The sequence below is a fragment of the Leucopleurus acutus genome (genome assembly GCF_964270905.1).
Source record: "Leucopleurus acutus genome assembly, chromosome: 18".
NCBI lineage: Eukaryota > Metazoa > Chordata > Mammalia > Artiodactyla > Delphinidae > Leucopleurus > Leucopleurus acutus.
In genome coordinates this window covers 16,332,155-16,612,004 of record NC_139160.1, presented here as the reverse complement: position 1 = coordinate 16,612,004, position 279,850 = coordinate 16,332,155, and the positions used below count along the sequence as shown (strand labels likewise).

The window sequence follows — 279,850 nt, the reverse complement described above, 5'->3', positions numbered from 1 at the left end:
AGCTCATGGTTTTACACTGTGCTTGGCTGGGTTGTAGGAGTTACTGCTGGACTTTGGTCTTGCAACAGCTAACCAGACCTGGTGAAGAGAGGCTTAACCTGGGAGTCAGAAGGTTTGCACTCTTGGCTTGGCTCTTGTGTGAATCACTGAAGTGTAGTTAGCAATTCAGTCAACTTAGCGGGAAGGAGGCAGGTCAGGGAATGCTTCTCTGAGACAGGGAGGTTTCATTGGAACTGAGGAATGGGTAGGCCAAGAGGAGCATTCTGGACACAGAGAATGTGCTTCGTGGCAGCAGAGAGCACATCTGAAGAGCAGCGAAGAGTACAGAACATTTGCGTTGATCCCAGAACACACCGTAGAATCTCGGAATTGGGGGAGGCGAGAAATTTCCTAATTGTCCAATTTCCCACCTTATAACTCAGTTTCTTCCTAACAAGAATCTCACTTCCCTGCAAGGCAGTACATTCTATTCACAGACTACTCTCTCTGAAAGAAGGTTCTTTCTTAAGTTGAGCTGAAACCTACTTCTGAGCCCTATTAATACCTTCTATTTGTTGAGCATCTGCTTTTGGCCACAGATGACAGATTATTTCTAATGACCCCTTGTACTGTTGAGGAAACTGATGCTCAGAGAGGTTAGGGTCTTGCCAGCATCAGCCAGTGGTCAAATGAAGGATCTCTGAAGACCACATACACCCTGCATTTTGCTGCTGCTACTGGCCTTATTTCTGCCCTTAGGGGAAAGGCAAACTGGGCTGGTCCCACCTCCAGATACCTAGCCCTCTGTATTTGAAGATCCTTACTCACTCCTAAATCTTTAAATTTTTCTCCTTTATCTTTCTGGAATTCATCTTCTTCACTGCAAAATACAGTAACGATAACTGTCCCACCTTTCTGACAGGAGTATGGATAAGGATAAAAGAGGATGACCAAAGGGAGAGAGCTTGGGAAAAATGAGAAACACCGTCTCATGTGCCAGGAGGAGCTGCAATAGTACTGAGGACACAGAGGTGGCCTGGGAAACTGCGGAGTGACTCAGGGTGGGAGGCAGGAGACTGTCCCAGGCCCATCCTGACACAAATGAGCTCTGAGGGAAAAGTCACTCCCTCTCTTTAGGCCTCAGTTCCTTATCTGTAAAATAAAGGAGGTGGTTGGTGAATTCAGTGTTCCTCAACCATTTTTTCAATCCATGTTCCTCCTCTTCACATACATACTCACGGGGGATTCTCAGACAGCCCCAGGGGCCCTGACCCTGCGGTCGTACATGACTGAACTAGAAGCTCCCTGAGTTTCCCTCTGTTTGTAAGGCTTCCTGCTCGGGTGCATGTCTGTACAGTGGTCCCTAAGCATCAGCAGATGCAGCTCTTCAGAGAAACTGGTGGGGCCCGGGGCAGATGGGGGATCTAAACCACCACCTCTCCCTTAAGTGGGGTGCTCTCTGCCATGTGGCCATCACCCTCCACCTCCTCCCCAGGGCCTGTGGGCCTTTGTGAAAACATGTGCCCTGCTTCTGTGTCTATGAGCAAAATAGAAATGTAATGGGCAAGACCCATATTTAAACTTGGTGTGGTACCATGGTTTGTTCTGAAGGCCCCAGAAAGATTATGTCATTTCCAGGACCCTTGGAAATGGAACAAACTCTGTGGCATCCCCAGGCCTTTGGTGGGACCACCCATTCATACCTGTCCGGGTCTGGCAGCCTCTTCTTTCCCGTAGGCTGACCTCATAGCATTTTAGTGTCAAAGTGTGTATATGTTGCACATTTCTGGAATGCCAGACATGCCCAGACTGTTATGATTACACAGAGATTGTCAGCCTTGTTTACTGATCCCAGGATCTTGCATCTAACACTTCTCACGGAGTCAGTGCGTGCTTCCATATAGAGTCATTTGAATCGCTTTAGTGAAACAGTATGTTTACCAAGAATTAAAAAAATAAATAAGCCAATTGATACCTTTCTAATGAGATGGCAAAGCCTCTGGTAAGAAGAGAAGGAGAGAAAAATGGCCATCAGAAAACATGTTAAAAAGGATTGGGGATTGGAAAATCAATGAATGCGGGAAACGAAGTGAGAGGTCAGTGTTTCCAGCTCAAAAAAGAGCAGAGTATTTCATGTAACACGAAAAGTGCCAACCACGTAGGTGGTCACATAGACACATACTCAGGAGATCCTGCGAGTCAATATTTAACTAAAACAGTCAGCCATTAACTGTATGTTCCTCTTTAGTTACTTCCAGCTAATGATACCCAAAATATCTGGGCAGGAAACCACGGCCAGGCTGCCTCTTCCAGGATAACTTGGGGAGCAAAATAAACGTACAGATTCCTGGCCCCTGGAGGTGGTGTCTGGAAATTCATATTTTTTTAACCACTTGTCTCTGATGACTCTCCAGGCTTGGACACCACTGCTCAGAAACACTTTCTAGGATTCAATCTGGCAAGGCAAAGGATTACAAATTATAGATCTTACATTGTTCGACATGACTAAACTGATGTAATGGTTTCTAAGAGTCCAGAGTGAGCCGTAAAGCCCACAGGAAAAATAAATAGCACTCTGTAGCCAGTTTCAGGCCAAGAAAATGGGATTGATTCTAAAGCATGGGAAATTGTTCCTTCATGAGTTCCCTTATGGCAGGTGGGGAATTCATATAACAAATCTGAGTGTCACCGCGTGACCCAAGGTATAGCTGGGGAAGGGGAGGTGCTGAGAACTGGTGGGGGAGGAGGGGTGTTGTCCCAGTGTCGTGGCCATCTGCTATTTGGAAGACGCAGCAGCCTGTCACCCAGCCAGTCGTCTGGCTGGTGTCCACAGCTCCCCAGGCTTTCATGGCAAGTCCAGACTTCTTGGGTTGATGCAGAGAGTCCTCCATGACCTAACACCTGGACCACCCCCACTTCTCTCCTCCAGACTCCCCTCTAGCCGTTCCTCCAGCTGCTCAGAATTCCAGCCATGCCCATTCTTCCTCCCTCCCTTCCCACAGACTCTCCCTCCGTGGGAAGGGCCCTCACTCCCTCTTATCTGGCTAACTTTCGTTCCTCCTTCCCAGCTCAGCCAGGAATCACTGGCCCTGGTGGTTCTGAGCAACAGTCAGATGCAGGCATCCCTCCTCAGAGCCCAGGGCCTCCCCGTGTTTACCTGCCTTAACACTGGCTGCAAGTGGGGGTTTGGATTTACCTGTCCAAATGCTCCCTAGACTAGAGTCCCAAAGGGCAGGGGAATGTCATTTGACTCCATATCTTCAACACCTACCATGGTACCTGGCACACAATGGGGCCTGCTGGATATTTATAAGAGAATTGAGCAGATGAGAGACACCTACCTTGACAGAGGCTCACACATTCCCTGCATGTGAGTCGGGAGACCTGGGAGCTAGTCCTGGTTCTGCCATAATGCAGCTGGATAACTGGGAACAGATCTCACTGTGCCTCCATTTCTTCATCTTTATAATGATAGTATTGGGTTAGGTCAACGTTTCCATGGAGATTTTGAGGTCCATCCCTCCCCTCTCGTGCCCTCCACTCTCCCCAGCCAGCACATGACATGATTCGCTGAGAAAGACTTTGATGCGTCAACCAGCAGTTCTCAAACTGTGTTCTATGGAACCCCTGCGGGTCCCCAAGATGCTTTTAGTGGTCCATGAGTTCAAAACCACTTTCATAATAAAATCAAGACATTATTTGCCCTCTTCACTGGTTGATATTTGTGCTAATGGTACAAAAGCATTGGTGGGTAAACAACTGGTGCCTTAGCATGAATAGCAGTGGCATTAAACTGTACTAAGTAGCCACTGAATTCTTCACTGCCACACATTCATGGTTTAAAAAAGACAAAAGAGGAAAGGTCAGCTTCACTTCAGATCATCCTTTATGACGCAGTAAAAATTATGTCTTATTAAATCTTGGCCTTGAGTACACATCTTCTGACCATTCTGCGTGACAAAGTAGGAAGCATGTGTACACAGAAAGCACTTTGCTGTATACAGAAGTGTAGAGGGTCACCTCAAGGAAAAGCACTTCTGCAATTGTTTTTGTGAGCTGAATTAGCCACTTTTTTCATGGAACATCATTTCTACTTGAAAGAACCGCTGATAGACAAATAACGGTTACTCAGACAGACATTTTCTTAAGAAAAGAACAAAGTTAGCTTGTCATTTCAAGGAAAGTAGCTGACAGAATTTGTTGCCAATGATCAAACTCAAGCTTTCAAGTGAAAATTGGAATTTTGGAAAACTTGCATCTGCTACTGTGAGCTCATTAGCTCCCCAATTCTAAGAGGCTTTGGTGAGATTGTGGTGATATTGACAAATGTGATTTTGATATTGTATAATGTACTGTATCATGTCAACATTCATAAGATCTGCATAACTCAAGGAGCTAGTATTTTCCAAATGGCAAATGCATGACAGCTCAAAACGATGATAAAAGATTTATTTCAAAGGGTAACACAGGCCATTGGACTTGCACATAACAGAGTACAAAAAGGACCATTGGTGTGGTTTCACACTCAATATTGTAACAGATCTTTGAGAAACAACCACTTGTGGAGCTTTGGTGGGGTTTAAACGATTCACCACAATTATCTAAAAAGAGCATTAAAATACTTCGTCCTATATTTTCATCATATAGTTCAACCAAAACCATAGATCACAGCAAGCAGGGTATGGAAGAGAATATCCAACTATCTTCTAGCAATTCAAATGTTAAAGTGATTTGCGAAAATCTGAAAAGAGTGACATTTCAATTTTCTCCCTAATTTTTTTATTTGGATAATGCAGTTATTTTTCATAAATATAATATTTATGCTGACATGTAATAGGTTTATTATTGTATTTTTAGATCAATTAATAAATGACTATTTTTTAAAGTTTCTCAGTTTAAATTTCTAATATAGTAAATGACAATAAATGAACAAAAGTCCTTGGGGTTTTTAATAATTTTTAGGAGTAAAAAGGCTACCTGAGACAAAAATGTTTGAGAATTTCTCATTTACACCCAGAGTGAATCAGATTTACTTTTGAAGCCAACGAGGCTGAAGCTGGAGGAATCAACCCTGCCCAGCCCCCTCGACCTTGGAGCCATCCCCAGCATGGAGGGGGCATCCCTGTGTGCCCTGATGGTGGTCCTGGGTGCCTGTGGGAGGGACTTCTGGTCACCCAGCCACCAAGGGCCACCTTCCCCTGGAAGACTCAACAAGCATCCAGACCTTAATGTGACCCCCAAAAAAGACATCCAAAGGAGAGGCCACAGTCCCTTAACTGGGGACCATCTCATCCCAGAGAACTTGATAGAAGGTGGGGGAAGAAGCGGGGAGACAGGTAGAGATGAAGGGCTGGCCTTCTCCTGGGACTTGCTACCAGGAAAGAAGTATGCCTTGGTAGGAAACTGCTGAGAAAGTTATAGATGTACAGAGAGAAATTTGTCTAAGCTATCAATAAAAATAAAATAATAAAAATAATTTTCAGCCAGCCATGTCAGAGGAATATTCACTCTATTCTCTTATGGAAAATGATCTTATTAAATCATTGTCATACGAATGGGCAAACCAAAAGCAGCCAAAGATGTGAGTAAAAATGTTATAAAAGTGGATCAATAGTTAATTAATGATAGTAATAATAAATAAACTTTACCTTTGGGGCCTTTGATGTTTTGTTATCTGTCAGCTTTTAATTTTTTTCTCATTCTAAATAAGTGCTCACTTTTGTAGCTACGTGTTTATCTGTAATTTTATATTCTTTTTTAAAGGAGGCTCTCCAAATTATAGAAGCTTCAAGACCTATAATATCTGTTTTCCCCCGTGCTAAACTTATCTTCTATATCTTCCCACTGAACAAAAATATTTTTCAAGTTTTACTTTCAATGGTCTTTACTAGAAAAACAATTTCTATTACATATATAAGAATATAATATTAAAGAGGTATTTTAAAATTTTCTAAGCCCTTGAATATTCTGATATGATCTTTGGGGAATAAGTCCCCCCAGTTGCGATATCCTAACCAAACAGATTTCTCAGGGCCCTTCTAGCTCTGATGACCTATGATTTCAGGGAGCTAGACAAACCAGCAAACACATCCATGGCCAGAAATGGAGGATGAGTTACACGACAGGCAGCGTTCCTGGATAGAAGTTTAAAAATAGAAACTCTTGGCTTTCAACTACTTTTAAACTAGACATTATTTACGGAAAAAGTAGGGAACTTGGAGGGAGGGAGTGCTCTCGGTCTCTAAGGAAGGCTTGAGAGGCTCAGTGAGTCAATGGGAACAGAGGAGGTAAAGAAGAAGGGACACGAACGGGAACGATCCTGATTGTTTCTTACTGAAATAGTTTTTCAGTAGATTTGAAGGGATGCTTTTCAAGATGTCAAAAGGTTAGGAGCATTTCTCATTCAGTAAGAACAAAAAGCCAAGAATGTATAGGCAGGGACCCTTGACTTTAGGTCATAGAGCTCTTGGAGATTCTGATGGATACTATAGACCTTCTCCCCAGAAAATACATGTAGACACGTGTACACATTTTCATAGATGATTTCAGAGGTTCTCAGACCCTCCCAAGCCCATTCAAAAACCTCCAGTTAAGAAGTCCTGACCCTGAGAGAAGCCATGTAATTCCACCCACCTCTCCCTAAATGGATTGGTTTGGGCTTGGTAGTCATCACCCACCTACCATTCATGAATTTACCTCCCCTTCATACATACATCAGTCATCCCTTCTCCACGCATTGTTTATGCAGCGGAGAAGATATGCCAATCACGGTGGCGCTACACATAACGCTTCTTAGGGACCCTCCCTTCCAAAGTACACCTGATTGGGCTTGGTGTGGGCACCTGACCAAAGCTGGCCCATCAAATCCTGCCTCGGAGCATCTGGAGTTGAGACACTGAGAAACTGAGTCAATCAGGTGATAGTAATCTCTTGAGTCAAAAGGACATATAGAAAAGTTTGAAAGAAACAGAAATTAAGAGACTTGCAGAGAGAGCCAGGAGACGGGAGTAAATATGAAGAGAGACACAGAAATGGAGCAAGTCCTTCTGAACTTCCATTTCCTCTGAGGTCTCTCTGTACTTCCTGCAATGGAACTGTGTGAGTCCCCTGAATCCTTCAACTAACTCCTTTAAACTTCAGTTCACATAGTGAATCACTCATCCTTGAAAGCAAAATCCTGGACTAAGTTCTGCAACCAAAGTGCCAGACACTTCACCTATGTTAGCCATCTCAATCCTCACAAGTGCATAAGTGAGTCCCCTTCTTACCCCCATTCACATGCAAGGACACGGAGGCTCAGGGACCTCAGTAACCCACTGCACTTAGAATAAAATTTCAACTGCTTTCTGTCTCCTGTTCACCTATATTCTGATCCTTAGCGACTTCTCCACTTCCATCTTCTACCAGACTCTCACTTCAGTCACACTGAATTTCCTTCTGGGTCTCAAATTCACCAGACTCAGTCCGACCTCAGGACCTTTGCACTTGCTGTTCTCTTCACCTGGAACACATGTACCTTCTTGTCTCAAAGCTGGCTCCTCCCTGCGTTTCAGCTCAGATATTACCTTCGCAGAGAGGTCTTTTCTGATCACTTCAGGGAAACGGGCATGTTCTTTCTCTGGTCACTATCAAGGACCCTATACTTTTTATAGCACTTAGCCCAATCTGAAAGATTTTCTTTTATTTATTCTTTATTTACTTGTTTATAGTCTGCCATCCCACCATGGAATACACATTCTCAGAGAACAGAGCCCTCATCTGTTTCCTCCATCACTATTCCCAGGACCAGGAATTCTGGTTGGCATACACTAGGAGTTAAATAAATACTTGAGTAAATAAACTTCCCCAAGTCAAACAGCTAGTAAATGACCCAGGCAAAAAGTAAATGTTTATCTGATTCCAGGGGTCTTACTATACTTAATCTATTAGTTGTTTCTCACCGTTAAGTCTTGATAAAGGTTTTAGCCAGGAGGTTATGAAAGAGTGGTTCATAATTAGAAATCTATAAATCTAGGGCATATGAGAGGGAAATAAACAATGCAGACAATGGAGGAGAAACATCTGTTTCTGATTATTTCATATAAAATAAAAGTTATGTTGTAAAATCTGGAGACATACTTTATTTTACCTAATCGTTTCTTCTTAAAATTTCTGTAGGAATTGATGGGGTTTTCTTTTTTAGCTAAAATTCTATTTTAAAAGCACCAGGGAACTTGTTATTTCAACGCAGCCTGAAGGAGATCTTTGCACACAAATAACCTTGCCTTAATTTGCGTTTTATAAGTTGAGTTTTCTGCACTACAGGTTTTGTGTATTTTTAATGTGTTCTAATACGATGCAATTTTTGTCACTGGTTGAGCTTGTTAGATAGGCTTTTTGCTTTTGGTTTGAAGATGCATTTCCAATGCGATCACATAAGTGTCTAGTGCTCTACATACAAACACATCCTTTGAGATTCAGTTAAGCAGAAAATTGGTACTTCAAGATTAAAGAGGTGAAATCTAGTGACACAAACTCAGGACATGGCCCCGCCAGCTTCTTTGTCCCTGGACATGTTCCTCTGATTCCCTGGCACCTTTCTGCACCTCTTGCTCAAATGTCCTGATCACCTTTGGTGCCTGTGGATGCCAAGGCTGGCCGTTTGTTTGGGGAGGCTGTGAGAAGTACCCCACTGGGGCAGGAAGAGAAAATGTACCGTTTCCAGTGAGGTCACACCAAAGATCCAAAATGGAAAAAGCTTCTTCCATCTACTTACATATGGGAAGCTGGGGGTTTTTTCCCCTAGATTTGCAAAGATCCATTGAATATCTCAACCAATCAAGATCCTGAGAGCTGGTCATGCTACGTCTGCTCCACATGTAAGGGAGGGCAGGAGGCCTTCTCTAAATAACACAACTCAGCTGCCTGTCATAGGCAGACAGGCAGCTGATGTCTAAGTGCGCCAGCTACTTCTGGTTATTTTCACTCATTTCCAGAGCCCTGACCTCTCTCCTAGTCAGGACAGACTCTTCTGGGCCTCCAGCTGAGCTAAGGCTCCGCTGGTATAAGGTTCATCAATCAAAACTCAATCAACAAACGACTATCCCTCCCTCCCTCTCCCAGGCCGGTCACTGGGGGTCCTCCAGGCAGGTGTGGACAATGGGTGTCGGGGACATCAGTCCGAAAAGAGGAGCAGAGGCAGTGCCATCCACCAAATGATGCTAATTTTAGGAGCCAGGTTTCCTCTGGGCAAAGCAGAGGCCCTAGAGGAATATCTGCCTCTTCAAGATGGAAGGCAGGGTTATCTGACCAGCAGCAAAATGGTGCCTGTTAATGTCAAATATAGTCTAATCCCAATGCTGCACCTGATATTGGAGGAGGAATGACACTTACTGGGTACTTACTATGTACTTGGAGTACCCTAGGAGACCCTAGAAGACAGGGTCTTCCCCTTTCATCAGTGAGGAAACAGAGCTTCAGAGAGGTGAAATGACCTGTCTTAAGCAGCAGAGCGTTTCTCTCTGAAATACTTGGAAATGAGTAGTCTTTGCCTATATAGGCCAGAGCTCCTTTTTCCCACCCAAACTTGTAGCACGCTAAGCAGTTTACCCCAGGGATGCTGTGGAAATGGCCCGGGCTGCCTTTTCCTAGACAAGTGGGTCAGGTCACACGTGTGTAGGCAGTGGCTGCGGTGACATGGTCAGAGGGGTCGAGGCTGTAGGGCTCCCCTGGCTCCTCCCCAGTTCAGTCCCCTGTTTAAGTCTCCACAATTCTCAGCTCCAATTACTTCACCTGTAAAATGGGGGCAGGCGTGAGGAAAGTTTGCACTAAGCATTTTGAATTGTTTCTACATTACAAAAGCAATGAAAAAATACAGGTATTAGAAAAAAAAAGTCAGTCATCTAGCATTTTATCTTGCTGACTCCATTACTATGAATAATTAATTATTTTGTTCGTTTTTCATTTGTGTAGTTTACTCAGTGGCTTTGTAAGTTGGTGTCTTGTTTTGAGGAGGCTTTTTGTTTGTTTATTTGTTGTTGCTGCTGTTTTTACTTAAATTGTAAAATTTTACAGGTTGCTTCACGATCTTTGCAATCATCCGAATAATGGTGCATGTTCCTTTTGCCATTCCATGTGTTTGTTGGTTCGTTTTTGAACATTTAAAGAATTTTTTCTCTTACTATTTATAAATGTAAGGCTATGTTACATATACATGCACACCCACCCATATATATGTTGTATATAAGTATGTGTGTTTCTAAGGGCATCATTTCTCAAGAGTCAATTCTCAAGAATGAAATTACTACTTCAAAAGATTTCCACATTTTCATAGTTTTGGTACATGTTGTCAAATTTCCAAAAGGGCTGCGCTAACTTGAAATGCCATCAGCAATTACTCATTTTGCTGTATCTTAACCAGAATTGGTTATTATCATTTAAATTTTTTGGAGATTTAATGGGCAAAGCACTGCCTAACTGTTTCCATTTGCATGTCTTTCATTAACTGAGGAAGCTAATCATTTTTCCATATTTTTCATTTCCTCCCTCTTCATAGGACCAGGAGATTTCTGAGACCCCTTCCACCCCATCCCCTAACATTTCAAGGCTGGGAGACTCCAAGAAAGCCGAGGGACAGCGTAAGATTACTGGAATCAGACAAGAGACTATATGAAGATGTAAATAACAGTGTTAAGTGTTTAATAGACAGAGGCAGAGAGGAAAACTATAACAGTTATCTAAAGAAAACCTAAGGAGGGATTCTGGCGAAACTTAAAAGGGACATCCCCTCTTCTATAGGATTTCGGCAGCTCCATTTATGTATCATGGAAATAATGCAGTTACTTTCTCTTCTGCAATTAAAAAGAGTAAATAAGAACTCATTCATGAAATAAAAGGTAAAATAATGTTGGTATTATTCACATGAGAGCCCTGTTTTAAGGCTGGTTCTGGGAATTGAGATAGAAACCTTCCTTAAAGGCAGATATGAGATACCAAGTTTTTCTATATTTACTTGGTGTGTTCAAGGAATTTGAATTGATCTCCCTAGTAACAACTAACTGGTTTAATCAAAAGGTTAGTAAAAACCCTTTTAACCTTCAAAACGCTGGAGGCTTACCAATTGTACCAGAGGGTTTTCATTTTTCCTTTAATATACTTACTTCAGCTTTTCCCAATGTCTCTTCACTAAATTTCTCTATCACAAGAGACTGCAGACAGGTGTTGATGAATCCATACTAGAACACGAAACGAAGGAGAAATATGGACACTGAAGCATGGAAGCCCCAGTCATAGGCCTCTGAAGGGTTGCTTTTAGGAAACGTGCAATGGCATCCTAAAATGAATGGGAAGTGAATTATACCTTTTTCCTGTTTCTCGTGAGTTTACTGTGCTCGTTCCCAACTTAGGGAAAAATCATTTCTAAAGAGAAAACATGAGCTAAATTTGAAATCAGATTAGAACTGGAAGAGGTTCATTGTAATCATCTTTGAAATAGGAAATCGTTTGGATAGAAGAGGTCAGAAACGCAACAGTGGCAAAGGGGTTGCTTAGAGGGACGAGGACTGGCTGTCATGTCCTGTCACGTCAGGAAGGCAACGAAAGTACAGTTTTCTTTCCTTTATAAAAATGAATCTAAGGGGCTTCCCTAGTGGCGCAGTGGTTGGGAGTCCGCCTGCCGTTGCAGGGGACGCGGGTTCGTGCCCTGGTCCGGGAAGATCCCACGTGCCGCGGAGCGGCTGGGCCCGTGAGCCATGGCCGCTGAGCCCGCGCGTCCGGAGCCTGTGCTCCGCAACGGGAGAGGCCACAGCAGTGAGAAGCCCGCGTACCGCAAAAAAAAAAAAAAAAAAAGAATCTAGGGATGGGTGTGATTGTGGAGGAAGACATATAAAGTGCAGGAAAATAAAGGGAGACAGATACCAACAATAAGGAGCAAGCATTGGAATTAACAAAAAGAATTTTCTACTGGGTTTACTCTTTCATCTGTGATCTGCCTTCTTCCTTCCTTCAGATTAAAAGAAATTTTTTTTAATAAAAAGAGAGGGTCCATGAATGCCTCTGCTGAGTGAAGGGCAGTGCAACTGACGCAGGTCAGCCTACTGTCCACAACATGGGCTCCTAACCAGGGGGCTTGTGGATGAGTGGATTCTGTTTAAAAGCACCAAGAGGGCTCAGTTTTAAAAAGATATCTTTGTAGAGTGAAGAATCGTCCTGTCTCACAAATATCAGCCTGAAGGTTTATCTTATAAGTTTGAATTTCCATCTATGGGGATTTCTCAAAGGGAACGAGGCCGATGCCACCAGGAAGGAGAGGGCTCTAAAGCCTAGCAGCTTTTTTCTGGGAACAAAACGTGTGTCCTGCTTGGCTGTGTCTTCAGCTCCCCTTAGATGCGGTCTTTTCCCCTTGCTTCATCTTTTCCTGGCTCTCCCTGCCCCACCGTGTGGTGGGGCAACCCAAATGCCTTCTGCTCTTCCCCAAACAGAGAGCACTTCTCTGACCGTCTTCTCCCCCTTTTGTTCAGTCACCTGTGGCAGGTCTCGGCTCCACTACCATCTTGTCTCTAAGACCGTTACTGCTCCCTGCACTGGACACTGGCTGACCTTCCCTGTGTCCCAGGCTTACCACTAGACCCCTCTATGTCCTCATCACCATGAGATTGACTTGTTAAAATATCACGCGCATGCACACACACACGCATATTTCCTATCTATCCACCTATCTATAACACACGCACCCATAGACACACACAACACATAAAATGTATGTGCTATATGTATACATACATATATACTATTTTCCCCCCTCCTTTGCTAAATTACAAGCTCCCTGGATCAAAAAGTAGATATAATTTATCTATATTGCAACTAAAGTGCCAAGACAGTCGTTGGCACAAAAGAAGTATTTAATAGATACTTATTGAATAAATAAATACTGAATTGAAGCCTCAAGTCCAAACTCATGAAAATTGTTAAATACATTTTAAAGGCATTTAAAATCACTCCAACATTAACAAAGATAGTAACTTTTCATCCTAGCAATCTTAGCAAAAAGAGTGCCGAGTCCAATGAAAACATCATGCCTAAGCCTCCTAGTGTGTGACAAAGGAAACCAGGCACAGGGGAATCCAGCTGTCAGCTGCTGGGTTATAACCACGTGGGGTAACGTAGCTCAGTTTGATGACTTAGGGTCAGTCTAGCACCCTAAGTCATTTGGGGGCATTCAATGGCCCCCAAAGCTGGTGGCATAACTAATCATTGGGGGCCCTGAGCTTATAGTTCAACCCCCTCACCCTCTGCTGATTATAAACATGCCTTTCTCCTGGGCGCTGAAATCATGGGGCTTCCTCTGTCCCCAGAAAGAGCAAAAAAGTCTGGTCCCACATAATTCAGACGTTCCATGTGCGTCTTAGGTCTTTTGTATTGACTTCTCACACACCAGGTCACAGGGATTTCTCCCTAACGTACTCCTTATACATTTGAGGGCCTAAGTGAAATGGGTAAGCATGACAAACAGCACCCAAGTTCTCTAACACTTGGGAACTAGCACTGATAGACAGGTTAGTTCATCAAGCAGGTAGGCGCTCTCATTGGCTGATGGCATCCAAATCTTTCCAGGGCTACTTGAGTAGTAACCATGGCACCTCTGAGAAACATCAGTGTTCAGAAGAAGCAATTTGTTTCTTTTTATTTAGAGTCCAAAAATGTTAAGGTTTCACTAAATCTCCAGTAAAGATGACTTTGCAGAGTCCAAATCCAATCCTGCTTACCGTGCCTTCCATCTGTTGGCTGGGGGATGGGGGTCCATAATGCTACACAGCCCGGGACAGGGGGTGTGGCTGAGAGGAAATAACTTGGGCTCTGAAGCCAGAGGGGTTTCTGTCTCTGGGCCCTACAGCTGTGTGGCTTCGGGTAAATTACCTAACCTCTCTGAATCCAGTCTATTCACAAGGTAAACTGGAAATCAGAGTGCTTACTCTTGGAGGACTGTTATTGGGGTTGTAGAGTAATAGTTCTGGAGCCAGACTGCAGGGGTTGATCGCCCACCCCTATGTCTCACCAGCTGTTTGACCCCAGCCCTTCACCAAATCTCACTGGTCTTTAGTTGTTTCATCTGGAAAATAGGGATGAGAATGCTCCCCACCTCACAGGGTTGTAGTAAGGATTAAACAGGATAATAGGTAAGAGGCACTTGGCACTTAGCAAGTGCTCAGGAAAGGACAGACAGTCTTCTTAGATAATAAGCATTATGATTAATAGCTGTTGGACAAATGGGAGCTGAGGGGAAGTCAGGGCAGAGGATGCTGAGAGCTGCTTACCATGTCCTCACCACCTCATCTTCAGGTCTGAGCGATCACGACCATCCTGTCTGCCCCCAGTGGTTTGGGAGAATCCTGGGTATCTGCGGAAACCTGTCCTGTAGAGGTCGGGCACCCCTACACCCACCCTGGGGAAATCAGAGCTGACCCCCCAGCCCCCAGGTCAGGAGCTACCCGTGGGGCCCTTATTCACCAAGGGAGTAAAAAGTAAGGCTGCTTCCCCACCCCAGGAGAATACATGGGACCTGCTGCTAGGCGCCCCGGGGGCACAACCCCAAGGCTGACCCTGAATTTCTCCCCGAGGGGCCGACACCACAGCAGCGCCTTTCTGCCAGCTTGAGTCGAGCACTGGGGAGGTGGCCCTCGCCGATTGCTACCCGCGGTGGGAGAAGGCTTGGAGGACGAGCACACACTGATCATGCTGGACCCTGGGGCTTATGGTCGCTTCCCACTTAATCTCGCTGCAAATTCAGAAACTCACTTTGCTCGCTTCCCTGTCAGTTCCTCCTCAGCGAGGTCGGCGCTGACTCTCTATGAAGGCTTCGTTCCTGGATTGGCTTATGGGGGAGGTCAAGATCCTTGAACCGCCCAAGGCTTTTGCAGTCATTCATCCTTTCATTGGTCAGATTGTTGGTCCCCTACCTGCGTGAGGCCACGGTGATGATGAGCATCTGGGGAGCGTGGAGGCGGGTTGGGGCTGTGCTCTCAAGTGGCCACTCATGGCCGCAGAGCACGCCCAGAACCTGAACTTGACTTTGAGGATGCGCCTGGGATCCTGCTGGAAGACTGCCTCCGAGATGACATTGCCTAGTGAGCGGTCTTTTTAATTCTCCTTTAATTAAACCTCCTTGAATGTGGTCCAGGAAAGGCCTGCCTTGTTCCGAACTTGACTCTATAATGTTATAATGTGAAATTCCCTGGTGCCTTAAAGCTTTATCCTCCACCTCACCTCCCCCACTGCTGCTCCCTTTCAGGCTCTGGTAGCCTATTTGCTAGAGGTCTATTTATTTTTATTTTTATTTATTTATTATTTTTGCGGTACGCGGGCCTCTCACTGCTGTGGCCTCTCCCGTCGCGGAGCACAGGCTCTGGACTCGCAGGCTCAGCGGCCATGGCTCACGGGCCCAGTCACTCCGCGGCACGTGGGATCTTCCCGCACCAGGGCACGCACACGTGTCCCCTGCATCGGCAGGCGGACCCTCAACCACTGTACCACCAGGGAAGCCCTAGAGGTCTATTTCTTGAGTGTTGTGATCAGAGGTGAGAAACCCAGGCACTAATCATGTCAGTGAATGCTGCCTGCAGCACTTCCAACAGACACGCCAGCTTTGATGTGAAAACAAGAGTAAAAGTAAATAATTAGAGTAAAATCAAGGGGTTAGGCAAGCCCTCCAGGCTGCAGTGCTCTGCAGAGGCACAGGACAGCCACATGGATGTGACTCACGGTCAAGGGAGCATGTCGCAAACCCAGCAATGCCAGAGATGGAGCCATTCCCCTGAAATGAATTCCCAGGCAGCTGACGCGCCCTCCTTAAAGTACAAAGCACCTTTATCTTTGTATCCTCAGCATCCAACACTTACAGAAAAATTCCAGACAATGTTGAAAGATCTCTCCCTTCTCACTGGGCACTACATCACTGCCCCCTGCGCATCAGATCGCTCTCCCATCTTGCCTCCCGGCTCCTGCGTCTCCCCTTAGAAAGCCCTCCCTGCCTCACCGTCCATTAAGCCTTTTTGGCTCCCTTGTCTGTTTCCCTCCTGCCTGACTTGCACTATCCTCTCCCCAGAGAGACCTAATACTCAGAGAGGCTGCTGCTTGTTTAAACAGCGCCCTCTACTTCCTTTCTGAAACAGCGACTGCTTATCTGGAAAGCTGGCCTATGGGCTGTTCCTATGTGGAAGGAAACATGTGGTCAGGAAGAGAAAAAAAAGGCTCTGGAATAGGTGATTTCCATAATTATGCTTCCCAAGCCTTTGCCACCATTCAGCTGACAGTCTCCTTTCTTCCCTGCCAAGTGGGCTTGCTCTGGCCGGGTCTTTTGCACCCCCCCTAAACCCGGCCCCTAACCCTGCTTTTTCAAACACACCAGTACTCTCACATTTCACAATAAGTAAATGGTTAAAAAAAAAAATCTCCATTTCTTTTTCATGCAGCAGATGGCAGGTCTCAGGAACTCAGTGGAAATGAGGCTTTCTGATTTTCTAATAAATTTCAGCATCTCACACAAAAAGCACAAGCTCATTTTGATTCTGATGTTAGTACCATATGGCATATCATTCTCGAGCTGTGGCAGCTTCATCCTCAGGGTAACAAGGAAGGGGGATCTTTCCTAGAACAATGAGATGGAGTTGGTAGGGACCAATTGGATGCCTCGGTGAATACCATTTGATAATAATATTGTATATGGCAGCGGAGCAATTATCTCTCTTTTATGGTATGTGTTAATTTTCGCTGCCAGTTTTCCTAATTTCGACTGCCACCCAAAGGACTACTTCCTGTAAATACTCTGTAAACATTTGAAAAGACATAGGACATGTGAGCACCGAGACAAACGTCCTTGGATTTTGAAACTGTCTGGAAAATTGGCTGACGTTTTATATGTTTTTCCATCATGTAGACAGCCTGGTGAGAAGTTGCAGTACATGGAAACTCCCTCTCTCTTCCATGACATAAGGGGCCTCCTGCCCCTACTGAGACTGTGGTTCTGAGAACCATTTCTCACTGCTTCTTCTGTTGACCCTCCGTGTGCAGTTCCATGAACCCTGACAAATGTCTACATCCGTGTAACTCACACCCTAATAAAAAGATAGAACATCTCCATCGTGGCAGAAAGTTTCCTCGTGCCCCTTCTCAGCCTGCCCTACCGCGCCCAGCCACTGCTGTTCTGATGACGCGCTCTATAGATTAGTTCTGCTTACTCTTGAACTCCATACGAATTGAATCATAGAGTGTGTTTCTCTTCGGTGTCCGGATTCTAACTTTTAACCCATGTTTGGTGCATTGAAGAGTTCAAACCCCATTCCCCACATTAAACATAAGTCTATAAACACGCAGCCTCATTTGATACATAACCAACGATACGCAATGAGATCCTACGAGACACCTGCTCATCTCCTGTGGTCTGTGTCTGACATGCAGTGAGAAATACAAACCTTTCCTTTTTCATATGACAAGGGGGAAAGGGTGAGCTATCAGAGGGAGGTTCCAGGGGTATATCTCTATAGACTGAGGAAAGAAATGAGAAGGAGAGTGCGAAGAAAGAGTATCTGGGAAGAAAACTTTCTCTGATAAAATATAACCACTATCTGTTTTTATTCGCTTGTTGAATTCCTAGGACTGCAGCGGCCATACTCTTGTTGGGGACCCCCAGGCTACCTCTGGTTCCCTCTCAGGGCCTAATACAGCAGGACCACCAAGTGGGACGTGGCCAAACTCCTGGACTCCCAGACGCCCTTCTGATCAAAAATATCACCCACTCCCCCCACCTCCATGGGCCTGCCAGGTACCTGAAATGCTCATTGCTTTTGGCTACAGCTTTGACAATTCTGCCAAAATGAAAATAGTATCTATTCCTTGGGCTAATGAGATCAGCTAGTATTTGCTGGGCTTGCTAAGAGGGAAGGAGACACAGAAGAGAGAAACTCTGATGTGTGTGCATCAGAAAGCTAAGGGCATAGAGTGCCCTCTTGGAGAGGCCAGCTCTGTAGGGGATGGCAAAGGGGGGCCCTGGACCCTGAGAAGATGAGAGTTCAGCTTTACTCAGAGAAGAGTTGGTACCGTGCTTCAACCTTGCTGGGACCAACCTTGCTGAAGGAAGCCTTTAGGTAGAAATGGCTTGGCTAACGGCATAGCTGCGATACATAGATTCCTTTCAGGCATATTTTCATATTTGGAACTTTAGTCCATGGAAACAACAGGGTCCCCGACTAGTAAGAATCTTCAGGAAAAAATTTCCAGAAGACAAAGCAGCTTATTTTCTAAATGTTCATAGTAAGGGCTTGTTGTACTCTTGTCATGCTAGCCGTGAGAACAGCTCACTTCCACCAAGTCTCACTATGGACCTGGCGCAAGGCACTGTAGGATGAACCACATGAAATCGCTGGTCTTGTGGGTCAAAGGCTGCTGGATATCGACAATTTCATTTGATTGCACTTAATATTAATTCATCCTTACCACGATCCTATAAAGCAGGACAGAGGCTTTTCCTCAGTTATTGAACCCAGCTCACCTCCACTCCCTTACAGCCCCTTGCTCCCTGGGAACGGTATCTATGCTGTTCTGAGAAAGGACACACCTCCTCCGCTTTCCGTTTGAATTTCAAACCTCCGTGATACGGCAAAAGAAGCAGCGGAATTGTTAGGCGTGAAGCGTCACCGTGTGGCCCAATGGCCACATAGCACCGGGCTGCGGTGTAATTAATTCCTCCATCCGAGGGGAGGCCGCCGTATGTGGCTTTTTATTTTTTTTATCTTTATTGGAGTATAATTGCTTTACAATGGTGTGTTAGTTTCTGCTTTATAACAAAGTGAATCAGTTATACATATACATATGTTCCCATATCCCATCCCTCTTGCGTCTCCCTCCCTCCCACCCTCCCTATCCCACCCCTCTAGGTGGTCACAAAGCACCGAGCTGATCTCCCTGTGCTATGCGGCTGCTTCCCACTAGCTATCTATTTTACGTTTGGTAGTGTATATATGTCCATGCCACTCTCTCGCTTTGTCACAGCTCACCCTTCCCCCTCCCCATATCCTCAAGTCCGTTCTCTAGTAGGTCTGTGTCTTTATTCCCGTCTTTCCCCTAGGTTCTTCATGACCTTTTTTTTTTCCTTTCTTTTAAATTCCATATATATGTGTTAGCATTTGGTATTTGTCTTTCTCTTTCTGACTTACTTCACTCTGTATGACAGACTCTAGGTCCATCCACCTCACTACAAATAGCTCAATTTCATTTCTTTTTATGGCTGAGTCATATTCCATTGTATACATGTGCCACATCTTCTTTGTCCATTCATCCAATGATGGACACTTAGGTTGTTTCCATCTCCTGGCTATTGTAAATGGAGCTGCAATGAACATTTTGGTACATGACTCTTTGAATTATTGTTTTCTCAGGGTATATGCACACAAGTCCTGATCAGGTGGGGGAACACAGCTCAGAGGACTGGAGTCAGGTTTGCGTCCACTCTATGGGACCCAAGGTCTGGATTAATCGTGAAAAAATCGTTCAGCCTTCCCCAGTTGGCCGATCTTCGGGATGGTAGTCCCGGAACTGCAAAGGGAATACACGTTTGCCTTTGCACCTTACCTACAGAAACCAGGCAAGACTGGAGATGAGGATCAAACAATGGCTTGGCGCTCCTCTTAAGGCTAATTTAAGACCACATTCAGCAACCTTCAAATCTAACCTAATCTATACTTTCATTTAAGTCCAGGAAAAACTGCAAATAAATCAGGTGATCTGGGGGCCATATGTAGAGACTGCATGACAGTAAGGGACTCTCACATTGTAATCAATCGAACATACTTATGTATTTTTCAAGAGCCCACGATAGTACCGATTGCAATATTTATTGGGTGCTTGCTATGTGCCAGACACTGTGCGAGTGCTCTACATGCATTACCATGTTAGGTGTTCTTAACACTCCATGAGGTGGATACTTGTGCTGTACCATTTACAACGGGGAAACTGAGGCTGAAAGTGAGTGGTTGAGTATCATGTCCAAGGCTGTCGAGTGGGTGGAGGGGCTGAGATTCGCGCCAGACCCCTGACTGCAGAGCCTACTCTTAACGCTGGTGTTGGTTCAGTGCTGTCTTCTTCCAAACAGTTATTTCAAGAGGCTATACCTTCTCCAATTATGTCCAAAACATTTTAGAATTTCTCTTTTACATCTATTTTCAGAGTATGTGGCAAAATCTCTGACTATTCTAAGTGATGGTGAATCCCCATCTTTTAAGATGAGAATAGTTAACAATGACTATATAACAGGCACTTTAGCAGGTAGAAATCGTTTCACCCTCACCATGACCCTGCAAGTTAAGAACTAGAATTATCATGCAGATTCACGTTTGAGAAACACAGGCCCAGAGAGCCTAAGTCACCTGCTCACGTCTACACATCCTGGGCTCCCAGGTCTGCAGAGGACCACCAGGTCAGAGAGGGTAGTTTGCTCTTTGGATGAGCCAGCATGAGGGGCCTGCTCCAACCCCACCGGGTAGGGACCAGAGGCCATGCAGAGGAAGGGGCGCCTGAGTCACAGAAAGGCACCACTGCTGTCTGCAGTGGTCCCAGAGGGCCTGGTCCATCGGAGAGCCTGAGTGTCCAAAGTAACCTGGAGCCGGGCCTCGTGAGTAGCCAGTGAGCTCTCTGGACCTAGACGATACCATTTTGAATCAAAATCAAGGCTGCTTTTCTCACCTGGCCTTGGAGCATGCGCTGCTGGCCCTGAACCCTACCCCCTAAATTTGGTGCGTTTTCTCATACCGTACATGGTCCTTCTCGCCTCTCAGTGTTGGGATACCCCCGGCCTTACCTCACTGCCCTCCTAGACCTCCACTCAGTACCTTCGTGGCAGCATACCTCTGTGGCTTCCGACCCCAGCTCTATGGTGGCAGCTCCCAGTTTTAGATCCCTGGTTCCACCCTCTCCCCTGGGCTCTGCACACAGATGGCTAATTTCCCACTGGGAGCTCTATGGAAAGCTGAAGTGAATATATCCAAAATAGAACTTAAAAAAAAAATTATTTATTTATTTTCAGCTGCGTTGGGTCTTCATTGCTGCGCTCAGGCTTTCTCTAGTTGCGGCGAGCAGGAGCTACTATTTGTTGCCATGCGCGGGCTTCTCATCGCAGTGGCTTCTCTTGTTGCAGAGCACAGGCTCTAGGCACGCAGGCTTCTGTAGTTGTGGCACGTGGGCCCAGTAGTCGTGGCTGGCGGGCTCTAGAGCGCAGGCTCAGTAGTTGTGGTGCACGGGCTTAGTTGCTCCGCAGCATGTGGGATCTTCCTGGACCAGGGCTCGAACCCGTGTCCCCTGCATTGGGAGGCGGATTCTTAACCACTGTGCCACCAGGGAAGCCCCCCAAATAGAACTTTTGATTTCACTCCCCACCCAAAACCCCCTGCTAACCGGCCCCTCTCTTACTCAGCTTCATAAATGGTACCTTCATTTGCTAGTTCTCAGGCTAAAACCCCAAATATCCATGTCTAATTCGCGGCAAGCCTGAATACCTCTAGGTCCTCCTTCAGAGTTTATCGGAAGCCCAATCATCTTGAATTACCCCATCCCCCTACCCAGGCCCCAGGCTCCACCATCTCCTGGCTGGGCCACTGCCCAGTGACCCTACTGGTTTCCCAAGTGTTCCTTTTGACCCCTACATTCCAACCGCCACCCAACAGCCAGAATCATCTTTTAGGGACTAAATCAAATTACGTTACTTTCCTGCTCAGAACCCTCCAAGGACCACCCGGCACATTCCCTTCTGCATCCTCAGGGTCCCCTGATGCCGTCCTGCCTCCGGACTTCCCATTGGCTCCTTCCTTTCCTTTTCCTGTTCATCCCTCGTCTCACTCAATGCTCACTCACAGATCTCTGTTCAAGCATCATGTCCTCTGAGATGCCCTCCTGACTAAGCGCCCCTCCTTCCTGTCCACTCTCTAGCCCTTTCTCTATTTTAGTTCATAGCATTTATCATTGCCTGGCATTTTATTATACTTAAATATATATACACATAATATATAATTGTTTACTGCCTATACACCTCTCCTCCCAAATGCATAGGGATATCGTCCTGCTGTTCTGCTCTCAGCGCCTGGAAGAGTTCCAGCAAATATGGGTGCTCAGTAATACCTTAGGTATAAATTAACATCTTTGATTTCCCTCAAACATGCCGTACTCCCTCCAGCCTGAATTTGCCCGTGACATTTCCTCAGCCTGAATCTCTCTCTGCAGTCCCATCCGTTTACATTTCAATGCCTCATTTTCCCCTACAGATCTCAGCTCATTGTCACTTCATTCATTAATGCCAACTGTCAATCAGTTGTTCAGTCAACAAACACTTTTGGTGCAGGCACTGTTCTCGGCGCTGGGGATAGAGCACAAACAGAACAGACCATGCTACTGCCCTCGTGGGCTCACGGTCTGATGGGGTATAGTCGTGTGTGTAAGTGTGTGTACATGCTCATGTGTTAGATCACAGTACACGTGGTGTAGCCAGCATAAAGCACGGTGGAGATTAAGAGCAGTGACGGTTGAGACATGGTGGTCTGGAAAGGCCTCTCTGAGGAGGTGACACTCGAGTGTTGGAGTGTGACAAATGAAACCACTCGGGATCTAGAAAGTCCTCCCCAGCCACCCTGCCCGACTGGCTCAGAGCCCCCACTTACAAGTTCCCCGGGACCCTGAGGGCCTCCCTCACAGCGCTTGCCACAGTTCACATGAAGTGGTGTAATCCTCTGACTCCTGTCTTTCCCAGCAGTGTGAAAGCTCCGTGAGAGGCTCTGTTTAAATGATTTCCCCAGACGAAAGGCTGGGACATAGTACACACTCACAGTCTCTATCAGATGGCAAGTAAGCGGATAAACAAACATGGGCAATTCCCCCAAGAGAATGTCCAGCGGCCTTTGGCATCCTCCGTGGCCTGTGAGGTCAACCGAAATGGCCACGTGGATTGATTTACAAAGTAGATCCGCCCAAACCCTCCCCTCGCTGCCACCACACCCCCGCCGCTCCTTCCAGGGAACGCTGCCTGGGGCACTCCGTGTTTGATGTGCATGTGATCCACACAGGGACCCTGGGCAGGGTCTACCGCAGAAGTCAGACCTGGGGCTTGAGAGCCTCTTCCTGAGGACTTGGGAAGCCTCGACTGGTTTAATCCAACAGCTTTTCAGGGGCTAGCCTCCAGGCTCCACCCCCTCCACAACTAGACTGCATCTTCTGAGGGCTCTGCTCTCCTCTCTTCAGCTCAATTCTTTCTTTTTTTTTTTTACATGTTTTTAATTGGAGTATAGTTGAGTTACCGTGTTAGTTTCAGGTGTACAGCGTAGTGATTCAGTTATATATATTTTTCAGATTACTTTCCATTGTAGGTTACTATAAGATATTGAATATAGTTCCCTGTGCTATACAGTAAATGCTTCTTGCTTCTCTATTTTATGTACAGTAGTTTGTGTCTCTTACTCTCATCCTCCTAATTTATCCCTCCCCCACCCCCTTTCCCCTTTGGTAACTGTAAGTTTGTTTTCTATGTCTGTGAGTCTGTTTCTGTTTTGTATATAGATTCATTTGTATTATTTTTTTAATTCCACATGATATATATTTGTCTTTCACTGTCTGACTTCACTAAGTATAATATTCTCTAGGTCCATCCATGTTGCTGCAAATGGCAATATTTCATTCTTTTTTAAGACTGAGTAATATTCCCTTACATATGTAAACCACATCTTCTTAAGCCAATTGTCTGTTGATGGGCACTTGCGTTGTTTCCATGTCTTGGCTATTATAAATACTGCTGCTATGAACATTGGGGCGTATGTACCTTTTCAAATTAGAGTTTCTGAGTGCTCGATTCTTTTTTTTTTGCGGCACGCGGGCCTCTCACTGTTGTGGCCTCTCCCGTTGCGGAGCACGGGCTCCGGACGCGCAGGCTCAGTGGCCATGGCTCACGGGCCCAGCCACTCTGCAGCATGTGAGATCTTCCCGGACCGGGGCACGAACCCGCGTCCCCTGCATCGGCAGGCGGACTCTCAACGACTGTGCCACCAGGGAAGCCCTGAGTGCTCGATTCTTGATCCCCATCTGACCCACTCTACACTCCTCTTTTGACTTCCCCCAATCTATCCATTCTGGCTTTCCATGGCCACTCAGTAGAAGCCTTGCCCTTTGGTCAAGGTCATCCCCTTACTGTCAACTTTCTGCAACTGTCCTGATGACTGTCCTTTTGCACACTGCTCCCCAAGCCCCCGGAATGCCAGCCTTCCCCAGCACTCAGTGAAGCGATAGGTGCTCAGCACTGTTTTATCTGAGTTCATCCTATCTTCCCCCTTTTGGATGCCAGTTGCCAAAGGGCATAAAGTGGAGTTTATACTATTTTGCTTGGTGATAGCAGTTCCTTAATCAACTTGATAGATTGATTGAAGGAAAACATCACTCTTGACCAGCAGCAATGTTTATGTAGAACTGCTGCCTGTTACAAATCCTTCCAAGGTTGAAGTGCTAACGTTTTTCCACTTGGGAATTTTGTACAATTGAAAAGCCTTCCTGAGATAGGAACCTGTCAGACAAGACAGAATTCACTTTAACAAAATGACAGGGTAGCTGCTAGAACCAAAGGAATTTGGAAATGTAAGCTAAGTCAGAGTTTGCCATAGATATTGGGCTGTTATAATCAAGCTTAAAAGCAAGTTGGGCCAGATTAATAAGACGAGCTAGAACATCTTCTGATACGATGTGTGGTAGGCTGAATAATAGCCTCCCAGAGATGTCTCCATCCAAATCCTCTGGACCCGGGAACATTACCTTATTAGGCAAAAGAGAATTTGCAGATCTGATTAAGTTAAGGGTCTGGAGCTGGGGAGAGGTGTGTGGATTATCCAGGTGGGAGTGATATAATTACAAAGGTCCTTTTACGAGGGAAGCAGGAAGTCAGAGTAGTTGGGGATGTGACCACAGAAGCAAAAGGGCTGGGGTGAGGCAAGGAAGGGGTCACAAGCCAAGTAATGCAGGCGGCCTCGGGAAGCAGAAAAAGGCAAGGATATGGATTCTCCCCTCAAAACCTCCAGAAGGAACCAACTCTGCCCACACCTTGATTGAGCCCAGTGAGACTGATTTTGGTTCTTCGGACCTCCAGACTGTAAGAGAATAAACTTATGTTGTTTTAAGCCCCTAAATTTGTGGTAATTTGTTACAACAGCAACAGGAGACTAAGCCACCATGAAAAGGCCATCAGTGATGAGGGGACTGCAGCTTCCTGTTAGAACCACTCTGGGTTCTAAGAGTGGGCACCGGAAAGCTCTGTCCTGGCAGCCCTGTTCTCAGTTGCCCAGCAACCAACCAAAGAGCTGGATGTATATGATTCATACTAAAGGCTCCCAAGTCTCTTCCATGTGAAGGAGAAGATATTTTGGGGTGGGAGTAGAAACCAAGGCTAGAGAACAAGCCAGATGCCTGGGACTCACATCCTCTACTTGGACATTCTGTCTAGGGTTAGGTGGATTTTCATGTATCAAAACAGAGACAGTCCTGGGAAAGCTAGGGCTGCTGAGATTACACGCCAACAATGAGCTGATTGAATAACTAGTCAATTCAAGGGAGAAAAGAATCAATCCCATCAGCTGATTTTACTGAATTGACTTCTATTGTCTCAAATGTTATTCATTTCAAGACCCCAGCAGACACCACCTCAAGATTCCCCAGGCAGAGCCCAGATCCTGGGGTTTATCACCAATTTCAAAGACCTAAAATCATCCCCAGGACAAGCCAGCCTTATGTTTCTAAATCATGGAATTTTTCAGGCAGTCTGTGTATAGTCTCATTAAAGACAAAAAATATACAAAACATGAAGCAAAAGAGAAAAGCACAGCTTCATGTTCCATAAGCAATAAATGCTAAAAAAAAAACAAGACTCCAAACATCCTATCTGTCCTGTTTATTTTTTTCTTATCTATACAAGCAAAATATATACAGTGTCTTCACCACATAATGTCAAGGTTGATCTACGATAAACTGTAGTTTGATAAGAGGCAGAGTAAAGAGATCTTTATTCTGAGTCTATCCTGAGCAGTGAACTCTCATCTGTGGGGCTTCAAAACAAGGCCACGTTTGGGGAAAAGAAAGATATATGGTGATGTAACTTGGTGGGTGTTAATGCAGTTTATAAAACAAATCTCCCAAACATTTATGCTTCAGTCAAGCTTCTGGCTACAGTGGGCTTAATATAAGCAACAAAAAGAAAGGAAACTCCCAAACATTGACATTGGCACTCAAAAAATAATAAAGGCAACTATTAAGACATTTCCAATATATTTTCATTCTGAAAATGTGAAAATGTGTTGATATAAAATTTCTTGTTCCCACTCCATGTTTTCCTCTTTCAACACTCAAACCTCCAAGTCATCAATTCTCAAAGTATGGACCCCAGACCAGCAGAATCAGCATCACCTGGGAACTTTTTAAAAAATTTATTTAAACTAGAAAAAAAGAAAATTTAAGCATGTCACATAATAATTAGGTTTTTTTTTCTCATAGCAGTTACAAATACTTAGATTCAGAGAGTCAGGTTCACATAAATAAAAGCTTCTTTCTACAAAAAACCTGAACAATAAGAACATCATTCATCGCATGGGCCTCGCAGAAGGGAAGCTTTATTCAGTTCTCAGAGGGACCTTAGCCTAAAGCATCCTTGGCTTAATTTCGATTACTGGTGTTTCCTAGTCTGTCTCCTTCCCTTATCGCCATTAACACTCCTGCACCACCCCCGGCAAGGTGACTTCTTTTTTTTCAAGAAAATGCCAGAAGAAATAGGTGAGGATGGACAAAGGGCAGTGTAGTCTCCAAACCAGTGGTTCTCAAACTTGAGGGGTCAAACTATATGCAAACGCGCAAAAAGTACGTGAGAAAAGCAAAGAATATGTTAAATCTGTAATTCAGACGGTTATGGAAATCAGAAATCCTTTCTATTCCAAAAGGTTCTGATTGCCCTCCGAACTGGGGGAAGGGAGGGGCGTAGCATTCATACACTGGCTCTGTGGGTATCTATTAGGATTCTGGAGGCTGGGGGTGCCCAGGCAGGACACACACCTACCCCCATCCTACTGCCAGGACACTGGCCTTGTCTTCAGCCTAACCCGGCAGAAGTTTCCAGAACACTGTGAAAAGGGTTAGGGTGAAAAAAAGCTGCTTCCCAAACTGCATTCTGCACAAAAGAAGGCAACTTCAGTACATGACCATAATGTTTCTGAGCCCTGTGGGGAGAGGAGCTGCCTCTTTGAAAACTTTGGCCCAGAGATCCATGATGGGCAAATTGGTACAGGGTTTCCTGTACCAAGTGGGACGCTCGCAGCCACCTGGACAGATGCATGGAGAGCCAGGGACAGGCCAGAGGAGGCTGGGAGTGAGCCTGGACCTTCCATTCCTTCTGCTCTTGAAGACCAGCAGGGCTGTAATGACCAGCCGACCCGCCCGTACTGGGAAAGCCAGGCTCCAGAAGGCCCCTAAGGCGGGCCCTCCAGGAGGCCACGGGTATGTTTGGCACTGGATGGGCACCGGCAGGCAGTGTGCTCCTGGGCCTGACTTTGTGACAATTTCCAGTTTTAACTCTACCAGACACCTCCTTCTGCAGTGAAAGCAGACGCCTTCGGGGGAACCCAGCCTGAGCCAGGCTGCAGGGCTGAGGCAGTCAGGGCACTGTTCGTTCCCAGAGTCTCTCCCGAAGCAGCCACTGCCCTCTGGGGTTCTCTGTCTCATAGCGGTCCTCCCCCGGGGATGCCAGGGGCTCCAGTGCAAAGAGCTCTGCGTCCCAGTCTGTGTCGTCCCCCGAGAAGTTGAAGACGATCTGTCTGGAGCTCACCAGGCTGGAAGGGAGGAATGAGGTAAAGGGTTTAAGTCTGGCTTGGCTGGCCACATGGAGAAGGGACGCTCTGATTTGCCATCCTGACGGAGCCCATCAGATGCTCCCCTAGTTCTGGGCCTCGTGGAGGACAAAGCAGTATCATCATGGGGGCTGTGGGTGGACCTCAGCTGGACCGCAATGTGGCCTTGGAGGGGGAGGATGGGTGATGAGGGTTGAGTCCTGGTTTTAATATGTCCAGTACATAGTCCATTCTTATGGGAGGAAAATGCCATTTAGAAAAGCCCTGAACCCATCAGAGTTGGATGGCTCTTGTAGAAACAGAGGAAGACAGGTTGACAAGCCAAGACAGGCCCTTCTGTTGTGAGAGGTGAGGTCCCTGCAGCATGGCCTAGGGTGGCCGGATCAGGAGCGCACATACTTCTCTGAAGGAGTAAGTCATGGGGATTTGGGGGTTAGAGGTGGCAACTCGTCTTGGGAGAGAGGCCAAGAGATGGTGGCAGGAGGGCCAGGTGGGGCCCAGTCAGCGAGATGTTCTCCATCCGAGCCTGGCAATGCCCTTCTACAGCAGGGCCATCTAATTGGTTCAGTGTTGCTTCCCTCATGGTGCTATGCCCTCCTCAACCCCAAAGTCTCATTAAAAATCTGCAGCACACAGTGTGTCAGTGGCACTTGGGGGAAAGAGTGAAAGAGGATGGACAGAGCATGAGGGCTAAGTGGGCCGGAAAGGGAGAGGCAGGTCCAGAGCTCAAGGTACAGTTAGGGGTGGGGACAGTGGTGAACCAAGCTAGAATGTGAATACAAGACTATCAAAAAATGTTTTAAACTAAGACCTCCCTCCCCCCATACACAAAAGAATGATTTTTCCATGTAAGATGGGGGTTCAGGGCACCTGAGAAGCAAGCCAAGAGTCTGGTGCACATGAGAGCATCTTGGTTATGCTACGTGATCCGAGCACTCACTCTTTTTTGCAGGCTTTGGGCTTAAATTTCAACGTGCTGAAGGCCCCTTCCACAGCCTTGGGCAAATAAATGGGGTGCCTCTCGAGTCTCCTCTGAGTGCCGAAGGTCCTGCGCTCCGTGCTCCTCCGGAACTGGCCGGCTGTCGTGTGCCCAGCGACGTCCTCAGAGCATCGGCGGGGCACCCGCAGGATCCAGTTGGAGTGCAGGCTGTGCTCCCGGGAGCTGGTGGCCACTGGAAGAGAGAAGCAGGGCCTCCGGGAAAGGAGGACTCACCACGCGGAGGGGAGCAGAAGGCCACGGAGAGGACAAATCCAGCTAAGAACCCACAATACATACATACGTAAAACGAAATTCTTAGGAAGGCCCGGAGAGCCAAGCAAAGGGGATGATTCAACTCTGCAGTTATCGTTTGGGGAGACAATGCACTAGCGTGTGTCCATTAAAGACAAGCACATAGACCTACGTTTACTGACTTGGAAAATGCCCATGATGTCTTGTAAATTGTTAAGTGAAAAGAGTGGATGAAAAATAGCACAGAGATCTTGTTTTTGTTTAAAAAGAGTAATAAAGTGAGTCTGTTTAAAGCCTTTTTGAAAGGACGTACACCAAACTGTTAACAGTGATTATTAACTCTAGGTGGTAGAATTACAGGTCAAATTCTTTACTTTCTTCTTTATACTTTGGTGTATCGTTTGATTCATTTGATTTACTGTGAACATACGTCACTGTGGCTATCAGAGAAAAAACATGAAGTCATTTCCATTAAAAAATTATAACTGTGAAGATGACACTTGCGTCCTCAGTAGATTTCATTGTCCTTCCAGCAATGTCTGGATTTCCCAGGCCCGACTCTGAAAGAGAGGGCTGTTCCTTGTCAGGGGCTGCCATGGGAGAGGGGGGCAGACCAGTTACCCTGCAGGGTACAGTGAGCTTGGGGAGTGGGAATCCCCTTCCGTGAAACTCCACAGAGCCCAGTGAGAACCGAAATCTCACAGATACATGTCCATCAGGGCTAGAAAAACAACAAACACACCACAAGAATGTAATCTTTGAGCATTAAATAAAATATTTAGTATTAACAATTATTTAGTATTGGTACCAAACACTGTTGCCTTAATAACCAGGGGCCAGTAACCGCTAAATTCAATCATCATTAATACACCATGAGGGGCAAGTCGACGATGAAAGAAACTGACCGTTGAGTAATGGAATTGAAAAGTGGGCTCAACTCATGAATATGGTGGTTATTTGCTCTCCATCAGGAGACAGCCAGTGATACACCTTGGCAAGGAGAACAGCACCACCCTCGGCCTTCACCTCACTCCCTCTCCAACAATCCACACTGGGCTTGAGCAAGCACCCGCCCTCTCCTGTCTACACATCCCCACAGGGGTGGCCCATGAGGGCCACAGGGGCGGTGCTGGGGGGAGGGGTGGGGAGGGGTGACAAAGTAGGCGAAGGGTCCGAGCCGGGTCCAGCAGACAGGGCTGCCCAGAGCCAAGTTAGCTCAGGTAGGGTCACAAGCCCAATTTTTAAATATAATTTGTCTATTCCCTCTTCTTCTTCTTTTCTCAATTCTGGTAAAAGACACACAACATAGAATTGACCATGTTGCCGTCTTGTAGTGTACAGTTCAGTAGTGTGGAGTGTATTCACATCATTATGTGACGGATCTCCAGAACTTTTTCATCTTGCAGAACTGAAACTCTAAACAGACTTGTGGTTGCCAAGCGGGATGGAGTGGGGGAGGGATGGATTAGGAGTTTGGGGTTAGCAGATGAAAACTACTACATATAGAATGGATAAACAAGGTCCTACTGTATAGCACATGGAACTATATTCAATAACGTGAGATAAAACAAATGGAAAAGAATATGAAAAGAATGTATACATATGTATAACTGAATCACTTTGATGTACAGCAGAAATTAATACAACATTGTAAATCAACTATATTTCAGTAAAAAATTAAATTAGTTAAATTACATTAAATTTAAAAATCACAGCAGCTGTTTAAAAAAAACAACAACTGTAACTCTATACCCATTTAACAACCCTCCAACTCATCCCTTTCTATAATTGTTGCCCTATTGCTTTCCCTCCTGGAGCCTTACAAAATTCCACCCCATCTCTGCTGTGGAAAATGGACCACAGGGAAGGAGTTTTTGTCCAAATACAGCCTGAGGATTTAAGGGGTAGCCTGGAGTGGCAGCAGCGACGACGAAAGCCAGGGCCCCAAGTAGTAGAGCAGGCTCAGGGCCAGGCTTTGGCTTGCAGATGTGAGTTTCCATTTAATCAAAGAAAGTCCACTCCAGAGACCCCACTCCACCCACCTCCTGCCACCGGGATGGCACTCACCATCGAAGTCCACGTCTTCGTTCTGCGGGTCAAACTCAGCAGCCCGCGGCCGCTTCTCCGTATCCAGCTCTGCCATGATGGAGTCAAAGAAGGCGATGGCCTCCGCCACATCCGCGCTGAACTGCGAGTGCTTCTTGGGCGTTGCTTTCTGCTAGAGATGAAGGGCAGAGAGGAGAAAGCAGAGCTGCCTGAGCCAGCCTTGGGGCGCCCACACGCAAGTGACATGGAAAGGACCACATGTTACTGAAACTAAACCAATGTGACGTGACGACTTTGCAGGTAAATTTGAATACGTGCCCTTGAAAGGAAGGTAGATACTCCAGATCCACACTTGCTGTAGGTCAATGGATTTCGGATTATCTCCAGGAGGGGGAGTGAAAGGGTGGGTAGATCTGCCTCTGTCTTGGTCAGGGACTGTTATTGACCATTAGGCAAAATAATTTGTCTTTCTTCGGCCTGTTGCCTGCTGATAAACCCAATTAGGAGATTGTACAGTTCCTTAGATAGGCGATGAGATGCTCACAGCAGGAAGGAGGGGACGAGATATGTTGAAAATAAAATACTCCAGAAGAGTTTTCAGGACCTAACGTGGCCAAATTTCGGTTCAATCATGGAATAAGTTGAAGACAAATTGGTGTGATTGTTTGAACAGTGTAAGGAATAATATTGGGTTGGCCAAAAAGTTTGTTCAGGTTTTTCCGTAACATCTTTAAAGTAGTTTTAAAAAAAATCTACAAAAAGCCTAACCACGTTCCAGGTTCTGTCGTGACTCATTCCTCATGATGTTAGCATCACCATCACCATCATCACCATCATCATCATCATTCTCTTCACAACAGCCCACAGTCAGTCACCAGCGACCGGCATCACGGAAGTTCAAGCACCATGGTGGACTTCAGTGGAGAACTCATGATGTAGGCACAGAATCAGCATGTGAACTAAAAAAAGCTCCCTGAAGAATTTAGGAAATAAGAGAACTCAGGGAGAAAAAAGAAAGACAATATGTGTTAACCTGGGCTATTTGGACCAAATGTAGAGTTCCTTTATTTTTTGTGTGCACTTTGAAAGTGGGATGGTATTAAAAAAGTGGGATGGTAAAAAAATCACTTTCATTAAAAATGAAAGTGATTTAATTACAGATTTGCATGTTAGGAAACTAAAGGATGACATCTTTATATATGAATAAGATTTTGGTAAAATGTATGCATTTTGTACCACTAGGAAACATTTGTACCACTAGGAAGCCATGAGGCTTGCAGGATCTCAGTTCCCCGGACCAGGGAGCAAACCCATGCCCCCAGCAGTGGAAGCACAGAGTCCTAACCACTGGACCACCAGGGAATTCCCAGGAAATTTTTTTTTTTTTTTTTTTTTTTTTTTTTTTGCGGTACGCGGGCCTCTCACTGTTGTGGCCTCTCCCGTGGCGGAGCACAGGCTCCGGACGCGCAGGCTCAGCGGCCATGGCTCACGGGCCCAGCCGCTCCATGGCATGTGGGATCTTCCTGGACCAGGGCACGAACCTGTGTTCTCTGCTTCGGCAGGCGGACTCTCAACCACTGTGCCACCAGGGAAGCCCCAGGAAACATTTTTAAATAGAGGATTTTTTCCTCTTATATTTGTAAGGAGCATTCTTAGAGAAAAAATTTGGAGAACCACAACATACACTGAACCTTTTCTGTTAAAAGTGGAAAACTATTCACATGTAGTTATCTCACCCCCTTCAAAGAGCCCATTAAAATGAAAGTGGGTGGGGGAACGTTGAAACCCAGTGTCAAAGAGAACAAGAGAGAGGTCATCAGTGAGAGAGAGATTTCCAAGAGCTCCTGCCAAATGGAAAGCAGTTGAAGCAGGGGAATTGATGTAACAGAGCAGAGGGACCGCCCTCCCAGAGAACTATGGGTGGATGAAGCAGCTCAGAAGGGAGACAGTTTGACCCTTGGAACCAGAAATGCTCCAGACTTGGCAACACCAGGCACACCAAGGGTTGGAATGAAAAACTGAGGGGCTAGTTGAAAGTCTGTATGAGCACAGAAGGCTGGGCCACCAGCATCCTTCCTGCAGGCAGATAACAGGAAGACTCATATCTGGAGGCAGGTCCATACGCTTTTATCCTTCCTGTGTTTTCTCTTGCTGTCCCTCTGCCTTGAATGCCTTATCTGGCCAAGTCCTATCCAACCATCAAGATGTGGCTGAGACAGCTCTTTCTCCAGGAAGACCACCCTCTCCTGGGCTGTTTCCCTCCTCCAGGCTCCAAGGTCCTCAGTACCTAATCTAATTCTACGATAACACATATTATTTTAGAGAATTTTTTGTGAGGTGGCAGAGAGAGAAACAAAGAATCGAGAAAACCATATGATCTGGACCGAGCCCCAAAGGAAGGTTGAATATTGTTGAATAGAAATGCAAGGTCTGTAGGTTTTCCCATCTCAAAATCCATCTCCACATGGAAGGGACATCACTACGTCCCTAGTAGCAACTGCCATCAGTGTCTGGCTGAACGCAAGAGTCTCCGCCTTGCTCAGGGGCACCATATTCTTTTCCATCTGGGTCACCCTACAATGTCGTCTAAGCTGTTCATTCCTCAGTGTCCCCAGGAAGGAGACGTTGGCCAGAAGCTCAGAGCAGCCTGGGTCAATTGCTTTCATTTATTAAAAGGCTTAAAAGAGAGTCAACTTTGGTGTCTTAACTGTAAAGGCTAAGAAAACAGCAATGAGCACACTGCCAGTAGTTAGGTTAACACAAGCCCTTGACTGTGGCCTCTTGTGAATATCTCCAATCTCCTCAAGAATTATCCTCCAAGGATAATACTTACAAAATAAAAAAATAAATTACCAGCATATACATCACCACCTCAGCCACTGTACTCTCTGTCCATCAAAACTAATGCACAGGGGCTTCCCTGGTGGCGTAGTGGTTGGGAGTCTGCCTGCCAATGCAGGGGACACGGGTTCGTGCCCCGGTCCGGGAAGATCCCACATGCCACAGAGTGGCTAGGCTCGTGAGCCACAATTACTGAGCCTGCGCGTCCGGAGCCTGTGCTCTGCAACAAGAGAGGCCGCGATAGTGAGAGGCCCGCGGACCGCGATGAAGAGTGGCCCCCACTTGCCACAACTAGAGAAAGCCCTCGCACAGAAACGAAGACCCAACACAGCCATAAATAGATAAATAAATAAATAAAAGTGATTTTTTTTTAAAAAAAATAACGGACAAAGACCCTTTCAGCTGCACATTTCGTTGGTTATTCCAAATATTCAAACATGTTTCTTGTTTGTAAAATTCCAAGCTTGAGGACTCAACACTCCCACACAGCTCACCCTCTCTGCTGTGCTTAGCAGTGATTGCCTTCCTGAGCACAGCCAGACACTGACAGATAAGCTCCTTGGCCAGCACTTAAGAGTCTGCTCTTTGGGGCCTCACATCCGGGGCTCTGCTGGACCATTCAGTACATTATCACCGTTATAAAGCTTGTTTCTGTTAAAAGAGCTTTTGGATCCTGGTGTGGCTGGAGAGTGAGACATTGGTGACATTATTTGTGGCTGACCCCTAGGTACCTGTGTGACCAAGTCTCATCCCCAAAGAGAGCTCTCCCCAACTTGCCTCAATTACCATCATCAGTTTCGCCCAAGCCCTTCATGGAATGAGGGAGGAACATAAATAAATGAAAATGAATAAACAGTTGCTTTCCTTCCTTCCTTAGCTCTGCCTTCCTTCCCTGCAAATGAAAGCACCACCCCTTGAAGGAGTCTGAGGACCCAGTTGGGGGCGATGATGGTTATGAATGGTTATGACTCCCCCCTCATCTCTGTCCGGGCAGTTCTCACAGTGGAGCCCAATCCCAGCTGGAGGTTGGACCCTCAGTGGATGCTCTTAAAGAATCTCTACACTGGCCCTTTCCCAGATCAATTAATTTAGATAACCAGGTGATTCCAGTGCAGAGCAATTGAGACCCTCTGCTCTCTGAGGATCCAGGCACAGAGAAGGCAGCAAGAGGGGCTGTGCTCCCACCTCGGGGTCTGGTTTAGGATGAAAACCTTAAATACCAGTCTCATGCCCTGAATTTGCAAGAGCAGACAGGAGTGCCTCCATGAAGACAAGGACACAAGGGACGGGACCCAAGGGGACACAGCTCAATGAAGGAAGAGGACAAAGCGCCTGGATTACAGGGCCCGGACCCTTATGTCCCTGTGTTTTTCCCATTGCTCAGCACATAGAGACCAGGTAAGGGGACCCCACCCCCCCTGCCCCATCCCCTTACTAGCTACAGGTATGAGGGCATCCCACTCATAGGCGTGCACCTACCTTTCCCACCCAGTCCCCAAACGTGACCTAAATCACCTCCTGGCTTGGGGGGGAGGGCAATTTCCTCTGCTTGTATTCATGCAGTTTTGTTTGCAATCTGGGTGTAATGTTTGGTATTCATCTCTGCTAGTCTTCATTTTGACTAGACATCAAGTTGTTTGTTTCTCTCTCCATCATTTCTTTTTGAAAACACAAGCAAATGTGTATTAACCCACTCTTTAAAAAAACAAAAGGTAGCATACGATATCCCCCTGTGAATTGCTTTCTTCACTTGGTGTATGCTAAGAATAACTTCACAGCAGTAGAGATTCTCCTCTTCCCTTTGAATAGCTGCACAGTTCTTCACTACACAGACACACTGTAGGAATGAACTACAGTCCCCTATTGTTAGAGCTTCGGGTTGTTTGAAATCTTTTGCTGTTATAATTAGTGCTTACACATACATCATTTTGCACTTTGCCAATAATACCCTAGTATAGGCTTCTAACTGTAAATATTCAGCTCGTTTTACAGACAGAACGGTAATCATCAAGTGATCTGGCAGGTCAGTTAAGTAAGATTTGGTTAACAAATCTATTGTACTTTATAAAGTATACTTTTTTTTTTTTTTTTGCGGTACGCGGGCCTCTCACTGTTGTGGCCTTTTCCATTGCGGAGCACAGGCTCCGGACGCGCAGGCTCAGCGGCCATGGCTCACGGGCCCAGCCGCTCCGTGGCATGTGGGATCTTCCCGGACCGGGGCACGAACCCGTGTCCCCTGCATCGGCAGGCGGACTCTCAACCACTGCGCCACCAGGGAAGCCCTAAAGTATACTTTTAAATGTCTCCAAACGAATTTTGTGATGATTTATCTGCGTACCAATGAAACTGTGGGTAATCATCAGTTAAATCCATTTCACCTGTAACCTGTCTTCCCGCATCAAGGTTGTTTTAATTGTTGCTACAAGACTTGCCTGTCCTCCAAGAAGCATGGAGCCTAAACAAGGTGTTTGCCTGAGTTGTTTTCCAGAAACTTGCCATCACCTGTGTCTAGTTGGAGCTGAGCCAGTTAAGGCTGGAAAGGACTACCAACCCTCCAACCGGGCATGCGCGAGTCTGCTCGGTGACATTTTGACATCAGAGGGCTGAGAACTCCACCCTCAGAGTGTGCTAGGTGCCTCCGATTTTGGACGTGCAGAGGCCTGTAGGCTAGTTACACCTGCACAGAACAACAATTACCCCAACTTTTCCTTAGTTCCCCACACCCCAGACCGCCCGGCTTCTTTAGCCCCTTGCCTTCCAGGAGGTGGATTTGAATTTGTTCTCCTGCCTCCTCGTTTGGCTGCCTTGTGAATAAACCCTCTCTTTGCTGCAAATCTCGGCATCTCGGCGTTCGGGCTTGCTGTGAATCAGGCAAACAAGCCTGGTTTGGTACCACCAAGGCTAATCTACAAGTCCAGGCTCCCTGGGCCTTTTCAAGTCCTAGTTTAAACTCAGGCTGATTCCGGCTTTTCCTGCCTTTCCCGCAGCTTCCATGGGCCTTTCTGGCCTCTGCTACGACCTTCTCTTGGTCTCCAGCCAAGACAACTAGCACAAGAGCTGCACGACTGAGGCTCAGGGTTCAGGGCTCAGGCTAACATCACAGAAAATCTACTTTACAAAGCAGGGGTTGCACAAAGTGGGACGTCAGTCATCAACACCCCTGGGTGAGACCCAAATAGTTCTCCCTCTCTGAACTCAGAACTCGAAATAAAAGTGGATTGCCCCGCCCTGCCACCGCCCCGCCCCCCCACCCTGATCTTGACTTTTTCCTAGCCCAGAACTGAACTGCTTTGGAAAGGCTGCGTGTAATGCAGGCTGCTTCCTGTGGCACCTGCTCAGACCTGGGTTTCGCAGGGCTCATGTTCCTTCGCCAGCAGCCCTTCTGCAGCCCCAGGGGAAGGCGCTTTCTCTGAAAGCCATCTGTACTGCATTGCCGGCTCCCCTCTAACCTTCAGTGGCCTTAAGGTTATCATTTTCCAAGCCTCCCTGTCCCACCCCCTCACAACAGGCCTGGGTCTTGGATTACTTTCCCCGGATAGAACACTTGCATCTTTCCAAACCAAACTCCACCGTATTTCTCATTTTAATTTTTGAGTCCCCCAAGGCGGTTTATTTTTCTGCCTTTCGTATCACCTCCCATCCTGCCTGGTTTCACCTGCCCTTGGGGTACTTGGGCTTCTCCAATCTGTTTACTTTCTTCTGGGATCTGTCAGTATTTGTCTGCAAGAGATCTGGATGCTACAAAATGAACTTCCAGTTGTAAACGGAAGTATTTTGTCAGAGGTTAGGGTAGGGGGACATTCTAAACCCAGCCAGCGTCAAGAGGACCATCTAGCCTCCTTCCCTCCTCCTCCTGGCCTCACTCCCCGCCACCTCTTCGGAGGGCCAACTCACATGGTACCTCCTTTCCGAAGCTTTCACTCATTGCAGCGGACAGACCCACACACATCTTTTCTAGGCTCATATTCTGCCTTGTGTGGACAGCAACGTTGTACTGTACCCTCAGAGCCCCACACTAGACCCGTGATCCTTAACCTCGTCCATGAAATAGCTTTGGCAAATAGCACTCACAGATAAGACTGTCTTTGGATAGACGCTCACTGCCAGCCACTACCTACATGAGACAAGTTGTCGGATATACCCAACTTCCAACATTCTTGTTGTAATTCTACCTGTTTCTCTTCCAACACACCAGTGTGGTTCAGGCAGTGATGCTGAGAGTTGCAGCTTCAGATTATGGGCTGCATCAGGGCAGGCGGACTGTCTTTCCATCTATGAATGTGGAACACCTATTTCAATGCCTGACATGGAGTGATTTGTTAAATGAATGAATGTATGCTATATGCATGCCATTATCATATGTTTATATTCTCCAACCAGTTTGCATGTTGCTAATGTATACTTTTGGATTTAACTTAGCAAATTTTGAGAACTCTGTAATCCTTATTTTTATGGAGTCTTATAATACTGTTTTGAGCTAATCATACCTGGAAATCAAAATGTCAGTTCATTGTGATGAAATTTCCAGGATCAAATGTGGGACTGGTCTGGATTGGAGAGATCATTTTCCCTTGGATCATTCAGCTGGGTGAAATGAAATGCAAAACAGCTCAAATTATCCACAAGCAATTTAATGTCCTCAAAAGAAGCTTTTCAGGATAAACCTTAAAAGCTCTAATACATCCTCTTTCCTTCTGCCATCCTTGAAATGGCTATTCAAGATCAAGTCCAAAGCAATACTTATCTTATCCTTTTTTTTGGCTGTGCCAGGTCTTAGTTGCGGCACGTGGGATCTTCTTTGTGGCACGTGGACTTCTTAGTTGCGGCATGTATGCGGGATCTAGTTCCCTGATCAGGGATTGAACCTGGGCCCCCTGCATTGGGAGTGCAGAGTCTTAGCCGCTGGACCACCAGGTAAGTCCCATCTTATCCCTTTTATATTACCTCACCTACGGAAATGTGTACCCATCATTGAATAGGGGTTTGTGATAAGAGAATAGGAGCTTAAGAAATGAGAACTGTAAATCTGAGATGCAAATAACTTGGGAAAATGTATAATCGCTGAAATTTAAATACATATGTACACATACCCACATCCAGATTTTCAATAGATACGCTAATGGTAGACTTGTCAGAGCTGAAGGAAAAAAATAGTGATATAGACAACAGAGCTGAGAAAATCAGCCCAAAGAGATAAAAAGAAAGAACGAGGTTTGTCACACGCTGTAGTATAACTAAACTTGGGAATTACCTCTCATAGCTAAACATTACAATCATTTTGGAATCGTAGCTGCATGTCTTTTGTCTTTGGTATTAGAGGTTTCAGACTCACAGTCTAGGCTTGGTCTTTTTTCTCCCGCTTTATAATCTGAAGTCCATTGTTTCCTTTGCTAGGACCTGGTAACTCCTCCCCTTAAATATCACCTAAGTGACCATTTCACTTTAGTTCAACACTAAGTGAAGATTTTTTGCTCACACTTATCAAACTGTTCGAAGCCTAACTAACAGAACTGAATTAATATGCTTGAAACATAGTATAAAAATCTTCACGCCCGATACGTGAAACATCACAATCCAACGAGAGAAGGGGTGGATTTGTCCATAAATGGTGTTGAAACTTTGCTATTTGGGAAAATTTCAAGTTGGATTCTCACATCCCACTACATGTAAAAATAAATTGCTGAATAGATGAGAGGGTTGGGTTTTTTTTAAATGGAACTATAAAAAAAGGAGAAAAATGGCAAATATGAAACTGACCTTGAGCCATAGAAGGACTTTCTAAGCACGAAGCAAAGAAGTATCAAAGACAACAATCGACATATTTGACTACATAAAAATCAATAGTATTTGTAATGATAAAATTGTACTATTAAGTAAAATTAAAAGATACATAACTTTGAGAAAATATTTTTAAGACATGTGGCAGACAATGTACTCACATCCTTAATATGAGTCCAGATAAATAAAAATATTTAGTAGAGCCAAAAAGTGTATAAAGACATGAATGGGCAATCCATTAAACAAGAAGTACACATTGGTTTGATAAAATAAAAGGGTCATTTGCTTAAGCAATAATCCAAAAAAAAGTACATAAAACAATGCAGTTAATCTATTATTATCAGTAAACTTTAAAAATTAATGACACTACTTGGTGCTGATAAAATGCAATAAGAAGGGCTTTCTAACTCACTGTTGATAAAAGTGTAAACTATAAAATATTTCTGGAAAACAATATGTAGAAGAATCTTTAAAAATGAATGGCCTTTCACCTTTGGCCCACTAATCACACTTTTAGGAATCACTGCTGAAAAATGCCTTCTAGACAGAGTAAGATGAATTTATTTATAATGTTTAACAATTGTTTAAAGAATGTGAGTTGTTAAATTTTTTGCCATTAATACTTTCAGTTTTCAAAAACTAGTTAATGAGACAGAAAAGAACCCACAATATAAATTATAAAAAAGCATATGGTATGAGCCAAATTTAGTAAATTTATACGTATACACACTTTAGGGTTGCCAAATTTAGCAAATAAAAATATAGAATGGCAGTTAAATTTCAGTTTTATATAAACAGTGAATAAATTTTTAGTATAAATAGATACCAAATATTATATGGACATAATTATACTACAAAAATCCATCGTTTATCTGAAATCCAAATTTAAATAGGCATCCTTTATTTTACCTGGCAGCCCTAAAATACATATCTGCAACTATACAAGAAATAAATGATTGAAAGAAAATATACTTAAATATTTTATAGTGATTGTCTCTGGATGATAGGAGATAGGATTCTAGATCATTTTTATTGTCTTCCTTACACTTTTCTGTGTTTTATAAATTTCATTTAATGAGCAAATATAACTTAATAATCGGAAACAAATGTTTACCTAAAAGAGTGTCTTTTTTGATGGTAAACTCTGATCCATTGCATGTGGGATGTTTTGATTATTAGGATCATTCCATATGAATATCCCCAAACTATATTCTACTCCATAAAAAACAAGATAATTTTCCACTCACTGAAAACCACAGACCTATTACTTTTCCAGGTCTTCCATCAAATTTTGTAAAGTTCCATTCTTAAATTACAATTGGAGCTTCTCAGGTTATTAGTTTATTGAGCATCTACTATATGCCTGGAGCTGCACTAGAGGTTGGAGATAAAAAGAGAAATAAGACATGGTGGCCCCACTCAATGAGCTCACAGCCAGTAGCAGACATAGCAAATGAACAGACAATTATGGTGCTGTGTGCTGACTGCTGGGTGCTAGGTGCTGAGTGCTGAGATAAGGGTCAGACCCAGAGAGGGGGGAACATCCACTGCATTAGATTGTGGACATGAGAAATGGCTTCCTGGGGCAGTGCTTTCTCTGCTCTCTTAAAAGACAAGAAGTTAGCCAGGTGGGCGGGGTGTGGTAGAGAGGAAAAACGGAAGCCGTAGTACTGTACTGTTTCTAGGCTGAGCAAACGGCACATGTCTGGGAGGTAGATTGGGGAATATAATTACCTGTCGTGTGGTCTGACTGAGAGGGGCTGCAGGAATCGGATGCTCTGTTATCAATGATTATTTTACTGTCTGCCGTCTTCTGGAGAGCGCTGCCAGGCATAATAGAATAGTCTTTGCAGCTCATATTGAATGTTCACTGCCCTTCAACTCTGCCAACCAGATACAGGCCAAGTGATAGAGACCTCCAGTAACTGATGCTCACAGGAAACCTGCACTTTAATATCACTGTGTTTTTGCAGAGAGTCCCCCTCAACAGATCTGAAAAATAAATCCCAGTGGTATGGAAGAGACTCAGAACCTTCTTCCCATTGCATATGCAATTTATATATGGATGATTTGGAATGTTTTTAGATGAATTGGTTTCAGATCTTTCTACCACAGAGGAGAAAAGAAATCTATTTGCTGTTGACTTGGTCTTATTTCATGAACCAGGATTGAATGGCCAATGATAGAAAATTGATTCTGAAAGTTAACTATTATCAGAACAAAACTACTTGAAACAAAAATCAATCACTTTTGGCAGGCATTCTCCGTAATTCCACTGGTTCTGTTTAAATCATTCTTGTAGCAGGTGAATTTCTTTAGTTGGAGCAGGGTGGGAGGGGGGTTGGTGCTGGGAGGGGTGTGCATTTTGCAGCTGGTTCATCCAGGCAGACATATCGGGGATCGAAGCTGCTCAGAACTATATGATTCACAGGTGAATTAATGAAATTTCTTCTGGCTGTGGTGGGTGACCAGGAACCCTGGCTTTGGAAAATGTCAGCCCAAATCTTCTGGGGAGAGTTCCTTGGGGCACTGCAGGCAACCCAAAACTGCCTCTCTGGCAGCACAGACACTGTGATCCACCCAGGTCCACTTAGGTGGCCCCGTTCTCACAGAGGGATGCTGGCTGTTTACCTGTTCATCTGGCTTTAAAACCATGGGGAGCTATCCTCAGTGAGGACCCCAAATGCTGATGAGCACTCCGGGCAAAGTCAGAGCATAATCTCAAGCTTTTCCTCCTCATGTCCCATCAAAACCCAAGCTCATGGACCGTAAAAAGGAAGGAAGTTCTGACACAGGCTACAACATGGATGAACCTTGAAAACACTATGCTAAGAGAAAGAAGCTAGTCACAGTGTGACAGATACTGTATGATTCCAATTATATGAGGTTCCTAGAATAGGCAAATTCATAGAGACAGAAAGTAGAATACAGGTTTCCAGAAGTTGGGAGAAGGGGAAATGGGGAGCCACTGCTTTCTGTCTAGGATGATGAAAAAGTTCTGGGAATGGATGTAGTGGGCTACACAACACTGTCCTTAATGTCAGTGAATTGTACACTGACATTACTGTTGAAAAAATGGTTCAAACGGTAAATTTTAAATTTTTTATGAATATTTTACTTAAAGAGGATATTATATTTTAAGAAATAAAAGATCATTGTCAAACCTTTTATAAAAACACTCTCCTGATTCCTAAATGAAGTGTTTTTAGAGCCTCCATGACCTCTTAAGGAATTCATTTTCTAGTGTTCTACTAATATACTTTCAAAAAGTGTTCTAAAAATATATTAATTAGGGCTTAATAGACTTTTGGATGAATTGTTATGGGTTTATATAAATGATCATTTGGAAAAGCTCAGAGAAAGCTCTGATGTAAAGAACTCCGATTATTGTCTGGCACTTAACCATTTGAAAGGTGTCCAGCGTTACACATTTTTCTTTAAAAGAAATTTATATAGGGCTTCCCTGGTGGCGCAGTGGTTGGGAATCCACCTGCCAATGCAAGGGACACAGGTTGGAGCCCTGGTCCGGGAAGATCCCACATGCCACAGAGCAACCAAGCCCGTGTGCCACAACTACTGAGCCTGTGCTCTAGAGCCCGCGAGCCACAACTGGTGAGCCCGTGTGCCACAACTACTGAAGCCCACGCACCTAGAGCCCGTGCTCCGCAACAAGAGAAACCACCACAATGAGAAGCTCGCGCACCGCAACGAAGAGTAGCCCCCGCTCGCTGCAACTTTAAAAAAACAAAGTCACTTTCTGAGTACTGAGTGTTAGGACTTAAATATAGGATTTGGGGGAGACAAGATTCAGCACATAACAGGGGGTCAAGGGAAAAGAACAGAGTTTGCCCTAAATCTGAACATCAGCAAGTATTTTCTACCAATGCAGGAAGGTGATGACATTCCTGAAGGAAGGGCCTTTCCGGATCCCCTGCCCCTGCCATGCACAGAGAGCCAGGAAGGCCACCTTGCTAGCCACGGAGACCGCACCCACCATTTCTCAGGCATGCCCAGCAGACAGCTCTTTCTTTGGGAGCAATAGGGAAAGAGAGCAGCTTGTCTCTAGGCTCCTATACACCTCCTGCACCATACATTTCAGAGCAGTGAACACTGGACTCCCTAGTATGTGCCAGGTCCTGTCACAGGCCAGATCTTGCTTCCTCCTCACAAGGTATATTCTTATTTCCGTTTGTATGCTCCAGAAATAGAGGCCCAGAGAGAGAAACTTAACCTGACAAAGGCACACAGCTGCTAAATACAGACCTAAAATTCAGGCCTTGATCTGACTAACTCCAAAGCCATTTTAAAACTCTTTCCTGACTTATTTCACTAAGCATAATATTTTCTAGGTCCATCCACATTGTTGCAAATGGCAGTATTTCATTCTTTTTTATGGCTGAGTAATATTCCATTATATACATATATCTCACATCTTCTTTATCCACTCATCTGTTGAGGGACACTTAGGTTGCTTCCATGTCTTGGCTATTGTAAATAATGCTGCTATGAACAATGGTGTGCGTGTATCTTTTCAAATTAGTGTTTTCGGGTTTTTCAGATATATGCCCAGGAGTCGGCTTGTTGGATCACACGGTAGCTCTATTTTTAGTTTTTTTAGGAACCTCCATACTGTTTTCCACAGTGGCTGCACCAACTTACATTCCTACCAATGGTGCAGGAGGGGTCCCTTTTCTCCTAGAGAATACCACACTTAGTGAAATAAATCAGACAAAGAAAGACAAATACTATATGCTGTCACTTATATGTGGAATCTAAAAAATAATACAAATGAATGTATATGCTAAAGAAACATACTCACAGATATAGAAAACAAATTTATGGTTACCAAAGGGGAGAGGGAGGAGGGGAGGGACAGACTACTATACACAAAATGGATAAGCAACAAGGATTTACTGTGTAGCACAGGGAATTATACCTATTATCTCGTGATAACCTCTAATGGGATATAATTTGCAAAAATACCGAATCACTATAGTGTATACCTGAAACAAACACAATATTGTAAATCAACTATACTTCAAATAAGAGCAAACAAACATAAAACCTCTCTCCTGGTTACACCATGGTAAGAGACATCTCCTGAGGAAATCCCTACACTGCCTCATGCCTGGGGCCTCTTCACAGCCATCCCTACAGGGCCAGGACTGGTGTTCTACCTCTAACCCCTCCCTCTGTCTTCAGAGGCTGAACTAGGAATGGAGCTGGGAGGAAGAGTGCTAGGTTCTACCAAGAAAGGACTCCATTCTGCAGGAAAATGTAGTGCCTGGTGGGAATCTAACCAGAACTAAGAACCCCAGGATGCTCAAGCTGGAGGTCCAGAAATCATGGCAACCCCCTCTGTCATCGGAGGTGGCCCCAAAGTGGAGGGGGGGGGCTGGCCCACAAATCCACAGCTGGTTGGCCACAGGGGCAGTACTGGAACCTAAGAGTAAGACACTTTGTATGGGCCCCAACCCTGCCCTACTTCTGGAGTTCAAATGGTTATTTAAACTGCTCCCGCCTGGGATAAAATGCAGACAGTTGAAACCAGTTGGGTGAGGCCAAGCCCTAGAGATCTGATAACAGGCCAGTAGGTCACTCAATGTAAATGGGACTTGCAGGCGGGCAGGACACTGGGGGGGGCGGGGCATTGCTGGGCCACACAGGCCTGCTCTGAACACCTTGGAGCCCAGCCATCAGGAGAACAATTGGTGGCAATTTCAAAATAGCTTCAAACTTCATTTTTTTTTTAATTGAGGAAACAAAGGAATAAGTAACAGTGAGTTGGGGATCTTAGCAAAATCAGAAGAGCCTCAGCTTGGTCTTCTGCGATACAGAGGGACTTTCTCCCCCCTGCCCTTCTGGCATTTTTCATTATTGGAATTATCTCAAGAAAAGGTAATGTGTACAAACACTGTAACAAGTACGAGATAAAGGCAAGTTCTTTCTTTCACTCATTTCCTGCTTGGTCTGCCTGGGCTGGAAGCCTTCCAATGCCCAGCAAAGTTGTCATTCAATCTCCTTCGACTCACAGACTCTCTCTGAGGCTGTGCCCGAGTCCCCCCAATACTCGGGCTCACGGAACAGACAGAGCAAATCCTCCAAATGTTCACTTTTCACTGGGATTTTTAGATGTGACTGTAATCATAAAAATAACGAAAACTTGTTGGGCAGTCATATGCTGTCACTCAAATGTCATACAAGCATTCTCTCACCCGGGAAGTGGGCAGGAAGTGACAGATGTGCCCTGCAAACCGTCTGTCTGACACCAAGCCCGAGTCCTCCCCACAGGCTGCTATGTGGATGTCGGAAGCTGCTCCTTCCCGTGGTCTCCGCGTGAACACTCAGCATGGGACCAGCCATCCTTCCCAGGCTGGCGAGATGGCAATGGAGAGTGTCTGAGGTGGACGGAGCTGCCAGCCAGAAGGCGCAGATGAATTAAGCTGCGCGTGTATGATCCAGGGCTGCAACCCGCGTCAGGGGCTCTCGGAAAAGCGCTCGCGTCAACTGTACTTCTCGGCGGCGGCACTTACCTTTATTGCTTTGGAGGCGGACTTCTTTCCTCCCCTGGAGGATTTCGAGGAGGTGGAGGAGATGCCCGGGGCGCGGCTGGGCTTCAGGTCACTGAGGCTGCTCAGGTACTTTTTGCGCAATGCCAGCAGCTCCTGTAAGTACTGAAGGCAGTCCTGGGTGCGCGAGTACATCCACGCGCGGTCCCCCTCCTGCTGCAGGTAGTACAGGCTGGTGTCCATACTGCTGGCGCTTTTGTATTTCTTTAAGGACTCGCTGAACTTCTCCCCGTGGTCCCCGACCACGTACATGGAGCTGCTGCGGATCAGCCTCACCGCGGGGCTGGCGCAGTCGTAGTAAGGGCTCTCCGCCACCTCCGCCTTCCTCTGCGGGCCGGAGTGAAAGATGGAGTGGAGCTTTCTGAGCATGGTGCTCGATTTCTCTCTGTGGGTGCCTTCCAGCTGCCTGCGCAGCGCCACTTGATCTAGCTGGGGGCCCAGGAGCCAACGTGCAGGCCTCCTGCCATCTGTCTTCCCGGAGGCCTCTGATTCTTGGAATCCCAGCGAGTGTGGGCTTGGTCAGGTGGGCGACCCGGGCATCTCTCATGGGGGGGACCTTACATCCAATAACCAAAATGCCATAAACCACCTGAGGACGCGAGGGAGCGCGCTGTGAGCTTAAAAGCAAGCTCCCTGGCTGGCTTTACGCGCCATTTGGTGCGCATACCTTCCACGCTCTTCCATCGAAGGCCCCAGCTGGATGCAGAACACGTGACATTGCGTTTCCTGCTGAGCTATTTTCTCTCTTTTTCCTTCTTCATTTCTGGATGTCGTCTCCCTCGACTTGACTTGACCGTGGTGTGGATTTTTACGTTTCCACCTCGGCTGATCTGGCCCTGGTCCTGATTCCCTGTCTCCAAAATGAAATCCTGCTTTTCAAAGGCAGCACTAAACCGAAGACAGCGTGTTGCTTGAGGTAAAATCCAGTCCCTGGAGATGGACCCGGATGGACACAGCCAGGGCCTTTGGCAGGAGACTCTCAGATCCCCGATAAAGTGAGCTCAGAGCAGCATCTGAGCGTCCTGAAGGCGCCTCGGCCCGCGGTAACGAGACCTCGCCGCCGTTACCAGATAGCAGCTCATTGTGGGGACCGGAGGCTTCAGGTATCCGACCACAACTTTCTGCACAAAAGCCTCAGTGAGCTGAAGGTGGCCACATATATGGGGCAAATCCCATTCTTTAGCTTGAGCACATTTTCATTTAAATAGACTCTACAATCAGACACGAACTAATTTTTCAAGAGCCTCATCTGAGTACGTTAGAATCTCAGGGACCTTCCCTCTAGAATTCTTCCCAGGCAAATGCTACACATCATTGCTGCATTCATTTTTCTACACAGTCTGTTTCTCTCCCAAATTTCAGAGAGCTGAAGCCTGAAAATCTCCAGCACAGGTGTTTTCTTAAGCTGAGATGAGTGTCAGAGGAAACTGTGAGCCCGCAGAAATCGTAATAAAATGTTATGGGATGTGTGTATTAGAATGGTTTATGTTTGCTGGGGTTTTGTTTTTTTTGAGGAAGAAAGTGTTCATGGTTTTTTGGTTTTTTTCTTTGCGTTATGCGGGCCTCTCACTGTTGTGGCCTCTCTCGTTGTGGAGCACAGGCTCCGGACGCGCAGGCTCAGCGGCCATGGCTCACGGGCCCAGCCGCTCCGTGGCATGTGGGATCCTCCCGGACCGGGGCACGAACCTGTGTCCCCTGCATCGGCAGGCAGACTCTCAACCACTGCGCCACCAGGGAAGCCCGTGTTCATGGTTTTATCAGATGTTCAAAGAGATCTGCGATACAAAAAAAGATTTTTTTTAATGTTTATATCCTGCTCTAGAAAAATAACCATGCCTTTTAAAATGTAACTTAAAAGGACATTATAAATGTATTCTTCTTGAGTGCATCCTCTGCAGGTGACATTCTCCCGGGCACAGTGGTAAGATGGTCCCGCATATGTAGACCCATTTATGCTTTACATCTGCAGAGCACTCTAGGGTTGATGAAGCCGCTCCACAGATGTTAATTTATTGAATCCTTGTGGCTTCCTTGAAAGAGAAGCATCATTTCCGTCACCATCATTATTGCTCCTCGATTCGCAAGCGAGAAGGGGAGCCTGGAGAGGTTAGGAGGCTCAGCTAGGGTCTAATCAGGCGAGTGAGAAAGGTATCCTCAGACCCAGCGCTGCAGCTTCAAGCCCGGTATTCTGGTCCCACTGTCCCTTGCTGCCAGGGGCTGTAAAGTCATGCGCTCCGAGGTCTCCTGCGGGGGGGAGGGGGGGTTCTCTATCCATCCCATTTCTCTGGCTTCACACAAACATAATATCCAAGAACCCAGGATGGACAAGAGCTGATAGAATTTCTTCTCTGAGAAATCCAGGGTCTGTGACCACACAGCCTTTCTCGGTAGCTTGTGCCAGTGGGCTTATGATGATACTTATTCCACATAGATTGAGAAAACGTTTAAATAGATTAAAAATGAAGTCTAATCTCTATCATATCCAGAGTGTCACAAGAACCTAGCCTCTATCTTCATGGGTATTCTCCTCTTCTCTACCCCTACCTTCCAGCTGGATTCTTCCTAAGGGCCAGACTTAGGAGGAAAATTGAGAGAAAATTCTAGCAACATCATTTGCTGAGCACTTCATGAATACTAAGGGGCAGGGTGGAAGCAGCAGCCATGACCCAGCCAGCTGACTCTCCCACCTCCTGTCCCAGACCAGCCCCTGAAGCCACCCTCTCGCTGGAGCTCCCACTGAGGGGGTCGAGGGGAGGGAATACTCTCCCTGCAAAAGCATTTGTCATCTCTGCTCAAGAAAATTCATCCCAAGTGGCAACTGCTTTTATACCATATTAGATTTTCTCATGGCCCCACTAGAAGGAATGGGTGGGAAATCACCACGTGGTATTATAAAGTGTGTTTCGAGGACACTACGATTGCCCATCAAATCCCAAATTAGGCACCGCGGGCTTGACTCTTCCCTTGCATCGTGGAGAACACTGGGCAAGCAACTAGGTGGGGAAGGGGGAAGGGCCTGCGTCCTTGCCCCCAGCCCAGCCCCTCCATACCAGCCCCACTGTGGACTGGGAAACAGCCCACTGCTCTTGGAGACCAAACCTGCTCTCTGTGGAGCTAGCAAGAGCCTGGAGGCTTGACCAGGACCCCAGAGACTCGGCATAAGGTGACTCCTTGTAACAAACCTTGCTTTATTCCAGAATTTCCCAAAGCCAAAGGGCAGAATCCCAGGACAGGGCAGAGCAGTCCAGAGGATGTGCTCTGTAGCTGTGGGCAGGAAGCGTGGGGGAGGGTGATCGAGCTTCTGTGTGCTCCCGGGGGAGCCTCATCTGTGCTGCTGGAGCCGTGGTGATGCTCACCGCCTGGTGTGCAGGGCAGGGGGTCAGGAAAGAATGTGAGTGTGGGCCTCGCTCAGATGGGGTTTGAGTCTCAGATCCGCCAGCTTGGGGAAGTTACTTAAGCTCTGAGCTTCAGCGTTCTCATCTTCACAAGTAGACATTACCTATTTCATGGAGTTGTTATCATGATTAAATGAGGTAATACAGAGGAGCACTTAACAGGTCATATTTGCTCAAGCAAAAGTAGCAGTTATTACTTTTATAATATGAAAATATTACTATCACTCACTTCTAATTTACAGCTGCAGCGCACAGTCGCCAAACTATTGTGTCAGGCAAATGTTTAATATGAAAATATTACTATCACTTCTAATTTACAGCTGCAGCGCACAGTCGCCAAACTATTGTGTCAGGCAAATGTTTAATATGAAAATATTACTATCACTTCTAATTTACAGCTGCAGCGCACAGTCGCCAAACTATTGTGTCAGGCAAATGTTTTTCATCCAGGTCTCTCATCCTTCAGTATTTGTAGAGATCAAAGGCTCAGGTGGCCCAGCCTTAGGGACGATGAGCTTAGAAATCACTAGTTTAGGCTGCTGTCCTGAATAAAGCTGAGCTTCCCCGAGAGGCCAGTTGTCCTGAGCAGCCCACCTGCTGAGAGGGCATTCCATCCCCTTCCAGCACAAAGTCCGGCGAGCATCTAATCCCTTCCCTCCCCCACGGCGGGCTCCTTGACTCTTGGTGAGGTATAACCGGGGATGTTCCCAGTGGGACGTGCATCTCAAAGTAGTTGCTGCTTCAGCGCCGCCAGGCTGCAACTGCGCTTTCTATAAAGAATCTGGAGTCAAAGAAAACAATCTGTACGCTTGCCCCATGTCTAGAAATCTCCTTGGCCGTATCCCTGACAGGAAAGCAACTCTGAGTGAGCACTTCTCAGAAGTCAGCTAACGTGGAGAGGAGGTACGATGCGGGAGGGGATGCAAGGGAAGAAGGGAGAAGCTGAGAAAAGGAAGAGATCGAATCATCTGTGCTGAATATTTAATGGAGTGTAAGATTACAAAGTTTGACAACGTGTATCCCGTGTCACGCTGGTCCATTTGCACAGCCTACTGGAACATTCCGCTTTGTAGTTGTGCTGTGAATTGTGAGGAGAAGAATTTCCCCAGGAGACCGGCTTCTCTGACTCAGACGCAGAGCCCTGTGTCTCAGGACTTCTGTACAAGGAGCACAGCCCTCCCGGGGGGGGGCAGAGCCACTCCTGTGCCCTTGGGCTTGGCTCTCCATGTTTGGAGACAGCAACAGAACAACAACAGATGGCTTTGCAGTCCCTTCTTACCTTAACATGCTTGGAAGGCCTTAAAAAGTGTGCCTGTAAAGAAACATCAGCTCCTCTCTGAGGTTTACAAGACTGAAAGCATCCTGGTGCCTGAGGACACGGACGGTTGGTGGCCGCACTTGTGTCCTCCCCTGGAGGGCACGTCCCCAGTTTGGGAACTGCTACTGATGGAAGGCAGAATGGGCGTGTCTGAGAGTGGGGGGTAGAGGGGCTAGGCTGGGCTAAGACCACAAGTGACTAATGAAAGACTGGGTTGGAGAAAGTCGGAGCGGGGACTGAAGGTGGCATCAGGCAGTTAAAGGGAGCTTGGAGGCCAGGTCAACAACTTTGGGTTTGATTCAACTGAATATTTTGTCAGAGGCATCGTCACGTGATTTCGAAAGACTGCCCTCTCTAGGCCAGGCAAGCAGTCCTCACTGGCTCCCTTGACGGGGTCCCCTGGTACGGTGCACAACCCATATAATTGTACATTACAACACGGACTGGTTAAGAACTTAGAGCAGAAGATGGTGTGGCAAATGGGATTGTGAGAAAATTCCATTTAGAAACCTTAAATAGGAGCTGTGTGGGATTTAGGAAAAGTTAGTGCTTCATTTATGTTACTGTATATAAGCCATCCCAAGACTTAGGGGCTTAACTCAGAAATCAATTCATTTGCTCACAATTCTAGTTTAGCTGCACTTGCAATGCGTGTATCGGTGGTGTTCCTGTGCCTGTATTCAACAGTGACCAGGCTGGGGCGGGGCTCGGCAGGGAAGCTGGGACACGCAGCCTCTCCTTTCTCCACATGGTCCCTCCAAGCAGGGTAGCCAGGATTCTGCCATCACTGCTCAGGGCTTCCAATAATGCAAAGGCAGAAATCGCCTAGCCTTAAGGCTTAAGATGGGAAAGAGCACCGTGTTCTTAATTCTATTGATTAAGTCAAATCATAGGATGAGCTCAGATGAAGGGGAGGGGACTCCACAAGGATATGAGTATCAGAAGGCACGGTTCATCAGAGCAGGATGAGCTCAGTCTGTTGGCGAGCTGTGTTGACCTGCCAGGTAGAAGGATGAGGACCTCATTGGAGGGCAGCCAGTGAATAGTTTCTCTTCTTAAGAATAATCCCCAAATCATTTATATTTGACTCAGGGTGTATTATATATCTCAATCATATATATATATCTTCCTAAGTACGTTCAGCAAAGATTAATGACAAAATAGGTTACATTCGCCAAAATCAAGCATCATAAATCACTGTAGGAATAGGTCTCACTTTTTCCCAAAATATAAAAGGAATGTGGATAATTAGGAGTGAATTATATAATGCTTGGAAAGATAAATTTAGGGACACAAATTATTCTTAATTATTTTCATGGTGACATACTGCAGCATGTATCAGGACTCAGAAAAAAGATAGTCTTCTCATGAAGGCTTGTGTTTCTTTATTCAACATACATGACTATCAACAGAAAAATCGGCTGTGATTTTCCAAAGCCCAAGAGGAAGGCTAAGCCTGACGGTGCTTTGGGTGGAATGGGATGAAATATATGCCTGTCCAGTTTTATCTCATTTAGCATAAATGCTGCACCTCACCTCCTTCTACCAGCCTCCTTCCCCACACTCGCCTTTTTCCTCTGATATTTTCTTCTTCCCTTTTCTCTCCAATTGAAGGGTATTATTCTAGAGTATCAGTTTGGCTTCCACATCAGAGGTAAGATGTACCCATTTCTTTCTTGTGTATCACGTGGAGGAAGGTGATCCAGGGCAGATGCCTCTGCTCCATGTGACCATTCAGGGGCCCAGGTTCCTCCCATCTTGTTGCTCCTCATTCCATAGGGTTATTGCTCTTGCCTGCACTGGCGAAGATGACTCAGAGTAAGATGTCTTTGTTGTAGCCAACATGAAAGTGGGAAAGAAAAGGATGTACACATCCTTTCACTTTTATTCACCTCCCATTGACCAAAATTTGTTCGCATGGCTGCCTGTAGCTGCACAGGAACCTGAACACTGTGGTTCTTCACTCAACGGACTTGTGTCCAGCTCCAGCTTCCATTGTCATAGCAGCTGAAGGAGGACAAGGAGCAATCTCTGTGTGAATGGCTTGGTTTCATTCGTGGTGTAAGGAAAGAAGAAGAGAAAAGCAGATGAAGAAGAAAATTTCTCCTTCTGGGACTCAAGTAGAGATGTAGGGGGAAAATCATTTTCCAGGTTTTGGCAAGAAGATGAAGGTATTTCCGACTTTTCCTTCCCAGATAAGGAACTGGCCTCTAGCTGCCTCTGCTGCAACAATCCTGCAGAGGAAGCCAGGAGAGCGTGCAGGAGCTCCCTTACACCCCGCCCATGCTTCCTCACTGCTCTCCAACTCCTCCCATCCCAGGAGTGATCGCTTCATGGGGCTCCCAGGGTTAGGCCAGCAGGCATCCACTGTTGGATGAGCCTCAGCGACTCTCTCCTAGAATCAGCAAGGAGCCAAGACAAGGACAAAACACTGCAGCTGCCCTAATGGAGCATTGAAGGTGGTGGTTCAAGGCAGCCTCAGTGATGTGCTTGCATTGATTAGAAGTGGGGACCCTCTTCTTAAGATGGCGGCAGTAACGCAGAAAATAGTTAGGTGACCCCATATCCAGTTTGGCTGTCACTTGTCTCTGGCATAGTATAAATAGCTCCCAGAGGAGAGAGTCTTGTAGCCTCTGCAAAACCACTGCGGAGCCTAGGGTACCAGAGCCGCTGCTGGCAGCCCTTTGATTCTCAGGCCCAAACGTAGGGCATGTCCCACGGCTCCCATGCATGGAGAACAGAGCCTCCAGTCATCAGGGGAGGGTGGAACAGTTCTCAGAACCATTTCCATCAATAGCCCCGGTGTGCACTGGGAGAGGATTTTCTGATGGGAACTAAGTGCCCTTCACTCAACCTGGTGAATTACTCCATTCACAGGTGAGGTCAACAGGTGCAAAATGCTCAAAAAGAATCTAAATGTGTCTGGTTGCTTGCCCTAGCACAGCCAGAAATGAACTCTCTGCTGCTGCCATGGTGTATAGAGTCAGAAGGAAAACAGCCAAAAGATGGAAACAACCCAAATGTCCATCAGCAGATGAATGGAAAAACAAAATTGGTACCTAAATGCAATGGAATATTACTAAGTTTTAAAAGGAATGATGTCCTGACGCATGTTACAACATGCATGAACCTTGAGGACATTATGCTAAATGAGATAAGTCTGTCACAAAAAGACAAATATTGTAGAATTCCACTTATGTGAAGCACTTAGAGGAGTCAAATTCAGAGAGACAGAAAGTAGGATGGTGTTTGCCAGGGGTTGGGGGAAAGGGAATGGGAGTTTGTGTTTAATGGTTACAGAGTTCTGATCTGGGGAGATGAAAAGGTTCTAGAGATGGATGATGGTGAAAGCTGAACAGCAATGTGAATGTACTTAATGTCACTGAACTGTACACTTAAAAATGGTTAAAACAGTAAATTTTGTGTATATTTTATTTATTTATTTATTTATTTATTTATTTTGCGGTACGCGGGCCTCTCACTGTTGCGGCCTCTCCCACTGCGGAGCACAGGCTCCGGACGCGCAGGCTCAGCGGCCATGGCTCACGGGCGCAGCCGCTCCACGGCATGTGGGATCCTCCCGGACCGGGGCACGAACCTGCGTCCCCTGCATCGGCAGGCGGACTCTCAACCACTGCGCCACCAGGGAAGCCCTATATTTTATTTTTCACGTTAAAAAAATAGATTCCCAAGGCCCTCTTGGGGAAATACTGACTCGGAGAGATTGGGGAATATGGAAATTTTATTTTTTTAAGAGACCTCTCAGAAGAGTATGATCATCGGGCAAGTTTAGGAAACACTGCTCCTTCCTCGTGAGATAATAGACGTAAAGCGTCCGCGTCCACACTTGATTGATGGCCACTCAGTAGATGCTTGCTCGGTTCATAGTAGCTACTGTTATTAACAATGTAAATGGTTTCATCTGTAGAGGTTCCATGTGAAAATTACAATAATTATCATAGCCAGCACTGATTGGGTATGCTGGGCTTTTACGTGTATTGTCTCATTTAATCCTCACAACCTCACCTATTAGGGAAGATTATTTTCCCCGTTGTAAAGATGAGGACATTTTGGAACAAACAGCATAATAAGGCAGCCAACATCCTGAATCCGTTGTGTGATAGAGTTGAGATTTGGATCCCAGAGGCCAGACTACCGTAAACTGGGATATTTGCGAGATAATAATAAGCTCCAGGAAGGCAGGAATTTTTGTCTCTCTTGCTCATGGTTTTATCTACACTGGCACATAGTAGGTGTTCAATAAATATGTGTTGAATGAATGATTCAGCCTTTTTGTGGTCACCCAAAATCGTTATCTGAGTACTTGTCAAAGAAGAACCATCTTGGGGCCAGTGTAGTGTTATTTTTTTGAGTTGGGGACAAGATGCCAAGCCCCTGGTCTGACGTCCTGTTTCCAGCACCCCAAAGGCCCCTTTCATTTCCCTCTGATTTGAGAGGCCCTGAAAAAGCACCAGATGTGAAAGGAGACTGAAAATCAGAGTTCTACTTTCAGATCTGTCAATGATTGCCGTGTGACCTTGGGCAAGCCTTTGGTTTCTTCAATAAAATGCCAAACATAACACACTCTGCTCTCTCCCACGCCTTCAAGGGAGGGTTTAAGGATTCCTGTGCCTTGCAGTCTGTGGCAGTTGGTAGCTGAGCTCAGGGTTGAGGGCAAGGTGAGGAGTCACCCACGTGTACTCAAAAGGGTCTGGAACTGTCCTGAGTGACTCAGTGAAGGATTCAGGCAGATCCAGAGCCCAGACACCTTGAACCGTGCAATGGGAAGAATGGGATTATTCCAATTTGCATACCTCCCTGGGGATTAAGCACATTTAAATTAAAATAAGATAACATTTATCACTTGTTGGAAAAGACTTTGAGAAAAATACTACTCAGCGTTGCAAAGGTAGGAAAAATTGAAGGGGGGAAAAAAAAGATACTCTAATACCCTGTTAGTAAGGGTACACATTGGAATAACATTTTATCAGGGTAGTTTAGAAACTCACATCAAAATCCTTAAAATTGTGCATTCACTTTGATCCAGCCATTCCACGTCTAGTAATTTATTCTGAAAAAAAATAAATCATGGATGTGCTCAAATATTTGGCCAAAATTTCCCATAACTGAGAATTAGCTAAATAAACTATGCTTATATGATGGAACACAGCACAGTTATTTAAAATGATGCCCTAGAACAACAGTTAATAATATGAAAAGAAACGTACAATGTAACAAGTGAAAAAAGTCCAATGTAAAACAGTGTGTGCAACATACTCCCTTGTGTGTGTGTATGTGTAATGACTATCCTGGGTATTGTTTTTGTAATAACTATAAATGTGTTATTTTTAGGTCATGTAGAGAAAGAATATTTACGTACATAAGAACTACTTATAGTCTATTAAGAGAAAAAGGAAGTTAGAAAACAGTTTGTGAAATAGTTAATACAGTATAATACAACGGTTGAATATATATTTATTTACATATTTATATAAAGAAGATATATCAGAAATATATATATATATGATCAGAAAATGAAAGCATTAATAAACTTAAAATTTTTGTTAAACCATCATCTTGTTATAAAGCACTAGTTCTGCAGTTTTGTGCTTTAATTAATTAACGCCCACCACAGGTAGATGGAACCAAGCTAGAGGCTCATCAACTCCCCCAGATAGTCTGTGATGCATCTTGCTTCCCAACCAGTTTTAAGATCGGACACATCTCCTTGGGACCTTGTGGGTCTCTATCCTGATCACTTCTTTCAGTTCTGCCCTTGTTTCTGATTAATTTGAAAACAATTTTTTCAAGACTGCTTTCTTTTTTTTTTTTTTTTTTTTCTTTTGCGGTACGCAGGCCTCTCACTGTCGTGGCCTCTCCCGTTGCGGAACACAGGCTCCGGACGCGCAGGCTCAGCGGCCATGGCTCACAGGGCCCAGCCGCTCTGCGGCATGTGGGATCTTCCCGGACCGGGGCACGAACCCGTGTCCCCTGCGTCGGCAGGTGGACTCTCAACCACTGTGCCACCAGGGAAGCCCCAAGACTGCTTTCTTATATGACCCTCACCCACCTTGTATCCATCAGTTCAGTGTCATCTAAAGTCAAACCAGGGGGAGGAGCTCTGCCACGGAGCACAGTGGGGAGAGAGGAGAGTTTGTTCTGAGGTCTGTGGTGTCTGCTGCTGTGTCTCCCTCGCTAATCAGTTCTCTTTGCTCGTCTCCAGAGTGAGCGAAATCAGAGCCACCTGAGGTGACTGATCAGTCAGTGTACCAGACAATCCAGAGATGAGAATCCCTCCCCCTCTCCCACCTGCCCTCGCCCTCCTTACGGGGCTCTCTCGTGTGTGACGTGTCAGCACGGGTTGGTTTCGCTGCGGTAATAAATAACCCCCAAACTCTCGTTGGCTTGTTACACAGATTTTGCTCTCAATCACATTGCAAGTCCATCGAGGGATGGCCGGGGGCTCTGCCTTTCTGAGTCTCCTGGGGACTCAGGCTGTTTACCACGGCAGGGGGAAGAGAACGTGGTGAAAGGCGCGTCATTCCTAACCCTTCCAGGGCAAGTTACACGCTTCCCTTCTGTCCTCACTTCATGGACCAAAGCGAATTGCACGACCTCTCCCAGCTTCCAAGCAGCTGAGGAAGTATAACCCTAGCATGTGTCTGAAGGAGAGCTGCACCACCTGTGAGCAGCCGGAATAACTTCTGTGCATCCTAACAGTTTGTTCGTGCCTCCAGCTTCCCCTTTTAGTACAATGGGAGAAAAAAATCACCTCTCCTATGCAGTTAAATCCGCCTCCATCCCCTAACCCAGCACCTGGCCCATAGAAAGTACTGGCTGTTGATCAAGTGAATGAATTAATAACTTGTCTCACATAATGAGGAAGTAAATCTAGGCCTGTGTTGTGCTGTCAGTTGTCAACTTTGTGATACTACTCTCACTTCTCAGTGGGCCTTCCTTTCCCAGAATCCCCTTCCTTGTATGGTCCAGGCTTAGTTTTCCAATGGGAGGAAGCTGCCTGAGATTTGGAAGGTGGAAATGAGGAGAAGCAATCGTCCCCTGGAGGCCCCCGGGGGCCAGACCAGACACAAGGGTCACAATGGTTTCTAGGCTTCTTGGCAAGCACCAGAGCTGGTGGGAGATTTCCCAGAGATTCTTGGGAAATGTAGCAGTTTCCCACCAAACTTTAGAGAAGCACCCATTTAGGGGTTTCAGGCTGCCTTTCTGGTCCTTTCCATGATCTCCCAGCTGCCTTCACTCTCCCAATTTCTTCTCACTTCGTGTAAACCCTAATCCCTCTATTAAACCTCTATTCCTCTGAACAAGGCCTTCCTTTCTTTCTCCTAGGAGTTAAGTGGGAATTTTTCCTTTTAATCCTATCCCAAAGAAACCTGTTACTTTTGCTCATAGGAAAACCCTCTATGTAGGATTTGCTGGTTTTTTCCTCCTCAAGTCTTGGCTGGACAGGGGATGAAGAACCGCTTCAGACTCTGAAGACTGCCCACTACTGACAGCCTCTCTCCTGGGCAGACATGCCAGTCTCTCTCCATGACAAGTAAATTAGAAACAGGTGTAGCTAGAGGCAGTCAATCTTTCAAGGTTTGCAAGAAGATGGGCAAACAGGCCAGGGACCTGTCCATCCTGACCTGTAATGGCGTTACCTTCTGACTAAATTCTCAGCTCCTCGGCTGACCCCTTCCAGCAAAGCATGTTATTTCCCTCTGCTTGGAATCGGAGTGAAACTGCTACTGTGCATCAAATATTGATGACTGGTTGAACTGAGGTTCCCAGGGCAGAGGTTGCACTGCTCAAGAATGCATATTTCATCTCTAAGCCCTTTAACTCCCTTTGAGTGGGAAACGGCTGGCTATTCAACGCTGTAACTCAAAGAGGTGAGGGAGAGGCGTCTCACACCTCTGCCACAGGGCTGGGGGGATCAAGCGATTACTGCAAATGAATATTGAAATATGTCCAGATTCAGCAGGATTCTGGGTGCTTGTGTGAAATTAGGTCACCTCGGTTGCTGGCACTGAGCCCCATCCCGGACTACCTACATACAGCCTTCAGGCTTATCTTTTTAATCGATCAACAAATATTTACTGGAGGCTCCTCTGTACTCATCACTGTCCTAGGCTCCATGGGGGTTTTCCTCTGGCTACTCCTTCTCAGTCTCCTTCGTAATTTCCTCTTCTCTGTCAGTCATTAAATAAATACAACCACAGCACGATTCGCTAATATTTACGGAGCTGTTAAAAGGTGGTGGTGACTGTGATTTCTTTCATTGGGCTGAGCATGCAAGTTTTATAACTTCCACCAGAGGGCAGCACCTGCACACACTCACTCCCAGCTCTGGGCAGTGTGGACAGCAAAGCAAGAATGATCCACGCTGATGTAATCAAGGTGAACATAAGTTGGACGGAAAGGAAACCTGTTCAAATTAATGAGTGTCCAGATTTCGTGTCTGTGCCTGGGTGTGTACGTATATGAACTGATGGAGCTACACGCAGATATTTGTATCTTGTGAATTGCAGCAAATGCATAGTCGCCCTTCAGCACCTGCCATATGCCAGAACTTGTACTTCTTGCTTTGATTTTTTTCTTTTAATAAGGAATCATTTGTAAGTAGTATCTTACATGAAGACCAGTGCCAACGAAATGCACTTGTCGAACGCATAAATAAGCATTCCCCTCTAATCTTGTTGACCCCACTGAATTGGCTTATAAAGCATCGTTTCCGTTAATAATAACCTTAAAAAAAATAGTGTAATTGCGCTCAGGAGAAAACACTACCTTAACAACCTGGTGATGAGAGGAGGATGCAGGAGAGAATATTCAAATTATTTATTGGAGTTAAGACATTTCTGAAGTGAGCTACAAATTTAAAAAGCATTAGCTTCTGATCCGTGTGTTAAATTGTCCACATGCACCCAAGGTTCTGCGATGCTCTATTTGCAAGCAGCAGTGTATGTTCAAACGGGGGGCGGGTGCTGTGCAAAAGGGAAGCCCTTCGCAAGGTCTAAAATAGAGACTTGTGAGAGTGTTGACTTCATTGTCCTGGCCTCCAGGGGACAAAGGGTCAGGCAGGACAGGAGGAGATTGCCACGGGGGTTCTGGCCCAAGACTGGGGTTGGTGGTTGCTGGGTTTTTTGTTTTTTTTTTTTTAAACTTTCTTTTTTTTCTTTTTTTTTTTTAATTTTATTTATTTATTTATGGCTGTGTTGGGTCTTCGTTTCTGTGCAAGGGCTTTCTCTAGTTGCGGCAAGTGGGGACCACTCTTCATCGCGGTGCGCGGGCCTCTCACTATCGCGGCCTCTCTTGTTGCGGAGCACAGGCTCCAAGACGTGCGCAGGCTCAGTAGTTGTGGCTCACGGGCCTAGTTGCTCCGCGGCATGTGGGATCCTCCCAGACCAGGGCTCGAACCCGTGTCCCCTGCATTGGCAGGCAGATTCTCAACCACTGCGCCACCAGGGAAGCCCATTGCTGGGTTTTTTGATAGACAAAGACCGAGGCCAGATCATTGTGCCAAATGAGGAGCCTGGTCCGGGGGAAGGGCTAGGGGCCTGGGGGATGTTACACGATGAGAGGGGGAGGGAGAAGGAGAGGGCGGGGAAACTGGAAATACCTCTTGAAGGAATGACAACCAGCAACTACAGAGTTCTACCCACCTGCCAGGCATCGGTCTAGGCAATGCATCGACCCATTCGATCCTGATGCCAGCAATGAGGTGGATCTGAGCTCCTTAAAATGCCACTCGAGGCCTCCACCTGCCTTTCCAGCCTGGTATCTCAGGCAGGAAACCACCCACCTTCCGTCTTGGCCCTCGGCCCCCAGGGCAGCGAGAGCAGAGGAAGCAATGCGGAGTGGGGAGGGAGGGAGGCGGGTGTCAGCGTTGGGTCCACACTGGCCTGTGCTCCACGACAAAATGCAGACAGAGCGGGCCCCTCCGCGCCTGCGAGGGGGGAGGAGGAAAAGCGCTGCTGGCTTCGCCCACCTCCCGCCTCCACCTGTCAAAGTCAGACTGTCCCCGGCTGGAATGGCCACGCTGTAGCTGCCCAAGGCTGAGGTTCCTGGGTTTCTGGAGTCTTCCAGGCTCCTCTGCAGGCTGACTGCTCCTGACTCTTTACTCAGGAAAGGGAAAAGGGAGCATGAGAAGAAGCCTTCCACAGAGGAAGCCTCTTTTCCTTCCCTTGACAAAGCATTTTCTGACTGCACACTCCTGCCCCCGCACTTACAGAGAAAGGCTGATATCTTTGAGCTTTAGAATTCAGGCCTTCTTGGGCTCCACGGGAAGAGCTGGGCAGGAATTTCAACCATCCTACACATTTCATTCAATAACTGCAGTGGCAGCTTCCTATTTTCCCACTAGATGGGGTCCTTGATCTCTACCACTCAGAGTTCCAATCATTTAAATCGGCTCTGAAGCCTGCTCAGAAAATGTTTTCAAAGCAGAGAGAGATCTTCTTTTATAGGAAGTGGCCATGGGCTAAAATCGGAGAAGCCCTTCATCTGTATCTTCCGTAATTAGCAACTGTGATAAGGGTGAAGATGTTTGCAAAAGAAACCTAGCAAATCTGAAATAGGGATACAAACGGAGTCAGCTAGAAAACGAGTTCTATAAATACAGAGCCATTTTGGAAAATGCTCCTGCTGGCTCTGCCTCTTGAGACAGGCCAGAGGCATTAACTCTAGACAACCAGGCTGAAAAAAATCCTTGGGGCTGGTCATTGCCATTTTGCTTGGTCAATGGCAGCCTAGTTCTGGCTGATCAGCCCCAAGCCCCAGACACACAACTCAAGAAGAACGAGGTGGTGAAGCCTTCTCGGACATCTTTGGGCAGAGTTGATATAGTGTTAGGCCTAACAAGAACAAAAAGTCTATCTTTTAGCACAAGACACAGAATTCTCCAGAACACTGTACAAGATTGATATTTTTACGTCACTTTATAACTTTGCATGTCTGAGCAGAACCCTTGACAAGCAGACTCAAAATCTTGAAGTGTAACGTTTTCATAGATAGAAAACCATTTTAAAGAAACCTCGTTTTGAAATGCTTTCACGAGATGCCACAAGAGGCGCCATCAGCATGTTTTGAGGATGATGGTGAGACAAAAGTACAGGATAAACTTTGACTGTTTACATTTTTATTTACTGGAAACCTGTCTGCAGGGACCTCCACATTCCCCCAGGATGAGGGCTCTTTTTGACAAGTGGCCTTTGGGAGCTTAGCCAGCGTGCAGACAAACTCTTGGGGTACTTTGTCATCGTACTCCACCGTCTCCACTCAAGTTCACAGCCACAGGCATCGCCTGGGAAAATTGGGGAAATTGAGGGGAACGGATACTGGGCTTCATTTTCATTACGTGTTGGGAACCAGCTCAAGTAGTTTCTTAGGAAGTAAACTCAGAACTTCAACCGTTTGGGAAGGTGGCCTGTCAGTAATGTGCTTCCCTGAGAGACCTGGAGACGGATGGTGGTGATGGTTGCGCAACGATGTGAATGTGCGCAACGCCACTGAACTGTGCATTGACAACTCGTGAAGATGGTAAATGTTGCTATGTGTATTTGACCGCAACTAAAATTTTTTAATTAAATTTTAAAAAATGTGTTTCCTTTAACACATTTCTCCGTCCTGGCCACAAAGCATATATCAGCTCAAATTTGGCATAAATTCTGTGCAAATTGCATACACTTTTAGCAGTGCTACAAATATCTTCTAAAAGGACTGTCTATGTAATGGAAGCTCTGGTCCTCCAGAAAGCTGCCTTGGCCATCCTAGCCGATGAAATGGACTGACCCAGATGAGCCCGTTGATGGCCTAGCGATCACTCCTTGTGCCACCAGAAAGATGCGCACAGTAAGCCCCGTGACAGTAATCATCCTTCCATCCCAGTGTCTGGCCCAGAATGTAAACCAAAACTCAATTATTGCTTGCTGAAGAGAACTGAATTCTTTGGTTTTGTGTAGACCTTACCTATACGTATACTCCTGGAATCAAGAAATTACCAACATCTTCTGAGATGTTAGCCATCAGACATAATTCCGGCCAAATACCAAAAAGGCCACAAAAGGGGCCACAGGAAGTCCAGAGCTGTAGAATCCTCAGCTTTTCAGAAACTCTCCACTCTGAACAGTGCCCAAAGTGTCAAGCATGGCCGTAGAGAGAGTAATGCCATAGACCCACCCCCCAAAAGGTGTTCACATCCTAATCGCCAGAACTTGTGACTATGTTACCCTACCTGGCAAAGAGGAATTAAGGCTGCAGATGGCATTAAAATTGCTGTGGGCCACCGCCCCTGCCTTCCATGGGCTTTTAGGCTAGGGCAGGATTTTCCAAACTGGTGCATGATGTGATTTTAGGTGGTACATAGATATCTTTTATTTTAAATAGATGCATATTCACTTTAATGTATGTTTAAAAATATATATCTAGGGCTTCCCTGGTGGTGCAGTGGTTGAGAGTCCACCTGCCGATGCAGGGGACACGGGTTCGTGCCCCGGTCCGGGAGGATCCCACGTGCCATGGACTGGCTGGGCCCGTGAGCCATGGCCGCTGAGCCTGCGCGTCCGGAGCCTGTGCTCCACAGCGGGAGAGACCACAACAGTGAGAGGCCCGCGTACTGCAAAAATAAAAAAATTTTTATATATATATATATATAGAGAGAGAGCACATCAAATCTTCATTTCTTAAATATTTCTTAGGCTGAGGCTCAGTTTGAAAAAAAGAAAATCACATAATCATAAAGAAATATAAACTAAATATAAATTAAATATTTAAAATGTAAACAAATAATGCAGGAACTACACAGATGAGACAAAAAATCTGGAGATTACAAATGACTGCGTTTTGGAAACTGCTTAAGTGTTTTACAGACAAATATGTGTTTAATATGATTTAAACTTTAAGAAGACCATGGCTTGGGCTAAGACAAGCTAAATCCACAGTACAAGGGAAATAGCAGGTGTGAGGGGGGCTCCTAACTCAGATCAGGGGATTCAGCAAAGGCTTTTTAGAAAAATTCATGAAATGAATTGTATTCCTCTTAATTTTTCAGCCCAGGTATATTTGCTTGGACTCTTCAGGTACGAGTGGTGGACACCCACCATGGAGAAAGAGGGGTCATTTGTAGATGAGATGCTTGATGGACCACGGTGGTCTCAGGTCTCAGAGTGACAAGCCTTTCTTCCTTTCTGCCCCTGTATCTTTCTTTCCCTGTCCCTCTCGCTGCACACTTCCTGTCTCAGAGATTTTCCAAGACAACGTGGAAAGTAGCTGCCTACACGCTTCAGCTCCTCTCTCTTCCATTCAAAAGACCAGCTAGACTGTGGTGCTGTTTACACAATGTCCATAGTCACCATGTGGCTCCAGGAGGGGGCAATTCCCAGAATCAGGCTGGGAATAGAGATGGAGATCCAGACAGACAACCTGGTGTCACAAACTGGGAAAATCTTCCTTCCATCAGCTTCCAGACTCCTTTGTGTCTGACCTGAACGTAGGAACCACCTTCAGGTCTAGAACAACATTTTCTCTTAGGTCACTTTGAGGATAATGGTGGCATGATCAGAGAGCTGATGTGACAGAGGACCTCAACCCCACCACCTGACGGTGAGCCAGGAGTTCTCCTGCCAGATGTTTAGGGTGTCTTGCTGTTTATCCTATAGGAGGGGAGATAGAGATCAAACATGGTTTAGCTTAGACCTGAACATTTTGCTTTATATCTCAGAGAATCACAGGATTTGGCCCTCCCGCCTTTGAGAGATTTTTGTCATTCAGTGGCAAAATTGTCAGCACATTTATAGCTCTTACTATGTTCTAAGTGCTCTACGTAGACTAACTCAGAACAACCCTGTATATAGAGCTGCCGTTATTATCCCCATTTCTGCAGATGAGGAAGTTAGGCACAGAGAGGTCAAGGAACTCGCCCAAGGTTACAGAGCTAGGAAATGCAGAACTGGGACTTGAAAGCCAATCACTCTGTCTGCAGAGCTTAAGCTCCTTAACCAAAAAGCCAGACAGACCGGGGTTAAAATCTTACTTCACTACTTACTGTTATAAGGTTCCTCTAAATTACGAATTCAGCTGTGAAATGGAACAAAAAATATTTACCTTACAAGGTGGTTGGAAAAACTAGAGAAAAAAAAATATGTATCTGTACTTAGTTCAAATTAGGTACTTAATCAAAGGTAGTTATCCCCGGTGTTTGAGAACAAGAGTGAACCTGAAAGGCATTCAGCTCCCCTGTACATCTGGTGATAGGGTGTGTTCCCATTTTCCACGATGACGTCACCTCCCTGGGCCAGCTCCCATTTGGGCCGGTTCACTCTGCTGTGAAGGAATAATCAATCTGTTACCTGGTACCATAGGTGGGCGAGTGCCGTTTACTGCTTCCTGCTTACTGAAAGCACGCGTGGCGCCTTCTATACGATTAAGATTTCCGTTCTCCCTAACTAAGGTGGAGCACACGTACAGTACAGGGCGCCATTGTAGGCATACCGCTTGAATGTTACACGTGCAAATGCCCAGATCCGGGCAGAGAACATTTCCAGCACTCCGAAGACTCCCACTGCTCCTTCCCTATCAATTCGCACCGTCCCGCCCCCCTCCCGAGGTAGCCACCGGTCTGACTTCTACTGTCTTAGGTTAGTTTTTTGCCTGTTCTTGAACTTCGTAGAAATGGGGTTTCTGGGTTTTCAGTGCCAGCATTTTCATTGCGTTCTCCAGGCAGGTGAATGAGCAACCCACGGGCATTTTTTAAATGTTGAATGAATAAAGCAGGCTTAGCAGAGGCCCGAGTGTATCATATACTAATAAATGTTCACTAAAATTCAGAGGTAGGCAGTTAAATATTGACACCTGTATTATGCCTCTCACAGAGACCTTGCCAAGGATTTGTAAGTGGCAAGGACAAGGAAAGAGGAAGGAATTTAAGAAATTTCATGTCATTACTTTTACTGATATTACTAAGAATAATAGTTAAGGGAAAAACCTAGCCTTTTCCACATTGATAATACCCCAGTCCTTATACAATGAACTTGGTATATACATTGCTTCAATGAATGGTATTATCCGCATTTTGCAGATGGGAGAACAGAAATTCAGAAAGTTATGTAAATTTCTCAAGGTCCCACAGTAAGGGCAAGGGTCAGGATTTGAACCCATCTCTGTCAGATTCCAGAACCTGTGTTCTCAGCCACTAGGCTATGCACAGATGAGAGGCAGGTGGCATCCTGAAAAGAACGTCAGCTTTGGCAATGGACAGAGGTGGGTTCAAATCCTGCCTCTGCCTCTCACAGTTGGCTAACCAAGTAAATGACTCTAAAACCCTCAAGCAAGAAAAGAGTAGGGAGGGGTGACAATACTTACCTTGCTGGCTTGTTAAAACATAAATAATAACATCTGTAAAGCGCCTCTCTCACAGAAGGCACTCAGCAAACGTGGCTGTTAAGACTATTCACCATCGTGCTCACCAGAGGCAAGACACCCTCCATGACGCACATGGCTGCACCTGGCAGCACGGTCAGCCCCGCCAAAGAAGCACCTGCTGGCCACGGTGAGCCTGCATCCTCTGTCTGTCACCTTGCACTTTGTAAGCCTTCCAGCAGGGTCTGTCTTGGCCTGAAGTTCCCATACGACACTTTGCAGGCATGGCAGCAACTGAGCACACAAGCCAACAGATGTATCTGAAGAGCTCGAAGTAACCCGTCAATTCAATGAAACAACCGTTATTGATTTCTGGGTTCTTTTCCTCCCCACTGGTTGTTTAACTGAATTGATGGGTGTTGGGTGGAATTGATGGCACCAGCCAGTCCTTTTAGTGTGCTAGAGACAAAATGACAGTGTTTCCCAGAAAATGAATGCATCTCCTCATTAAAGAGAATGTTCAAGCAAATGATTTTTTTCCTGTGACAGTGGCTCTCCTCTGTGGCTCCTTCTGCAGAGGGAATTAGGAAGCATTTAAGGGGACCCTCGCTGCATGTCAATATGCTGATAAGCTGGCTCCCTTTCCATTTCCTGACTATTCCCAGGGACTGATTAGATGCCAGAATGAATCCACCAATCTCTCTCTCCCCACACAGACTTTTGCCAGTTCTGAGTCACTGAAACCCTTGTGTTTTATATATCCCACCCCACCCTTAGCCCTGAATCATACACATAAAAGCTGATTTTCAGCATTAAATGAAAAATACAGGCTCTTTTGCAAGTCAACAGTGTGCCAACTCTTGGCGGTGATGAATCACACACCTATAATTGATATTTTCTTCCCCAGAGGTTGCTCTCTGTGGGTTTCAGACAGCACCACGCTTGTTTTCACTGACAGCGATGAAAAAAACAGATGTCAGAACGAGGATTGGGAGGGCGATGGGTGGGCTTAGGGGGTGTAGAATGACGAGAAGCGAAAGGGAGCCAAGTCCACAGAATTCTGAAACTTTTCTTTGAGTCGCTGAGCTCTTAAGTTTCCTCCAGTCACAGGGAGGGACCAGCTAGGTGACCCCCTTTCAAGACATAGATTATAGTTGAATTTTTTATTGACTTTTCCAAAAAATCAATTTCTCTCTCTCTCTGAGTCTTTGCTGCTGCCATTAATCCCATTGTGGTGCCCAGATCTCAGGGTTCTTGTAATTAGCAGCACAACTGAAATTCTCACATACAATAAAAGAAAAAAAGACCCTTAGGACCCCGGGGTCTCGCTCACCATACAGCTCCGTAAGTCAGCTTGGAATATGCAGTGTATATTTTGCATTTTTATGGATTTTATACAGCATGGATGTCTGATTCCTGGAAATTCATATGTAATACAGTGTGACATGAAGACTGGCTTGACACAATGCCAATTTTTAAGAATTTGATTTGCTCCTCCCGGATTGACGTACTTTATGATGCACAAAAGATAAGGCAGGAAATGAGCCCCCCTCATTGAAAACTAACGAGGAATCGTGAATTCGAATAGGAGGCACTGGAAAGCAGGTGATTTCTCAGTGGTATTAGAAGAACATCTCTTAAAATGGCAGGTGTAGAATGAGTGGGAATACCCATAAGTGATTTTAAAAAAAAAAAAAACCTCTTAAAAAACTAGAAATAGAGAGTAAATTCCTTAACCTGATTTTTAAAAGTATCTACTAAAATCCCACAAAGAATGATAGTCGTACTGGTAATCACCAATGGCACTCTCTCTGAAATAAGGCACAGGGCAGGGAAGGCTGTGGGCAACACTTCTAGTCAACATTGTGTTGAAGACCCTGCCAGCATAGTAAGAAAAAGAGAAGAAAGTCTGCAAGGATTGGGAACAAAGAAACAAACCGGCAGTTTTCACAGTTGATATGATTGTCCAGAAAGAAAATTCAAGAAATAACTTATAAATAAGTGGACTTAATAAGCAAGTTCCACACTGCTATTCAATATCAAAATCAATATGCCAATATCAGTTAGTATCCTATATCCAATTCATTTAGCCAACAGACACTTAATTGAGCACTTACTACGTGGCCCAGTTCCATGAATAAAACAGGCAAAGAGCCCCGCCTTCTTGAGCTCACCTGCCAGAGCCACTTAAACAATGTAATAGAAATGAAGTGAGTGGGAACAGGAAGACTAGATGGTCAACAAAGCTAGTGGGGGAGCCTCATAGCCATCAGAGTTCTTCTGATTCTTGGCGGTTCCAACACTGTGTTATTTATGAACATGTGCATCTGCTCTTGGATCATCAAAGACCAAGTGGAGTAGACAGAACTCAAACCAACACAACAAGAGCTAAGTGTGGCCTTTGTCTAGCAGATAAACTATTTAAAAAAAAATCACACCCCTAAAACTTAATATGGTCTCAATAGTATCGACTATTCAGCAATCCATATTTAAATTTCCCTAAGTGTTCTAATAAAAGTTCTTTATAGCTGCTTTTAAAAACCTAGGATCCCATTAATGCTCACACAGTCATTTGTTTGTCATATTGTCTTAGTCTCCTTTAATCTAGAACAATCCTCCCACCTGTCCTCCCACCTGTATCACAGACGGTGACTCCCATCAGTCAGCCCACTCGTTCAGCTACACTTTCTGGGTTCTAGTAACCACTCCTGCTTCTAGCCCCTCAGGATCCCCACTGTTTCTAATTCCAGAATACTGGATTATTGATTGTTGATGTTCCTAAACTGCTCACATCTTCATAAAATGTCCCATTAGTAAATGCTCCTCAAATTACCAAGATTTTTCCTGCCTGAACACTGAACAAGGAGAGAGTACAGATAGAGAAGAGACCCAAGCACTGGGACCTGGGACGGTCAACTCAGTAGGTTGGGAAGAAGAAAAGAAACAAGCAAAGACCAAGAAGGAGAACCAGTGAGTGAGGTGGGAGGAAACTCTAGAAACTGCAGGCATCCTGGACACCCAGTGAAGAAAGCGTTTTAAGAAGAATGACCAACTGCGCTGATGGTGTGGATAAGTCAGGTGAGGCGAGGACTGACTGAGAATGTGCCTTGGTTTAGCAACATGGCGGTCATTGATCGCCTTGGCAAGAGCGAGTTCACTGGAATGCAGATGGAACGCGTCCATGTAGAGTGGTCGCAGATAGGAAATGAGATGAGCAGAGGCTGCTCATCTCTTCCCGATGGTGATAGGTAATCATGGTTTCTGAAAAATCAGACACAAGACTACACTTAAGCCATGTTTTTAATCAGCACAGCGCTATGCAAATGTAGAGACTCCCAAATAACAATGACTAAGAGTAGGTCACCATTAAACAAGCTAAGAGCTATACTCAGGGCCGGGTTTTTACATATGTATTGTCTTATTTCATCTTCATTATAATCCCATGAGACAGAATTATTATTCCCATTTAATTGATTCACCCAAAAGGTATTTATTGAAAACATACAGTGGACCAAGTACTATTCTAACCAATGGGGATATATCAGTAATCAAAAGAGAAAAACATGTCTGCTTTAATAGAACTCACATTCTGGTGTAGAATTCAAATGGGGGGTTGTGACATAGAGAAGTTACTTCATTTTCCCAGGTTTAGAAAGCCAGGAAGTAGAGGAGCTGGAGTTTTTTTTTTTTTTTTTTAATTATTCTTTCCAGCACATATTTTGACTTCAAAATAGCAAACAATTCATTTACAATTTAAAAGGTTGTTTAAAAAAACAAGCATCACTTTAAACTTTCTACATGATAGGCCACAGCAAGTCTCAATTCTATGTTCAAATATGAAACTTCAATTGTCCAATATTTGTCAAGGTCTAAGATAAAAAACTGAAATATCAAGTAATTCTCTCCAAGAAACCCACTGGTAGTTTGCTGCATTTGAACTCCAATGGTAGTGCAAACACACACACACACACACACACTCAAACATACACACTCTCTCTCTCTTACACTGCTTTCATATACACCTCTCTGGAAGGGTCGGGGAAACACATACCTCAGCATTAAGTGTATCTGGACAAGTCAGAGGAAGGAGTGGATTTCTAGAAGAATGTATACAAAACCACCTTCTAAAGTTGAAAGCCCTGTTTAGATATTTGTCTAGTGGCAACAGTTATAAAACCTGTGACTCTAGGATTCCCCAAATCTCTCCTTGAAACAGAGCCTAAGGAATGACCCACTGAAGACCTGTACCTTCCCGTCCAGCAAGAGCAGGGGGCCCTGCTTGCTGGACAGGATGGAGGAATAAATAGGCTTGCCCGTGGGGATTGCAAGTCTCTTTGTGACACAAAATGACAGGAAAGTGACAAATGGCCTTTAAATTTTATCTTCACAATTAGAAAAGTCTCAATGCTCCATTTATTTATTTTTAATCTTCTGGGTGGATGTCTCTTTTATATATGCATACATGCTTGATTGGGTCTCAACTAATCAATTCTAGGGGTTCCTGATTCCACCTAGGTATGTTGGATGAAAACATACTTTTCCTAACTTGATTACTAGGCTTTGGATGTACTGTACATCCTCTTGCTTTATGGCTTTTATGTTTTATCTCTGTGAGCTCTGTGTGCTCACAGAGAAGCTTTCAAAATCACTTATCTTAGGCTCTGCAGCTGCTGCCTCTCAGTATGTGTGTCCAGCCAGAAGATGAAATTCCTATGAACAAATCAAATGTGGGTTCTAAACTTGCGGCTGGCTGTACTATACAGCATTCCTGATAGAATTTCCAGAGTTTTGTGTTTTCTAGAACGAAGAAAAAAGGACCCTTCATTGCTGACCACCTACTATGTACCAGATGCTCTAACAAATACCTTATAAACATTAATCACCATTTGTTATCTCTGTTTCATAAACAGGAAAACACATCTGTGGGAGGTCCAGTTAGTAAGAGGCAAAGATAAGATGTGTTTAGATTATCAGTTACTTAGATCAGATGAGCAGTTTCTCAATGACTGGTAAAGTTTTATATGCCAGAGATTGCTAGTTATCCCCCAGTAACTATTCTCCTTTCTGTCTCAATTTTAGCTGAACAAATAATTTCCCAAAATCAAGGTTACATTTCCCAGCCTTCCTTACAACACAGTGTAGTCAAATTTCTGATGAATGGGAAGTAAGTGGAAGTGGTGTGAGCTTCTTCTAGGTTGCTCCATTAAAATAAAAGGGCTTTCCATTGGTCTATAGCTCTATCTTTTTTCCAGTACCATTACTGTTTGGATTACTGTCACTTTATAGTATATTTTAAAATCAGGAAGTGTGATGCCTCCAGCTTTGTTCTTCTTTCTTAGGATTGATTTGGCTCTTTGTGGTCTTTTGTGGTTCCATATGAATTGTAGGATTTTTTTTTTCTGTTTCTGTAAAAAAAAGTAAAAAGGCTTTGGAATTTTTGTAGGGATTGCATTGAATCTGTAGATAGCTTTGGATAGTATGAACATTTTCACAATACTAAGTCCTCCAATCCATGACCACAAGATGGCTTTCCGTTTGTTGTTCTCGTTTAATTTTTTTCATCAGTGTTTAGTATATAAATTTTTACCTGCTTAGTTAAGTTTATTCCCATGGAACAAATATAGAGCCCAGAAATAAACCCACATGTATATGGTCAACTAATTTTCAACAAGAGAACCAAGAAGGCACAATGGGGAAAGGACAGTCTCTTCAATAAATGGTGTTGGGGCTTCCCTGGTGGCGCAGTGTTTGAGAGTCCTCCTGCCGATGCAGGGGACACGGGTTCGTGCCCCGGTCCAGGAAGATCCCACATACCGCGGAGCAAAAAGGCCTGTGAGCCATGGCCGCTGAGCCTGCGCGTCCGGAGCCTGTGCTCCGCAACGGGAGAGGCCACAACAGTGAGAGGTCTGCGTACCGCAAAAAAAATTAAAAACTTAAAAAATAAATGGTGTTGGACAAACCGGATATCCATATGCAACAAAATGAAATTGGACCCATATCTTATTCTATACACAAAAATCAACTTAAAATTGTTTAAAGACTTAAATGTGAGACCTGAAACTGTGAAACTCCTACAAGAAAATTCGGGAAGAAAGTTCCATGACATTGGTCTTGGCAATTATTTCATGGATATGACACCAAAAGTACAGGCAACAAAAACAAAAATAAATAAGTGGGACTCCGTCGGACTAAACAGCTTTAGCACAGCAAAGGAAACAATCAACAGAGTAAAAAGGCAACCTATAGAATGGGAGAAAATATTTGCATATCATATAGTAAAAAGGCAACCTACAGAATGGGAGAAAATATATGCAAATCATATTTGGAGTTAATATCCAAAATACATAAAGAATTTATACAACTCACTAGCAAAACAAAAACAAGCAATCCAATTTAAGAATTATTCCCATCACTAATCCATATCTCTTTGTGCTCTTATCCTGAATTTTGACCAGGCTCTATCCTCTAGCACCCTCAGAATTCTAGAAATCCCACAGAGTGACAGTCACTGGCCGTGATGTCTTACCTTCCAAGTGATAAGCTGAGCAACAGTGATTTCCTTCAGTTCACTACTTGCTCCCTTGCTGAAAGCGAACAATGACAGAGTGGCCACAGGGATTGAAGCTCCTTCAGCGCTCCTAGAAAGAGACAAAACAGTTAGGAAAATGTTCCCTCTCATCTAAGGGATCCATTTTACTCTCTCTTTGTTCTGACCACTTCTTTGTGGTGTAATCAGACTCCCCCAAGTTATCCTCAGATAGAAATGTGTACCTTTGGGGGGAAAGTCAGGCTTCTGTTGCAGGCTTTGATTTACTGAGTTCCCACACCTGGCCAAGCAGCAACATACCATAGATCCAACCTAAGGGCCACCTACACGTTCATTAAAATACAATGGACCCACGTCAGGAATAACATAATAAGACACACATCAACATCCTGAAATCACAAGCTACGTGTTGTGTCTGAAGGCGAGTTGCCTTCTCCATTTCTCCTCCAAAAGTTCCCTTCACAAGCTGTGAAATTCAGCGCCTAGAATTGAATTCCCATGCCTTGAATGATGCTGGACTTTCAAAATTCCTTGCACTCTCTGACTCCACAAGGCCAGCCATCTGTCTTGGCTGATAAATTCTGTGTTCACAAGGGATACATTAAGTTCAAGGCATTCCATTTCCAGGGACATATGCTACATTCATTCTTTCTCTTTTGTATAAATTCTCCTAGATAAATAAAGTTGACATTTAATTCCAGCTCTATTTGGAAGGTCAGGAAACTCTGAGCTCACTTCTTCTCTTCATACCCAAGAAGGTCCTGGGCCCCAGAAGTCAGTGTGGCTTGATGGGAAAGATGGGTCTTGAAGCTCACACATCTGGGGTTGAATCCTTCTCCCAATTACCTGTGTGACTTTGGGCAAATTATTAATCCCTGCTGAGCCTTTGTTTCACCATCTGTAAAATGGGGATGCTGGTAATACTACTTCGCAAATTAGTAACAATGTGCGTATAGTATCTCATATTTTATATTAATTCAGTAGAGGCGAGTATCATTTATCCTGACAGAATACAGAAATGGTTAAAAACGTGAGCTTTTGTATCACACAGACCTGGCTTAGTATTCACATCCGTACGAAGATTTGGGAAAACATGTTTATCTTCCTAAATTTGTTTCTGTGTCTAGAAAGTATTAGTGAAAATGAAGGTACTTCTTGTTGAGAGGATTAAGGGTGATTTTTGCAAAGCATTCAGCACTTGGAATGTGCTTGATAAATGGTAACTGCTATTGTCCTTGATGTTCCTATTTTTATAATTGGACACCTTCCCAAATACTGGCTTAGAATGGTCTTTCTTTTAGCAGAATTATCTACCAGGTCAGTTAGAGAGACAGCTCCATGCCTTGCAGCCCATGTTTCCATTTTGCCCACCCTGTAGCTGAGTCCTGGGTATGAGGACAAGAAAGGGTTTCCATTTCTTGATTTTTGTGGCCTCTGAAAAATGCCTTGGTTACCACACCCGATTTTCAAGGTGACTAAGAAAGCCATCAGCCATGATGCTTTCCTCCTCACAGGTGGGAAAGTGGCCCACGGAAACGCTGAGCCTGAGGTTATGGAGGCTTATAGGGCTGAAAGTCCAGAAAAAAATTCAACGCTATCTGCTTTTAAGGGAACAAGTGAAGATTATTATTGTTACTCAGGCTATGAGGTCTCTGCCACACAGTGCCTGCTACCTTCGAAGTTTCCCTTATTGATGTTCATTTTAAGCCCCAAGTAATGTTCAGATTGTTGTGTAAAACTCTAAATCGTCTTCCAAAAGAAGTTTATGCCAAGCCCATCTATCTGAGTCCTTGCTACTAAACGGCTCATCTCCTTGCTCAAAGGCAGTCCTTCAATCAGTTCCTCTGGCATTCTTACTAAAAGAAGAGGAGCTGATGGAGTTTGAATGCCCAGACCTAAGCAGGATGGGCAGAGGAAGAGTTATCCACAAAAACACATCCAATCAACTGGCTCTGATTAACGTGAAATATGGGAGATTCTGAAAGGCATCTTTCATGAAAAAGAGATTGGAAGAGACTACACTCAATTACATTTCCGTGACCACTCATGACAGAAACCAACCCTATATCCAGCTGAAATGAATATAAATAGGGAGAAACTGCCCTGAAAGGATTGAAAATTAAATTACTGCATGGAAAGCATGCACCTTGTATTGAAACAGAATTTTACGACTGTGCCAGATTTCTCCATTCATCAATACAATATGAAATGATATTTGCGATCGTGTCTCAAGAACCTTAAATGCTGGCATTTCTACGACTGGTATAAGAAAAAGATAAAAACGAAAACAAAACCACAAACAAACAGATGGCTCCCTGGCATGGCCATCTGTATGGTAATGAGGAATGAGGGGAATCTCCCAAAAGGTATCCAGGATTCAAGGATTAATGCCCCAGGGTTGATTGATATAATATACATATACACATAATAATCACATATACATGATGATTATATAATGTATACATATACATATTATTTAATATACATATACACATAATTATATATATATAATCACTATTGTACATGATAGCCATATACATATATGGATGGCTGTCCTGTGCAGTAGTGAGGCCAGGGCAGATTCCTCTTAGCACTGACATTCCTGGCAACCTAATCAATAATCAGTACTTTATTAAACAGTTGTGATTTTGTAGGCAGCATCTATTTCACTCTCCAAACTTGAATATCTACTAGAATACACTTAAAAGGCCAGTGCTGGACACATTTGTTATTAATTTAATACATGATACGTTGAGTTTATCTATCTACATTATATATATATATATACATATTCATCATCTATATGTATCCATCTTCTAAAATTGTCTTGTTTGAATTATTGTCCTTTGCTTGCTTTAACTGTCAGAAACTGAATGTGACATCTAGCAACTTCCACATCCAGCATCCCGTCCTTAGCCATCCCCATCCCACGCCCATCAGTCACAACACATCTACAGGTCTTCAGTATTCTTGATTAAGCTTCACAGCAAAAAATAAATCTGATCAAGTCATCCTGTAATGGCAGTTGCTAAAGAGGCTTACAATGAATTGACAGGAGAGTTTTGAGGAAAAAAATCATCACTCCATATATCTCTGAAGAATGCACAGGAAACATGTTTGAAAATTGAGCGTATTGTAGGCCGTATCGTAAATCACAGTAAATTCCTCAGTAAGTTCTGGTGGAATTGGGACCCAGTCCTATGGGGTAGTCAACTGATTACAGCATCCTTATATTGGATTTTCCTGGTTCACTCTATCAGTGCCACTCTCCTGCTCCCTGGAAACCATCCCGAATAAACCACAGGTGTTTTCTTTTGCACTTGTTGTCTCCATCCTGCTCAATTTGGATTCTACACTCAGCAGTCTCTCCTAAGAGCACAGATTTGTCCTGCAAGGGAGCTGTAGTTTGTTTTGAGAGTTCACAGATCCAATCCATGCTAGCACTCACCAATAAACTGAAGATTGGGAAATGTTCTTCAATTTTTTCTGTTCTCAGAACAGCCAACTGCACTTTCCTGTGAAAATGTGGGAGCAGTTTTGAGGTTTTTAGCTACCAGAACTCTCAGAAAACCCTCTGATTTCCTTCCATTACCGCCTGTTGTGGTTGCTGATCTCAAGCAGGTAAGGCTTCTGTACCTAATTCATGCCAACCAATTGCATTTGGGGGTTCATGTGAATACTTTCTCACCTGACTTTTACTGTAGATGTTGTCTGCTCATTTGGCTTTGTTCTCCTACTGGCATTCCATTCCATTCCACAGCCACACAGTGTGGAAAGGATATACTTAATAGATGATCTGCAGAACTGGTGATTGAAAAAGAATTGGCGATTGATCATCACTCTACAAGACATACTCAAATAAGTTGTAGATGAATTGAGACGAATGTTAAAATGTAAACATAGTGAGAAGAAAAAGTAGGTAGTTATGTATCCTATTTGTTAAGAGGAAATTGGTTTTCTAAGATTAAAACTCTAGAATACAAAGAAAAAACATTATAGACTCATCTATATAAATTTTCAAAACCTGGTAGAAAGGAATGACAAACAAATTAAACAATAAATAATAGGCAAGAAAAATACTGACCGTTAATATGGCAGGCAAATGATTAATAATTTTAATATATAAATACTATGGAATAAACCAATATGGATAACACTACAACCTGTATGGAAAAATGAGCATAAAGCATGGACATGTAATTTGTTGTAAAAGAAATACAAAGACTAATAAACACATGAATAATTGTTAAGCTCTCTAGTAAGCAAAAACTTGCAAATTAAAACAACAGTATAGTATCTTTTTCCCCAAAATTGCCAGTATTTAAAAACCAGGTAATGTCTTTTCCTAGCAATGATGCTGAAGAGCTGGCATTTGCAAGGACTGCTATCGAGAATTAAATTGGCACAATATTTCTGGAAGGCAATTTGTATTAAAGGGGGGTGGTAATCATTTAGCAATATGTAAGTGTATCAAATCAACATATTGCACACCTTAAACTTACACAACGTTATATGTCTATTATATTTCAATAACCTGTGGGTGGGGGAAAAAGAACACAGTACTACCCGGTAGTGTTGCCAAAAGGATTTAAACGTGTGTCTGATCAAGACTTTGGGTCCAACTACCAATTCACAGGACATACAAAAGACAGAGGAGCATGCCGACTTGAGTCAGTATCCAGTCTTTTCTACTTCTAGCATTCCCTTTCCTCCCTCCCTCCAGCACACAGATTAAACATGAGTCTGATCATGTTTACATACAATCCATAAAACTATAGGAGCCATAAAACTTCAGGAACCTTGTGTTTGGGGCTCCCTCAACAGTGAGACCACCCCCAAGTCTGCATTGATGCACTTGAACCTGCCAAGCATGCATTCCATGGGGAAAAGTGAAATGGGATGGGGAAGGGGGGAGTTAATGCTTTCTCTGGGTTTGACCTCTTGCTTATGCTGTCACAGCAAGTGATGAAAGGCTTCACTGTTACTTTCACTTTGGCTTGTTGCTTTAGTCACTCTAACACCTGACAGTTCAGCTCTCTACAGCTCAGCTGATCTCCTGACAAAACATACAATCATGATAATCATGCTTTAAAGATATTTGGGGTTAATTTTAGATCCAAGATCCCACATCATTATGAACTATTTCTGCACTTAATAATAAATGCTTTCATGCTTGTTAAATCTCCTAAGACCACCCACTGCAGCCAGATAACTTTATATTCTACTACAGATCATTGTAGCCTTGATAGCTTGTCTGAAGTCCACTAGCAAGAGATATAAATCTTCCTATATAAACATACGTGTTAATTTGAGACTCCTCTGTTATTTATATGTCTTGTCCATTAAACTTCCCTGTATCCCATCTAAATACTTCTCTTCCTGTCCTCAAAAGCACCCCCATGAGTCTCATCTTACCTACCATTCAAGCTAGAACTGTAATAGAGTGAAAATACACTATCAGTCTGCCTATTGCCCCTTCCTTCAGGGAAAACATCCTTCTTATATTCAAGGTTGTCAAGATGGGAACAATACCGACCACATTTTAGTCCCAGAGATGGGCATGTGACCCAAGTGTGGCCAGCGGAGGGCTCCAACCCTATGGTCACAATGATGGTTTAGAGACGGTTATGTAAGCCAGGCTGAATCACGATCTTCCCCAAGGAGTTTTTTTGCCATGGGTATGGGAAAAGATTCTTTTTCTTCTTCTGGGATCTTGAGTTCTAAAGTCTATAAGTTCAAGCTACTTTGAGACACCTCCCTTGACTAGAAAAAAATTTCTGCTATAGGAATGAATAAGGCCAACACTCAAAGGAAACAGAAGAAGAAAATAAAGAGATTGAAAAATTGACTCTTTGGTTCCAATTATACCCAAAGTGTACCTCAATTTTATAGTTACATGAATCAATAAGTTCATTTTCCTTTGTTTTAAATCAGTGTGAGTTGAGTTCGTCAATTGCAAACACAAAAATTCTGATTAATACATACAGTACATCACAGTTGTGTGTTTATTTAACATAATGCTTTCCTGGATAATTGTGTCAATGAGACTAGATCCGAAATTAAAACCGTAAAGTGAAGATAATAGCATTCAATTAACTCTGTCACATATTCATTTATTCAACTGTCATTATGGAGGGTGAGATTTGAGAGGGACGATAAGAAATCATTTATAGCATAAAGCTCTGATATCTGGATTGCACAATTCTAATCTCTATAAGATGAATATAATATGGCTATTTCTGCTTGAGAAATGAGTGGTTTCTGCCTAATTTTGAATTTTTGCCTTATTGTGTGCTCTGAATCAGTACTTCTATGAGTGGAAAATATTAATTCTCATCAGAACCCATTTGAATTCTGACAATAGTTGTGATTTGTATTTGCATCTAATTACATTTTACTAAAAGGGACAAAACTGGTTGTAGCAGAGATGGAATCCTATTGAGTCTTTAAAGATACAGGAGTCTACAAAAATTACAGTAAGAGTCTGGTGAGGTTGGAAGACAGTAGGTGCTTGAAGAGCCTCATGTTTTCACCACCTGAATGTAATGTAAGATGTGACACATGCTGGATGTGAGCATTTCTTAGCCCTGGCTTTTCAGTGAACACACACACACACACACACACACACACACACACACACACACTCTTGTTGCATGCCTTTAAACACAACATTCACACACATGCATACTTATACATACATGCACTCAGATTCTCTTTCTCTTTCTCTCTTTCTAGCTCCTTGAATACCTAGAAGTTACTGGCCACATTTATTATCCAACCAATTAAAAGAATGATTAAAGAAGCTACAAAGTGTTAACATGTCTGTAGATTTACTCATTTCATCTGCCATTTGTGATCTGCTCCAGGCTTTCAACATCTTTAAGACAAACACTGCACAATTTATTAAAAACATACCACATCCACCCCAAATTTTTGATGGCCGCGTTAGATCTTTTATACAAATATCCATGATATTGTTTTCCACATGTTGGGAAAAAAGTTTTATTTGAAGAAGCTTCATGATGGTCCTGATTCCTCTGTTTTTGCATTCATTCATTTCCAACAAGTTTTTCAATAGATTTGTTTCCAAAATCCTGCTGCATATCAGTATTCCCTGGGGAGCTTTCTTGGGAATCCGGGTGTGGAAACCTCTGCTCTACAGCCCTGTCGCTCACCGTGTGGTCTGAGGACAAGCAGCACTGGCATCACCTGGGAGCATTTGAGAAATGAGGACGCTATGGCTCCATTGCAGACATAGTGAATCAAACTCTGCAACAAAGATCCCCATGTGAGTCTATGCACATTAGTGTCCAAGAAGCAACAGCAGAACATGGTCAACAGAACTGGATCCTCTTCTCTCCGTTGCTATTATCCAAAATTCTGACTTCTACTTCATTAAGAACATTATAATGCACTTAAATTTGATTTATTCTTCATCTGTACTTTGCTCCAAAAAAATTTAAATCTTATCTTTGACTGCAGGTTAGAATAAGGCTTCAACTTGTAAAGGCCTCTTTGATGTCTCATTTTATTTTATTTTCAGAAGCATATTCCCCACAGGTCTGCATCACTAAAGTGTCCTGAGTTTTTCCTCCTGTATTTCTTGACCTTTGCTTCCCATGTAGGTTTTACTTCCAGGGCTATTTCATCTTAGCTGTGACCTTGCCATTCATCTCCTGCTACCTAAATTTTCAAAATCTTTCCTTTGACAGTCTTCCCAGGCTTTTATCTGGGCCAGCTTTAATTCTGGACTAATGTGGAGACCCATTTTCTGTAGGCTCTCAGGTTAGATGCAATGAAATATTCCAACTTCAGATTTCATTCCTAGGAAATTGTCTGCCAGTATCCACTTTCTGGCTGTTCCTACTTGACTTCAAAATGTCTAGATAAAGGTGATTCATCAATCACCTTGACATTTTATCTTCCCAGTGCTGGATGCTTGGTGTTACTCAAACCATCTTCTTGAGGATTCTCAATTTTCCACTTTCCATCTGAATATTTTGATAGAGGCAGGAAATTGAAAACACCCAAAAACAGTGATTGGCTTGTTATAAGGATAGCAGGAGGGAGCAAGCAATGATAATCAGAGTGTGAGGGTTCTTATGAGTGAATTCTGCCTCAGCGTCGTCACTTCCAAAGACCTGCACTGCCACTCCCTTTCAGTCACCTCTCCCATGGTCAGACCCTGGACTAGGCCATTATCAGGTATTGTCCATATTTGACACCCCGGATGCCAATTTCCCACTGTCTGGGCAAAAATCTTTTGTCTATCGGACTTGTATTCCCTCATCCATGCCTGTTGACCCTGTATTGTATCCACAAGGACTGTATTAATTTGCCAAAATTTTGTAAACTAGTAAAGTTATTACCTTCCTTCAATTTATACTTCCAAAAGTCTTTATGATTTGGTCTGCTGTACTCTGGGTTGGTTATGCTCACAGAAAACATAGTCATCACCTGGAAAAAAAAGTTTAGCATAGAAAGTAACAGGAAAAGTCTGCAGTAAGAAAATCTCACATACGTTAAATCAGAGTCCAATAAAAGTAGAGAGAGTGAGGAAGAGGCAATACGTGATGAGATGGTGACCGTTTTCTAGAACTACAGAAGGATACCAATCACGTACTCAGGGAGTTCTATGAATCCGAAGCAGGAAAATAAAAAGGATGCCACACCTACAGAGACCATGGTGCAAACTCAGAAAACCAAAGACAAGGAGGATGTCTTGAAAGCAATTAAAGAAAAAATTGCATATTATCTGTGAAGAACTGGCCAACAAGAATACTTTTCAAGAGCAATAAAAGAAGTCAGAATGTAATGAAATTACTGGTTTGATGAGTTTTTAAAAATCTAGAAGTCTATGTCTAGCTAAAATATCCATAAAGAAGGAAGTTCAGTGAAGATATGTTCAAACAAACAAAGATTGAGTTTTCTACTAACAGACCTACGCGAAAGGAAATTCTGAAGGATGTATTTCAGGAAGAAGGGAAATAATCCGAAACAGAAGGTTTGAGATGCAAGGAAAAATGAAAAATAAAGGTAGTAGCAAGTATGAGCTTAACTTCAAATAAATATTAATTATGCATGGTAATAGTGATTATAATTTCTTATGGTTTTAAAAATATATATAGAATTAAGATGTACAACAACACATGACAGCATATAAGTCAGAAGAAGTGTGAATGGATTTAAAGTATTCTAATGCCCTTATATCAGCACACAACCCAATAGAAAAAGAGAAAATAACTTGACCAGGCAAGTCACAACATAGGAAATGTGAGTATTAAATAAATATATGTAAAGGTGTTCAATCTCGTTAGTACTCAGGTAAATGCAAATTTAAACCACCCTGAGGTATCACTACATAAGCACCAGAACAGCTAAAATATAAAGAAATGATAATAGCAGGTATTGACAAAGATGTGAAACAATGGAATATTTCAAACATTGTTCATGAGAATGAAATTGGACAGCAACTTTCAAAAACAGTTTAGGAATATCTACTAAATTTGAAAAAACCCATACTACATGATCCAGAAAGGTGTATACCCTGATATATACAGATTAGATAGATAGATAGATAGATAGATAGATAGATAGATAGATAGATAAATCCAAGTGTTATATATCCAACAGTAATATGGACCAATAGTTATGTAAAAGAATGTTCACAGCAGCATTGCTTGAAGTAGTTGAAAAATGAAGACAACCCCCAAATCCTCAATACGCAATGGTTTTAATGAACTGTGATCTATTCATGCAATTTAAACTTGTACAAAAATAATGTTGAGCAGGGCTTCTCTGGTGGTGCAGTGGTTGAGAGTCCGCCTGCCAATGCAGGGGACACGGGTTCGTGCCCCGGTCCGGGAAGATCCCACATGCCGCGGAGCGGCTGGGCCCGTGAGCCATGGCCGCTGAGCCTGCGCGTCCGGAGCCTGTGCTCCGCAACGGGAGAGGCCACAACAGTGAGAGGCCCGCGTACCGAAGAAAAAATAATAATAATAAACATAATGTTGAGCAAAAGAAGCTGGACACAAAACAATACACACTATATGAGTTCATCTTTTAAAAATGCAAAAAGCAGGGAAAACCAAATATCATGCTTAGGTGGGAAAACTATAAAGCAAAGCAAGGAAGTGATTCTCATAAATGTCAGGAGGGTGGTTACTCTTAGGGGACGTTTTCAAGGGAGCTGATGCTTCAGCTTTGACTTGACGAGTGCTTACACTTACACAGCGAGCGGCTACATCTCTGTACACTTTTCTGTGTACGTTATATTTCACTATACAAATGGATTGTTAATAGTCTTTTTATGAAGTGTTAACTTGTGTAAGTTACTTAACCTCTCTGAACTTTAGTTTTCGTATCATATTTAGAAATATATAATAATATCTGTGGTATTATAAGAGCTAAAACTTCTGACTATCATAATACCTCTGAATGTCATAATACCTCCATACAGGTATAGAAGTTTCTTTCAATTTCCCCTCAACACCATCTTTTACTACTTGCCTTGGTCCTAGATGTTATTCACTTGGCCAGGGGCTAAAAGGAAAGGGTGGAGAGCTTTGAAACAGCCAGGGGACCCATAGAAGGGTGCTTTGTGCTCATCTCTGCTGCCATTGGAAGTCTCACCCCAAATAGGCAGGAATAAAGGTTTACTGTACCAAGTTCCCCTAGGGCAATAATAATAAATGGGCCAACCCAAGGGAGTCATATGAATGTATTTCAGCTACCTGATGAATTAAGGCCTTTGGCGGTAGAAAATAACCATCATGTTTAATATGGTTTATATAGGAAAATCCTTTCCAGGTTCCAAATGTACAGGACTAACTTAAACATTCCTCTACACACTCATTTTTAAAAATTAATATAATTCATGATCATGCTTTCTAAAAATATCTGTTAACTAAAAGCCAAGTAAAGCATACCCATTAAAAACAGCCAGAAAAATAATAATGATTTTAAGAGAGGATAGTAGATGTTATCAGGCAATTGGGATAAATTGGCTACTATGGTTGAGGACCAGATCTATGGCCAAGACTCCTGGCAGCTCAGTGTGGTGAAAGGAACACCTGCCTTTTCCCCACAGGGCAGTGACCAGAGGGACGGGGCTGACGGGAGGGGGCTGGATACCAAGGAGCCCAGGGCATCTGCAGGTTTCCTAACATCTCTGGGCCTGTTTTCTTCTCTATAAAAGTGGTGGGATTGACTAGATTACATTAATGTCATTTTTAGTTCTAGCGTGTTGTGAATCATCCTTGATTCACTGATCAATATTTTTAAATACTCAGTTTATTCAGAGAAACAATTGATTTTTTCCTGGCATTGATTTGTAGGAGGACTCGTGTCTGGCCCCATCTTCCTTCACCCATCAGCTGAATTCAGCAGAGAGCTGCTCCTGTATTCTGGAAGCAAAGCTCTTCTATGGTTTGTCTTTTGTGCTTTCCAGGTTTCCTCTTCCGTCCCTGCCGTCCTTCCCAGTCTCCTCTTCTGCCAGTTTCACCCACCAGACTTCCAAATGGGGGCTTCCTCTGTGCACTAGCTCTTCTCCTGTCTGACTCAGCTATACTTTGTCTGCGTCTCCTTTTCCTCCCCACAGTGTGAAATGCCATCTCTGTGCTGACGGCTCCACAAATGTTATCTCCACTCAGCCCCCCGTCATGTCTTACTCACTTTCACACTATTCCCCTAGAACACACTTTACTCTTCCCTACCTTGGGAACTTTAGATCTGCTGTCTCCTGTTTCTAAGACACTCTTCAAGTCTTTTCCTAGTCCTTCATTTATCATCTTAAAACTCACTTCTTCAGAAAGCCTGTCTCTCTCCACTCTATCAACATAAGCACCTGCCAATCATTCTCAGTCACATAGCCTAGTTAATGTCTTTTTAGCACTTGTTACAAGCTATCAATATTTTCCTTTATTTATTTGTTACTTTGTTGTTCGTCTCCTCCATTATAACCCCAGCACTGGGAGTACAGGATGGTATCTGTCTGTTCTCCCAAGGACCTAGCACAGAGCCAGGCACAGAGCAGGTGCTGATAAATTTTTGTTGAATGAATGGGTGTATGAATATGATTCTTCTGGCTTCTTAAGCTAATAGAGCCCCTCACTCTCTTTTCTGGTGACAGAGTCTAGAACACACGGAGTCTAGAACACCTAGAGAAAATGGGTCTTAACAGAGTTCTTGGATGTCTCTCTGAAGGATCAAAGCTTCAAGGGAGGTTTGGGAAAGGGCAGGATGGGAGTCATTCCTAGTCTGCTTCTCTGAAGAGTATCCTAAAAGGCAATTCTGATATGTTATCCTTTCCAAAGATGGCCACAAAAATACTTCCCAACCCACATACTTTTCTTAAGATGTGATGCAGACATTCCTCCTATGGAGAGGTAGGCTCTGTATTCTTTCCCCTTGAATCTGGGTAAGCTTATAACTTTAGCAGAAATGACATTGTGTCTTACAAGTTCCCCTGAACAAAGAAACAAATAAGAAACAAGGCTACAGCATAAAAGGGAATACAGCTTTTACCTGGTTCTCCTGGCATGCTTGCTCTTGGAACCTAGCCACCGTTCCATGAGAATGCCCAAGCAGCCACATGGAGAGGCCATATGGAGGTGTTCTGACCAACAGCCTCAGCTGCAGTAACAGATGAAAACCAGTATCAACCAACAGACATGTGAGTGAGGAAGCCTTCTAGGTGATCCCAGGCCTCCAGTTACCAAGTGAACCCAGCCTTTGAGTCTTCCTAGTTGAGTCCCCTATCATGTAACAGAGATAGGCCATCCCCAGATCGCCCCTCTCCAAATTCCTGGCCCGCAAAATCAGTGAGCATAATAATTTAAAAAAAACATTTTATTGGAGTATAGTTGATTTACAATGTTGTGTTAGTTTCTTCTGTACAGCAAAGTGAATCAGTTATGCATATACATATATCTACTCTTTTTTAGATTCTTTTCCCATATAGGTCAGTACAGAGTACTGAGTAGAGTTCCCTGTGCTATACAGTAGGTCCTCTTAGTTATCTATTTTATATATACTGGTGTGTACATGTCAATCCCAATCTCCCAATTTATCCCTCCCCCTCGCCCTTTCCCCACCCTGGTAAGCATAACTTACTTACAAAACAGAAATAGAGTCAAATAGAGTCACAGATGTAAAATGGTTTTGGAAGCCATTACATTTTGGGGTTTTGTTAGCAGCCGTAGTAACCAGAACACCAATATTATTTGCTGTTAGTTATAAAATGATTCCTATTCTCTCAATATCAGTTGCACAGGTGGTGGTATTGATACAACTGTGAAGACTTGCAGACAAGAATTCTACCTGGAGAAATGAACAGTTCTCCCACTTATGTATAAAATTAACGTGTCGCAGGGAGCTAGGGTCGGTTCACACTGGCTTATGATGTACACATTCCCAATGTGTACATCTTTTCCCAGCCAGCCATGGTGGAAATAATTACACCATGGAAATTGGCAAGCACTATAAATCAGGGCTTTTTTCCCCTCCTCCATAGAACTGGCTTACCAGTCCACCTCTAGGAATGTGTGGCTTCACTTCTTGGTAATAATCTTTCTGCCCTGTTATAAAAAAAGAAAATTGGCAGTTTTTCCTCCAAGGCTCCTTTAAAGCCACCTGTGATGTTCCAAGAGCTGCAGGATGGCTCCCTACTCTAATATCCTCTTCCAGCATTTCCACGTTGGACCGTCCCATCCTGCAGAGGTGGAGCAAGCCCAGATGTTCTGGGAGGGGCTGAGTGCCCCCAAGGTTCCCTAGGAGACAGGGGTTTTCCTGACTCCACTTCATTTGTGCCCACAGAAAGCTCTCCTGCTGGCCAGTAAAAGCATGCCCAGCAGGTCCAGCTCTGCCACATTTTCAGATGGGAAGGCACCCTCCACTCTCTTCTCTGCAGTGGCTGAGGACCACACATGTGACCCAGACACACACAAAAGGATGAAGCAGGCCCATGAATTAAGCCTCTAATAAAGACTTGTGGAATTGCATTATTGTCAATTCTCCCAGCGCATAAGTGGTACTTTCTGATGCCACTTTAATAAATTACATCTCCGGTGTATTTGCATAGCTATTAAGTATCTTCATTATTAGGATAGGAAATTGGGCAGCAAGGGATGAAATATCAAGCCCTATGCTGGATAAACACAGTGGGAAATCCTAGAAGTAAAACCAAATTTTGCATTCATTCAAACTAGAGTTTGAGGAAGAAAGATTTTAAACTTCAGGGTCATACAGCCTCATATCTTCATGTCAGCATTCTGCTTCTAACAACTTACCCTACAGATATATCTGCACACAGACAAATTAACAGATAGGTATTATAAGGACGTTTACCCAGGTATTGTTTGGGTTAATCAGTAAGTTACTAGTTTAAATTGTGGCCACCCGTGCAGTGAAATATTTTAAAAAGCCATTTTTAAAAGGAGGCAGGCCTGTATATATTCACATAGGAACATCTTTAAAATACTTTAAGTGAAAAATCAAGGCTGGAAGTCCCTGGTGGTCCAGTGGTTAGGACTCCCGCTTTCACTGCCAAGGGCCCAGGTTCATTCCCTGGCTGGAGAACTAAGATCCCACAAGCCACGCAGTGTGGCCAAAAAAAAAATCAAGGCAATGCAGTCTGTAATGTTGCAAATTGGTCAAAAATAATATATTCATATATGTGAGTATTTGCATGGAAAATGTCTGAAAAGAAGCAGGAAAAACTGTTGGAGGGGGTTAGGTTGAAAGGACAAGAAATTTCGAGTGGAAAAGAGCCTCATTTTTATTGTAAATGGTTTTGTTACATGTTAAATTTTTAATCATATGCATATCTTTTTTCCTGATGGAATCATTTATTCGATTACATCATTTTTAAAATTTTTAAATTTAAAAATTGAGGTAAGATACGTTTATAACATTACATAAGTGTCATGTGTATGAAGTCACATCACTAACACAACTTAATACAACTTAATAAAAGCACTTAATTTGTGTTAAGATGATTGAAATCCTTTTAGACAATTTTATTCCTCCTCAGCTTTATTGTTCCTGAGAAGATCTTCCAGTTATTGTTTGCTAGTCAACCACGCCCTTGTAAATTCACTCCGACCCCAAGCAGCTCTAAAAACATATCTATTTTGTTTGTCACTTTATCTTCAGCACTAGAGCAGTACCTGGTGCACAGTGGAGGCACATAAACAATTAAAATATATAGTATGTACGATGGTGCTGTGAAAAAAATTCAGCAGAGAGAGAGAGAGGGGTGAAGTGCAACTTTTTAAAAAGGTGGTTAGGGCAAGTTTTATTGATAAGTCAATATTTGAGTAAAGACTTAAAGGATTTAGCAAAGCAAGGGATGAGGCAATTGGGAATAAGAGATTTCTAGGCAGAAGAGTAGCAAGTGCAAAGGCCCTGAGGTAGGAGTGTGTCAATCAAATAATATGCTGAATTCTTTTAAACTTTACACTTTAAATATACATAGAACATTCCTTAACTTAACACAGGAACATGAACACAATAGATTTGACTTATGCCATCATTTCTTTAATTCCCAGGGTTAAAGATGCTAACCAAGTAAACAATTTTATTATTTTAAGCAAATGGAGGTGACTGTTCGAAGGGAACTGGAGCTGAGGTTACTACCCAAGAGAATTGAGGTGACCCTTCCAAGAAAGTGTGGGTGATCCCTCTGACAGTCGAAGTTGCTTTTTAACAAGTCATAGATATGCAGGGCAATTCTGCAAATAACCCTGAGCCGTAAGATTTGAGCCCCCTTTTCTGGACATTATCGCAAGAAGGACACCCAGCCCACAGCTGTCTAATGGAGTCATCTCTTAGTTCACACATCTGGGTTCAGGTTCACATTGACTAATTCTCCAGTCTGATTTGGGTCTGCAACCCCCTGAACTGGAATCGACAAACCTTCCTGTCACCTGATTCTCAGAGTCTCCACCGCTGTAATGACACCTTGTTTCACTTTCTGTAGGGCTGTCTGATTCTCAGCACTTTCTTCATGGATCTCATCCGACTTGACCTCCACATGGTATGTCGACTTGACCGACACTCTTGTTGACTAAGCCCATTCCCAAAACTCTCACCTCTGACTTCCATAGCATAGTCTCCCACTAATCTAGGCTCTTTCCTAGTCTCCCCCTGCCTGGGGCCCTCCCTTAATCAGTAATGTTCCGAGGGCTGCTTTGACTCTTTTCTCCCTCCCCCTACACTGGCTTCTCACTTAAATGCTCATAACATTCTTCTTACGTTAACCCACAGGAAGAAGGAGGCAATTTCCACTCCCATCCCCATCCCCATCATCATTGTAATGTATAAGTAATGGTACCTGCTGAGTATTAAACAGAAAAACCAATGACTCAGTGGTAACGTTTATCATATATAGAAGAAAACTAAGAGATTGTGTAGAAACACAAAACTATGCTATTTGCGTCTGTCCAAGCCCAGTCACGCTGGGCCTTCCTCTCCAAGGGGCACAACTGGAGTGAGATTTTTAGCTAAGAAAGCTGAAATCTGAACAAGCGTATTTTGCTCTTCCTGAAGAAAAGGCTTGAATAGAAGGATGTGGTCAGCAGGTGACCCAAAGAAAGAGCAGCCAGACAGTGCAGCCCTGTGTCCACTGCACAGACCAGAGGGGAGGGAACCCGTGTGTTCTGACCTGAGAGCTCGCCTCCGTGCTTCACGCTCTGTTTCCCCATCACCATCCCCAAGCCCCACCCAGGGTTTGCCCGAAGTAAGGGGTCCATAGCCAGGGTGCTTAAGAAAAGAATCTATCTTTTGGTGTGTGGGTAAGAAAGAAAAAATATCAATAGAAAAGGCAGCAATGTCCCAGCCCCCATCTCAGCCCCACTCCTACCCTGGTCCTCAGGTAGAACCCCTCCATGGGTACAGGCAAAGTGTCCTCAAGCTGATGGTGACTTACCACAGACCGGAAGCTGTCACCTGTTCCGGGCCCATGGCTCATCAGCTCGGGACTCTCACTTCCAGGGAGAGCGAAAGGAAGAGGTTGGGATCTTGAGACCGTGAACTCAGGAATCAAACCAGCTGGGTTCAGATCCCCGCTCAGCCACTTCCTGGTTGTATGCCTTCAGCAAGTTCCCTGCCTTACTGTACCTCAGTTTTCTTATCTGCAAATTGGGGATAAATAGAGCATCTACGTCACAGGGTTTTAAGCACTCAATGAGCCGAGACAGCGCCTGGCTCAGAGTTAAATTCTCGATGTCACCCTAATGGGCGGGAAGCAGCAAGACGACTACGAACCTCAGTTCTGAGGAAATTCATTGCCTCTCCCAGTTTCTGCCCAGTAGAGCCAAGCTGGCTTCGCGGGGGTCCTTTTTCCCCAAGGCAACTGCATCAGAAGCATGGCACTTATCTCTCTCTGGTTATTTTTTTCTAAGACCCAAGCAGAAGGGAGGAATCAAATGACTGCTTTATCCTCCTCAGAGCAAACAGTTTAATAAATTATAGAACATTCTTCCGGCTGGTTCCTCTGGAGAGGCCAAAGTTACCTTTTGAATTATGATATATTTTGAGCTAAATATTTCTACCTAAATCCTGAACATTTCCATAGCCTTTTGTTTTCCTCTGGTTATTTGCTTGCCGTTTTTGTTTTTTTTTTACAAGGGAGCAAAAACATTTGTAGAAAATAATTCTCATATATAAATAAAAACAGCTACAGAAACAGACTCACAGACATAGAGAAGAGACTTATGGTTGCTAAGGGCAGGGGATGGGAGCAGTGAAGGATTGGGAGTTTGGGATTAGCAGATGCAAACTAGTATATATAGGGTGGATAAACAACGAGGTCCTACTGTATAGCTCAGGGAACTATATTCAATATCCTGTGATAAACCATAATGGAAAAGACTATGAAAAAGGATGTATATATGTATAACTGAGTCACTTTGTTGTAGAGCAGAAATTAACACAACATTGTATATCAACTATACTTCAATAAAATTAAAAAAAAAACCACTGTTTTTATCTCAACCTCCAGTTTAGCTATGCAGCAACAACTTTAAGACACAGGCTCAACAATTTCTGGAAATATGTATATGAATATTCTGGACCAACAATTCAGTAAGAATCGTTCATCTCACTTCCTTACCTTGGATTTTACGCTCGCGAAGCAGCCTGCTGGCCATAATTTGTCTTACAGGCAGAGAATGTATTGAGTGGTGAACTTAAGTCTTTGGGAGAATTTTTAGTATTTCTATTTCTCACTCTAAATGAATGAATTGACATGGTGATCGTACATCAATCTCTTGTGAGTCAGGTGTATACAAAACAGCCACTAAAACACTGGTTAGTTCTGGGGGTCCTAGCAAGTCAGAGTTCCCCACCCTCTACATCCTCTAGAATGCTATGGTCACACCCAAGTGTGGTTACCATTTTGTGAGCTCTGACTGGACCTTCTAGTTTACCTTTATAACGTCTCCATTTGGTTCTTAGCTACAGCAGCAACTACCATAGTTACATCTCCTACTGTGCCTTCCCTCTGCATCTGCCCAGCAGACCCTAACTGAGTGTCTCACAGGCATGTCTTTTTTATTTATTTATTTATTTATTTATTTATTTATTTATTTATTTTTGGCTGCGTTGGATCTTCGCTGCTGCTTGCGGGCTTTCTCTAGTTGCAGCGAGCGGTGGCTACTCTTCATGGCAGTGCACGGGCTTCTCGTTGCGGTGGCTTCTCTTGTTGCAGAGCACAGGCTCTAGGGCACGTGAGCTTCAGTAGTTGTGGCACGCGGGCTCAGTAGTTGTGGCTCACGGACTCTAGAGCGCAGGCTCAGTAGTTTTGGCGCACAGGCTTAGTTGCTCCTCGGCATGTGGGATTCCCGGACCAGGGCTTGAACCCGTGTCCCCTGCATTGGCAGGCGGATTCTTAACCACTGCACCACCAGGGAAGCCCCCCACAGGCATTTCAAGCTCAACACCTCTAAGACATAATTCAGAGTCTCACCCTGCAAGCCCATTCTTCCTGCTGCTCCCACAGGTGGTAGGGGATCCTAGGAGAGATTTAAGCAGAGTAGTTATACGATCCGGTTTGCATTTCTGGTTTGCTTTCCCTACCTGGTGTAGAGAATAGATTGTTAGAGGACAGGAGTGGATACAGGGGGTCGGTTAGGAGGATATCACAGTAATCTAGGTCAGCAATGATGTTGGCCTGGACTGAGGGATGACATTGAAGAGGGAGGGAAGGAAGACTTACGAGATATGTATGAGGTGTATTTGTGATGACTGGATGTGAAAGGTGGGACAGAGGAAGACATCAAAGATGACCCTGGGTTGTGGTGAATGGTGGGATCATTCACTATGAAAAGGCAGCAGGTTTGGGGAGGAAGATCATAATTTCTCTTTTGGACATATTGCATTTGACACATCTCTGAGACATCCAAGTGAAAATTCCATGTAGGAAATTGGACTTACTCTTTGAGCTCAGCTGGGAGAAATGGGTCAGAGATACAAATTTAGACGTTGTCAGCCTATTGATAGTACTTGTATTCATGGGCATGCATGGAATCATCAAGGAAATGATTAGAGAATGTAAAGAGAAACAGAGACAGAGCCAGACAGAGAGAGAACTAGAACAGAGTGAGTCCAGTACAAGAAGTCAGACTGATCTGTAGGATCTGGTAAAGGCTTCTGAGCCACAGGGTCCGGAGCTGTGGGAGGAGAACCGGCAGGGGTGATGTCAAGGGAGGGGGATGCTCTAGGGAGGAGGGCATGGCCACCTGGATGGGCTGCTGCTGAAAGATTAAGTTGAAGTGTCTATAACCTTTCCCTTGGGAAAAATTCCATAATAGAATTGGAAAATGTTTATCACAAAGCCCCCCCAAAACAAACAAAAAACAGCTCTCTGGATAGCCATAGTTTATGGTTTGAAATGCAATGTAAATCCTAATTACATATAATAAACTTTTCAAAAATGATTTATGCAGCACCAAAATAATTGAAAAAAAACCCACACGATTTTTCATCCAGAAAGTTTGTCATTTCAACGTCAGACAGTTGCATGTTTCCAAATGTCTCAGTGTTTGGCAACATAGAAACCAAATGGGCAGGTGTTTGGCTGTCTTTTTTTTTTTCCCATGAATCATCCTGATATTTAGCATTATGTGCAAAACAGCCGAAAACTTGCCACAGCTCACTGACCCACATTCCCACCTTTCTAACATAAAGCTGGTGGGTTGCACCTTGATCTTTTTGGTTATGCACTGTTGGTTTCTTAAATCACTTAGGACACCATTTGTCAGTGTTCCCAGACTCACAGATAAAATATCACATGTGTTCCCTCCCACCATGAAGCCAAACCCAGATAAATTTTGAGTCAGTAGCACGAGCCCTCCAAGATCCTCACATCAGGCTTTGCTTGTTTCCTAGGAGACGAAGCTGTGCAGCTAGTTACTATTCCAAAGCACACAGCCAGATTCCCATCACTATGATATATTCCATTTTCTATTCAGTTTCATCCCCAGGAGGAATCTCAGGGGTTATATGGAATTGCGCATTAAGACTTGCCCTTCTGTCAAACATTAATAGGATCACGGAATCATAATTCAGAGGGAGACTGGGGAACTCATGGAATCATTTCACTCACCATCAGCAGAAGAACATTTAACGTAACCCTGAGGAACTAAGGAATCCCCATGTTTAAAAGACAGCTCCTTTCCCCTCCATTAGAAATGATTCTACAACCTCCGGCAAACAATTCTCACTGCTTAGCAGCCTCTACCCTGTGAGAATCCTGGGTGACATGGCGTCAACACCCATCACAGTAGGAGATTGCTAGTCAAAGATAGACTGGGAAGAAAATGATCTAATTCACTTACCGATGATTCAGATATAATATTTTGAATTCTGGAAAATATTATGGAAAAGTGAAAGCACCAAAACACAGCCAGTTCACAATATAATGTTTTCCACACTAGATTACTCATGCCAGGAAGAGTCCAGAGGTCACTTGGGTCAACTCTTGAGGAGATGTGGGAATTAACCACTGTCACTCAGTGTACCCTTTTTTCATGCTTCTTCCAGTAAATAAATCTCCCAGTGGGATGAGACTTAATTATTTGAACTGTGTCTGCTCTGTTACATATCTTTGAAAAAATTTTTAGTGTCCTCCAAGGAATTAGAAAAGGCATTAGAACATCCACCATCCATGTGCTCAGCAACATTGGTAGAATGCCTACTGTGTACTAGGCTCACTGTTAAGTGCTAGGCATAGAGGCATCTGTTGTAATGACATCCTCTGTCAATCACTGTGATAGACAGAGAAGGTACAGTGGTGAGTGGAAACGTCTGGGCTTCATGAAACTTATCATTTAGAGGTGGAAAGAGGGAATGATCAAAGTACCACACAAACAAATACAAAATGACCACTGCGTTAAGATCCTCTGAAAGCATAAATAGGGGGACCCACCTAATGAGGGAGGAAATAATGACTGAGAGGCAACCTGATGACCAAGTGAACCACGTGAAAAGTACCCCAGATAGGGAAACTGGCACAGCAAAGGCTCTGTGCCTGGAGAGGAAGTGCAGTTGGTCATTTGAAGAACTAAAAAAGGCCAGTGTAGTCGAGAACAGAGAATGCAGAGAGAATGGCAGTGGGGTTGGTGTGGGGGACAGTGGTGACACATGGGTGGAGGTTTGGTACAGCTCTGCTCTCCGTCCTAAGAGCAACAGGAAGCTCTTGTAATCCTTCAGGCTGTACGGGAGATGCCACAGCCAGATTTGTCTTTCAGGAAGAGCACTCTGGCTACAGTACAGTGACTAAATGAGAGGGGCAGGAATGGACGCAGGGATCCATTTGAAAGATTAGTGTAGTAAGCTAGCTTAGAGAGAAGGGAGGAATGGACTAGGGTGATGGCAGTGGAGTTGAAGACAAGAGAAAATTTCAGGGCACATCTAGCAAGCAGAAACTGCAGGACTTGGTGATGAACTGATAATGGTTAAGGGAAAGGAGAGTTTTCAAGGATGAAACCTCTGGCTTGCATACTAGGAGGGATGGTGATACCACTTACTGAGATGAGAAACAGAGAAGAGCATCGTGGCAGGGTGAGCGGGTAGAGAGGATGGGCGTGGCCACCACAAGTTCAGTTTTCTATGACTTTAATTGGAAGTGCCTTTGGGACATCCAAGAAGAGACGTCAAGGAGACAGTAAGATCGACAAGTCTGAGGTACAGAGGCGATGTCGCAGTTAGAGGTTCGTATTGGGAGCGTAGGTGAAATCAGTTGAAATCATGGGTCAAGGGAGAGAGTGCAAAGTAAGAGGAGAAGAGAGCCTAGGAACAGACTTTGAGGACTCCAGTCCATGAAACCTGTGGAAGAGGCTGCATGAGAGCCAAAGTAGATGTGACCAGAGGGATGGGAAGCAAACCAGGAAGCGTTATACCATGGGAACCCAGAAAAGAGACTGTCCCAAGAAGAAGGGAGGCATTAGTGTCTAAGGAATCTGAAGCCTATGTGGAATGGAAGGAAACGGAGATGACAGATACGGACAATGCTTTCAGGAAATGGGCTGTGCGAAGGAGTGGCAGCTGCTGAAAGAGGATGTGGAGCTTAAAAGGTCTTTTTGTTGTTCAGCATGAGAGACAGGACTATTTAAACGTTGATGGGAGAGATCTCGAGAGAGGTTGAAGATACAGCAGAGAGAAACGGCAAGCGGCAGGGCAACGTTTCTGGGAAGGACGGATGGGATAGGAGCCTTTAGGTGGAGAGATTTTATTTTGAGGATAGTCATTGTGGGATTGACAACCCACGCAATTGCCCGAGCAAGCATCTGTTGCCAGCATCATGGTCCCAAAGATACCGGCAGTACCTCTTCACGTCGCCACCCTGAGGCGGCCAGTCTAGTCAGAGCACTGCCTACCAGTCAACCCAGCGGAGTGGTCATCTGGGCCTGAGGCTTTGTTCAAGCCCCTGCCGGTCCCACAGTAGGGCTACCTTCTCATTCAGTGGCCACGTTGTTTGTAAACCCAGAGCACGACAAAGGGCTCTGGACCCCCAGACATAGTTCTGGCAAAAAAGCTAGCAAACGAGGTGAGTACACCCACAGGGTCACATAAAAGGTCCGGGGTTTATGGAGGTAAGGAGGAACCTTTCATCCTGGCTTTGGATTTGAAAAAGGTGATCACATTGTTTTCAAACTGTCAGGCTGCTTCTTAGCTCTTGAACAAGCTGGCAGCTGCTCAAGGGCAAGGACTGTGCTTTTTTTATTTATGTCCCCAGTGTCTAGCACTATCCGGGATACAGCTGATGGACCAGGAGGCCAGGATCCCTCACAGGGGGTGAAAAGAGGATAGAGAGAGAAATGAGGCTGGAAACAGAGCCCGGTGGAGGGTCAGCGCCGGGTTGAGGTGTTCGCCCGTATTCTGTGAGTCGATGGGGGCCGTGAAAGTTCTTAAATCTGCAGACCTATCCAGAGACCTTTAGGGTGGTTCAACTCCGAGATGCGTAAATAGAAGTCTTTATGAGGTTAGGGAGCAGGTGGGGAGACAAAAACGGGAGTAGGAAGGCCGGGAACATAAATATGTATCTTGGAGTTTTAAATTGCAGCTGGAGCAGCTGTAAAATGAAGGCATTATTGGGGTGGAAAGGATGATTTTGAGCCAAATGTCAAAGTCCTCACTGGACCAGGGAAGGAACAAGGAAGTCTGTTATATCAACCCACCAGGAGCAAGGGGACCAGAAGGGGTGGGAAGGATGTGGAAGGGAAGGCAGAACAGCCTAGACCTCAAAGAAAGGCTTGTGCCCTTCCCCTTTCTGTTTGATGAAGTCTATTCCCTCCTTAAGTCTCAACTTACGTTTTCTATTCTGTGAAACTTTCCCAACCCTTCCTCCTCGTTCTCGCCCACCCCGCCCGACCCTGCTCAGGATGTATTGTTTCCTCTGTTCCATCCCTTCCATGGCTCTAACAGCGTTTCGAAACTGAACTGCGCACACATCTGTCATGACATTAATTATATCGTATTGAGGTTTGCAGTTTACTTGTCTGGATCCCCCAGTAGGCAGGGGGTTCAAGGGCAGGGGTTTATCTTATTTGAACCAGATCCATCACGATACCCAAGTCAGCATCTTTTTTTTTTCTTTTTTTTTTTTTGTGGTACGCGGGCCTCTCACTGTTGTGGCCTCTCCCGCCGGGGAGCACAGGCTTCGGACGCGCAGGCTCAGCGGCCATGGCTCATGGGCCCAGCCGCTCCGCGGCACGTGGGATCTTCCAGGACCGGGGCACGAACCCGTGTCCTCTGCGTCGGCAGGTGGACTCTCAACCACTGCGCCACCAGGGAAGCCCCCAAGTCAGTATCTTTTGAGGAGAGAGTGAGGGCATGGCATTGGTGTGGAGGCGGGCAGTTGCATTTGGACAGTCAGATACAGATCGTGAGAGAGCTCATGGAGAGAGAGACTTGGAAGCTGACAGCAGAACAAAATGATGATTAACACCCAACCCTTCCCACGTGCCGGGCGCTACCTCCATGTAATAACTTCTCAGTCCTCACAAGCCCTTAGTGTGCCTGTGATACAAACAAGGAAACTGACTCTCAGAGAAGTTACAAAACTTGCCTCAGATCACAAACCTAGTAGGTGGTAGCGGGAGAGTCTGAACTCGAGCAGTCTGGTCAGCGCGAAAACTCAGACCTACCCACTACGCATACTGTCCTGCCTCCTAGTGAGACGTCTTCAAAGGCAGTGTTACAGGCTAAATTTTGTACCTGCAAATTCATATATTGGAGGCCTAATCCTCAGTACCCCGGAATGTGACCGGATTTGGAGTTAAGGTCTCTAGGGTAATAAAGTAAAATGAGGCCATTAGGGTGGGCCCTAATCCAATCTGACTGGTGTCTTTATAAAAAGAGGAGATTTGGACACACACACAGACAGGGATGTGCACACTGAGGAATGACCCCATGAGGACACAGAGAGAAGGCGGTCGTTTACAAGCCAAGGAGAGAGACCTCAGGAGAAACCGCATCTGCCAACACCTGGAGCTTGGATTTCCAGCCTCCAGAACGGTGAGAAATTAACTTCCTGTCGTGGAAGCCACCCAGTGTGTGGTATTTTGTTATGGCAGCCCTAAGAAACGAAGACAGGCAGAGTGGTGGAAGACTGGGTCACTGAAGCAAAGTGTGAGAAGAGGGAGAGGAACGACAGCCAACATCCCAAATCTACACCGTTAATAAGATAAATAGCGGATCCGGCCACAATTCCCAGAAGGCATGACCGTCCTCTCAGGGGCCTGGAGGGCAGCGTCCTGAGTCTAGGGTTTCCCCGTATTTGTACATTTCCACAGCACTTTTCCAGAGGCCTTTCACGTTCCCATCTCATTTTTCGCCTGCCACCTGACAGTTGGAGGGGTAACCATGGGCACGGTGTGGGATGTCTGGCCTTGGACTCCAGATCTACCTGGTAAACCGCAGGCTGAGGGTTCTTGCGGAGGCTCCAAGGCAGGACCACTATCTTTGCTCTCCCCTATCCAAGCGGAGTCATTTATATTTTAATAAGATTATTTTCCAACTCAACAGTTTATCGTTTCATGTATCCCTTTGCCATCTGGTCCCCTTATGCTTGCCTGTAAGGCTAGTGGCTTTCTTTGTCTAAGTAGACTTGTCAATAGTTGATAATTTTTCTTGTCATGATCATAATATTTATTTTTCACATCAGACAAAGTCTTCTGGAGACTTGGAAGAAAGATTCTTTTTTCATGTTTCTCTTTAACCTGAATATTTTATTGCTGGGTTACTTCCCCAACCAGGGATCAAACCTGCACCCCTGCAGCAAAGGCCTGGAGTCTTAAACACTGGACCAACAGGGAAGTCCCAGAAATGTATTTCTTAAAGTAAAGAATTAAATAAAACTGAATGAACAAAACTTCTCAAACTCTACTAGTGTATTAGATCAGGCTGGTCTTAGAACAAATGAGCCGGAAGATTTAGACTCATGCAGTGAAGAGGCCTAACTTCCCTAACTTGAAACTCAAACCCAAGCAAATCCCATGCCCAGGAGATTTTTATTTTTATCTTTGTTCAATCTCTAGCCTTTAAATTTCTTATCTGAAAGCTACTTACCTTCTATTGTTTAAAACCTTTGGCGTTGTCCCAATTACTTTTGGCCTTCTTGATTACTAATCTGTCTCTTTCACTGGCAAAATCAAAGCTCTTTACCATCAGATTATTTTGAGTTTTTCCTCCAATAATGGTGTCAGGTTCCTGGTAGGGCTTCCTCTAAGGAAGCTCAGCTTGGTGGGAGGGCCGGCCCTGCCCGTGGGGTCTGGAAAAAGATAAATTGCCCTCTCCTTACCTCAAAAGTTCCATGAGGCCAGCCACTGCCTCTGACTTGTTCCAATGTGCGCCAGACACCCAGCCAATGCCCGGCACACAATGAGTGCTTAACAAATAAATAGACGATGGTCTTGTTTTCTAATACACCACCCCATGCTACAACATCCACAGAGGCTGAAACAGTATTCTAGGTGAAATACAACACGAGAGTGTGTTCAGATCTGTCTGAGAAAAAGTGATAAAAAAATCAGTGACATCTTGTAATCATATGCTCCGCGGTTTCTAGAGGGCTTCACATTTCCTCTGCGATTTATGCCAAGAACCCCATTTTAAGGACAATGGAAGCCCCACAGGTTTGTGTGAGGATTAAAGAGATTGTGCGCATAAGGCCCCTACCACAATGCCTGACTTGTAGTGAGAGCTTCTAAAACACCTCACGATCTACCCTGTTTCCCTAGTGACCTGTCGGACTCTGGGCAGAAATCAGCTTTCATTTTTCCTGGCCTATTACACCCTACCTCAGTGTTCCTCCCATTCTCACGTGGATGGGAACGTCTTTAAGGAGGAGGGCAGGGCGTTCTAAGCAGACCAGTGACACTCCTCTGCCCGCATCTTACAGCGGGGAGGGGGAGGGCGTTGCATCTCCCCAGCAGTTAAAGTGATCAACGTTAAATAGCTGGAAGTAGAGCCCAGGAACCATGTAAAGTTATGGGCAAAATACCCTATTGCGATCGCTACAAGGTCCTTGCTCTGATTACCCGCTGACAGCTCTTTTACCAAAAAAAAATTACAAAGTGAGGCTCCAGGGACCCAAAAACTTACGCGGGAGCCCATGCACAGCTGGATACGGGTGCTCAGAGGAACAGTGAAGACTGTTCAAAATTTTTCTCTTCCCGATAGTAAAGGCATCACTGAGTCACCATCTGAGGCTGTGCCAATAATAAATAACACTTGTGTCCCCTGCAGTTGAGGGGGCCTGAATCAATGTATCATTTGAGATGCAGTCCAGGTTTTTGTCTGGTCTGACCTTTCTCTGGTATTTGAGAAGGACTGAAATAATTTAAGCAGCATCTCATTTTCTAAGGGCCATGCTAATTTCACTGTTTCTTCTCTGCTCTTTTTCTTAGTGTTGCCTTCCTGAGGGTGTACCTGGCCCACCTATAGACTTCCTGGCAGATGACAAGGACTCCATCCACATTAAATGGGTCACCCGGCTCCCCGACTCACTCACTGGGTGGCCTGGGGCAAGGCCCTTGAACTCACTGGGGTGTTAGTTTCCTCGACTGTAAAGTGGAAAAATAAACCTATTTCACAGACCTTTGTGCAGGATTAAATGAGGTGACAAATATGAATTGTCCCTACATAGAATAGACAAAGGTAGGTTCCCTCGTGGCTGTAAGGATAACAAGGTAGCAGAATGTTCATTGGACTTAGCTATTTGGCCACTTTTATCACTCCCTTTAACCTGGTCTCATGGACACTGTATTTGTCCTTCTACTTTTCTTTTTTTTTTTTGCGGTACGCGGGCCTCTCACTGTTGCGGCCTCTCCCGTTGCGGAGCACAGGCTCCGGACGCGCAGGCTCAGCGGCCATGGCTCACGGGCCCAGCCACTCCGCAGCATGTGGGATCTTCCCGGACCGGGGCACGAACCCGCGTCCTCTGCATCGGCAGGCAGACCCTCAACCACTGCACCACCAGGGAAGCCCTGTCCTTCTACTTTTCAAATAGGCTATAATGACCTATTGATTTCGGGGAGATGTTACATGTGTATAGAACTGCCTCACTATCATCTTTGCCATTTTGTGTCCTTCTGGTCCCCCAGCTTTCCTTCCCTCCCTCTCTAATCAAATGCTCAGGGCCCTGTCCTGCCACACACTTGCTGGTCTCCGCACTGGGAAAGCTCTCCTCACTAACCCCCTCCACGCTGGGGCTGCTTCCCTTTCATTCACTCAACATGTGTTTGTTGCTCGAAGGACTATTCCAGGTGCTGGGAATACAGCAGTGAACAAAACAGAGTCCCTGCTCTCCTGGAGCTGGCATTCCATGGATAGGATTGGGGAAGAAAGAACAGGTAATTAGTCAACAAACCTATCATATGTTACGTGCTGGCAGAGTTATAAGAAAGAGCAGAGCAAGGTAGGGGATACTGTGATGGGTTTAGTTGGGAAGGGCTCTCTGATGAGGGGCCATTTGAACAGACTCCTGAAAGACATGGGGTAGGAGCCTTGCAGAACATCTGGGAGAAATTATTCCAGGGAGAAGAAACGGCAAGTGCAAAGGCCCTGAGGCAGAAGAGAGCTAAATATGCCTTCCCAAGAGAGCGTTCCCTGATATTCCAACTTGAATTACATTCTCTCTCAGGGCACACTGTTCTTTTCTTCACAGCATTCATCTCCACTGATGTTTTATATATATTTTAATATATACTTGTTTAATAAGTCTCCCTCTCCTGATTATAAGCTTAGTGAGGGCAGGCCTCATATCTGTTGCTGTTTTCCCTTATTTGTATATCCAGAATTCAGCCTCCTGTTTGGTATTTAGTTATCAACTGAGTGGATAAATTTAAGATGGTCATTAATGACATTGTGCTTTAAATCTCTCACAACATTCCTTTTGCCTCATCTGAGAATCTTCTTTTAGGAATTGGTACATGGGGTGGGGGGTGGGGGAAGTCTCCTTTGAACTGGCATGCTCCTTTCTTTCAGCTAATGAGCACAAATTGAGTATAATATCCATTTCTGTTTTGCGTGCAAGGAATTTTATGCTCAGTAAGGACAATTCAGTTAAGATTTGGGGTTGGCATATTTACCTGTGTTTTTTCTTGATGATGAGATTGCATGTCTATTCTTCTTTTGTTTAGTTGGATTCTCTTTTATGTAATTTAATTAAGATAAGAATCAAAGGAGTGACATTTAGGTAAGTAGGAAGGAAGAACAGAAGGGAGGGGAGAGGGAGAGAGGAAAGACAATGGATTCCCCTTCAGAGATACTACTTGTCACTGCTTTGCAAATTGAGACTGGGAATGTAGCTAGCTCATGCTTTAAAAGTAATGAGAGCTGCCTGGTACTAGTGCTTAGCTTGTATCAGGACCAATGCTACGTATTTTTATGTGTGATCTCATTAAATTCACAACAGGCTCTAGGGTAGATATCAATAGTCCCATCTTACAGATAAGTAAATAAAGGCTCAAAGAGGTTAAATAACTTGCTTTAAAACAGAAGAAAGAAGAAATGAGTGCCTTCCAATAGCTTGGACAGGGCTGTCAGAATTAAATCCAAACTGTTTTGATTCTCCCTGCCCCCAAGTTCCATCCAGCCTCACCCTACTAAGAGGCGGTGAGGCCCTCCAACGGTGATCATTAACTCACCCCAGGTGCTGAGTGGGGTACTTTACAAACATCCATTATCCCCTTACAACAACCACCCCTGAATGCAGGTGCCTGCAATGGTCTTTATTTTTAAAGGCTTTTTTTGTTTTTTTTAACTAGCAAAAGAACGCATGACACCAATTGTAAACTGGCACGTTGGTGGTGGGAAGCCACTCAGACCTGTGCTAAGAAAGGTGATAATGAATTCACTGTTGGCAATTCTGAGGGAACTGTACGAAAACACCTAGATGTTCTAACTGGTCCAGAAGTAGAACTGATTCCTCCTTGCTTTCACCGTGCGGCCGGGGGTTTCTCGGTGGGACTCGCGACGCTGGGGCTGAGGAACCTCCGGGCAATCCCTAGGATTCTGAATTCCGGGACTGTGGGCCCAGGGGAGAGGGACGGCTCACTCAGACATCACACGCGGTCACAAAGCACAGACGGGAACACGCGGTCAGCAGACACCCAGAAGCGTGCACATACAAATACATACCAACCCACAGCGAACCACAAAGACAAGTGCGCACGACCACACAGACCTCGCCCACTCATGCATTCACACCACTCATAGGCGTGCAACACGCGGGCTCACGCGAGCTCGCGCACAGACTCACAGCCGGAGCACACACCCTCTTGCGCGCGCACCTACCCTCGCGCACATGCACACACTTTCTTGCGCGCGCACATATTCTGCACACATCCCCCCGCGCGCGCTCACACCGCGTGCACACGCCCTCTTGCGTACGCACATACCCTGGCTCACGAGCACACCCCCGCGCGCACACGCGCTCCGTCCACTCACCCTCTTGCGCGCGCACACGCTTGCACGGCCGAGCGGCGAGAGGCGGGGCGGGAGCAGCCCCGGGGGCCTGGCTGGGCGCGGCCAGGAGAGGGCGCGGCGCGGGGTGGCTCCTGAGTTGTTTGCCGGATCCCGGGCCGTGAGACGCTCAGAGGGAGCCCAGCCAGCTCGGGCTGGTCCGGGCTGCGCTGGGCGGCCGCGTCCCGGGTCACGCCGGCGCCCGCGAGCGGAGCGCGGCGGGGAACGCGCCATGGACCCCAAGGCAGGTAGCGGCGAGGAGGATGACTGCGTGGACTCGGGCGCAGAGACCGGAGGGTGAGCGGCGCGGGCCGGGCAGTGGGCGGGGGCCACTCCGAGTTGCGCGGCGGCTCCTCGCGGCCCGGGACCTTCCTGGACCCCGCGCCGGAGTCGCTTCGGCGGGACGCGGCTGCGGGGACCGTTTCTCCTGCCGGGTCCCCTGGGGAAACCGGAGGGGCTGTGGCGAGCCCGCTCTCTGCTGGGCCGGCCCTGAGGGCAGAGCGGCGGGGTCCGTGGCTGCCCCGGTCAGGGCGGGCCCCACCCTGGAGGGCAGAAAAGTGGAAGGACTCAAGGTTCAGAGTAACCCCACGCAGCCCACACCACCCCAGACCCTCTTGCCCTCCGTCATCACTGAGCTGATGCGGAGTGCCGGGCAAATGCAGTGTCCCCCGGTATCACCGTTAGAGAGACAAGGGATGCTCTTGCACTTGTTTCCACCTTCCGCGAGGACTTTCTTATTGTTGCTCCGGAACCCCCTGGAGTCCAGGATGGGGGTCTGGGGGTGGGGAGAAAAGGTAAAGCGGGTAGGACACGTGAGACCTAAGAGTCTTTCAGAAGTCTTCTAAGAGGATGGCGTTTTTCATTTTACGGCTTTATTGTGCTTGCCAAGACGCCCTCCCCAGCTCCTCCACTGCCCCGCCGAGCTTCCTCACTTCTGAGCGCACCTGTCCCAGCTGGAGCCGCTTGCCTAGGGCACAGGTGGGATGAAGATGGTGCTATGATCTAGCCTTGCTTATTTTTAAAAATGTCCTCTTCTCTTCGGCGGACTCAAACAATTAGTCCAAACCTTTGGAGACTAATTAACCCTCTCCGAGCAACACTGTTTTCCTGAGTGGGACAAAAGACTGAATGTCTTTTAGGAGACGAACGTCATTGTAAAGCCTTCCGCCCAGCCCCTGTCTCTAGAGGACTTCCCGGTGCAGAGTCAGCGCTACATCCAGGATGCGGGTACCGACCCAGAAGGAAAGGGTGTCTTTGCCTATCTGCAGTAACCCAGGGGGAGGGCTGGAGCTGCCCAGAACACAGAAATCCTCATTCCAAGAAGGCTGGGGAGATTTAGACATAGATCTAAGGATTTGGCAACCCTGAGAGGACAGGAAGAGAGTCCAGGCCCAGAATAGACCTAGGGTCACACCTGACCCGGAGAAAGGCTCCCTAGGCAGCCCCCCCCCACCCCGCCTGCCCAACCCCACCCTTCCTTACAGCCTCTATCCACTGGAGCCGAAATCCAGGAGTTTACTGCCCCCAAACATTTACCCTGCAATGGGCTTTCCCTGTTATCCGCACTTGTGATCATTGATGGTTCGCTACAGAACCCTGTTACACTGCAGTGTTGTAACCTGACTCCAAATACTGAACTCCTGTGCTTTCTCCCACGCTTTGTATGTGGGGCATTTATCAACTTTAATTGAAGATCCTTGGCTTCCCCCACCTACCCCCGCCCCGCCCCAGTTAGCTGAACATGAGTAGAAGAAACAAAACAAAAGTAATCGGGTCATTTTCAGCTGGGTTAAATAAAGCACCGGCTGGTCCATTGGTTTTCAATGTGCAGAGCTCACCTGAAACAGATCTTTTATGCCAGGGCTCTCTCGGAGAAACGGAGAGAAAGCCCTGACCCGGGAGTGTCATCACCCCAGGAACCCAACGAACAGCATGACAGCTGTCGGGGCTCCTGGGAGGGGCGTGCTGAGCTGCTGACGCCTCGCTGTCTCTGTCTTAAGTGTGTAAGTTAACAGGACAGAATTGTTTGAAGAATTCTTATTGCCTCCGTAGCATTCTTAAGCTAAAGGTCAAGTGGCGTGCACTTAAATGAGATAGTTTCAGTGAATGCTTCTCAGTCTTGTATTTGCTGCATATTCATATATCCCTTAAAGCTGAGATTACGTATTAAAAAACCGTTCAGTTTCCCTGCTCTTCCAGAGCTTGCCACCTCTTACCCTCTCCAGCTTCCATACAGCTACCTGTCGAGATTGTGTAGAAAGCATGAAGAAAGCTTGCTTAGTATGTGTGTGTTATCATTATTTTTAAAAACGCAAATCGATCGTGTCTCTCTGCCTTGCAAACTTTTAGTGGTTCTGTCATCTATAAAGCGCGAAGGGTTTAGCATGGCCTACAAGCCCCAGTGTTCATGGGGTCCCCACCCCTCTCTCTCTCTGGCCTTGTCACTTGGCAGGCTCGTCCCTGCACCCTGCATATAACCACATCAGCTGGGTTTTTTCCAATTCCTCACCTGTGTCAAGCCGCCCTCTTTGCCCCTAGGCCCTTCTCCACCTGGCACGCCTGTCCGCCAGGTGAAACTCTACTCTTCTTTCAAGAGTCAGCTCAAGTGACACATCCACTCAGACAGGGAGCCTTAATTTGGGGTGCATGAATTGCTTTAAGTTGCATGCAGAATGATGGGCTTTGTGAAGTTTTCTAAGATACTGTTTTTCATCAGATTCTCAGAGTAGCCTGTGATCCCCTCCAAACCACGTTTGGGCAGGGTGTAAGTTTCATGTTCATCATGCTGCGTTTGAAGTATTGGGAGACATCCAAGTAAAGATGATGAGTCAGCAGTCGAGTAATCTACCTAGAGAGGAGGTCAGACAGGAAGACTGCAGTTGGGAACCGTCAGCCTAAAAATGGCAGTTGAAGCCCTAGGAGTGGATTCGATCAACTAAAGTTCATAGCAGACACGAGCCTGGCGTTTACTATGTGCCAGGTACCATTCTAAGACTTACATGTTTCATTAATTCATTTAATCCTTCAACAAATCTGGGAAGCAGGTACTATTTAAGACCAGCCTTGAAAAGCTACAGCATTTAAATGTCAGGTAAAGGAGGGTGAGCTGATAAAGGAGGCTGAGAAAAATTAGGCATGAAATGAAAAAAGGAAGAAGGTGATATCCTAGAAGCCAAGGGAAGAAAGAAAAGAGATCAGCTGTGCTGTTGAGAAACAAATCAGGATGGGGAAGTCATCTCCCTTCTTTTTAAAGGGAGATGATGAAAAGGCTGACGAGTAGTGGAGGAGGAGGTGGCTGGAGCCCTTTGTCTGGGAAAGGGAGGGGTGAGAAGTGACAGTAGCTGGAGGGGAGAGCGGGATGAGGGAAGGATTTCTTAAACGTAGGCATGAATTGGGCAATAAATGCTCATAGAAGGGATTCTGTAAATGGGGAATGATGACTACTCAGGAGAAAAACGGATATCTGTAATGTCAGCTTTCTGAAAATGTGCAGGTAGGTGGACTTCAGGTCACGTGGACAGATTGGCTTTGGAAAGAGGAGGGACATCCCTGTTGCACCCAGTGGGAGAGAAGGGAAGATGGGTTTCCGTTCAGTGCAAACGCAGCCCCCCGTCCCCCAGGAGAATGGAGACTTGACACTGTTGTTCCGGGCGATGGTGAGTGAGACCCCAGTCAAGATTAGTGATTACATATGAAGGTACTAGTCTACCTTGCCATTGATTTTCCTGCAGCAGTGTTCACCCACCTGGGGGCAGGCGGAGAGAGACAGTGGGTAGTTGAGATCATCAGGGTTTGGGGGAGAGGGACTGTTGCTAGGCTGGGGTGAACAGAACATAGGAGCAAGGGAGATGTGCGGCTGTTGCTTGAGCTGATGACTGGTCCTTTCAGCAGCATATCGGAAGTGCTTCCAAGAACCTTCGTGGATTCCGCTGCCAGTAGACAGACTGTGCTGATCCCTTTGAAAGTTACAGTCCACAGAGCCAGCCTGCTGGGGTTCAAATTCTGGCTCCTCCACCTAGGAATTGTGGAACCTTGAGCCAGTTACTTACCCTCTCCCTGCCCTCAGCTTTCTCCTTTGTAAGATGGGGATGACGATAGTACTAGTACTCACCTCATAGGGTGGTTGTGAGGATTAAATGGGTCTATACACTTACAGCCCAGAGAACAGTGCCTGGCATAAGTAAACCCTCAGTACATTATTATTTCTTATGAAACACTCCAAATGGTAAACTTAGAGTTTTATATAAATAAAAATGTACATCTCCAGGTGCACTCAAGACCATATGTTCTTTGTTATGCATCACAGTAGAGGCTCTGATGCTTTTAAATGCCTTAAGCAACTTGATTACTGTTCAGAACGTCTGAAAGAGTACAGCACATGCCTCAATCTGATCATTATTTTTATTTTGAAGATGAGGAAACGGAGGTTTCAGAGGGCGCGTGGCTAGTTAGTGGCCTAGCTCGCAGCTTGGGTCTCCAGCACACCTCCTGCCTAGTGAAGTTGCCTTTCAAAGAGCTGTTTGGTCTGGAATTAATTCTTGTTTTCTGGTCAGATGTTTTCTTTTGCTCGAAATGCTACCTTTGCTGTCTGACGCCCCCAGCAATACAGGCTAAGACTGAACGCAAACTAGCATCCTTCTGTGGCGGTTGATGTCATTTTGAAACGCCCACTTTCCAGATCCACTTGAAAACAAGCCTTGTGCTTCTATGTACTTGCTGTTAGAAAAAACTGGCAAGTTGGCTACTGACCATGGTCAACTGTCTTAAGAAACAGAGTCTCTTAACAGAGGGACAGGCAGTGTTTTGTAAACCCAAACAAAAGGCTAAGATGAATGTTTTCCAGTGGCTGTTGCATTAGTGCTGTCTCCCAGATTTGGCCTCTAAGCCAGTCTTTCAAATATAACCATAGCTGATGGATTATTTTCATTCAGAAGTTTGACCTGGCGTTAGTGGATCTCCACGTCTGTGGCAGCTGTCACTGAGCTTCTGAAAACATAGGGTCACACTATGCTCTTTATCTTTGGGTGAACTCCAACTGATGCGTCACTGTGATTTCAGTGATAAACAATTCAGGTCTAGAGTTTATAAACAGGTGGATGGAAAGGAATAGGTAGAATCCATTTTTAAAGGGGACAGGCTTAAAGAATTTTAGATGGGGAAATGTTGCATAGAAGACAGGATGATCTATTAGGTACTCTGTTGTCTTTGCGTTCAAGGTGGAGCTAGATAGCTCTAAATTACCATGGCGTCTAATTCAGTGGACTGGGAGTTAACAGATGAGGTCTGTGGTGCAGTGAGCTGGTGTTTTACTGAAATGCCAAGGTCAGTTCTTATCCCAGGATTTCCCTGGAAAAGAGAATTTAGGAAGGTATCCATTTTCTATAAATATCAAAATTGGCAAGTAGGCTGCTGACGGTGGAAAACTATCTTGAGTGCAGACCCCTTTATGTTTAACCCCTATACGTATAATTGAAGTACAGTCAAGGGACCACATCCTACTTTCTGTTCACTATTGGCACAGATACTAAATAAATGTAATGTTTGAAAATGCTTTTACTCTATGTGTCAGGCATGTGAGAATATATAATCCTTGTATTATTCTGCTCATCTGTATCATGTGTCCACAAATTTTTTATCCTCAAATTTGTGGATTCACCTTGCACGCTTCATTCTGGCTAAGCTGAATGTCTCATTCAGAGCCAGCTGGATAAATTCTTAGGATGTGAGACCAATAAACAAAATTCCCAAGACAGGTACCCTGCAGCTTGCTTCCTCCTACCTAAGAAAGCTGGGAGTATGCATCCCTCCGGAGAACCATACTCAGCATCTGAAATTGTTTGAACCTATTTATGCATACAGTTTTTCCAAGCTTTACAGCTTGTCTTTCACCAGCCCTATTTCTAGTAAATAACCTTTTGGGGTTATTTGGAATGTATTTTAAGAACTATAAAAGTCTTCATACCTTGACTCAGCCCCCATTCCCCATCATGATAATTTTTCCAAGGAAATTAAATACCAAGCTGTGTTTATAAATTTCTCGTCACCATGTGCTTTGCAGAAGTGAACAATCGGGAACAATCACATAGCCAACAAAAGGGAAATGGTTGACTAAATGATAGTACATCACCTTATCTAAAATTATAGTTACAGAAACCATGTAGCAGCATTTTATGATGGAGTTTAGTGAAAAGAGCAGTTTAAAATTGTATCTCCATCATTATGGCAACTGAGTACAAATTACGTCACGAGGACCAGAGGCTGGAGAGTAACGTGAAGTTTTAGGTGACTTTTCTTTCTGTTTGATTTCTGTTTTGATGGTGGACAGGGGTGGAAGTTGGGGTGATGGATGAGACTACAGAGCTGGGCAGAGGCCATCAGTCATAGAAAGAGGGGTGCACTGTTGTGCACTGTCGAGCTTGAACGTCATCCAGAGAGGGACATGATCAGATTTGTGCCTTGCAAAGATTGGCTGCTGCATGAGGAAGGAATTGGAGCAGGGCGAGGGTGACAGAAGACCGACCATTTGGCAGGCCTGACCTGGGCGGCGCCTTCCATCATGAGAAATATGGAGAGATTCGTGGCAGGGGCATCCGTTATGCCAGCACCTGCCCTAAAATACCCCCGTTGCACTTTAAGATTCTTGGAATATGTTTCGAATGTAAATTTCATTCTACATAGGTATCCATCTGTATGCAGATCTTTAAAATGTATGCATATGCGAAACCCATATGCTTCAAGAGTATTTGGAAGATCCTAGCTGAAAATACTGACAGAATTTTAAAAATAAAATAAATACGATTGCACATTCTTACTGAATGTTTTATTGGAATTGTCATGCAATTTCTTTGAAGCCTGGCCTTCTTAAGATGATCATATTGTAATGGAATTGTTTGGCTGTTGCATCTCCCACAGCGGATGTTGGTTGAGTTTTCACTGCATATATGTACAGTTACATTTCTAAGTATTGTCCTGCCTGGTTCCAGAAAGAATTTAACGCACCAACACTGGGGTTACAAATCCTGCATTTCAGAATGTGCTTGGTCCCTGACTCTCCTCTCTCATTTTCTCTCCCTCCATCTCCTCTCCCTTTTCCCTTAGCCAGCATGTCTCCGGGCTCTATCCGATCCCTTCTCCCTTCTAACTCCTTCCTTACCACCGCTCTACCTGCCTAGTTCAAGCCTCACCTCCTGGTCTCCTTACAGATACTGTCACTTTAGTTTCCTAATCAATGATATAAAAAAATTGGATGAGATCTCAGTGGATGCAGTTTGTAGTATATAAAAGGATATGCAAATGTGAGTAGTTGTTATTCTTTCCAGTTTTGAAATTCAGTGACTCTGTGACAACTAAAGTATTTCATTTGAAGAGAGAAAATCACATGCTGTTTTTCTTCCATTTTGTTCCTCTAGCAATAAGTCAGTGCATGATTTTGTGTGGGAGATGTAGGTTGTTTGAATTAGTGAGAGGCATGCTTTTCATGACTTTTTAAAAAAGTTTTGTATATATCCTTTTAATGTGGTAAGAAACTCAATGGAGTAAAAATTGGATGATTCAAGAAAGGCAGCCTGAGACTAAGTAAATAAAAGGAGTGTATATCTATAAAATTAAACATAATTAACCACTTTATTTGCATAGCTATGTCCCCTAACTACCACCTTGGTAGAATAAACTCCTCCATGCCTGAGAGCTTAATTTCCTACCAAGAATGACTTGGGGACACTGTGGGGGAGAAAACCAATAGCTTCTATACCATGTATGTTGCCAGAGAGGGACGGTTTAAGAGCCACACAAGTGGAGCAGAAGCTTAGCAGAGATTAAGCACACACGTTCTTGGCCGCATTCCCATTCTCACAGAGGCCGAATGCCAGCAGCTGATTTTTCAGCATACAAACTGATGGCTTATTTCACCCCGGCCCTAACCCTGCCTTTTCCCTTTCCAGATCACGGCCCACATCCTGTTACTCTAATATCTAGCAGGATTTCTTCCTAGATGGAACTGAAATCAGCCATCACTGTGCTTGTGTGTTACCTGATGGTCAGCCAGGCCTTGAATGTGGAAGCCCTCCCAGCCCAGGGTTCCTTCTCCCCAGGGTCCACCTCGCCTCTGCTTACATCAGCAAAGAAACATTTCCCTGAGGGGTGGTGCTGACATTTCAAGGGTTTAACCTTTTGCAGTGGTTTAACCTTTTGTGGGAGTCATGAACCCCTTTGAGAGTCTGCTGAAAACTTTGAGCGTTCTCTCCGGGAAAATAAGCTTCCACTCAAAAATTTACCAGTAAATTTAGATGGTTCGGGACCCATCTGGTCTCCCATCTGGGAGACTCACAGAGCCCATATGAAGGACCCCGGATTTCTAGAATGCCTTTAAAGTTGTGCTTTCAAATCCAGACATAACTTGATTCTGCACAAAACAGTCCGCAGCATGAGAGTTTTTAATTTGGGGCATTTCTTTATCAGTTAAATGCTACTTACCACTGACTGTTTAAAATTCAACTTTGAAGAGATCACTTGGAGAGAAAAATAATGTCTAATCCTACTAATACTAAGGTTTTGTGTTTCAGGTCTGACTACAGCCACATGTCCTCCACCAGCAGTAAGTATGGCTTAAATGTTCTTCAGTTTTGTCTTCAGAGTCCCCCTGGGGGTCAGCCCCATCTCTGTATGTAGAGAAGGCCATCCATGTAACCCTTGCTTTAATAGAAAGAATCTCTGAAGGTATCCTGGCCAAAGGATGTGATGCAGGCTTCTCTGGGGGGTGGAGAAAAGTGGAGGCTTTCCCTGGAGAATGTGATTGTACCTTGATTTGAGGGCTAGACGCGCCACTACTTTCCCTGTGAAAATTCAGCCTGGAGGAACTAGCCCAGGCTTTATTAACCCGCATGCTTGGAAAATACCTTCTCTGACAAAGCTGAGGTAACTCATTCATTCAACAAACATGTATCAAATACCTGCTGTCCTTGGGCTCACAGCTCGGAGTACATCCATTGGATCATGAGGTGGCCCCAGTTCCTCTGTTGGGCAGATTTCCTCCTGTGTATTTCTGTACTTGCAGGCAGATACCACAGATGATGATTATATATGGTTAAAAAAAAAAAAAAAGTATGTTTATAAACATACTCTGAGCATAGAAAAAGGTGCTTGTATTGAATATTAAATTACGAGTAAATCTATTTATGGGAAATTAGGCGTTATATCTAGGAACAATTTACAGTGATGAAGATCACTGCAGAGCCATTCAGACTGATTAAACACTTATTTTAAAATAACAAAAAAATTTTCTTACAATAAACGCCCTGATGTTTTGAGTCGGTAAACACTGAATTGTTTTGGCCTATCTCACTCTCCTGATAAGCTCTCAATTCTAAATAGTTCCCAAATGGAAAGACACTTAATTGGATTATTCTGTTTATTAATGTTATGGCTTAGTTTTTCCTTTGCAGTGAGAGACTGTGTGGAAAGCTGTATATCTGGGATGGTTACTTAGTGTCAAATTATATTTAGTTAGTATAACTGCAGCGAGCAATTTCTGATCATTTCAGCCAACTGGAGACCCAGCATTGCCCCTTAGTTATTAAGAACCGTTAGTAATAAATGAGAGAATAATGCTCCAGTGATTTGCATTTCCTCCCTGAAGCTTCTGCGTTCCTAAAATCAGAGAAAGCGCTCTCTCTCTCGCTCTCTCTCTCTATCTCTCTCTCTCTCTCTCTCTCTCTCTCTCTCTCTCTCTCACTCTCTCTCTCTCTCTCTCTCTCTCTCTCTCTCTCTCTCTCTCTCTCTCTCTCTCGCTCTCTCTCTCTCTCTCTCTCTCTGCTGCCATTTTCAGTTTTGCCCAGAGGCTACATTTCTTTAAGAATGATTTTTATAAAATACTTGCCCGAAGTCCTTTGCTCAATTTGTAGCTCCCAAAGCAGTCCCCTGGGTCACAATAAAGCGCCTTTCTTGTCAGCGAAATGGGTAATTTGGTTGGGGATGTTTTCCTCTCCATTATTTTAATTGCGATCTCTGAGTTGGAATTTCTCTTAGTGCAACTGGGATCGATAGCCTTTTATTGCTGTTCCTTTTCTCTTTAAATTTTTGGCGAGTCCTGCCTCATTCTTCAGTGTTGGGGCCTCTTGGTGAGTGAGGGTGTATATGCGTTTCATATTTCAGTTAGGAAATGTATTTGACTACCAGTAATAGAGAAAAAAAATGACTTAAGTAAGGGTTTGTTTTCCTCTAATGGGAAAAAAAAAAAAAGTCCAGAGGAGGCAGTGTGGGTGTGCTACGCAGTCCTCAGGTTTTGGCCTCCATCCTCAGGGTTGCCTCAGAGTTACAGAATGGCTGCCTCTACCACAGCCATCACGTCCTTGTTCTGGGCAGGAAGAAGAGGGGAGGGGAGGATACTGGTGGGCCTCTGGCTGTCTTTGCTCTCTATGTTGCCTGCACTGCCTTTCCTTCCAGCCAGAAGCATCAGTCCTGGCCGCACCCATACACAGGAGAAGGGCCCTTATGCATTCAGTTAAACGTAACAGAGTGGACCCTTTCTGAAAAGAAAAAGAGAGTATTAAATCTAGAGTCTTAAATCTGTCCTTTAACACATAGGTTCAACAGTGCTGCAATAATAATAAGTATTTTCCAAGTAGATGTTAAAAAGACCATTTCCCCACAAGCTAGATAATCACTCAGAGGACTGAGTAGAAGTTTGCTGTTTCTCCTGAACGGTGCAGTTCCAGGCTCACTCTCCCTGTCACAGCCAACTTGGTGCCAGCCCCTTCTGTGTGACCACGGGCCCAGAGGGCTGACCCGTTGGTCCCAGTTCCCACATTTTGGTCCTGGAAGCAGCTCTGGCGCCTCATGGTCATTGTCCTGCGATCTGTCAGCCTCTCGCCACTGAATGGCTTGTTTCTGAATGATTCCTGACTCCTGATTGGGATTTGAGCATTGGTTACCATTTACTTTTAGGAAGTGGACTTTTCTGTGTGTGCAAGTGGTTCTTCCCGCACATTCACCTGATGCCCCTTTACCTGTCTGTTCCTGAGTTCACAGAGGCCTGAGTGCTTCCTTGGGGAGAGCTGGGCTTAGACTCTGTCTGTCCACAGTTGGTTTCTGTCATTACCGGGACTGTCAGCAGAGCTTCCTGCAAGAACGCCACTCTATTTAGTTGCCGGTTTTCTTCTTGGAATGCAGGGACTGCTTCTTCACACTGCCTGCCCCTGATGGCAGAAGAAGAAAGGTCATCCCTAAGAGTACCAGAGCAGCGGTGTAGGGTTCAGGTGTCCTAGGCCCCAGTCCAGGTTCCACCATACATTAGGTGTATGCTCTCGGGCAAGTCATTTACACTCTGTGAGCCTCAGTTTCCGCCTCTTTGGAATGAGGAAGTTGGGCTGAATGACCTCTAGGGACCTCTCCAGGAGCTCTGGGATGCTCAGATGTGACTGTCTTAGAAACTCCTCTAAAAAGAGAGGAGAAGGGAGGGAGGAAAGTAGTGAAGAATCAAGGACACTGTATCTTTCTCCTTGATCCCAGAGTAAGAGTCCAGAGGATGGGCATTCTCTCTAGTGGCCCGTAGCATTAACCCTCAAGTGAGGGCTGTTCAGAATCAGTTTGAGTTTCTGTATTGTGAGCTGCCTATAAGTCGGTGGCGGTAGAGACCTTGTGGTGAGGGGCAGCTGCTGCTTTTTATCCCCCCTCCCCTCAAGTAAGTGGAAGGGGGGTGCCATGAGATCATTGGGCTTCCTGCTTCTCCTCGACCTCTTGGGTGAAAGAATCGCATTTCTGTTGACTGTGTCCAGTGTCACTTTCAATTCAGGGGAGTGGCTGAGGGGGGCTTCTTTAATGGATGTTTTGGTTTTATGTGGATGCATTTTTTCTAATTGCAACTTGTCCGTTTGTATTTTTTAGATTGATGGGCAGAAAGGCTCTTTCTTTGTGTTTTCTGCAAAACTAAGCCCACTCTTAGCACTCAGGAGATCTCAGTAAAGCCTATACTTCCTTAGGAAGCTGAATTTAATTTATACTCTCAGAATTTTAGGTTGTTTTTTCCAGCAACCTGGTTAGAAGATCATCAAGCCACTGTGTACAATTTGCATTCTTAAGCGATTTAAATAGAGGGAATTTTATAAACAGAATAAAAGAAAAACAATAATTATGCTGGGGGAAAAACATCAACTGTGCTACGTAATGCTAATGAAATTCTCGTGTGTGGTTGAATATTTCCCTTCAAATAAAGATCGTAATGATACTTGGAGAATTCCTCCTAGAAGATGCTGGGAGCTGAAAAAATGATATTTTCAGGACAGTATACCACTTCTTGCGGGTCTCTAGCCCCAGGATAATGCCGGTAGGAGGCAGTCAAAGCATTAACTAGTTCTCTCTGTTTGAGACCCTTCTCCAAGAGCCTCTTCTCTAGTTGCCCTACTAATTGTGCCCTAAGACAGTTCCTTCTTGAACCTCAAGTAGAGTCGTCAACTCTTCACCTGCCAGTGACGGCAGGACTGCCTTGCAGTTTTGTGCCCCTTCAGGCTTTTCAGAGCACACGTGATAAAAAGTCAGTTGAAATGATACAGAGGGCTCTTGGCAATGCCCTGAGGAATTCTGCGTGTCTGAAATTATGGAGAAATGGCCATGAGCAGTGCGTTCTCCTCATTTGAGCCCAGGAGCATGGAGCAAGCTGTAGAAAAAAGGCACATGTCATGGGTGGGCGGGAGTCACCGAATCTGTCTTCACCTCCCTCCTCCAGGCCTCAGATTCCTGCCCTACGATTTCTTCCCTAACTTTCTTTCCCTGACTTCCCGCTCTGTCCTTCCAGTGACTCAGGTGCTTCCCTGTTTCCTGCCTACACTCTCCCTGCTGGCCCCGAGCTGCTACAGGCTATTGGTCCCATGGACTTCTGTCCCCTCAGCTGTCCTGGGGCTGCCATGTCTATGACCTGCCCTTGAGGGCGGCCTTACAGAGGTCCAGCTGGTGCCGGGGGCCTCTGGACACACACTGGTGTCCAGGAAAAAGGGTCAGGTGGATTGCAGGTGTTTTTTAAATAGGAAAATTGGGGTGTTTCGGTTCATTGCAAGGCACTGTAGCTGGTCGGGAGCCACCATGGGGCTCGTCAAGTCGGCCTTGCTGCTCGGGCAGGATGGCATACCGCCCCCTCCTGAGGTTGCCTTTTCTCACGCGCGCATCTTTCTGAATGCCGTCTTTTCCCTTTCGTTCCTCAGTGGTGTCATCGTTTCCTTGCTGTTTCAGGGCACCGAAGCATCATACGTTTCGATTTTGCCTCTGGCCACACCTGTGGGTCCCGTCAGCGTGCAGGGAGAGATAAGACCATGGTGATTTAATTAACAATGTAAGGAGCTTTCAAAGCAGCAACACCTTGAAAAGATACGATGCGCGCTGTCGAACTCATCAGTGACGGGGGACATTTGAACATATATGATCTGTGTCTCCGTGTCCAAGAGCTCAGTGCAGACTTGGGATATGAAGTATTCGTTATTTTCTTTCTGATAGGGGAGACGATAACTTATTGACAGAATTTGCTCACTTTAGAGCCAGTTTTTATCACGTACATCCAAAAAAGGAAGATCAGTATCTTGGAAGAGGTGGCGCGAGCCAATTTCACTGTGATCCATTTGTAAGTGCCGTAGTTTTCTTTTTTTTCTTCTGTGTACAATACTTTTCTCCATTATGATTTTGAGAACACATAGCTTTCAGAATCTCATTCCACGAGATCTAGGCAGAACTCGAATCTATTCATTAATCCTTATGGAGAACAATTTCAGCCAATGAAGTGGCTTAATTTTGTGATGAGTTTGGAGTTGGCAATATGCACAGGTTTGTCAAAAGACTAAAAAATCCACCTAGTCCATCCCCAGCTTCACACTCCTATTGCAGTAAAAACACCGAAAGAAAAGTCACCGATTTTCTCTAATTTAGAATATCGCCTTTCAGACGAAGTTAGCTATAGATGGTAATACAATCATCAGAGACCAGCCTGCCAGGTATTTTAAGTATCTCAGTTCACGTCCATCACGACTTTCACTGATTTTCTACTTCCTCTGATTCCAAAGGGCTTACTAATATTAGTGACACTGTTTGATTGACTTACTAATATGCAGTGTCACTAGTATTAATAACTGTTGTAAACCCAACAGTCGACATAAAACGAATCAATGCATCGGGAACATGTGTACATATTTTCAATGGAGGATAAGTCAGGGTTTTGTGTGCCAGGAGGTCTTGAGTGTGCAACTTCCAGCAAATGAACCCCAAACAAGAACTACTCTCATTTTTATTCTGGTTGAGACCCTATTCTGTCCCAACAGTCATGTTCACGTGCAGAGCTGTTCTCATGGAGGTTCAGAGTGAGCTGCTGCACAGCTGGAATGACTCCACAGCCCTAGACGGGCTCTCCGTGAGTGGCCTTGTGCTGGACGATTGTATCACTGATGACACAGTCCTTCCTGATGTGTGGCGATGACTGCAGAGACCAATCGGAAACCATTAAGATGTTGAGCACGTGGGACAGATCAATCTGATTTTCTTGTCTGGTCTGTCCTGCTTTGTGGCTCTGCCTTCCAAAGTGACTGTGAGATTAAAGCTCTTACTCAGAAGTACCTATCGCGTTCCCTAGCATGGGGCGTCTGGGCCACTGACAGCTCCAGCTCCTGTAGCTATGTGGGAAAGAGCCCTTAAGGCTTCCTCTGTCCTCCTGGGAATGCACTGGCCTCACTCCAGTTAGGAACTGGCTCTCCTGCCTATGGAGAAGGGCCTGGTGCTGGTGGCTCTTCCATGCCCCCAGGCATTGAGGCTTTCTGGGACAACTGTGGCTTCATGTTTGAGACACTTCTTATGTTCCTGGACCTTTCTCTTAGGGCTGGAGCCATTTAACATGGAGCTTGTAGGTAACACTAATAAAAAGGCCACAGTCCTGGAAGCGTCGTTTTTGACAGGTATGGACCTTGCAGCCACTCAGGTGGAGGCTTAGCAGAAGCTGAGAGCCACAGAAGGCCAGCTGGTGCAGGTTGGGGTATTTGCTCCTTCCACATTTTGTCAGCTGCCCAGACAGGGTATTCTTGGCCTGGCAGAGCACATAAAATCACCAAACTGGAAAACTTGCTACTCAGAGTGTGGTCCACAGACCACAGCATCACCCTGAAACTTGTTAGAAATGCAGAATCCCATTTCTGACTTCCTGCGTCATGTGAGTTGTTTGTACGGAAATTTTACAGAGCACTGATCTAGCCCATCTCCCCAGGAAATAAGATTGCTCTTAAATCATCCATGATTGATGTGATTTATCCAAGTTTCTTACTTTCAGAGGCTAATTTTTAATGGTATAACCTGTAGGTTCTAGGATTTGTATAACGTCTAGATAAAATTATTCACTTAATATTTAAGTTATTTTATTGATAATTTAAAAGAAAATTGTGTTCCTCCTCTAAGAGTAGTTTATTTTAAAACACGGGACTTGTTCTTTATAAGGCAAGCTACAGGTATTTGTTTGGGGTTTTTTTGAGAAGCAGGTGGCAGCCTTATCTACATAATCATGAAATTAGCAGACGATACCTGAGATGAATGAAACTACTGGAGGTGAAAGAGTGGGTGCACTTACAATGTTATTTGATGGTATGGGGTCTATATATTCAGAGTCCTATGAGTGGGAACCTGGAAAACTAGACAATATTACTAGTTGACAGTTGATAAGAAAAAAGCAATAACCAAAGATAAGACTCAACAGGAAATCAAAGGCTGAGGACAATATCCCACACGGACAGCTCCTCTGATGCTCTGTTACACAAACATCCATTTCTGAAAAAAATGATTGTGTAGTCCTTTTGGCTTCAAAGATAAGTTTTAATTCTGTGATTTCAATTACATATAGGGTGTCAATTTCTAGCCAGGATATGAAAGAAAAATGGAGGCAGGCGTCTCATGATCACATTTCCCCCGAGAGGCTGAAGTGACACTTCAGGGACATCTGTCCTACCAGGGTCGTCAGGACCCCTATCCCACGAGAGGGAACAAGAGTGAGTAGCTGCTACTATGCATTCTCCTGACATGCCAGGTGCTTTTCCCAGTTTTAAAATAATTATATCCAAATAATAACAGTCCTTGTAGAAAAATCAGAAAATACAGATTAGCAAAAGGAAGAAAACTCAGAATGCAGCCATCCAGGAACAAGTTGTAATTTGGTGTCTGCCTTTATAGATTTCTTTCTGAGCATCTATATTCCTATATATGTGTATATTATTACCAAAAATTCTATTGGATAGTTTTATAGTCTCATTTTCTCACTAAGCATATTGTAAAGTTCTTTATGTACCAGTAAACTTACTTCTATAATAGTTTGACTGTCTATACAGGATTCCATTGTATTTCTTTCTGCACCATACTTTATTCACCAGTGCCCTATTGTTGGTCCTATAGGTTCTATTCACTTTTTCACTATTATAATCAGCATTTTATACTATATCTTTGTGCATATCCTTCATTATTTCCTTAGTATAAATTCCTACGAGTGGAATTGCCAAGGTAAAAAGCGTACTTACTTTTTAAAGTTTATGATCCCTATTGCCAGGTCAGTTCACTCTCCCATTGGCATGAATGAGAGTGCCAGCGTCTTATAAAAATTGGGATTTTTATAAACTAAAACTGTATGGATGGATACACACACAGTAACAATGGGCAAAAGTGCTCTGAAGAGCAGACTGTAAACAGGGAGACTCTCAGCTTTTGGAGACCCACAGGCTGAAGTCTGTTCTGTGGCTCTCATTAAAAGTATAGTATTGATTACGTGCCCGCTCCAACCTCAGGCAGCAGTAACAGTGCCTCCAAACCATCCGTGCACTGCACAGGCTTCATGGAAAGTATTTCGCTTCCAGTAGAAAATTTCTATCTTTATTCAACATCAGTATTGTTGCTGTTAACCTCTGAGGGGAAGACAAGTTGGAAGTATTCAGGGAAGGGTGTGCAAAAAGCCAGGTCATATCGACTAAACGTTAACAATATTCAGAATTGACTAGGAAAGCGAAGAGGATCCCATCAGCCCTCCCTCCTTTCTTTGTAAACCTTCTCTCCTTCATCCTCATTTGTTAAACTTTTAAATTTTGTACAACACACTGGTTATGGAAGGGAAGGTACATTCCATCTGCTCTCACTTCCCCTTTTATTTTTATCTCACCCTGACATCTTCTGACATTATTATTGGTACCAAAAGGTACTGATGCTGAGCTGTGCAACCAGTGCCTGGAAGACTTATCTTTCCTTCTTTGTAACAAGAATAGTTGTGAGAAGTCTTTCCTTTATTGCGGGGAGAACTGGACTTCCTCTGTGGGTCCATCTTTAATATTTCATTGCCTCAGGCTTGAGCATAGGCTGAAATGTGTGGGTCACACACAATCTAGACTCAGAAGTTGGAGATCTTTCTATGAGCTGACGTGTTTAGAGGCTCACCGTCAGTTGGATGCTGTCTCTTGAGAACTGTGTAGGAACCTCCTGTTTCAGTGAGTATGCATTTTCACAGTCACCTGCTCAGGTGTAAGAGTGGAACTGTGTGTTGTATTTCTCTATAATCGAGCTGAACTTAGCTCTTGAGCCACCACCTCACCCCCTGGCAAGGGAAGGTACAGGTCTGCTCTGCTCTGCAGGGCTCAGCCCAGGAGTTCAGTACGTGACCCTCAGAAACCTTCTGGCATCCAGGCTTTGGTCAGGTCTCTTCCAGTCTTCTTCCTCCCACCAGAAGCCCAAACCGGACATCTGCTGAGGCGGAAAAGCCGCCCCTGCAGCATCACACGTTCTTCTGCAGAGTCCAGTTCACGGGGTAAACGCCCTGCCCTAGGTTTTTAGCCTTTCTCAGCTCAGAAGGCCTCTTCTGTCTCCGAAACCTCAGTCCTTGCAGTAGAGAAGAGCCTTGCCCTTCCAGACTGTTTCCTCTGCTGGGATCTGAAAACAGTCTAAATTCAGAAACTTGATGAATGGTGGGTCCATCTGCCCCCACCTGCCCTGAAGCAATGAACAGCTCAGACTCTGCAGGTGGAGGGCCGCAAGCGATAAGAAAAGTGTGGAGAGGGAAACTTCGGTTATTATCTCTGAAATTCATCCCCTACGTCATTCAGAACCTACCGTCTCCCATTTTGTGTTTCTCTTCTATTTCTCACGTGTGAGCATCTTGCTTTCTCAGTTAGGTTGTGATCTCTGGAAGGGACCCTGTCTCCTCCTGCTTTGCAGTCCTTGGGGCCATTAGCAGGAGTAAGAACTTCAGAGCTAGGGGGAGCCCCAAATTGGGAGTTGGGAGATGTTTGTTCTCTTCTAGACCTGCCGTTGACTAACGGGTCGACTTGGTCAAGTCGTCTGACCTCATCTGTAACATGAGGGGCTGGACTAAATGCCTCCCCCATCTTTAATTTTCTAGTCATGCCCAGGAAGCTCGTTCTTCAAATGGGATGTAAGGTACCTATTTTTCTGAGGAAACTTGGAAACAAGGCCCAGGGATACATCAGTATCCTATTCAAGTTAGCATAGCATTTGAATATTTCACTGAATTTTAGGCCAAAAAGAAAGAGTCCACAGCCTCCGTTTCCCACATTGCTAGTTTGATCATGAGCAGAAGCAATGCCACATTTTATCACTGATTTTTCAATGCCCATCCATGATATATTTTATAAGCACGTCCATAGTGTTTTTTCCTGGAACACTTGTAAAGCTAGTCATGGTTCATCTCATTTCTCAACATCCTGCCGGACAAATCCCTTTATAAAATAAATCTTAGTTACCGTAGTTGTGAGGATTCGTCCCGCTAGCTCTCGCGTAGGGCTGAGCCGTCCTGATGAACAAATCCTTGGGACAGGTTTGGTGAACACCGCCTCTTTTGTCTGCTTGGCTTTGATAGATGTACCTTACTTCTTAAAACAAGATGAATATTCTAACCCTGTTGTTTGCAAGCCCTGCTGCCTCATCTCCAAATCTACAGAATTTCACTGAGGTCCTGGCACTCTCAGGCTGACTGTGGCACCGATGGAAATGGCAAGATACAATGTGGTTTAGAAAGAATGGCAGTTACTGAGGAGAAGAATGGATTCTGGGTAAAATACTAGAGTCTCTCTCTTTTTTAATTTATTTTTTATTGAAATAGAGTTGATTTACAATGGCCAGTAGACACATGGAAAGATGCTCACTAATCATTAGAGAAATGCAAATGAAAAACTATCATGAGGTATCACCTCACACCGGTCAGAACGGCCGTCATTAAAAAGTCTACAAACAGTAAATGCTGGAGAGGGTGTGGAGAAAAGGGAACCCTCTTGCATTGTTGGTGGGAATGTAAATTCGTACATCCACTTTGGAAAACTGTGGAGGTTCCTCAGAAAACTGAAAACAGAATTACCATATGATCCAGCAATCCCACTCCTGGCCATTTACCCAGCCAAAACTATAATTCAAAAAGATACATGCACCCCTATGTTCATAGCAGCACTATTCACAATAGCCAAAACATGGAAGCATCCTAAATGTCCATTGACAGGAAAGGACAAAGAAGATGTGGTACATATATACAGTGGAATACTACTCAGCTGTAAAAAAGAATGAAATAATGCCATTTGCAGCAACATGGATGGACCTAGAGATTATCATACTGAGTGAAGTAAGTCAGAAAGAGAAAGGCAAATACCATACAATATCACTTCTATGTGGAATCTAAAATAAGACACAAACGACCCTATCTACAAAACAGAAACAGAATCACAGACATAGAAATCAGACTTGTGGTTGCCCAGGGGGAGGAGAGTGGGGAAGGGAAGGGCTGGGAGTTTGGGATTAGCAGATGTAAACTATTATATATAGGATGGATAAACAACAAGGTCCTACTGTATAGCACAGGGAACTATATTCAGTATCCTGGGATAAACCATAATGGAAAAGAATATTTTAAAAAATGTCTATATGTGTATAACTGAGTCACTTTGCCATACAGCAGAGATTGGCACAAATAGAGTCTCGTCAGTCATCTGAACCATATAACTTTTTATACACAAGGGGTCTAGTACATTGTTAAGCACTGGGGACTGGTGTGCGTCAGACCTGTCTTACCTTCTCATAAAACTGCAGAGTCATTATAGTCCTCAGGACTTAGATAACTATGCCAGATATATTTACGTGTTTCTAGCTGAATTAAACCTTCTCAGACCAATTACATATCAACTTCCCGGGCCTCTTCCAGAATCAATGTCAAGCAGTGTCAGAATTTAAAGTGACTTTGTTATTTCCTCTCTGGTTGGTGTCTGGCCTTTCCTTCCCCCTCCTCTTCCCATCTGCAGGTTTGTTCCATAACAAAGCTTAGAAATACATTTAAAGTCAAGTTGATGTCACATTTCCAAGTGGAGAAACATGCAGGGTGTCTAAAGCATCTGCCTTACTTTCTATATCAATTCTTTCTTAATTTTTTTTTTTTTTTTTGCGGTACGCGACCTCTCACTGTTGCGGCCTCTCCCGCTGCGGAGCACAGGCTCCGGACGCGCAGGCTCAGCGGCCATGGCTCACGGGCCCAGCCGCTCCACGGCATGCGGGATCCTCCTGGACTGGGGCACGAACCCGTGTCCCCTGCATCGGCAGGCGGACTCTCAACCACTGCACCATCAGGGAAGCCCCCTTAATAGTTTTAGAGTGAGTTCAAGAATAAGCCTCTCACATCCAGATTCCTGACATTGTTTCTGTACTAGGTGATGAAAATTGAGAGCCGTCAAATAACTACAGGGACGGCAAAGCCGTACTTCCTACAAAGTCTTGAGAGGGCCTAAGGGTCAGAAAGATGCCATAGTGTTCTCCTCTGTCAAAGGAAAAGAGAGTTTTGGGCTTAGTCTCTTCAGCCTATATTCCATTCTTCAGTTACAGGAAAGTTCTGTGAATTCAGGCTGAAGGAGGAGATGCATTTTATCTATATTATGGACGCATTTTGGATCCCCTATATTAAATACTCTGCATGTCACCTCATTGCCACCAGATTGCCACTATTCCCAACCCTGCGTCTCATTTTGACTGCAGTCTGGGGCTGGCACTGGGACCAGCCTTGCCCCTTTCATAGCTCAAAGTTACAGGCCAACCAAAATTACTGAGAATTGAGAACGTCTTAGACTTTAAGTGTTGTCAGGGACAAAGGGGATTGCTTCAACTTTTTAATTAGTTCAGAGGTTCCAAGAACTGGCTATAAAAAAAAAAACTGTGAAAAAAAACCCCCAAAAAACTGAAGGCAGGTTATTCATTATATTCCGGATGAATAGACTCTCCCAGGAAGGAATTTGGAAACCCCTTTCTGGGAGCTTTTATTTCAGGCATTCTGGGAAGACCAAGCAGCTTGATGTGGGGAGGTTGGCCCCCTGTGCCACTTTAACGTAGCAGGTTTTATATTCATTGTCATTCTGGAGCTTCTTTCCCTCCTGCTTTCTGACCTAATCTTTCTTCACAGCATCACCCTAGGCCCTGGGCATGTCTTTCTGACACACCTGGTCCACTGTCTCCTGTGGGTTTTCCGCCACTTGGTCACATGTGTCTGGTTGACAGACCACACATCCAAGCCCCTGAACTGTTGGGTGCTGCAGAGTGGGGCTCTAGAAATGCAAATCAGGAGTTTATTCAGCCTCCTGCATTTGAGGTTACAGGGACTCAAGCTAAGCTCCAGGGCCAGATTGCCTAAACCATACAGCCTGCAGCAGCTGGAGGTGCCCTTGTTCAGACTCTTGGCCTCCTGGGTGTGTCTGGGGCCCTGTGGTTCTTATGGCGCTGGAACGTCCAGGGCAGTTTATTCAGGGGATTGTAAGGTTACTGCCTTGGAAACCCCTTGTTGTACCCACATTGAACATGGGTTTGTTCAGTGAAGTGTCTATTGCATTTAGGTACCTGACTTCATCTTATATATTTTATTGTCTATCTCCCACTACTAGATTATAAGTTGTATGAAGGCAGAGACTCTTTTAGTCACCACTGTATCCTACAGTGCCTGGCAGGTAGTAGGTGCTCAATAAACATTCCTTGGTTAAGTAAGTGATGGCCACTGAATTGCAAACTGTCAGTGATAAATGGTGGATAAAATGACAGGAGACATCAGTCATTGCCCAGAAATTCTAGAAAGGGGTATCTGAGCTTGTCATATCCTGAGACTTGGCCAGGCACTCCCTTTGGAATGAGCGATCTGGACCTTCAATTAGAGACGTACCTGCTGTTGGGAAGTCAGTGTCTTTGGGACACATCAGTTTGCCAGTTCTGGGAGGAGGGCAGTCTGGCAGGCACTGGACAGCAGGGGACAGTGCGGGCAAGAGAGTGGCAGTGAGGGGTCCCACTCGCAGTGAGGCAGCATTGAGATAGCCAAGTGGGAGGACCAGCATAAGGACATCTGTCAACAAGCAGAAGGACCTCAGTCCCCTCCCTGTCCGCCAGCAGACTTAGGATGTCCACGTGGGTCAGAGATTGCCAGAAACTCTCCAGGTATACCACGTGGGTCAGGGATTGCCAGAAACCGTCCAGGTGTACCGCGTGGGTCAGGGATTGCCAGAAACTGTCCAGGTGTACCACGTGGGTCAGGGATTGCCAGAAACTGTCCAGGTGTACCGGTCAGTCCGTCTGCGGCAGAATCACCCACCCACATTTCCTGATGGAGCCCAGCCACAGTTTCAGAGCCCAGCCAGGCAGGCCGAGGTTCAGGGCAGGATGATTCTAAGGATGGTGGACTCAAGAGGCAAGAAAAAGCACATGGTGAGGCGCACAGACACGCCGTCCTTCTCCAGCCGAATGGCCTTTGGCGGGTCAGTTACCATTTCACCTGCAAGATGGGGAGAAAGAATACACCTTTAGCATGGTGGTGTTTTAAAGATTAAATGAGATAATATATATAGTAAAGCTTTTAGGACAGTGTCTGACAAATAATAAGAACATAATACATGGTTGTTATTGTCTAAGTTACTTTCTGTTACACTTATGAAAAAGAGGGGATACACTGGGGAAAATGGAACAAATCCTCAGGTTAATAATACACTTTCTGCCTCATAGAAGGCCTGAACTGGTGCAGTGCTTTCCTTACAGTTTGTGTTTTACATTATCCAAGGAAAATCTAATTGTAAATGATCACATGGGAAAGAATCTTCTTTGTCCTCTTGGGAAGCATAAGCTAGTTGGAAAGCTTTGTGAACAGCTCCGATCTCTCTCCAGCCCTGGGGAGATCCGCCCATTGGCCGGTTTGGGTCTGTGTCCTGCCCTAGCCGAACAGGTGCTCTCTGAGGGCCTTTGAGAGGACGTGTAATAGATATGATAAAGGCATATCCTACAGTCGCAGCGTCTCTGCTCCTCCAGGGAGGCGGAGAGGCTTTTCATGTCAATTAATTATTCACATTTTCTCTTCATCCCCTCAAACACTTGGCGTCCTGTCTAGCTCCACGGGGGCAGGTTTGCTCTGGGCGTGCGTAACCCCAGCACCCGATGACGGTGATGGTGTGGGGCTGCATTCTGTGCCCCTTTGAGCCTGTTTATTTCAGGGTCACATGCAGTGGGCACATGCTGGCGACGGCCAGAGCGCACTAATGCCACCACTCATTCCCCCGGCTCTTCTCAGCAGCAGGGTATTAGCCGCTTACGTCTCTGTGGTTCACACGGTGAAGAGGGAGCTCTGGGGTCGGGTCTTCGTCCTCCTTGCTTGCTTGATGAGGGCTGCATCCCGGGTGAGCCGTGCTTGGTCGAGTGCCTTTCAGCCCCCTCCCTGCTCCGAAGCTGGGCATCTTGCCCTTTTGCAAAGCTGTAAACATCCACTCAGCCATGCAGGCTTCTGCATGGCCTTTGTTCCTGCTCCCTGGGAAACCTTTGTGCCGCCCATAGAGGTGGCCGACTGAGCACCCTGACAGCTCTGTCTCGGAGACTCAGAAGCTGACTTACCCCGGGCCTCTTCTCACCCAGGCCTCCCACACCCGTCTGCTTTCCCTTGTCACTCTCTTGCTTTTCTGTCACTGTTGTGCCCACCTGCAGTGCTGCCCTGCACTTCCCCTTGAGGGCAGCGCTCACATCGCAAAGACCTGGGTGTGTGCCCTCAGGGAGGCGGTTTCTGACAGTCTTCCTCAGAGACCCAGGGCCAGAAGAAAGAGATGTAAAGGGGTGTCCATGACCGGAAGCTATGGACTGGTGGCCGAGAAGCCAGCCAATCAGAAGCGAGCAGGAGAGAGAGGTGAAGTAGCAGAAGCGTGGCCAGAAATGGCTGGAGAGTGAAAGCTGCCCCTTCGGCTGGGAAACAAGTACTTCTGTGCAGAACCGCGGGGGAACTGTGCACACAGACCTCATGCCATAGCCAGGTGCCTGCCCGCTCCCTCCCTCTGTGCCCTCGGCAGGTTCCTTCGCCTCTTTGTGCCTCAATATCCTGCTCTCTGAAGTGAGGACAAGGGGAGCGACCCTCCCCGCCCCCCCGGCTTCTGGGGTTGTTGTGAGGATCCCATGAGCTCGTACATGTAGAACACTGGCCCCCAGTGAATGTCATCTGTGTGTCACGCAGCAGCATCACCCCACATCCATGGCCACGCACACGCTGAGTGTGGGGTTAGGATCTTAATGGGACCGGCTGACGCTCTGACAACTTCCTTTCCCAAACACTCTTGCTACTCCACGTGTCCTTTTTTCCCCTTGTGGAAATCATCGGTAGTTTTCTCAAGTGAATGTCTTCATCCCCAGATTATTCAAAGCCTTTCTACACCTTCCATTTATAGTGAGCATTCACAACTGTTTAGTGACATCACGTCTCCACTGGTGGGCGATCAGGGCACCACAGAAAAGTGGAATATCCATCGTAGGCGACTGTGGTACCTCCTGGAGCTACTGACGGGCAGGAAATGTCATTGGTTTGTGTTTTCACTGCTCTTGTTTCCACTTCACTCCTGCTGCTAGTGGTGCTTGTGTTCAGTGAAACAAAGTAGCCAGGTGAGCTGAAAGAGCGAGCAAAGGACCAGAATAATCTATGAATTCCAGTTGTTTTTTAAGCCACCAAGATGAATTTTCACTGGTTCATATCAAAACAGGGCACACACGAGATAACTGTATGAAAGCGGGAATGTGGCCGAAAGGTAACTGGTCCATGCTTATGTTCAGCACATCACCTCAGCAACACACAGGTCCAGTTGCCAACAGGACATCCCTGCTGGAAGTCAATCGGGCATCACAAGCCAGCATGGCCAAAGTGGATCTCCTTATCTTTCCCCGCAAACCTGCCCTTCTTCCTCTGTTTTCTGTCTCAGTTAAGCATCAACATCAGATGAGTTGCTCAAGCCAGAAACATCAAGGTCAACTCCTCTCCTGCTTTTCTTGCTCCTACCTCCAGGCCTGTGGGCTCCACGTGCTTCCTAAATAGCCTGTGAGACTAGCCCTCTTCTGTACACCCTCTGAAAGTGTTGCTGTGTGTTTTGAGCCAACCCCAAGCCGTGGCTCGAAACAGCAGTCATTTATCATTTCCCATGTGTCTTGGGTCAGCGGTTCCAGACCAAGATCTGCTGGGTGTCTTTGAGTGTCTTGAGCCCGGCTGATGGAGGCTTGGCTCAGCTAGGCTGGCTCGGGTCCACGTCGCCCTCATACTCCTTTCTGGCCCCAGTGGGCTGGCCCGAGCATGTTCTTCTCATGGAAACGTTAGAAGCACAAGAAACAAGCCAGAACACATGCCGCTATTTCTGTTGGCCAAAGCTAGGCGTATGGTCTCATTTGAAGTCAAAGGGTGGGGAAATGCACTACAGCCATTTAGTGGAAGGAACTACAAAGCCACATGGCAGAGAGCAAGGTGACAGGGTAAGATAAAGAACCAGGGCCCATAATGCAATCTCCCACGTCCTTGTTATCCTGACCTAGACTCTTCACTCATCTTCTAACTTCTTGCTTCGCTTATAGCCGACCGCCCCTGACTTGATCCCAGCATCCCTTTATTAAAAATTTCCACTGCCCCTTATCACTGCCGGATTGAGCTGAAGCCCTGTACAGCTTGGCCGCAATCCAGTTTTCCTGCTGTATCTGTTGCCATGTTTCAGAATTACTCACCACCCCTTTCCAAATGTGCTTGTTTTTCACACAGCTCTGTGCCTTCATAAACAGTCTTCCCTCTTCCTGCCGTGATCTCCCCCATATCTGAGGTTATTGTAAGTGAGATATCATCGACCCTTCAAGACGCAGTTCACCTGGAGCATCTTCCAGAAAGCCCTCTCAGAAGCCCTCTGGAGAAAAAATTGCTCCTTCCTTTGTGATGTGGTAGTAAACTGCAATTGCATCATGCTCATACTTAACTCATAGCAATTCGAGAATATGCTTAGCCAGAGGGAGAAAGAGAGGCAGAGCTTAAATAATTCCACCCACCGTTCTACTCCGTGATTGTGGGAGTACCGAGACTTGACTTTGCTGTTACCTTAGTCATCCTTTGGTTTCAGAATCCTCTTCAGCTCCCGAAAGCCTCTTGTAGCATAAAAGGCACAACCTACTGAGCGGGCATCTCGTGTTTAATGATACAAGACTCTTCTTTTATAACAACCAGGCAGCAAGCCTTTATTTCATCTGCTGTTCAACCAAAGGAACATCTATCTGGATGCGTGGTCTTGTTGCACATCAGGACCTTCCAGTTCTATCCTGGAAATTCAAGGGACTATCAGTGGTAATAGTGTCTATAGTAAATGTTTATGTCATGGTGACTTTAGAATCTCCCCTCCACCTGAGATGCTACTCTATCGTATTTCCTATAGACTTATATCAGATTGAATTTTAATCTTTATGTTGGTGTTTCCCAGCTAAGTCATGAAGTTCTCATTTGTGGCTTATGGTTCTTTATGGCTGCTGCCTGTGGCTATGCAGGTCCTACACTGTACAACTCTAAGAGGGCACTAGTCACACCAGAGTCTATGTAAATGGACTCCCCCGTAGTCATGGTGCCAGCTCCCTTGTCTCCCAGTGCCTGGTACATATTTATTGCTCAAGAAATGTGTGGGGGAATGAGTGAAGGAGAAAGAAGGCAACAAGAAACTGAGCTAACTGTTCCCAAGTGAGATATTTAACAGTCAGGGTTCGAATGCAAATTCAGACAGGTTTTGCTCCAGCAAAATGAAGACCATGTTATCATAGGTGCTTGTGATGAAATGTACCTGTAAACCCACTTGGAATGTCTTGTTTAACTACAAAAAAATCACCTTTCATCCTGCAAACTGATCAAGGTGATGGTTCCTAAAAGCACATCATGTTTCTCAAACGTTACCGACCCCGTGATCGCCCTGTGCCTGATACCCTAGCGGACATCGTGAGGCATGTGTGTGCAGACAGGTCTAGATTCTAGATGAATCTCGCCCTCCAAGTCACAATAGACTTGAAGTTTCCTTGGCTTCCCTTGGACGGTCACACAACTTAAATAAATGCAAGAGGAGCCATCATGAGCAAGAACAGGCCTTTTATCGGGTTACTTGGTGAAATACGCTGAATATTTTTAAAGTAGAAATATGCCAGTGTGGCTGGCAAACTGTTCACCCCATGCGAGAAGGTTGCCCAGGTAAATGGTCACCTTCACACTTGGAATTCGCTGTTCTGCCAGAGGACACGGGGAGGGGAACTGACCCAATCAGGACGTGTGGGCTTCTGGGTGGACATGGCCTGAGGAGGGGCCCAAAAGGCAGCAGGACACAGGCAATGATGGTCCGACCATGCGTCACCCCACCCCTAACCACGGCCCCTGGCAGCTCTGACAGCAAGAACACGGTGCTCGCCCCCTTCCCCCCTCCCTCGCCTCCCCGTTCTTCCCTGTGTCTCGAGCAGCAAGATGGTCACCACCCGGCCTCCCTACCATCAGGACACAGTTGGCAGGATGCCTCACCAGCCAGGGCTTGATGTGTCAATTAGAGTAAGTGCCTGGTGAAGAAAGGATTCCATAAATGTTAAATGAATGAACAAACCAGTGAAATAAGCAAACCAAAGAAGTGCAATGATATAGGGACCATTTGTGGGGGAAGGCACTGCAGTTGCCTAAGGAAATTCTAAATGGTGTGCACTTAGGGCTACAGCATCTTCCCTAATGGCCCTGTTATCCTTTCCAAACCCATGGAGACTTGACTCTGTGCTGTTCAATAGAAAATACGCTCAACCTGAGGAAGCACCACACCAAGGTTGTCCTGACAGCGCCCAGCTTGGGAACCAGTGTGAGTCATAGTTCTTGAGTTTGGGGCTGCCAGGGTGCTGCAACAGGAGTATTTGCACGGGAGCTTGGGATCAGAATTTCAAAACAATCAAGGAGTCCGTTCAGTTAAAATTTAGCTTCTCTTCCTGCCCGAGGCCTTGCATGTTATCACGGGACACCTCAATGAAATAGTCACCATTTGTTTCTTGGGTTTTGTTTTGTGCTGCTAGGTGAGCTCTCCGTGGAGGAAGCGCAGGACCCTTTCTTGGTCAGCGTCCACATAATCGCAGACCCAGGGGAATCCCGACCCCTGCAGGAGGCCATCGACAAGGTCTTGGCTTGGATCCACCCAGACCTCCAGCTGTTCAGGGTCTCTGAGAGGAGGGCGTCCCGGCGGCGGAGGAAGGCCCCCAAGGTGGCGCAGCCAGCCCTGGCGGTGGTCCTCTTCCTGCAGGAGGAGTACGGCGAGGAGCAGATCCTGCAGCTGCACCGCACGCTGCAGCGGCCGCCCTGGCGCCATCACCACACGGAGCGCGTGCCTAGCAGGTTTCTGCCCTACCTGCCCTGCAGCCAGGAGTTCTTCACTCTGGCCCCGGGGACACCGCTGTGGGCCATCCGGCCTGTGCACTACGGCAAGGAAATCGTGCGCTTCACCATCTACTGTCGCCATGACAACTACGCCGACATCCTCAAGTTCTACGAGCTGCTACTCAGGCGGAGCCCCAGCCAGAGGAAAACGGACTTCTGCATCTTCCCCATTTTCTCCAGTCTGGATGTGGACATCCAGTTCTCCCTGAAGAGACTGCCCTGTGACCAGACCCCGGTCCCCACTGATTCCTCCGTGCTGGAGTTCCGAGTCAAGGACATTGGCGAGCTGGTGCCTCTCTTGCCCAACCCCTGCAGGCCCATCAGCGAGGGACGCTGGCAGACGGAGGACCACGATGGGAACAAGATCCTTCTGCAGGTACCTTGGGGGAAGTCTGTCTGTCTGTGTCTATCTCCACTTGGGGAGAACAGAGAAACAAGTGAATTGGTTCTGCCAGAAACCCTGGTTAGTACCTGTTACAGAACAGTGAGTTAAGAAAAAAGGGAGGTCAGTGACCCTCTGTCTGGCTCGTAGATCAAGTCAAGGTGTCCATACTCTAATTAAAGAGTTTTCACTTAGCTGCCGTGGCCATGTGCCCCAGGCAAGCAACGGCCGATTCCTCTAGCGCCTCTTCACCCACCTGTTGGAGCATCCACGAAATGCTTGTGGCTCCCGGGGATTTAGAATGAACTGATATCCCAGGGGATTTGGTATTAAAGATTCCTTAATCTACTCCCTCACAAGTAGGGAGTTTTTACCAATGAATTCTTCACTTCCACAAAGGAATTTCAGGAAAACCCGTCTATGACAATTGTAAACTATGTTGACGTTCAGTAGAGAAGATACCTGTTTTCTTTATCGCTCTGGTGCCTCCCCCCCTTCTACCCTTCCACCCTTCTGCTACTGGGCAATAGGTGGTTCAAATTCAGTGATCATTGGAAATGACTTTCTTCTTTTAAGGAGTACGTGATGCCTCTGGAGCTTCTTTCATTCAGCTTAGGAAGGGGGAGTGAATACATGGAAGGGAATGGATGCAGTAGACTGTTCTGTGGTTAATGTCTTGGCTCAATTACTGGACCCATTTCTCCTCCCATCCTTCCAGCGATTGTCCCAAACTCTTTAGACGTTATTAGTTATACTCTAGAATTCAAAGTTCAGCATACAGATTTAAGAAGGTCCTATACCTACCCTACCTGATAAATGCTTTCAAGACCCAGGCTTTCTAGAATTAACAGGTAAATCCGTCCAGGCATATAGGATTTTGTCTTTCTGAAACACCTCTGCCTCTGGCATCTCAGTTTTCACATACGGCTACCTGAGAGGAGAAAGTTGATAGCAAGTTCGGCGACACTGTCTTGAAAGGTGCTGATTGTATTTACTTGAATCACAGGTAAAGTTTCATAGTTTTTGTTGGTTTGGGCATTAAACATCAGAACTATAATCCACATATCGCAAAATGAAGTGAGAATTTGGCACATGACAGATACCTGGCTCAAACTACAGCCACATGGCTCAAGTCAAAAAGGTCACCTTGAGATATTTACGATTTAGAGGAAATAGATAATTTTCAGATTTCCCTTTGAACTATGCAAATAAGAAATAATATTGCTTTATTATTCACTGAACTAAATGCTAGCTAGCATTTGTTTTATTTTTTAATTTTTATTTTATATTGGATTATAGTTGATTTACAGTGTTGTGTTAGTTTCAGGTGTACAGCAAAGTGATTCAGTTATACATATATGTATTCTTTTTCAGATTATTTTCCCATATAGGTTATTACAGAGTATTGAGTAGAGTTTCATGTGCTATACAATAGGTTCTTGTTGATTATCTATTTTATGTATAGCAGTGTGTATCTGTTAATCCCAACCTCCTAATTTATCCCTCCCACCCACGCACCTTTCCCCTTTGGTAACCGTAAGTTTGTTTTCAAAGTCTGTGAGTCTGTGTCTATTTTGTAAATAAGTTCATTTGTGTCATTTTTTTTAGATTCCACATATAAGTGATATCATATGATATTTGTCTTTCTCTGACTTACTTCACTTAGTATGATAATCTCTAGATCCATCCATGTTGCTGCAAAGGGCATTATCTCATTCTTTTTTGTGGCTGAGTAATATTCCATTGTATATATGTACCACATCTTCTTTATGCATTCCTCTGTCAGTGGACACTTAGGTTGCTTCCATGTCTTGGCTATTGTAAATAGTGCTGCAGTGAACATTGGGGTGCAAGTATCTTTTCAAATTGTGGTTTTCTCTGGGTATATACCCCAGAGTGGGATTGCTGGATCATATAGTAGCTCTGTTTTTAGTTTTTAAAGGAACTTCCATACTGTTCTCCATAGTGGTTGTACCAATTTATATTCCCACCAACAGTGTAGGAGGGTTCCCTTTTCTCCACACCTTCTCCAGCATTTATTGTATGTTAGACTTTTTGATGATGGCCATTCTGTCCGGTGTGAGGTGATACCTCATTGTAGTTTTGATTTGCATTTCTCTAATAATTAGCGATGCTGAGCATCTTTTCATGTGCTTTTTGGCCATCTGTATGTATTCTTTGGAGAAATGTCTATTTAAATCTTCTGCCCATTTTTTGATTGGATTGTTTGTTTTTTTGATATTGAGCTACATGAGCTGTTTGTATATTTTGGAGATTAATCCCCTGTTGGTCACACCATTTGCAAATATTTTCTCCCATTCTGTGGGTTGTCTTTTCATTTTGTTTATGGTAGTTTTCTTTTTGTGCAGCAGCTTTTAAGTTTTTATTAGGTCCCATTTGTTTATTTTTGTTTTTATTTTCATTACTCTAGGAGGTGGATCCAAAAAGATATTTCTACGATTTATGTCAAAGAGTGTTCTGCCTATGTTTTCCTCGAAGGGTTTTATAGTATCGGGTCTTACATTTAGGTCTTTAATCCATTTTGAGGGTTATTGTTGTGTATGGTGTTAGAGAGTGTTCTAATTTCATTCGTTTACATGTGGCTGTCCAGTTTTCCCAGCACCACTTATTGAAGAGACTGTCTTTTCTCCATTGTGTATTCTTGACTCCTTTGTCATAGATTAATTGACCGTAGGTACATGGGTTTATTTCTGGGCTTTCTATCCTCTTCCATTGATCTATAAATCTGTCTTTGTGCCAGTACCACACTGTTTTGATTACTGTAGCTTCATAGTATAGTCTGAAGTCAGGGAGCCTGATTCCTCCAGCTCCGTTTTTCTTTAAGATTGCTTTGGCTATTCAGGGTCTTTTGTGTTTCCATACAAATTTTAAGATTTTGTTGTTCTAGATCTGCAAAAAAAATTCCATTGGTAATTTGATAGGGATTGTGTTGAATCTGTAAATTACCTTGGGTAGTATAGTCATTTTGACAATATTGATTCTTCCAATCCAAGAACATGGTATATCTTTCCATCTGTTTGTGTCATCCTCGATTTCTTTCATCAGCATCTTATAGTTTTTGGAGTACAGATCTTTTGCCTCTTTAGATAGGTTTATTCCTAGGTATTTTATTCTTTTTGATGCCATGGTAAATGGGATTGTTTCCTTAATTTCTCTTTCTGATATTTTGTTGTTAGTGTACAGAAATGCAACAGATTTCTGTGTATTAATTTTGTATCCTGTAACTTTACCAGATTCATTGATGAGCACTAGTAGTTTTCTGGTAGCATCTTTTCTATGTACAGTATCACGTCATCTGGAAACAGTGACAGTTTTACTTCTTTTTTCCAATTTGGGTTCCTTTTATTTCTTCTCTGATGGCCGTGGCTAGGACTTTCAAAACTATGTTGAATAAAAGTGGCAAGAGTGGACATCCTTGTCTTGTTCCTGATCTTAGAGGAAATGGTTTCAGCTTTTCACCATTGAGAATGATGTTTGCCATGAGTTTGTCATATATGGCCTTTATTTTGTTGAGGTAGGTTCCCTCTGTGTCCACTTTCTATAAAGTTTTTACCATAAATGGGTGTTGAATTTTGTCAAAAGGTTTTTCTGCATCTACTGAGATGATCATATGGTTTTTATTCTTCAATTTGTTAATATGGTGTATCACATTGATTGATTTGCATATATTGAAGAATCCTTGCATCCCTGGGATAAATCCCACTTGATCATGGTGTATGATCCTTTTATTTTATTGTTGGATTCGGTTTGCTAGTATTTTGTTGAGGATTTTTGCGTCTATGTTTATCAGTAATATTGGCCTATAATTTTCCTTTTTTGTGTGGTATCTTTGTCTGGTTTTGGTATCAGGGTGATGGTGGCCTCATAGAATGAGTTTGGAAGTGTTCCTTCCTCTGCAGCTTTTTGGAAGAGTTTCAGGAGGATAGGTGCTAACTCTTCTCTAAATGTTTGATAGAATTCGCCTGTGAAGCCATCTGGTTCTGGACTTTTGTTTGTTGAGTTTTTTTTTTTTAAACATCTTTATTGGAGTATAATTGCTTTACAATGGTGTGTTAGTTTCTGCTGTTGAGAGTTTTTTAATCACAGTTTCAATTTCAGTGCTTGTGATTGGTCTGTTCATATTTTCTGTTTCTTCCTGGTTCAGTCTTGGGAGATGGTACCTTTCTAAGAATTTGTCCATTTTTGTAGGTTGTCCATTTTATTGGCATATAGTTGCTTGTGGTTATCTCTTATGATCTTTTGTACTTCTGTGGTGTCAGTTTTATAATCCCTTTTGAAATGTGAGAAAAGTTTTCTTCTGTGTTTGAAGACTGCCAATTTTTTATGCAAAACAATGCAGTTCTGTAAGTAAAAATTAATGAAAGGATTTTGTTTATACTAAAAGATCAAAATGAATGTGATTGTTTCTGAGGGACTTTTTCCTTTTTGCAGTATTTAGAATATTTTTTGCTCTCAATCCCTGTAATAACGTAAATGAAAGAATAAATTAGGAAAGCTTGGCCTGAACTCCACTCAAAGGAATCACTGAAAGAATATTTCAAAGAAAAGCCACAGATTTAAATGGCTATACAATCTGTATGGGTGCAGGCTTTTGAATTTAGAGCATCCAAGAGTGAAAAGAGTAAGAAAAAAAGATTTGTATCATGCGGTCTCAGGAGTTTGGGCCTTTGTTCAAAACAGTAATATTCCAGAGAGTTAAATTAATGTGGGCAGAAATGACTCATAGTCCCTCTCACAGGTCTTGATTATGGCCGTTTGAACAGGTTACTATTTACTGCATCACTGCAGAAAGCCGTCCTCTGCTCTAGCATGAGACATACGCCTGCCCACCTCTTCAAATTACTTTTAAAAGTAAAAATTTATACTTTGTTCTTTAGCAAAATTAAGATATTTTGGTCGTGGAGGGAGGGACACAGTTGAGAGAACACCTTTTTTTTTTTTTTTTTTTTACATTCTCCTTAGCAGTGTGTTTCCCAGGTTTCATTTTCAACATACATGCTTTTGTTCCATTGGGTGCAGTTATACGTTGAAGGCAATCTTGGTTGGGTAGTTTCTAGTTGCTTTCTTAAAATATAGATTGCATTTCAGTTCCTCATCCTGCCCCACTGAGTTAACATTCCGTATTTCAGAGACCTCCTCCAGCCATTTAATTCCTCTGGAGGAGAAAAGCTGAGAGGTTTGTTTCTGGGAGCTGCTCAGCCTCTTATAAGAATTTGGAAATGTTTTTAACTAAGATCTGATTAGATGGAAAGAAAGCCTTCTACCTCCTGATACTCACCTCTCCTTTCTTGGCATTGCCTGATTCAGGGGGGAAAAGGCGGAGAGGAGGTGGGTGGGGAGTTGCCAGCATCAGATGTTGCCCAAGGTCCCTCTAGAAAACGCATCTTAGAAATTTGCATTAATGCTTGATGATCGAAACTACAGCTTTCTATAGCCAAGATCTGTGTTACACGGACTAGAAGTAAACTGACACTGTACTTTGAACATATTAAGTTCTCTTTATACATTTCTCTGTACTTTTTATTGAAGAATAATATAAATGATATATACAAGGAAAAGTGCACATATATGCTCCGTGAATTTTCACAAATTGAGCATTTGAATAAGCAACACCCAGATAAAGAAACAGAACATAGAAACAGAAGAGAAGTCTTCTCTTCCCCCATTCCTGGGACTCCCTTCCCTTAAATGAACGTATTAATTACTCTGTATTTCACAAAAGTGGGGGGAAGGAGCATCTGGTCAGAAAAGTTGGGAAGATGGCTGCGTTACCTGGGGGTGTTCTTGTATTTATAGGTAGCTCCCACATTTTTTTTATAAAAAGACTTACGTTGGCTGACAAAGATATAGATCATACAAGAAAGATTAATCAAAATAATTAGATACCAAAGGGACTTGAAGTAGAGGAAAAATAATGATAGGAAAGTAAGGTGAACCGAGTATGACATCCAAAGTGCATGTCATTTCCTATCTGAGAGCTGTGCTGTTTAACTGGTAGCCACTAGCCACATGTGGCCATTTAAATTTAACATTTATGTGAATTAAAATAATTCAGTTCCTCAGTCTCACTAGAACATTTCAAGTCCTCAGTAGCTCCATGTGGCTGGTGGCTGCCATATTGGTTAGCACACATACAGAACATTTCCATCATTGCAGAAAGTTCTGTGGATAGCATTCTTCCAGAAATAGGCCCCAATTTTGATTTTGAGTTCTCCAGCAGCAAAAACAGACTGGAAAATCAGCAGTGATACAATTTAGAATCCATGAGGCAAAAATAAACTATGCTCCAGATGCACAACTATTCCAGGTTCTGCGTCCTGGGAGCGGCGTTGCTCCCACCTTCTCATGTCCAGTGAGGTGTCGGCAGCCTGCCCTCAACTGTTTTCTAGAACAGCTGCATCGAGGCCTTGCAAGGCTTTCTTACACGGAGCCTGCAGGGTGGGCAGGGTGCCCGGCCAAATGTCGTGCAGCAAAGCCGCTGCACAAAGGGAGGCTGGGCAAAACAAGGCGGTGCCTGCCTGCAGCTCCTGGGGCCTTGGCTGAATCCCAGAGGGAGGGATACACCTTCAGAGAATCTCCCCAAATTTGTTTCTCGCAGCTAAGCTTTTGGTAGATTGCGAGGGACAGTGAGCTTGGCTTCTTTCTTTCCAGCCGAGTCCCCGGAGTACACCTGTTCCATACAGCTGGTAAAGGATGGAGTCATATGTCTTGCGACTCAGCCAAGCTGGGTTGTATGTTGATGTCTTCTTTTTTTTTTTTAAATAAATTTATTTTATTTATTTATTTATTTTTGGCTGCATTGGGTCTTCGTTGCTGTGTGCTGGCTTCCTCTAGTTGCGGCGAGCGGGGGCTACTCTTCATTGTGGTGCGCAGGCTTCTCATTGCGGTGGTTTCTCTTGTTGTAGAGCATGGGCTCTAGGCGCTCAGGCTTCAGTAGTTGTGGCTCGTGGGCTCTAGAGCACAGGTTCAGTAGCTGTGGTGCACGGGCTTAGTTGCTTCGTGGCATGTGGGATCTTCCCGGACCAGGGCTCGAACCCATGTCCCTTGCATTGGCAGGTGGATCCTCAACCACGGTGCCACCAGGGAAGCCCTGTTGATGTCTTCTTAGGGAGCTCTAAGGAGCCTGACAAGGACACAGGCCTCAACTATAGGCCACCACCTCCCTTGGAGGTCTTCCACGGGAGTGCCAGGGGCAAGGCCAAACACCTTAAGAAGTGATTTGGGGTCCATCCAAACACAGAGAAGCACAGTTGAGGACCCAAAGGTCAGTTTCACAAAGAGAATGCAGCTGCAATTTTAGGCTGGAAAAATGTGGAAAGCAGGTCACTCCATGTCTTTGAAGAGGTAAGGTAATTTAACAATGGCGTCTAAGCCTTTGGAAGACTTCTTCCATAGAGGATGGTCGCCAGCTGTCCTTTGCATCCTCATAAGGCAGAACAGGGATGGCTTAAACCAAGGGTTTTAAGTAGCATTTAAAAGACAAGAAATCCTGACACGCAAAATTGTTACCAGTTGAAAGGGCTGCCAGGTTCAGTCTCGAGGACTGTCTTCACTGGAGAGCTTTTAAGATTTCATTCACACCAGCTCATTTACTTGTCTTCTTCACCCAGCAAGGAGATTGTCTAGACAGTCAGTCCCGGAATACTGGGGCCATCAGCGCTGTGAGGACAGGGAGATGGGTGCTAATGAGGATGCAATTGAGGGACTAAGTGGGCTTCACAGACTTTTAAAATATTTTTAATTGCGGTAAAATACACATAACGATAAAATTTACTGTCTTAACCATTTAAAAATGTATGGTTCAGGAGTGTTAACTACACTCACATCATAGTGCAACCATCACCACCATCCATCTCCAGAACTCTTTTCATCTTGCAAAACTGAAACTCTGTCCCCATTAAACAGTAACGGCTCATACCCCCTCCCTCCGGCCCCTGGCAACCACCATTCTACCTTCTGTCTCTATGAGCTTGACTGCTCTAGGAATCTCATATAAGTGTGATCATACAGTATTTGTCTTTTCGTGTAACTAGCTTATTTCACTTAGCATAATGTCCTCAAGGTTCATCCAAGTTGTAGCACGTGTCAGATTTCCTTCCTTTTTAAATCTGAATATTCTGTTATGAACGTGCCACATTTTGTTTAGCCATTCACCCGGTGATGGACAGGTGAGGCGCTTCCACCTTTGGGCTGTTGTGAATAATGCTGCTGTGAACATGGGTGTGCAAATACCTCTTTGGGTCCCTGCTTTTACTTCTTTTGGGTTTGTACCCAGAGGTGCAATTGCTGGGTCACATGGTAAGTGTATGCTGACTTTTTTGAGGAGAGGAGCTGCCATACTGTTTTCTGTAGTGGCTGTGGCATTTTACGTTTCCACCAGCAACGTATGAGGATGGGACGTGTTTTTTAAGAAAGCAGAGAGAGGCCTGCTCTTTGTTTGCGGGGTACAGTACACCGTATTCTGCACTAGGCGATAAAGAGGGTGATGGTTGGAAAGAATTGAGCAAATACTGAAGTGAGGCATTGACGCTTCACCCGACACACTCCAGATCTAGACTCTACAGCAGAAATTCTTAACGTGCTGTCCTTGGATCCCAAGCACAACTTGTATGCATGTGGTTATGTGCATCATCATAAAAGGTACATCATATCATGTCTCTCAAAATTAACTCTCCAAAGGGTTCCCATTCTCTGGCAGCCCTTCTAGATGTTCACCAAGGCCCAAGGCTTTCCATCAGTGGCTCACCTCTCTGGCTTTATCTCGCACTTCTCTCCCTTCTGCTCGCTCTGTGCCTTCCACGTTGGCCCGCTTTCTCTTCCTCAGATGCAGCAAACTCATTCCTGCCTCAGGACCTTTGCACCTACTGCCTGGAATGATCTCCTCCAGGATCTTCACATGGTTGGTTCCTTCTCATCATTCAGGTTTCAGAGATGTCTTCCCTGCCCACCCCACCTAAAGTAGCTCCCAGATAGCCTCCTGACCAGTTACCTCACTTCTCCACTGGACAGCTAGAAGGTCCTTTTAGAACGTAAGCCAGATCATGTGACTCCTGTGCTCAGAACCCCCAGGGGCTACCTGTCCCATCTCTCGTGCAGTATAAACCAGTTTCCTCGCAGTGGTAGGTTGCCTCCCTGCTCTGCTCTTCTCCCATCACTCTGCCCCAACCACCCTGGCCTCACTCTTGACCCTTCAGAACATCCTGTGTCTGCTCTGTCCCTCTGCCCACCATCCAGCTGGCCACATGGCTGTTCCTTCTCCCCCACCTCGTCAGGTCTGTGCTCCGTGTCCCCTCCCTAGCAAGGCCTTCCCCGGCCGCAGCATGAAGAGCACCTCCCTCTCCTGTTCCTGCACACACGGACATGCCGGCAGCCGTACTCCTGCCCTGCTTGCCTTTTCCCCATGGCGCCATTCCCTTTAACTGACTGCATGTTGACCGAATAGAGGCTTGTCCGTCCCTCCCACCAGAACCTGAGCACCTGGAGGGCAGGGACTTTCCCTGTTTTCCCCACCGTTGAGTCCCTAGTGCCTCTAATGGTGTCTGGCACACATTAGACACTCAGTGTTGAACGAATTTGTTAAAAAAAGGAGACAGAAGGGGAGAGAGGTGGGGACATGGGGCTGTTCCGGGCAGGCCCACGGAGGCGGCTTGAGCAGGGGGAGAGCCCTGGCTGGTGGTTAGAAGCAGAGGAAGAGTGACCAGGGCCCAGAGGAGGGGACCGTGACAGGAGGCGCCCGTGGGAGGACTCCTTGGGCCACAGTGCCTGCTGGCTGATGGCAAGGGGGACTCCGGTGCTAAACGCAGGGCAGGGGGCAAAGAGGATGAGTGGGTGGCCTCCCCCCACCCCTCACGTCAGGCTGGGGGCCCCAGAGAGAACAGTGGCCATGCTGACAGGAGCCCTTCTCCTGCTGAGCCCCTCTTCTCCCAGGAGAGGTGGGAGAGTAAGGGGTGGGTCAGCCAGCATCTCTGGGAGGGCCGAACGACACACGCGACAATGTAACACTGTCCCCACTGCAGGCTGGGCACCTCTGCTTCTAGCTGCCAGAAACGGACACAGACCGTCTCCAGTCGGTCAGCTTCTTGTCTGGGGAGGGGCTTATGCAGGGAAGAGTTTACCCGAGAAATAATAATGGTGTGATAGTGAATATTAATTGCTTGCCTAGGAGCTGCCACACTGTAGGCTAAGTGCACTCTAATACCTTCATTACTTAACCCTCTCAGCGCGTCTACCAGCCGGGGACCACCCGTACCCCCATCCTGCAGACGCACACCCAGAGATGTAGGTCAGTAACTGCCATGCCCAGAATTACCAACGGCAAATGGTGAGACTGGGAGCAAACTTGGGGACATTTGACTCAGGAACCCATGCTGGCTGTGCTGTTGCCTATTCTTTTTCTTTTTTTTTTTAAATAAATAAATTTATTTATTTATTGGCTGCGTTGGGTCTTCGTTGCTGCACGCGGGCTTTCTCTAGTTGCGGCGAGCAGGGGCTACTCTTTGTTGCGGTGCGTGGGCTTCTCATTGCGGTGGCTTCTCTTGTTGCGGAGCACGGGCTCTAGGCGAGCCAGCTTCAGTAGTTGTGACACGCGAGCTCAGTAGTTGTGGCACACGGGCTCAGCAGTTGTGGCTCGCAGGCTCCAGAGCGCAGGCTCAGCAGTTGTGGCGCACAGGTTTAGTTGCTCCGCGGCATGTGGGATCTTCCTGGACCAGGGCTCAAACCTGTGTCCCCTGCATTGGCAGGTGGATTCCTAATCACTGTGCCACCAGGGAAGTCGCACGTGCTCTTCCCTATTCTTTTCCGAGGAACACAGCCGGGACCTGGGTGTTCCCTCTGCCGGCACCTCTCAAGCTTCAGCAGACCTGAAAATCACAGATCCCTGGGCTCCGCCTTCAGAAACTCGGATCTAGGAGGTCCAGGGTGGGGCCCGAGATCCTGCATTTCTAACCAGCTCCCAGGTGCTGACGTCTGTAACATCCTCTCTACATGTGCACCGGGCTCAGGATATTCTAAGCAGGACTACCCAGTTGTCACTTCATGTTTGATAAGCACTGCCTGGGGCACATTCCCTTTTTAAAAATTATTATAACCGTACTTAGTAGCAGGCTCAGGACAGAATGTCAAGAGTACAAGTCACAGTATTGTGATGATTATTCACAATTTAAACTACATGCACTGAATCATTGCTGCACACCTGAAACAAATAGAATGCTATATGTCAATTACATCTCAATTAAAAGAAAAAAAGAGTACAAGTCACAAGAGGTGTCTGTAAGATGAGCTCAGAGCTTCCTGAAACTGCTTGTATCCTGTTCCCAGCCCCAAGTGCAATGCCCAGCAGCTACTCAGTACCGGTTAGCTTGTCCCTCCTCCCCCTTGGTCTCTGGTGTTCTCAGGGCAGGTGCAGTGACCCAAGGGGCAGGGCGTCCACACGTGCAGGCAGGGAGGGGTTTGAGTGAATGGGAGGCCATTGGGCACGCCAGCATGCTACACCCGCCCTGGGGTTCTTTCAGTCAACCACGTTGCCTGCACTGGGTTATTTTATCTGTGCAGATCGCCCAGGCTGGCTGAAAGTCACCCCTAGAAAATAATTTCCCAGAGCATCGTCTGAGTTTGCTATTCCCGCAGAATGTGGAAGTGACATCATAGCTCTTTCAGGCCTGGAAGGAAGAGTAATTTGCTTTTAGGTTAAAAAAGGAAGTGAACTATGATTATAGACCTTGGCAGGACTTGGGATCAGATCTTTGAGGCAGAGGAAGGAAAATGAGGAATTTTAGTCAGTGTTTTCTGCTCTCAGTCTTAGAGCAGCTTTCCCCTGTGGCTTGCCTGTCTCACTTGTCTCACTTAGCATATTTAGTTTGGTCTGTCCAGGGCTCTGCTTCCAAAGGGGTTTGGTTTGGTGGTGGACCTGTAAGAAAGGGCTGCTGTTTCTGCATGTGGCAAGCGACTACCAGCAGGTAGGGCCAGTCCCCTGCAGGCCGACCGCGTGGTGCCTGTAGGTAAACTGCAACAGAAGGGGACGGTCCAGCGCTTTGGGGAGCTGGTCAAGTTAGCAAACACTTTGAATATCTCCTCTCAGTCACACATGGTACTGGAGATGGACAGAGATGAACAGTAGAGTCCTGTGCTCCAAGTTCATGACGGATCCCAGACCATTCCATGGAGTGTGACGTGCAAGCTGTGGTACAGCAAAGTGGGGTGCAGAGGGTGTGCTCCGGAGGGGCGCCTCCCTCCAGGCCTGGGAAAACAGGAAGACCATAGCAGAAGCCTTCTGGAAGCCAGCAGTTAGGAGTTGGGTCTCTAGATCCCACCGATCTAGACCACATCCTGTTCGGACAGCTCTGAGTGGATGGCTGAACCTTCAAACACTGGGCCAAAAAACCTATTTTAATGTCCACTGAATTTTCCTCTTGTGTTAATATATTTTTTGTTAGCTCCCAATTAGGCATCCTTTTTTATTGATGTATGGTTGATATACAGTATTATATAAATTACAGGTGTACAATATAGTGATTCACAATTTTGAAAGGTTATACTTCATTTATACTTATAAAATATTGGCTGTATTTCCTGTGTTGTACAGTATATCCTTGTAGCCTATTTTATACCTAATAGTTTATACCTCTTAATTCCCTACCCCTATGTTGCCCCTCCCCACTTCCTTCTCCCCACTGGTAACCACCAGTCTATTCTCTATATCTGTGAGTCTGCTTTTTTTTTGTTATATTCACTAGTTTTATTTTTTAGATTCCACATGTAAGTGATAGCATATAGTGCCTTTCTGTTTCTATTTCACTTAGCATAATGCCCTCCAAGTTCATCCATGTTGCTGCAAATGGCAAAATTTCATTCTCTTTTATGGCTGAGTAGTAGTCCATTGTATATATATATACTGCATATTGTTTATCCATTTATCTGTTGATGGACACTTAGGTTGCTTTCATATCTTGGCAATTGTGAATAATTCTGCTATGAACATTGGGGTGCATATCTTTTCAAATTAGTGTTTCTGGGTTTTTTGGATATATACCAGGAGTGGAACTGCTGGGTCATATGGTAGTTCTATTATTAGTTTTTTAGTTTGATGTTTTCATTTTTAAAGTTGTTATTATATTTTTATTAGAAAGTAATCAAACCAAATTACCTAAAATATTTTTGGAAATTAGAGATTTTTTAAAAAAAATAACTCTTCTTAAAAAAAAAAATAAATAACTCTTCTTACCACCATAACAGAGCATCTTTTGTTCCATTGGTCTATGCATGTGTTTTTATGACAGTACCGTACTGTTTTGATTACTATAGCTTTATAATACAGCTTGAAATCAAGAATTGTGATGACTCCAGATTTGTTTTTCTTTCTCAGGATTGCTTTGGGTATTCTGAGTCTTTTGTGGTCCCATATAAATTTTAGAATTTTTTTTTCCATTTCTATAAAAAAACTGCTGTTGGAATCTTAATAGGGATTGGATTTAATCTATAGATGTTTTTGGGTAGTATGAACATTTTAACAATATTAGTTCTTCCAATCCCTGAACACGGGATACCTTTCCATTCATCTGTGCCTCCTTCAATTTCTTTCATCAGTGTCTTGCAGTTTTCAGTGTACAGAACTTCACCTCTTTGGTTCAATTTATTACTGAGTATTGTATTGTTTTTGATGCTATGAAGTTTTTATGACTTTTTATATATAAAATCATGTCATCTGCAAATAGAGACCATTTTACGTCTTCCTTTCCAATGCTGATGGCTTTTATCTTATTCTTGCCTGATTGCTTTGGCTAAGACTCCTGTACTGGGTTGAATTGGAGTGGTGAGAGAGGGAAGCATGGTCCTGTTTCCAATCTTAGAAGAAAAGTTTTCAACCTTTCACCAGTGAGTATGGTGTTAGCTGTGGCGTGTTATATAAGGCCTATGTTATGTTGAGGTATGTTCCCTCTATACCTAATTTGTTAAGAATTTTTAACATGAACAGATGTTGAATTTTGTCAAATTCTTTTTCTGAATCTATTGAGATTATCATTTGATATTTCTTTCATTCTATTAATGTGATGTATCATATTGATTAACTTCCATGCATTGAACCATCCTTGCATCCTGGGACAAATCTCACTTAATCATGGTGAATGATCCTTTTTATGTGCTGCTGGATTTGGTTTGCTAGTGTTTTTTCTTTTTTATTGGAGTATAATTGCTTTACAATGTTGTGTTAGTTTCTGCTGTACAGTGAAGTGAGTCAGCTATATGTATACCTATATCCCCCCGCCTTGGACCTCCCTCCCACCCCACCCCCATCCCATCCATCTAGGTTGTCACAGAGCACTGACCTGAGCTTTCTGTGCTGTATAGCATGTTCCCCCTAGCTATCTGTTTTACACATGGTAGTGTATATATGTCAGTCCTGATCTCCTGATTTGTCCCACCCTCCCTTTCCCCCTCTGTGTACACATGTTGGTTCTCTACGTCTGTGTCTCTATTCCTGCCCTGCAAATAGGTCCATCTGTACCATTTCTCTAGATTCCACATATATACATTAATATACGATATTTGTTTTTCTCTTTCTGGCTTACTTCACTCTGTATGAGTGACTCTAGGTCCATCCACATCACTACATATGACCCAATTTCATTCCTTTTCACGGCTGAGTAATATTCCATTGTGTATATGTACCACATCTTCTTTATCCATTCATCTGTCATTGGACATTTAGGTTGTTTCCATGTCCTGGCTATTGTAAATAGTATTGCAATGAATATTGGGGTACATGTGTCCTTTTTAATTATGGTTTTCTCAGTAGATATGTCCAGTAGTAGGATTGCTGGGTCATATGGTAGTTCTATTTTTAGTCTTTTAAGGAACCTCCATACTGTTTTCTATAGTGACTGCACCAATTTACATTCCCACCCCTGGTATAGGAGGGTTCCCCATTCTCCACACCCTCTCTAGCATTTATTTCTAGACTTTTTTTTTTTTTTAAGCTATATGTGGGCCTCTCACTGTTGTGGCCTCTCCCGTTGTGGAGCACAGGCTCCAGACATGCAGGCTCAGTGGCCATGGCTCACGGGCCCAGCCGCTCCACGGCATGTGGGATCTTCCCAGACCAGGGCACGAACCCACGTCCACTGCATCGGCAGGCGGACTCTCAACCACTGCACCACCAGGGAAGCCCTGTAGACTTTTTGATGATGGTTATTCTGACTGGTATGAGGTGATACTTCAATGTAGTTTGGATTTGCATTTATCTAATAATTAGTGATGTTGAGCATCTTTTCATGTGCCTCTTGGCCATCTATATGTCTTCTTTGGAGAAATGCCCAGCCCCTCCGCGGCCTGTGGGATCTTCCCGGACCGGGGCACGAACCCATGTCCCCTGCATCAGCAGGCAGACTCCCAACCACTGCACCACCAGGGAAGCCCTTCTGCCCATTTTTTAATTGGGTTGTTTGCTTTTTTGATATTGAGCTCCATGAGATGTTTGTATATTTTAGAGATTAATCTTTGTCCGTTGCTTCATTTGCAAATACTTTCTCCCATTCCAAGGGTTGTCTTCGTCTTGTTTATGGTTTCCTTTGCTGTGGGAAAGCTCTTAAGTTTCATTAGGTTGCATTTGTTTCTTTTTTGTCTTTATTTTCATTACTCTAGGAGGTGGGTCAAAAAAGATCTTGCTGTGCTTTATGTCAAAGAATGTTTTTCCTATGTTTTCCTCTAAGAGGTTTATAGTGTCTGGTCTTACATTTAGGTCTTTAATCCATTTTGAGTTTGTTTTTGTGTATGGTGTTAGGTAGTGTTCTAATTTCATTCTCTTACATGTAGCTGTCCAGTTTACCTAGCACCACTTATTGAAGAGGCTGTCTTTTCTCCATTGTATGTTCTTACCTCTTTTGTCATAAATTAGTTGACCATATGTGCCTGGGTTTATCTCTGGGCTTTCTATCCTCTTCCATTGACCTATATTTCTGTTTTTGTGCAAGTACCATTCTGTTTTGATGACTGTAGCTTTGTAGTATAGTCTGAAGTCAGGGAGCCTGATTCCTCCAGCTCCGTTTTTCTTTTTCAAGATTGCTTTGGCTATTCTGTGTCTTTTGTGTTTTCATACAACTTGTAAAATTTTTGTTCTAATTCTGTGAAAAATGCCATTGGTAATTTGATAGGGATTGCATTGAATGTGTAGATTGCTTTGGGTAGTACAGTCATTCTCACAATAGTGATTCTTCCAATCCAAGGACATGGTATATCTCTCCATCTGTTGGTGTCATCTTTGATTTCTTTCATTAGTATCTTATCTTTTGTGAGTACAGGTCTTTTACCTCCTTAGGTAGGTTTATTCCTAGGTATTTTATTCTTTTTGTTGCAGTGGTAAATGGGATTGTTTCCTTAATTTCTCTTTCTGATTCTTTGTTGTTAGTGTATAGGAATGCAAGAGATTTCTGTGTGTTAATTTTGTATCCTGTGACCTTACCAAATTCATTGATTAGTTCTAGTAGTTTTCTGATGGCATCTTTAGGATTTTCTATATATAGTATCATGTCATCTGCAAACAGTGACAGTTTTACTTCTTTTCCAATTTGGATTCCTTTTATTTCTTTTTCTTCTCTGACTGCCATGGCTAGGACTTTCAAAACTATGTTGAATAAGAATGGCGAGAGTGTACATCCTTGTCTTGTTCCATTCTTAGTGGAAATGCTTTCAGTTTTTCACCATTGAGAATGATGTTTGCCATGGGTTTGTCATATATGGCCTTTATTATGTTGAGGTAGGTTCCCTCTATGCCCAATTTCTGGAGAGTTTTTATCATAAATGGGTGTTGAATTTTGTCAAAAGCTTTTTCTGTATCCATTGAGATGATCATATGGTTTTTATTCCTTTATTTGTTAATATGGAATATCACATTGATTGATTTGCATATATTGAAGAATCCTTGCTTTCCTGGGATAAATCTGACTTGATCGTGGTGTATGATTCTTTCAGTGTGTTGTTGGATTCTGTTTGTTAGTATTTTGCTGAGGATTTTTGCGTCTGTGTTCATCAGTGATATTGTTCTGTGATTTTCTTTTTTGATGATATCTTTGTCTGGTTTTGGTGTCAGGGTGATGGTGGCCTTGTAGAACGAATTTGGAAGTGTTCCTCCCTCAGCAATTTTTTGGAATAGTTTGAGAAGGATAGGTGTTAATTCTTCTCTAAATGTTTGGTAGAATTCATCTGTGAAGTCATCTGGTCCTGGACTTTTGTTTGTTGGAAGATTTTTAATCACAGTTTCAATTTCAGTACTTGTGATTGGTCTGTTCATATTTTCTATTTTTTCCTGGTTCATTCTTGGAAGCTTGTACACTTCTAAGGATTTGTCCATTTCTTATAAGTTGTCCATTTTATTGGCATATAGCTGCTTGTAGTAATCTCTTATGATCCTTCATATTTCTGTGGTGTCCATTGTAACTTCTCCTTTTTCATTTCTAATTTTGTTGATTTGAGTCCTCTCCCTTTTTTTCTTGACGAGTCTGCCTAAAGGGTTTTTAATATGGTTTATTGTCTCCGAGAAGCAGCTTTTAGTTTCATTGACCTTTGCTATTGTTTTCTTTATCTCTAGTTCATTGAATTCTGCTCTGATCTTTATGATTTCTTTCCTTCTACTAACTTTGGGTTTTGTTTGCTCTACTTTCTCTAGTTGCTTTAGGTGTAAGGTTAGGTTGTTTGAGATTTTTCTTGTTTCTTGAGGTAAGATTGTATTGCTATAAACTTCCCTCTTAGAACTGATTTTGCTGTGTCCCATAGATTTTGGATCATTGTGGGGTTTTTTTGTTTGTTTTTGCGGTACGCGGGACTCTCAATGCCGCGGCCTCTCCCGTTGTGGAGTACAGGCTCCAGACGCACAGGCTCAGTGGCCATGGCTCACGGGCCCAGCCGCTCTGCAGCATGTGGTATCCTCCTGGACCAGGGCACGAACCTGTGTCCCCTGCATCAGCAGGCAGACTCTCAACCACTGCGCCACCAGGGAAGCCCCAGATCATTGTGTTTTTATTGTCACTTGTCTCTAGGTATTTTCTGATTTCCTCTTTGATTTCTTTAGTGATCCACTGGTTATTTAGTAACATATTGTTTAGCCTCCGTGTGTTTGTGTTTTTTGCAGTCTTTTTCCTGTAACTGATTTCTAATCTCATAGCATTGTGGTCGGAAAAGATGCTTGATATGATTTCAATTTTCTTAAATTTACTGAAGCTTGATTTGTGATCCAAGATGTGCTCTATCCAGGAGCATGTTCTGTGTGCACTTGAGAAGAAAGTGTATTCTGCCACTTTCGGGTCAGATGTCTTATAAATAGCAGTTAAATTTATCTGGTCTGTTGTGTCATTTAAAGCTTGTGTTTCCTTATTTATTTTCTGTTTGGATGATTTGTCCATTGGTGTAACTGGCATGTTAAACTCCCCTACTGTTATTGTGTTACTGTTGATTTCCCCTTTCATGGTGGTTAGCATTTGCCTTATGTATTGAGGTGCTCTGTGTTGGGTGCATAAATATTTATAATTGTTGCTTCTTGTTCCTGGATTGATCCCTTGATCATTATGTAGTGTCCTTCCTTATTTCTTGTAACAGTCTTTAAAGTCTATTTTGGAGACTTGCTACTCCAGCTTTCTTTTGATTTCCATTTTCATGGAATATCTTTTTCCATCCCTTCACTTTCAGTCTGTATGTGTCCCTAGGTCTGAAGTGGGTTTCTTGTAGACAGCATATATATGGGTCTTGTTTTTGTATCCATTCAGCCAGTCTGTGTCTTTTGGTTGGAGCATTTAATCCATTTACATTTAAGATAATTATCAATATGTATGTTCCTATTACCATTTTCTTAATTTTGGGGGGTTTGTTATTGTAGGTCTTTTCCTTCTCTTGTGTTTCCCACTTAGAGAAGTTCCTTTAGCATTTGTTGTAAAGCTGGTTTGGTGGTGCTGAATTCTCATAGCTTTTGCTTGTCTGTAAAGCTTTTGATTTCTCCATCAAATCTGAATGAGATCCTTGCTGGTAGGAGTAATCTTGGTTGTAGGCTTCTCTTTTTCATCACTTTAAGTATATCCTGCTACTCCCTTCTGGCCTGCAGAATTTCTGCTGAAAAATCAGCTGATGACCTTATGGGGATTCCCTTATATGTTATTTTTGCTTTTCCCTTGCTGTTTTTTTTTTCTTTGAATTTAATTTTTGTTAGTTTGAGTAGTATGTGTCTTGGTGTTTCTCCTTGGGTTTATCCTGTATGGGACTCTCTGTGCTTCCTCGACTTGGGTGGCTATTTCTTTTCCCGTGTTAGTGAAGTTTTCAACTATAATCTCTTTGAATATTTTCTCAGACCTTTTCTTTTTCTCTTCTTCTTCTGAGACCCCTATAATTCGAATGTTGGTGCATTTCGTGTTGTCCCAAAGGTCTCTGAGATTGTCTTCAATTCTTTTCATTCTTTTTTCTTTATTCTGCTCCTTGGCAGTTATTTCCACCATTCTGTCTTCCAGCTCACTTATTCATTCTTCTGCCTCAGTTATTCTTTTTTTTTTTTTGCGGTACACGGGCCTCTCACTGTTGTGGCCTCTCCCGTTGCGAAACACAGGCTCTGGATGCGCAGGCTCAGAGGCCATGGCTCACGGGCCTAGCCACTCCGTGGCATGTGGGATCTTCCCAGACCAGGGCACAAACCCAAGTCCCCTGCATCAGCAGGCGGACTCTCAACCACTGCGCCACCAGGGAAGCCCCTGCCTCAGTTATTCTTTTACTGATTCCTTCTAGTGTATTTTTTGTTTCATTTATTGTGTTGTTCATCTCTGTTTGTTCTTTAGTTCTTCTAGATCTTTGTTAAACATTTCTTGTATTTTCTCAGTCTGTGCCTCCATTCTATTTCTGAGATTCTGGATCATCTTTACTATCATTACTCTGAATTCTTTTTCAGGTAGGTTGCCTATTTCCTCTTCATTTATTTGATCTTGTAGGTTTTTACCTTGCTCCTTCATCTGTGACATATTATTTTGTGATCTCTTTTTTTTTTTTTTTTTTTTTGATAGGGGGGACTGTGTTCCTCTCTTACTGGTTGTTTGACCTGAGGCTTCCAGCACTGGAGTTTGTAGGCTGTTGGGTAGAGCCGGCTCTTGGTGCCGAGATGAGGACCTCCAGGAGACCTCACTCTGATGAATGGGGTCTGATCCCTGGGGTCTGAGGTTCTCTGTTAGTCCAGTGGTTCAGAGTTGGAGCTGCCACTACAGGAGGTCAGGCGTGCCCCCCAGGTTGTTAACCAAGATCCCACAAGCCATGCAGGCAGAAAAAAAAAAAAAAAAAGGAGCAGAACAATAATATAGAGTAAAAAATAAAATAAGATTAGAAAACTAACAGATATGTTAGAAAATATATATATAGATGAAACAACAACTGGAAGGTAAAACAGAACCACAGTAGCAAAAAAGAGGGGAAAAAAAAAGAAAGCCAGGAAGGGCCTTGGCTGTGGGGGGTGGGGTTTAGGTGGGGACAGGGCCTATGTTTAGGACCCACAGGGCTGGAAAAACCCCGGGTCAGGGGTGGGGCTTAGGCCCAGCACAGCCAGAGTGGCCCAGGAGTGCCTCTGGCCTCAGAGGGCAGAGGACCAGGTCCGGGACCCCAGCAGGCTCCCTGGGCCCAAGTGGGCAGGGGAAACACTAGGCACATTTCCCCCAATCCTCCAGTCCTGGAGGGTCCCTCACCATTGGCCTCTCCTCTTCTTCCCCCCCACTCCTATGCCCCTAGGACCTATGTGGTCGGAGGGGGCCTCAGAAGGCAAGGGACCAGGCCCGGAAGCCCAGCAGGCTTCCCGGGGCCTAAGTGGGTGGGGGAAATGCCCTCCACACGTCCCCTCATCCTCCGGTCCTGGAGGGTCTCCCTCACATCCGCCTCTCCTCCTCTTTTCCCCTCCTCCCTCCTTCCTATGCCCCTAGGACCCATGTGGCCAGAGGGGGCCTCAGAGGGCAGAGGACCAGGTCCAGGAGCCCAGTAGGCTTCCTGGGGCCCAATTGGGCAGGGGAAACACTAACCATGTTCCTCCCTGATCCTCTGAGCCCCCAAGGGTCCCTCAAGGCATGGGAACCCCTCCCCTCTCCCAGCCACCCCTCAGGGGCACCAGTCCCGTCTGGCCTCCACTTCTCCTATCCCCCTCTCCCCCGCCATGTCCTACTTGGTCACTCAGGGGTTCCTCCCGTCTCTTTGGGCATCGAGGTACCCCACCAGCATCTGGTAAGTGCCCTAGCTGTGGGGAGACAGGAACTCCGTGTCCTCTCACTCCGCCATCTTTGCTAGTGTTTTAGTGAGAATTTTTACATCAGTATTCATTAGGGATGTGGCTTGTAGTTTTCCTTTCTTGTAGTGTCTGTTTCTGGTTTTGTTGTCAGGGTAATGCTGGCCGTATAAAATAAGTTTGGGAGTGTCCCCTTTTTTTCACTTTTTTGGAAGAGGTTGAGGATTCACATTCATTCTTTAAATGTTTGTTAAAATTCATTAATGAAACCATCTGGTTCGGGGGTTTTCTTTGTTGGAAGATTTTTGATTACCAAGTCAATCTCCCTACCTAATTGGTCTGTTCACATTTTCTATTTCTTTATGATTCATTCTTGGTAGGTTGTATTTTCCTAAGAATTTTTCTATTTCTTTTAGATTGTACAGTTTGTTGGCACATAATTTTTCATAGCAGCTTCTTACAATCCTTTGTATATCTATGATATCAGTTATACTGTCTCCTCTTTCATTTATAACTTTTAATTTGGGTTCTCTCTTTCTTTGGTTTGTCTAGCTAAAGTTTTGTCAATTTTTGTTTATATTTTCAAAGAACCAACCCTTAGTTTTGTTACTCTTTTCTCTTGTTTTCCTGTTCTTTATTTCATTTATTTCTGTTCTAATCTTTATTATTACCTTCCTTTGGCTAAACTACGGTTAGTCTTATCTTTTCTAGTTCTTTGAGGCATAGACTTAGGTTGTTTATTTGATATATTTCTTGTTGCTGTATAGGTGTTTATTATTGTTAGGAACTTTCCTCTTATAACTACTTTTGCTGCATCCCATAAGTTTTAGTATGTTGTTTTCATTCGTCTAAAGGTACTTTTCAATTTTCCCTTTGATTTATTATTTGATCCATTGGTCTTTCAGAAGAGTGTTGTTTAATTTCCATGTATTTGAGGGTTTTCCAGTTTTCCTCCTGTTACTGACTTCTAGTTTCATGCCACTGTGGTCAGAGAAGATACTTACTATGATTTTGATCTTCTTGAATTTGCTAAGACTTATTTTATGGCCTAACATATGATCTATCCTAGATAACGTTCCATGTGTGTTTAAGAAGAATGTGTGTTCTGCTGCTGTCAGAATGTTGTGTATGCATCTGTTAGATCTATTTAATCTATGGTGTTGTTCAAATTTGCTGTTTCCTTATTGATTCTCTGTCTGGATGATCTAACCATTGTTGAGAATGTTTTACTAAAAACCCCAACAATTATTTATGTTGTTCATTTCCTCTTTTGCTGTGTTAGTTTTGCTTTATATATTTATGTGCTCCAGTGTTGGGTGCATAAATTTTAATATGGTTGTATCTTCTTGAAGGATTGACCCCTTTGTTATTATATAATGACCTGCTTTGTATCTTCTTACTACTTTTAAAGTTTATTTTGTCTAACATAAGTATAGCTATCCCTGCTTTTTTTGGTTACCATCTGCTTGAAGTATCTTTCTCCATCCTTTTTCTCTCAGTCTGTGTGCATCTTTAAGGCTAAAGTCAGTCTCTTGTAGGCAGTATATCATTGAATCTTGTTTTTTTAATCCATTCAACCATTCTTTTTCTTTTGATTGGAAAATGCAATCCATTTATGTTTAAAGTAATTATTGATACTTAAGGACTTAATAGTGCCATTTTAATTGTTTTCTGGCTATTTTGTAGATCCATTGTTCCTCACTTCTTATTCTGCAGTCTTTTTTGTGTTTTGATGTCTTTTGGTATCAATATGTCTTGACTTCTTTATGATGTTCTTTTGTGTAATTACTACAGGTTCCTCCCTTGCAGTTACCATGAAGCTTACATAAAATATCTTAGAATTATAACACCACATTTTAAACTGATAACAATTTAACTTTAAGAGCATTACTAAAACTTTACACTTTCATTTCTCCTCCCCTCACATTTTAGGTTTTTGATGTTACACATTTCATATTTTTTATATTGTATATCCCATAACAGATCACTGTAGTCATAGTTTTTACTACACTTGTTTTTTAACTTTTAAATTGGAGGTGTAAGTGAATTACACATCACCATTGCCATATTACTGAGTTTAACTTTGACTATATGTTCACCATTACCAGTGAATTTCACACTACCTTCTTATGTTTTTATAATGTTAAATAGCACCCTTTTACTTCCACTCAAATAACTCCCTCTAGCATTTCTTGTAAGGCAGGGTTAGTAGTTGATCTTCCTTATACAAACTTTTGTTTGTTTGGCAAAGTCTTTATCTCTACTTCATTTCTGAAGGAAAGCTGTGCTGGGTATAAAATTATTGGTTGACAGTTTTTTCTTTCAGTATTTTGTATATATCATCCCATTTTCTCCTGGTCTGAAAAAATTTCTGTTGAGAAACCCACTAGTAGTCTGTGGGGGTTACTTTGTATGTAACTTGTCTCTTCTCTATTGTTGCTTTCAGAATTCTTTGTCTTGACTTTTGACATTTTAATGATGATGTGTCTCAGTGTAGTCTATTCAGGTTCAACCTATCTGGGGTCCTTTAGGCTTCATGGATCTGCATGTCCATTTCTCTCCACAGGTTTGGGAAGTTTTCAGCCATTATATTTTAAATATACTTTTTGTCCCTCTCTTACTCTCCTTCAGGAGTTCTCATAATGTAGATACTGTTTCCTTTTATTGTGTTCCATTAGTCCCATAGGCTTTCTTCACTATTTTTCATTCTTTTTGTTTTTGTTCCTTTGACTGGATAATTTCAAATATCCTGTCTGCTAGTTCATTGATATTTTTTCTTCTGCATAGTCGAGACCATTTTTGAAGCTCTCTATTGAATTCTTCAGTCATTGTATTTTTCACCTCTAGGATTTCTGTTTGTTTGCTTGATGCCTTCTGTTTCTTTGTTGAACTTCTTGTTTTGTTCATGCATTGTTTTCCTAATTTCGTATAGTTGTCTGTGTGTTCCTGTAGGTCATTAAACTTCTTTAAGAGGGTTATTCTGAATTTTTTTCCAGCTCTTCATAGATCTCCACTTATAGGGGTTAGTTTTTAGAGCTTTATTAGTTTCCCATGGTGATGTCCTATTTATCTGATTTTTTTGACCCTTGATTCGTTACATTGATATCTATGTATCTGAGTGCTTTCTTTTCCAGAACTTTGCAAGTTCACTTTGGCAGGGGCAGTTCTATACTAGTTTGCTCAGCTTAGTGCTCTGGACATGTCAGCTGGTACCATACCTGGGCAGGAAGGGCTTACTGTCAGCGCCTGTTTTTGGATGAGGCCTCTGCCTGGGCTCTGAGGTCATGGGGAGGGGAGTGTACCACTGGCTGTGAATACTGGATGGGACTCTTGGCTTGGTTCCCTGCCCAAAAAGACTGTAGGATGGGCTCCACGTTTGTCTGGACTCTCTAGTCAGGCTTCCTAGATGGTCGGGACTGGGTATTATACTCTGCAGTTGGCAGGGCTATGAATTAGTTTCCCTGCCTGGGGATGCAGCAGAACAGGGCCCAAGGCACTGTTTTGGGGACCCAAATCAGGCTGGACTGTGCACTGAATATCCTGGTCAGACGGGGCCTTAGTTTTGCTTGCAGACAGGGAAAGCCCTGTGCTGTGCTCTCTGTTCATGTGCCACTGTGAACGGGGCTGTGGGGTGGGCTACGTAGCTTCTCCTGTGTTCTGGTTAGGTCCCCTGGTCAGGTGGGCTGAAGGCCATATTCAGCAGTGGATGGAGCTATGAGTTAGTTTCCCTTCCCAGGCAGGGCCCCAAATAGTCCCCAAGGCCGGCAAGGCTCTTGTTTGCAGATCAAATTAGGCAGAACTATATTCTAACTTCCCTGGCCTGATGGGCCAGCATCCTAGCTCTGCTGATGGGCTGGGCCATTGGCCAGGTTCTCCACTCAGTGCTGCTGTAATTGCAGTTGCAAGATGGGCTACACAGATTGCCGGGAGCTCTGGTTAGGTTCCCATCTTGTTTCAGGCTAGAGGCTGTATTCAGCTTTGGGTATGGCAATAAATGACCTTCCCTGCATGGTTGGGACTGCAGAACAGTCTCCAGGGACAGCAAGGCTCTTCGGGAATCAAATCAGACAGACTAACACACTAAGCTCCCTGGAGAGATGGGGCTACCTTCAGATGCAGAGTTCCTGGTCAGGTTCTCTGCTCAATTGCTGCTGGGACCAGGGCTGCCGGGTGAGCTACTGAGATTCCCAGAAACTCTGTGTAGGTTTCCTAATTAGCAGAGTTGGAGGCTGCACTCAGCACTGGGCAGAGCTGCAGGTTAGCTTCTCTGCTAAGGCGGTGGGGGTGGGGAGTGGGGATGCAGAGCACACCTCAAAGCTGGGAAGACTCTTCTTTGGGAAGCTAATCAGGCAGACCTGTGCACCGAACTCTCTGCTCAGACGGGGTCACTGGCTTGTCTCTGCAGACTGGGGGAGCTGCTGGCCAGGCTCTCTGCTCAAGTGCTGCTGGTCCTTGCCATCTCCCAGGTGGTCAGGCAGGGCCCAAAGCCACCTCAGCAGTGGGCACAGGTATGAATTAGCTCCCCTTCCCGGACAGAGCAGGAGAGTTCACGGCAAGCAGCTTTGCAGGTGTTCTGGAAGGCTTTCTGGTTGGGCAGAGCCAGGAGCTACACTCAAGTAGTCTGGCTGTGAATTAACCCCCTGCCTGGGCGGAGAAGAGAACTGGCTCCCAGCCTGGCAGGGCTCTTTGTTTGTGGCCTTGACTCAAGCCGGCCCACACCCCAAGCTCCCTGGCCGAACAGTGCTGCTGGCTTTGCTCTGGGGATGATCAGCTCTGCCCGCCGGACTCTTCACTCGAGCGATGCTGGGCTACACAGCTTTGAAGTGTTCCCACCTGGCTCTGTGGTCGGCAGGGCCAGGAGCTACCCTCAGCAGTGGGCGGGCTCTGACTCAGCTGCCCTGCCTGGGCGAGGGGACAGACCCGCTACAGAGCTATGAAGGCTCTTCATGTGAGGTCCCACATGAGGCAGACCTGCGCCCTGCTGAGTTCCCTGCTCAGACCGCGCCACCATCTTGGCTCTGCACGTGGGCAGAGCCACTGTTGGGACCACTACTTGGGTGCTGCAGGTAGGAACTGAGGCTGCCAAGGTCCCAGCGCTGGTTGTTTCAAGCCCCTCCCACCTTTTCCATCATAGATCCCCAGGGTCAAACCCCACAGGTTCCGCTGCCATTCTCATGAGGCAGGACCAGAGTGGGGCCTCCCATGAAGTGACCCGCAATGCTGGGGGAGCTGGATGTCCCTGCTGGGCTCTCTTTTCCCACTGGAGGAACCAGGGACCCAGGGGAGACCTCTCCGTGCGGTGCTGTGCTGGCCTGGAGGAGGGGCAAGGCTGGCAGTGCGTAGCTGCTCTTCTTACCCTTCCAGCGCAGTCTGTCTTGGTCTCTATGTGGGGGGGGATGCTTTAGTCTCACCCCATGTTCTAGAATTTCCTCAGTGGCATTTTGTCCATGAATGGTTTGTCGACAAAAAAATTAATCCATCGATCTAAGAAAGAGATGGAAAATTTTATTCTAGCCAAGGTGAGGATTATAACCTGGGAACAGCCTCTCAGAAAAGCTCTGAGGACTGTTCCGCCTGTTAGAGGTCAAACACAGTTATATAAGTTTTTGAACAGGGCTGCACATTAGACGATGTATTCTTGACAGTTTACACAATCCAGACCTAAGCGAGGAGCGGGTTGTGGTTCATCGTGGCCCCTTACAAGATTAAGAAGGAATGTTATCTTTTAAGGAGTTGTCTTGTTGGTGCTAAGAGAATGTTGCTCGTTATGACTGAGCAGGTATTTCTGCCGATGGGGAGTTTGGTCGATGCATAATGTGTATACACGGTGCACAGTAGAGGGTAGAGAGGAGGCCAAAGGGCAGAAAAAAACTTCTTTTCAGTTTAACTTTTTCTTGTCTTGCCATAAAATATGAATTATATTTCACAGGTTGTTAATTGTTCTTCCTGGGAGGGGAGCAAAGTCAGCAACAACCTATGTTGCCATCTTGGTGATGTCACTCCTAGGAAAGGATCTAGAATAGTAATTCTGGCACACGGTGAGGTCTGTTAAGTGCCTGCTGCTGCTGTATTGTCACCGCCACCACCATCATCATCGGAGCTAGTAAGCACTTGCCCCAGGCCACAGGGCTGACGAGCAGCCTAATAAGGATTCAGATGCACAGAGGAGGCTCTGCCATTAGCTGAATTTGGTGGCCGCCCAGGGCCTCCCAGCTTCAGGGGCCTCTCTCCAGACCACAACAAAGCACCTTCCTGCCTGAGACAAGAATGCAAGATGCTTGCTTGGTACACGTGAACATCTCAGCCACATACATGGGGTTTACGTAAATTACTCTTAGAGATGAAGGCTGAAATACTTAGAAGTAAAATGTTACGAAAGCCACAAGTTGCTCTCAAGTGGTTCAACAAAAAGCTATATATAGATTCTACTACATATACATATTCTCATACATATATGTACACATATAGATAAACCAAATGATAAAATGCACATATAAAACATATCTGTACACTGCAGATAAAGGGAATAAGACAAAATAGTATTTGTATCTAGGGTGTTCCTTCTATTCTTTCAATTTTTTTTTATATTTGAAAAGCTTCATAATAAACATTGGAGAAAAGTACACATTTTTTAACCATTTTAAGGGATAGTTTGGGGGCCTTTCATCTGTACAGCCCACTGCATGGACATTGTCAGGTTTTTATTTAGAATGTATAAAAGCTATAGTATGGTAGACAAAATATCAGATAAATTCAGTGCTTCTCTACTCCTGAAGCTGCATTTCAGTCTGCATCAGTGACCAGGAATCTTCCCATGTGACCCCAAAGCCCATTGAATTAGCAGGGCTCAGTAATGCTGTGAGGATACATGTGCAGTTTGTTTATGGCAGAACTCGGTAACTAAACTTTGTGATGCGGCCGATTATGAGTGATGTGGATTAATGATTTGCAATACTGTAAGTTTACAGCCATTGTAAAAATGTATGCAAGTAGGAATGGAAGTAGCAAGGTCAGAAGCTTGAGTTTTATCACACTAAAAGAACTACTGATTCATATTCTTTTGCCTAGGCCAGTGAATCTGCCTAAGATGTTTTATTCAGGTTTGTACTTCAGGAGCTTTGATGTTGGTTTATTTCCTTGGTTTTTCTAATTGAGGTATAACTGCCAAAAAATATTAGTTTCAGGTGTACAACATAATGATTCTATATTTGTATATTGCAAAATGATCACCTCAGTAAGTCTAGTTAATATCCATCACCATACATACTTATAATTTTTTTTCTTGTGATGAGAACTTTTAAGATCTACTCTTTTAGCAACTTTCATATATGCAGTAGAGTATTATTTAACTATAATTACCATGCTGTACATTACAGCCTCATGACTTATTTATTTTATAACTGGAAGTTTGTACCTTTTGACCAACTTAACCCATTTTGTCCATCCCCAACCCCCTGCCTCTGGCAACCACCAATCTGTTCCCTGTATCTATGAGTACGGCGTTTTTATTTTTTTAGATTCCACATGTAAGTGAGATCATACAGTATTTGTCTTTGTCTGACTTATTTCGCTCAGAATAATGCCCTCAGGGTCCATCCATGTTGTCACAGATGGCAAGATTTCATTCTTTTTTATGGCTGAATAATATTCAACTGTGTATGTATATGTATATGTACGTGTGTGTATGTATATATACACATACATATATGCCATATCTTTATTTTTTTAATTGAAATAGAGTTGATTTACAATGTTGTGCCAATCTGTGCTGTACAGCAAAGTGACTCAGTTATACACATGTAGACATTCTTTTTTTAATATTCTTTTCCATTATGGTTTATCCCAGGAGATTGGAGATAGTTGCCATTCTAAATGTAATGGTTTGCATCTACCAACCCCAAACTCTTGGTCCATCCCTCTCCCTCCCCTCCTCCCCCTTGGCAACCACAAGTCTGATCTCTATGTCTGTGAATCTATTTCTGTTCTGTAGATAGGTTCATTTGTGCCATATTTTAGATTCCACATATAAGTGATATCATCTGGTATTTGTCTTTCTCTTTCTGACTTATTTAGTGTGATAATCTCTAGTTGCATCCATGTTGCTGCAAATGGCATTATTTCGTTCTTTTTTACGGCTGAGTAGTATTCCATTGTATGTACATACCACATCTTCTTTATCCATTCATCTGTTGATGGACATTTAGGTTCTTTCCATGTTTTGGCTATTGTGAATAGTGCTGCTATGAAAGAAGGTGCATGTATCTTTTTGAATTATAGTTTTGTCAGGGTATATGCCCAGGAGTGGGATTGCTGGATCATATAGTAATTCTATTTTTAGTTTTCTGGGGAACCTCCATACTGTTTTCCATAGTAGTTGCACCAATTTACATTCCCACCAACAGTACACAAGTGTTTTGTTTTCTCCACATCCTCACCAATACTTGTTAGTTCTTATCTGGTAGATAAGAGCCATTCTGACAGGTGTGAGGTGATATCTCATTGTGCTTTTGATTTGCATTTCCCTGATTAGTGATATTGTGCACCTTTTCATGCACCTGTCGGTCATATGAATGTCATTTTTGGAAAAATATCTATTCAGATCCTCTGCCCATTTTTAAATCAGATTGTTTGGGGGGTTTTTTGTTGTTGTTGTTGTTTTGCTATTGAGTTATATGAGTTCTTTATATTTATCAGATACATGACTCGTAAATATTTTCTCCCATTCAGTAGGTTGCCTTTTCATTTTGTTGATGGTTTCGTTTGCTGTGCAGAAGTTTATTGGTTTGATATGGCCCCACTTGTTTATTTTTGCCTTTGTTGCCTTTGCTTTTGGTTTCAAATCCAAAAAATCACCTCCAAGACTGATGTCAAGAGCCTACTACCTATTTTTTCTTCTAGGAGGTCTATGGTTTCAGGTCTTATATTCAAGTCTTTAGTCCATTTTGAGTTCCTTTTTGTGCATGGTGTAAGACAGAGGTCCAGTTTTCCCAGTGCCATTCATTGATGAGACTGTCCTTTCCTCATTGTATATTCTTGGTTCTTTCGTCATAAATTAATCGACAGTAAATGTGTGGGTTTATTTCCGGGTTCTCTATTCTGCTCTGTCAATCTAGTCTCCGTTTTTATGCCAATACCATACTGTTTTGATCACTATAGCTTTGTAATATGTTTAAAATCAGGAGGTGTGATACCTCCAACTTTGTTCTTTCTCAAGATTGCATTGGCTATTCAGGGTCTTTCTGTGATTCCATACATATTTTAGGAATGTTCTGTTTCTATGAAAAATGCTATTGGAATTTTGATAGGGATTGCATTGGGAGGTTTTTGGCTACTGATTCAATCTTGTTACTGGTAATCTGTTGAGATTTTCTATTTCTTCATAATTCAGTCTTGATAGGTTGTATGTTTCTAGGAATTCATCCATTTCATCTAGGTTGTCCAGTTTGTTGGTATATAATTGTTCATAATAGTGTCCTATGGTCCTTTGTATTTTTGTGATATCAATTGTGACACCTCTTCTTTCATTTCTGTCTTTATTTATTTGAGTCGTCTTTTTTCTTGGTGGGTATAGCTAAAGGTTGTCAATTTTGTTTATCTTTTTAAAAACCAGATCTTAGTTTCATTGAGCTTTTCTTTATTGTCTTTTTAGTCTCTATTTCATTTATTTCTGCTATGATCTTTGTTATTACCTTCTTTCTGCTAACTTTGGGCTTTATTTGTTCTTGTTTCTCTACTTCCTAGAAATGTAAAGTGAAGCTGTTTGAAATCTTTGTTTCTTGATTAGGCGTTTATCACTGAACTTTCCTCTTAGAGTTGCTTTTGCTGTATTCCGTAAGTTTTGGTATGTTCTATTTTTATTTGTCCGAAGGTAATTATTATTTTTCTCTTGATTTCTTCTTTGACTCATTGGTTGTTCAGTAGCATGATGTTTAATCTCCACATATTTGTGGATTTTCCTGTTTTCTTCTTGTAATTGATTTCAAGTTTCATACCATTGTGGTTGGAAAAGATGGCGGATATGATTTCAGTCTCCTTAAATTTATTAAGACTTGTTTTGTGCCCTAACATATGATCTACCCTAGAGTATGTTCCATGTGCACTTGACAGTATATGTATATGATTTTGAATATTCCAGAATGAAAGTCATTTTAGTCTAAAATCAATGCATTACTTAACTATTTGTTGTCAGAAATTGCAAATAGATTTTTCTCTCTTGGACCTGAAAAGATAAGGATATATTCCTAAAAATGAGAAGCAAAGAAAATACCTAAAACTGCTAGGCTGAAATCACACCTCAGTCATTAGGCTATTGGCTACCTGTTCATTTCCTACAAATTTTCAAGAAGTAAGCTTTTGCAGTCTTAATTGCCACCTAGCTTTCATACAAATAAGATTTTTTAAAATATTCTTTTTTGATACAGAAGACTTTCTAACAACGTAAATGAGAAATATAATTTATTTAAGAGAAAGTCTAATGTTGGACCACCTAAGCAGTGATCTCAAGTGTAAGGATTAGGATGCCCTTCTGTTAATGTTCAGCCTGGTCATCTCCATACTGTGGCCCAGTAAGGTATTCCCTTCCCAGTGGTCCTTTGTTGAGAGCCCCCTCCCCCATTCACACAGGTACAGCCAAAGCCCCATGTTAGACTAACCTAATCCTGCCTTCCAGCTGTAGTTGATGTATGTCAACTATCTGTGCACTGTCATTTTCGCATGGGGGAACTGGTATTGATTGAGAAAATAAGTTAGTCTCTGTCCAGATGGCTGAAGCTCTAACATATAAAGCCTGGGAGTGGTCAGCAGCTGTGTTTCCTACCGTGTAGAGAAAGCCACACTACCATGAAAGAAAAGAATAGTACTGACCTACAAGAAAAGGCCTGAGAAGAGAAAGAATGGGCCTTATTGTATATGAATCCTTAGCTCTGCTTATTCCCATGGCTTGCTGCCCTTCTGCAGTTATGAAGGTCTCCTCAGTATTCTTACATAATTCTTTCTTTCTAATAGTTTGAGTTTCAGTCCTTGACAACCAAGGGAGTAATACATTCAATCTTAGAGGACAAAATTCAGTTTTGATTGCCATCTTTTGAAAGGGCCATAGAAAGGACCAATGGGAGTAGCTGACGAAATAGTAAACAGGATCAAGGAGGAAGCTTCAAGGGCTTGGGTATTGTGAAATACAGAAACAGTTTTACAGCGTTTTCCTAATGCTATAGAAAGACGGTCTTTAACCTCCTTTCACCAGAGAACGTGGGGTTAGGTCAGAACTAATACTTTGTCTGTTAGACAAAACTCCAGACTCCTGGGACTTCCCTGGTGGTGCAGTGGTTAAGAATCCGCCTGCCGATGCAGGGGACATGGGTTTGAGCCCTGGTCCGCGAAGATCCCACATGCCATGGAGCAACTAAGCCCGTGCACCACAACTACTGAGCCTGTGCCCTAGAGCCCGTGAGCCACAACTACTGAAGCCCACGCGCCTACAGCCCGTGCTCCCACAACAAGAGAAGCCACTGCAACGAGAAGCCCGCACACCACAACGAAGAGTAGCCCCTGCTCGCCGCAATTAGAGAAAGCCTGCACGCAGCAACGAAGACCCAACTCAGCCAAAAATATAGATAGATAGATAGACAGATAGATAGATAGATAGAAAAAACACTCCAGACTCCTGCTGTGCCATTGGTGTGACCACCCTTGGCTGTGTGTCTTCGTTCAGGAGAGAATCCAGTTGTTCAGCCCAGTATTTTTGCTTGTTTCCCTTTGGTCAGGTGTCCACTCTTGGCTCAGTCACTTAGGTAGCAGGAGCAGGATCATGTGACCTGAACACATGCAGCTGGGACCTCCGAGGAGGTAGACACTGGAGGCCTGTGGGTCCACGAGTGGCCACAAGCGGGTGCCATGTTGGAGCGTCCTGGAAGTCAGTACGTGAAACTGTTTTCCCAAGATCCCCTTAAGTCTAATGATGTTGATAGTTGAGTTATGAGCCAGTCTAACACCTTTCTTTCCTGAACCTACCTCTCTCTTCAGTTGCCCAGCTGCTTTGGGGTCACTACTTTAACACCTGATCACATGGGTCATTTTTTTTTAAATTAAGTTTTATTGGCATATCGTTGCTTTACAGTGTTGTGTTAGTTTCTACTGTATAGCAAAATGAATCAGCAACACATATATCCCCTCTTTTTTGGATTTCCTTCCCATTTAGGTCACCACTGTGCATTAAGTAGAGCTCCCTGTGCTATACAGTAGGTTCTCGTTAGTTATCTATTTTATACATAGTATCAATAGTATGTATGTGTCAATCCCAATCTCCCAATTCTTCCCACCGCCCCCCACCCCCCGCCAGTGTGAGACATTTCAAATGGCTGGGCTTTCCAGGCTCAACTGGCTCATCCTTCCATGAACCCAAGAACACCTGGTTATCAGCAGACTGCAGAGACAGCAAAGCCCTGGGAGTTGTAGAGTCCAATGGAGTAACATGTAAATATCTTAAGCGAAGTAAAGACTTGCAGAGCTAATGAAGCAATGATGGAAGTTGCCACAATCTGAGGGGAGGATGCAGAAATCTGTTCATAGAGAGAAATTAGATAGCGATTTGACTTAAATCCAGCAAGATGGACCATGCAGATAACCTCTTTAACTCCTGGAATCCCTGTTTAGCAACCATAAAAGAGGGCCCTATTTGTCCCTCCTAAGCAATGCCAAATTGTTTGGGATAACAGAGTTATCTCCTTAGTGGATGTGATGTCTTAATCCCAGAATAAAACAGGATTAAGTATAGAAATAATAAAGTAAACAAAACCTGTGTTAAAAAGTTTGTGTTAGGTTCAGAAATAATTTGTTCATGTCTGGTATTTAAGAGTTTGTTGTGTTTTCGAAAATTTGGTCTATGAGAACAAGAGATCAGTATTGTGATTCCAATTTAAAATGTAGCTTAGAATTGATTTATATTTGCTGTTTTAAGTAGAGGGATATGAGAGTCAAGTTAGTAAATTTGTAACACTGAAACATTTAAGAGGATTTAGTAGTCGACATTTCTATGTTTAATTGATTAGATTTACTAGAGTTATTTAGGGACTGAAAAGGTTTTATTAGACCACTGAACTACTTAAAAAGAAAATCAATACATTAAATGTATAAATGCAGTTTAAGATGTTAAAGGAAGTTAATTAAGCTGCAAGAGCCCTTTTTAAAATAAGTGTTAATTATTAACATTTGCTAGAGCTATTAGTTGAGTAATAAGATTTGGGAATTGAACTCCAATTAGTAAGTTTAAGGAAAATTTGGGCTTGAGATGGGTAGCTGTATATAATTGGATATTAATTTTTCAGAAGTAGTTTTTAGATAGTTTGCTGTGCACAAAAGGAGATCAGAAAACCTAAATTGATAGTCAAGAATTTTCACTGAGTGACCAATGGGATGTTAGTTTAATCCCAGCCAGAACTAGTCCAAGTACAGCCAGGCTGTTCCCCAAGACAGCAGAAGGTCCAAGGACCCAACTACTGAACTGGGTGAGCGTGGGGCCAGGGAGACAGTTCTGTGGGCCACTCTTACTCATGGTGCTCTGGGAGAGGTCCTGTTTACTCCAGGCACTCCCAGATCGCATAGAAATGGGGATCTGGCCCATCCTCTCAACGGTCCTCTGAAACTTCAGCGTGGGCCCAGCCCAGAGCAGTGACCCCAGACCCATATTCGTCCTCCAGTCCTGATATCCCAGCGGGTTAGAGTGGCTGGTGCTCCTTTAGGCAAATGGGCCAGTGACTGCATGTCAGGTTGTTGCCGTATCTGAATATGCAAGCCTGAAACAAGCGATCCTTTATGACATCTGAAGATACTTGCATCCTATCTTGTCTTGAGTAAAAATGCTTATTTAATTGGCATATCGTTGCACATCTATCAGGTTGTTCCATCTTTAGATCCTTCTGTTTCTGCATCTGTGTTTTGAACAGTAAGCACTTCAAAGACTGGATTTTTTTAAATTTAATATTTGTACTTGCTTTTCACCACCCAAGAAGGCCCACATATAATTCTGGTCGGGAAAGCTCCTAAGGACATAATGAGTACTACTGCTTTGCAAATAACAGCCACAGTGAGTTCCTGACATATTCCTGGCATGCTTCTCATTAACTCAAGAAATGGGAGGCACTGTCCTAAATTCTGTTTGCTGAGTAGAGGCATTGTTATTACAGGACTAATCTCAACAATCAACATTTTTCCCCAGTGAGGCGGATTCATGAAAAAGATTAGATCCATCTTTGCGCTTTAGAATCTACAATGACAGTGATGTCCGTGTATTCTGGGGAAGGCTATATGGAGCTTTTGTTCAGCCCGGGTCTTTTTTCTGTGGGGCAGTTAGTTGATCTCTTCTGATGTAGGCAGCCTTGTGTTCCTGGCCTAAGCATTGCAAATATATTCAGTAATTCTCTGTTTTAAGTGAGTTAACAGATAATACTGCAAGAGGAAGCTTAGGTAAGCCATAGCTTACCAATGTGCCAGTGGAAACTTATTCTTCGGAATTTCCATTATCCATATTTTCCAGACAAAGGTTGAGAGGACAAGTTCAGTATATTTTAGCCAAAATAATTGTATAAAACGAGGGGAAAAAGTGAATGCTAACCTAATTAACATAGTGGGGGGTTAGACAGAGAGAAAAGAATATTCCTGTGTGCTAACTCTGCTTTTCCCACCAGCTTTCTTAGTGAAAGTTACATAAGGCACAGTTTTCTGGGTCTAGGTTTTCAGAATCACAGATTTTTGGAGCTGGAAGGTGACAAGAGTTTACTTCACAGAAAGTAAGAAAGAGGGTTTTTAAATTTTGAAGAGTATACAGTTATGAAAATATATACTCTCAAGTCATTCAGAATATCACTTTCAGTAGCCATAAAGATAGTTACGTGCCCTGGGCACAAGAGAAAATCAGGAAGTTGGACTAAAACAGCAGTCCCAGTTCTGGCCGGACGTTAAAATCACCTGGGAAGTGTTTCAACTGATGCCTGGGACCCACCCCAGAGATTTTGTTTCATTTGCTCTAAAGTGGGATATTTTTAAAAGCTTGCCAGGTGATTCTTATGTGCAGCCGGAGTTGTAAACTACTGGCCTGCCTAATACAATTAATTCCACTCTCACTTCTCTTGGCATGGTTTCATGACAGCCTCGGTCTCGAGGACGCTTTGCCAGTATCTGTTCTGTCACATGTGTGTGTTCACGGCCCTAATGACAGTGTCAGGGGCTGAAGTTGAGAGTGGCCAGGAGGGGAACAGTAGTCTGGCAGTAACGTAACCTTGCCCAAGTCAACTGGAAGGTTTTGAAGATGTTCACTAGACATGACTCCTTGGTGTTGCCTCATTTTAAGTGTGGCTCCTTATCTGATGTGGGCAGCTAGCTCAGACTTGCAATAGCAGTGCCTTTGAGTTTTGATAATTCATTTTTATTTATTTATGCCAGACAGTAGTGATGGGTGCCCAATTATCCCTGAATTAGTCATCGGAGTCCAGGCAGGAAAACAGAGGTGTTAAGAACCCTACACTTGAAATTTTGAGAAGTTCCAACTGTGAGACCAGCTGTCTCCCTCTACAAGGCATGCCGGGTGACCCAGTTCAGCAGAACCAGAACTTCTTCCAGCCCCATCTCCATATAAGAGGGCTGGGGGCATTGTCAGGTCAATAAGTTATCTTTGGGAGCATACAGCCCCTGTGCTTCCTCTAAGATTGAGGGTCCCCAAACCACACTCCCTTCCTGCCTTCATGAACTAGGGGACTAGTGACTCTCTTGTCACTGACCGGCCGATAGCTTCCATACCAGACAGCGCGGATATAAAACATTTACGTCATTGCAGGAAGTTTTATTGAACAGCACTGCTCTAAGAAGTAAGACTCGGGGGTAAAAGTAGAACCTTCTTTTTTTTCCGCTACGAGCTCTGTAGAACCACAGTTGACCCTTGAACAAGGCAGTGGTTAATCCACATATGACTTAGAGTCAGCCCTTGGTATCCATGGTTCCTTTGTATTCACGCCATATGGTACTGTAGTATTTATTATGGGAAAATATCCACGTGTAAGTGGACTCATGCAGTCAAACCCGTGTTTTTCAAGGGTCAACTGTACTTTGTTTTTAAAACTGTCTACATATCAGTTTATAAAAATAAAAATTTTTTAAATGATGATGAGGGATTCCCACAGAAGTTTTGACTGCTGAGTTTATTTAAAGGCGTTATGTTTCCATAGTACAAAAGCAGTGGTTCTCAGCTGGGGGCATTTTTGTACCCCTCCCATGCCTGAGAACATTTGGCAATGTCTGGAGACATTTTTGGTTGTCTCAGTATGGCAGGGGGGAGAGGGGTGCTACAGGCATCTGTTGGGCAGCACACAATGAATGTAGAGGGCAGCCTCCCACAGCAAGGAACTCTCCGGCCCAAAACGTCAATTGTGCTGAATTGAGAAACCTTGAGCTAAACTAAATCTCTAAGATTCCTACCAGGTTCCCAAATATATATGTGTGTGTGTGCATGTTGACTTAAATGAATAATCCTCTGACCTACAATATAGTAATTAGTTAAAGGTCAGTCCCACAGGCTAGCATTATACCTTCAGTGCACTAGAAAACTAAAAGGAAGAATTGACACAATTATCTGGATAATTCAAAACCAAAAATACACTTTCTCTTGATTAATGCTCAAATAAAGTAAAACTGGGATTTTTAAGAATTTCAGGTGCAGTGTGTTGCTTTGATAACATTTATATATTACAATATAATTACTTCAGTAGTGTTAGCTAAAAGCTTTATCATGTCTATTATTTTTTGTGTGTATGGAGAATGATAAGATCTACACTCTTCGCAACTGTGAAGTTTATAATACAGTGTTGTTGACTATAATCACTTTGTTGTGCATTAGAGCTTCAGAACTTACTCATCTACTAGTTACAGGTTTGTACCCTCAAATAACAACCCTCCAATTCCCCCTCCCCCAGCCCCTAGTAACCACCATTCTACTCTCTGTTTTTACAGGTTTGGTGTTTTTAGATTCCACATATAAGTGATGTTTGTCTTTATCTGACTTACCTCACTCAGCATAAGGCCCTCAAGGTCCATCCCTGTTGTCACGATGGCAAGATTTCCTTTTTTCTCAGGGCTGAATAATATTCCATGGGCATATATATCATATTTTCTTTATCTGTTGATGGACACTTAGGTTGTTTCCATGTCTTGGCTATTATACATAGTGCTACCATGAACATGAGGGTGCAGATATTTCTGTGACATAGTGATTTCATTTCTTTTGGACATGCTCCCAGAAGTGGAATTGCTAGATCATATGGTAGTTCTATTTTCAATATCTTGAGGAAACTTCATGTTGTTTTTCATAGTGACTGCATCCGTTTATATTCCCACCAACAGTGCACAAGTGTTCCCTATTCTCTGCATCCTTTTCAGCATTCGTTATCTCATCTGTTTGACATAGCCTTTGTAACAAACAAGAGGTGATATCTCATTGTGGTGTTGATTTGCATTTCCCAATGATAGTGATGTTAAACACCTTTTCCTGTACCTCTTGGCCATTCGTATATTTTCTTTGAAAAAATGCTTATTCAGGTCCTTTGCCCATTTTGTTTGGGTTGTTTTTTGTTTGTTTTTGCTATTAGGTTGTGTGAGTTCTTTATATATTTTTTGATATTAACCCCATATCAGATATGTGATTTGCAGATATCTTCTCCCATTCCATAGGTTGTCTCTTCATTTTGTTGATCATTTCTTTTGCTGTGTAGAAGCTTTTTATTTGATCTAGTCTCACTTGTTTATTTTTTATATTGTTGTTTGTGCTTTAGATGTCATATTCAAAAAATTACTACCAAGACCCATGTCAAGGAGCTCTTTTACTATGTTTCTTCTAGGAGTTTTATAGTTTCAGGTTTAAGTCTTGAATCCACTTCAAGCTAATATTTGTGAGTGGTGTAAAATAGGGGCCTAGTTTCATTCTTTTCCAAGTGAATATCCAATTTCCCCAGCACCATTTATTGAAGAGACTGTCTTTTCTCCATTGAGTATTCTTGGCTTCTTTGTCAAATACTAGTTGACCATATATGCATGGACTTATTTCTGGGATCTCCATTTTGTTCCATTGGTCTATGTATGTCTACTTTTATGCCATACCATAAAAGCACACAGTTTTGATTACTATACCTTTGAAATATAGCTCACATCAGGTATTGTGATGCCTCCAGCTTTGTTCTTCTTTCTCAGGATTACTTTTGCTATTTGGGGGTCTTTTATGATTCCAAACCCATTTTAGGGTAATTTTTTCCATTTCTGTAAAAAATGTCATTGGAATTTTGATTGTGATTGCACTAAGTCTGTGGATCACTTTGGGTAGTATGGACATGTTTACAATATTAATTCTCCCAATCTAGGAACACAGGATATTTTTCCATTTATTTGTGTTTTCTTCAGTGTCTTATAGTGTTCAGTGTACAGATCTTTCACCTCCTTGGCTAAATTTATTCCTAAGTATTTTGTTGTTTACAGTGCCATTGTAAATGGAATTGCTTTCTTTTTTTCTTTTGGAAAGAAACACTTGTATTTCTCAGATAAACAGTTTTCATGGATAATATTTTTGCACAGTTCATTATTACTACTGACACATGTATTAATCAGCTTGCCACATGTTGGCACAGCTGTGGTGGATTTGTCCAAATATCTACAGATTTTTCTTTCTCTGCTCAGAGATATTTTTCTTTTTTGTTTTTTCACACTGTATTTTATTTTTACAAGAGATAAATAAACTGACACCAAGCATTGTAAATGGATGACCACAACAAAAGCAACGATTGCAATTACCAAACACAAAACACACTCATACTATGTCATAATATTGACATTCAGTCCAGTAATCCTCCACTGTAACAGGTCCTTTACTTTGCAGTGAAAATTGATTTGTATACTTTTTGCCTCTGAGTCCTTTTGGTTTTTTTTTTTTAATTCAAACAAAGTCACAAAAATTATAATCATTCTCATCAGTTCACTCAGTCTCATGTAATAAATTTTTTTTCATCTTGATTTTTTGTTAGCACTTTTATGAATTCATCAGTTTTCCATGACAGTTCTGAAAATGCTTATTCATTCAGTTCAGCAGTATAGTCAGTTACCAGAAACCTGTACTTGTCAGAGTCTTTTCCATGAATTCCTTGAAGATGAAACCCTTTTATAGGAACATTTTTGCGAAAGCGTCAGAGTACACCCAGACTGTAGGTAAATGACAAAAGACTTAAAAATGACTACGGTTAAAGATTTGATGAAAGTTCATAATAATGCAATTGGCAAGGAAATTTAGTTATTTCTGAGATATACATTTTAAAGTAATAACTAGAATTATGACTTATAACATTATACCAGAACATATAAGATTTTTAGAAATTTCATGTAATGTCTGAAACATTTATATTAACATTTCCATACAAATAACCCAAAGAAAGTTTAGTATTAGTTATTTTTGTTTGTTTTTTTATACTGCAGGTTCTTATTAGTCATCAATTTTATACACATCAGTGTATACATGTAAATCCCAATCGCCCAATTCATCACACCACCATCCCCACCCCACCCCGGTTTTCCCCCTTGGTGTCCATACGTTTGTTCTCTACATCTGTGTCTCAACTTCTGCCCTACAAACCGGTTCATCTCTAGGTTCCACATACATGCATTAATATTACTATATTTGTTTTTTTCTTTCTTACTTCACTCTGTATGACAGTCTCTAGATCCATCCACGTCTCAACAAATGACTCAATTTCGTTCCTTTTTATGGCTGAGTAATATTCCATTGTATATATTTACCACAACTTCTTTATCCATTCATCTGTCAATGGGCATTTAGGTTGCTTCCATGACCTGGCTATTTTAAATAGTGCTGCAATGAATATTGGGATGTATGTGTCTTTTTGAATTATGGTTTTCTCTGGGTATATGCCCAGTAGTGGGATTGCTGGATCATATGGTAATTCTATTTTTAGTTTTTTAAGGCACCTCCATACTGTTCTCCATAGTGGCTGTATCAATTTATATTCCCACCAACAGTGCAAGAGGGTTCCCTTTTCTCCCTCTCCAGCATTTGTTGTTTGTAGATTTTCTGATGATGCCCATTCTAACTGGTGTGAGGTGATACCACATTGTAGTTTTGATTTGCATTTCTCTAATAATTAGTGATGTTGAGCAGCTTTTCATGTGCTTCTTGGCCATATGTATGTTGTCTTTGGAGAAATGTCTGTTTAGGTCTTCTGCCCATTTTTGGATTGGGTTGTTTATTTCTTTAATATTGGATTTTTTTCAAAAACCCTGGATTTTTGTTTCTTTAATATTGAGCTGCATGAGCTGTTCATATATTTTGGAGATTAATCCTTTCTCCATTGATTCATTTGCGAATACTTTCTCCTATACTGAGGGTTGTCTTTTCGTCTTGTTTATGGTTTCCTTTGCTGTGCAAAAGCTTTGAGGTTTCATTAGGTCCCATTTGTTTATTTTTATTTATTTATTTATTTATTTTGCGGTACGCGGGTCTCTCACTGTTATGGCCTCTCCTGTTGCGGAACACAGGCTCCGGATGCGCAGGCTCAGCAGCCATGGCTCATGGGCCCAGCTGCTCCGCAGCATGTGGGATCTTCCCGGACCAGGGCACGAACCTGTGTCCCCTGCATCGGCAGGTGGACTCTCAACCACTGCACCACCAGGGAAGCCCCCATTTGTTTGTTTTTATTTCCATTACTCTAGGAGGTGGATCAAAAAAGATCTTGCTGTGATTTATGTCAAAGAGTGTTCTTCCTGTGTTTTCTGCTAAGTTTTATAGTGTCCGGTCTTACATTTAGGTCTCTAATCCATTTTGAGTTTATTTTTATGTATGGTGTTAGGGAGTGTTCTAATTTCATTCTTTTACATGTAGCTGTCCAGTTTTCCCAGCACCACTTATTGAAGAGACTGTCTTTTCTCCATTGTATATCCTTGCCTCCATAGGTGCGTGGGTTTATCTCTGGGCTTTCTATCTTGGTCCATTGATCTATGTTTCTGTTTTTGTGCCAGTACTGTATTGTCTTGATTACTGTAGCTTTGTAGTATAGTCTGAAGTCAGGGAGTCTGATTCTTCCAGCTCCGTTTTTTTCCCTCAAGACCGCTTTGGCTATTTGGGGTCTTTTGTGTCTCCATACAGATTTTACGATGGTTTGTTCTAGTTCCGTAAAAAATGCCATTGGTAATTTGATAGGGACTGCATTGAATCTGTAGATTGCTTTGGGCAGTATAGTCATTTTCACAATATTGATTCTCCCAATCCAAGAACATGGTATATCTCTCCACCTGTTGGTATCATTAATTTCTTTCATCAGTGTCTTATAGTGTCCTGCCTACAGGTCTTTTGTTTCCCTAGGTAGGTTTATTCCTAGATATTTTATTCTTATTGTTGCAATGGTAAATGGGAGTGTTTCCATAATTTCTCTTTCAAATTTTTCATCATTAGTGTATAGGAATGCAAGAGTTTTCTGTGCATTAATTTTGTATCCTGCAACTTTACCAAATTCATTGATTAGCTCTAGTAGTTTTCTGGTGGCATCTTTAGTATTCTCTATGTATAGTATCATGTCATCTGCAAACAGTGACAGTTTTACTTCTTCTTTTCCAATTTGTATTCCTTTTATTTCTTTTTCTTCTCTGATTGCCATGGCTAGGACTTCCAAAACTATGTTGAATAATAGTGGTGAGAGTGTACATCCTTGTCCCATTCCTGATCTTGGAGGAAATGGTTTACAGTTTTTCACCATTGAGAATGATGTTTGCTGCGGGTTTGTCGTATATGGCCTTTATTATGTTTAGACAAATTCCCTCTATGACCACTTTCTGGAGAGTTTTTATCCTAAATGGGTGTTGAATTTTGTCAAAAGCTTTCTCTGCATCTATTGAGATGATTACATGGTTTTTATTCTTCAATTTGTTAATATGGTGTATCACATTGATTTGCGTATATTGAAGAATCCTTGCATCCCTGGGATAAATCCCACTTGATCATGGTGTATGATCCTTTCAAATGTGTTGTTGGATTCTGTTTGCTAGTATTTTGTTGAGGATTTTTGCATCTATATTCATCAGTGATATTGGTCTGTAATATTTTGTGTGTGGTATCTTTGTCTGGTTTTGGTATCAGGGTGATGGTGGCCTCATAGAATGAGTTTGGGAGTGTTCCTTCCTTTGCAATTTTTTGGAAGAGTTTGAGAAGGATGGGTGCTAGCTCTTCTCTAAATGTTTGATAGAGTTCACCTGTGAAGCCATCTGGTCCTGGACTTCTGTTTGTTGGAAGATTTTTATTTCATTACTTGTGATTGGTCTGTTCATATTTTCTGTTTCTTCCTGGTTCAGTCTTGGAAGGTTATACCTTTCTAAGAATTTGTCCATTTCTTCCAGGTTGTCCATTTCATTGGTATAGAGTTGTTTGTAGTAGTCCCTTAGGATGCTTTGTATTTCTGCAGTGTCTGTTGTAACTTCTCCTTTTTCATTTCTAAGTTTATTGATTTGAGTCTTCCCCTCTTTTTCCTGATGAGTCTGGCTAATAGTTTATCAATTTTGTTTATCTTCTCAAAGAACCAGCTTTTAGTTTTATTGATATTTGCTATTGTTTTCTTTGTTTCTATTTCATTTATTTCTGCTCTGATCTTATGATTTCTTTCCTTCTGCTAACTTTGAGTTTTGTTTGTTCTTCTTTCTCTAGTTCCTTTAGGTATAAGGTTAGATTGTTTACTTGAGTTGTTTCTTGAGGTAGGCTTGTATAGCTGTAAACTTCCCTCTTAGAACTGCTTTTGCCTCGTCCCATAGGTTTTGGATCATCGTGTTTTCATTGTTATTTGTCTCTAGGTATTTTTTGATTTCCTCTTTGATTTCTTCAGTGATCTCTTGGTTATTTAGTAACGTATTGTTTAGCCTCCATGTGTTTGTGTTTTTTACGTTTTTCCCCCTGTAATTCATTTCTAATCTCAGTGTTGTGGTCACAAAAGATGCTTGATATGATTTCAATTTTCTTAAATTTACTGAAGCTTGATTTGTGACCCGAGATGTGATCTATCCTGGAGAATGTTCCGTGCGCACTTGAGAAGAAAGTGTAATCTGCTGTTTTGGGATGGAATGTCCTATAAATATCAATTAAATCTATCTGGTCTGTTGTGTCATTTAAAGCTTCTGTTTCCATATTTATTTTCTGTTTGGATGATCTGTCCATTGGTGTAAGTGAAGTGTTAAAGTCCCCCACTATTATTGTGTTACTGTCCATTTCCTCTTTTATAGCTGTTAGCAGTTGCCTTATGTATTGAGGTGCTCCTATGTTGGGTGCATATATATTTAAAATTGTTATATCTTCTTCTTGGATTGATCCCTTGATCATTATGTAGTGTCCTTGTCTCTTGTAACATTCTTTATTTTAAAGTCCATTTTATCTGCTATGAGTATAGCTACTCCAGCTTTCTTTTGATTTCCATTTGCATGGAATATCTTTTTCCATCACCTCACTTTCAGTCTGTATGTGTCCCTAAGTCTGAAGTGGGTCTCTTGTAGACAGCGTATATATGGGTCTTGTTTTTGTATCCATTCAGCAAGCCTCTGTCTTTTGGTTGGAGCATTTAATCCATTCACGTTTAAGGTGATTATCGATATGTATGTTCCTATGACCATTTTCTTAATTGTTTTGGGTTTGTTTTTGTAGGTGCTTTTCTTCTCTTGTGTTTCCCACTTAGAGAAGTTCCTTTAGCATTTGTTGTAGAGCTGGTTTGGTGGTGCTGAATCCTCTTAGCTTTTGCTTGTCTGTAAAGCTTTTGATTTCTCCATCGAATCTGAATGAGATCCTTGCCAGGTAGAGTAATCTTGGTTGTAGGTTCTTCCCTTTCATCACTTTAAGTATATCATGCCATTCCCTTCTGGCTTGTAGAGTTTCTGCTGAGAAATCCGCCGTTAACCTTATGGGAGTTCCCTTGTATGTTATTTTTCGTTTTTCCCTTGCTGCTTTCAATCATTTTTCTTTGTCTTTAATTTTTGTCAATTTGATTACTGTGTGTCTCGGTGTGTTTCTCCTTGGGTTTATCCTGTATGGGACCTGCTGCACTTCCTGGACATGGGTGGCTTTTTCCTTTCCCATGTTAGGGAAGTTTTCGACTATAATCTCTTCAAATATTTTCTCTGGTCCTTTCTCTCTCTCTTCTCCTTCTGAGACCCCTACAATGCGAATGTTGTTGTGCTTAATGTTGTCCCAGAGGTCTCTTAGGCTGTCTTCATTTCTTTTCATTCTCTTTTCTTTATTCTGTTGCACAGCAGTGAATTCCACCATTGTGTCTTCCAGGTCACTTATCCATTCTTCTGCCTCAGTTATTCTGCTATTGATTCCTTCTAGTGTAGTTTTCATTTCAGTTATAGTATTGTTCATCTGTTTGATTGTTCTTTAATTCTTCTAGGTCTTTGTTAAACATTTCTTGCACCTTCTCGATCTTTGCCTCCATTCTTTTTCTGAGGTCCTGGATCATCTTCACTATCACTATTTTGAATTCTTTTTCTGGAAGGTTGCCTATCTCCACTTCATTTAGTTGTTTTTCTGGGTTTCTTCTTGTTCCTTCATCTGGTACATAGTCTGCCTTTTCATCTTGTCTGTCTTTCTGTGAATGTGGTTTTTGTTCCACAGGCTGCAGGATTGTAGTTCTTCTTGCTTCTGCTCTCTGCCCTCTGGTGGATGAGGCTATCTAAGAGGCTTGTGCAAGTTTCCTGATGGGAGGGACTGGTGGTGGGTAGAGCTGACTGTTGCTCTGGTGGGCAGAGCTCAGTAAAACTTTAATCTACTTGACTGTTGATGGGTGGGGCTGGGTTCCCTCCCTGTTGGTTGTTTGGCCTGAGGCAACCCAACACTGGAGCCTACCTGGGTTCTTTGCTGGGGCTAATGACAGACTCTGGGAGGGCTCATGCCAAGGAGTACTTCCCAGAACTTCTGCTGTCAGTGTCCTTGTCCCCACAGTGAGCCACAGCCCCCCCCCCATACACACACCTCTGCAGGAGACCCTCCAACACTAGCAGGTAGGTCTGGTTCAGTGTCCCCTGGGGTCACTGCTCCTTCCCCTGGGTCCCAGTGTGCACACTACTTTGTGTGTGCCCTCCAAGAGTGGAGTCTCTGTTTCCCCCAGTCCTGTCAAAGTCCTGCAATCAATTCCCACTAGGCTTCAAAGTCTGATTCTCTAGGAATTCCTCCTCCCATTGCTGTACTCCCAGGTTGCGAAGCCTGATGTGGGGCTCAGAACCTTCACTCCAGTGGGTGACTTCTGTGGTGTAAGTGTTCTCCAGTCTGTGAGTCGCCCACCCAGCAGTTATGGGATTTGATTTTACTGTGATTGCGCCCCTCCTACCATCTCATTGTGGCTTCTCCTTTGTCTTCGGATGTGGGGTATCTTTTTTGGTGAGTTCCAGTGTCTTTCTGTCGATGATTGTCCAGCAGCTAGTTGTGATTCTGGTGTTCTTGCAAGAGGGAGTGAGAGCACGTCCTTCTACTCTGCCATCTTGATTCCTCTCCACTGCAATTGCTTTCTTAACTTTTCTTTCAGAAAATTCATTGTTAGTGTATAGAAATGCACATGATACTGACTTTGTATCCTGCAACTTTACTGTATTCATTTATTCTAATAGTTTTTTAGTGGAGTCTTTAGGGTTTTCTTTTTATTGAGGTCTAATTGGCATATCACATTATATTTGTTTCAGGTGTTCAACCTAATGATTCAATATTTGTATATATTGCAAAATGATCATAATGAGTCTAGTTAATATTCATCATCAAACATAGTTGGAAAATTTTTTTTTCTGATGAGAACTTTTAAGATCTACTCCCTTAGCAACTTTCATATATGCAGTACAGCATTATTAACTATAGTCACCATGCTGTACATTACATCCCTAGGACTTATTTATTTTATAACTAGAATTCTATAAGTCTGGGCCCACTTTACCCATTTCACTAACCACCCCCCCAACTAGCCTCTGGCAGTTAATACCCTATTCTCTGTATCAGTGCACTCATTTTGTTTTCTTTTTTGGTATTTGTTTTTTATATTCCACATATAACTGAGATCATATGGTATTTGTCTTTCTCTGTCTGACTTGTTCCACTTAGCGTAATGCCCTCGAGGTCTATCCATGTTGTCAAAAATGGCAAGATTTCCTTCTTTGTATGGCTGAGTAATATTCCACTGTGTGTATATGTGTGTGTGTGTGTGTGTGTGTGTGTGTACACACCACATCTTTTTCTATTCATCTATTGATGGACACTTAGGTTGCTTCTGTGTCTTGGCTATTGTAAATAATGCCACAATGAACATGAAGGTGAAGATATCTTTTCAAGTTAGAGTCTTTAATTTTTTGAGGAAGCTCCATACTATTTTCCATAGTGACTGTACCAATTTACATTCCCAACAGTGCACAAAGGTTCCCTTTTTTCCATATCTTCCCCAACACTGTTATTTCTTGTCTGTTTGACAGTAGCCATTTTAACAGGTGTGAGATACTATATCATTGTGGTTTTAATTTGCATTTCCAATGTTGAGCACCATTTTGTATACCTGTTGGCCATCAGTATGTCTTCTTTAGAAAAATGTCTGTTTAGATCCTCTGACTGCTATTTAATTGGATTTTTTTTTTTTTTTGCCATTGAGTGTGTGAGTTCCTTATATATTTTGGATAATTAATTTTTTTTTAGTTTGATTTGTTTAATAACTTACAAAATGGGTCGTCAGGGGAGCAGCCATAAAGTTTACACCATGTGGGTCTGTTGGGAAAATAGTAGGACCAACTCCTTACTCTGCCCAGGAGAAGGGAGTGTGAGGTCACCAAGGACCCTAAGGGAGGTGGGCAAGAGCCTGGGGACGAGGGGGTCTGGAGAAGCCTGGCTCGTGCTCAGAGGACCACACTGGGAGGAGGAAAGTCTGGATCAGAGGTGGGTGGCACCACTGGTGATCAAAATTGTGTGGTTTGCAGAATTTCTTCTATGGAATATTAGTCTTCTTTCTCATTTGTAGATCAAAAAATTTAGTAGGGAGATTAGGACACATCATCTTGTCAAATCATTGCTTTCTACTTCTGAAACTCCAAACACGTTTTCTGCTGCCCATTTCCTTCCCTAACCCATCATCTGACCTGAATTTTCTATTATTCTAAGTACACCACAGTAGGCTGCAAAGTTCCTACTATCTTCATTTTCACCACCTACTCCTTCTCGTGCATCAGTCACAACTCCGCTGCTCTTGCCAACTTCTATGTCTTCCTCCTCTCAAAGTCACACTCATCTTCTTATTTTACTATTTTAAATCCTCTATGTTCTGTGAGTCCAAATATTCCCAGCCCAAGAGCCTCTTTCCATCTCCTTCACACCCTTCACACTTTGTGACGCCTACTGTGTATGGTCACATCTGCCTATAGATCAGTGGTCCTCAACCTTGACTGCAACTAGAGTCACACTGATAGTTAAAAAAAAAAAAAAAAGACAGGGGCCTAAACACAGAGAATCTGATTTAATAGGTCTAGAAGGGGCAACATGGATCAGTACATTTTGTTTTGGTTTTTGCTTTATTGGAGTATAATTGCTTTACAATGGTGTGTTAATTTCTGCTATATAACATAGTGAATCAGCTATACATATACATATATCCCCATATCCCCTCCCTCTTGAGTCTCCCTCCCTCCCGCCCTCCCTATCCCACCCCTCTAGGTGGTCACAAAGCACCGAACTGATATCCCTGTGCTATCTATTTTACATTTGGTAGTATATATATGTCCATGCCACTCTCTCACTTCATCCCAGCTTACCCTTCCCCCTCCCTGTGTCCTCAAGTCCATTCTCTAGGTCTACGGCCATACCACTCCGAATGCACCCGATCTTGTCTGGATAATTAAATCTTTATCAGATATATGATTTGCAAATATTTTCTCCCATTTGGTAGACTGCATTTTCATTTTGTTGATCGTTTCCTTTGCTGTGCAGAAGATTTTAGTTTGACGTATTCTCACTTCTTTATTTTTGCTTTTGTTGTCTTTGCTTTTGGTGTCAAATCCAAATCATTGTCATCAAGATCAATCTCAAGGAGCTTACTATGTTTTTTCCTAGGAGTTTTATGGTTTCAAGTTTTACATTCAGGTCTTTAATCCATTTTGAGTTCGTTTTTGTGTATGGGATAAGTTAGTGGTTCAATTTCATTCTTTTGCAAGTGGCTGTCCAGGTTTCCCATTATCTTTTACTGAAGAGACTGTCCTTTCCCCCATTGTATACACTTGGCTCCCTTGTCATAAATTAATTCACCATATAGGCACGGGTTTATTTCTGGACTCTCTATTCCGTTCCATTGATTGATGTGTCTGTTTTTATGCCAATAGCATACTATTTTGATTACTATAAGTTTGTAATATAGTTTGAAATCAGGAGGCGTAATGCTTCTTCTTATTTCTCAAGATTATCTGCTTTGGCTATTCAAGGTCTTTTGTGGTTCCATACAAATTTTGGGATTGTTCTATTTCTGGGATAAATGTCATTGGAATTTTTATAGGGATTGCATTGCATCTGTAGATTGCTTTGGTTAGTATGGACATTTTCATAATATTCTTCCAATCCAGGACATAGAATATCTTTCCATTTATTTGTGTATTCTTAATTTTTTCATCAGTGTCTTATAGTTTTCAGTGTACAGGTCTTTCAGCTCCTTGGTTAAATTTATTCCTAGATATTTTATGCTTTATGATGCAATTGTAAATTTGATTTTTTTAACATCTTTATTGGAGTATAATTGCTTTACAGTGTTGTGTTAGTTTCTGCTGTATAACAAAATGAATCAGCTATACATATACATATATCCCCATATCCCCTCCCTCTTGAGTCTCCCTCCCACCTTCCCTATCCCACCCCTCTAGGTGGTCACAAAGCACCGAACTGATATCCCTGTGCTATGCAGCTGCTTCCCACTAGATATGTTTTACATTTAGTAGTGTATATATGTCCATGCCACTCCCTCACTTCATCCCAGCTTACCCTTCCCCCTCCCTGTGTCCTCAAGTCCATTCTCTAGGTCTGCGTCTTTATTCCTACCCTGCCCCTAGTTTTTTGAGAACCATTTTTTTTTTTTAGATTCCATATATATGTGTTAGCATACAGTATTTGTTTTTCTCTTTCTGACTTACTTCACTCTGTATGACAGACTCTGGTCCATCCACCTCACTACAAATAACTCAATTTCATTTCTTTTTATGGCTGAGTAATATTCCATTGTATATATGTGCCACATCTTCTTTATCCATTCATCTCTTGATGGACATTTGGGTTGCTTCCATGTCCTGGCTATTGTAAATAGTGCTGCAGTGAACATTGTGGTACATCACTCTTTTTGAATGAATCATTAGAGAAATGCAAATCAAAACTACAATGAGATATCATCTCACACCAGTCAGAATGGCCATCATCAAGAAATCTACAAACAAATGCTACAGTGGGTGTGGAGAAAAGGGAACCCTCTTGCACTGTTGGTGGGAATGTAAGTTGATACAGCCACTATGGAGAACAGTATGGAGGTTCCTTAAAAAACTAAAAATAGAACTACCATATGACCCAGCGATCCCACTACTGGGCATACACCCTGAGAAAACCATAATTCAAAAAGAGTCATGTTAAACCATTCTTGCATCCCTGGAATAAATCCCACTTGATCATGCTGTTTGCCACTTTTAATGTCCTGAATTTGATTTGCTAATATTTTGTTGAGGAATTATCCATCTATGTTCATCAGGGCTATTGGCCTGCGATTTTCTTTTATTCTGGTGCTCTTGCCTGGTTTTGGTGTCAGGGTTATGCTGGCCTCATAAAATGCGTTTGGAAGTGTTCCCTCCCCTTCTATTTTTCTGGAAGAGTTTAAGAAGGATTGGCATTAGTTATTCTTTAAATATTTGGTAGAATTCACCAGTGAAGCCATCTGATTGATCCTAGACTTTTGTTTGTTGGGAAGTTTTTGATTACTAATTCAATCTCCTTACTAGTAATCAGTCTGTTCAAATTTTTTCTCTTTGTTCTGATTCAGTCTTGGTAGATTGTAGGTTTCAAAGGAATGTATCCATTTCTTCTAGGTTGTCCAATTTGTATATAATTTTTCTTAGTAGTCTCTGTGTTTCTGTGATATCCATTTTAGCATCTATTCTTCATTTCTGACTTTGAGTCTACTCTCTTTTTTTCTTGATGAGTCTACCTAAAGGTTGTCAATTTTATTTATCTTTTAAAAAAACAGCTCTTAGTTTCATTGATCTCTTCTATTATCTTTTCAGTCTCTATTTCCTTTGTTACTTCTCTGATCTTTGTTATTCCCTTCGTTCTGTTAAATTTGGGCTCAGTATCTTCTTCCCTTTCTAGTTCTTTGAGGTGTAAAAAAGGTTGTTTATTTGAGATGTTTGTCACTATAAACTTCCCTCTTAACTGCCTTTGCAGCATCCCATGGGTTTTGATACGCTGTGCTTTCATTTGTTTCAGGGTATTTTTTATTTTGCTTTCGATTTCTTCTTAGACCCACTGGTTTTTTATGAGTATGTTATTTAATCCCCACATATTTGCGAATTTTTCAGCTTTCCTCGTGGTATTGATTTCTAGTTTCATACCATTGTGGTTGGAAAAGATACCTGGTATGATTTCAGCTTTCTTAAATTTGGTAAGACGTGGTTTGTGACCTGTCATGTGATGTATTCTGGAGAATGTTTTGTGTGCACTTGAGATGAATGTGTATTCTGCTGCTGTTGGATGGAATATTCTGTATGTGTCTGTAGGTGCATTTGTTCAAAAGCATCACTCACATCCATTATTTCCTTCTTGACTTTCTGCCTGGGTGATCTGTCCATTGTTTAAAGTGGTGTATTGAGGTCCTCTACTATTATTGCATTGCTGTCTATTTTTCCCTTTAGGTCTGTTAATAATTAATATTTTTAGATGCTCTAATATTGGGTGCATATATGTTACAATTAATATATCTGATGAATTGCCCCTTTATCATTGTATAATGACTTTGTCTTGTGTTACAGTTTTTGGTTTAACATCTATTTTGTCTGATATAAATATAACCACCCCTGCTTTCTTTTGGTTTCTATTTGCTTGAAATATCTTTTTCCATCCCTTCACATTCTGTTTGTGAATATCCATAATGCTTAAGTGAGTCTCTTGTAGGCAGCATATAGTTAGGTCTTATTTTTAATCCATTCAGTCCATCTGTGTCTTTTAATTGGAGAATTTAGCCCATATACATTAATTATTGATAGCTAAGGACTTACTGTTGCCAGTATGTTAATTGCTTTCTGATAGTTTTGTCATTCCTTAGTTCCTTTGTTCCTCTTGCTGTCTTTCTTTTTGAGTCGATGATTTTTTGTAGTAGTTTGCTTTTCTCTTTATCATTGTATATCTGTTATCTAGTTTTGGTCTGTGGTTATTACCATGAGGCTTTCATAATATGTTATAACCATCTATGATAACTTCAATTACATAAGCAAGTTCTACCCAACTACCTGCCCCCCTCAGATTTATGTTGATGTCCCAATTTATATATTTTTATATAATTATATTTATATATTATACATTTATGTATTATATTTATAAATACTATATTAACATAATATTACAGCTATAGTTATTTTCAACACTGTTGTCTTTAACCTATATGCTAGATTTCAAAGTGATTTACACACCACCATTGAAGTATTAGAGTTCTTTGAATTTGACTATATATATTCACCTTTACCAGTAAATTTTATATTTCAGTATGTTTTCATGCTACTAATTTGTTTCAGTTTGAAGAACTTCCTTTAACATTTCTTGTAGGGCAGGTCTAGTGGTGATTAATTTCCTTCATGCTTTTGTTGGGTGAGATATCCTTGGATGAGTTTCGTTGTTGCTGTTTATGTGCTTTGAATGTATCATCCCACTGTCTCCTGGCCTGTAAGGTTTCTGCTGAGAAATGTAAAGCCTTGTCAGAATTCCCTGTATGTGATTTTCTTTCTGACTTTGAGAGATTGATTATAATGTGTCTCAGTGAGGATCTCTTCGGGTGGGATCTCTAAGCTTCCCATACCTGGATGGCTGTATCTCTCCCCAGATTTGGGAAGTTTTCAGCCAATATTTCTTTGAATAAGATTTCTGTGAGGATATTGTTTCTGATCATGCCCCACATAGCTCATGTATGCTTTCTTCACTCTTTTTCATTCTAATTTCAAAAATGGGACTCTTGCTTAAGCTGCTGTTAATCATTTCAGTCAGCTACTTTTAGGATTTGCTTATGGAACTGTGGCAAGGAATATTTCTCTTCTGAAATTCCTTAAATCAGTGATACTTAAATTCTGATGATCCTTTGTTGATATAAAAATCAGCCTACCTTGTGTTTTACAGCCAATGGCAGGGTAATTCATAAATCATACTGAAAAATAAATATTCAGGGAACATGCAGAAGTTATACGAAGAGAAAGCTTTGCATTTGGGCAAGATATGTTTGTTCTGTCTCTGAGTCGTCTTTTCAGTTTTACAGATTCTGTCATTTGATCTGTCAGCCTCAGCTCCTAATCCTGAGATCTATGACCTTGATTTTCTCTCCTGTTCCTTCTTAAATGGATAGCTTTTTAATATATATCAGATCAGTAGTCTGTGTCCTAGCAGTTCTAGGTGTTCACAGTCCCTCTATTTATAGTATCTTCTGTGATTTTTCCCAAGAGCTGATACTGATGTTTAACAAAGCTGGCCCCTGAGGCAGCCCCTCAAATACTTCTTGACTTAAAACGTTTTCATTGTTAGATATTGCTACTGCTCTCCAGTAATACTAAAGTCCTCATTTTTTTCCATCAAATTCACATAATAACTGTTGGGATTTATGATTTATAATATATATATATTTATACATATAAAAGCACCTTAAAATTCCCTTGATCAAAAGCGATCTTAGAAGATATGTATTTTTATCTCACATGTATTTATTCAGTATGACTTTGAGTGCCTGTTATGTGCAAATATGATTATTTTTAAAAATACTTATATAAGTACGGGTGCTAGAGGTCAATTGACCCAGCTCCTAAATACCTTACAGCACCAAGTAAAAATTTTACAGTTAAAGCCAGTTCCTTTAAATATGTAAATGTACTTCTGTGCAGAATGTTTGTTGTGGTGATATGTAAGCTTAGGTTCAACTGAGAAAGAGGCTTGAAAAAAAATAGAGGCTTAATAACAATAGATGCTTACTTCTCTCTCCTATGTATGGCAGCCCACAGTCCTCAGGGATCCAAGCTTCTTTTCATTCTGTCCTCCACCCTCTGGTTCAGAATGGCTGCTGGGTGGAATAGCAAATATTACTAGTCTTAAAAGAAAAAAAAGATAAATAACTTTATTAAAATATAAGAACTTCTGTTCATCAAAAGACACCAAAAAAGAGTAAGATGGCAAGCCACAGACTGGATAATGATATTTACAATACATACATCCACGAAAAGAATCCAAAATATATACAAAGAGCAGGTGCTTCACTAAAGAGGGTATTCAAACGGCCAATAAAAAGATAATATCATTAGTCATCTGGCAAATGCCAATTAATAGCATGATGAAACACCATTACCTATCAGAACGATTAAAATTAAAAAGAATGCTAACAATAAATGTTGGCAAGGATGTGAAGCAACTGGAATACTTATAAATTCCTGGTAGAATTACACATTTTGAGGCAGTCAGTTTGGAAATTTGTTTGGAAGTACCTACTAAAACTAAAAATTGCTCACCCTGTGCCCCAGCAGTTCTACTCCTAGTTATATGCCCAAGAGAAATGAGTGCATTTTGTTGAGTACGTGGTCAGATAAGGCTTCACAGCATCACGTTAGGCTTGGTCTCTGAAGATGAGCAGGTGTCTCTAGGCAGACAGGCATCAGCAGCAGCATGAAGTCAGTCATGGAGATATAAGCCAATCTGGTTTGTTTGGGAATGATGGCAGTTCCAAATGGCTGGATCGTATAGGTTGCAATTCCAGAAAGACACAAGGCCTGAAGGAGTAGACAGGGTCTTGTAGAGCTTGCTAGTTAGTGTCTTCTGCCAAGAAACATGGTCAGGTTTGTATTTAGAAAGGTCATTCAGAGAGGTGTGGCGGGGAGGGGAAGCTATGTAACTGTTGGCAGGAAGACAGTCCAGGTGGATAGTTGTCACTTTGCTGCCATTTTGCCAATTCTGGAGAATAAGTACTCTTCTTATATTCTGCATTATCCTGTCTTTCATTCTACGAGGAATGGAATTAGTATGTTGCTCTGATAATTCTTCAGGAAGTCTTACGATTCCATAATGGCAGAGAGGAGAAGAATGGACAAATAACTGTCCAGCAAAGATTTGCTTAAACCACCATCCTATGTGGCTTAGAATCTCTTTGAAAATTTTCAGACTTCCAACCTAGAAATGTCACTGATTTGACAAAATGTACCCAGGCTTTGATTACTTCTAGAGTGACTCTTGCCTTTTTTCCCATAAGTCCTCCTCTCTTCCTACTAACCATTTGAAAAAGAACCCCAGTGTTCCAGTTCAGGAGGGTGACATAGGAGGATCCTGAACTCACTTCTTCTCACACCCAAGTCTACAGCTAGATATGGAACAGTTTCTTCTAAAACTATCTGAGCAATTCCTACAAATTAGGTAGGAGAGGCTGAGACACAGTATCACCATGAACCCTGGCATGGTGACCCACAATCTGGAGGGCTCTCACAACTCCAAGCCTCTCCCTGAGGAGCAAAGGGTTTGAACCTCAACTTTTAAGGCCTGCACCTGAGAGACAATTACCTCTAACTTTGAGAACATCTAGCTTTGAAAGCCATTGGGGCTTGTTCCCTTGAGACCCAGAAGGTGATTGATAGTGATCTGGGAAACAGTTTTTGAAGGGCTTAGGTAGAATCACTCACCCCAGGGCCCAGAGCAGAGGCAGCCAACTAAAACGTACCCAGTCTTCCTGTTAAAGCTTCAGCCCGAGGGGCAGGCATCTAATTTAATACATATCCAGGGACTTACTGACACACTCTCCAAAACAGAGGCGAGCAGGTGCCATCTTTACAGTCTCCCTTGCTCCAAGCCGCTGGCATCTCCCAGAAAGGAGCTTGTGTACTCCTCTCATGTCCTGCTTTTTGCAGCTGCCACCCAGGGGACACCCCTTGATCACCTGGCTCTGGTGGACAGCAGGGCTTACACTCACAGGTACCACAGGATTGTAACAAATAGAGAAGACTTCTTAACCACCTAACCCCAGGGTACAGCAGAGAAGCAACAGACTTGAAAGTCCCAATCCTTCTATACTAGAAGCCTCTTATCTTCATAGCTGTGGCCTGTGGGCCAGGCTTCTTTCTAACTAACACACACATAGAGGGTGACTACAATTCTCTCCAGAGACCAGGGAAGCTGGCAAGTGTCATCTTCATGCTTTCCATCTTCCCAGCCCCAAGTTGTCAGTGTCTCTGAGAAAGGAGCTTGTGTAAATATCTGGTGACCCAGCTTTTGTGGCTGCCACCCTGAGGGCACATCCTTTGACAGACTGGCTCTTGCAGCCAGTGAGGCATGTGTTCACAGGTTCAATGGGACAGGAGCAAACAAAGAGACAGTTCTTAACTGGCTGTCACCCCAAGGCTCAGCACAGAGGGAGAAGACAGATTCTCCTCTCTGGGACACCGACAGATCTAGGAACACCCTCCCTTCTTGGAGCCACTAAGAATAAAGTAGCCTGCTTAAACAAACACAAAGGTTTGAGAGAGAACCAACTAGGGCAGGGTTGAACAATAATTTTATCTATTACATGAGGCCACTACTTCAGACTGAGAGAGGTGGCTGATTTCTCTAGTGCATACATACCAACATGGAAAGTCAAAGAAACAGAAGAATATATTCCAAATGGAAGAACAAGATAAAATCTCAGGAAAAAACCTTAGTGAAATACAGATAAGTAATTTACCTGATGAAGAGTTCAAAATAATGGTCCTAAAGATGCTCATGAGTTCAGGATCACATTTGATGAACAAAGGGAGAACTTCAACAAAAGATAGAAAATATAAGAAAGTACCAATGGAAGGTACAGAGCTGAAGAATATAGTAACTGATGTGAAAAATATACTAGAGGGGTTTAACAACAGACTAGAGGAAGCAAGAGAAAGGGTTAGTAAACTTGAAGACAAGGTACTGGAATTCATCAAATCAGAGAATGAAAAAAAATGAAAACGAGTGAAGATAGATTAAGGGACTTAAGGGACACCATCAAGCAGACCAACATTTGCATTATAAGGGTCCCAGAAAGAGGAGAGAGAGAGAAACAGGCAGAAAACTCATTTTAAATAATAGCTGAAAATATTCCTATCCTGGGGAAAGAAACAGACATCCAGATCCAAGAATCCAGAGAATTCCAAATAAGATAAACCCAAAGAGACCCACACTAAGACACATTACATGTAGTTAAAGTGTCAAATTTAAATGCAAGGAGAGAATAAAAATCAGCAAGAGAAAAACAATTTACATACAAGGGAACCCTCATAAGACTATCAGCAGATTTTTTCAGCAGAAACTTTGCCGGCCAGAAGGAAGTAGCATGATATTTTTAAAGTGCTGAAAGAAAAAACTGCAAACCAAGAGTACGCTAACGAGCAAAGCTGTCCTTCAGAATTGAGTTGATGTTTGTTAAGTCAAATCATTTTGCTATACACCTTAAACGTATATAGTAATGTATGTCAATTATATCTCAATAAAACTGGGGAGGGGGGGAGAAATACAGGAGAGATAAAGGGTTTTCCAGATGATCAAAAGCTAAAGGAGTTCAACATCACAAGACTCGCCTTACGAGAAATATTAAAGGTACTTTTTAAAGCTGAAACAAAAGTATGCTAATTAGTAACAGAAAAACATGAAAGTATAAATCTGCTGGTAAATTTATAGTAAAATTCAGTATAATCTAATGTTGTAAAGGTGATGGGTTAATCACTTATAAAGCTAGCATAACAGTTAAAAGACAAAAGTGGTAACAATAAATGTAACTACAATAATTTGCTAATGGATACACAAGATAAAAAGGTGTAAACTGTGACATCAAAATGTGAAAATGTAGAGCTTTCAAACTTAAGTTGTTATCAATTTAAAATAGACTATTATAAATATAAGTTGTTTTTTGTTTTTGTAAGCCTCATGGTACCCCAAAGCAAAAACCCATAGTATATACACAAAATATAAAGAGAATGTAATCTAAGCATGCTAATGCAGGAAATTATCAAATTCCAAAGGAAGAGAGCAAGAAAAGAAGGAGTAGAGGAATTACAAAACAGCCAGAAAACAGTGAACAGAATGGCAATAAGTACATACCTGTTAATAATCACTTTAAATGTAAATGAACTGAATGCTCCAATCAAAAGACATAAAGTGGCTAAGTAGATTTAAAAAAACAAGATACATCTATATGCTGCCCACAAGATACTTCAGATGTAGGAATACACATAGTTTGAAAGTGAAGGGATGGAAAAAGATATTCCATGCAAATAAAAGACAAAAGAAAGCTGGGGTAGGTATACTTATATCAGACAAAATAGACTTTAAGAAAAAGACTAATTAGAGACAAGGTCATTTTGTAATGATAAAGGGATTAATCGAACAAAAGGATATAACATTTGAAAATAGCTATGCACCCAACATAGAGCACCTAAATATATAAAGCAAATACTAACAAACATAAAGAAATATACAATACAGTATTAATAGAGGACTTCACGTTCACCAATGGATCGATCATTCAGACAGAAAATCAATAAGGAAACATTAGCCTTAATGACATGTCAGACCAGAGAACTTAACAGATATATACAGAACATTCCATCCAAAAGCAACAGAATATATATTCTTCTCAAGCACACATGAATATTCTCCAGGATACATCATATGTTAGGCCACAAAACATCTTAATAAGTTTAAGATGACTAAAAATACATCAACTGTCTTTTCCAACCACAATGTTAGAAACTTGAAGTTAATTACAAGAAGAAAACTGGACAATTCACAAGTATATGAAGACTAAACAACATGCTACTGAACAACCAATGGGTCAAAGAAGAAATTAAAAAACAAATACTTTGAGACAATAAAAATGGAAATGCAACATACCAAACTTATGGGATATAACAAGAGAATTTCTTGCTGTAGAGGGGAGTTCGTAGTGATAAATGCCTACATCAAGAAACAAAAAAGATCTCAACCTATCTCTATACCTCAAGTAACTAGAAAAAGAACAAAGAAGCTCAAATTTAGTGGAAGGATGGAGATAACAGATCACAGTGGAAATAAATGAAATAGAGACAAAAAATAGAAAAGATTAACAAAACTAAGAGCCAGTTCTTTGAGAAGACAACAAAACTGACAGACCTTTAGCTAGACTCATCAAGAAAAGGAGAGGACTCAAGTCAGAAATGAAAGAGGAAAGATTAAAATGGATAACACATAAATACAAAGGATCATAAAGGACAACTATGAACAATTAGGTGCGAACAAATTGAACAGCCTAGAAGAAATGGATAAATTCCTAGGAACATACAACCTACAATGACTGAATCACTGAACAAATAGAAAATCCGAACAGACTGATTACTAGTAAGGAGACTGAATTAGTAATCAATAGTCTCCTAACAAAACTCCAGAGTCAGATGGCTTCACTAGTGAATTCTACCAAACATTTAAAGAAAAAGTTAATGCCAAACTCTATCAAAAAAAAACAGAAGAGGAGGGAACACTTCCAAAATCATTTTACAAGGTCAGCATTACCCTGAAACCAAATCCAGACAAGGATGCCATAAGAAAAGAAAACTACAGGTCAATATCCCTGATGAACATAGATGCAAAAATCCTCAACAGTGGGATTTATTCCACGGATACAAGGATGGTTTGACATCTGCAAATCAACTGGTATGATACACCACATTATCAAAATGGAAGATAAAAATCATAATCTTATCTCAATAGATGCAAAAAAAGCATTTGACAAAATTCAACACTCATTTATGAAAAAAACTTTCAACATATTGGGTATACAGGGAACATACCTCAACATGATAAAAGCCACATATGACAAGCCGACAGCTAACTCAGTGGTGAAAAGCTGAAAGCTTTACCTTTATGATGAGAAACAAGATAAGGATTCCAACTCTCACCACTTTTATTCTATGTATTATTGCAAGTTCTAGCCAGGGCAGTTAGGCAAGAAAAAGTTATAAAAGCCTTCCAAGTCAGAAAGACGGAAGTATTCTAAGAACTCATTTATGACTAAGGATGTTAACTATTTGTCATGCAGTGTAAATGAAATGCCATATTTTATTGCCATCAATTTACTATGGTGTTTTGTATTTTGTATTAAAATATAATCATGTTGTGTTTTTTTTAAAAAAAGGAGTAAAACTGTCACTATGTACAGATGAAATGCTATTATATAGAGAAAATCCAAAAGCCTGTGCTATAAAACTATTTGAATAAATTCAGTGAAGTTGCAAGATATAAAAATCAATATATCACTGATGAACATAGATGCAAAAATCCTCAACAAAATACTAGCAAACAGAATCCAACAGCACATTAAAAGGATCATACACCATGATCAAGTGGGGTTTATTCCAGGAATGCAAGGATTCTTCAATATACGCAATCTATCAATGTGATAAACCATATTAACAAATTGAAGGAGAAAAACCATATGATCATCTCAGTAGATGCAGAGAAAGCTTTTGACAAAATTCAACACCCATTTATGATAAAAACCCTGCAGAAAGTAGGCATAGAGGGAACTTTCCTCAACATAATAAAGGCCATATAAGACAAAGCCACAGCCAACATCATCCTCAATGGTGAAAAACTGAAAGCATTTCCACTAAGATCAGCAACAAGACAAGTTTGCCCACTCTCACCACTCTTATTCAACATAGTTTTGGAAGTTTTAGCCAGAGCAATCAGAGAAGAAAAGGAAATAAAAGGAATCCAAATCAGACAAGAAGTAAGGCTGTCATTGTTTGCAGATGACATACTATACATAGAGAATCCTAAATATATTAAAAATCTGTTTTGTTTCTATACACTAATAGCAAACTATCAGAAAAAGAAATTTTAAAAAACACCATTTACAATTGCATCAAAAGAATAAAATACATAGGAATAAATTTATCTAAGAAGATCAGTGATATATACATTGAAAACTATAAGACTTTGGAGGGAGGAATCAAGATGGCAGAAAAGTAGGATGTGGAGCTTACCTCCTCCCACAAATACATCAGAAAACACCTACAAGTGGAATGATTCACACAGAACATCTACTGAACGCTGGCAGAAGACCTCAGACTTCCAAAAGTCCAAGAAAACCTCCACATAACCAGGCAGGACAAAAGAAAAAAAAACAGAGAGTTGGGGGGAGCTTTCCAAGATGGAGGGAGAGTAGGAGAACGTGGAGTTCATCTCTCCCTACAAACACATCAAGAATACATCTACAAATGGAACAATTCTCACAGAGCACTTGCTGAACACTAGCAGAGGACCTCAGACACCTAAAAGGACAAGAAAGATCCCCACATGACTGGGTAGGATGAAAGAAATAAGGTAAAAGGAAGAGGAGAGGAAACAGGATGCAACCTGCACCCCTGGCAGGGAGCTGAAAGAGAGGTTCCCGCATCTGGGGAAGCCCCCTCACCACCTGGAAGATCAGCTGGGACAGAAGGGAGCCTCAGGGGCTTGGAGGAGAGCCCAGCAACTGGTCTGTGATAGGACAGAGTGAGACCTACACAGATGGTCCATGCCACAGTCCTGCATGCCCCAGCCGGAGACAGGTGTCCGCCAGTACACGTGGGGGCTGGGTGGTGGAATGTGGGGTTTGGAGAGCAGACCCGGGGGGAGACCAATGTTGGCTGTAAGGAGACAGCCTGTGGGGACAGGAGTGAGGAGCTCCGCAACTGGGAATGCTCGTGGACGAAGCCCAGACCACCACAACAAAGAAGCACCATGGTTGAGTGACGTGCAAAGGGCAGGGCCACCATCACATCCTCTCTCCTCACACACCAGCCCCTGCCTCCAGAGGCACTAGGGAGGGCTCCACCAGAGCCAGCTCACACGCCCCTGCCATCACCTCCCCTGCAACCCCCGTGCAAGCCTGGGTGACCCGCTCACCCTGCTTGCCACCTGATGGGCTTGCATGTTCCAGTCCCTACCCTAGCACCCTCCCACCTAGGCAGCCTGCTCGCCCCAATCACTGCCTCAGCTCCTTCCTGCCTGGTAGGCTCATGTGCTCCGGCAACCTCTGGAGCAGACTCCAGTGGGAAGAACATATGCACAGGTGGGGCTGAAACCACACCTGAGCCCCAGGGGCCGTGTGAGTAAGGAAGAAGAGCTGAAATTGCTCTTTAAGGCTGCACGAACCACGGAGTTACATCTCTGCTGGCAGCTTCCTAAATTCAGCACCTGTGAAACATCTGAAAGGACAACAAGCTCTCCTGCAGCTGGGATGGGTCTGGCTTCAGCAGCTGTGGGCACATACATGTGGGAGTTGGTCCAGGCCAGAGTCTGAGCTGCCTCTATAGCTCCCACAGCGGGTCTAGGTGCATGACTACTGCAGTCCTGGGACCTGACCTCAGTGTATCTGCACCAGTGATCTGCTGAAAACACCTGAGAGTCACCAAGGCCAGTTGCCAGCATCCCCACAGTTAAGGGCAGACTGAGAGCAGTGCCAACAACAGTGTACTTTGTGAGTCCGTACAATGGGCAAAAGGGGGCACAACAGAGCACATTCACAGGTAAACAGCTCCAGAGCAGGAATACTCAGTGGCTTGAATCCCAGTGGGAGTGCTCTAGTCCCACCTGCCTCACACCGCAGATCAGAAACACAGCTAAGAAACAGATCTGGGGGCCTCTACTCCAAAAACTAGGGAGCAGACCCTGCCCCTGACAGGGCAGTGACAACCACAGAGCAAAGGGGAGGCCCCACTCAATATCCAGTGCAGGCTCTGGTCACCACAACACCAATCAAACCCCCTGTCAAGGGGATAATGGCAAAGCCTCTGAACGAGCCTCACCCACCAGGGGTCAGACACCAGAAACAAGGAATTATGATCCTGGAGCCTGTGGAAAGATGACCACAAACACAGTAAGTCTGACAAAATGAAAAGACAAAGAAATACGTTGCAGACAAAGGAGCAAGATAAAAACCTACAAGAACAACTAAATGAAGAGAAGGCAATCTATCTGAAAAAGAATTCGGAGTAATGATAGTAAAGATGATCGAAGATTTCAGAAAAAGAATGGAGGTGCAGATCAAGAAGAAACAAGAAACGTTTAACAAAGACCTAGAAGAACTAAAGAACAAACAAACAGAGATGAACAACACAATAACTGAAATGAAAAATACACTAGAAGGAATCAACAGAATAACTGAGGCAGAAGAATGGATGTGACCTAGAAGACAGAATGGTGGAAATCTCTGCCACGGAACAGAATAAAGAATGAAAAGAAAAGAGTACAGTCTCTCAGACCTCTGGGACAACACTAAATGCACCAACATTTGAATTATAGGGGTCCCAGAAGAAGAAGAGAAAAAGAAAGGGTCTGAGAAAATATTTGAAAAGATCATAGTCGAAAACTTCCCTAACATGGGAAAGGAAATAGTCAGCCAAGTCTAGAAAGTGCAGAGTCCCATACAAGATAAACCCAAGGAGGAAAATGCCAAAACACATATTAATCAAACTAACAAAAATTAAACACAAAGAAAAAATATTAAAAGCAGCAAGGGAAAAGCAACAAATACAAGGGAATTCCCATAAGGTTATCAGCTGATTTTTCAGCAGAAATTCTGCAGGCCAGGAGGGAGTGGCATGATATATTTTAAGTGATGAAAGGGAAAAACCTGCAACCAAGACTACTTTACCCAGCAAGGCTCTCATTCAGATTCAGCAAAGAAATCAAAACTTTACAGACAAGCAAAAGCTAAGAGAATTCAGCACCACCAAACCAGCTTTACAACAAATGCTAAAGGAACTTTTCTAGGCAGGAAACACAAGAGAGAGAACAAAAGAGGAAGGGAAGAAAAACAATCTACAGAAACAAATCCAATGATCTATATTTCTGTTTTTGTGCCAGTACCATACTGTCTTGATTACTGTAGCTTTGTAGTATAGTCTGAAGTCAGGGAGCCTGATTCCTCCAGCTCTGTTTTTCTTTCTCAAGATTGCTTTGGCTATTCTGGGTCTTTTGTGTTTCAATACAAATTGTGAAATTTTTTGTTCTAGTTCTGTGAAAAATGCCAGTGGTAGTTTGATAGGGATTGCATTGAATCTGTAGATTGCTTTGGGTAGTAGAGTCATTTTCACAATGTTGATTCTTCCAATCCAAGAACATGGTATATCTCTCCATCTATTTGTATCATCCTTAATTTCTTTCATCAGTGTCTTATAATTTTCTGCATACAGGTCTTTTGTCTCCTTAGGTAGGTTTATTCCTAGGTATTTTATTCTTTTTGTTGCAATGGTAAATGGTAGTGTTGTCTTAATTTCATTTTCAGATTTTACATCATTAGTGTATAGGAATGCAGCCTCTTCAATAAGTGGTGCTGGGAAAACTGGACAGCTACATGTAAAAGAATGAAATTAGAACACTCCCTAACACCATACACAAAAATAAACTCAAAATGGATTAAAGACCTACATGGAAGGCCAGACACTATCAAACTCTTAGAGGAAAACATAGGCAGAACACTCTATGACATAAATCACAGCAAGATCGTTTTTGACCCACCTCCTAGAGAAATGGAAATAAAAACAAAAATAAACAAATGGGACCTAATGAAGCTTAAAAGCTTTTGCACGACAAAGGAAACCATAAACAAGACAAAAAGACAGCCCTCAGAGTGGGAGAAAATATTTGCAAATGAAGCAACCGACAAAGGATTAATCTCCAAAATTTACAAGCAGCTCATGCAGCTCAATATCTAAAAAACAAACAACCCAATCCAAAAATGGGCAGAAGACCTAAATAGACATTTCTCCAAAGAAGCATACAGATTACCAACACATGAAAGAATGCTCAACATCATTAATCATTAGAGAAATGCAAATCAAAACTACAGTGAGATATCATCTCACACCAGTCAGAATGGCCATCATGAAAAAATCTACAAACAATAAATGCAGGAGAGGGTGTGGAGAAAAGGGAACTCTCTTGCATTGTTGGTGGGAATGTAAATTGATACAGCCACTGTGGAGAACAGCATGGAGGTTCCTTAAAAAACTAAAAATAGAACTAGCATATGACCCAGCAGTACCACTACTGGACATATACCCTGAGAAAACCGTAACTCAAAAAGAGTCATGTACCACAATGTTCACTGCAGCTCTATTTACAGTAGCCAGGACATGGAAGCAACCTGAGTGTCCATCCACAGATGAATGGATAAAGAAGATGTGGCACATATATACAATGGAATATTACTCAGCATAAAAAGAAACAAAATTGAGTTATTTGTAGTGAGGTGGATGGATTTAGAGTCTCATACAGAGTGAAGTAAGTCAGAAAGAGAAAAACAAATGCTGTATGCTAACACATACATATGGAATCTAAGAAAAAAAAAAGGTCATGAAGAACCTAGGGGTAAGACGGGCATAAAGATGCAGACCTACTAGAGAATGGACTTGAGGATGTGGGGAGGGGGAAGGGTAAGCTGGGACAAAGTGAGAGAGTGGCACAGTCATAGATACACTACCAAATGTAAAACAGATAGATAGTGGGAAGCAGCCGCATAGCACAGGGAGATCAGCTTGGTGCTTTGTGACCACCTCGAGGGGTGGGATAAGGAGCGTGGGAGGGAGGGAGATGCAAGAGGGAAGAGATATGGGGATATATGTATATGTATAACTGATTCACTTTGTTATAAAGCAGAAACTAACACACCACTGTAAAGCAATTATACTCCAATAAAGATGTTTAAAAAAACAAACCCAAAACAGTTAACAAAATGGCAATAGGAAAATACATATTTATAATTACCTTAAATGTAAATGGATTAAGTGCTCCAACCAAAAGATACAGACTGGCTGAATGGATATAAAAACAAAACCTGTATATATGCTGTCTACAAGAGACCCACTTCAGACCTAAGGACACATACAGACCAAGTAAGGGGATGAAGAAAGATATTCCATGCAAATGGAAATCAAAAGAAAGCTGGAGTAGTAATACTCATATCAGACAAAATAGACTTTAAAGACTGTTACAAGAGATAAGGAAGGACACTACATAATGTTCAAGGGATCAATCCAAGAAGAAGATATAACAATTGTAAATATATATGCACCCAACATAGGAGCACCTCAATATATAAGGGAAATGCTAACAGCCATAAAAGGAGATATTGACAGTAACACAATAATAGTGGGGGACTTCAATACCCCACTTGTACCAATGGACAGATCATCCAGACAGAAAATTAATAAGGAAACATAAGCCTTAAATGACACATTAGACCAGATAGACTTAATTGATATTTATAGGACAGTCCCTCCCAAAGCAGCAGAATACACTTTCTTCTCAAGTGTACACAGAACATTCCCCAGGATAGATCACATCCTGGATCAGAAATCAAGCTTCAGTAAATTTAAGAAAATTGAAATCATGTCAAGCATCCTTTCCGACCACAGTGCTATGAGATAAGAAATCAATTACAGGGAAAAAACTGCAAAAAACACAAACACGTGGAGGCTAAACAATATGTTACTAAATAACCAGTGGATCACTGAAGAAATCAAAGAGGAAATCAGAAAATACCTAGAGACAAGTGATAACAAAAACACAATGATCCAAAACCTATGGGGGCTTCCCTGGTGGTGCAGTGGTTGAGAGTCCACCTGCCGATGCAGGGGACACGGGTTCGTGCCCCGGTCTGGGAAGATCCCACATGCCGCGGAGCAGCTGGGCCCGTGAGCCATGGCCACTGAGCCTGCGCGTCCGGAGCCTGTGCTCCGCAACAGGAGAGGCCACAACAGTGAGAGGCCCGAGTACCGCCAAAAAAAAAACAAAAAAAAAAAAACGGAGACTTCCAGGAAGATGGCGGAAGAGTAAGACGCGGAGATCACCTCCTCCCCACAGATACACCAGAAATACATCTACGCGTGGAACAACTCCTACGGAGCACCTACTGAACGCTGGCAGAAGACTTCAGACCTCCCAAAAGGCAAGGAACCCCCCACGTACCTGGTAAGGGCAAAAGAAAAAGCTAAACAGAGACAAAAGGATAGGGACGGGTCCTGCACCAGCGGGAGAGAGCTGTGAAGGAGGAAAAGTGTCCACACACTAGGAAGCCCCTTCGCGGGCGGAGACTTCGGGTGGCGGAGTGGGGGAGCTTGGGAGCCGCGGAGGAGGGCACAGCAACAGGGGTGCGGAGGGCAAAGCGGAGAGATTCCAGCGCAGAGGATCGGGCCGACGGGCACTCACCAGCCGAGAGGCTTGTCTGCTCGCCCGCGGGGCGGGCGGGGCTGGGAGCTGAGGCTCCGGCCTCTGTCAGAGCACCGGGAGAGGACTGGGGTTGGCAGCGTGAACACAGCCTGCAGGGCGTTGGTGCACCGCGGCTAGCCAGGAGGGAGTCCGGGGAAATGTCTGGACCTGCCGAAGAGGCAAGAGACTTTTTCTTCCCTCTTTCTTTTCTGGTGCACGAGGAGAGGGGATTAAGAACGCTGCTTAAGAGAGCTCCAGAGACGGGCGCGAGCCGCGGCTAAAAGTGCGGAGCCCAGAGACAGACATGAGACGCTAAGGCCGCTGCTGCCGCCACCAAGAAGCCTGTGTGCGAACACAGGTCACTATCCACACCCCCTTACGGGGCGCCTGTGCAGCCCGCCACTGCCAGGGTCCCGGGATCCAGGGACAACTCCCCCGGGAGAACGCACGGCGCGCCTCAGGCTAGCAACGTCACGCCGGCCTCTGCCGCCGCAGGCCCGCCCCACACTCCGTGACCCTCCCTACCTCCCGCCACCCCACACCGCCCCCGGCCAGAGTGAGCCAGAGCCTCCGAATCAGTGGCTCCTTTAACCCTGTCCTGTCTGAGCAAAGAACAGACGCCCTCCGGCGACCTACACGCACAGGCGGGGCCAAATCCAAAGCTGAGCCCCTGGGAACTGTGAGAACAAAGAAGAGAAAGGGAAATCTCTCCCAGCAGCCTCAGAAGCAGCGGATTAAAGCTCCACAGTCAACTTGATATACCTGCATCTGTGGAATACATGAATAGACAACGAATCATCCCAAATTAAGGAGACCTGTGGATGAAAGGCTCTTGGTGCTGCAGCCAGGAGTCAGTGCTGTGCCTCTGAGGTGGGAGAGCCAACTTCAGGACACTGGTCCACAAGAGGCCTCCCAGCTGCACATAATATCAAACAGCGAAAATCTCCCAGAGATCTCCATCTCAACGCCAGCACCCAGCTTCACTCAACGACCAGCAAGCTACAGTGCTGGACATCCTATGCCAAACAACTAGCAAGACAGGAACACAACCCCACCCATTAGCAGAGAGGCTGCCCAAAATCATAATAAGTCTACAGACACCCCAAAACACAGCACCAGACGTGGACCTGCCCACCAGAAAGACAAGATCCAGCCTCATCCACCAGAACACAGGCACTAGTACCCTCTACCAGGAAGCCTACACAACCCACTGAACCAACCTTAGCCACTGGGGACAGACACAAAAAACAACAGGAACTACAAACCTTCAGCCTGCAAAAAGGAGACCCCAAACACAGTAAGATACGCAAAATAAAAAGACAGAAAAACACACAGCAGATGAAGGAGCAAGATAAAAACCCACCAGACCTAACAAATGAAGAGGAAATAGGCAGTCTACCTGAAAAAGAATTCAGAATAATGATAGTAAAGATGATCCAAAATCTTGGAAATAGAATAGACAAAATGCAAGAATCAGTTAACAAGGACCTAGAAGAACTAAAGATGAAACAAACAATGATGAACAACACAATAAATGAAATGAAAAATACTCTAGATGGGATCAATAGCAGAATAACTGAGGCAGAAGAACGGATAAGTGACCTGGAAGATAAAATAGTGGAAATAACTACTGCAGAGCAGAATAAAGAAAAAAGAATGAAAAGAACTGAGGACAGTCTCAGAGACCTCTGGGACAACATTAAACGCACCAACATTCGAATTATAGGGTTTCCAGAAGAAGAAGAGAAAAAGAAAGGGACTGAGAAAATATTTGAAGAGATTATAGTTGAAAACTTCCCTAATATGGGAAAGGAAATAGTTAATCAAGTCCAGGAAGCACAGAGAGTCCCATACAGAATAAATCCAAGGAGAAATATGCCAAGACACATATTAATCAAACTGTCAAAAATTAAATACAAAGAAAACATATTAAAAGCAGCAAGGGAAAAACAACAAATAACACACAAGGGAATCCCCATAAGGTTAACAGCAGACCTTTCAGCAGAAACTCTGCAAGCCAGAAGGGAGTGGCAGGACATATTGAAAGTGTTGAAGGAGAAAAACCTGCAACCAAGATTACTCTACCCAGCAAGGATCTCATTCAGATTTGATGGAGAAATTAAAACCTTTACAGACAAGCAAAAGCTGAGAGGGTTCAGCACCACCAAACCAGCTCTACAACAACTGCTAAAGGAACTTCTCTAGGCAAGAAACACAAAAGAAGGAAAAGACCTACAATAACGAACCCAAAACAATTAAGAAAATGGGAATGGGAACACACATATTGATAATTACCTTAAATGTAAATGGACTAAATGCTCCCACCAAAAGACACAGATTGGCTGAATGGATACAAAAACAAGACGCATATATTTGCTGTCTACAAGAGACCCACTTCAGACCTAGAGACACATACAGACTGAAAGTAAGGGGATGGAAAAAGGTATTTCATGCAAATGGAAACCAAAAGAAAGCTGGAGTAGCAATTCTCATAGCAGACAAAATAGACTTTAAAACAAAGACTATTAGAAGAGACAAAGAAGGACACTACATAATGATCAAGGGATCAATCCAAGAAGAAGATATAACAATTGTAAATATTTATGCACCCAACATAGGAACACCTCAATACATAAGGCAAATACTGACAGCCATAAAAGGGGAAATCGACAGTAACACATTCATAGTAGGGGACTTTAACACCCCACTTTCACCAATGGACAGATCATCCAAAATGAAAATAAATAAGGAAACACAAGCTTTAAATGATACATTAAACGAGATGGACTTAATTGATATTTATAGGACATTCCATCCAAAAACAACAGAATACACATTTTTCTCAAGTGCTCATGGAACATTCTCCAGGATAGATCATATCTTGGGTCACAAATCAAGCCTTGGTAAATTTAAGAAAATTGAAATTGTATCAAGTATCTTTTCTGACCACAACGCTATGATACTCAATATCAATTACAGGAAAAGATCTGTAAAAAATACAAACACATGGAGGCTAAACAATACACTACTTAATAATGAAGTGATCACTGAAGAAATCAAAGAGGAACTCAAAAAATACCTGGAAACAAATGACAATGGAGACACGATGACTCAAAATCTATGGGATGCAGCAAAAGCAGTTCTAAGAGGGAAGTTTATAGCAATACAATCCTACCTTAAGAAACAGGAAACATCTCGAATAAACAACCTAACCTTGCACCTAAAGCAATTAGAGAAAGAAGAACAAAAAAACCCCAAAGTTAGCAGAAGGAAAGAAATCATAAAAATCAGATCAGAAATAAATGAAAAAGAAATGAAGGAAACGATAGCAAAGATCAATAAAACTGAAAGCTGGTTCTTTGAAAGGATAAACAAAATTGATAAACCATTAGCCAGACTCATCAAGAAAAAAAGGGAGAAGACTCAAATCAATAGAATTAGAAATGAAAAAGGAGAAGTAACAACTGACACTGCAGAAATACAAAAGATCATGAGAGATTACTACAAGCAACTCTATGCCAATAAAATGGACAACCTGGAAAAAATGGACAACCTGGAAGAAATGGACAAATTCTTAGAAAGGCACAACCTGCCAAGACTGAATCAGGAAGAAATAGAAAATATGAACAGACCAATCACAAGCACTGAAATTGCAAGTGTGATTAAAAATCTTCCAACAAGCAAAAGCCCAGGACCAGATGGCTTCAAAGACAAATTCTATCAAACATTTAGAGAAGAGCTATCACCTATCCTTCTCAGACTCTTCCAAAATATAGCAGAGGGAGGAACACTCCCCAACTCATTCTACGAGGCCACCATCACCCTGATACCAAAACCAGACAAGGATGTCACAAAGAAAGAAAACTACAGGCCAACATCACTGATGAACATAGATGCAAAGATCCTCAACAAAATACTAGCAAACCGAATCCAACAGCACATTAAACGGATCATACACCATGATCAAGTGGGGTTTATTCCAGGTATGCAAGGATTCTTCAATATACGCAAATCAATCAACGTGATACACCATATTAACAAACTGAAGGAGAAAAACCATATGATCATCTCAATAGATGCAGAGAAAGCTTTTGACAAAATTCAACACCCATTTATGATAAAAACCCTGCAGAAAGTAGGCATAGAGGGAACTTTCCTCAACATAATAAAGGCCATATATGACAAACCCACAGCCAACATCGTCCTCAATGGTGAAAAACTGAAAGCATTTCCACTAAGATCAGGAACAAGACAAGGTTGCCCACTCTCACCACTCTTATTCAACATAGTTTTGGAAGTTTTAGCCACAGCAATCAGAGAAGAAAAGGAAATAAAAGGAATCCAAATCGGAAAAGAAGAAGTAAAGCTGTCACTGTTTGCAGATGACATGATACTATACATAGAGAATCCTAAAGATGCTACCAGAAAACTACTAGAGCTAATCAATGAATTTGGTAAAGTAGCAGGATACAAAATTAATGCACAGAAATCTCTGGCATTCCTATACACTAAGGATGAAAAATCTGAAAGTGAAATCAAGAAAACACTCCCATTTACCATTGCAACAAAAAGAATAAAATATCTAGGAATAAACCTACCTAAGGAGACAAAAGACCTGTATGCAGAAAATTATAAGACACTGATGAAAGAAATTAAAGATGATACAAACAGATGGAGAGATATACCATGTTCTTGGATTGGAAGAATCAACATTGTGAAAATGACTCTACTACCCAAAGCAATCTACAGATTCAATGCAATCCCTATCAAACTACCACTGGCATTTTTCACAGAACTAGAACAAAAAATTTCACAATTTGTATGGAAACACAAAAGACCCCGAATAGCCAAAGCAATCTTGAGGACGAAAAACGGAGCTGGAGGAATCAGGCTTCCTGACTTCAGACTATACTACCAAGCTACAGTAATCAAGACAGTATGGTACTGGCACAAAAACAGAAAGATAGATCAATGGAACAGGATAGAAAGCCCAGAGATAAACCCACGCACATATGGTCACCTTATCTTTGACAAAGGAGGCAGGAATGTACAGTGGAGAAAGGACAGCCTATTCAATAAGTGGTGCTGGGAAAACTGGACAGCTACATGTAAAAGTATGAGATTAGATCACTCCCTAACACCATACACCAAAATAAGCTCAAAATGGATTAAAGACCTAAATGTAAGGCCAGAAACTATCAAACTCTTAGCGGAAAACATAGGCAGGACACTCTATGACATAAATCACAGCAAGGTCCTTTTTGACCCACCTCCTAGAGAAATGGAAATAAAAACAAAAGTAAACAAATGGGACCTAATGAAACTTAAAAGCTTTTGCGCAGCAAAGGAAACCATAAAGAAGACCAAAAGACAACCCTCAGAATGGGAGAAAATATTTGCAAATGAAGCAACTGACAAAGGATTAATCTCCAAAATTTATAAGCAGCTCATGCAGCTTAATAACAAAAAAACAAACAACCCAATCCAAAAATGGGCAGAAGACCTAAATAGACATTTCTCCAAAGAAGATATACAGAGTGCCAACAAACACATGAAAGAATGCTCAACGTCACTAATCATTAGAGAAATGCAAATCAAAACTACAATGAGGTATCATCTCACACCAGTCAGAATGGCCATCATCAAAAAATCTAGAAACAATAAATGCTGGAGAGGGTGTGGAGAAAAGGGAACCCTCTTTCACTGTTGGTGGGAATGTAAATTGATACAGCCACTATGGAGAACAGTATGGAGGTTCCTTAAAAAGCTACAAATAGAACTACCATATGACTCAGCAATCCCACTACTGGGCATATACCCTGAGAAAACAATAATTCAAAAAGAGTCATGTACCAAAATGTTCATTGCAGCTCTATTTACAATAGCCCAGAGATGGAAACAACCTAATTGTCCATCATCGGATGAATGGATAAAGAAGATGTGGCACATATATACTATGGAATATTACTCAGCCATAAAAAGAAACGAAATTGAGCTATTTGTAATGAGGTGGATAGACCTAGAGTCTGTCATACAGAGTGAAGTAAGTCAGAAAGAGAGAGACAAATACCGTATGCTAACACATATATATGGAATTTAAGGGAAAAAAATGTCATGAAAAACCTAGGGGTGAAACAGGAATAAAGACACAGACTTACTAGAGAATGGACTTGAGGCTATGGGGTGGGGGAAGGGTAAACGGTGACAAAGCGAGAAAGAGGCATGGACATATATACACTACCAAACGTAAGGTAGATAGCTAGTGGGAAGCAGCCGCATAGCACAGGGAGATCAGCTCGATGCTTTGTGACTGCTTGGAGGGGTGGGATAGGGAGGGTGGGAGGGAGGGAGACGCAAGCGGGAAGAGATATGGGAACATATGTATATATATAACTGATTCATTTTGTTGTGAAGCTGAAACTAACATACCATTGTAAAGCAATTATACTCCAATAAAGATGTTAAAAAAAAACCTATGGGACACAGCAAAAGCAGTTCTAAGAGGGGAGTTTATAGCAATACAGTCTTACCTCAAGAAATAAGAAAAATCTCTAACAACCTAACCTTAAACCTAAAGCAACTAGAGAAAGAAGAACAAACAAATCTCAAAATTAGTAGAAGGAAATAAATCGTAAGATCGGAGCAGAAATCAATGAATTAGAGATAAAGAAAACAATAGCAAAGATCAATAAAACTAAAAGCTGCTTCTTTGAGAAGATGAACAATATTGATAAACCTTTAGCCATACCCATCAGGAAAAAAAGGGAGAGGATTCCAATCAATAAAATTAGAAATGAAAAAGGAGAAGTTACAGTGGACACCACAGAAATACAAAGGTCATAAGAGATTACTACAAGCAACTATATGCCAATAAAATGGACAAATTCTTAGAAGGGTACAACCTTCCAAGACTGAACCAGGAAGAAATAGAAAATATGAACAGACCAATCACAAGTACCAAAATTGAAACTGTGATAAAAGTCTTCCAACAAACAAAAGTCCAGGAGAAGATGGCTTCACAGACAAATTCTATCAAACATTTAGAGAAGAGTTAACAACTACCCTTCTGAAACTCTTCCAAAAAATTGCAGGGGAAGGAATACTCCCAAGGTCATTCTATGAGGCCACCATCACCCTGATACCAAAACCAAAGATGTCACAAAGAAAGAAAACTACAGGCCAACATCACTGATGAATATAAATGCAAAAATCCTCAACAAAATACTAGCAAACAGAATCCAACAGCACATTAAAAGGATCATACACCATGATCAAGTGGGGTTTACCCCAGGAATGTAAGGATTCTTCAATATATGCAAATCAATCAATGTGATACACCATATTAACAAATTGAAGGATAAAAGCCATATGATCATCTCAATAGATGCAGAAAAAGCTTTCGACAAAATTCAACACCAATTTATGATAAAAACCCTCCAGAAAGTAGGCATAGAGGGAACTTACCTCAACATAATAAAGGCCATATATGACAAACCCACAGCCAACATCATCCTCAGTGGTGAAAAACTGAAACCATTTCCACTAAGATCAGGAAAACGACAAGGTTGCCCACGCTCACCACTATTATTCAACATAGTTTTGGAAGTTTTAGCCACAGCAATCAGAGAAGAAAAAGAAATAAAAAGAAACCAAGTCAGAAAAGAAGAAGTAAAGCTGTCACTGTTTGCAGATGACATGATACTATACGTAGAGAATCCTAAAGATGCTACCAGAAAGCTTACACCATATACAAAAATCAACTCAAAATGGATGAAAGACTTGAGCATAATACTTGAAACCATAAAACTCCTAGAAGAAAACATAGGTGGTACACTCCTTGAGATTCTTTTTGGTGTCAAATCGAAATTATCATCACCAAGACCAAAGGCAAAAGAAGCAAAAAATAAACAAGTGGGACTACATCAAACTAAAAATCTTTTGTACAGCAAAAGAAACCATCAACAAAATGACAAGGCCACCTACCAAATGGAAGAAAATATTTGCAAATCATATATCTGATAAGGGGTTAATATCTAAAAAAATATAAAGAATTCATATAACTCAATAGTGAAAAAGCAGACAACTTGATTAAAAAGTGGGCTGAAAGCCTGAATAGACATTGTTCCGCAGAATACATACAGATGGCCAACAGGTAAGAAATGATATTCAACATCACTAATAATCAGGGAAATGAGAATCTAAACCACAAAGTGGTTTAGATACCACCTTATAACTGTTACATGGCTTTTATCAAACAGATAAGAAATATTAAGTCTTGGTGAGAATGTGGAGAAAAGGGAACCCTTGTGCACTGTTGGTAGGAATGTAAATTGGTGTGGCCACTATGGAAAGCGGTGTGGAGGTTCCTCAAAAAATAAAAATAGAACTACCATATGATCCAGCAGTTTTAATTCTGTGTGTTTATCTGAAGGAAATGAAAACACTAACTTGAAAGGATATCTGCACTCTCCATGTTGATTGTAGCATTATTTACATAGTTTAGACATGGAAGCAACCTAAGGTAAGGGTCCATCTGTGGATGAATGGAGAAGATGTGGTGTGCGTGTACACACACACACACACACACACACACACACACACTCAGTAGAATATTATTCAGCTATAAAAAAGAATGGAATCCTGTCATTTGTGACAACATGGATGTACCCTGAGGGCATTATGCAAGATAAGCCAGAGAAAGACAGATACGATATGATCTCACTTACATGTGGAATTAAAACAACAACAATAAAAAACCTAACTCATAGATTCAGAGAAGAGATTGGTGGTTGTTATGGGTGGGTGATCAAAAGGTACAAACTTCCAGGACTTCCCTGGCGGTCCAGTGGTCAAGACTCTGCACTTCGATTGCAGTGGGCCAGGATTCGATCCCTGGTCAGGGAACTAAGATCCCACATGCTGCACAGTGCAGGGAAAAAAAAAAAAAAAGCCAAAAGGTACAGACTTCCAATTATAGAATTAATAAATCTGGCGATTTAATGTACAGCTTGGTGACTATAGTTAACAATACTGTTTTGTATATTGAAAGTTGATGGGAGAGTAGATTTAAAGTTATCATTGCAAGAAAAAACATAACTATGTGTGGTAATGGATTAACTAGACTTATTGTGATCATTTCACAATATATACAAATAATATGTTGTACACCTGAGACTAATATATGTTATATGTCAATTATATTTCAATAAAAATTTTAATTAAATTTAAAAAATTTTTTTGAAGACAACATAGGCTTTTTCTGGGGGTAGTACTCTTAGTGGGTATATGAAACCTAATCCAGAGGACAGTGAAAGGAGAAGCAAAATACGATGCTTTTATTTAGAACAAAAATCTGGTTTCTCATGTGAACCCATTGCCCAATTTCCTTGAGACTGCCCCTAATTCTTATTAGTCCCTGGGTTAAAAGGTCTTTTGCTGGCTCACTGCATAACAGACAGTGCCACACTGGTTGTGTTTCTGCCCAGGACAGAACAGGAGGAAATGACCTTTCTTGGAAGGAGGAGGTGTGAGGGTGAGAGAAAATGCCCTGACCATGATCGACCCATGAGACACTGCACAGGCTTACTGGGTCAGGGATAGAATCACCCTTCCTAGGAATTCTATCCATGTGTCTGCTGAGACACCCTGATCCTTGAAAAAGGCCTTTTTACTCCTTCCATTGCAAACTGCCCAGGCTCGAAGTTCCGTGTGAAGCTCATGGGTCACTTTCTGCATTTCAGCTTTTTGGTGATTTCAGGGACACAACCAGATCTCCCTGGCTGGTTGCCTTTAGGCAGAGTCATTGATGTAATGCTACTGTGTTCCTTAGAGAAAGTTCCATAAACAGCAAAGAGGGAACTACTGGATTCCAGTGAGTCAGCTAGCCTGCACTGCTTCAAAGAGAAGCAAAGGAAGCCATCCTCAAGGTACACTGCTGCTGTCACGTGGAGAAGCTCCCGAGGGGCAGCCCTGAGAGCTGAAAGCTGGGGGAGGAAGGAGGCTTTTCCAGAGTGTTGTTTCACTCTGGAAAAGTCCACTGGGGAAGAGCTTCTTGAAACATCTTTGATGGTTCATTCTCAGATTCTAGTGTTCCTGGTCAAGTCAGACAGCCAGACAGGAAAGGTCAGAAATAGAGCCATCGCCATGGGAAGGACACCAAAAGCAGGGCCATTCTTTGCATATGTGAGTTGTCATTAGACAGACAAGACCCTGCTTTTAGAAGCTGACTTCTCTGCCTCCAGGCAGAGCTGGAGAAAACCACCAGATCTGCTGCAGGCACATCCCACCGGCACAGCAGCCCTGGGCAGACCCTGGGAGCAGGGGCTGTGAAGCCTCGCAGCCGCCCTCCTCCAACTCCCCACTCCAGGATCCTGCATCATCACCGGCCAATGCTGTGCCAACTGGAATCCCACCTGCCCAGCAGCCACCTCTACGGTGCACGTGGGCACCCCTCCAGTGAAAAACACTGGCTACCACCTCTCTTCAAAGCAGATATTAGGATTTATCTGGACTCCTGCCTTCACGATGCAGTTAAAAAAAAAAATAAGAGCACAGTGATGAAAATCTCTGCAAAACCACCAAGGATGCGTCCTCTGCTAGCTGTTCCTGATTTTGAGTCTAATTTAACACCGCTCTGTCTCTGACAGTGGAAAGCTTCAGATGTCTCCAAACAGTTCCTCAAGTTGGAACCTTGGCCTTTTGCTTCTCATGGAGCAGTATTCACAGAGGCTTCCTCTTTCAGGCAGATTCTGACTGCAAGCATGCTCACCCAGAGCATGCCCCTCGAATAAGACTCTGAACATGCAAGTTACAGGGTGGTACATACTTACTGGGGCACCCAAGGGACTCAGCCCTTTGGAAAAATAAGACAGACCTCTTAATTAATAAACACTGTCCCCCCCACTGGAAGCAGCCTCTGTACCTGAGGACTTCCTTCTCTAAAGAGCCTCATGACTTATTTTCTGTCTTATTTAGCCAAACTCAAATGATTGAGAAAACTGGTTTGTCTCTTCAACAGCCACTCAGCTGTCACACCTCCCAGGTACACATGGGCCTTCTGAGGCCACTCCTGACCCCATCCCAAAGCTGTGACTCTTCATTCATGCTTAAGTTCCTGCTGTGTATTGGGTCCTGGTCAGGGTATGTGCTGAGCAGGATCTCCCTCGTGAAGCACAGAGCCTTGCAGAGAAGATGGATCACTAACCAGGGCAGTACAGCACAGAGTCAGAATGGCTGGGTTGGGAGTTCAGGGGATACTGGAGCACAGAGCAGCAAGCCCTGGTGAGTGGGTCATACCCCAGGAGGAACGAGTTTGGCTCAGCACCTTCCTTGCCATATTCAGTGAGGTCCCCATGCACATAAAATGCAAGTAGAATGGCCTTGTAGACTGTGATCTTTACGAGAACCATATCTTACAACCTGTACTAAAAACATTTTGCATCATATTCTTTAAGAATCTATAATTTAGACCATCAGAAATCTCCGTAATTGCTGCTCTTGACCTTCAGCTCCTTAAACCACCCTTAGCAGAACAGCTTGAGAATTTCATTATGCTGTACAGAGCCTGTTGGGCAGGAAGACAGCAGGTCACGGGGACAAAGACACCCCCCACACACAGAATTAGAGACTGAGGATTAAGAAGAGGATCAGTAACCCTCCCAGACTTCAGACAACACTACAAAGCTACAGTAATCAAAACAGCATGGTAGTGGCACAAAAACAGACATATGGATCAATGGAACAGAATAGAGACCCCAGAAATAAACCCACACACATATCATCAATTAGGCTTGGACAAAAGAGGCAAGAATATACAATGGAAAAAAGCAAGTGGTGTTGAGAAAGCTAGACAGCTGCATGTAAACTCCCTCACACCATACAAAAAAATAAACCCAAAATGGCTTAAAGACTTAAATATAACACATGACACCATAAAACACCTAGAAGAGAACATAGGCAAAATGTTCTCTGACATAAATCATACCAATGTTTTCTTAGGTCAGTCTCCAAAGGCAATAGAAATAAAAGCAAAAGTAAACAAATGAGACCTAATCAAACTTATAAGCTTTTGCACAGCAAAGGAAATCATAAAACGAAAAGACAACCCACAGGCTGGGAGAAAATATTTGCAAACGATGCAACTGACAAGGGATTAATCTCCAAAATATACAAACAGCTCATACAACTCAATAACAAAAGAACGAACAACCCAATCAAAAAAATGGGCAGAAGACCTAAAGAGACATTTCTCCAAGGAAGACATTCAGATGACCAACAGGCACATGGAAAGATGTTCAGCATTGCTCATTATTAGAGAAATGCAAATCAAAACTACAATGAGGTATCACCTAATACCAGTCAGATTAACCATCATCAAAAAGTCTACAAATAATAAATGCTAGAGAGGGTGTGGAGAAAGGGGAACCCTCCTATACCATGGACAGGAATGTAAATTGGTACAGTCACTATGGAAAACAGTATGGAGGTTCCTTAAAAAACTAAAAATAGAGCTACCATATGATCCAGCACTCCTGGGCATATATCCAGAGAAAACCGTCATTCGAAAAGATAAATCCACCCCAGTGTTTACGGCAGCACTATTTACAATAGCCAAGACATGGAAGCAACCTAAGTGTCCATCGATAGATGAATGGATAAAGAAGATGTGGTACATACATACAATGGAATATTACTCAGCCATAAAAAAGAATGAAATCATGCCATTTGCAGCAACATTGATGAACCTAGAGATTATCACACTAAGTCAGACAGAGAAAGACAAATATCATATGCTATCCCTTATGAGTGGAATCTAAAATATGATACAAATGAACTTACCTGCAAAACAGAAACAGACTCACTGTCATAGAAAACAACTTATGGTTACCAAAGAGGAAAGGCAAGAGGGATGGATAAATTAGGAGTTTGGGATTAGCAGATACACACTACCATCTATAAAATAGATGAACAACAAGGATTTACTGTGTAGCATAGTGAACTATACTCAGTATCTTGTAATAACCAAAATGGAAAAGAATCTGAAAAAGAATATAGAGGGAGAGGGAGCTTGCGCACACAACAGCACGCCCCTGATGAGGCTCCTCCCACTTCTCAGGGCTCGGCTCTTGTTTTGGTTCATGCCCCCAGCCTTTCCATGCCACGCCCACTGCCCTCCAGTTGACAAACCCCTCTTCCACTTCCAAGATTCTGTCCAGTCATGACTTCAAGGCAAGCTTTTTCTACCCTCTCCCCGTGCTGCCTCACCCCCTCTGTAAAATCAACCCCTCCCCCCTTGGTGCCCCAAACGCCCCCATTATATCGCCGCTCACTTTATCATTGTGGCTCACTTTATCACACTTGACCGTTGTATTGTTAATTGTGGGGGGCTAAGATCGTGTCTTATTCAAAATTATCTGTGCCTGGTCCTCCAGACCTTTTTCACATCAGAGCACATAGGGACCGATAATATTTCTGTGGTACGAGAGGCTGCTGGTGACAGAGATCAGTCCTCAGCACACCTTTATAACCCAGGCAAAGCTTAAACACACCAGTTGAGGAGCCCTGCTTAAAAGACTCTCAGTTAATGTTGATTGAAAAACAATGAGTCAGTCGGTCTGTTTATAGGATTAAGAGATATCTGGAATTAGGCAAAAAAGATCTAAGAAATCAGTGAAAGGAATGGTCCTATAGAAAAAAACATAATGAGTGAACATGGCCCCAGCAGAAGGATAAGTCTGTGGATTTCTTACCCACACGGTCAGGGTCTCCTTGACCAACGCTAGACTCCATCCCCAAGCTGACCTACGGCGCTGCTTTCCAGGCACCTGGTCTGTAATCAAGGCGAGCTGCTTGCTCCCCGCTCCCTGCAACTCCCTTGCTTACCTGCCAACAGTCAGCCCGTTTGTCTTGGCCTCTGTCTCCAGCGCAGCCTCCTCTCCACGCGTGCCACCCACTAGGACGACAGCCGCCCATCTCCATGGCCACCTCCAGCTGAAGACTCCTGTGCTCCCGCGGGCAGGCCCGGCCTCTCGCTCTTCGGCCTAGTACTGTGCCTGTCTTCACACGCCCTTGTCCGAGTTCTTTTTGTCTCCGATCCTGTCAATGAGATAGAAGGTTCATGTGGTTGAGGACAGTCCTTCTCATTGTAGTGTCTCCTCCTTTACCTGTAATAGGTACAAATAAGTGTATATAGCATTGAATAAAATTTCCCAGGTGGCTATGAAAAAACCAGGTTCCTGTCTAACAGGGAGGTGGGGGACTTGCCTGTCCAGGGAAGAGCCAATGTCTCGTAGCCTGCTGGGTGCCAGGAAATAGCCCTTAGAGTAAACTGCACTCAGCCCTCTTGTTGCAGGGATTCATAAATCAGGTAATCCTATACAGAGCAGAGCCAGACCCACTGTCCCCAGATCCATTATCTGGGTAGTAAGTAATCCAGACTTTGGCCTGCAGGCCTGGTGAACCAGACCAGGGGGAGAACCCGAGAGCAGCAGCCCCAGGGGTGCATGAGAATCGGAAGTGAAGCCCCAGTTCTCTGCAGCAGAAACAGCTATCTGCAGAGCTGCAGGGAAGGTCAGGGAGACTAGGAGGACAGGGCAGAGTGTTAAAGGGTGAAACTGCTTGTCCAAGCCCCGTGGGGCATCCACGGGGTTAGTCAGTAGTCAACCGCCCCCTTTCCCATACAGTTTCTGAAAGGCAAAATAGAGGAGTATCGTGGAGTTCCTTAGAGCAAGTAAATAAATGCCAATTTCCTGATAGCCCTGCACTCTTTGAAGATGTACTGCCCTGAATCGTAGGCCACCCCTAGGCTGTGTCCTGATGTTCACACGTGCACTGGAGTCAAGTCCCATCCCGATCCTTCCATGCTGCCGTCAGTAGTATTTCCAAACAGTGGGACTTTGGTTGGAGGGAGATAAACCCTTCAAGCAACCTTCTTGCATTGAATGGTAATACTTGTCTCCCCTCTCCTGCTCAGCCAGGCCTCATGCTTGTGGCTAATCTGTCGAGCATCCTTGCGTGTGCACTGGAAGACGTACCGTTCCCTGTCGTGACAAGGGACTGCGTCTCCCCCTGGGTTTGGGGATGTCTGCTCAGACTGAGAAGTCTGATCTGTATTCCCCCAAGCTCCGCTACCTCTATCTTTGCTTTAGAATTTGAAGAATGAAATTTCTGGTAATGCTTTATTGCCGAGACATTGCCAGAAGTTTCCAGTCATCAGGAAATGTGTCTCACGTTCTGTTAACAGCGGAATCCCTGTCCCCGGTGACCGCCAGTCCTGCACTGATGTGATATGCCCTCTTCCCCCTGCAGGCACAGAAGGTACGCAGGAAGTGCCCTAAACCCAGCAGAGCTCACCACGCCTCAGAGCAGAAAGCTGGGTCCACGCCTTCTCCGAGTGCCGCAGCACAGAGCCAGACCCCTGGCAGCGGCCCGCAGCCCCCGATGGACACTTCAGACCTGGGGTTCGGCCAGACAGGCCTGCCTAGCCGGCAGCCGCAGGACTTGGCCAGACCAGCCGGCAGCCCTCCCAGCCTCCCCTGGCCTTTCCAGAGAAGCAAGTCCTTGTTTTGTTTGCCCACGGGAGACCCCTCCCCGGCCTCCTCAGCTGAACCACTGTGCTTTGCAAACACAGACCGCCCGGGACAGAGGGCGTCGGAGCGGAGGCACGGCCACCTCCTCTCCATCGATGACTTAGAGGGGGCCCAGGAGACGGACGTGGACACGGGGCTGCGGCTCTCCTCCTCCGACCTGTCCGTGGTCTCTGCATACTCTGCACCCAGCAGGTTCTGCAGCCCCGTGGAGACACTGCTCCCCTCCGAAAGATGCAGCAGCCTCTGGTCAGAGCGCAGGGCTTCCAGAGAAGGACCCCTGCCCGCTGGGGGCGGCGTGACCACAGAGGCCTCCTGGGCTGCCCTCCCTCTGTTCACCAAAGGGCCTTCCAGCTCCTCGGCCACAGCTGTCACCACTTCCCCAGCTTCCGACACCTCCTGGCTCCCAGAGTCACCCCCAGAACTCCCTTACGATGCTCCCGACGCCCAGCAGACTGGCAGAGGCGTCCTGCCACCCTCAGTGCTGGCCGGAGGCGCGGACGACGTGGAGGAGGAATTCTACATCTGAACACACCCGACTCTTGTCTTTCAGACCCACAGGCTCAGGTGCCCCTGCCCCTCTGGGGTCTGCACGCCACCCGTGTTCTCGGCCCCGCGTCCCCAGGTCCTCCGGAATCTAATTATCTGTCTCACGGGGTCATTATTAGCACGTTTGACACACCACCCGTTACCTGCAAGGTGGTGGGCTCAGTGGAAATATACTGGGATTTTTATGCAAATAAATTCTCAACAAACTTAAGGCATAAAATATATGTTTTGAATACTCAGTTCCATTTGAGATATGGTTTGGTGCACTTATTTAAATGCTTCATATAATTATTTGAAATGGAAAGAAAAACTAGTCAGCTGGAGTTGATTTCACAATTTTTCATGCTGGGAAGGAAAAACAATTAAAGCCAAAAAACGTTGAATGTGAGAAAGATACCAAGTGACTTGTATGAGAGATTAGTGCGCATAATTCCACCTTACTGGATTCTCCATCTCTGTTTACCTTACCAGGGAGCAGTGGCCCTGAGAATTTCCAGGTACCGTTACAGTGAAAGGAGTCATTGTAGTGCATTTATAATACGATTTTGAGTTCCCAAAACTAGATTTGCACATATCTTTCAAACACATTCACTGTAACAGTTGGGGGTCTACAGAAGACTCCGCTACCTAGATTTGCCTGGATCAATGAGGAAGAATCGTTCTTGGAGTTACAGAATAGTAGGTTATTAGATATAGTGGGTATTCTTAAGTTGCTTCAATTTTTAAAACCACAATCCAAGGGCTACTATACATACACAGATCTGTGTAAATGACAGGAACCATATTTTGCACTGCTTTCTCCAGTAAACATGCATCATCACACACCCTTTTTCATGTTTAAATAATTCATTACACTTTTAACTGGCATTTTGATTGCACAGGTTAATAAATGCACTCCCCTCTTCTCCAAGCGGGAAGCTTTACACAGAATGCTGTCGTGAACCAACACTGCTGCACGCGTGCATAGGAGCCTTAATTAAAGCTGGAGCTCTAACCTGACCTTGGCCTTGCCCGCCATTGCCTGCTTCTGCCACAGCGTGAACAGTATTTAAATCTCACCTCTCTCCCACTCCAGTAAGGGTATGTTTACAATTCCAGCCTCTACAGTGCCAAGTGCTGGCGTCGGGGACAACGCCGAGCTGTCCCTAGTTGCTGTATACCTTTGGGGAAGAGCACAGACTTGCCTGCCTTGCTTACATCCCACTCTGGTGCTCCCTGCCTGAATGACTCACGGCCCCGTTTACACCTCTCTGGAAGCGCCCACACCAGCCCAGACACAGCTTCAGAATCCTCTTCAACACAGTCCTCCCGGCAGCCGTTACCAGCGATCAGACTCGAGCTGAAGCCTCAAGTCTTTGCCATCCCTGTAATGAGAACCTTACCTCCTACCCCGAACATCCCGCATATTCCAGGACTCCGAATTACAATCTTCTGCTCTGATTTAAGTAAATAAAAATATGGTCTTCTGGGCTTCCCTGGTGGCGCAGTGGTTGAGAGTCTGCCTGCCGATGCAGGGGACACGGGTTCGTGCCCCGGTCCGGGAGGATCCCACATGCCGCGGAGTGGCTGGGCCCGTGAGCCATGGCCGCTGAGCCTGCGCGTCCGGAGCCTGTGCTCCGCAACGGGAGAGGCCACAGCAGTGAGAGGCCCGCGTACTGAAAAAAAAAAATATATATATATATATATATATATGGCCTTCTATAATTCTAGACCAGGAGTGAGCAAATTTTTTTAAAGGGCTAAATAACAAATACTTCCAGCTTTGCCAGCCATACAGTCTCTGTCATAGTGTGAAAGCAGCCTATGATATATAAATGAATGGGAGCGACTGAGTTCCAAGAAAATTTATTTTACAAGAACGGGTGGAGGGTCAGATTTCGCCCAAAGGTCGTAGTTTGCCAACCCCTGTGCTAGACTGACGATTTGAGATCTCAGCCACAGTCAATGATAAAGAACAGAGGGTTGCATCCCTCTGCTGCTGTGGTGCCCGAGACCAAGAAAATACACTGTAGGGGCCACACTGGTGACTACAGAACCACAGGGCTCAGAGCAGCGTGGGGCTTCTTTCTGCAGAGATGATGCCTAGAAGGCCATCCACCTGCTGCCCGGAAATGTGACTCACAGACAGTAGCTGATGATGCAAAACAACACGCTAATCACTCAGGGTGCTGACGCAGCCCCAGGGAGCAGTAGACAAGCTCAGGATAGCAAAAGTCACCAAGGCATCCACAAATAGACCCGCGGCCAGGTGACGGCTCCTCCTGTGCCCTTAGTTCAGAATATTCACAGACACCCCCTACGGATGCTTCAGAGCACAGCTCTGATGCACTCGGCCCCCGTCCTTTCTCACCGACCCCTGCCTCAGCACAGTGTAGTCTACCAAACTGAGTGACCCCAAAAGATGTCAGCAAACCCCTTCAAAAGCAGAAAATGCAAGATGCCCGCCATAACACAAGGGGAGAAGGGGAGAGAAGCCCACCGCAGACCACACTCAGATGCTCCCCTCCCCACAGACGGCAGTCACTCTGAGGAGTCGTCACAGAGACACTACTGAGGGCATCGCTCCCTTTTCTGACCTACCGCTAGCATTGTCCTCATCCAGGAGGGCTCCTGATACCCACTGGTAGATCCTGACTCTTTTGGATTATTATTGTGATAGATGCTGGCATACTGTAGGTGCTCAATAAATTTGTTCAATTAAAAAAAAATTGAGGTTGTCTCATAAATTTATTTTTCTCCTGGATTTGGCTCTGTGATGGAGGACATCTAGACTTTAACCCTAGTTTTTTGTTATTTAATGGACAAAACGTCTCCTTGACCTTGCAGTTCCCCCTAACATTGCCCTGGGGGGGCGGGGGTGTTAGTAAGTGCCCTGGTCTAGTTCACAGCCCATCCCTTACTTGCCTCTTTTCCACATAAGACTCCCCAAATTACTACTCACGGTCTGACCATGGCCCACCCTACATACACCTAGTATCTGCTTTAAAGATCAAATGTTTCTCGGGGGTCCCTAATGGACCTGGAGAGTGAGCCCTACTGAAATCATCTTGGGTCACCCATGGGGGAGGGGGAGGGTGGTGAGCCACCGAAGAGACTTTTGTGACCGTCGAGGGGCTGATGTGTGGAGTACAAAATAGGTTGTAGCACTGGCTGCTGCTTGAGCCCTGAGACCCGAGGACAGGGAGCGGTCACATGGAAGCCTGCTGGGCTGCACCGTCTAGCACCTTCCAGGTGAGGCCAAATGTTTACTTGTATTGGGAAGACCCTTGAACCCATGGCTGATCTCTTTAGACCCTTGTGAATCAGGAGAAATGCAGGTACTTCCTATCCCCCTACTGGGCTTTCTGAAGATGAATGAATTCTCCATTCCACCAGGTAAGTGGCACCTGAGTAGACACATAGAATTCCTAGAAGAGATTTTTAAGAGCAAATAAACTGTTGAGAGCTTCTCCTTTCGGAGCCCTCAGAGCGCTATCATGACCAGTTCTGGCCAGTGATCCCAAGTCTGAATTTCATGCAAGCAGCGGGAACAGCTGGTTCGTCGCCTTCCCCACCCTGCCCTGGGCCACGTTGCACCACGTTCCCGGTCTGGACATAAATGCCCCCTCCTGATTTGTAGGATTCCGCTTCTCTTTAATTCTCTGGAAACACAACTGATCAGATACTATTAGAGGCTTGAGAAAACAACATGAGAAATTGGCATGAAGAAAAATGGATTCTCAAAGGAAACATCTTTTGTCACAATTATTATAACAAATAGATTCAGGAGCGTTCAAGAACCTGAATTTAAAGGTTATAGAATTACATTCTTCCAGCTTCTACTGAAGGCTGTTTTCTAGTCTTGGGCATAGAGGCCTAGATACAAAATGGCTTTAAATGACAGTTTCTCTTAGTGAATAACAGAGGCAAACATTAATGGTAATGTTCACGTCAGACAGAAGTCACCAGAACACTTGGGGGTGCTGAAAAGCCCCTTCCCTGTGCCCCTATAACACACCCCCTGAACTCTCCATGTGTGATGAGGGTCCCACCTCCCCCTGCCTTGGATGGTGTAGAAAGTGGAGCTGCTTCCAAGGAGGATGCACAGCCCCCAGCTGGCCTAGTCTGGTTCAGAGCTGCCCCACCTTATTTGATCTCATAGGTTGAACATCTGAAAGAAGCCAGCCAGACTCCCTCAGGTCAGCTTTGCCCAGACCCTAGAACTAAACCTAGTGCGTTCTGGACAGGAGCAGCTCTCAACGTGGTTAGCTCAGTCCAAGAAATGGCCAGAAACGCTTATACAGAAACGCTTTCAGGCCAAATCGCCTGGCTAAGAAGGGCTGTGGGAAGGCTTTGGTGCCACCTAGTGGCCATCGTGCCCAGGAGGGCCAACGACTGCCCTTTTCTTCGCAGAAGACTCCACCCTGATGAACACAGGGAGGCCCTTCCCTTCCATGTACTATTCTGCATTTAATTGTTTTATTTCCACAAGGTACTGAAGCAACTGAAATTACAGTTATATAAGGTGATGCAAGGGCTAAGGGAAAAAAGGCTAGAAATACTCGAACCATAAAGAAAAACTGCTGCAGATGAATTTCCTAGAAGCCAAAGCAAAAAGGGAAACATGAGAAGCTTAGTGGTGGTTCTCATTTACAATTAGAGAATCTGGTGACATTGTCTTATTTCATTGTAATTTAAGTTGCCTCAATGCTGTTTCTCAACAGAAACCAAGTTTTTCTTAGCAAAGGTGTCTAAAATCACTTTCTCCTCACAGACTTAGAGAACAAACTTATGGTTACCGGGGGAAAGGATTGAGGGGAGGGATAGACTGGGAGTTTGGGATTGACATGTACACACTGCTATATTTTAAATAGATAACCAACAAGAACCTACTGTATAGCATAGGGAACTTTGCTCAATATTTTGTAATAACCTAAATGGGAAAAGAATTTGAAAAAGAATAGATACATGTATAACTGAATCCCTCTGTCGTACACCTGAAACTAACAGAATCAGCTATACTCCAACATAAAATAAGTAAAATAAATAAAAATAAGTAAAATCAGTTTCTCAGAAGAGCATTTTCATAAGGGATTTTCTCTGTAGGGTTTTTCTGGACCAAGCTGGTAGCGTTCCTGCTTGAAGGGTGGAATTTACAAGACCTGGAGGAATGGACACAGCCTGCCGCTTTGGATAAGCCTCCCTGGACATCTCCAGCCACACTGTAGGAAGAGGGAAATTTGCCTCTGGGCAGAAAGCCTGGAAGCTGGCTTCCTCCAGTCTCTTGAGACCAGATCTGTAAAGTTCGGCAAGCAGAGGGCAAGTGGTGAGGCCCACATCCTCCTGGGAGACGGCAGGCTCCTACCCACGGATCTAGCCTTGTGGATAGAAAGCCCACATCGACCGGAGCCCCCCTGCATCTTCATCCACATTCTGCAGTTCCAAAGTCAACTCCAATTGTCTAACACCCCTCCCCACTACCTCCACTGGTTACAGGGGCTTCTAGCACTTCGAAGGCCTTCCAGGTAAGTTATAAATCCCCTCAGCCCACCCTCCACTGAGATTCCTGAAAACTGATAGGAATTCAGTTCCCTGTACCTCTTTTTTCAGTGATCTGAGTGGATTTACTCATTCATTCAACAAGAATTTACGGAGCCCCACTATGTGTCAGGCAGTGGGCCGTTTGTGGCTTTTTTTTTAATTTATAGGAGAGATTTATTTGAAGAAATATTATTGTACAACATATAAAAACTACATAAAGTCTTCATTTCCCCTCATAGGCTGGTAAATTTGATATAATGAATAAACAAAAACTTTTAACATCCAGAATGCACAAAGTACTGCACAGTTTGATCACTAAGTCAAATTAGTTGACAACCAAACCTCACAGAACAGCTTCATGTCAGCCAAGGGGACCTGGGACTGAATAGGAGAGACGCCATCTCATCCTCAGGGAACGAACAAACTACTACTCCCACCGTGACTAGCTACCTCTTACCTGCAGATTTTTTTTTTTTGAAGATTTTCTTTCTATTTTTTAAAAATAATATTTATTGATTAACAAATATTTATTGAGTATATATCGTGTACTGCTATAAAGTGAATGGTGGTTTTTTTACATTTATTTATTTTATTTTTGGCTGCACTGGGTCTTTGTTACTGCGCGCGGGCTTTCTCTAGTTGCAGCGAGCGGGGCTACTCTTCGCTGTAGTGCGCAGGCTTCTCATTGCGGTGGCTTCTCTTGTTGTGGCTTCTCTTGTTGTGACTTGCGGGCTCTAGAGCGCAGGCTTCAGTAGTGGCACGTGGGCTTAGTTGCTCCGCGGCATGTGGGATCTTCCCAGACCAGGGGTCGAACCCGTGTCCCCTGCATTGGCAGGTGGATTCTTAACCACTGCGCCACCAGGGAAGCCCTTACCTGCAGATTTTATAATCCTCCTAAAGGATCTAACACAGTTACATATACGGAGTCTCGATTGTGGCATCAGCTAAGCCTGGCTTCCCATTCTGACTCCACCACTCACTCTGTGAACCCAGGGCAAGTTATTTCACTTCGCTGCACCTCAATTTCATCATCTGTAAACTATGGACGACAATACCTACCCTGGAGGGTCACTATGATAACTAAGTTATATAATTTGCGCAAAAGTCCCTGTATTGCCTGTAACACAGCCAACGTTTCATAGAGGCTGATGTTCTCTTTCTCTTCCCTCGGGCTCCGGCGGGCCCCAGTCTCCTTCACAGACTCCCTGGTGCGGGGAGGACAGACAGGGTTTAGCTTCAATGCACTCTTTAAAAGTAGCAATTCTCAGCAACCAAGACCCAACACAGCCAAAAATAAAAATAAATAAATAAATTTATTTTTTTTTAAATGAGCAATTCCACCATCACCTCTCAGTCGTCTCTGTGGACAGAATTCCGCCCGGTAGGAAGTCATCTTTCCATCATCACACCCTCCACCTCCCTGGCTTGTCTCTTTCCTCCATTTCAAGCCACTGCCTATGAAACCAGACCCTGGTGCTTGTTACCCCTCAACCCTGCTCCTTCCCCCAGATCCCCAGCTCTGAGCGGCCCTTCCCTAAACACATCCTCGCCCCTCAGCCCCCCACCCAATCCCTCAAGCCTACAAAACCTCCTCCTCTCGGCCATCTCCCCGCCCGTCTCCCCTCCCCTCCTCTCTCCTGGTTTCCAGGCCTGCCCACCCCACCTGGAGCCCAGGGCTGACGGTCTCACTGCTGCCTGTGTAGCATCTGCACCTCTCCCTCTGTCGCCCCATCTGCCAGGCCCCCAAGCCGAGCCATCCTGCACTTTTGCTATTTCTACCCTGTAACTACCAGACCACACTGTGGTCCATCCACCCATGGCTACTCGGCCAACTTTCACCCCACTCTTACAGGCTTCAATTAGGCCAAACGTGTTCCACCTTCCCAAATGCTCCCTAAAATGTGCACTGCTCCCAGAAGCTAACCTTGCCTCCTCTGCACCCAGGGCCAGAACCCTCCATTAGCCGCTCAGGCCCCCTCCTGACCGCAGAAGATGTGAGCGATTCCAACGAGGTCAGAAGCAACAACAGACTGATGAGTAGAACAGACCTACTGCCAGATCCTCTGCCCTTGAAAGTGGTCTGAAGACTGAAAATGCAACCGGGCACAATAGAGGAAACTGGTGTGCACAGCAGGGAGACGACTCACCCTGGGGGCATGCTGAGACTTAGTCCCACTTCCTGCAAAACGAGCCTATGCTGCCCAATGTTAAGTCAATCAGCCCAGGCCAGTGGTTCTGCCACTCTGCTTGGCCAGAAAGGTCATGGCAGTCCGGGCCTGTGTTCACCTCAAGCTGGCTCTGCAGACCTGCTTCGCTCCTTTGGTCGGTGTCTTCGCTCCTTTGGTCGGTGTCAGAACTCACAGCCCAGCCCGGGCTTCCGGTATTTCCTGGTCCAGCTGTGCCCCAGCTGGACACCGTGCACTGGATGCCACTGTGGAGGGGACCACAGCCGGGCACCGGACGGCAGGCTCAGAACTGTGACCCAACCATGTGTGACTGTGACCATCCCCAGGAATTCTGCCTGGTCACGGCCCTATTCTGGGTCTAAGCCGGCCTTTGCGCTCAGATTAGATAAGCACTAGAGCTTCCAGCGAGGTGTGCCCTGGCCCTTTCTCACACTCAGTCACACTCCTTCCTGCGGGACAGACCTGAATCTTCAACCTCCTGCTACTCGCCCCACAGTGGACGGGTCTGGTCTCCCTGTGCCCCCAAATCCACGTGGCCCACATTAAACTGCTACCACACCCTTACACGCCGGAAAGGACCAGCTCCTTCTCTGGGATTCCTCAGTTCTGTTTAATGGTTTCTTCTCTCTCCTCATTATTCACATTCAAAAGCCCAGACTGAAGCACCCAGACAGCTTAGTAGAAAGAAACAGAGTTTTGGAGTCACACGGACCCAGATCTGAACGTCATCACTGAGACTTACTGGCCGTGTGACCCTAATCAGTAAACTTCATTTCTCACCCCTGGTTTCCTCATTTGCAAAGTGGAGTGAATCAGAGCTGGGTCTAGGGTAGGTGAGGGACACACTCACCTCAGAGGCAAAATTCAAGAGGGTGCCAAAAAACTCAGCCAGCAAGATTAATATTTTAAGGAACAAGGCCTTCGTCATAGGGTCATTCTGAGGAATAAATGAGATCAAGAGGCAAAGCCTGGCACACGAGAGGTCATTTCCACCTTTCAAATTAGCAAAAGTTTTAAAATTAATACACAGTTTATGTTTACACAAGGCTTTTAGCAGTAACAGGCACAATCGTTTTGGAAAAAAGTATGGCAATAGATATGTCAGTAGCTGTAAAAATGCTCCTGGCTTGTAATTCAATTTCCAGGAGTCTCTCCCAAGGAAATTACCCAAAACAGAGATAAAAACATGCATCTGTTTCTCACCGTGCACTTTATAATTACAAACCATTGAGGAACAACCTGAATGTATGTATGTGTAGGTGTGTATATATACATACACATACGTAATACATACATACATAAACACATATATACATACGTAACGTTTACATACATACATATATATGTAAATATATCCCCTGACCGTGTAAAACAATGCAGAGAAAAGCATTGTAAAGAAGCGTGTCAAACATTTTTCCAAAAGGAAACGCAGATGGTCAACAGGCACGTGAAACGATGCTCAACATCGCTAATCCTCAGGGAAACGCAAACCAAAACCACTATGAGATATCACCTCACACCCGTCAGAATGGCTATCATCAAAAAGACTACAAACAAGAAATGTTGGCAAAGACGTGGAGAAAAGGGAACCCGCGTACACTGTTGGTGGAAATGTAAACTGGTGCAGCCACTATGGAAAACAATATGGAGGTTTCTCAAAAAACTAAAAGTAGAACTACCCTATGACCCAGCAGTTCCAGTCCTGGGTATATAGCCAAAGAAAATGAAAACACTAATTCGAAAAGATACCCCAAAGTTCATAACAGCATTATTTAAAATTGCCAAGGTATGGAAGCAACCTAAATGTCCATCAACAGATGAATGGATAAAGAAGATGTGATATATATATATATATACACACATATATATACACACACACACACACACACACATACACAGTGGAATACTATTCAGCAATAAAAAAGATTGGAGCCAGGTCTTCTAATCCCAGCCCCTTCCTTACTAGCTGTGAAACTTTGGACAGTTCTGTAATCTTCTGTGGCTCAGGTTCCTCCTCTGTAAAGTGAGGGCATCCAAATACTCACTTCACCTGGGTATTTGTCTTCAAGGTGCAGAAACTGGCTTCATGGACCACTGCAGGACCACAAGAGACCAGAGGCCTCATCCCCATTTCACCTATCATATTATCCTCCAAGACTCTGATATGTCCCTATTCCAAGGAGAGCAGCCCTCAATTATAACTCAATGGAATTTCCCAATGACACACAGGATGACGGTTTTGAGTCAGAACTGGCCGGATTCAAAAGAAAATGAAGAAATACTTTCGCACCCTTGATTCGGTTGCCTGAGAGTTATGCCCACTCTCCAGTGTCTTTGTGTACTGTGTTATCCTCACCTGGGCTATGGCCATACACTCCCAACTGGCCTCCATGGCCCCAACATCTGTCCACTCCTGTCCGTCTACACACGACTGCCAATTTTTAACGTGCTTTGCGCATCCTCGTGCTCAAAACCCTCCCATGGTTCCCTCTTACCGACCAAGCAAAAGTGCCCTCTCCCCAGACACACTCTCAGGCCTTCACCGTGGTCCCCAGCACCTCTTCCATCTTAGCACTTAACTATTCTACGCTTCACTAACCACACCTGGTGCTTTCCCACCCACATGCCAAAGCTCAGGTTATTCCTCTCCAACTCTCTACCCATCAGGATCCCACTGTCCACCAAAGGCCAGTGCAAACACCTCCTCCGGGAAGTCAGAGCACCCTTCCCACTGCTGTGATGTGCTGGTACTAGGTTGTCCCTGACTCGGGACGGATCACGTGATACTTAGCCCTGTAGTTGTTTAGATACGAGCTTTATCCACCCAGGCAAATTATAAACTAAGTCTTTAGCCTAAGCAGTACCTTGATAAATAAGATTGGAAGGGGTGAGTGCGTGAGAGATGGATTTGTTTGTGGCTGGCCTGTCTGGTGCTCCTTTGATGATAAATCCCCATTTTAACATTCCCGAGTCAAGGCCTCTGACCCCGATCAGGCCGCTCACTTCATAATCAATCAATCCACAGTCCTGGAGGGTTGAGAGGGGGGAAATTGTGCGCAGGGAGGAAAACTCATGAGGCCGTGACCGAGCAAGGCTGCAATTACCCTGACCTCAGCCACTTACTGTATTTTTTGGCTTTAATTCCATCTGCCTCCATGCTTCCAGTCTGAAAACGCCTGACTTTACTAGTCTATTTATACGGAACTTTTTCTCCCTGTTTCCTCCCTCACCTCTTTTTAAACTTTAATTCTTTTTTCTGGGTCTTTAATTCCCCCCATTACATATTTCTGAGTCACCTACCCACGCCCACATTTGGATACAGATGCACCCTGGTTTAGACCACGGGTGAAACAGGACTGTTACTCTGATCTCCAAAATGTTTGTCTTTGCAAACATTTGGAACTAAACATTGAGGGCATTTGCTCACAGAACCTTTCTCCAACCTAGAATTTACCCACTTTTCCCCACAGACATCCTATGTGTACATAGCTATTTTTAAACTTTACACCCACAAAACTCTTGGCAAAATCACAAACTAAATGGATTCCAAACCCAACTGGCTTAAATCCACATGTTTGAAGAAGAACATTGAAATGGCATGAACGTACTTATTTGCTCTCTTTACTGTTTGTCAGGATAGAATTAGAGCCTTTTAAGGTATGGCAGGGAGTTTAGGTACCTGACCTGCTTCTTTGCCTTGGACTGAAAATCATTTCCATTACCACTTTCCAAAATGTCCCTCGGGGCTGGCCTCCTGGACCTCCAAAGCCACACATACAACATAAAACAGCAATGGGTCCCTTCAGAATCATCTAGGCTCCAAGAATCTCTCTGAGCTGCAGGTGCTCCCTGGAGCTGCGGTGCCCAAATTCTGTCGCTTGCTTTGCATTTTCACCATATCCATGTATTGACTGCGATTATTTACTTATTTTTAAAATCAGATGGAAAACCAGCAGACTCTCCAACGTCAGGTTGCAGGAAAATGCAGTGCAATAACCCACAGCATGAAGCCAGAGGATGATGGGGGTAGGGGTAGGGCAGCTGGCCTGTTGCAAGGATGCTGCTACCTCTCTGTGCTCAAAGCTCCGGTCTTTCCCCTCAGCACATCTACGGCTTTGAGGCTGTTCAAAAGCATACGGTGAAAATGCTCCTTGCAACAAGACAGACACTGCAGGAGCCGGCACTGTGTCCATAAATCAGGAGGGGGAAAAAAAAGAGAAGCAGGTGATGGAATCTCTGCACTGGATCGTGTCACCATCCCCTCCTAAAGCTCACAGCAGCTTCCCATTGCCTTTGGAACAAAAAGTCCAATTGCCTGTCCCCAGGCCAAAAACCCTTGCATGGTCTAGCCCCTCCATCTCTATCCAGCCTCATCTCCCATCCCCTCTCTGCCTCACTCACTATGCTTCGATCCCACCAGATTTCTTGGGGCTGGTCCATGGTGGTGGCCATCATGACCAGTGCAGCTGAACTCTGGACCTGAGTGTGACAGGCACTGTGCCCCAGGCAGGGTCACAGAAGGCCTCATAGCTGCCCATTCCTCTGTCCCCAAACCTTCCTGTTACAATATCAAGACATAAAAATGACCAGAAATGGATCCAAACCTTGAGTGGCTCATAGTCAACCAATAGAAACAAGTCTTTAAACGTACACTTGCCCTACAATACGGTCATGGCAACGATACAAATAAGAGCCATCCTGTGTTGTCCAGAGGCGGGGGCGGGGTGCAGAGAGACAGTGAACTATTTCTGGGGAACCAGGAAAAGCTTTCTGGAGGAGGTGAATGCTTCTGCAGGTCTGGGAAGATGAGTGACGCCAGAGAAAAGGGATACGGAATAGCTTTGGTGAAATTAGAGAAGTTGGAGAACATGAAGGGAATAAATGCTGAAATGAGCTCTCATTTTGGAAAAAAAATCTCTAGTAAAAGAAATCGCCTCAGGCTTCCCTGGTGTCGCAGTGGTTGAGAGTCCGCCTGCCGATGCAAGGGACACAGGTTCGTGCCCCGGTCTGGGAAGATCCCACATGCCGCGGAGCGGCTGGGCCCGTGAGCCATGGCCGCTGAGCCTGCGCGTCCGGAGCCTGTGCTCCGCAACGGGAGAGGCCGCAGCAGTGAGAGGCCCGCGTACCGCAAAAAAAAAAAAAGAAAGAAAGAAATCGCCTCAACGTCATTTTCAATAGATATTGACCAAACCCACCTCAGCTGTTGACCTTAGGGTAGAACGATGGTGGAGGTCTCTGTAGCTCTAGGAAAATGAATGCAAAGAGAAATAAGGCATGAATTTAACCTTCCTTGGAGAGTCCTTTTAAAAGAGCAGGCTACCCAAAGTAGCACCTGCATCAGAGGGAGACTAGTACAATATGCATTCACTTGATAATAGACATAATTTCTTGGCTGTAGATCAAATTTATGATGAGGTTGAGCTGTATTTTTATGTGCTGAATGCATGCTTGAGAGTACATCAGGTCCTCTGGAAACCTGCCCGTTACTGCATGTGGGACTGAGCATCATTTTACCAGTTGCAACCACTCGAGCTTTACTGCTGTTACTTTGCTTTTATGAAATACTGTTACTCCCACCTACCCTTCACTTACCACGATGCCCTTAGTCAGCAAAGAAACCACCCTGCTTCAAGGTACCTACTAAAAACTACATTCCATGTTCATAATGATAAAATAAAGAGCTGACATTTATGAGAATTCAGTGCGCCAGGTCTTGTGCTAAGTATTTTATATACATGACCTCATTTCATCTTTAATGTGTGAGGTTGTAGTTTTCAGCATTATACACATGAGGAAACAAAGAGATGATAAGAAATCCGATGTCGAAAACAAACTATGGTTACCAAGGGGGAAGGAAGGGGGAGGGATAACTTGGGAGATAAGGATTGACATATGCACACTACTATATATAAAACAGATAACGAATAAGGACCTACTGTATAGCACAGGGAACTCTACTCAATACTCTGTAATGACCTATATGGGAAAAGAATCTAAACGACAGTGAATATATGTATAACTGGTTCACTTTGCTGTACACCTGAAACTAACACAACATTGTAAATCAACTCTACTCCAATAAAAATTAATTTAAAAAAAGAAATGATCGTGATCACACAACTAGCAGATAGGAGACACTCATCACATATTCGTTCTTTCTTTTAAATACATATATTGAGTATTGTTAGGTTGTATCAGAACATGTAAGTCGTATATAACAGGAACTCTCCCCTAAAGAGTTTACAACACAATGGGTAAAGTAAAACCACACACAAATATCTAGAAGGAAGAGTGTGGTGTGTGACAAGTGTTATGAGCACTGTTTTCTTGTAGAGAAGTGAGGAATCACTCCAGTGAAAGCAAATGACAAATGATCTGGGTTTTGAAGAGGAGTAAAATTTAAAGAATAAAATGTGAGAACGTCCTTCCAAGCAGAAACATTTCTTAAGAAGAGCTCCCCCAAAACAGGAATAATTAAACCAGCAACATCTAGTATAACATATTTTATTATTATTTTATCATCATTTATGGCTTTGTTAAGAAAATATTAATGTATTGTATTTACTTATTTGCATATGGAATTGTAAGCACAATTCACAAGACTGTTCTTCTCAGACCCACACCGTAATGAATCCGATGGTCAAAATCTGGTAGGTGTAGCACATAGCTGTTTGGGACTAAATTCAAGTTTCAGAAGTTATAAGCACATTCTATTAAAATTCTATGGCTATGGCTTAATTATGGTCATTATCAAGACCAACGAGAGCAAAAACTGTCTCCTTTTAAATAGGGAAGGTCCTGCTTGGATCATACGGCAGCAGGAGTTCGCCTGGTTAATAGTCTGACTGCCTTTGGAAGGTGGTCAGCAGTATCCACATATAACATATGAAAGATCTGGTTCTATGAAAGTCAAATATGCAAAATGGCAAGTCCGTCTATGATCAGTCAGCACACCTAGGGCCACAGAGACCCACCTGCAGTGTCTTTGTTGCACTTGTAGTTTGACAGGGGACCAGCTTCTTCCCTCTGCAACCAGGGGGACCTGGGCAAGGGGATGAGCCTCTGCCTTCCCTCTACCTCCAATCAAGAGCTGAATTCTTCCCACCACTTTGATGTTTGGAGCAAAAGGAAAGAAGAAAGGAAAATATCTAGAGGGTAAGAAAAGGAGGTACAGTGGTTAGACTTTGCCTTCCAATGCAGGGGGTGCGCATTCGATCCCTGGTCGGGGAACTAAGATCCCACGTGCCTCACGGCCAAAAGAAACCAAAACATAAAACAGAAGCAAGAACTTTCCTGGTGGCGCGGAGGTTAAGAATCCACCTGCCAATGCAGGGGACACGGGTTTGACCGCCGGTCCGGGAAGATCCCACATGCCGCGGAGCAACAAAGCCCGCAAGCCTCAACTACTGAGCCTGCGCGCCACAACTACTGAAGCCCACGTGCCCTAGAGCCCGTGCGCCGCAACTACTGAGCCCACGCACTGCAACTACTGAAGCCCGCGCACCTAGAGCCCGTGCACCGCAATGAAGAGTAGCCCCCGCATGCCGCAGCAATGAAGACCCAGCACAGCCAAAGAAAACAAAAAACAGAAGCAATATTGTAACAAATTCAATAAAGACTTTAAAAAAAAATAGTCTGCATCAAAAAAAATCTTTAAAAAGAAAAGGAGCAAGAAAGAAGGAAGAAATCAAAAGCTCCCCAAGAGCTCCTGGCTGCTGTGGTCCCAGAGACGGGAAGGAAGCCTTGGTGGGTATCCAGTGCTCCTGGGACACCCTGACTCAATCCTACGATTTCAGTACCGTTAAAGTACTTGGCACCTCTTTGATTTAAGAGGAAAATTTACAGGCTTCCCTGGTGGCGCAGTGGTAGAGAGTCTGCCTGCCGATGCAGGGGACACGGGTTCATGCCCCAGTCCGGGAAGATCCCACATGCCACGGAGCAGCTGGGCCCGTGAGCCATGGCCGCTGAGCCTGCGCGTCCGGAGCCTGTGCTCCGCAACGGGAGAGGCCGCAACAGTGAGAGGCCCGTGTACCACAAAAAAAAAAAAAAAAAAAAGAGGAAAATTTACATCTCCTCATTTCCACACGAAGGACAGTGGTTTTAAAATTCTTATCAAAAATAAGGACAACCAGGCACAGAAAGGAATAATAAGGTATGAACATCAGACAGTTGACAAAAGTCAGATCTGTGACATTTTCAACGAGGTCAAAGAATGTCATGAAATTTCCAAAACAAAATTAATATTAATTTTCTCTCTTTGTGAAATTATAATGTTACCTCTGGAAGGAGAGAGTGGGGTAGAGGCTGGGAGGATGTAGTTGAGCCCAGTGGTCATCGGAACAAATGAAGCAACGAGGATGAGGCGCCTGGAGCGTGCAGGCAAATGGGTCCCCTGGCTCCACGTGTGGATTTCACCCTGGGATGAGGGCCATTGGCACAGTCTAAGCTTGTCACAGAGGTCCCTCAAGTCGTCAGAGTTTGTCCAGCGTTTCCCTACCTGAGTACAATCAAGTTGGGAATGTGAGTGTTTGATTTTTATATAACAAATATAGGGTCTTCAAAGCAGGCACCCTGCCTGTCTGGATTTTTGTCTGTTCGTTTAATTACACTGTCTGAGATTCCTTCCTGCATCACATCACCTCTAGACAGCACCGTAGTTGAGACCATTCTGCTGAATTGCAAATGTCTTCCACGGCTCCGGGCAGCTCACTCCCCCACCACAGATCTCCAGCAGAGCCCCGTAAATCAGCATGTTCTAAACAGCTGAACCAGAAATAACCGAAGAGGATATTTAGACCAAATGGAGTGGGAGGCCAGGATGAAAGATTTAAACATAAGGAAAAACGTATGATGAAAGAATGAAGAGAGATGAATTAAGCAGAGCCCGTTTTTACATTACATGGAAAAAAGTGATACCTTTGCAAAAAGTCTTGCGAAAATCATGCCCGATACTAATTTTTTTTTAATTCTTCCACCCCTGTCCCATCAAATTAGTGTCTTCAGGGCCACTGTAGCATTAGGCTAATTAGAGCCAGTGACAGAGCCAATGTCCAGTGACAACCTACAGAATTGGAGAAAATATTTGCAAATCATATATCTGATAAGGGCTTAATACCCAAAATATATAAAGAACTCATACAGCTCAATTAAAAAACAAATAATTCAATTAAAAATGGCCAAAGAACCTGACACTTTTTCAAAGAGGATATACAAATGGCCAACAGGTACAAGAAAAGGTGCTCAACATCACTAATCATTATGGAGACACAAGTCAAAACAAGGAGATATTACAGCACGACTGTTAGAATGGCTATTAGCAAGAAGACAAGAGACAACAAATGCTGGTGAGGATATAGAGAAGAGGGAACTCTAGTGCACTGCCTGTAGGACTGTAAATCGGTACAGCCACTATGGAAAGCAGCGTGGAGATTCCTTAAAAAATTAGAACTACGATATGATCCAGCAACTCTACCTCCAGGTATATATGCAAAGGAAATGAAATCACTATGTCACAGAGATACCTGTACCCCCATTTTCATGGTAGCATTATTTACAATAGCCAAGACATGGAAATAACCTAAGTGTCCATAGACAAAGGAGTGGTTAGAGAAGACGTGGTGTGTATAACAGAATACTATCCAGCATTTGCAACAACGGGAATGGAAATTTAGGGCATTGTGCTACGTGAAATAAGTCAGATAGAGAAAGACAAATACTGTATGATTTCACTCATAAAATCTAAAAAACAAACAAAAAAATTTTTTTACCTCACAAAAACAGAGATCAGATTTGTGGTTACCAGAGTGGGAAGCGAAGGGGGAACTGGATGAAGGTGACCCAAAGGTACAAACTTCCAGTTATAAGATGAATCAGTGCTGGGAACGTAACGTACAACATGATGACTCTAGTGAACTCTGCTATATAGTATATTTGAAAGTTGCCAAGAGTAAATCCTGAGAGTTCTTATCACAAGGGGAAGAAAACTGATTATTTTTTGTACCTGAATGAGAGATGGATGTTAACTAAAGCTATCATGGTAATCATTTCACAATGTATGTATGTCAAGCCATTATGCTGTACACCTTAAACTTATAGAAAGCTGTATATCAATTATATCTCAATAAAACTGGGGGGAAAGTACCTCCAAAAAGTAAATAAAAAATAAAATAGTCACTCCCTTGCAGCCTGGGGTAGTCATGTGACCCATTTTTGGCCAGTGAGGTATAAGCAGAAGTCTACTTACGTGGGATTTCTAGGGAAGCTATTATTTTGTTGATGAAAAAGGACAGACTCAACTGGCCCATCACTTTTTTATTTTAACAGATTTTTTTGGAGAGAGAAATTCTAGGTTCACAGCAAAGTTGAACAGAAAGCAACAGAGTTCCCATAAGCTCCCTACCCTCCCACACATGAACACCTTCCCTACTATTAACACCCCTGCCCTAGAGGGGTACGTTTGCTACAGTTGATGAACATACATTGACACGTCGTTATCACCCAAAGTCTATAGTTTACATTAGAATTCATTCTTGGTGTTATACATTCTATGGATTTTGACAAATGTATAATGAGATGTATCCACCATTATAGTATCATACAGAGTAGTTTCACTTCCCTAAAAATCCTCTGTGCTCTGCCTGTTCATCCCTCCTTCCCCTCTATCCCCTGGCAATCACTGACCTTTTTACTGTCTTCATCGTTTTGTCTTTTCCAGAACCTCACAGAGTTGGAATCATACAGTAGGTAGCCTTTTCAGATTGGCTTCTTTCACTTAGTCATATGCATGTAAGGTTCCTCCATGTCTTTTCATGGCTTGATAGTTCTTTTCTTTTTAGAGCTGAATAATATTCCATTAACTGGATGTACCACAGTTCATCCATTCACTTACGGAAGGACATCTTGGTTGCTTCCGACTGGCCATTATGAACAAAGCTGCCGTAAAACTCTCTGTGCAGGTTTTCGTGTGGACGGACAAAAGTTTTCAGGTCTTTTGGGTAAAGAGCAAGGATCGCGAAGCCTAGATTGTGGCCCATCACACCTGCACTTTGCCTAGTGCCCTTCTTCCTGCCTGCAACTCAGGGGCAATGATGGAAGGAAGGGCAGCCATCCTGCCAATCCAAGCAGAGGTGCTCCAGGATAAGGAAGGAGCCGGAAGCTAGGGGGGACCTGGGTGCACAGTAGCTTCGTTAAGTAGCTACACCAGCCCTGAATAACCCACACAACTCTTCTGTTACATGAGGACAAACGGATCCTATTTTTGTTAAACTACTCTTCAGCCCAACACAGTCCTGACTGGCACAGAAGCCTTCGTGTTCCTGAAATCACTTGGAACGGAAGCTTACGGACGATAGACTTGGTTCATAAAATACTGTCATCCTGGAAACAACTGTGCAGCTTCCTTTTTTTTTTTTTTCTTGATTTAAATTCCATCTAAATCTCGCATCTCTTGCCTTTGTTTAAAATAGGCTTTTCCCCCTCAGAGTGAACCTCAATGAACAGAGAAGTGCATCGCCAGTGTTGGAGGTGGGGAGAGGAGAGGGGAGTGGGACCCTCTTCCTTCTTCATTAAATACCCAGTTGGGAGCGTGAAAACACCATCTGCAATTCAGTACCTGCTGGGCAGAGGATGTGGTTCTGAGGAGAGAATCCATTTGCTTTTATGCGACAGGGTTTTTTTTCTTTCCCTGTGAAAGTCCTATTATAAAAACAATTTGTCTCATTAAAGGATTCTGTTCTGCAGAAGAATGAATTCTCTGCACAGCTGCTCTTCCTTAGAAAAGGCCTAAGTACTGGAGGGAGGGTGATCCTGACACTTCTGCAGAATCTGCTTCTGGAGCCAGAAACAGCCCGGCCAAGGCAGAAGTCCACCCCGGGCTGGAGGCAAGACAAGGTCTCCGACCCCATCAGCGCTGCTCTGTGGTCCAGAGGCCACAGTGGCAAAATCCAAGGGAAGGAAAAGGCCTGAGGCCAGCTGGCTCATGTCAGGGAACGATTCTCTAAAACCCCAACCCTTTACCGTGTTCAGCAACTCTGAATTAAAATGGGCCCTTTTCAATATCTTTATTGTGTGGAGGTGGGTAATTTGATCGGAGAAGTCCCATTATAAAATATAGACGTATCGCTTCTCGGCCTTTTGGCTAAGATCAAGTGTAGTATCTGTTCTTATCAGTTTAAAATCTGATATGTTCTCTACCCGAGAACAACGTATTAAACGGATTTTTGGAGCAAGGAGTTGGAGTGAGAGCTTGCTTCGTCCACTCCACGCATCGACCTGGTATTGCAGTATTTCCAGGACTGGTGCACCCCTCCAGGGGAAGGAACTGAACTTTACAAAGTAACAGAATGGTGATGACTAATCTACACACCTTATCAAGATAGTGACGGCTGTGTTCGCCTCTGGAAGAGACCAGAGTGTAGAGCAGGGGTGGCCATTCCGCAGCCCTATGTCTACGTGCTTCTATTCAGTCCCAGATGTAGCCCCCGAAGCAAGCATTAGGAAGAAGTCGTTAGGAATTGTGTTCATATAAACCGTGTCTTTGGGAAGATCCAGCACAATGATTTAAGCACAGTAGGCATTCCGTAAGTGTTTGTAAAATGAATGACCTAAACTTACGTTAAAGCATATTGGTTATAAAAAATAATAATAAATAAATAAATAAAATATAGACGTGAGCCAGATTATTTTTCTAATACACCATTACACTTTGCCAAACTCTACTCTTCTGCTGGGTACTAGGCTCCTTTAAAGGACATTTTAATCCCATTTACCACCTTTTCAATCACTGAATTATTAACATAGTCTCATCTCGGTTACCCAAGCCTTAGCCTTGTCCATTTGTAAATCTCAGTCCCATATTTGACTCAGGTCCTTCCCCAGCACCCCACGCTCGGCTCCTGGCTCCAGTGACTAGGACTCAGTGGTGTGCTGGGAGAGGTGAGACACCCTAACGCCCTTCTCAACTTGGAAGGGAAGGGAAGCATGGATTTGTAGCTTCTGCTGACTCTTGTGCTGTAAATAGTCCCACCAGGTGGATTTCAAGCTGCCAAGGTGGCGTCAGTGAACGTGGCGCTGTCACAAGCTGATGGCCCCCGTGCAGCACTGCGTGGACAGAGGGATGAGCCTGGCCCACTTGTCCATCTCCTTTTCCTGGGCCTGCTCTTCTGGTCTTGAGGCAGGAAATAGATAGGCTCCAGGCTGAGCAGCTGGACTTTGTCCCCTGTGGACAGATACTCCAAAAGAGCGGGAGCCAGAGAAGCTGAGCCCTGCCCAGAAAAGAGACAGAGACCACACATTTCTCACTCTCGAGGGGACCTTCCTGACTACACATACGCAGAGAGGCTCCTGGGAGGTCAAAAGAGGAGTGATGCCAACCTACCCATAGGCCGCTTCGCTGAAATCCATCTTGGCTAAGAGATGCACGCACACACATGGGAGGACCCGGAGATAACCAAATACGGACTCAGAGCCAGGCAAAGCAGGACGATTGGGCAAAGGAAACGCAGAAGAAATGCCCCATATAAGTGATTCAAACCACCACGAGAGCGAGACTGTCTCTCTGCGCTCGCGCGTGTGCGCCTATTCACACCTACTCTTTCTCCTCCTAGTAAACACTTTACTTGTTTCACTAATTTCCGTCTCTTTGTGGAAATTTATTTCTGCAAAGCTGATGGGCCAGGGCCTTGTCACTGGCCACTGGCTCCTGGTGGTCTAGTGGCTAGGATTCAATGCTCTCATTGCTGCTACCTGACTTCAATCTCTTCCCTGGGGAACCGAAATCCTGCTTCAAGCCACTGCAGGCCGAGGCCGCCAGAGATCAGTATCAGAGCAGGGAGAAAGGTAGGAAAGACAAAGGACCTTTCCAACCGGTAGCAGCACTGAGGTACCCCCCTTTTATTGGTCATTATCACCAATCTAACTTGTGGTCCCCAAGCCCTGCTGGCAGAGAACAAACGCATCCTTAGGCACCTCCCTCAACCACTCACAGTGACCCTGTGGCCTGGCTGCCCCTAACTGGTGACTTCATACCATCAGGCATGTCCCTTTGGCCCACTCTGCAGCCTGGCAAGCCTGCAGACTCCAGTGCTGTCTGGCCTCCTGGACCCAAGCACCTGGGCAGATTACGCCTTCTATTTGTCCTAAAATGGGGACCTCAAGGGAGTAACAGGGGCTCCCTCCAGGGCTCCTCCCTCTGTTCACACAGACCAGACCTGATCAGCAAACACTGTGGAAGAGCAGACATCCAGCCAGGATACAGGAGGACACCCTCTCCCATGCACCTGCCCCAACTAGCCGCTCCTTCTCCAGCCTGGCTCAACACTCCCCAGAAAAGGTCACCTCTCGCTCTCTCCCGTCAACCTTCTTTTATATTGGGAGGATGGATATTCGCAGCAAGTCCAGGGGGAGCCACCTTGTCTGTTAGTGGGCCGCTTTCAGGACTTGGAACATGAAGTCCTTAGAGCCCTCGTGGGCTGTCACCAGAATTTGGGAAAAACAAAGCATGCAATTATTTTTTTATTTATTTATTTTTTTTCCGGCACGCGGGCCTCTCGCTGTTGTGGCCTCTCCCATTGCGGAGCACAGGCTCCGGACGCGCAGGCTCAGCGGCCATGGCTCACGGGCCCAGCTGCTCCGCGGCATGTGGGATCTTCCCGGACCGGGGCACGAACCCGTGTCTCCTGCATCGGCAGGCGGACTCTCAACCACTGCGCCACCAGGGAAGCCCCAAAGCATGCAATTATTATTAATGCTCCTTGGAACGTTCTTTACAGCACACTAAAGGCTTTCGTGTACATTATCTCATTTGATCCTCACAACCAGTGGTCTTTAAACTGGGGTACATGTATCACTGGGGGTCTCCAAAGCCTCTCCAAGAGGAACACTGTGCCTGGATGGTTTCAAGGGAATCAATTGTTAGCGCTCAGCTTTCCTCTCCTACAGCTGATCTGCTGAACACGCCCTTTGGCGGAGCTATTATGAGGGTCCCCTTTCCCATGCCTCCTTCTCCTCCTTTACAAGAGAAAGTAATGCCTCTCACTCACCCCAAACCTTATATTTAATTTTTATTATAGATCACCATATGCCTTTCAGCATATAACTCAGAAGGAGTCCAAAAGAACCGATCAATCTTGCAGTTACAAAATGCCTTCTGTTTCCATCTACTTATTTTTGTGAGCGAGATTACCAAACACCTCAACCCACACACATGAAAATTAGAATGCAACTGAAGCTAAACCCTACCCCATTTAGCAATAATATTCTTCCGCAACATGTTTTAATAACATTAAGAAATATATTTTCAGTAAAATCTGATTTATTTCATTATTTACCAAACTGTGTACTGTATGTTGTTTTGGTCAGTTGTGTTCTAACCAATAAATCATAACAATAACAATTCAAAAGAAATGTTTGTAATGGGCCTATGGTCACAGGAGATAAATTTTTTATATTTCAACTTACAGTCATATTTTTTGCTTCAGGGAAGTACGTGAGGCTCATGGAGCACATGCTCAACTGCCTGCCTTACAGCCATGTCTGCTCCCCTGTGTATCATACATAGAGTTTCCCTTCCACAATAGACTCTCACTTTCCCAGCCAACTTGCAGCTAAGGCATAGGCATATGACTAAGTCCGGCCAGAGAGAAATGAGGGAAGTTTGCCACGGGGTTCCGGAAAAGCTTTTTCTCCCTGATAAAAAGAGTGCCATTTCCCTTCCTGCTTTGGATGGGTAAGAGGATGTGAAGCCTGGAGCCACTGCAGCCATCATATAACTATGAGGGAAAGTCAAGAGAACTGAAGCAAAGGCAAGCAGAGACCTGACATTATTCACCTTCTAAACCAATGCTGGAAACACCTTCCTCCAGATTCCCCATTATAAGAAAAAACCAAAGCCTTGATGTTTATGTTATTTTTAGTCAGGAATTCTATTGTTTTCAGCCCAAACAAATTCTGATATTGTCTCTACTTTATGCTAAGGGCTTGGGATTTTAGGTACCTTGGGAGCCAGCAGAAGATTTTAAGACTTTTAGCGGCAGAGTGGCCTGTCTTTGAGAGCCATTTGGAGAATTGGAGGAGAGAATGAAGGCAGGGGACCAGTTACAATCACTAGTCATGATAACTCCTACCTTCACATACAGAGCTTTCACTGAAATTTCTTGTATTCTCTAACATGAGTGCTCAATTTTAACATTTTTATTAGTTAAACAACAGAGCAAGCTACTCTGCCAGACACTGCAGTTCACAGGTGAGTGGTCTGGGGGAAGTGAAGAGGGGACATGGGGCAACTCCGTAGCCCACAGCATGTGGTTTGCAAGGTTGCTCCATTCTTTGACTTTTCCCAGTTGGTGGGAAGAGAAAAGGGAGAAGCCAGAGCAAACATCATTTAGTAGAAACCCAGAAGTTGCACACATCACTCCCACTCACATCCTATTGGCCCAAATTCAGTCACATGGCCATACACAGCTGCAAAGGGGGCTGGGAACTGTAGTTTAGAGCTGGAGGCCATGTGCCTGGCTAAAACTCACAGAGCTCCATTACTAAAAGGAAGAAGGAAAAATGGCTATCAGAAGGCATTTGGTTTCAAAAGTATCCACAGTATAATTTAAGGTGTTTGGGATTGGGCATCAGATTTCCTTAAAATTAGTCAATTATTTTAGGAGTAGAACAGGTGATATAAGACTCTGAGAGGTACATATTTGAAATAATTCTCATTTCATTGAATAAATATTATCATAGATTCAATGACATACAGATTGAATTGGCCTCTGAATGTAGAGCAGGTGTCAGGAAGCAAAAAGAAAAAAAAGTCTGGTGCAGGGTCGGCACCCGCAATAACCAGCAGAGGGGGACAAGGAATGTGAGCAGATCCACATACGATGATGCTCTCAATTTCTATCAAACCACGGCGACATAAAAAAGAAATGCCAGGGAAAGATATTTGCAAAATATAACTGAATTCAAAAATGGTGCCCGTGGGACTTCCCTGGTGGTCCAGCGGTTAAGACTTCACGCTCCCGATGCAGGGGGGCCCGGGTTCAATCCCTGGTCAGGGAACTAGATCCTGCATGCTGCACCTAAGACCCAGTGCAGCCAAATAAATTAATTAATTTTTTTAAAAAATGGTGCCTGTAGGTGTAAGAGACCCTATGGTGGGCACATTCCTCCACCAGGCATCTGACTCACCGAGCATTCACTGATATCTGAAATGGACGGTCATTTGCCTGTGGCTTTAAAAATGGAAAAGAAGAAGAATATTTGAGCAGGAAATCCAGGCACAGCAATGACAGCTTGCTAAAGAAGCTTGCTACCGCTTTACTTTCTATTCTCCCAGCTGCAAGAAATCATCAGCACATCAAGGAAAAACATCGAAAGAGCTGATGAGTTGTCTTGTAAGAGCAAAAAAAACCCACCATCTTTCCTGGCACAAATCAGCGCTCCACAGTGAAGCTTCAAGTCTGCTGGTGTCCAAGCTTTAAGTAAAGGATCTAATTTAACAGAAGAAGCAATCCCAGTGCTATTAAACCCAATTTAATATTTATTTATACCCAAAGGAGCAGGGACACTAAGTAGTTTCCTCTCCTTGAGAGGATATATTTGTAAGAGTGTTTTGTAAATTATAAATCATCATGCAAATGCTATAGAGATGTATGCATACATCCCACATATATATGAATGTGTATTAATACTCCCCAGGAGCACCGAGAAGTTTCCTCCGCTTGAAGGGTCTCTGAGATATTATATATAATGATGCTTTATAAATGCTGAAGCACAACACGCATGTAAGAAGCCGGTAGTATTTTATTTGATTTTTTTTTTAAATCAAGGCAGGCAGTACATCCTACATGGGGCCTCCACACCCAGACCTACCCATCAGAGGGATCAGGCAAGAAAGTGACAGACAGACGTAGCAACAAAGCCAACGCCCACACAGCAAGGACTCTGAGAACCTTACGGAAGCCGCAGTCTTTTGCCATTTTGATAAATAAGACTCTTAAATCCAACCTAAGCAGCTATGATTTGTTCCTTTTTCGTGCTCTGACAGGCTGAAGGAAAGGATAATAAGGCTTTCTTTGCTTCTCTGTTTAATGAGGTATACATTTACCCCCAAATTTAAGTGAACAATTAATAAAACATCTAGCATCTTGCAGACTCCTGGAGATCAAAGGCAAATTGAAAAATCCAAGATAATCATGTTTAGCAACATACTGTCTATTATCTTGCTTTCCATGTACAGACCAGGGGCTCCCTCCCCCACCACCAAAGCTGTGACTGAAATAAAAGAGAAGGAAGAAAGTCCAGAAGATATGTAATAAAGCACTTAAAGCAGACTGTCACCAGAAGTGACAGAGATAGAGATGAAAAAAGGAGTGTAGGTTCAAAGCATCACCATAAACAGTCTTTTACACAAAAACAATTACAATAAAAATCTCCAAGTAACAAAAAAAGAGATCAACCCCAGCCAGCCAGTCCATTCCTCTGAAGCAACATTAAAGACTATCAAAGTCAGGTGCAACCAAGACTATGAATCATCCCTTGTAGCTGCCCTGACAGCACTTGCCCCGAACTCTACCGCACTTCACTGCTGCACACTCTACAAGGACTCCACAAAGGCAGCTTGCCTTGGGAGGCTCACTGAAGCCAGCTGGCCCTTCACGTTGCCTGACTACACACGGCCAAATTGCCACACAGAGTCTGGCCTCCTCGGCCTTCCATTTGGGATCCTCAAGAAGACCCTGCCTTCAACCTCTAAATGTTTGACTTTCATCCGATCTAAACTCTCACACTATACCCTGGGCCTCCTAAACCCTTCCCGGAGCTGATTTGGCCTTCGAGTCGTACTTGGAGCTTGGACCAGCAGTTCAAAGCCACAGCCATTCAGTTCAGCCGGAACACCACCTCGGCTCATGAGCAACTGTGCAATTATTTGACGTGTTATTGCATTCTGCCTTTATCTTATACAAACTGCTGGAAAGTAAGAATTTAACTGCTGATACTAGTGCCATAGGAATGACCTTCACCAGTACCGATGTTGGGGCCTTTTCCTTCAGCCTCACTGCCTCCACCCGCCCTGGTTATTAAGGATCCATTTTTCTGTTTAGGGGCCCTGACAAGTGTCCTAGGCCATTAGAAAAGGGGTGGCCACATAGGAGCCGCATCTCAGGGCCAGAGCAGGCATTCTGTCCACCGCCTCTGCCCAAACATTGATGGAAAGAATTATTACTCTTCCCCCAGCACAAGGGGCATGCAGGGCTCCCTCAAAGTCAGTAGTCTATGTGGAGAGGGATAGGAACACATGCAAATTCCCTGTACTTTCTGCTCAATTTTGCTGTGAACCTAAGATGCTCTAAAGAAACCGAGTTTATTAATTTCTTAAAAAGTCAGTGGAGGGCTTCCCTGGTGTCGCAGTGGTTGAGAGTCCACCTGCCGATGCAGGGGACACGGGTTCGTGCCCCAGTCCGGGAAGATCCCACATGCCGCGGAGCGGCTGGGCCCGTGAGCCATGGCCGCTGAGCCTGCGGGTCCGGAGCCTGTGCTCCGCAACGGGAGAGGCCACAACAGTGAGAGGCCCGCGTACCGCAAAAAAAAAAAAAATTCAGTGGAAGGTCTATAGGCATTGGCTTGCCTGCCCACATGGCTTCCTGGTGTCCACAGTGCACCAGGGCTGGGTCACACCCCCTCCCCCGATGCTGGCCACTTCCTCTCCTCCTCTCCTGTTCCATAGGTTTGCTCCCTTCCACTCAGACCCCACAGATCCTCAAATCTATGCCTCTGTGGTAGGCAGAAAAATGGCTCCCAAAGATGTCCTCATTGCTGGACTCTGAATACATTAGGTTACGTGCATGGGGGAACTAAGGAGGAGTTGCAGGAGGAGTTAAGGTTGCAAATCAACTGACCTTAATACTGGGGTGAGCCCAATATTATCACAGAAGTCCTTACAAGTGGAAGAAGAAGGCAGAAGAGAATCAGAGAAAGAGATGTGACAGCAAAAGCCGCATCAGAGATACACTATGTTGCTGTCTTTGAAGATGGAAGAATTGGCCATAAGTAAACAGATAAGGGGCTTCCCTGGTGGCGCAGTGGTTGAGAGTCTGCCTGCCGATGCAGGGGACGTGGGTTCGTGCCTTGGTCCAGGACGATCCCACATGTGGCGGAGAGGCTGGGCCCGTGAGCCATGGCCGCTGAGCCTGTGCGTCCAGAGCCTGTGCTCCGCAACGGGAGAGGCCACAACAGTGAGAGGCCCGCGTAGCGCAAAAAAGAAAAAAAAAAGATAAGGACCGTATCTAGAAGCTGGAAAGGCAAGAAAACAGATTCTCCCCTACAGCCTTCAGAAAGGGATGCAGCTCCGCCAACATCTTAATTTTAGTCCGTAATTTCAGACTTCTGAATCACGGAACTATAATACATTTGCATCGTTTCAAGCCACTAAATTTGTGGTTATTTGTGACAGCAGCAATAGGAAACTAGCACATCATTTTTCAGCCACTTCTTCCCCTTTGCTCTCCAATGATAATGATCCTGCTACCTGAACAATGTACATCCTTCTCACGAACTGGATGGGGGATGCAGGCGGGGCACAGTGATTACTACTTCAAGGGATTCTCTTGGCTCTCTAGAGATATGAAGTACAAGCATCATAAGTATTACACGCTTGGAAGATTTGGCATGCCACAACTGGTGAATAAAGATTCACTTCAGGGCTTCCCTGGTGGCGCAGTGGTTAAGAATCTGCCTGCCAATGCAGGGGACATGGGTTCAAGCCCTGGTCTGGGAAGATGCCACATGCCGCGGAGCAACTAAGCCCGTGCAGCACAACTACTGAGCCTGCGCTCTAGAGCCCGCGAGCCACAACTACTGAAGCCCGTGTGCCTAGAGCCTGTGCTCCGCAACAAGAGAAGCCACCGCAGTGAGAAGCCCGCTCACGGCAACTAGAGAAAGTCTGCACACAGCAATGAAGACCCAACGCAGCCAAAAGTAAATAAATTAAATAAATAAATTTTTAAAAAAAAGATTCACTTCAAACCAGGTGTCTCAGTCAAATGCTTATACAATCAAATACACAGCCAGGCTATGTATTTTCTTAATGCTTATTATTGATATAAATTCTTAATCAATTAAATAGATGTATACTTAACTCTCTCTCTCTCTCAACCCAAAAGCCAGCTTAATGAAGATATACTAGAAGCATTCCCATGAACGTCAGAAACAAGATGACAAGGTCATTCACTATCACCTCAATTATTTATTTTACCTTGTTCTGGGGTACTAGCCAATGCAATCAACCAGTAGGAAAAAAAACTGGATGTATAAAAATTGGAATGGGAAAGACAAAATTATACTTATTTGCAGAGTATAAGATTGTTCACATGAAAAAACTAAGAGAACCAAAACTATTATAAACAAACAAAAAAGAATCCAAGGGTTCTGGTCCAACGTGGCAACACAGGAAGCTCCTGAACTCACCTCCTCTGACAGACACACCAAATCTATAGCTACACATTGAACAATTCTCTCTGAAAGAAATCCAGAAACTAGGTGAGTGACTCCTACACACTGGGCAACTGAGGAAAAGCCCACATCAAAATGAGTAGGAAAAGCTGAGACACACTCTCACCATAAACCCTACCCTGGCAGAGAAACATATAACTGGGAGGAAATTCACAACCCCAGATTCTCCCTGAGGAGTCTGAACCCAACATCTAGTGCCCCAACTTCCACCTGACTTCCACCTGAGCGACAGGCCCCCAAACATCTCACTCTGAAAGCCACTGAGGAACGCATCCATGACGACCACAAGATGACGCAAACAAAGACGCAGTTCTTAAAAGGTTCCTGAGGATTCGCAATGGCTGTGCCCCCAGGGATCAGTCCAGAGGCAGTAGACACACACGCCCATCTTTAAATCTGTCCCTGAAAGAGGCCTATCTGCATACTTTAAAAGCTGCTACCTGAAGGTCAGGCTTCTAATTCAGCACACATCTAGGAATAGACTGCAGTTCTCCCTGCAGTCCAGGGAAGCCAGCAGGTGCCACCTTCACACTCTCCCTCTGCCCTGCTCCAGGTCATTGGTGTCTCCTTGAAAGGACCTGTGCACATGTCTGGGGCCCTGGCTTTTGGAGAGGCTGCCCCAAGGACACAAATCTTTATAACCTTGGTCTGGTGGCCAGAGGGGCTCGAGTTCCAGGTTCCACAGAACTGTAGCAAAACAAAGAAACACTTCTTAACCAGGTATCCCTCTCAGGACACAGCAGAGAGAAATGCCCAGCCTCACTCTTTCCCTGAGAGACGTTCACCTGCATACTTTAAAAGTTGCTGCTTGGGGGTACAGTATCCAATGAGCCTGCATCAAGATGCTTACTGAAATCCTCCCCTCTGGGACACTGACAGGTCTTGGCACACACTCAACTACTGGGAGTCATTAAGAACAAAGAGGGTGGCTTGGACAAACACAAAGATTTGAGAAACAACAAAGAGCTAGGGCCAGTCTAAATGATAAGTTTCATTTTCTCCACAAGACAACTCCATCAAGACTGGGAAAGGTGGCTGCCTGATCTAAAGCACAGAAACCAATACAGAGAGTCAAGGAAAATAAAGAAACAGATTAGTACGTACCAAACAAGGAGCAAAATAAAATGTCAGGAAAAAACCTTAATGAAATGGAGGTAAGTGATTTATCTGATAAAGAGTTCAAAATAATGGTCATAAAGATACTCACCAAGGTCAGGAGAACAATGAATGAACAAAGTAAGAATTTCAAAAAAGAGATAGAAAATACGAAAGTACCAAACAGAGATCACAGAGCTAAAGAATATAATGATTGAACTGAAAAGTTCAACAGTAGAGGGGTTCCACATCAGAGTAGATCAAGTGAAAGAAAGGATCAGCAAACTTGAAGAGAGGGCAATGAAATCTATTTAATCAGAGGAGCAAACAGAAAAAAGAATGAAAAAGAGTATAAATTGCTTAAGAGACTTATGGGACACCATCAAATGGACCAGTATTTGCATTATAGGGGTTCCATTATGTTGGGGGCTTCCCTGGTGGCGCAGCGGTTGAGAGTCCGCCTGCTTAGGGACAGAAAAGACTTCGGCAAATGGAAATGCCTACCATATTCTTGGATAGAAAGTCTCTATAACATAAATATATTATCAGTTCTTCCTATGTTAGTGCAGAAATTTAATGTGATTTCATTTAAATAGCAATAAGATTTTTTAATGGACCAGTTGATTCTAAGTTTATATGGAAAAACAAACAAATAAGAGTAACCAGGAAAATAATGAGGCGGAACCATCCCTATCAGATATTTAAATATAAACCTAGTAATGAAAATAAAAACAAAAATAATGAGACCTACTTAAACTTAAAAGCTTCTGCACAGCAAAGGAAACCATAAACAAAATGAAAAGACAACCCACAGAATGGGAGAAAATATTTGCAAACGGTACAACTGAGAAGGGATTAATCTCCAAAATATAAAAACAGCTCATGCAGCTCTATATCAAAAAAACATAATCAAAAATGGGCAGGAGATCTAAATAGACATTTCTCCAAAGAAGACATACAGATGGCTAAAAAGCATGTGAAATGATGCTCAACATCACTAATTACTAGAGGAATGCAAATCAAAACTACAATGAGGTATCACCTCACACCAGTCAGAATGGCCATCATCAGAAAGTCTGCAAACAATAAACGCTGGAGAGGGTGTGGAGAAAAGGGAACCCTCATACACTGTTGGTGGGAATGTAAATTGGTACAGCCACTATGGAGAACAGTATGGAGGTTCCTTAAAAAACTAAAAATAGAATTACCATATGATCCCACAATCCCAATTCTGGGCATATATCTGGAGAAAACCATAATTCAAAAAGATACATGCACCCCAATGTTCACTGCAGCACTATTTACAATAGCCAAGACATGGAAGCAACCTAAGTGTCCATCGACACATGAATGGATAAAGAAGATGTTGTACATATATACAGTGGAATACTACTCAGCCATAAAAAAGAATGAAATAATGCCATTTGCAGCAACATGGATGGACCTAGAGATGATCATACTAAGTAAGTTAGAGAAAGACAAATATCATATGACATCACTTATATGTGGAATCTGAAAAAAATGATACAAATGAACTTATTTACAAAACAGACACGGACTTCAGAGACTTCTAAAACAAACTTATGGTTACCAAAGGGGAAAGTGATGGGGAGGGATAAATTAGGAGTTTGGGATTGACATACACACACACATACACACACTACTATATATAAAATAGATAATCAACAAGGACCTCTTGTATAGCACAGGGAACTCTACTCAATATTCAGTAATAATCTATATGAAAAAAGAATCTGAAAAAGAATGGATATATGTGTATGTATAACTGAATCATTTAGCTGTACCCCTGAAACTAACACAACATTGTAAATCAACTATACACCAGTATAAGATAAAAATTAAATTAAAAATAAAAATAGGTAATTTCCTGGTGGTCCAGTGGTTAGGTCTCTGAGCTTCCACTGCAGGGGGCATGGGTTTGATCCCTGGTCAAGGAACTAAGATCCCACATGCCACGTGGCACGGCCAAAAAAAACTTAAAAAATTAAAATTAAAAAAAAAAAAACAAACGTACTCAACAGTGTGGACCTAGTACATAAATAACCGTACAGGTCAAAGACAGAACTGAAATGAACCCAGATACACAGAGGAAATTATTATATAATAATAAGATTTTCAAATCAGTGTGGAAAAGATAATGGTAAATTAACTGGGTGGTCATATGGAAAAAAAATTGGGACCATGTGTTATACCTTACACCAGGAAAAAATTCCAGGTGGTTAAAATATTTAAATGTAAAAAATAAAATTATAAAGCAGAAGAAATCATAGGAGAATTCTTTTACAGTCTCAGAGCAAGGAAGGCCCAAGTATGGTACCGAAAAGGAAAAGCAGACAAATCTTGTTGCATAAAACTTGAGATTTTTCGAGACAAGTATCATCATAAGCAATGTTAAATCCAAATGTCAAACTGTGGGGAGGGCCAGGAACCATCTGTAGTTTATATCTCAAAGAGCTGATTTTACTCATATACAAAGAACTCCTATACATCAATAAGAAAAATTAACAGAGCAAAAGAATATGATGAGACATAAGAAAATGTGCCAAATGCAGGTGGGATTAATGTTGCTAATCAACTGACCTTAGAATTGGGGTGAACCCAGCTCATCACAAGGATTCTTTTTTTTTTTTTTTTCGGTACGCGAGCCTCTCACTGTTGTGGCCTCTCCCATTGCGGAGCACAGGCTCCAGATGCGCAGGCTCAACGACCATGGCTCACAGGCCTAGCCGCTCCGCGGCATGTGGGATCTTCCCGGACCAGGGCGCGAACCCATGTTCCCTGCATTGGCAGGTGGACTCTCAACCACTGTCCCACCAGGGAAGCCCAAGGATTCTTAAAATTATAAGGAGGAGGGAGAGTGGTTCAGAGAAAAAGACATAACCATAGAAACAGGGTCAGAAATGTGCGTTCATAATAAAAGAGATGCATTCATAAAAAAAGAAATCCACATTAAAAACCACACTTAGATCCCATTCTTAATCTATTACATTGGAAAATATCAAAAAGTTTTAGGACAACTTTAATGGCAAGGATGTGGGGAAAGAGGCATTGTCATATACAGCAGGTGAGAGGGCACTAGTACAAATCTATAGGATGACAGTTTGGCAATATCTAATAAAAATCACATGTATTTAATGCTATCAAATAGCAATTCCAATCAAATAATTTACCCTGTAGACATACTAGTACATATGAGAAATAATGCATGCATTAAAGCATTGTTTATAGTAATAGGAAAAATCACAAATGAACCAAATGTCCATTAATAGGGTACCAGTTAAATGAATTCTGACAATGGAATATTACACAGCTGTAAAAAAGAAATAAGGAAGGTCTTTACTGATATGGAACAATTTCTGAGATATATAATTAAATGAGAAAATCAAGGAGCAGAATAGTGCCTACAGTATGCTTGATTTTTTAAAAAGGGGAAAAGGACATACATATATGGTAAAAAGTTTTAAATGCAAATATGAATATGATTATATATATATATATATACACACACGCATGCATGCACACACACACGTAACTGTTGGCATGAACAGAACTGAAACACAAGAGACCAGTACTATTGGCTGCCTCAGGAGAGCAGACCTGGGAGCTAAGGCCAGAAGAATGAGAGAGTATTTTCAATGTATACTGTTTTGTGCCTCTCTAATTTTACAACCTTATAATTATAATACCTTTTCTAAAAATAAAATATAAATGCAAGATTGTGCCTAAAAAGAGAATGTATAACTTGGGATTTTATTATTTTTGAGCCCTCTGAAATTGGAATGCCTCCTCTACCCATACGTCTCAAACTGCACTTTTACTGCTTAGTGGACACCAACCAAGTGGGAGTTAAGCTGAGGCTATGCTGCATTTGGGTCTAGTGGGATATACTTATGTGTTGTTTTACAGTTTCTTGACTGTACATAGTTAAGTCATGGCTGGTGTCACAGGCTAAGAACGGCTTCCAGAAAGGTCCCCATCAGCCCACGGGTCATACTGGCATATGAACACGTCCTTTGTGGCACCTGACACTACAAAAACTTGGGTGGTCAGAGAGAAATAAGGCTTGAAATGTCCTACGCCCAAAGCCTGTCTCGGGAAAATCCTTCCAAACCCCAGACATGTAAAAATGTGAGCAGAGCATTCAGTTCTCATAGGGGCCTTGTCCAGAATATGCTCAATAATACAATTATAAACATGCCACGCATTATTATTTTTATTTCCATGGGAATTACATGGAACAGAATTTATTAGTATGCCTGGGTCCATAAAACACAAACCTATAGTAATTTAACACAAATATTTTATACTTCAGTATATGAAGTCACATGTTTTGTGTATCCCAACTATCAATTTAAAATATTTTGATCTTATATATCAGTTATATTGCAATAAAACTGGGGGGAAAATTTGTGATCAATTATGCTAGTAAAGTCTGAATTATCTTTCTACTCTCTCTACAGAAACATAATCTGATTTTGGTATAGTATTACGAAAATCACTGTTAGAAGAAGAGGTGGACAAAAAACGTAGGGGGAAAGTATTATAGACGTGGGACGGGTACTTAGTTCATTAAAATATTAGACTTTTTCTGGATCTTGTGATTTGTGTGATATTGGTCAGGTATTTCCAATTTGCAATTTGTTGTGATTTCTTTCTTCATTCTAAGTATTTGTTTTCTTACCTGTTTCGAATATTTTCTATCTTTTTTTTTAAAGGAGTCCCCACAAATTATGTAAGCTTCAGGCCCCAGACTCACACCTGGTATTCAGGATCAATTTAAAATTTAAATTTTCCAGTCTCTTGTGAGAAGATTAGAACTGGCAGCACAGGGCACGACTCCCATTTTTATTCTAAGGACTATAAAGCCCAGATCAGCGAAGTAACTTGAACCAGTGGAAACAAAGCCCCCGGTCTCTAAAACTCCCATTAACTCTCTTCTAAACCTCTGTCTCCTCGGGGCACAGAAAACAAAAAGAGGTGTTCCCCAAATCTGCTTCCACCTCAGCCTGCTTTTCCTCAAGTGCTATCACACTCCTTACCTACTCAAGGCGTCAGGACACTTCTCATTTTATATCTCACAGCAGAGATTTAACCCTAAGACTTACTTCTCCCGGTAATAGAACCTCCACACAGCTACACATCACAGGCTCATCCGCAGGACCTGACATGAACCCAGCTTATGAGAGACGGCCCCAAATTCCCGGGCTGCTGTGCCACTTTGAATTGCGTTACACGGGAGGCCTTTTCCACATCCTGGCTATTTCACAAAATCCAAGATTTCTTAGCAGAACTTTTTACCAGTTTGTTCTGTTCAGCTATTGAAGCTTTAGTTATAACTCTAACCTGAAATCTATGCGAAACCCTCAATAGAGGTTTTTGTTGGTTGGGGAAAATCCCCCTATACCTAGCAATTGTGAGAATGCACCATTCAATTCTTTCTTGCCAAGAGGAGCTGCTGTCAGGATGATGCCTGGGCCCCATGGGAATGCCAGGCCGCTCCTCCCACAGCAGGATCCTCTAGTGGGCAGTCTTTGCTTGGGCTCCCTATTGGCTGGCCGAGAGCTTCTCAAAGCTGGACCAAATTCTCCAGCTCCTTCTACCAACACTTCCTCCCCTCCAAGGTGTCAGACCAGCATCTCCGAACAATAACGGCTCTCCCCTCTCCCATTCTCCCTCTCTTTATTCTTCAAGGTTTCTCCCCCCAGTGACTCTCCTGCACATCGAATTTCATCTTCGCATCCGCTTCTCAAGGACTCTGATGGATACACTACCCTAGAACATTTGAATCGTGTTTGTAAGAGGAGGAGAAAGGGCCGTTTTTCTTTTTGCAAAGAAAGAAGGAAAAGAAGATTTACAGGGCACCTACCAAGTGCCAGGTATTTTCAAATACGTTGTCTCATTTAACTCATAAAGGTAAGCACTATTATTCCCAGATTTTTAAAAATCTAAGGGTAATTCTGGTTAGCAAAGTGGCTGCTGATACCCTCAGAATTTTTACAGAGCTGCCAGCCCTGCTCAGCTTTCTAGAGAAATTCTAGATTTGGAGCCAAGGTGCAGTTTTCACGAGCCTCGGTAAGGGATGCATTTTGTTGTAGGTTGAATGGAATGAGGACTGTTACCTGCAGTAATCTCATATCCTTCCTTCACCGCAGCCCCTCTCAGACAAGAAATCTGCCAGTGGGCCTTTCCCTCACTGATATGCCCATCCCTCTTGTTCTAAGCATTCTCTGGCAAAGTCTAAACTGAGGGGCTTCCCTGATGGCGCAGTGGTTGAGAGTCCACCTGCCGATGCAGGGGACACGGGCTTGTGCCCCGGTCTGGGAGGATCCCACATGCCACGGAGGAGCTGGGCCCGTGAGCCATGGCCGCTGGACCTGTGCGTCCGGAGCCTGTGCTCCGCAACGGGAGAGGCCACAACAGTGAGAGGCCCGCGTACTGCAAAAAAAAAAAAAAAAAAAAAAACAGGTCCAAACTGAGTCTGAATCCACCCTGGGGAGTTTCAGTCTTCAAATCTGACAACAAAAGTCATATCAAATGGTAACTATAGAATATCATAGATGGTTAAAAAAACTTTTATGGTAAAACTCCCTAGCCTTTTAATTTTAAAAAGAATATACAATCAAAATGGTCAGGGCTTCCCTGGTGGCGCAGTGGTTGAGAGTCCGCCTGCCGATACAGGGGACACGGGTTCGTGCCCCGGTCCGGGAAGATCCCATATGCCACGGAGCGGCTGGGCCCGTGAGCCATGGCCGCTGAGCCTGTGCGTCCAGAGCCTGTGCTCCGCAATGGGAGAGGCCACAACAGTGAGAGGCCCACGTACCACAAAAAAAAAAAAAAAAAAAAAAAAGTCAAAAAGTAGCTTAAAAGGTTGGACAGCTATATTAATTATGATAGCACCAACTGCTGGAACATTGACCCCTCACTTTTGACACCCAATAGAAGCTTGTATCCTGCTTGCCCCACGGCAGTGGTGGCAAGGAGGATGGTGAGGGGGCCTTGGCAACAGGCGGTCAACCACTAACCAGATCCACAGTGGCTCTTCCATTGTCAGTGCACGGCATTTCCAAGGTTGACTTGGGTGTCAACATCCAGGTAATATGGAGAAGCAGGTAGAGAAACACCTGCTTCTGTTATCACTTTTGCTAACATTAGAGCCATGGATGAGAACCACTCACGTGGCCACACCTGGATGCAAAGGAGGCTGGGAAGTGTGTCCCTGGCTGGACAAAAATGTGACACTATGAAAGAGAAATGTGAGTGTTTGGGGGAGAGCTGGCTATCTCTGCCCAGTAGGCACTGCTACCTAGGATGACTACCATCTCATTTTGCCCTGGGCACTCGCAGTTTTAGCACTGAAAGCTCCGTATCCCCGGAAACCCCTCAGTCCCAGGCAAACTGGGACAGCTGTCACCCCATTAATTGAAAGTGAATTAACAGTTTAAAATAATAACTTAGAAAATGGACAAAATTGCTTTTACATGCATTCAGGAGATGTCAGAACAAAACCTGAGCAGGTAATTAGAAAGATTTGTTTTGAACCATTTTTTCCAGATGGAGAATTTGCTAACAGCCAAAGGCAAAACTTTAAGAATTCATGAACACACTGATTAGCAAGTAAAAGAGTCACAAACACCTGAAAGTAAATTGGAAATAAAATATAAAAGCAATAAAATCCCAAACCATTAAAACCATTCAATATGCTAGAATATGAGCAGAAGTGCTTACTAACATACAAAATACTGCTGAACTGCCTCTCTGGCAAAATAGAGTTATCAATATGTGAAAAAATTGGGGTGATATTCATTTTTGCCAGTTCACCCTGTTGGTCAATGTGTTATTCCATCAATTTGTCTTTAACCACGTCGCGATTCTCTGCAGAGAAGCCCTCTCAAACCAACCCAAACACAGGCAATCCCTGCCTTATCTTGTCCCCAGTCCTTTTTGTCTTTGCATCTTTCTGCAGCTTTGCCTTGCTAGATTTTGTTCTCCTTGTAAAACAAGTACCATTTCTCTCAAGTACAGAGGCCAAATGTTCCCTTTTGGGGTACTCTCCTCTCCTGCTTTCTACAACCTCTTGGTGCAAAGGGCAACTCAAATCAATGGAAGAAATAAAGCCTGAGAAGACCAGGTCCTTATTCTCTCCAGAAGGAAGTGATGCTTCTTTATTACCCTCCCATACAAACACACATATCAGAATTATTACACTCCCTCCCTCATGCTCACATCATATTACATTCAGCTGCGTCTGTGAGCGCCTTTCATGGGCTGCTGGGAATGTGTGACCTTTGCCACTCTGATTTCCTTCAGGGATTCCTTAGGAATTTCACATTGTATATTGCTCGTCTTAGGAGCTCAAAAAACACAAAGCCTTGAAGTTTGATTCAAAAACATTAGATGAGGAAGAGATCCACAAACTTAGTCTCATGAGAAAGTGAAATTCTCTAGGGAGACTGGAATACTATAGCATTTGCATTTAAACAATTTTGAACAGCAATTTCTGTGAGAAATTTGAGCTCTAGAGGGCTATGCAGACATATCAATAAATTCTGGCTTTCCACTGTAGCTTTTGAGAACCACAAACTTTTCATTCTTATCCCGTGCCTTTGAGTTTTCAGTGCACTGACTCCAGCTAAATTTCCTGCGCGGTGGAGTTAGTTTGTTTAGGCCATTGCTGATTGAAAGAAAGGGAGTGGGGCTGAACCAGCTTTTCACAGCTGTGAATCCCAATTGTGAATCCCCAGGGTGCTGAAATAACAGTCCCCTGCGCTAATCCAGCCTGGGCTTTTCCTGGGGGCTGTCATTGCTGCAACATAAGGTGAACTTGGTGGATAAAAAGTGCCAAGGCTGGGGAATTAGCAGTGATGCAAAATCACATCTCTGGCATAATGAGGGGCTGTGAACGGAGAAGAAGGTAACCACAGAGACCGAATGGCCATACTATAGCCACTGTATATACTGCTATATATATTATATAATATGCATTTGATATATGTATATACAATATATATACACACATTATTTTATATATATATGTATATACTATAGCCACTATATATATCTACAATAAATAGGGGCTACATGTGTATATATAGATGTGTGTGTACACACACACACACACACACACACACACTCTGACCACTATAGCCACTACTATAGTGGCTCCCTGACCTCCTGCCCATCTGTCCAGTACCCCTATTCCCACCTCACTGGCCTCTTTCAGCACCTTGAGTGCCATGCTGTCACCCATTGCACAGCCTTCGTGCCTGCCCTTCCCACATCTAAATCTCTCTCTTCTTCTACAAACACCCCTCACCTACTCACTCGTACTAATCTTAAGGTCCCAGCTCAAAGGTCACTTCCTTAGAGGAGGCTGTCCTCTCAAATGAGGTCAAATCCCCCATCATAAGCTATTTTTTTCCTGCACAGCAGTGTTCACCATTTATTTTATAATTAGGCTAGTGTTGAAATAATATCTGTCCTCCCCAATGGACTATTAGTTCCAGGAGGACAGGGATCTCGTCTAACTTGCTCACCTCTGCATGCCAGAGCCCAGAATAGCACCTAGCTGTAGTAGAGGTTTGATTACTATCGGTGGCATGGATGGATTTGGGTCTGATAAGGAACCCAGCCAAGACGCAGTATAGGTGGAGGGGGGAGGACGCCCGCGGTGGAGACTCCCTCCAGGTGCCATGGATGTGCCCTAAAGCGGTGGTTCTGAAATTTAAGCCTGCAGTAGAATCACCTGGAGGGCTTGTTAAACTGCAGATTACTAAGCGCCATCCCCAGAGTCTTTGCTTCAGTAGGTCTGGGCTGGGACGGGAAATTTAAAAATAACAGGTTTCCAGGTTATGCTGAGGCTCCTGGTCCTGGAACTTCCTTTTAAGAACCACTGTTCTAAGACATCAGGCAGTTTCCAAATAGCCTGCTAGAAGCAACCCAGCCACTCCCAGGCTTTTCTATAAGGAAGAGTAACCAACACACCAGATCTTGGCAATCTCACTCTTATTTACATCAGTGATTCTCAGCCATCAGTGGGCTGCAGAATCACCTGTAAAAATGCCCAAAGCTCAAACCTTGGAGATTAAGTTTCCGTTGATTTGCTTGGGAACTCAACATCTACAGTTAAAAATCCTCCTCAGGTGATTATAAAGCACAACCAGGATTGAGAATCAATGACTGAGATCATGGTTGGTAATTCAACCAAAAATTTTAATTGTTGCAAAATGTCTGACCTGTAATCACCGAGGTTTTTCCAAGAACCATGTTGTGCTCCTTTATTGGACTAAAGACTAGTACCACACAGCATCATTACAGGTAAAACAGAAACCTGTCTCTTACTCCAAATAACCATGTTAAAGGAAACTATGCTTGGCATCAGAACCGGAGACCAGAGGGTAGGAGATCATTCATTCCTTCAGTTCTTTACAGGGGGATGACTACACCAGGTATGGTATTAAGTGCTGGGGACATAATGATGGCTGGGACACAATGAGGTTGGCGACTGTGAACATCAGAAGGACACAGAGATGAGGGGAAACAAGACCCCATCTGGTCCAGAGACGCAGTCAGAACTGAAAGGACCTACCTGGTGTCCTCCAGGGCCCCCGGGGTATCCACTTGGTCCCAGCAGAGCCGAGACGCTGAACGCAGGAGCAGAGGCGTCTGAGACCTGTAATACAAACCCGGCAAAGGAAAACAGCTTGACTGGGCGCACCTGAGCAGACTGGGTTTGGCGGTCTGAAATGCTGCGTGTCAGAGTTGTTGGAAGTGTTGATATATTACCATCGGGGAACAGGTTGTGCCCAGGAATCCTGCTCTGCTGCAACCCCTCAACTGGGGGGTTTTGGCCATCAGAGAAAACGCACACACACGCACAAACATCACGCTAGCAAAATTAGAACGAAAATCTCACTAATGTCTGAGCAAGTCCCATACCTTTGAAATGCTGGGCCCTCCAGAAGCAGCTGGGTGGGGACTGAGGCCAAACTGGAGCCTCCTACTCCCGTGTCAAATGATGCCTTTGGGCAGAGCTAGGTTCTGGCCACTCAGAGAGAGGTCGGAGAGCCAGCGCATCCCCTGAGAGCTGGGTGGAACCCGGCCGAGCGGGAGTCTGCAGGCCAACCAGCACCCCAGGGACTGCGGGCTGTGGAAAGTTGCGGGCCGGAGCTCTGCCCGCTTCTCCAGCCAGGCCTCATCTGAGAAGCACCAGAGGAGCTGTTTTCACCACTAGGGGCGCCCAGGCCTCACGCAGACCAATTAAGCAGGAACCGGAAGGTGGGGTCAGACAGAGGTCTTTTTCCTGAGCCCACAGGCGCATGAGGAGTGATTGCAGAAAAAGCCTCCTGATGGGACCCCGTTCGCAGGCTGAGCCACTGCCGGGGAGGGGCTGCGAGAGGGTTGGCGCTTCTTCCTGCCCTGTGAGGTCGGCAGTCAGCCTTCGTCCTGCCGAAAAACGTGCACCCTGGGCTCTTAAAATCAGCTGACTCATTCTTAACTCCCGTGGTGTAGAGAGAGGACGGTGTTCAACGCCCCATCCCTGCTCAGGACACACAGAGTACCCCCCCTACTTTCTCTCTGCTGAATGCTGCCCCTTCCCTTATTTATTCAGCAAACATTTGTGCAAAAGAAGAGGTCTAGATTAACTGAGCACTTACCCGGTTCAGACAGGGTCTGCGGCTGAGGAGAGAGCAGGGGACAGCAGGGGTGCTTACAGAAAACAGTCTAGAGCCTAGAAACAGACACCAATGTGTAAACAAATAAATGGACAATGTGTTGGATAAGGGCTGCCATAACCCAGGATGATGTTATCATGAGTCGTTTGGAGGGAAGGGTTTCTGTGGATTGCCTAGTCAGAAAAGGCCTCTTTTCTGAGAACATGACATTTAAGCAGAAACCTGAATTATAAGAAGAAACTGGCCACCCTGGAGCAGAGAGTCCCAGGCAGAGGGTACAGCAACAATGCAAAGGCACTGAGGTGGGAAGAGCTCGTATCTAAGGAGCACAGAGGACAAGGTCAGGCAGTAGGAGGGGCCTGCACATCCACACTTAACGGGAGGCCACAGGAGGAGAGAGGCAATATGACTGGCAGCGGGTTTTTTTTAACATCTTTATTGGAGTATAATTGCTTTGCAATGGTGCGTTAGTTGCTGCTGTATAAAAAAGTGAATCAGCTATACATATACATATACCCCCATATCCCCTCCCTCTTGCATCTCCCTCCCACCCTCCCTATCCCACCCCTCTAGGTGGTCACAAAGCACCGAGCTGATCTCCCTGTGCGATGCGGTTGCTTCCCACTAGCTATCTGTTTTACATTTGGTAGTGTATCTATGTCCATGCTACTCTCTCACTTCATCCCAGCTTACCTTTCCCCCTCCCCGTGTCCTCAAGTCCACTCTCCATGTCTGCGTCTTTATTCCTATCCATGACTGGCAGTTTTTAAAGATCGCTCCGGCTGCTGTGCGGAAAATAGAACGTCATGCAAGGAGCGAGGGAGGAAGCTAAGTGAGCAGCACGATTCTCCAGAGTGGAGGCCACGTCCAGCGTCGAGGATGTGTGGTATCAAAGCACAGCCTGCTGTGTGCACCCCCTGAAACCCTCACTGGACAGTTCTATGGAGGACTTCGGGGCATTGCTCCTGGCTCTGTACCATAGCCTGTTTCTTTGGCCCTCCCAGAGATGCTGTGAGCCACCAATATCCTTTATAAAAATTCGAATTCTGCTCAGAGCAGCCAGAGTTGGATTCTGTTCCTTGCCACTAAGAATTTGAACATGGTTAAGCACATCTTGAAATCAATACCAAATAATTCAGAAGTTCTTGTGTGTTAAATGCAAGTGATACACTGACATAACTCAGTGTAGGATTAGAGAGCAGAAAAGTATGGTAACATGATTTAATAATAAAAAGACCAATGACTCCAGTTTGCTGGAACTGCCTAGTCTGTATCTGCTGACCCCATGTACTTATTAACAGCTCTCTCATTCTCCAAAGCTTCCTGATTTGGAGGATAAGAATCATCCTCCTTATTAAGTCCTGGAGCATAACTTTGATTCTGGGTCCCCAAGTCAAAGCTTCCCGACAGGCCTCTGTTTTATGGCCCACCCAGCCACGACAGGAAACGGCTCCTTTTACAGTACCAAATGTCACGGCAACTGCGGGGCTGCGGGGCATCCATCAGTGATGAGCCTTTTTTGGTAACCATACCAATGCTCTCACTGTTATGGGGGCTGAATTGTCTCCCCACCCCCAAATTCATGTGCTAAAGCCCTAACCCCCAGAACCTCAGGATGTCACTGTATCAAAAGATAGGGTCTTTAAAGAGGTCATGAAGTTAGGGTGGACACTTAATCTAACTTGACTGGAGTCCTTATAAGAAGAGGAGATTAGGACACAGACACATACAGAGGAAAGAGCATTTGAAGACACAGGGAGAAGACAGCCATCGACAAGCCAAGGACAGAGGCCTCAGGAGAAACCAACCCTGCCGACACCTTGATCTCAGACTTCTAGCCTCAAGAATTGCAAAAAAATAAATATCTGTTGTTTAAGCCACCCAGTCTACGGTACTTGCTATGGCAGCTCTAGCAACTAATACACTCACGTAACACAACGTAGACCGGCATTCTCTCAAAACCTCCACCTTAAACAGAACTTTCCAGTGCCCTGACCTACAATTAGCACCACTCAGCTGAGGGACCCTCAGCTGCTGCAACGTGGGCCAGCTAATCTGCCCAGGCAGATGATCCAAGCCAGCTAACCTTCAGCACCTGGCAGCCCACTTCTGTGTAACCACCAAATACGGAGAGTTAGGGGTTAACTGGGGCTCCTCTAATCCATGCTGACTGCCTGGCTCTGTGTATACAGGGTACAGAAGGTTAAAAAGTATTAAGAAACTTAACCATGAACTTGACTCATGCCCACTGCTCCTGGCAAAGCAGGGTTACAGACTTGATGCCCGATCCTGTCCTCATACATAATACTTGCTTTCATCCCTGTGTCCTGGAACCAACTCATAGATCTGAAGGTTCTCAGAGAGAAAGGCTTGTCATGAGACTGGTCAGCTGTCTGCTGTCAAGGCCTTTAATGGGATCAATCGACAATATTTTATCAGGTATTCCTGGCACTGTGACGGTTTCAAAGAACTATCACCCTTGGTTCCTGCCCTCAAAACAGTGACTGTATAGCCGGGGTTGATGTGGTTTCAGAACTTCAAAGTTAATAAAAATAAGAGAGCTGAGTAACTAAGCAAAGACCAGGACCGGCTCCTGGTTCTTTGTCTCGTTAGCTGCGTGACCGAAGTCAATTCTTCCACCTCTGAGTCTCAGGGGCCTCCTTTGCCAGTTGAGGGTAAGAATACCTTCCTCACAGGGTTCTTGTGAGAAGGGAACTAAACAGTATATGGAAAAAAGTGTCCAATGAGGAGCTGGCACCTAGGAGGTGCTCCTTTTTAAAGAGAAGAAATTGACAAGTGTAGGCCACGCTCGCAATAGCTGTGAGTGAGGGGAGACTCAGGAAGCACACAGGACCTCGTTCTCACATTTGTCCAGTATTTACTGAGCACCTACTATGTGCCAGAAGCCCAGGTCTATGTTGGGAATACAAGACCAGGTCCCAAGATGCTCCAGGTCAGCCGGAAGCAGACAAGCTATAACCAGACAGGTGTGGGGCAGGAAGCGGGAGGGGCTCTCACCTGAGGAGGTGTGGCTGAATTTCTGTAAGGCTGACTCAGCAGGCCCTTCACTGAAGAGATCTATCAGGAAGGGTGTCATTTTCACACGCGCATGCGCGCACACACACACACACACACACACACACACACACACAGTTTATTGAAGTTCTCACTTTACTTTGCAGTTCTATGTTTTGCCTATAATGGCACCAAGAGGCCCACATAGATTTATATCCATTTTCAGGTTTCTGTAATGTGATGGGTTTTTGCTTTCTATTTTCTCTTCTACAGAAAATGAAAACATAGATGAATGTCTATGATGATTCGAACTATAAAATGCTTACAGACATGTGGTCTGTTTTCCCCTGAAGTCCTGATGTTTATCGTATGCCAAGGTCCTGAGGCAGCCAGTTTGGTCACACAGGCTGTGAGGCCTCAGCCGCTGACCTGTGGGGTGAGGAAGGCGGGTCTGAACAAGCCTGGGCTGCAGTCTGAGCTGCCCCCTGCCAGCACTAACCAAGGGGGATGGACAGTTGGGTTCCATCTGCTACTGTCATTCTTCTGGGGAGGTCCAATTTGAGCAGGGGTGATACCTAAAGTCAGGTGGGGGTAACATCATAGTTCTCTGTGGTCTACCTGAATTCAGGGAGGGCCCCAAGCAGATGCAAGGTAAGGGGTCTTCACTCAGACCAAACAAAGACCCAGGGAGGAGGGGGCTGGTCCAGGACTTAATCCGTACGCAGTGCTTTCTGCGTGACATCTCCCATGGGCCTCACAACAACCTTAATGAGTAGTTCTTCATGAACCTCATTTTACAGACGAGGAATCAGAAGCTTGGAAAGCTTAGGAAGCAGCCCAAGATCCCACGGCCAGTAAGCAGAGGCCGGAAACCCAGCCCAGGTCTGACTCCCAGGTTCCCATCTTTAACCTCTACACCCCACTGCCTATAGGTAAAGCGCCTGGGCTTTCAGTAAACATGGGCTCATGCCCACAACACCATCAGGCCCCCAGGAGCAGGATGAGGTCCAGGCCTCGCCCACTTGGGGAGACAGGCTCTGCCTGTGTTTACTGGCCTGGTCAGCTTTGGCTTGGGAGCCAGGTAGGGCTCTTCCTCCAGCTGAGGAGGGCTGGGGGAAGTGGGGTGAAGAGCTGACAGTGGAAACAGATAAGAAGTGAAAAATTCAGGGCTTCCATTTCTTCTATTCCAAATATATAAGATAAACATTTGGATGGCAAACTGAGTTTTCTCCCTGGATGTTTCGACACACAGATTACAGATCTTCACATTTTCCTCATGTTTGGGAATTTTCTAAGATGAGATTCTGATGCTTCATGGTCACTCCGGTCATTCTGAATGCATCTGGTAAGCCCAGAGTAGAAACGGCTGCTGTTTCAACAGCACATCATCCATACAGTTTTCATGAAGAGTTTTACCTGGAAGAAGCAAGCCAATGGATACCCCTTGCGGTAACAGTCACTAGAAATGTTTATTTCATAAGGAAGAATGTTGTTATATTCAGATCTACGACACAAGTTGAAATGGAGTTTCAGCCAGGGGACAGCAGCTGACACCAACATGGTGCATGTCAAGATACTCCATATCCAGAAGACAGACCTATTCCCTACTTTGGGGACCAGAGGGAGAGCCCCAGGCATTTGGGGGGGGTCTACCCAACCTCCAGCATGTGGGAAAGGAGGGCTCAACCCCCGTTGGGGTTTCAGGAACAGGGAAAGAATGTGGGAGTAGGGAGGACCGGCCAAAGGGTCACTGGAGTCAGCAGCCAGAGAAGGGAGCACGGAAAGACTCAAAGCATAACCTCCTAAGGATGGGTGAAGTCCTAATCCCAGGGGCAAAACAGAAGATCTGAAGCAGAGAAAAGGCAGGACTGAGTTAGCCAGAAATGATGGCCAGAGTAGATGTGATTACACAGGGATAGGCCTTTATAGCCTGTCCTCATAGCCCTCGGATGAGGCCCTCGGCTGGGGGAGGGGTCTGTGAGAGATGCTCCCTGGTTCAGACACATCCAAAGGTGATTCCCGAGCAGCTCCCTGGCACTGCCAGCAGGCATGGGCACCTCTAAACATAGGGTGATGCTCCCTTGTAGTAGATTCCTGGGGCTGCTGTAACAAAGTACCACATATTGGTGGCTTAAAACAACAGAAGTTTATTATCTACAATTCTGGAGGCCAGAAGTCCAAGATCAAGTCCATCCAAACAGCCTCATCTTTACTTGACACCTTCTGCAAAGACCCTATCTCCAGATAAGGCCACATTCTGAGGAATTAGGGTGTTAGGACTTCAACATATCTTTTTGGGGGGGACACAATTCAGTGCATATCACCCCATTTTTGCCAGGCCTTCAAGCAGTCAGTGCTCCTCAAACCCATCTGCCCATTAGGTATTAAAAATACCAACATCTGGGCTCTACCCTGAGACTCTGATTCACTGGGGCTGGATGGGGCCCAGGCACCTGTACTTTCCAAGTTCCCCCAGGCGATGCAAAAGCATGGCCCAGTCTGAGCACTTCCGTCCTGGGAGTAAAACAAGGTAAGGAACCAGAGACACAGGGCTGTCCTCTGCCTGGGTGAGTCCTGTGCCCACCGCCGTCATCCTGGACTGTGGCTGAGCAGCCCCGAGGAGGGCGCTTGGATGGAAAACATCAACTCCTTGGAACAGCATTAAATGATAGCTCCCAGTGTCTTAGGATGAGGGAGTCTGGTGTTCTCATGCTTTTCAACCACTAAATAAAAAACGTGTCTGGGAGGGGCAAGGGTAAGCTGGGATGAAGTGAGAGAGTGGCATGGACACATATACACTACCAAATGTAAAACAGATAGATAGCTAGTGGGAAGCAGCCGCATAGCAGAGGGAGATCAGCTCGGTGCTTTGTGACCACCTAGAGGGGTGGGATAGGGAGGGTGGGAGGGAGGGAGATGCAAGAGGGAAGAGATTTGGGGATATATGTATATGTATAGCTGGTTCACTTTGTTGTACAGCAGAAACTAACACACCATTGTAAGGCAGTTATACTCCAATAAAGATGTTAAAATAAAAAACAAACGAAGTGTAACTAATCTTCCTCTTCATGAAGATGTATTTGCCTAGGCCTACCCTAAGGAGAGTCCTGGTGGTTTCCAGAGCATGTGATTGCCCGGCAGGCCAAAGGGCCAAAGGTTTTAAGTGAAGCTGAATATTGTAAAGAAAATTGAGACTGACTCACCTTGCTGCAAGGTAAGACAGGAGATCACAGCCACACCTCCAGCCCAGGAAAGAGAAAAGTAATGAAAATCTAGATGCCTGTGGCAAACCCCTTAAGCACCTACAGGCCTGATTGTATGCTACTCAAAATAATTTTTGCTCTATTTTTAAACACTGTTGAAATCAAAACTAAATTAATATGGGCTCAAATTTGAAGGGGAGGGAAAAAGGCACCAACCTCCATAATGAACAGACAAGCTAATTAAGGTATCTGAACAGAGGATGGAAACTGATTGGAAATCATGTGGATTTCACTCATATGGGAGAGAAAGCAATTTAAATGTTCTCCGGCAAATTGATTAAATCTAAAACGCACCCAGAATGGGTGTTGTTCCAGCGTCCTGCTGAGTTCCGTGGGAGAGGCTTACCTTGCCTTCTGACCAATAAGAATTTCTCAAATGCGTTCTGAAAATGTGTTTTAGAAGCAGGGCAGGAAAGACAAGCATGCAGTTGGATGTATGTTATTGGGCCTGTGTTACGGTCACCCTGGTGAGGATCAAGCCCACCTCTGGCCTCTTCTTTCTTCCTATGTCCTCCACCCACCCACCGGCTGGACAGGCTCATCTAAACTTGGAGTAACTGGGACCCACTGATGCTAAAGCCAGGATGCCCAGCTGCTGGGCTGCTTGGAGCCTTTGGCTAACGCCAGTTAGGAGCAGCCTACAATCTAGTATTAAAATTATGCCGCTATTCAGCTGGGAATTTTTCCTAAAGTCACAGTCATAGGTCCAGGAAGTTGTGGCCTCTGCAAGTACCTGATCACGACTTACCCAGGGAGGTGTTTAAGTATCCTCCTCCTTACCACATCGCGGGCAGGAGTCAGGCGATGGAGCCTTGATCCCCACCAGCTGTGTGAACACAGTCAACACGAGACACAGCTCCAGTTCATGCTCTCACTGTGCCCTTTATTTTCCATACTATAATAGTAAGTATATCGCTTTTAATGCTATTTGTGTGCTATCCTCCCTCTGGACTGTAAATCCCTATGCAGACAGGACCGTGCGTATTTCACTGCCCACTCGCGCACCCAGCACAGTGCCTGGCATGTGGGAGGTGCTCAGTAAATGTCTGCTTAATGAAAGAAATAAAAAAGGAGGAGAAAAAAGAAAGGTGCACTGGTGGGGATGGGAGTGGGAGAGAGAGACAGACAGAGATAAGGCAGGCAGGCAGGCAGGAAATGTTTCTAACCTCAGTTTCCTCATCTGAAAAATGGGCCAATTATTCCTATCTCCTAGGATCGTTATGACTAAATGACTATTTGCTCCTTCATTTGTCTTCTGGAGGCCTTTGTACAAAGTGCTATGATAGAATTTTACATGGATATTCATTTGCACATGTCTCCCCTTAAACTGTGTGCTTCTCTAGGGCAGGGGCCGTGTGTTTCTTTCACTGTGTAACCCCAGCCCGCCAGCGTCTGGCACATAGCATTTAACACCTGCCTGTGTGCAACCTGCCTCTCCCAGGAGGGGACCCTGGCAGAGGCAGTCGGCCCAGACGTCCAGCCTCAGCATCGTCCAGTTCTCCAGCCAGTTCTGTGCAGTCCCAGCTGCCTCACCTATGAGATGGAACGCATACTCTGCCCAGGCCTGCAGAGAGGAATCAGAACGATGCTGCTCTTGAGGTGGGAAAAAAGTGCCTGGATTCCTGGGCCCACTGGCTCATTTGAATAAATTTGCATCCCAGGCTGGGTCTGTCCTCCCTCTGGTCAAAGCTCCCCTATTGGGTGGGCTGGCCTTTCTCTCCCCCAGGCATTTCAGAACAGAGGGTTCTGGCCACCACCTGTGCTGCTCAGCTCACTCAGCGTGAGCCCCCAGAGCTGTGGCCATGGCCTTCTCAATGGGTGGAGGACTTCCCAGTACTTGCACTGGGTCATTTTTCTCCACTAGACTTACCTTCCTGTTGATAGCAGGTTTCGCCCTTGTTCAAACCAGTTTTCAATCCCCAGCTTTTATGATAACTAACAGAAAAGTCCACTGGGCCCTGAGTCCTCACAGGCATGGAGAAGGATCCAGAGGTTTTAGAAATTAAGATTCACCACTTGTACCATATCCTGCTGTGATGTTAATTGCAGGTCTCAATTCCCATTTTACAGATTGAGGAAACTAAGGATTTGCAATGTAAGTTATTTGTCCAAGATTGGGATTCAGGTTTGCTGACTCCAGCACCTATATTTGACACCCCCTCTCCAAATTTCCCAAAATATCCATGCAGAGAATTCCCTGGATGTCCAGTGGTCAGGACTCTGTGCCTCCACGGCAGGGGGCACGGGTTCGGTCCCTGGTTGGGAACTAAGATCCCGCATACCACGCAGTGCGGCCAAACAGAAACAAAGACAAAAAAGCCCAAAATATCCATGCAGTTGACTGTCTCCTCCAGCAGCCAGCCCTGGAAGGCATCCTGTGGGACTGTCTGGACTTTTTTGCTTATGGGCTGGGATGAAATGGGAGAAAGAACGACCAAGGCCTGGGGTCCTGCACCTGCCCTGGGGGTTCACTCAGCTCTCAAAGAAACTGACTTCTAAAATCCACCGCCTTGTGGCCTGAAGTACCTGAACCCACACAAGCCAACAAACGGCACTGCCTGGGCGGACACTGCAGGCAGCAAATGTACATTTTTTTATCATTTGTGTGCTCGCTTGCGTCTACTTGGCTGCCCAGAGAATAGCAATCTGCCAGGGGTGTTAGAGACATGCCCTTTCTTTTTGCCTGGGGACAAGCCCCTCCAGGCTGGGACCCCTCTGAGAGAGGGAGGAATCTCAGCAGATGGGTGGCAAAACAGACGCTCAATGGGCTCCATTATTCTTGGAAGATGGCGGGGCTTCAAGGGCCTGGAGCTAGTCCACCCAGGTTTACATCTGAGCCTGATACTTCCTAGAAGTGTTTTAGGGCAAATCACCTCTCTACGCCTCCATCTCTGATCTATACAGTAGGAACCATAGCCAGCACCTGCCTTCTAGGTGACATGAGGATTAATGAAATACAGATAAGAATCTTAGCTCAGTGCCTAGAACACAGTAAGGGCTTAAAACGGGAACCACGGTTTTCTTTTTTTATACCGCCATTCTCCTGGGCTTGGACGTGGCCAATTCTTTCCTGACCCTTTTCCTGTTTTGACTGCTAGGATGATGGGCCTGGCCTCGGAGTAGATGGCATGATGGCTGCCGGCCCCGTTACCCCACCCCAACTGTCCCAAGAGTCAGTGGCCGGAGCGCGGACCTGGGCGCTCCCCTGGTACATGCATACCTTTCCTGAACCTTCTTCCTCACCTCATTGGCATTGGCATCCCAGAAGATAGAAAGAAAAGTGAAATAAACAACAAGTTATTCCACTCATCGGAGTGCAATCACAGGTATCTGGGGTTTTCTTTACATTTTTATTCTATTAAAATATTTCGGCCATGACCATGAGGAACATTTGCCTAACTGGCAGGATGATTATGAAGATTAAATGAGGTAATGCTCATAAAAGGGTTAGCGTGCCACTTAGCCAGTAAAAGTTGGCTCTCATTAAAAAGAAAAAGAAGTCTAACCAAAAACAAGAATATTTTTTCTAGAACTTCATAATTTACAAACACTTTCATATGGCTTATTTTATTTAGATACTCACAACTTCAGATGGGTTTATTGTTGCCGCCTTACAGATTAGGAAACTGAGGTGTAAAGATATTAAAGACTGGACCCAGGCGACTTAGTGTGTAGCAACGTGGCAGAGCCAGGAGGCAGCTGCAGGACCATGGCCATGACCCTGCTCGTGGACTCACCACGAGGGGCTGCGGAACGCAACTCCCGCAAGCGGGACCTCGCTCCTGTCCTCCACTGTGGCCCAGGGGCAGCTCTCTGCGTCTGTCTGACAAAGAAGTCCAGCATCACCTGGCCCTTATTCCTGACTCCAGGCTCCCTGTTAACTCCTGAGTCTAGAAACCAGGCATGCGTCCCTGGTCCCCACAAGCCCCTCCCCCTCGGTGGAATCAGGAGAAGCCACAGGCCTGATGGGTACACGAGGGGAGGCCTGTTTCCCCCAAGGTGACAGGCAGGATGCAGAGCCCCAGGGCTGGCGTGGGCTAGGAGGCTGCCTCTGGCAGACAAGTGGCGGTTTACAGTTTCCCCAGCAGGCCACGTGGTCCAGCCCCCTGGGGCCCAGGATGAGAATCCAGGAGACTCCACGTTACTATGGACCCACCTGGGAAGCCAAGGGCAAAGCTATTAAAGCATTTCTTTTTTCTTATTTGTAGAATGGCTCCAATACCGCTCTTTTCTTATCTCGTCGGGAAGAAGTTTTGAGTAAAAAGTAAGATCTGTAAAAAAAAAAAAAAAAAAAAAAAAGTAAGATCTGTGTAGTATTTTGAATTCTTTGTTTTTTGGGCAGTGGGTGAGTTTACAAAGTATCTGTTAAAAGAGTCATTCTTCCTTCCATTCATTCATTTACTCATCCAACAAATATGTATTAAGCACCTTTCACATGCCAGACTCTGTTCTCAGAATTGGGGATACAGCTGTGAACAAGAAAGAATGTCTCCCATGCCCATGGAACACACTGTCCAGAAAATCCAAACCGCAAGTACCCAAGACATGATCTCGCTGTTATTCTCCTAAGTATTTTTGGTAGCATTTTTTTCAATGAAATGCTCCCAAATGAAAGCGGCACCACCCTGCTTCCAGGATGAGAAGCCAGGTGTACTGGGAAATGCAGACGAATCTAAATCCAGATTGGGGTAAACAATAGGTGGTAAGGGTAATCCACTCTCCAGTCTGAGGTACATGAAATGACTTTTTGTAAATGATGCCTCATCCTACATTTTAAGAGGCACGAATGAACACCTGTTTGCTGTGCTTAAAACTGATAAGTGGGACTTCCCTGGTGGCCCCAATGCAAGGGGCCCAGGTTCGATCCCTGGTCAGGGAACTAGATCCCACATGCATGCTGCAACTAAGAGTTCGCATGCCACAACCAAGGAGCCCGCCTGCTGCAACTAAGGAGCGTGTGAGCTGCAACTAAGACCCGGTAAAATCAAATAAATAAATAAATTTTTTTTTTTAAAAAAGATAAGCTTTTCCACCAAAACCATTCCTTTGCTTGTAAACACGTTTTTCTCAAAATCACTTAGGATTGTCAACATGCTTATCCCATTACCAATAAGCATATGGCTATCTCCTCTAAAGGAGATAAACATCTGCTGTATCCCAAAGTCATAAACATGTTTTGGATGGTACAGAAAAAGCAAGTAATATATTGGTAAGTTGTGGCAACACGCAAAGAACTTATAGAGACAATGATGGAATGGTTTATGTACAACCAACACGGCAGATGCAACTGTAAACCAATGGACTGTGAGGGGAGCCCAGGGTACTCAGGCTCCCCAGTTGGCATCTCGTCCCAGCTGCCAGACCACATGAGCGCTGACAACTCCTGCACCTACCCAGTGTAGCATGAGCAGGGTACAGTCTGCCATGTGCTGACCATAAGGGACTCCTGCCTTTGAGGAAGGTGGAGAACAAGCTCTCTGCCAGTGGAAACCACTGGATACACCAGCTGAGACTGGGTGGCGGCCAAAGCAGTGAGGGAAAGCCACTCCCAGACAGGTAGGCATGCCTTCCACCCTGTCCCCTTGCTGGCCCCCGGGGACCCCTGAGTTCATTGAAGGAAATAAAGGCATGAACCTCATTTAGGGTAAGTGGTGCTTGTGCCTGATGGTTCCTACTCCTTGATGTCTTGCATCTGGGTCTTTGTTTTGCCTCGAGGTGTAATTCCTCAGAATAAACCACCATCACATCATTATATGCATTGCCAAGCCCAATAAAGAGGTCCTCGGGAGCCCACCATGTGTGAAATTCCCCATTTCTTCATGAACAATCAGGTATGGGTGCTACTGCAGTGAGGATGCTCCTGGGGGTGATACAGTGGGCCTTTAAGGTGCAGCATTGCTCCTAAGGTGCGTGATTTTGTGATAGCCCTGACTTGTCCGCAGAGAGCTCAACCTCTCAGCTAAAGAGCCAGCAGGACTGATAAGCCTTCATCATCCAAAAGACCAGCCCACTAGGCTCCCTCGGGGGCCTCCCCGGGCTCTGCCTTGTGTCTGCAGCCCAGAACCCACACCCCCTTTTCCAGTTGGCTTGCTGGGTTCTTACTGAGAGCTGAATGTGTGCTTGTCACTGCTATTCCTACAGACATTAGGTCTCTGGCTTAGGCATTCATAAACATTCCAGAACCGTGCCAGCATCTGAGGTCTCTTTGAGTGGCCCCCCTTCCCCAGCATTCACAGACTCCACTGCCAAGCAGATGACATCACTATTAACGACTATCACTAGTGTTTTGAAAAGAGAAATAATGTTTTTAAATCTCACTCCCACACACCCCGACCTCTCTCACCTCCTGATCTCCCGTAGGGGCGCGTTAACTGAATGTGTGTGCTGGGAACTCTGCCTCAGCTTTTAAAATAACCTCCTCACATCGTCACTTGGGGCCTCACCGTAACATCTCAGCAGCAGGTCAGAAGGTGGAGGTACAGCCTCCCAGGACCCACACGCGGGGCTGCTCTGAGAGCTGGGCCCCCAGGGGCAGGACGTGAACCCCACCAACCCCCGTGCCAAGGGCCACTTGCAATGTTAGATTCGCAAAATGCCTTAAAACTCTTTTAATTGTTGCTCCCTCCGCCCCTTACCTCTTCTCCCTCCTCCTTCCACTCCCCCTCAAAAAGGTTCTCGTTTGCTTTAATGGGCCATTTGAACCCAGAATGAGGATTGACTGTGTTGCTGTGTCCCTGTGGCTTCCCCTCACAGGCTCCTCCCTGGAGTCCTCAGGGTCTCCCCAGGGACCACACGGCCTCTCCTGCCCCCAACCCAACCCCTCCCTTGGGCAGAATTTGTCTAAAGCCACAACTTAAAACACTTACTGGATTCCCCAGCCTTGCCGTCCCGCTCCCATTCATAAACCCCGCACAGCTCCTCAGTGGCTCATGCTTTTTCCCAGATTGTGGCTTCCATGTGACCAACGGCAGACGTTTCTGACATGGCGGGCTCAGGCCACAAGGACGGCGTGTCAGACATGAAGAGGACACAGTAGTGCACCCGCACGGGATCACAGCCACGGCAGTAGTCGGCCCAGCCCAGAAAGAGCTCCCTTTCCCGGCCTCAGGTTTCAAGGCCTCCTAAGTGGGTTTGCGATCTGTCAGTCTCTTCCCTGTGTATTCACTGTATTTACACAACTTGCCCACATGCCTGTCCGGTCATGTCGTCCAGCAGCCAGCAGGGTCCTGACTTGTTGGGTTCATAGGAGGCCGTGGGAGTTTTCAGAGCTGAGCCAAGGCAGAGGGTCCTTTTGAGGTAGTTCAGGGATGACAAATACATTTCTTTGCATAGTCTGTGCTGGACTGAATGTTTATCCCTCCACCAAATTCATATTTTGAAGCCCAAATCCCCACTGTGATAGTAATAAGAGGTAGGGCCTTTGGGAAGTAATAAGGTCACAAGGGTGGAGCCCTCATGAATGGGATTGGTACCCTTATAAGAAGAGACATTAGAAAGGTGATCTCTCTCTCTCTCTCTGTTTGCCATGTGAGGATACAAGGAGAAGGCGCCTGGCTGTCTACAAACCAGGAAGCAGGCCCTCACCAGACAGCAGATCCACTGGTGCTTTGATCTTGGACTTCCCAGCCTCCAGAACTGTGAGAATAAATTTCTGTTGTTTAAGCCACGCAGTCTGTGGTATTCTGTCATAGCAGCTGGAGCTGACCAGCGCATGAACTAACTATGATAAATTAGAAGCAGCACCCTCAAATCCTACTCAGAGAAGCCTTGTAGGTCAAGGCCAAGCTCCTAGGAAAGCCTGTTGTAATAAATCAGTGATGCCCACAGCTCTGTGGTGAAGGAGGAGAAGCACATGTCCTGGGCTTGCAGCCCTTGGGTTGATTTTTCCCGCTGACTACAGCTGCCAATTCCTAAACATGATGCTGGCTTAGTGGGGACCGGCCTCCCCTGTCTAGTTATCCCAGGCTGAAGGCTAGAGAGAAAAACATGGCATAGTCCCAACTCTTCTTGTTTTATTATTATTTTTTAAATCCAACTAATAAAAATGGCCAAAATGCTAACGAATCACACAGAAATATATGAGAAAATCACACTGAAAAGCAAGCTCTACAGAACCAGGATATCCAAACACAGTTTGGTGCCTTTTTCCTATTTTCAACCTTAATTACTCTCTGCTCAATTTTCCCTGTTCTTAGGATTATTTGGAACCAGCTTTGAGGCAGAGCTGCTCTCTGCACTGGTTCTGGTACCACACTGGACTGCAGAGCAGCTGGGATGAGCACCAAAGCTCATCAGCGTGAACAAAACCCCAACATGCCCCGAGCACACAGCCCCAGCTTTTGTAGGGTCCCCAAACCACTTCCGCCTCTTTGCCCGATCATCTGCTCTCCTTTGTCTGGTTCACATCACATGGCCTGTCACCCCACATCTACATTTTAAACTTCTCATAACCACAAACATCACCCTTCCCAATCAGAACAAAACTATGAGGGGAAAAAAAATCACCATCATGGGAAAAGAGTTTGAAAAAGAATCAACACATGCGTACGTATAACTGAATCGTTTTGCTGTGCACCTGAAACTAACACAACATTGTTAATCAACTATACCCCAATATAAAATTTTTAAAAAACACCATGAACCCCTCTGACATCTGCCCAACACAGCCTCTAACTCAGGGACACCCACTGTCCATTAGAACGACATAACCATGCGTTGATCACATGACCTAAATACTTCCTTCCCTGTGACTCTTGCAAGCACTTACTATTTTGCATTCTCTAAATTTTTCGTAGAAGAAAAGAATTAAGAATTGAAAGACAAGCCACAGACCGGGAGGAAATATTTGAAAAACATATCTGGTAAAGGATTTGTACCCAAAATAAACAAAAAGCGCTTACAATTCAGCAGTAAGAAAACAGGCACGCTGACACACCAAATGCTAACAAAGATGAAGTGACAGGAACTCTCATTCATTGCCTGTGGGAATGCAAAATGGTACAGCCACTTTGGAACACAGTTTGGTGGCTGTTTCTTACAAAACTAAACATACTTTTACCATACTATCCAGCATTCATGCTCCTAAGTATTTACTCAGATGAGTTGCAAACTTACGTCCACACAAAAACCTGCATGTGAGTGTTTACAGCAACTTTATACATAATTGCCAAAAACTGGGATTGATCAAGATGTCCTTAAATAGGTGAATGGATAAATAAACGGTGGTACATCCATACAATGGAATATTATTCAGAGATAAAAAGAAATGAGCTATCGGGCTTCCCTGGTGGCGCAGTGGTTAGGAATCCACCTGCCAATGCAGGGGACACAGGTTCGAGCCCTGGTCCGGGAAGATCCCACGTGCCGCGGAGCAACTAAGCCCATGTGCCACAACTACTGAAGCCCGCGCGCCTAGAGCCGGCAACAAGTGAAGCCACCAAAATGAGAAGCCCATGCTCGCCGCAACTAGAGAAAGCCCGCGCGCAGCAACGAAGACCCAATGCAGCCAAAAATAAAATTAATTAATTAATTTTTAAAAAAAGAAATGAGGGCTTCCCTGGTGGCGCAGTGGTTGAGAATCTGCCTGCCAATGCAGGGGACATGGGTTCGAGCCCTGGTCTGGGAGGATCCCACATGCTGCGGAGCGACTGGGCCATTGGGCCACAATTACTGAGCCTGTGCATCGGGAGCCTGTGCTCCACAGAGAACAAGAGAGGCAGTGATAGTGAGAGGCCTGTGCACCGCGATGAAGAGTGGCCCCCACTTGCCACAACTAGAGAAAGCCCTCGCACAAAAACGAAGACCCAACACAGCCATAAATAAATAAATAGATTTTAAAAAAATAATAAAAAAAGAAATAAAAAAAGAAATGAGCTATCAAGCCACAAAAAAGACATGGGGGAATCTTAAATGCATATTGCTAAGTAAAAGAAGCCCGTCTAAAAGGCTACATACTATAGATTCCAGCTATATGACATTCTGGAAAAAGCAAAACTAGGGAGACGATAAAAAGATCAGTGGTTGCCAGAGGTTGCAGGTGGGAGATCGGGAAGGATGAATAGGTGAAGCGCAGAGGATTTTAGGGCAGTGAAACTATTCTGTATGTTACTGCAATGGTGGGCACAAAACATACATTTGACAAAAGCCATTAAACTGTACCACACAAAAAGTCAACCTTAATATAAATTATGGACTCTAATTAATAATGATAACATCAGTTATAACAAATCATACCAGGGCAATATATTAATCACTGGGGAACCTGGTGGGGGATTGTCTGATGAAGGGCTTTACAGGCATTCTGTGCTTTCTGTTCAATTTTTCTGGAAACCTAAACCTGCCTTTAAAAAGTCTATTAATTTTTTTTAAATGGCAATAAAGTATAAAACATGGGAATTTAATCAAGAATGCATACAAGATCTCTATTTTTAAAACTTTAATGTTTTATTAAAGTAGTCTATTACAGAAGATGATTTTAATAGGGAACCCTCTTGCACTGTTTGTGGGAATGTAAATTGGTACAACCACTATGGAGAACAGTATGGAGGTTCCTTAAAAAACTAAAAACAGAGCTACCATATGATCCAGCAATCCCACTCCTGGGCATGTATCTGGAGAAAAACCATAATTCAAAAAGATACATGCACCCCAATGTTTGTTGCAGCACTATGTACAATAGCCAAGATATGGAAGCAACCTAAATGTCCATCAACAGAGGAAGGGATAAAGAAGCTGTGGTACATATATACAATGGAATACTACTCAGCCATAAAAAAGAATGAAATAATGCCATTTGCAGCAACATGGATGGACCTAGAGATTATCATACTAAGTGAAATAGGTCAGACAGAGAAAGACAGGTATCACATATGTGGAATCTAAAAAAATAATACCAATGAACTTATTTGCAAAACAGAAACAGACTCACAGACATAGAAAACAAACTTATGGTTATTGAAGGGGAAAGTAGGGGCAAGGGATAAATTAAGAGATTGGGATTAACAAATACACACTACTGTATATAAAATAGATAATCAACAAGGACCTACTGTATAGCACAGGGAATTCTATTCAATATTCTCTAATAACCTATATGCGAAAAAAATCTGAGAAAGAATGGATATATGTATATGTATAACTAAATCACTGTTCTATACACCTGAAACTAACAAAACATTGTAAATCAACTAAACTCCAATATACAATAAAATTAATTTAAATGGAAAAAAGATGATTTTAATAAATGGAAAGACATTTTATAGTCTTGGATGGGGTGATTTAATATTATTAAGACATTAATTCATTCCAGAATAATCTGTAGATTCAGTGCCATCATAATCAAATTTTAGTTGGATTTTTTGAAGTATTTAATAAACTTACTTTAATATCGATTTGGAGTAATAAAAGTCTATAGAAAGCTGAATCAACATTGAAAAGGAATGGTAAGGAAGAGGAACTTGCCCTATTACATAATAAGATACATTTCAAAGCTGTAGTAATGAAAACAGTTTGATAGAGATAAATGGACCAATGGAATGGACTAGAGAGCTCAGAGACTTAATAGATGAGAGAAGGGGCCTACAAATCAATAGGAAAGGATGATTTGAATACATCAAAATTAAGGATTTCTTTCTAACAAAAGACATCATGAAGATAGTTAATAGATAATGGACAGAAAAGCAGAAGATATTTGTAATATCCAAAATTGACAAGGGATTTATACTAGATATGGACTGCAAACATAAAATAACCCAACTACAATATAGAAAAATGGTAAAGGATATGAATAGGTCATTTCAGAAAAGGAAACACAAAAATAAGCATACGACGGCATGCTTAAAATCATTGGTGATCACCTAAACGCAAATTAACCCAATGAGATACAATTTTGCACCTATTACACTGGAAAAATAAGAGAGCTGGGAAGTATCAAGTATTGGCAGGAATGTGGGATGTTGATGGAGTGTAGATGGGTTTGAAAGTGATTTGCCTTATAGTTTATGCCTATAAAAAATCAGGTTGTGAAAAATTAAAAACTATAATTAAAAAGGTGCTGCACCTCATAGCTGCCTGTCTACAGGAGATTCACCATAGCATCCCTGGTGAATGTGGGCAGAGTGGACACACATTATGAGCCAGGAGAGTCTGGGCTCTCCACCAAATGTCTTGGAATCCCACAGCCATGAGGGATTTTAAGAGCCCCGTGGCTCCTGAAAGACACCACCAGAACTGTGGCAAAGAACATGAGCCTTGGCATCAAGGCGGCCCTACGTTCAAACCCAGCTTGGCCTCTAACTAACTGTGGGAACTTGGGCAAGTACCTTGAGCTCTCTGAACCTGTTTCATCCTCTCCAAAATGGCGATAATAGTACATTCCGCATAGGACTGTTGTGAGGATTCATTGCAATTATGAATTGAAAGGATATAACAGAGTACTTGGAACACAGTAAGCGCTCATTAATGTTCACTAGTTTTGTTGTTATAATTATGATAAATATCTTCAGGAATGGAGGCTCCCTGAGCAGTGTAACCAATATGCCAGCAAGGCAGAAACAAGCATGATAACCGCTGCTTAAATGGTCAGAGAACAAAGAGACTTACCCAGGTTCACAGCTGAGCACACACACGAAAAATTGCTGCCCATCTTTCATTTCATTCACACTTTGAAATGTTTAACCTACACAGGAAATATTTTTTGTATGTTAATTTCCCTAGTATTTTTTTCTTGAGAATGTAAAAGCAATTTAGAATGATACATTCTTAGTGTCAGGTAGGAAGGAATGCTAGCAGAAGTCACACAGCTAGACTTTTTTGAATTTGGGAAACCTTTTCATAAGCATCTCCCCAACTCCACCACTGGCAAAGAGTGAATCAGCTTCTGCTCAAATAATTGCAACCACGGGGAACTCACAGCATTGGGAGACAGCCCTTGCAAGTTACCATGGTCCTCCTCATGGTTGGTTCTTTTTCTTAAAACCGCCAGTATCAACATCAAAAGTCTGCACTCACGGAAAAGACTGTAGGTCCCCTGAGAGCTGAGCCCAGGTTGCTGGTTCACTGCTACATCCACCAGACCTGGCACAGTGCCTTGGAACCTAGTAGGCAAGTAAGAGCTATTGGATGGATGGATGGATGGATGGGTGGGATGCCAGCTCTGGATGCTGTAGAATGAGTTATACATATTTATTCCCCCATCATACTACAACTTAGAGTTCAAAGCATGCAAGAATGCACTATATCTACATTAAAGATTTGGGGAAATTTCATGTGAAACAGTTCTAGAGGTGTAACTATCCTAAGACATATAAACGATTCCGGGCTTGAGTGTCAACAGTTTACTTTAAAGTGAATTACCCACTGATTACAAGGGTGTGAGTAGTCGTCAGATAAAAAACAGCCTCATTCTTTTTCAAATATTAACTCTAACAGGTGCCTGAGAGAAAATTACTAAATCTTCCAAACCTTCTTCTTTTCTTTAATCATTAACAACATATAACCTACCATGTATTTTGTACTTAATACAATGCCTAAGACCTTAATTGAAATGTATGCAATTCTGAATAGGTCACAAGGACAGACTTTGGATGGAATCTGCTTATTCTTTCCCAAAATGTGCATTTGTGTATTGACAACATGGTCTCTTTCTCAAACTGAGTCATCAGATTTATTAACTGTTGTATCTGAAAAGAACAAGATTGTTAATAGTACTTATAATATTTATTATATTACATATAAATAAGTGCATTCACTTTTATTAATAATAAATAAGGCAAGTCACCCTGTTCCAAACTGATTGTGCTATATCTTGCATTGTTTTTATTTTTTTTTCTTTTTTGCAGAATGCCATTTGCTAAAAGTTTCAAGTCATGCCCAATGACTGATTTATTGTTTTCTTCACAGGAGGAGGGGAGAAGCATTAGGTACCTGGTACCCAGCAAAAGCCCTAATGGCAGAGTTATCAGTGAAATTCCTCATAGTGACAAAGGGCTAGATGAGGGGTTCCTTGCTGGTACAACCAGGTCACAAGCCTAAGAAGGCTTGACGGGTATGGCTGGCTCCCTCCCCAGGGCCTGCTCTGTTTCAGATCTGGGCTTGGCTGGCCAGGCTGTGCTCCTTCCCCTGGCTCTCTGCAGGACCTCAGGCTCCAGGAATTTGGACCGAGTGGTAGAGACATCGCCGACAGAGACGGCAATTGCCAGCTTCCTCCCTATGCTGTCTTGTGATTCAAAGCAGATTCTGCTCCACTGTTTTAAAAGGGGAGCACGTAAACGCTGGAGACCCACGAGAACAGAAACAAGCGAGGAAACTCTGACAGTCCCATACAAGAGTCCGTGAGTAAACAGCTCATCTGCGGTGAACCACGGCTGGGATGTGGTCATGGGGAGCCCAGGGGCATGAAGGTCTGGTTGCTCTGTCCCTGCGGGAGGTGATAGGAGCTTCAGGAGTCCTGGGAACTGGTCATTTCACAATGACCTTGGGCTGGGACCCTCCACCTCCAAACACACACACAGAAAGACCCCCACGTCCATGCACGTCCCTCCCCTTGAGATGCCATGTCATCCAGGCACTGCCTTTGTGCTTGCCTACAGGATGGAAGAGTTGAGAAAAAGAGGATACTCTTCCACGTGGGGCCTTTATCTGAAATAAACACCTTTGAGTCCAGTGGCTTTACATGCAAATTTCTCATCCTCAAGTGACTTTGGACTGGGCCTCTCTCACACCAATCCTGTCTGACACCAAAGTCAGACAACTTAGCAGAAATTGCTGCAGGCTGTCTGTGTAGCACAGTCACTGAAAACACTTTTTGCTTTACCTTCTTTTCTTTGCATTAATTTCCAACTAATGCACTCTCTTCCTCGAAGGGGTATATTTCTGTAGTAGGAGTTATATTTGTAGCATTCTACCCTCTGTGAAAGTGTTCTTTTTTATGAGAATAATTCACATCACAAGAATTCTGATATCCTAGGTACAATGAGCTCATGGCTCGATATTTTAATGTGCATTTATATTCCCAATATTTCATGTACCACCCATAGGAGACCAGGACTGGAGTCATGGGTCTCTTTCTATCCTCATGTTTTCTTAAATGAGCTCTCTAAACCTCATCATCTCTATATTTACAATATAATAACAGCTACCTTATAAGATTGTTGTAATGATTAACTGAGAAAATATACTAAATCTTTTTTAACAT

At 43.9% G+C, this 279,850-nt stretch overlaps 3 protein-coding genes across 3 annotated transcripts; 1 reads left to right on the top strand and 2 right to left on the bottom strand.

Moving 5' to 3' along the window:
• Window positions 1–27,661: 27,661 nt before the first annotated feature.
• On the bottom strand, window positions 27,662–46,813 carry LOC309974543 (uncharacterized protein C13orf42; the record flags this gene model as incomplete). Its single annotated transcript, XM_082859200.1, has 4 exons — window positions 46,284–46,813; window positions 31,153–31,300; window positions 28,795–29,026; window positions 27,662–27,836 (listed from the first exon to the last, which is right to left on the bottom strand). The coding sequence occupies exons 1-4, from the start codon at window positions 46,686–46,688 to the stop codon at window positions 27,662–27,664; spliced, it is 960 nt and encodes a 319-aa protein (XP_082715326.1). The 5' UTR covers window positions 46,689–46,813.
• Window positions 46,814–103,636: 56,823 nt separating this feature from the next.
• FAM124A (family with sequence similarity 124 member A) lies at window positions 103,637–216,364 on the top strand (the record flags this gene model as incomplete). The annotated part of the gene is made up of 4 exons (XM_082859760.1): window positions 103,637–103,701; window positions 111,966–111,997; window positions 131,755–132,488; window positions 215,558–216,364. The coding sequence occupies 4 exons, from the start codon at window positions 103,637–103,639 to the stop codon at window positions 216,362–216,364; spliced, it is 1,638 nt and encodes a 545-aa protein (XP_082715886.1).
• On the bottom strand, window positions 187,006–271,598 carry LOC309974909 (uncharacterized protein). The gene is made up of 4 exons (XM_082859761.1): window positions 271,524–271,598; window positions 257,293–257,376; window positions 214,133–214,345; window positions 187,006–187,091 (listed from the first exon to the last, which is right to left on the bottom strand). Exons 1-4 carry the CDS (start codon window positions 271,557–271,559, stop codon window positions 187,080–187,082), a joined length of 345 nt encoding a protein of 114 aa, XP_082715887.1. The 5' UTR covers window positions 271,560–271,598; the 3' UTR covers window positions 187,006–187,079.
• Window positions 271,599–279,850: the final 8,252 nt, after the last annotated feature.

What these genes read in the sequence shown, in the direction of transcription:
- LOC309974909 (XM_082859761.1), bottom strand. Translation starts at nt 271,559, where the DNA reads ATGAATGGGAGCGGGACGGCAAGGCTGGGGAATCCA. An exon ending in CGGCAAGGCTGGGGAATCCA is followed by an intron (nt 257,377 to 271,523) that starts GTAAGTGTTTTA and finishes TTTGTATTACAG; the next exon opens with GTCTCAGACGCCTCTGCTCC. An exon ending in GGGGCCCTGGAGGACACCAG is followed by an intron (nt 214,346 to 257,292) that starts GTAGGTCCTTTC and finishes TCTCATTGACAG; the next exon opens with GATCGGAGACAAAAAGAACT.